This window comes from Magallana gigas, chromosome 1, assembly GCF_963853765.1.
Source record: "Magallana gigas chromosome 1, xbMagGiga1.1, whole genome shotgun sequence".
Lineage (NCBI taxonomy): Eukaryota > Metazoa > Mollusca > Bivalvia > Ostreida > Ostreidae > Magallana > Magallana gigas.
This window is the reverse complement of record NC_088853.1, coordinates 37,225,666-37,514,023: the sequence shown is the minus strand read 5'-3', so window position 1 is coordinate 37,514,023 and position 288,358 is coordinate 37,225,666. Positions and strand designations below refer to the sequence as shown.

The 288,358-nt window shown below is 32.0% G+C and overlaps 7 protein-coding genes and 4 long non-coding RNA genes across 12 annotated transcripts; 7 read left to right on the top strand and 4 right to left on the bottom strand.

Moving 5' to 3' along the window:
* Positions 1-7,711: 7,711 nt before the first annotated feature.
* LOC105339869 (uncharacterized) lies at positions 7,712-9,548 on the bottom strand. The gene is made up of 3 exons (XR_902071.4): positions 9,368-9,548; positions 8,657-8,779; positions 7,712-7,855 (listed from the first exon to the last, which is right to left on the bottom strand). It is a non-coding gene; the product is annotated as an uncharacterized lncRNA (long non-coding RNA).
* Positions 9,549-9,969: 421 nt separating this feature from the next.
* Positions 9,970-30,157, top strand: LOC105339870 (plancitoxin-1). The gene is made up of 8 exons (XM_011445647.4): positions 9,970-10,107; positions 18,961-19,132; positions 19,382-19,469; positions 20,692-20,853; positions 25,117-25,272; positions 28,595-28,680; positions 28,851-28,898; positions 29,151-30,157. The coding sequence occupies exons 1-8, from the start codon at positions 10,010-10,012 to the stop codon at positions 29,310-29,312; spliced, it is 972 nt and encodes a 323-aa protein (XP_011443949.3). The 5' UTR covers positions 9,970-10,009; the 3' UTR covers positions 29,313-30,157.
* A 79,594-nt stretch (positions 30,158-109,751) lies between these two features.
* Positions 109,752-112,370, bottom strand: LOC105339873 (uncharacterized). Its single transcript, XR_010711980.1, has 3 exons — positions 112,267-112,370; positions 110,638-110,868; positions 109,752-109,989 (listed from the first exon to the last, which is right to left on the bottom strand). It is a non-coding gene; the product is annotated as an uncharacterized lncRNA (long non-coding RNA).
* Positions 112,371-115,130: 2,760 nt separating this feature from the next.
* LOC136275891 (anaphase-promoting complex subunit cdh1-like) lies at positions 115,131-117,283 on the top strand. The gene is made up of 3 exons (XM_066086128.1): positions 115,131-115,156; positions 116,244-116,436; positions 116,861-117,283. The coding sequence occupies exons 1-3, from the start codon at positions 115,131-115,133 to the stop codon at positions 117,281-117,283; spliced, it is 642 nt and encodes a 213-aa protein (XP_065942200.1).
* A 2,294-nt stretch (positions 117,284-119,577) lies between these two features.
* On the top strand, positions 119,578-166,667 carry LOC105339077 (multiple epidermal growth factor-like domains protein 11). Of its 2 annotated transcripts, none has more exons than XM_066066651.1 (13): positions 119,578-119,760; positions 122,334-122,564; positions 148,864-149,118; positions 150,267-150,401; positions 151,835-151,972; positions 152,099-152,236; positions 161,423-161,560; positions 162,021-162,158; positions 162,266-162,403; positions 162,802-162,942; positions 165,627-165,750; positions 165,868-166,006; positions 166,325-166,667. In XM_066066651.1, exons 1-13 carry the CDS (start codon positions 119,709-119,711, stop codon positions 166,349-166,351), a joined length of 1,794 nt encoding a protein of 597 aa, XP_065922723.1. In that variant the 5' UTR covers positions 119,578-119,708; the 3' UTR covers positions 166,352-166,667. The 2 variants fall into 2 exon arrangements, with proteins under 2 accessions (XP_065922723.1, XP_065922725.1); XM_066066653.1 differs by having other exon boundaries at positions 165,868-166,010.
* Positions 139,586-143,475, top strand: LOC136270112 (uncharacterized). Its single transcript, XR_010707819.1, has 4 exons — positions 139,586-139,668; positions 140,146-140,215; positions 140,807-140,881; positions 141,357-143,475. It is a non-coding gene; the product is annotated as an uncharacterized lncRNA (long non-coding RNA).
* A 13,280-nt stretch (positions 166,668-179,947) lies between the features above and the next one.
* On the bottom strand, positions 179,948-190,724 carry LOC136275889 (uncharacterized). Its single transcript, XM_066086127.1, has 6 exons — positions 190,590-190,724; positions 187,468-187,492; positions 183,426-183,536; positions 183,025-183,075; positions 182,028-182,388; positions 179,948-181,907 (listed from the first exon to the last, which is right to left on the bottom strand). Exons 1-6 carry the CDS (start codon positions 190,722-190,724, stop codon positions 180,815-180,817), a joined length of 1,776 nt encoding a protein of 591 aa, XP_065942199.1. The 3' UTR covers positions 179,948-180,814.
* LOC117683567 (uncharacterized) lies at positions 184,079-185,245 on the top strand. The gene is made up of 2 exons (XR_010711979.1): positions 184,079-184,421; positions 184,613-185,245. It is a non-coding gene; the product is annotated as an uncharacterized lncRNA (long non-coding RNA).
* Positions 190,725-195,979: 5,255 nt separating the features above from the next.
* Positions 195,980-225,896, bottom strand: LOC136275888 (fibropellin-3-like). Its single transcript, XM_066086119.1, has 13 exons — positions 225,861-225,896; positions 207,850-207,916; positions 207,174-207,287; positions 201,696-201,733; positions 201,227-201,340; positions 199,496-199,609; positions 199,129-199,242; positions 198,656-198,769; positions 197,989-198,004; positions 197,433-197,546; positions 196,956-197,069; positions 196,596-196,709; positions 195,980-195,990 (listed from the first exon to the last, which is right to left on the bottom strand). The coding sequence occupies exons 1-13, from the start codon at positions 225,894-225,896 to the stop codon at positions 195,980-195,982; spliced, it is 1,080 nt and encodes a 359-aa protein (XP_065942191.1).
* A 7,501-nt stretch (positions 225,897-233,397) lies between these two features.
* LOC105319184 (uncharacterized) lies at positions 233,398-235,699 on the top strand. The gene is made up of 4 exons (XM_034465515.2): positions 233,398-234,324; positions 234,441-234,605; positions 234,701-234,919; positions 235,606-235,699. The coding sequence occupies exons 1-3, from the start codon at positions 234,031-234,033 to the stop codon at positions 234,707-234,709; spliced, it is 468 nt and encodes a 155-aa protein (XP_034321406.2). The 5' UTR covers positions 233,398-234,030; the 3' UTR covers positions 234,710-234,919; positions 235,606-235,699.
* Positions 235,700-239,164: 3,465 nt separating this feature from the next.
* On the top strand, positions 239,165-286,825 carry LOC117687978 (uncharacterized). Its single transcript, XM_034465514.2, has 12 exons — positions 239,165-239,246; positions 239,357-239,662; positions 240,834-241,118; positions 247,627-247,998; positions 248,172-248,525; positions 251,328-251,630; positions 252,127-252,162; positions 257,917-258,210; positions 271,491-271,571; positions 276,796-277,079; positions 278,315-279,182; positions 285,873-286,825. The coding sequence occupies exons 1-12, from the start codon at positions 239,165-239,167 to the stop codon at positions 285,986-285,988; spliced, it is 3,381 nt and encodes a 1,126-aa protein (XP_034321405.2). The 3' UTR covers positions 285,989-286,825.
* The last annotated feature ends 1,533 nt before the right edge of the window (positions 286,826-288,358 follow it).

Below are 288,358 nucleotides of genomic sequence, written 5' to 3'. Positions count from 1 at the left end.
CGCTCAGCATCATATATTGCCCGAGGCCAACGGCCGAGAACAATAGATTATACTGAGCTGTTCTCTGCACCAAGGGAAAAAATTGGGGTCTATTGACTGTTCAGCATTAAATAATTGCTTTATTACTTGTTGTGTTCACAATTATGAATTACAGAAGAATTTCATACCATTATGCATTCAGGTCATTGTTAATCAATACCAAGATGACCTAAGAGGTAAATTTTAAGAACAATAGTAAAAAAACAATATAAAATCTATTATGTTAATCTTTTAGCATTTTTTTTAATACGTTGCCGGTCTAATAGATCACAGTCGATTGATCGGCAGTCTAATAGATCGTAGTCTATTGACCGGCGATTCAATAGATCACTTTTAAACCTGAATACACATACAAAATAGACGAAAATATTTAATATGTAATACAACAACAAAAAACGTGTGATTAGGTAATAAAACGTGTTAACCTATATCACCTTAACGTCTGCATTAGACCGAACGTCCTCTTCGGTTTTTTTTTGCAGGTCCCCAACATTGTAGCACTGAATAGCATAAAGGCAAACGGTAGAATCATACACTTCATCTGAAATGATAAAATCATCTATAGCTAGGTAAGATTTACTTCCTCAATCTGAAATATATTCATCATAATATATTCTTTCCTCTAGAATTAAAAACAGTAGTGTCAATAATGAGTGAGAATAAAAATGTGATCAGGAGTCACTCAGACGTTGAAATCTATGATAACTGGATGTATATACATGTATGTGTATTTCTTTGTAATATTCAAACGTCACAATTGGCTGAAATTATCATTTGATTACACCATCATTGCATTGCTATAGTTTTTTTTCCTTTTTTCTTATTTGTTTATGTTATTTATTCGTTGTCCTTTTTAATTACTTTTGGTTTTTTTTTATGTTTTTTATTATTCTTTCTTTTTTTCTTTTGTTGTTGTTGTTGTATTCTCATGAAATGAAATGCAACTTAATCAATGATTGTATTTTCCATCTAAAGCTATGGTTTAGATGACAACATTACCCACATAGAAAGTGAGAAAAGGAGAAAAAGAATGAGAGAGAGAGAGAGAGAGAAGCTAGCTCTGATTAAAGATGATTGAGTCGTTGAGGCGAGAAATGGTTATTATTATTATTGTCAAATGTTAATACCCTTTATTTGACGTGTCATTGTGTTTATGTACGTGTAATACTGTGTTTTTACCTACATGTAAATATTTATATGTTTACTGATTATGTTTGTTCATCTGATATGTTTTGTGTTACGTAATAATAGTTGCTACACAGGAAAAATGTCCACATTTGTAAAATATGTGTATAATTTTACACATGTTTTGCACATGAAAGCTGAAGTAAAGATGAACCTTTATTATTGAAAATTGCTAACAAACAATTACATGTATATATACATATATATATATATATATATATATATATATATATATATATATATATATATATATATATATATATATATATATATATATATATATATATATATATTTCATATATAAAATGCACCACATATAGAATACTTTGTTTTACACATATAGAATATACTATGTTTAATTTCACACATGTTTAACATATATTAAACAAATGTTAAACATGTGTGAAATTAAACACTTTATTTATGTGTGCTCTTTTTATGTGTTTTACACGTGTAAAATAAATATGTAAAATATATGTTTAACACATGTCGCACACATGTGGACATTTTTCCTATGTATGTTTTTGTCCTATCTGTTAAATTTAAATGTCCCGCGTTATGCAAGAAATTAACTATTCAGAAAAAAATAAATTGTTGCGTATTTGTTTATTTATGGGTCAATGTTCTATTTTTAAATCTATTTTGATAATTCGAATGATTCGACTAATCAGCGTGGCTTCTCAGATCAGGTGTTTCATTGTCTGTTTGTAAACTAGATGAAAAGCCAGGCTCAATATTTGGAAAAAAGTTAACATACCGATAAAATAACCGCCTACAAGTAGGATTCACTTCTGTAGAAAGATTCAGGAAGAATCTGTTCCCCTTAATGAGTGAGTGAAGCTCTGTGCCTTTGATTTTTATTAGTACAGTTTAAACTGTGGGAGAGTATAAGTTTCTTCAAGTTTGTAGATTACCACTTTCTATGATAGGATGAGGTATTTACATTGGCTTGATCATTATTATATTAAAATATTGACAACATTTAATGCCAGCCATAAAAACATTGTAACTAAATTTAATAATAGTGACACATTCTGCAACAGTTATCGCATATATGTTAATTCAAGAAGAGAATACATATAGGTTGTAGCTGGGGTTTTTTTTTATCCGTAACGAAATTAATAAAAATCTAAACGTTGGCAAACAAAAAAAAATCCTTAATTTTTTAACAAGTATTTAAAGGTATAAAAGTACACGATACCGGTATTCATTATAATGTCAATTTTTCGATGTGTACTGAGCATTGCAGAAAAAAAGAAGAAAAAAAGTAGTACAATCGCGATAATAACAATGTATGCATGGACTGTATATGGATATGAACCATCTGAAGATCTTTAAACACTAGATTTGGTTATAGATTTTAGCGTTTTAAGTAAACTTTTTATTTAACAGTTTTCTTTCAATTTTTACTATGTAAAAATAAACAAGTCCTTAAAAAAGCATTTGCCGACACAAACTACGAAGCTGTGTAAAATCTGATTAAAAATAAAACTTGAAAAGATAAAAAATAATTTTGCTTGAAAAAGCTAGCAGTATTTAAAATGGGTATACCTTTATATGTTTTTGTAATCTTATTTTTATCATTGAATTACACTTTCAATGTATAAATTGAAGTATGCGGTACAAGACTTTGGAATTCTAAATTTCAACTGAAACTGAATAGTAGGCATTTTTTTTAATTTATCACTTATAACGTGTTCCGTGTCTCACATTGATTTTTAGAGCACCATTTTATAAAACAGCACCATCAAAAAGAAAAGGACCTTCAAATGAAAAAGCACCTTCGCATAAAAACACCTTCACAAAAAAACAAAAAAAAAACTCTATCATCTTATTATAAAGCTTTTTCTTCGTATAGGAAAGCACCATCTTCACAACAGCAATAAAAACGGATTCGTTTTAGCCTTTTTTGAGATATATCTTTATTTTAAAAAAAAACCAGGAAAACGGGCCAAAGTTTACAACAATTATTCATTTTTCATTCTTCAGTGTTACTTGGAAAGTCAATTACAAGACAGAAGAGTTTACTGCGGAATCTTTATTTTTTGCCGGGTCAATATTCGTGGGTAGCCACGTCACATACGAATAGAATGTTTGGATATTGGTTCGTGGGTATGTAAATTCGTGTTGGAGGATTATCCACAAATATTGATCATCCAGGGACAACAAAGATTCCACCGTCTTATCATTACTTATCAACAATTGTTTTTACAACTGTTACATAAAAATGTAACTACGTTTTAATTTTAATTAAAGAACATGTCATTGGAAAAAAAATTAAATGTACCTTTATTTCAGAAAGAATTCGTGGTTCTTGTTTGATGGTGATGTTATGAAATAATACAAGCTAACAACTACATTTAAATCAATGTGGGGTCAATTTGAGCTTTTTCTTCAATATAAAGCATGCATGATGTATTCATTACAATACTAGTTGTACGTTCTCTTTAACTTTGTGGGATTTTTTACAGTCACGACAAAAGTAATTTTATATCCCGTCATTGTTGCAGTTATTCTATTTGTAGCTTAGAGCGCCTATCCTGAAATCAGTCGTCTTCTCTTATTTCACGGTTCAAATTTAATAATCCGTCTGGGTAACAGCTTTGTTAAGCATCAAATGACGATCTTTTTGCAAATATTGTTTTCAATGTCTCCATTGATAGCTTCAGTTCGCATAGCTTTTTATCAACAATTCAATGTTCACAGCCATGATTTTTAATGGCCATGAAATCTATAAAAAAAAATGATTGCAGCGTGGATCAGGATTGTTTTGGATGCAGTATCTGTACTGGATTATTGGTGTTATGACTTATTTATCCATCTTTTGATTCAAGTATTTCTTGCATACTCAATTTACTTGAGCTACTCACTTTAGGAATTGATATTTTCAATAAACTGCTAGAAATCAAAATCCATAAAAAAAACTCGGTAAGTTATGGATCGTCCGTGTATCGTGAGTAATCGTTCTTGTATCATGCGTGATCGTTAGTGTATTTCGCGTGATCGTTCGTGTATCAGAAGTGTGCGTGTCGTTTGTCAACAATAACGTTGCTACTACTGTACGTTATTGTGAACTTTTATGTTAACAAACAGTGTAAGAACACAGTGTTACGTATGACATAACTGTATGAATTCATTGATAATACCCAAAAGGCTATTTAATTATCAAATCTGTTATTCAGTCGCATTTTGAGGCCATTCAGTAAACATTTAGTTGACTTAATTGCTGAATTTTCTCCTGTATTGTGTAGATCGAAATATTTGGCACCGATTGTAAGCTCTTGTAGATATACTTTATCATTTTCTCGTAACGATTAACCAAATGCATTGACTCGTTAAAGGTATCACAATTGAGATTACCTGACACCACTATTTGTTTTGATATTGATATAATGATATCAGTTATAATAATATACATGTGGAGACTACAAATATTGAAATCCATCCTTTTAGGTATTAATAATTTTAAGTATTTTTTTTTTATCTTAAGTCACGGTTTACACGACAACAAATACTCTTACAAACACTTAAATGTTCGTATTGTTTACACCTTGGTATATCTTTTAATGAACTACATAGTATTTTAATTGCTATTATATAGTCTTGAAATTAACATTTATCACGTTTAACTTATATCACCTCGTTGTCTGCATCACGCCGAATGTTCACGACGTCTTTTCTTCTGCCGCAGGTACCCAACATCATTGTACTGTATGATATACAGACAAACAGTAAGACCATTATATAAGATAAGATACTATACTTCATCTGAAAAATAATAAACTAAGTGAACTGAGGTTTTTTTTGGTATCTGAAATAAATGCATCGATAATATAACATATGTTCTTGATCACCAGAGAGCTGAGAACGACAAAAGCATCACTCATTGCGATTGTGGACATGAGCCACTCTAATGTTAAGACCAGTGTTAATTAAATACACATTAAATCTTTAACGTTATTAAACGTCATCATTTGCTCAAAATGTCAATAAAGAAGATCATCATAATGATTGAATGTTTATACTTGTCTCCTCTCGTTTTTTTGAGTGTGTCTTTTTTTCCAGGAGAAAATGTGTGTAAAGTATTTTCTTATCTTAATTGAATTTTTAAAAAAATAGATTTTGATAACATCTTTTACAGCTTTAAATATATTTCATTTTGTAATAATGTCTATTTAGATATACATTAATAAATTTAAAACCGTATTTTGAAATGAACAGATTAAAATAATATAGATACCATATTCCTACCTTGTACGTTTGTCTTTTTTAAAAAAGAATCTCTAGATCTTTATAGATGGGAAGATTTACACATATAGACAAATAAGTAAGTACCGCTTTTTATATCAATTCAATCAGACGTAAATCTTACTTAAATCACGCATTAATCAACGCTATTTTCGATATAGTTCAAGGTTATTCCAATTATAGCTTACGTTTGGCTATTTATTATAGAATTAAACTCTCACTTGTCTCTTATTTCATGTTCCCAGCTTGTATGTAAATTCAATCTCTTGTGTAACAACTTTAAGTATCATATTCCTGAGGTGAGTATCAAATTTCATATGCGCTATCTTCATATTTTTATCAAACATTACAATTCTGATATACATTTACAAACATACTTTTCAATCTCTGGCAACATTACAACAATTCGCTGACTTTTATCAAGCATTGTCCCATTAAGATCATTTAACGTTTTAGCCATTGTCTTTAAATTAATTGTGCACGTCTTTGTATTGCTAAGATAAGGTCCTTTAAAATATCAGAATTCACCATCATTAAAAAATGTGTATTTGGGTACTTTGTTTATCGATATTCGGTACTGACATTCACTTCACTTCACTACAAAAATCACTGTTAGTAAATTATTTTTCAAAGGTTGTTAGGTCTATAAAATATAAAAGCTGATAGCAAGGTAAACTGTTTTGGATATAATATCTGTGCTTAATTGTTAATATTGGGTAACAGTCATATGAATCACAAAACGCGAGTTTATCCAATGATTAAATTTCAGTTTTACATACATACCAAAGTTCAACGAGCTACTCATATTAGAAATGCATTTTTGCTAAACATCCAAAAATAAAAAGGAGATGTTGTTTTACTTTGTATTATTTTAGATCAGTCATTCATTCTAATCAACCATTGTTGTAGTAAAATATCCATTAAAGCTACTTGGTCCAATTAATACTCAAATATTGTGAACGCTTTTAAACGATGACTTAAGCTAAGTATGTGTACAATGAAACACATTGCAATAGTTGCCCCGGTCAATTAAGCCACATTTGAATTTAAAAAAAATGATGTAGAAATTTTGTTTTAAAAACAAACGACACAAATCGGTACTGCGTTATTCGCCTCATATTAAAAATTGTCCTACTAGAAGCGGCTCTGATTGTTTTACGATTTTGATATAACTATAAACAAAGGTCATACTATTTAGGGAAATCAACAAATAACTTTTGTACACCTTTTTTTCACTAACATTTCAAAAGTTTGTTTTCTTTACAATCGATGCAAAGCATGCGGTTTGAATTAACCTAATCATTCGGGGAACGAAACTAAACGGTCCGCTTTTCATACCAATCATGCACTTTTTTTAGTTAGTACCAAAAAAAAATATTTACTTTGAATATTTCTTACTTTCAAAGGAGGTCGATTCTGCTGGTGTAAATAATCAAAAGTATATAACTTTCAAATAAAATCAGTTTGTATGGAATTTTTTTCGATACTAAAATAGCGAAAAAATCGGACCACGCAGTTTTAAAAGCATAGGCGTTACTACCTAAAAAATAAACATCTAAGTTATAGTTATTTATGTAGTTGTAATTCTTGTAAATAAAGTAATATTTGTTTTCCCGAATATGTCATCTCTCATCTTTAATAACACCAACAATTATGCATATATGCCAGCCAAGCAAATCAATATTGAGGCACAATTAAAATATAGACTTTGTCAGCGGTGTTGCTGACCTCTAAGCAAACACTTTTAGCAATGTTTTAGCAATGTATTCATTTCTGATGACTTCTCTAAGACTTGTGTTTTCGTCAATGCAAAAAACCCAGTTCCAGTCATTAAGGCTTTTTTGCATAAACCATCAACACATTCAAAGTTCTGAAGGATTTTTTTGTTCTGAGCTTGGAAACATGAATAATGTTTTTGTGTAAATTGCATTACTTAAATCCTCAAACTTTTTTTGGCAACATTAAAGGGGCGGTAACTGCCTCTGCCGCCTTTGGACCAACACGATTTGATACCAGTTCCTAGAACTTGATTTCTCTTTTACTTTACATGTTATGCCTACATACATGTATCGCACACCTATTCAAACGAGGAACTTTGTTCTAATTAATTGTAATCATTTAAAACATTTCATGAATTTTACCAAAACTCATACCCATTAAGTACAGCAAATCCCAATTTGACGAAAGAAAAATAGTGAAAGTACATTATTCAAAACTGTCCATCGCTATCTTGATGGCTATACAAGAAAATGAATTAACTAAGATTTTACATGTTTAATCGAGTAATTCAAAGTTTTCTGATTATTCAAAATGGTGGAAGTGGATGGAAGAGATTTCCTGTCTGTGGCATCCTCTTCTTCAACAACATTGATCGAACTTTATCCTTAGAAAAGATAGAACAGAAGCATAAAAAACGTTTTTAATTTTTCATATTTTTCGTATTTTATTTAGATTATTAAGATATGTTATCAAGACTTGTAAACGAAACCCTTAAAAGAAAGCGACACGATTGAATAGCAAATGTAAAACATATAAAACATTACATGCTATTTTTATATAACATCCAATCTTAATTCGCTGTCGCTGTAAATTAGTACGAGAGGCGTCAGGCTCGTATTTCAGCAAACAAGTCTGATGTCAGGAAAAGCCTTTTCTCATTACGTCAAATTGTAATTTTATAATATTAATTTGATGTTTAAGTGGGTATATTAAGGGTCTCCGATCCTCAGCATAAAATTATTGTTTTTATCATAAAAAGTGTTTTCATCCTTTAAACTTTAATAATGGAATGAATAGCGTACACAATTTGATGTCAAATTAAAACACAAAAACCAAAAAACGATTGTGGCTCGACTTTACTTTTAGGCAGCAAGTTTGTAAGGATCTACTAAACTAACCATTTCGTTAAATTGGTATGCGTTATATTACCTTTTTTGGACCAATATAGTTTGTTTTCATAAAAGGATGATTTGTGGTACCAATTAAAAAATCGGATATGTTATCGAACATTGCTGAGGATCGGTGATAGTTAAGATGTTTAAATATATCACAGTTGGAATGGTTAGAAAGCAGGTTAAAATATTGCAATGACTTTAGATTATCATTGATCTTAAATGCTATAAATAATGAAATGCAACATCAAAAATGATGAATGTCATTCTGTACTAAAGTTAACATATATCACCTTCTCGTCTGATTTAGATAAATTGTCCACTTCTCTCTCATCGCAGCTCCTCGTCACCACTGTACTCCTCACTGCCATTGTACTGTATAGAACACCAATGATCAATAGAAGCATATACTTCATCTGAAATAATAGCGTTTCCTGGGTAAGATTTTTTCTTTTAATTTTAGAATACAAATGGCTTTTATATTCATATAAATGCTCCAGTCTTAAAAACTTGGATGGTAACACAGTCAGTGATGAGTATCATTTTAGAGATGTATGTTGAAAAAAAAAAAAACATGGGTAAATGTGCATTTATCTTACACAACATTTAAACATTACCCTTTAAAACAAAAAACGGAATTAAAAAAAGTTGTTTTACTGAATAGTATACAGTTCTCGTTTGTTACTTACTTCAATTCAAAAATTGAAGCATAATTTACTAGACATTTATTTGCATACATATTATTCATCCTGTGTTTAAATAAAGACAAGAAAAAGTTGTTTTCAAATTTATGGATTCATTAACGTCAAATAAAACACATAGTTGTATTCATCAAGCAAAGTTCAAACAAAGTTAAAATTATGATAACGAATTGACTAACACATTGTTTTTTTTAATGAACCATGGACAAAAGTGGGTCCATCAACAAGAAACAAAATAGTTAATGAGTTAAATAAAGAGTATGTCATTAAAAACATGTAAAAATGATGCAAACTGTTTCTTACCTTTGACGCTCTTTTCTATTTTCAAGACGAAATTTGCTGTTCTCGTTAGACAGTTAAGTCATAACAAATAAACTAGTGCATGCTTACATCACTTTTATAACAATATGATGTTTATAAAGTCACGACCGAAACTTTTTTTTAAATTTGTCTTTAATCGAGGTTAAGTTATTTTTACTATATTCATGTACGTAGCTTGTCCAATATATGTAATTTAATAATGGTCTAACATTTAATTGAACTTCGTACATACCACATTTATAGCAATGTGATTTTTATAAAATCATGACAATTTTTTCCCCTCTTTTGTCTAATCGAGAATAGTTTATTTGTGTCATACACAAGTCCATTGTTTTTTTCAATATATGTAATATAATAATGGTCCTACATTTAATTGAACTACGTGGTATATTTTCTCAGTCACGACAATAGCTATTATATTTCCTTCAATTGTCGTAGTTATTCTAAATGCAGCATATATGTGGCACTCGTGTTCCCTCATAGCGTTTATAATTAATCTGAGCAACAGGTGTTTTCGTGTACAAACGATCTTTATTTATTTTATTGATGACAGTTATCGATTGATGCGGGAGATAAAATGACCCTGTGTAGCAGCTTCACTCATTATACAGATAACAGTCAAATATGAAACATCTCCTTTTGGTTATATGTTTTCTTGGATATTCCCGCTCCACTCATGACGCTATAAACTGCAAGAACCCTTCTGGCAGAGCTGTTGATTGGTAAGAAAAAATATTTTGAATGCTGTAGGCATGAATGATAGTGGTTGCAATTTCATAATGAATGTAGGCTTAAATTTAAAATTTAAAGACAGCACAACGTTTGTTTGTTTGTTCTGTTTTGTTTTGTTTGGTGTTTTTTTTTTGGGGGGGGGGGGGGTTATGCGATATCAAGTTAATGTTAAAAACAAAACTTTTACATGTATAAAAAAAATGGATTTTATCATTTCATAAAATGATCTGTTCTTAAACTTAATAATTTTATCAATTGTCAAACAAGAACCAAACACTATCTAGAGTTGAAGGTTTTTAATAACAAACCGGGGCCACATCGCTTACCTGGGCAACAATGGCCATAACTGATCAGAAAAGCAATAAACCCTCTTTAGAGTATCAAGTACAAATATTTTAAACAATTAAGTAAAGCAGATTTTGTTTAAATAGAGCTCGTTTCAAAATACCGTCGATTTTCCCACTTGGTGAGAGTCAAAGTTTACGTCAGCTGCTCGCTAGACTCAGTCGGTCGGTCGCTTCGCCAGCATCAAGGACATGCCGCCGCCACAACAACGCATGCAGTTGAAACAGTGCAATTGCATTACAAATAGTGTGCGGCAGATCGAAAAACAACTATTTTCTATATACATACTGATATTTGAAATTAATCTTATGTTTGGAATAAATGTATTTAAATAATTGTCAAGAGAGAGAGAGAGAGAGAGAGAGAGAGAGAGAGAGAGAGAGAGAGAGAGAGAGAGAGAGAGAGAGATAACTTACATGTAGCTGGCTAAGCGAAATAGGGCTTGGGGCTTCATCAGGCCCCGTCGTCACCAACTTTTCTGAAGTCAATACTAAGCCTCAAGTCTGAGTATTGACCTCACATTTATGCACTTTTTGTTTTTGTTTTTTTAAAAGGGGGGATGAGTTGAGTGATTTTAAGAGTTTGGTGATGGTGGAGCCAGAGTAACAAACAACAATTTGTTTTCTTCTTTTAATAGCACGTTGAATATTTGATGTTGTAAAAACAAGACTGTCACCAAGTGGAAAAATCGACGGTATTTTGAAACGAGTTCTTATATTTTTTTCTCCACAAATCCAAACGATAAATATTGAGCTACGTTTGCTGTTTGAGTTTTTGAAAAGAAGATTTTAGATTTTCTTTTCTATATTTACCCCATGTAAACATTTACCAACCACCACATTACTGCACCACCCTACCCCCGGGGGTCATCATTTGAACTAACATTTATCTTTTCTACCTGATAATGCTTCTACAAATGATTTTTAAAAGATTTTTAACTATTTATCTCTATATTTTTCTATGTAAAATTCCGAATCCGTTGCTGATGCCCCGACCCTTATCCCATCTATCATGTTTTAAACAAACTTGAATATATACTATCTGAGGATGCTTTCACACAAGCTTTAGCTTTCTGACCAATATGTATTTTTCGAGAAGAAGTTTTAGAAAAATACCAAGACATTTTCAATAATTTTAAATTATCTCACATTTAAAGCGTGGCCCTCATTAAACAAACTTGAATCCCCTTTAATAATTATGCTATGTGCCACGTTTGGTTGAAATTTGTCCATTGGGTATTAAGAAGAAGGTGAAAATGAAAAAAAGACAACGACGACAACAACGACGATGACGCCAACTACAGACAGCTCACTTACGCCTTCAGCTCAGGTGATTTTCATGTGGTTTAACCTATTGGTATATTTGTATATTAAACATGGAAAAGTATTATGCAGGTCTTCATGCTTCTAGAAGAAGAAGAACCAAGTTTACACAATATTAATCAACAGTATTAAAAATATCTAATTTTATTTTCCTTTGCAAAACAAAAGGCTTTCAAAGCATACATGCAATCATTTGATCGGGACAGTTCATACGTTTCAACACCGTCGGCGAAATACATATTGGGTTTTGTTTCCTGAATCTAAATGAAGATTGATTTTATTTAGAATAATGTTTATTGCATTATATTCCGCATATAACATTATTTCAAACTATGTTTTAAACAGACTCAAAATTTGTCCAACATAGCTATATAACTACAGTAAAACACGCTTATAACGAAGTCCCAGGGACGTTCAATTTTACTTCGTTATATGCGTAATTCGTTATATCCGTCAAGTTTACAACATGTAATTAAGTCACGGGGAATAAAAATCACTTCGCTGTAAGCGTCAATTAATTATAAGCGTGTTCGTTATAACCGTAAGCGTGTTCGTTATAACCGTTTTTTACTGTACTTGTATATGCTATCTCGTCGCTTTTAAGGTCTTCTGTACAATTCTGAAATGAGATACAATCTTAAGAAATAGTACCACTTTTCCAACATCTTAATATCCAAAAATCATTGAAAACTTGACGACTGGAAGTAACGACTCAACCATATGTATTCATAACTGTTTTATACTATAAAAGAACCTGGTTTAAGATACTTTCTCTTATATACTGTATCAAATTAGCAAAACTTCATTATGGGCATAAAATGTAAAATAAATAATGTTATTTTTGCTTGTTCCGGCATTGGCCGGAATTTAACAAACAAATGTTGCATTTTAATTTTGAAGCACTTATTGTTAAGGTATTCCGTACAGGCATATTGCATGCTTAATCAGTAGAAGTTTTCAGATTTCGTAGGAATCATCATCCGCGGGTAGGTTAAGGTAACTCCGAATTTAATCATCGTATAAATTATGGACGTTTGATTATTTGTTTATTTTAATGAACACAATGTTGAATATTATTATCAAGTGAATGTGTTCACGAAGTCATTATATTTGTACTTCGGAATCGAGTAGCTCTTTGAAGCTGTCGTGTCGTGGTATCCCATGACAGTTAAAAATGCATCGCTATTTTAACTTAACAAAAAGTGTAACACTACCCCGAAGTTCATTAGTGAGTATGATACAATAATCCAATCGACAATTAGTTCATGTTTATTAGCATTTCTGCTAGAATCCTATTGTTAATAGCATAATATAAATATTGTCATCTTTTACAGCGAACCCTCTCAACTTATTCAATTTCATCGAAAATACTACGTTATTTTCATTAACAACAATGAAGCAAATGTTCTAGCAGCACTCATTTTAGGATTCTAGGTCATATGCTTTTGATATTTGCCAAATTCTTCTTTCATAGTATTTAGGATAGTGTTACACTTTTGCCTTTTTTGTACACAATGACAGAGGAAATGCCGGTCAAGCCATATAAATGTCTATCTGATTACTTTATAACACTTGCTGATAAAACAAAATATCTAAGCCCGTATTATCCTTATTATATCCTAAATGACAATCATTTAAATTGGATTATCTGTATTAAATGAGTCTTATTTCGGCATTGTTAACACTGCATTTCGATGATTTGTCTCCCGACAGTGATCTTATCTATTGATATTGCTAGTGACGTCATCAATACATGTGATACGTAATACAGAGAAATTGAGGATATATTTATTTTGAAGAGTTTCTAGTGACATTTCACGCCTATAGTTTTTATGATTTGGACAAAAGATAAAGTTAAAAATGACAGGTTTCTTGAGTAAAATATGACATCATGCTGCTTATTGTGACATCATATTGATCAGATGAATTTTTACTCAATCGGTCCTCGAGAGTTGCCTCATCATACCCGAGGAAAAAAGAAACTTAGTGAGATATCTAATGTAAATCAACAAAATAAGAAGTTACATAGTTCCCTGATAATGTTAAGAAGTTTTTTCCAATTGGATTGATGCTATTCAACACACTTGTATATATTACGCTCTGCGTGTACTTGAATAAAATTATACAACAATTAAATAAAATATTAGTAAAGTTGATTTTATATATATTTTAATTGGAATAAACCTGTGCGAATTAAGTTTGATATAGTAGTATGGCAATACATCTGTATATTTGAGCATTATCTTTCGAAATACTTTAATTGAATTTGTAAAAATTATGAAGTAGTGAATTTCATTTAAAAATTAACGTAGTTTTATTTTTTAGAACTTATAATAGCTATTCTAGTTAAAACACATTATTTAAAGGCAAATTTCCTTTTTTTTAACTTGACAAAGTTTGACCTATAAACTTATGATTTTATTCGTCTTTATCACTTTTAATTGATGTTTCATTATTATATTTATATTGTATCTAAGTGCTCTGAACATGTGTAGTAGAGTAAAATTTTATAGGTTTTAATATTTCAATTTCAGAATATTGATTTATTCATCATTTTTCATCATTTTTGACATGTTCTAATCAATTTGTTACTTTTTCAGGAATTTTACTATTGCAGACTTTGATTTATTTAATTACATTATAGAAAATGATTTATCAGTGGTGAATGAATAAATTATTTAGTTGAATTAATTGAAATCAATATTTTGTGTTTGTTTTTTATTTACATTGGTTACTCCTCTTTGGAGTACACCTGTATACTCTATTTGTAGCATTAATTTGAGTGGTCACTTAGATCTGGCCATGTGATTGGTTTATAGGGGTATATGTATTGTTCATTCTGATTCCTGAATTTCATGCTAAGAGCCCTCCATGCTGTTCTAACTGCTATTTTGGTTTTTTGAAGTTGTTCTCCATATTTTATTATTTTCCACATAAAATGTTAGTTTTTTAGTGTACTACAGTGTAATTGGGGTTACAATTTGTTTAGTTATTTATTTATCTATTTTCACTTCTTTTCCCTCTTTGAATAAATGTTAGAATGTTTGAGATAAAATGAGAGCAGAGTGAATGAACTAAGTGAGTTTGTATTTGTATGAATGCAGTCAATAATTTAAGTAATAAATAATCTTCAAATAAAGTTTATCATGTGTAAATAATTGTGTTTTTCTTAATACGTCTAAAAGCTAGGAGAAAGAGTGTGAGTGCACTATAATTATAAATTTTACAATTTTATAATGCTAAAAAATAAATAAAATATCTATACATTTCAAAATCATATTTCTTTCACATTTACTTTTGACATATACACGTTCCACAACCTATACAGGCTATAGAGGTAGAAGCTTAAGTTTCCATGACTTTCACACCTCATGGGAGGTATGATATGATATATTATATATATAAATATATATATATATATATATATATATATATATATATATATATATATATATATATATATATATACATATATATATATATATATATATATATATATATATATATATATATATATATATATATATATATATGATATGTTTGTTTATATGAATATATTTTTTTCCATTGTTCAAAAAAAGGAACTATCTGAACAGATTTGTTGTTGCATTTGAAATAATGTTGATAAATGAATTTGAGTTTGTATACTTAGCTTGTTTATATGTTTTGTTCATGTAGTTCAATTGATTTGCATGAGTTATGTGTTATTTAAAATTTATTCAGTTTGTGTTAAACATAACCTTTATTTGAGTTATGCATATTTAAAATTAACTAATCATAAAGTTAATGGTTAATACAATTTGTGTTTAAGCTTTGGAATTTTTTTTTTCAAATGTTATTATAAATTCAATACAAGGTCATGCATGCAGAATTTGCATTAAAAGTTATATCTTTTTTCCTATGAAAGAGTTGAACAACATACTTAGTACATGTTTCACAGGAGAAATGAAACTATTTGTGACTGTATCAGTGTTTTTACATTTAGTTTTAGTAAGTCATCATTAGATCAAGATTATCTTATCAAATTCAAAAAAAGAAGAGTAATTTTCTCCACAGCCTATATTGATAATAATGATTGTAAAAATAATCCATCTCGCAAATACACCTGTATCCAACACAGTTTACCTTAGTGAGTTGTAATACATTCAAATCCCCATTAGAGAACCATTTTTAGATTTTGTCATTTTCATATTGAAATGTCTCTACGATCAGAAGATAAGAAAATGTAAATGTGTTGTTGGAGAAATTTGTGAGGAAATGATAGAACAAGCTTTTGCATTACAAATTAATTTATAATTAAGAAGAAACATGACAGTTCAGGTTTGATCTGTGTTGAAAAACAAAGCTTTTAGTGGTAAATAATGAAAATCTAGGCATATTTTTACAAAATCCAATAAAAACAATTGCTAAAATTTTCTAAAATCAGGAATTACAGCATATCAAAATCACATTCAAATTTTCAGTTTTTCTTATTTCTTAGCCTTGTTACCATAGCAACGGGTGTCAATTTTTATAAATAAAATGTATATTGCATGGACATTGATAGGGATGTAAACATTTAATATTTTCTCCTTTCGACTTATTAAAAAAGCGTAAAAAAACGATTTCAATACTTGTTAACGGTTTCCATCTCATTTTAAAAGTATTGGTTTCTCCATCAATTTTCTTTTATGAAATAAAAGTTGACAATAGGGCTTAGGTTGTTTTATGTCTTTCATAGTTTATATTAGTGGGCATATCCTTCTAATATAGATTCAAAGTAGGTAAGTTTTGCTAGTTTTCCATATTTGCTCCGATTACCATGGCAGCGGTTACCCCCAGCAACAAACTTTTAGTTACTTTTTGCGTGTTACACCTAGGTGTGTCCATGTATAAAATATAAAGAAAATCGGTGACTATGCGCGGCCAGACCCTAATATAAATCTTTGATTCTTACATAGAATTGATCAGGCTTGGAGTAATGCTAAATGTAATGGTAATGCATTGCAATGCATTACATGTTTTCAAAGTAGTGCTAGTAATGTGTAATGCCACAAAATGAGCATTACAAGTAATGGTAATGTAATTCATTACTTTCCAAAATTTAGTGTAATGCTGGCATTACATGGCATTACTTTGCATTACTATGCTTATCTTTGCATGTTCACTTTAAAAAATGTGATGAATAAATGAATAGCTGAAATTGAATTTGAATAATTTTATTCTAAAGATAAAAGAAATTATTCTTGAAATTAAATGTTTTAAATGTATTATTGAATAAGATTTATAAAAATTCATTTTAAATTGTTCATATTACTAGATATAACAACACAGTTTCATAACATTTTTATGAGTGTTGTTATTTAGAGTTTTCAATCATTTAAACAATTTACTCAAATTAGTTTGCACTTTGATAAAGATGTGTCAACAACACACTATGCCCCCAGGATAACCTAAGTATTAAAACTATCTATTGTTATAAGAAGTGCTAAACACCCCAATCCCCTTCCCTACGCCATGTCCTAATAGAATAGAGGACAGATATGCACCTTTAAGGGCAAATGAATGCACTGTCCATCCATAATGAAAATCAAAATCACTTCCAATATTATAACCCATTTGAAAATTATTTTACTCTCTCTCTCTCTCTCTCTCTCTCTCTCTCTCTATTGTTATTAAGTACACTAGTTTGGACCGATACAAAATACAAAATAAATGTTGTTTTTTTCTATTTTTGCACTAAATATATACTAAGATAAAGATTGTCCAACAACCTTTCAGTCCCAGCTTCCACTGCTCCTGTAGAACGTTTATTTAATATAGCTGGGAAGATTTTCAAACTAATAAGATGCAGTTAAAATAAATGAAACCTTTGAAACTTTTATCATATAGTGCAACAGCAATCTTTTGTCTTAAAGTGTCCTTAGCATAAAGAAATCCGATTAAAATATATTAAGAAATATAACTGGGAAAACCCCCCTGTTTACAACTTAATACAATTAAGTGTCCAAAATTTTAAAGAATTGTGTAATCTGGGGAAATATCTCTATTTAGCTTTTTAATAACGGCAACATTATTCCATAAATTGTTTTCTATTATGCATGAATTCTGTGTCATATCTGACATTGTATCATGCCAAATGTCTTTAAATATATTTTTACTTAATATGTAATATGTTGTTCATAATGCAATAGATGATATATATTGAGCAAATAAAGAATGACTCTTGTATATATAAACATTGAAATGGAACCTGATACCAAACATGAACCTGTGGATATATGTTAAAGACTGTTTTATATTTGAAACATTTGCAAAAAACTCTTTATCAGCTTTAATTTTTTAAAACAAAGTAATGGTAATGGTAATGCATTACTTTACTCATGTAATGGTAATGTAATGCATTACTTCAAGAAAATCAAGTAATGGTAATGGTTTTATAATGCCCAAATTCATGAAGTAATGGTTATGTAATGCATTACTTTACAATGTAATTCGCACCAAGCCTGGAATTGATATTAAACAGCCATCAATTGGTTTTTTTCTTTAATCTCAAGACTGGGCAATTATTGGTCAATTGTCAATCATTGCCAATTATGACTGAAATGTATGGGCAAAATCTCATTGTTTATGGTGTGAGACAAGTACTAATTTTTCGATGAGTTTTATTGAAATAAAGAAATGAACCTTTGAATTTTGCAGGATAAATACCAAAGACGAGAAACGTTGTTATATGTGGAAATACTTTTATTTTTCAAATATTTTGAGAACAAGAATATATTCCAGCTACATTAATGACAATGCAGCTTTATCTCTATGACGCAAACACGTATGTAATTATACTAAAACAACCTCAGAAGATTAAATTGTTTGCTATTAGCAAGAGTAACCTATGTACTCGAATATGTCATGAATTGTATATACTGTACATTATTGCATGTCAATAGTTGTAAGCTTTGTTTATATAATCAATGATAAACCGGAGACGACATATTAAATGAAGTCAATATAATGCAGTAGCAACTAATGCCAATTTTCTCCAGATATCATAGAGGCATGACATATTACATAATCCTACTGATAAAAGTCTATAATCTGTATCCATGTTTATAACATTTCATCATATTATTTAAAAGCAAAAAAGATCGATATCATTCAAATTAAGAAACCTAATGTCTTTTCCATTTTTTTAAATAGGTTTATCCTTTTCAAACTTCCAAAGTTAAACACTGGTAAAGTGCACACAGTTGGGACCGAATTTTTCTATATGGATGCAGACAATCAAAATTTTAAGATAACAACGATGCAAAACGTTATCAGACCAAACAGGAATCCTTTGTTTCAGACATTGAAACCATTATACTCCAATGTAGGTATTCAATAGCACCGCCATCTTCTCTATTCTGTTTTGCAAATTTTAAATATTATATACCTTAATACTGGTCAAGAGGACAAATGCGAGCTTATTGTTTTCCGATATACCCAACTTTTTTTTCAAGTAAAATATTTAGTTGATATCAAAATAAATTAAGCTTTGTTAAATTCATCATGCATGAAATGCTTTCATGTAAGAGTATGTTTGCTTAATCATAACATATTTTTACTTTTATTAATTTAGTCTCCATTTATTCAATCATACGCGATGTATAATGACCAAGAGCCATCCGGGAAAAAAAAAGCAGCGCAAACAAAAGCACATTCGAAAGGTTGGTATTAGTTCTATGTATGTTTAAAAGGAGTTTGTATTGTCTGATCCGCTGGTTACACATATTTAAGGTGGTGTGGGACACCTCAATAGTTTTGACTTACTTCCTATCGAAATAAATGATAAAATCAAATATAATGTCATAATTGTTTTCTCACTAAATATTGTCACCTTACAGCGAATATCATGAGTTCGAATTCCGCTGGGGCTTTTATAATTTTTACCTTTACAAAATATTTTAAAACATGTTCTTTAGACAATTGTTGCGAAATTTGAAAGAAGATGGGGGAATAAGATTGCACAAAAGCCCATTCGGTTAAGTAGTGAAATACAATTTTGAATTTATTTTTCCCCAATTAAATCTATTGAAATAAATTATAATAAAACATTGCGAAAGCAAAATTTCTAACTATAGTCAGTTTTTAATATATTTAACAAAAAATAAGAAAAAAAAATATTGTAGGAAATTTTAGTGATATTGAACCCGTAAAATAAAAACCCTAGATATATAAGGTTAGCTAATGTCAGGTGCTCTAACTACTGAGCCATTTCAGACACAACGTATTGGGTTTTTTAAATATTATGTGTGACAAAGGCCACAAACTACCGGACTTGTATTATTTTTTGAAAACGTTCAATTGTTGGGATATACAATGATATTTTTAATGTATAGAGGGTCATCTCTCCACATTTTTGTTGATTGAAATCGGTTTGTTTTCCAATATACCTTAATTAGACTATGACAAAAATATGGAGCACAGACCCACTCTATAAAAGAAAATGCCATGAAGTTCTAAAAGATGACAGTATTTGCAGGTTTTGATACGTACACGCCTATTTGAGTCAACATATTCCAAGTATTAAACATACAATGTACCCATAGGTTAAAAATCAATGATTCGTTAAATATATATTGTTTTCAATGATTTAAAAAAAAAACATCAGATTTATTGATACTTTAATTTTTCAGTAGCCTGTCCGACCGCGTATGGGCATTTTACACGCCTTATCCAACCATCTTCTTCTAAACCGCTGAAAGTATTCTTATTATAATGTATTTTAATCCATATTAATATCGACAGGTAACCCATACAACTTTAATTTTGTGTTACATCTTTAGAATTTCTTTTCCAAAGACTATAAACACATATTTTAAACAAAATTTTCACTTCTATTCTTCACTAAAGCGACGACAGAAATTTATCTCTTTTGATTTGTTTAAGGTGCACTAGCTTTTGACAAAAGCAATGGATTTTGGATGATATCGGGTATACCCCGTTTTCCGGCTGAAGTATCAGAAGGATATCATTTTTCAGATGAGCAAAAACCGTTTGGACAAACAGTTCTCTGTGTAACAGTTCCAAATAAAGTCAAAGAAATAATTGGTACAATTATGTAAAACATGATTTTTTAAAATATTTTATGGAATCTCCTGTTAGCTCACTTGAGCTGAAAGCTCAAGTGGGCTATTCTGATCACATTTTGTCTGTAAACTTTTAACATTTTGATCTTCTTCTCTAAAACCGCTTGGGCAATTTCAATTAAATTTGGCACAAAGCATCCTTATGGAAAGGCTAATATAAATTTAAGAAATGAAAGACCGATCTTTATTTTAAGCGGAGAAAACCTCGAAACTGTAGAAAAAGGTGGGTGCATTTTAAAAAATCTTCCTCTCAAGAACTACTGGGTCAAATTCAACGTAACTTAGCATAAATAATCCTTATGAAAAGGAAAAGATAAATTGCAAAAATTAAGACCTAATTTTGTTTCAAGTCTGAGTTATTACGAAAATAATAATAAAGGAAAGGTGTGTTTCAATCAGTTTATAGCTTCGGTTTCGGTATTCCATACGAGTCTTTGTAAAATGGGTAGGCAATCCCGGGCTGCGACATAAAATAAAAGCCGAATCAGATCGAGATTTTTCAATTTACGTCGATAAAAATTTACCGATGTCATTGACATTTTTAAGATACGTTACATACCGGTATATTTGTATTCTCTGTAAATATTGATAGACAACAATCCGTATTTGGAATTTATTGACGATTGTTGATTTCCAAGTTGGTAAAATGGGTAGGCAATCCAGGGTCGACATTTTACGGGTTTTTGGACTTATTTAAGAAGAAACATAATAATTCATGATAATTCCATGCTTCTATAACGAGGTTCTTTGTTTAAAGCAGCCATGACGTATGATAAACGGGTCGATCTGACAAAGAAGAATTTGTTGCGCAACAGTTAGCATGCGAAGGGAATCTTTGAAACATGCAAAATACATTGGTGCCGATTTTGTGAAGTAAAATGAGGTTAAATATTTCAATGCGTTGACAGTTTTCACATATGACGGTGATGTTAGGTTGTTTTGATTTTTGTTTCGTTTTCATTATGTATGCTTTGTAATCTTGGAACTATCGCATGTATTTTGTAATTTTTACGTATCCAATCAAACAGAGACTTCGGTAAATCAGACAGTTGACTGTTTACCTGCGCAAATTAAGTAAAATCTGATGTATTTACAAAGTACTAAAATACAATTCATTCTATCGGTAATTCGGTATGATATTTTGAGTAATGGTTGATTAATGCAATGTGTTTTATTGAGATACTCAGCATTTTTTCGATCGAGTTTATTCAGTTTAAAAAGAGTTTAATATCGCTGACGGAAATATGTAGGTATATATATGAATCATTTAGAAAAATAAATTGTGCTCTTTATTTGTTATAATGCATGTTTCTTATGTGTGTTTACAATTACTATTTACTAACCATATTTGAGTGTAAAGCTTCGAATTATAAGCAAGTGTGACGGTCAGAGGTTCGAATACCCGCGCCAGATAGCTCAGTTGGTAGAGTACCTGACTAGAGAGTCAGGGGGTCCGGGTTCGGCTCCCGGTCTGGTCCGTCATTATTCCTCCCACCCCGTTACATTTGGTCCCGTGCCAACCCCTGGAACTGACAGGTTAACTCCTGTCAGGGGAAGAGCCTGGGGTGATCTTTGAGGGCGAAGATCATTTAAGGGGGAGGAATGTGACGGTAAGACCGGATCGAATACCCGCGCCAGATAGTTCAGTTGGTAGAGCACCTAACTAGAGAATTCAGGGGGTCCGGGTTCGAATCCGTCATTATTTCTCCCACCTCGTTACACAAGATACAGAGCATTGCTCACAATTCTATGTTTGTACACAGATGTAAACAGATAGCCATGCTATGACCTTGAATTGCTAGTATTACATAATGGTCACTATGATATTTATGTGTACCTAAATACTGCGCACTGAATGGTATTAATGATAATTAACAGAATGAACTCTGTGACTCTTGTAGCAATGCGTAGTATTCCTAAATGATGTTATGAAACCAGGTGCATAATACGGGCATAATAATATCCAAATTGAGAGTTTAACAACAAGTGACATATTTGGCGATTCTGTGTCTGCAACGATAGCTCTGGTACTCTATATTGAGTCATGTATTGTGTATTCTATAGTTTACCCTTTGTAACCTTTTATGCCGTGTATGAATGAACGTATTGTGAGTAAGTGATGCCTCATACTTGGTGGGGGACTCCGAGACCCAGGACTCGGAGACTCACATCCTGCATCCAGACTCTTTGATTGGCAGTTTTGACGGTTTTGTTACTTTTTTTAGAAATAAAATATTAATCTTAATTTTGAACACTAAATGTTCACTCATGATCGTCGTAAATGGGCCGAACTAGTCAGAACTGTCCATCATAAGTAAAATGTTATATATACCCATGTAAAATGATGTTGAACAGATTAAGATATATTCCGCTTATTGAGATAGATAGATTCCGCTTATAGAGATTCTGAGACTCTTGATTTGGGCTGCTTTTAATTATTGTAACTATACGATCACGCTTAATAAAACCGCTTGAGAAAGAAATACTGGACTTGTCATCACTAAGTTTGAGCTGACCCTCAATCGGATCCGTAAGACAGAAGGCTTACACAGATCTGACGCCATTTTCCCCCCATTTTAAATGCTGAATAGGAAATACCAAGTTAAAAATCTTAAGCTGAATGTAATTAACTCATGTGGACAAAATATGACTCAAGCCTAGCAGAATTGTGAGCTATGTATTCTACGATTGACGTTGTAATTTTGGTTGATCATTAGGAATGTCTCACTAAACGTTAAATACTTGTACAAAAAAAATTAAAGGATGATGTACTGTAACTACTCTCTGGGGGCCCCTCTTAATACAATGAATAATATGAAATCTACATCAATTTTGATAGTTTTTCATACACGAGTGAATAAAAACGACACCGTTAAAACAGTTTCCATAGTTCTGACACATTTCTGTGGCGGGGATTTAGACATTATCGCTATTCCTAAGAAATTATTACAGCGGAAAATTATCCTGGTTTTTAGCCATTTGTTGTTTTTTTTTTTTTAATAAAGATGAAAATAATGGGTAGACCTTAGTAAAATAGAGTGATATGCCTGAGAATACATTGGATTTTATAGCTCTTTATCATGTCACGTGACAACATTTTTCATTACTAGTGTATTCATCAATTAAGTGTGAGTAAGGTTATAAAAATCACACGAGTTTACGCCAGGTAAACATCAGTCGTTTAATCATAATGGGGAAGACAAATTAAATTTTTGAATGTTTTTAATTTAAGAAATTGAACGCATTGAGGTTCAATTTTCTTCATCACATCTATACGAATTTTTTAATAAAATACAATAAATAGTAAGTAGTTGAGGAATAAAATGTACCTATAAGCTATCATATATTTTGATCGCTTTATAAAGTGGGGCAGGGGGAAGGCGGCGATCAAAAATAAAGGGAATTAGAAGTTAACAGTGAACCTCTACCAAATGTTTAGTTTTATATCTGGCGTAGGATTTTCTTATTCTCGGAACAAATATTATTCCATAAAGGTTACATGTATGCAAAAAAAAAAATGTAAAATTCGAATACTCAATTTACAATATTTTTGTTATTCTACCGAGGGGCCATATGGCACAATATCTTTTGAACGCCCATTGTAATATTATGAACTGTTTCTTTGTATCGCAACAGCCAATTCATTTCCGTTCCTTTTATTTATCAAATGAGGGAAAGGTTGACTACAATAAAAAGTAAAATTACGAAAGTTACCATGAAGTACACGTATAAATCTGACAGAAAGATTAGCCATGATAATAATAATGCCTGACCTGATGATATTTTATATAATAAACAATGTACGAAAGTATTAGCGTAGAAAATTTTGACTTGACCGATGTTCCATACCCTTTTTGTTTACATATCGAAACTTGTTTAAACGACAAAAACACACTTTGGGGGGAAACGCAAAAAGTTATTACTGTGTATAACAACAATGTAAATGGTAGTTACCGTGATTATTTTCTTATACATCTATTATTATTCAATAAACAGTTTAAACTTCACTACGCCGTAGTCTGCGGTTCTTACAGCTATGGCGGCCTTGCATCACATAACAAAAAAAATATGTCCTGACAAAATTGGAAAAAAAAAAACTGTTCTGATAAATTTCAAAATCATAAAATTAATTCTTTACCCATTTTTGCTCAAGTGAGCGATGTGGCCCCATGGGCCTCTTGTTAGCTTTATTTTTTTCATGTTGTTTTTTAAAATTATTTTTTAGAAAAAATATTCAAGACAACAAATCCTAATATATATGATCAGAGAAATTTTACAGTGTGGGAAGGAAAACCGGCAAGTAAAATTAATTTGGATTTCAGAACATCTGGAAATAGTTTGGTAAAAGTATTTGCGAAATCTGCCAAATTTGGGAAGAAAGGTAATTTGTTTGAATAGTGCAAATGTTACAAAAGGTGTTAACCTTAATTATTAGATATTGTTTTTGTTGACAACTCTTATAGTTGGGTAGGTCATATTTAAGTAAAACTAGATGATATCCCGCGCAAGCGCGGGAATTAACACCTTACACATTTATGACACTATGCTAAAATGTTGAACAATATATAGTTTTTTCATTTTCGTATATACTGTGTCCGAATTTTTCTTAATTGCTGTCTTAACCTATTCATTAAAACTTAATTGAAATTGAAAACAAAACAAAAAACGAACTGGATAGCTGAGGGATGAAAAAATTAAACTGAATTGGATGATATATACATGTACATGGCCTTAATTCTTTCTATTGCAGCTGAGTGGAAAATGATAACAATGATTTTTTTTTTAAAAACAGTGAGTGGGTATTTAGGACGTCATATCTCTAAATTTTGTGCTTTAGGTCAAATTTCACTACAATTTTTATCACTGTCCAAAATGAGAATTTCATATAAAAGACTGATCTGAAAAAAAAACACAATTGGGGAAGGTGGTCCCCTCCCCCAATCTAACTTCCACGTTTAATGAATACATCATTTATTCCTACAGTTACAAATTAATGGCTAAGGTTTCCTACCAATCTGTCGTGGTATAACAATTAATGAAATTTAAAAAAACGCTAATTTATGCATATTAATTTGCATTTTCTTAACCAAAGTTGTCATATCTAAAGTGTATGCCCGATAGTTTACTCGCCCTACACTTTCCGCCATGGGGTAAAATAGTCAAACCGAGTTCCTTGGCTGACCCCGTTGTGGAAAATTAATTATTTCGATCAAAACTAAAATCGGATCAAATTGTTCCATTCTATTTATTAACTTTTTTGTATTAGCCAAAGATGTCCCATCCAAGGTATGAATATCTGCCCGCGATACATGATTAACTCGTCTTACAAGTTTCGCAATGACGTTAATTGGTCAAACTGCGCTCTTGGTTACCCCGTTCTGGAAAGTTCTATTCCATTCTCTCTCACCAGAGGTCGCGCTTCGTTAGCTTCTATCAATCAAAACTAAAATCGCGCATTCAAGAAACGAATTGCATTATTTCATTTATTCAGGATTTGTCAAATCTTAACTTCTATGTATAATCCAGGTAAGTTCTAAATAAATATATTTACTGTTACGTAATCATTCAATATTATTTCATTGCAAGGATATAGTTAAATGCTAACTCCCATTGACTTGGATCCGCCAAAGCGAGTACACCATCTTAATCTCATTTTTGCAATTTCGAGCTGGTTTATCAAAAGTGAAAGTAGGTTTTTAATTAATTTTACAATAATTACTTATTAGGTAAAATTCAACTATAGCATACGGACATCATGTAACACGTGTTGAAATACCAAAGTTGTAAGCAGTTATGCTGGTGCAGGCAATTTTTAGTTTATTGGCAAACAGTCTAAATTTATAAGTACAAGTACATGTATAGATACGGCGTTTTCGTATTCCTTTCGACTGAAAGTATAACTAAAAATACTTTGTGGTATGTTTCTTATAAAAACATGTCTTTTGAATACAAATCATTTTAGAACACGATTTAATTAGTAAACAATTAGCAACATATTCTGGCAAATGATTCAGACACATCTTTTATTTTAATCTTAATAGATTTCACGGGATTAAGCTCTGCCATTCAATCAACTGAAATGTGACTGAAATATAAATGAAAGTTGACTGAGCTGGTACATGTATGTTAAGGCTTCCAGGTGGATTTCCCAACGATGTCTACAAAGGCACGTGCATGCGTGCATGTATTTATACGATGACGTCCTAATAAAATTTGCGTCACGATCTGCATTCCACTCGAAAGTTTTCAGAAAATTTATTTCGTTGGGTTGAATGTAAATTTCATTAAGATAGTTTTAAAACCCATTGTTTTATGAATTCAATAGCATCAAAATAGGGTGTCTAATATTTAGCAGCATGAAAGCTTCATTTAGATTATATTAATAGTTGTAAACTTATAGTTCGGATACTCTTTCTGCTACGTGTAAACAATTGTATGAATATGTTGTGATGCCAATAAAAAAAAGATCAAGATTACTTTGATCATACAGGGTGTCCCATAATATCTGATACCATTTACTCTTTGAATAAATTTTGTTTAAATTTGTTTAACAAAAAAATCAAATACATTTACATGTATATAAAAGTATATGATGTAAATTTTCACTCAACAAATTTCATAAACATTTATAAGTTTTTGACAAATTGGGCATTGTTTATAAAAACACAACAAATTTAAAGAGAGTACTCCAAATGACGTCTTTTTTAATCAATGGCGACGTTGTCGATGAGTAAAATATTCTTCACAACAGCCACTGTACGGATCTCATTTCTTCAAATCTTCTCCCAATTTAAATAATCTGTTAGTTGTTGAGTCGCTTTTCCCCAGGGAATTCTGTTTTTATAACTTGTACAACTATATCTGAAGTCTGTGTTTGATAATACAGTTTAAAAACGGAAGATGCCTGCTCTCTTGTCTGATTTATCTTGTTTAAAATTCAATTCAACCAATGATATATGATGCAACTTTGTGACATCATAATTTAAATAAAAGCACGTTTTTCTCCCAGACTTTGTTGTGGAAATAATTAAAAGATTGTTAAATTACTCTTTATTTGAGTCACAATTTACAAGTTTTGCCCAAATATTATTTTATTTATACGAATTTCAAATGGTATCAAATATTCTGGGACATCCTGTAGTTTGCATATATCTGGTAAAGAAAATAAGAACACATGCGACTCCTGTTTGGGAAACCTTCGAATTTATCCCCAATTTCATGTAAGATGCGTCTGGTTAGTACAAATGTGTCGTATATTAAGGGTGAGCAAACTGTTTTAACAATATCTTTAATAAATGGAACATATATTTGAAACCTAAGCAAGAACTAAAAAATGTATGCATAGGGATTTATTTTTTTTGGAATAATTATAATCGAATGTTAAAAGTCATCTGCATCGAAGAAGATACGCACGTCACGTTATTTAAATATACAAATGACGTAACAAATAATGTTGAACATCGGTGAAAGAATAATTTCTTTGATTTTAACAATACCGTCCGGTAAAATTCCAATAGCTTTGGGTCCCCTCAACATTGCTACGTTTCATTTGTTCACCTTTTCGAGTCTTTCATTCACATTCCAGTTAACTGAATGGCAGAGCTTTATTCTGGTGTTTTCTACATTCTATATAATTGTTTAAGACGTGAACACAATATTGCGAGAAAAATTACATGATTCCATCTATATATTTTTTCCCTCAGACATATTTACCCAGTTGATAAGCCCAGGACTTAAAAGCAAGCTTAACGTTGACACTTGGAGACCAAACCAAAGGAACGGCAAGAAGGTTATAATACAATATTTTATTGCATGTATAATGAAGCAATATGAAATTTTATATATTTTTTTTCTGGAAATATAAACTTTGTAATTTAATCTTATATGTATCTGACGAAAGCGTATAAATAGCAAACAAAAGAAAAACCTGCCTCACGTCTTCCAAAATTTAATATACAGGTGGCTGAAAATGAAGCTTTTACTTGCGTAGGAGACTTAAACAGACAAGTATCCTTTATATTATATGACGATCTTTAAACCATTACATAACAAATGTAACTGAATGGAAAAAAGTCATTAAGTTTCTAAAGTTTTAACTATGGATTTTAAAGATTAAATATGCTTTATTTAAGTGATAATATGTAAAATTACTATTTTTATTCTGCATAAACTACAGTTGTACTGGTTCAAAAGAACACTTATTCCAAGTGCATGTCAAATTAATTTTATTTTAATTTAATATTTAATTTTTTTTTTTAGGAAACTCAGTTTAAAAGAGGAGGTCTTTCGCTTTGCTTGAAGAATAAGAAAGTTGCAGAAACATTTCGAGAACTCTATACGAAGCCTGGACAGATACCGACATGCCATACGTCTTCAAGGAAAAACAGGAAAATTTGTCAACATCGCCAAAAACCGTTGTAACAAAATAGCCCTTGTTACCTATCATTATATAATCGAACACTGGTGATTGGACTTTATATTTTACGTATCCTATAACTTTGACTATACTGATTGGACGTTACATACTATTCTTTGAACTATTGTGATTTGACTTTATCATTTAATTTCAGAATCAGTATAGAATGCTTTCGTAAAGTAAATACCTTTATTTAATGCATATTCCATGTTAATTAAATCACAAATATTATGTGTCCATCAAAGACTATATTGCTTTAAAGGAAGGTCAGAGAGAGAGCCAATAGCTACCATGTTTACACATTTATGGGGTATATTGTTTTGAGGTGATGATCCTTTAATGACCGTAATTAAATCCTTGCTGGTCAGTATGTCTCCAATTTGGACACTATGATCCCGATTAGTACACAAATATCCTGAGGGGGTAAAGTTTGATGTAAACCAAACAATTACCTACATCAATCTGCTAATTGAAGTGAATTAGTCGTGTTCATGTAGATGACAGTAATTGGTCACGATACAGTGACCCTCCCCCTAGTAAATATCTGTTGTAACCTTGGTTGACCCTTAGTACACTGATTAAGGGCGGGTTCCTGACTAACCAGCTTGACGCCATCTTGGAGCATCATAGTAACAAGGTGGTGGCGCCCTCTTACGGGGCTTTTCAACAACCAATGAACACTTGTTTTACTTTGATAGTTGTTTTCCTCCAAAAGTATAAAACTTCCAACTTCTCGCAAGTTAGGTTAATTCCGACGCTCTCTCGAACTCTCAACATCTCTCTCTGACTTCCCCGAATTGGGACTGTGTATTTAGTTTGCTTTTTGTCGAATAAAACCACTATACGATCACTTAAGACTTTTACCTAACGTGTACACTTCTTACGTAAGATACGCGTGGTAGTGTTATACTGTGAACCAGTGAAATATGATTAATTCTACTTATTTGTTAATCAACTACACTGTATCTTACCAAAGACATTATTTCTGTTTCGGTCTTTTACTTGAGATATTTCATTTTTTTTTTCATATTTTACGACAATGGTATTTCTTTTACTTCTTTCATGCAACATTATTGCACTAAGTTATATCGATGTATTTTTTAAAGTAATTCCCTTTTTAATTGAATTCAAAGCGTTTTGTAAAACTGATGAAAAAGTTTTAAAAAGCTATGCCAGAGGCATATCAGCTGATGGAAAATCCCCTTAATATTTTTTGGTTGGGTAATGAATGGAACCTGTAAGGATTATTTACGATAAAATGTGTTTTCGCCTGACATTTTACGCCTGTTAAAGTTTTTCTGACATCTCAATTTCGTTTTAGTGATTACATGTATATCTTTCTAAAGACACTATGTATAAAGTTCCAACTGAAGTTTATCTTTCCATATCAACATTGTTGTAGGGGTTTTCCAAGTTTAGATAAATTATAACAAGTTTAATTTATAATATTTGTAATCACCCTTTTATTTCTATGGGATATTTTTTTCTTAAACGCGTCCATGATAATATATTCGTTTTATTTAGCTTTATATTGTTTAAATGGTTCTGCTACCTCTGTTTGTTCACAACATTTATTTGACTGTTGATCTTTTTCGCTAAATGGCATGTCCAAACTTCAACACATAAATATTTTGCTGACATTCATACCGTGTAATTTACATGTAGCTATATTAAGTAACAAAATGTAAATTCACTTACAATGCACTTTTTTCATATGTAAAAATACTTCCGTTTTTTATTATTGTACGTGTTAAATGTCAAATAGAAATTGAAAATAAACGATAATGTTGTTAGTTTTAATGATATTTTTTATCAATTAAAATCAACCTCCTGCCAGGTGATTACCGAAAATAAAAACGGGAAGAGCTTTGTCCTTGTTTCCTAATCGGTTCTAATTAAATAATATTTGTTCTTCTGTTGTGAAAAATACAATAAAGAACCACGCTTAAACTTGAAAAAAAAGTTAGAATAAAGTTGTTTTAAGTATTACAGAGACAATGAATAACAAAAGTTTAGAACAATTGTTTGACATGATATTTTCTAAAAATATTTTCGAACAGAAGATACTAGTATTACATTACATTCTAACAGGTAGTGAAACTCGTTCCGAATTTAATTATTACAACATAAATTACAAAATTATTTCATGACGTTGTAAACTGTTCCAAATCATAATGGGAGATGGGGTTTGTTTGTTAATAAATAAATTAAATAATGTTTGAACACCAACTTACATTCCAATTTTTCTTGCGACCAAACAAATGTCAAATCTGTAACTTTTAAGCAAACAAGTTTTCATACTGTGCCTTAATTGCTTAATGTCAAATTTTAACATGCATCGAACACTTTTAATTCATTCCGTCTACGTTTTAATATCTTCTATTTCGTGTTTAGCCAAGCGTTTGGCGTATTCTTCTACACAAGTCATAATATGTATAAAATTTTAATGCCAGATGAAAGATTGGGGTTCCCTAACTGTTGGACCTTTAAGAATAATTGATTTAGGTAATCATTATTTAAAATATTTACTTAACTAGCAATGCCGTGTCCAGCAGGACTATAGTTGAAGGGTGAAGAAGAACAAGACACGTTCGAAGACTACCTTTCAGATGCTCGATGTCGAGGAATTGAAAATGGTGGGGGTTTTTGGGAGGTTTTTTTTGGGGGGGGGGGGGGGGGGTTTGGGGGTGGTTGGTAATTAATAAGTATGGAAGCAATGGTTCATGATGTATAATTGTAAAAAGTACAAGGAGTAGACTTCAGCTTAAAGGTGTTTCCAAAATTCAAAGGCAATTTGCAAATATTATTACTGGTAACAAAACATGAGTTCACCATTTTGAACCATGGAAAAATAATATGGCTAACGTAACACGGTAGAAGGCGTATCGTTGCCGAAAGAACCTTAAAAACCTTAAGAATTTTTTTTTAATTAGTTATGTTTGGTCTGATCGGTACTGTATATTATCATTACAGTACTGAGAATGTATAAGAGGATGGGTATGTATGGTTACTCCTGTATTTGTCATAACTAACCTTTACAAACAGCAACAGGTATACATGTATGCCAACCAAGCGAATCAATATTGAGACATACTTAGAAATATGAAGTTTGCCAACCGAGATGCTGACATCTAAGCAAACACGTTTTAGCAATGTATACATGTCTGATGATTTCTCTAAGGCTTGTGTTCTTCTCAATGAAAAAAAAAAGAACGAGCTCCAGTCCTACTTCTGAATTGTCTATAGTTTATTATCTGCTGATAAAACTTAAAAAAAAAAACCCAGCTGTTATGCACACTGATGACGTCTTAAACTAGAATACTGACATTATAATTATTCAGATGAACAATGAACGATTTTTTTTTAAATCAACACCTATTTTATAAAAACTACACAAAGAAATAGTTTAAATATGTGATATGATAAAAGTCTTATTCAATGTGCTAAAAGGTTATTTTTCATTAATGAAAACACTTTTATATCTATAAATATCAACCGTATTGAAATAACTGTTTTGGATCTGCAAGATTAGTTTAGTGCGCATGTTCCAACATAATTCCGAATTTATTGAATATTGATAATCTGATAAAGTTGTTGCCTGTCTAGCTGATAGGATGAAACTTTGCCAGTATCAATCTCAGAATTATCCGATTTACCTCAATTTAATTGTTATGTATTTAGACAATTTTCTATAACATGTATCAGATATGTACACAACATTTCTCAACAACTATTAACCCAAGATTCAACATGTTATCTTGTACATGTCTACTCAATACACGAGAGGGCTCATATGCTAGGCTATTAAATAAAATATTGTTTTAATAAATTCACTTTTAACTAATGGTACTTTACTTTAAAACCATTCTCTACACAGATGCAGTTTCCTCTGTAGATAAATTATTTTTCATTGCTCTGTTTACTTAGTTGCCATTTGCTGACAAGGTCATCTTTGACGAATAACAGCCAGGAGTTGCTTATCTCATGAAAGTTCGGCAGATCAGCTGCAGCTGGGATTTTCAGCTCACTTAATTGAGCTGTGTGTTCTTACCTGATGCTTGTCAAATGAGGATATTATTATAAACGGATTTATTTTTATCAAAGAAAACTTTTTTAGAAGAGAATGATTTTGTGTTAACTGTCCTTTCATCGCCCTAACAAATATATAATTCGTCCGAGCAAATGACGTACATGTTCTTTATGCTTAGGCGATTTACAATAATTCAATAATTCCCGATCTTGCTTGCCAACTTTTAAATAAATGCCGTTTCTTAATTATGAAATATTTGATGTTAGAAATTAAAAAATAAATAAGTCTAGATGTATATCTTTGTGCGGCGTTGGCAGCCAGGGGATGTGAATCTTTAGAACTATGTAACTAGATTGTTTTCAGTTTCTATTCAGGACAACTCCCCATAATGGCATTCACCAATTACTAATCAAAACCTGTAACATTTTATACATTTTTTTTTTCTGAGATGTTGAACCTTTTTTATTTCGCCCATTTTTATTGATTTTTTTTAGTATTTAAAAATCCAAAAGCTATTTTCCTGCAAATGGTTGACATTTCGTATAGTGTGCATGTTGCAGAATAACTTATCAGTGTTTATCCTGTTCCATCCACTTAAATGTTTGCCATTTTATCTCCTGTCCGTAACTTGCAAATTCACTTAGCAAAGTCAACACAACACCCATGGTAGCAAGTCTCGCATTATTTTTAACATTAAGTGCCTACATATCACCTAACAATTTAGACAAGAAACTTCCTATCAACTAATGATGATCGTTAAAAACCTTTCATGTAAAAAAAGAGACAAAGATTACTTTACCCGAAACCGTTCCCTGATATCTTGACAGTAAAAATTTATATAAAATTACAATAAAGTGTAAAAAAAAAATCAACCAAGAAATATTCAGGTTTAATAGAGTAATGTATTGTTTTTCATGATTTTATATATATGAAAATGATGAAAAATATCCGCCTGGCGCAGCTTTCTCTTCAATAATATAGACTGCATTTTATCCTACATATAAAAAGAACAAAAATGTACTTAAAAATAATTCTTATAATGTATTTTTAAAGGACAGACTTGCGGAGGATCGGCAACCGTTAAGATGTTTAATAAAAGCGAAGGTGGAAAGGCCCAAAAGCAGATGTAGATACTCCCATTACTTTAGACTGGCATGGTTTTTATACCAAACTAATGAAAAGCAACCATATAAATGATGAATGTTAAACTGTAATAAAATTAATGTATGTCACCTTTTCGTTTGAATCAGACAAACTGTCCGCTTCTCTCATTTTGCAACTCCCCATCACCATTGTACTGTATAACACACAGACGATTAGTAGAAGCATATACTTCATCTGAAATAATAGCGTTTCTTGGGTAAGGTTGTTGTTTTAAATTTGGAATACAAGCGGTTTTTTTTTTCTGAATACAAATCCAGGAGTCTTAAAAACTAGGTTGGTAATACAATCAATAATCAGTACCATTTTAGAGATGTACCACTCTTATATTTAAAAAAAAATGGCACATGGGTTAATGTGTACGTATCTTTCACAAAATTTAAACATAACTCTTTAAAGCAAAAAGCGGAATTTAAAAAAAAAGATGTTCTTTACTGAATAGTATACAGTTTTCGTTTGTTACTTACTTTGATTTAAAAGTTGATGCATAATTTACAAGAAATTCATTTGATATCATAATATTCATCCTGTGTTTAAATAAAGACAAGAAAGAGTTGTTTTCAAAGTTATGGATTCATTCACTTTTAAATAATACACATACTGTTGTTTCATTAATATTCAAGGGTATCAATTTTCCTGGATAAAGTGAAAATCACAGTTTCAAAGATACGTAAATTCGTGGCCAATGACATCATCAGTACAAAATGTTAATAGAAATTGCATTTTAATGAACATTTAATTTCATGGATCAACTTAAAAACAAAATCCACGAAAATTGGTATTAAACGAAAATTGGTGAAACTACAGTAGTTGTATTCATCAAGCAAAGTTCAAACAAAGTTAAAATTATGATGACGAATTTGTTATTTTAATGAACCATGGTCAAAAGTGGGACCAGCAACAACAAACACAATATTAATTTTAATAAAGAATATGTCATTAAAAAAACACGTATAAATGATGTAAACATTTTCTTACCTTTGACGCTCTTTTCTATTTTCAAGACGAAATTAGCTGTTCTCGTTAGACAGTTAAGGCATAACATAAAAACTAGTGCATACTTACATCACTTTTATAACAATATGATGTTTATAAAGTCACGACCTTAACTTTTTTTAATTTGTTTTTTTATCGAGGTTAAGTTATTTTCACTATATACGTGTACATAGCCTGCCCAATATATGTATTTTAATAATGGTCTAACATGTTATTGAACTTCGTATATAGCACACTTATATCAATGTTATTTTTATAAAATCATGACCAACATTTTGTTCCCCTCTTTTGTCTCATCGAAAATAGTTTATTTGTGTCATACACACGTCCATTGTTTTTTTATTCAATATATGTAATATAATAATGGTCATACATTTTATTGAACTACGTGGTATATTTTCTCAGTCACGACAATAGCTATCATATGCCCTTAAATTGTCGTAGTTATTCTTAATGCAGTTTATATGTGGCACGCGTGTTCTCTCATAGCGTTTATAATTAATCTGAGCAACTGGTGTATTTTTTTTTCAAGTTTAATCTTCTCGAATTATTATTTTTATGTAAATTGCCCGATGAAAACACAGGCATCAGAATGTACCTGGCTTTTTACCTGTTGGTTGTTTATTTATCATATTCAAGGGAAAAATAATAATATTTCGTACGCTTGATGTCTGGTTTTTAAGATGTCAATTCATTAGCCAAGCACTGAACGTGAGAATGTATTAATAACTGTAACAAAGAAATGGGTTGACATGCTTGCTTGGGACAATGCGAAAATGGTTCTAATATTATAAACTATGCATTTGAAAAATAATATACCAACATACTCATTTTGTGTCATATATTTTGATTTTAGCTATTTTATCTTTAAAAATGTCTGGCATTTTTTTCTCAACACGAACCATTGCTGACATTTCTTATAAAGCTTCCTAATTTAATCATTGGATGTAGTAATATTTTCATGCTTATGTCTTTTCAATACGGTTAAGTAGTTTAAATTACATATAAATCTATACTGCTTTTTAAAGATTAAAATTTCTCTCTCTCTCTCTCTCTCTCTCTCTCTCTCTCTCTCTCTCTCTCTCTCTCTCTCTCTCTCTCTCTCTCTCTCTCTCTCTCTCTCTCTCGCTTTCTTTCTCGTAAATGAATATTCAAGTGTTCTTCATGTAGCGTATTCAAATATTTCCTTTGATTTTTTTTTTTATACCAAACCGCTCTATAAGTATATCCTTTATTGTTTTCTTGAATGCTAAACAAATCACAATACATCTATTCACAAATGTAGTAAAATACAGGCTAATGTCTTTTTGAAAATATACAGCAATATTTCAGCGTCCACGATTACTGCAGACAAATGTAGACAATATAATTATTGCGCATTTATGCTTACATTTAATTTGATGTTGATTGGTACATGTATACAATATTTTTGTATTGTCGCTTTAAAGTCATTGTACATGCATGCGGTTGTCGCAGGGAATATGAATAATAAATGATACAGTCATAACTCATGCTATCTTTTGCGCTTCCGCAGCTTAAAATATAGTGCAAGGAACTTTTTCAAAGACAACTCTTCTATTTAAGATCGAATATTCATGATTTAATATATTTTTCAAAAGTTAATATCAAACTGTTTATTTAAGTTCGCCCGAATTATTTAATCTTAAAAAAGGAACATTCAAAATGTAAGATGACTTTTAATCGTATCCATATGCCAACGTAATTAGATTTGCGTGTATTATTAATCTACAGGAACAGAATAACAATGCAGAATAAAGTGAAAATAAACATCAAAGGTAAATCTTAATGAATATATTGCATGTACATTATCTTTCTTTATAACCAGTTTTCATGGCCATATCTTTTAACCTCCAGTTCCACTTTATACGATAATAACTTTTTCATTTTCAACAAAAAAATAAAATATTAGACAAATTGTATCATAATTATAGATTTAAAAAAAATAAAGCGTTAACAATGTTATAATCACGCTACTGTAAGCCAACTTTTAATTAATATTTTTCTTCGCAGAAATCAAATCGGTGAATATAATTGATATTTGAAATATAATTATTCTTTTAAGCATTTTTGTTATACTTTCATGTTAAATACTGAAATCTGATTGGTTAAGACGCAGTTAATAATATTTACTATTACCCTCAGCGTTAGCAACGCACTTGGCAACGGGTAACATTAAAAAATGTTACATGCGCGAAAATTATGCGCGTACGGTTCGCTGTAGAATTCACGTTATTCCTATATAAAAGCAGTAAAATTTTCTTAAAATTTAAAAAAAAGACATTCAGTATAACAAAATAAATAGTGCCTGTTTGGGAGGATAACAGTTGAAATTGACACCCCTCGAAAACCATTGTCAACCTCCGCTTCGCGTCGGTTGACAATGGTTTTCTCGGGGTGTCAATTTCAACTGTTACCCTCCCAAACAGGCACTATTTATATAATAGTACACTATACCAATAGATCCAGTCAGAGGCACTATGATAATTGTAAGTTGTCCAACTGTTTTTGTCAACGTGTGATCTAAAATATATTCATAATCATCTATACAGAATATTATTGTTCTCTAGAAAACGTAAGGACAATAGTGTCAGTAATGAGTGAGACTATTAATATTTGTCACTCAGATTTTGAAACCATTGTTACCCGGGTACACATTTCTATACCTGTGATTTTTTAAAGTCTTCAGCAGTGTTGATTATCATTAATTTATGAAAGTAATGTGTTGGACTATATTTTGTGTTATCAGTGTGATTTTGACAGGAAGGTTCGAATTACTTCACTGCCTATTTAGTATTTTATGCCCTAAGGTCAAGGCCAACCAAGCAAATCAATATTGAGGCACAATTAGAATATGAACTTTGTCAACGATGTTACTGACATCTGAGCAAACACGCTTTACAAGTATTAATTTCTGATGATCATTAAGACTTCTGTTTTTGTCAATAGAAAAAAAAAGTTCCAGTCTTAAAGGCTTTTTTGCGAAAACCTTCAACACATTCAAAGATCTCAATTTGTTTGTTTTGTTTTTGTTTTTGTTTTTGTTTTTTTGTTTTTGTTTTTTGGTGTTTTTTTTTGTTCTGGTTTTTTGTTGCTGCATTGTATAGTGTATACTCAATAATTATTTTGAATTAAGGATGGTTTATACAATTATGAATGTAAGGACATTTTTCTTACATTTCAGACTACCCAGGCATTGCCTTAACGATAGGTGCCTGTACTATCCAATAATGCTATATATTTCTGGAAGCCACATGCTTGTAGGGCTTAAGTAAAACTATTTGGCCTGCATAACGGTTTTTTTTTTTGTTTATTGATATCACAATTGGTGATCACTGAATCCACATGTTATTGGTGAAAAAAGCAATGCATTGCAAGTTCATCATGTCAGCAATAGCTGTTTGTTCGGTATTGCAATGGATATATAAAATTTCTAAGCTTGAAAACATGAATAATGTTTTTGTTTAAACTGCATTACTTAAATCCTTAAACTTCATTTATTGGCAACATTTTAGAGGCAGTGACTGCCTCTGCCCCCTTTGTACCAACACACTTTAAATGTTTAAAATGGAATGGTAGCGTACACACTTTGATATCAAATTAAAAAACGAAAACCAAACAAGAGGCACATGGCCACATCGCTCACATGAACAGCAGTTCCTTGTAACATTCTATTTCGTAGCATATGTTTTTTTTTTCTTTTTTAAACATTGAACCCCTTTATGTGGCCCTAGTATTGGTCCGAGGTTTATAGTTGGCTTTACAACACGAATCAAAAATTCAAATGACCTCGCATTATTACAAAACTGGGATAGTTAGACCTCTTACACATTGTTTGTTAATCTAATAAAAAAATCAGCTCCTGTCGCGTGCGGAAACGGCCCGAATTCAAAGGAAAATTCGGTAATTATTTTGCCTCAGCCATGTCAGTGAAATACTGTTATGACACCTGCACGCGTACGTACAATAAGTCCATAAATACCACAATTTGCAACTATATTGTTATATGCAATTTTAACATCACCATGTGACTGTATACTCAGTTCATTTCCCTATAAAATACGTAGTGATGCATTTGTAATAAAATGAATCATAACTCATCACGGTTACAAAAATCAAAGAAATTTCAAAGTTCATAAATAAATTATCTTCTTTCTGCTTTAAACACTCTTCAAGTTTGAAAAAAATAAATCCACACCACGTGCGTTGATCTGCCGTATCTATAATGCTCAAACAAACTAGCTGCGATCTTGGAACAGAATCACAAGATAAATTTATCGCTTATATTTATCTTGGAGACCGTGCCCGATAACAAATAAATTTATATATTAATTTTTATTTTTATCGGGCACGGTATCTAAATAAAATGTAAGCGATGAACTAAAATAATATTTAGTGAATTTTTTACACCTTATCGTATTCATACGTCATTTCTTATTTAAACAACATTATATACATATACAATGAGTTGTCAATAATCTGGGAGACACAGTTGGGGTTTTTGGTGCACAATTTAGTTGAATAAATGGAACAAAAGTCATGTAACCAGTTTTCCTATGTATTTGTATGTTAAACTTTTAACCCCGCCTGGGGCCCAAATTTTGGTCCGGGGGTCACGATTTTTACAATTTAGAATTTTCACTATATATACAAGCTTTTGTGTTAATATTGGCATTTCTGGTGCAGTGGTTCTTGAGAAGAAGCTTTTTAAAACATTTTCCTATGTATTTCTATGTTAAATTTGAACCCCGCCTGAGGCCCCAGTTTTAATCCAAGGGTCACGATTTTTACAATTTAGAATCTTCACTACATATACAAGCTTTTGTGTAAAAATTGGCATTTCTGGTGTGGCGGTTCTTGAGAAGAAGCTTTTTAAAACATTTTCCTATGTATTTCTATGTTAAATTTGAACCCCGCCCGAGGCCCCAGTTTTAATCCAAGGGTCACGATTTTTACAATTTAGAATCTCCACTATACATACAAGCTTTTGTGTAAAAATTTGCATTTCTGATGCAGCGGTTCTTGAGAAAAGGTTTTTAAAGACACGCTCCCTATACTCACTGTTTCGCTTTTCTAAAAGGGCTGTGCCCTTTATTTTAACAATTTTTAATCCCCTTCCCATAAGGATGCTTTGTTTAAATTTGTTAAATTTGGCCCAGTGAGAATAAGTCGAAAATGTGAAAATTTTACAGACGGACGGACGGATGGACGACGGACAACGGGTGATCAGAAAAGCTCACTTGAACCTTCGGTTGAGGTGAGCTAAAACGATTGCACCGGTGCATCGGCTGCTCGATGCCCTTTTACTTTTATGCAGCAGGTTTGCACGGATCTACTAAACTAACCATTTCGTTAAATAGGTATGCGAAGTATTACCATTTTTGGACTAATATAGTTTGTTTTCATAAAAGGAAGATTTTTGGTCACAATGACAAAAATCGGATATGTTATCGAACATTGCTGAGGATCGGTGATAGTTAAGATGTTTAAATGTATCAAAGTTAGAATAGTTAGAAAGCATGTTTTGATACTGCAATGACTCTAGACTTGCATTGATTTTACATGCTATAAATAATGAAATGCAACAGCAAAAATGATGAATGTCATTCTGTTCTAAAGTTTATATATATATATATATATATATATATATATATATATATATATATATATATATATATATATATATATATATATATATATATATATATATATATACAGTCATTTCATGCATATCTTTTACAATTAAATGCTATGGTATGGTATGCAATTTTAATGATATGCTAAGAGATGTGTATGGTATGCTATGAGATTTGTATGGTATGCTATGAGAAATTGAAATGAAGGGCTTAATGATATGGTATGCTATGCTATGCTATGGTATGCTATGAGATTTGAACAAAAACGCCTCAATACACAGAAGAGTTCACACATTTCGAAGTGAAATAATAAGAAGCCAAAGTTTACCACAAATCTATCATGTAAACATTTATTTTTTCCGATAAAAACATTTAAAACCGAGTTAAAATAATGTTGTATGCTATGCTATGGTATGCTATGGTATGATATGACGAATGCGATTCTATGAGATTGTGCGCTATGGTATGAGATTCCAATGATATGCTATGAGATTCCAATGCTATGCTATGAGATTTCAATGCTATGGTATGCTATGGTGTATGTTGTAAAAGATATGCTTGAACTGACTGTATATATATATATATCACCTTCTCGTCTGATTTATATAAATTGTCCTCTTCCCTATCTCCTCCGCTCTCCACCACCCTTGTACTGCATAACACACAGACAATCAGCAAAAGCATATATTTTATCTGAAATAATAGCGATTCCTAGGTAAAATTTTGTTTTTATATTTTAGATTCAAGCGTTCTTTTTTCTAAATACAAACGCTCCGGTAAATGTGCATGTATCTTTCACAAAATTTAAATTGTAATATTAGCTCGTCTGAAAAATATTGACCGGTTAATATTTACATTTTACGGTGTCTTTGCCTGTGATGACACAAGGTATCGATTTTGTACTATATAACCTATAACTTCAAATAAAGCCAAATTGAGGCATCAGCGGGGTTTGCTTATTTATATTCAAATATCTAATCGTACGATGGTATAAATATAAGTAATAAGGAATCATTCTTTGAATATTATGAGGTGATAATTTCGGTCGGGGCGTGATCAAGTATATCATTTGATCACAACATAAATTGCCAATTGTGTTGCTAACGCTGAGAGTAATTGAACGGATTATAAATTGCGTCCTAACCAATCAGATTCGGTTTTTAACATGAACGGATAATAAATGATAATATTAAATCGTTTTAGTCAAATGGAACACGGTCATGGTTTTTTTTATTTGTATACAGATAAAAAAAATGATGAAGTTTGCATTTATATTTAACTCTAGTTCAGACAGGTATACGTACAAGTTGTGATAGAGAGTTTGGATTAAAGCAGAGTTTTCTTTAATACAAAATACATTGTTATAGTTACAATGTATTGATTTAAACTGAAATGTTAGAAATCTCAGGGTATTTATTTAAAATACTAAATTGTATTTGAAATGTCCAAGTTTTATTTATACCTTTAGTGTTGAATTTTCAAGGATTAAAACTGAAAATTCCAATAATTTTGATAGACATTTCGACATAAATCTTGAAGCATTTATCTTTGAATTTGCAAACGCCAACGTTAGGGGGGAAACCGTGTCAGTAATACCCTATAGTACTGCTCAAAGTTCAAGTTTTTGATAAAAGTTTCTTAATATAACTTTGTCAAACAAAGACAGAGATTAACAGACAATTTGATAGCCTGGTAAACCCATTATACCTGGATTCTTTAAAACTATTGAAATGTATTTCCATCGTTGATGAAAATCTCAAAGAACGTCAAAGGTAAAAACATATATTTATTTTACAGGCTTTTAGATATAATTATACTGTTAACTGTTTAATCCCATTATATTAAAGCTGGGTATTAAATATTTGCTGATATTACGCCGAAGCGTTAGACTTCTCAACCGCTTTATTTCACTAATGCTGAATTTCCAATATTTTTTGAAGCTTTACTTTGTAGCTTTCCATTTTTAAGAATTTCTTTAAAGTAAAACGGGTCATTATCAAACTATGCAGCCTTTTGCGTCAGTGTCAATTTAAAGGGGGGGGGGGGATAATGTTCTGGGGAATATATACAGTACCATTGGATTTTAGAAACATAAACCTATATTGTTGAACAAATAAATTGACAATTTTACTGCTTAAAGTATTAAAAAAATATTATTTGTTATGAGATTTCAGTGAATTTATGTTGTCATTAAATTTTCAAACGTCTTTAACCTATTATATCTTCAATAATATAGTTGTTTTATTCCAGAAATCAACGTTAATTTTCAAAACAATATTCATATTTTAATTTCTGCTATGCTCCTTAACAAGTTCTCTTTTTAAAAAAATGAATTTGATGAGATATATGCTTGTACAAAAAATGTTGTCATTGGTGTTACAAGGCAAATTATATAATAAAGATATCTTAAAATACACCAAGTAAATAATATTGTACAACCGTTGGAATCCCCTAAATCATAGTGACATCATTCCCTACTACTAAAAAGATAAATGTATCAGTGATGACATCATTGTGATAGAAAATATGGCAGAAAATGTTAGTATGCTCAGAAAAATACAATGTAAACTGTGTCAGTGGGATAACGTGCTATCTAAGGTTTTCTATTATGAAAGAACAAAAAGGTTTTTCACATAAATGATGAATGTTTATTACAGTATAACATAAGCTATGTAGTTTTGTGTAGTATCTGTTCTCTTGGGTTATACTGCTACATTATCTATGGATACATCAGTGGTATAACGGTCAGTGGTGTAACCAAAAATTGTTGTTACACAACTGACAAAACTGTTACACCACATGACGTATTTGATTAAGGTCTTCCGTTTCCAACGGAAGACCTTATAGTTTTCGTACGATTTCTTCTTCTTATTATTTTTTTCCACAAATTTTGTGCACACGATATCTCGAAAACTATTCGACCGATTTCAATCATTTTTTCACAGAAGATGGGACTTGATGTAAACCTCATACATTTTTGAGATTTTTTTCTGTCGTCACTTCCGGTACCGATTTATCGGCCATTTTGCACATTTTCACGACCTATTTTGTGCAGAGCTGATCTCAGAAACTATCAGAGATATGACTATGAAATTTTCAGGATAGGTAGTCTATAGTTTGAAGTTGTGCACTATTATGTTGTTTTACGCCAGTGGCGCCATTTCTTGGAGCTCGCCTGGGCTCGAAAATTGAGTACGAATTTTCATTCAAAATTTTCATACGTTTTAATCTGTATCTTTTTATCAGTTGGTAGTTTGTTAAGACATATATAACAAAAGTAGTAGATAACTAGAGCAGAGCTCGTGGCAAAGCCACGAGTAGGTCTTCCGTTGTTGCTGCGAGTTGAAAATATATGTGATGTGGTGTCAAACGATTATAATTACTAAACTTTCAGTTCTGTTTTTGTTATAAAAACGTGTTGTGATTGAAAGCCTGCATATAAAACGTGTATTTAAAAAGAAAATAAGAAAATGTTTTAGTTTATGTAATCGTAACAAACATTATTTAAAAAATGAAATATTTTATGGCGAGTTAAATTTTCAGAGGGTAGCAAGCATTGTTGTAAACAGTATGTACTCATGGGTCATGTCAGGAATTGTGGTTTTCTTTTTTTTTTTAAACCGAACCCGTTTACAAAACACGTAACCTTTTCTCTAAGATAACTTCTTTATTTAAATATTTCTAAATTTTTGAAAACAATGTACAATTTAGAATTTTTGCGTGCTGAAAAAATGTACAGACCCTGAAACGTACTACTACACCAAAAAAGCGTGCGACTTACGTGCAAGAAACGTTTCGTGTTAACCGTTTCGTGTGAATCGTGAAGCGTTTCGTGTAAACCGTTTAGCGTTTCGGACAAAGCGTGCAGAGTTTCGGACAAAGCGTGTAAATCGTTTCGAGCAAAGCGTGCGAGAACCATGTAAAACGTTCATCAGATTTCATTCGGAACTCTCTGACAATTTGTTTCAAACTGGCGCCCGTGTTTTACATTACATGTACTTTAAACTGTTTGTAATTGGCAAAACTATTTTGTAGGTATTTTCATGGGAAAAAAATCTAGAGGAAATGATATACTTATCTTTTTACAAAATTGAATTTATTTTTAACAAACAAAAGAAAGGTATATGTATTAAAAGACGACTAGTTACAGAGTACATGTATATATAACGTTTTTATACGATGTTTCAGTACTGGTCCAGTCGTTTTACCGGTAACGAATATTTGCCAGTATCGAATAATTTTTAGAAAAATTACTAGTGGAAGACGAAGTTGAGGTTTTAAAAAATCCTAGCTAGGTAATTATAAAGAAGAAATAAATATTCTATCAGTGCGTGAAGTTGTTTGCCATTTGCACGATTATTCAAATTAAAAATGTGATCCAGATATGAGCTGCCGGAAGTTCAAAGCAGAAAAAACGAAAGTGTAAAAACAATTAAGCCTAACTATGAAAATAAGTTTTGTTATTGATCCCTATTTAGTGGATAATTAGTAAATATAATTCATTTTAAAAGATAATGCATCATATCAAATAATAATGGAGCTTTGAATGAAATTACGACTTCAAATAGAACCACGTGTAGTTTTCCTAGTTTCGGTTCATTGCGACAGAAGTATTATTTGGCTGCATATATTGATAGATATACGGGAAAAACATGGGAAAATGGCAACTACTTATCATCAATTACTATTATAAAGTGTTTTTATGAAAATTCAATATTATAAAGTAACGCGAATGAAAACTGTTTAAGTCCAGTTTTAATTTGACGGGAAAACGGTATGATAAAAATAACGATCATATTATTTGTTTAAATGACATATTCCCACAATTGTTTTTCCTTCTTCATTTATAAGTCCATTAACATGTACCTCTAGTATATTTTTGAAATTAATTCGCCTCAAAATATTACGTCAGAAGAGATAAAAGGCGCTTAATTCGATACTGGGAAACGAATTCTCAAAACAAGGAAAATGGAGGGGGTGTTGAAATTACTTCCTTTATATTTTCGGAAGTTTGATACTACAGTTTAGAAGGACAAAGAAACGCGATTTAAACATTAAATAAAAACATTTGGAATTCCGATAATAATAGTTGCATGCACGACGAAACCGCATACTGATTCGTTACCGGTAAAATGACTGTGCAATATTAAAATTCGCTATACATAAAAAATATTAAATACAATTAGCAAAACATGATTTCTGTTGGAACAAGCCTTAATCAACTTTAACTTACACGAGCATGTTTTGATAAGCATGTATTTTTTTTTATTATTTATTTACATCGACAACTCTTACTAAGACCATTCGGCTTTGTACAAGCGGCACACATAACCTCGGACATCGGGTGAGACCTGCACCTGGCTGAACCTGTCAATCAAACTCTGTGTATTTGTTTTCATTGGATGGTCAATCGTCTCTTTTTTTGTCAATAGCCAATGGAAAAATTAATGACTTCAATGTAATCGGAATCAGTATTTGATGAAGCACACAATTTAAATGATAGAAAATTTATTAATTATTTGAACAGAATTAAATGTAAACATAGAAAGAAAACATACTGATCTTTTCTATGAATTGCGGGAAGTAAGTTCTTTGGAATCTCGATTATAGATATTTTTACAAGTAATTATTTTAATTATTTAAACCACTGTTAACGGAAAACAAGAGGTCTTAAAAGTAATTAACGCACAGGGATTTGCCTACAATGTACACAGTCATGCAATCAATTATTATGGGAATCTTTACGTATGGTACTTAATTCAAATAGATCATGATAATCTATACACTGTACGCCGTTATACATGTACATGTAAGGAAAGCCGGTAATATATACGAAGATTGAGTCAAAAAATTAAATCATTTTTATTTCTTGTTCTTTTCAATACAATGTTAAATTACTTTGAAAAAGAAATCCGAAATAGTAATTACAACTTTCTTTTTTGTTTAATCATTTGAATTTTTTCTGAGGTGCATGGATATGTACAGAACATATTTATTTACGCGAATGATACGGCATAGGAAAAAAATTAACGGATGTTTGTATAACATTGTTTTCTAACGAATGTGACTAATTTAATTTTAAATATTTTTCAACATTATCAATGGAAATAATATCAGATTTATTTACTGTTTGTATTTTTACAGCGTATTCTCTGAAACCAATAAAAATACTAATATTAGAAGAAAAATCAAATCCCACAGAATACTGAAAACCCGATTTCAGTTTGTAATCATGCAGATTTTATTTTTGGTATTGACTATTGAGTTACGGTAACATTTTTTCTGGATGATTTTTTTTTATTTATTATTTTATGTAGTAAAAGCACCATTCCAATTGTTACTCAATTAACATAAAAATTGATGACCCGGGGCTATATATGCTGAGCTGTGTGCGCTGAAGCAACACAAGATTCTCGGTCGCACGTGGCGGTTGAATTAACACAGACCGACCGAATAAACAAACGGGTGGGAAAGTGAAACAAAATGTTACACATAAGAAGAAGCCACCAAAAATGATTTTCGACAGATCTTGATATCGTTTCGCAAATAAAAAAAAAAAAAAAAAAAATACAGCGCGAGCTCCTGTCAGCGGGGCGGGAGGAGGGGGGGGGGGGCAGCAATGAGTTCGCTTCCACAATGAAACGAACATGTAGAAAAACTACAGAAGTGATTAATATGTGACCGATAGAATCTAATCTAAAGTGTTTAAAACTCATGTGAATATTCTTTTAAATAATCATCGGATGCCTCAACTCAGGACATTCTTTTTTCGTGCTAGCACCTACCGCAAACATGTAACATGGAACTTTGATTATAATTTGATTTGATTTTTAAACTACCTTGTACGCTATCGTATACATCAATGCTTAATCAACTGTACAAGTAAAATAAATTTATCTTTTCACCTTAAACCAATATAATAGTTGAAAACATAATAAAATATAGTTGTGTCCGTGCAAAATATGAAACATGAACGCGTGATAAGGTACATGTAGAAGATCACGAACCGACCGCGGATCACTTGTCTACTCGCGCCGGATCTCCTCAGCCATGTGCGATGGATGATCATCATTTAAATGTTTAATATTTAGGGGTTGTTGTTGTTGATTTAAAGCATTATTTGTACAGTTTATAAAATATTTTACATAAACAAACCAACCATTAATTTATGTCTGACGGTGTTTCCGATTTGGAGTAATATCGTTCATTATTATTCATTTACACTCAAATTTAATTAAATAAATACAAAATGGACAAACTTTGATAACATAAAATTAAAACAGTTCTTGTATTTACGGCTATATTAACTCAAACACGTTCATATGCATGGAAGGGTGCGTCTCGGTGTGCGAATCTTGTGTATTAAATAACTGCTATGTAGTGCAGCCGTGGCTGAGATCCTCGGTCGTGGGCGAACGATAGATTACGTAAAGGTACAACGCACAAACCCGCACAGCTCAGAACCAAGGAAGCTTTGAAAAAATTGCAGTATAATGACCTTACTCTATCAAATAGAAGTTATTTATTTTAAACTTAAAAACCCACAATTGATCTATGTCTATTATTGCTTTAGATTGAAAATGACATTCCTTTATTAATTAACTGAACGATTTCTTAAATGACACCCAATCGTTTAATCCATAAAAAATATGTGTAATCAAAACTAAAACAATTCTTGAGTTTGCGGATAAATAAATCATATATGAGAGACGCAACTCTCGTGTATTAGATAACCGCTGACCGCTAGGTAGTCCAGCCGCGACCATGGTGACCGATTCTCTCGGCCGCGGGCGAGGGAGAGCTTACGTAATGGTACACACACACAGCTCTGATTCAAGGTAGATTTTAAATGCATGGAGTTAATAACTAAAATGTAATGCATAGATTTTTTTTCATTCCATATTTTGTGGTTTACTAGAAAAGAAAAACAATGATTTGTTTCCCAAATCCCGTTTTTAAGGATTGTGCATTATAAGAACTTAACAACAATGACTTAAACTCCTAAAATAAAGCACGTATTCTAAAAAAAAAAATTCTTATGGATTAATGCCGTTTGTATAAACCAGCATACTTTCTGCGGTAACTTTATGCCAGTTGTACGCGCAAAGACTTTCGTTAACCTGTCAAATGAAAACAGGTGCATGTTAACATGTAAAGCTTTTTACACTCATACTACACAAATCTCATACAAAATAACATTGTAACGACCTTTATGAGATCCCAACAAACAACTTTTCCAGCGACAGCCATATCAAAATCCTAACCGTTTTTGAGTTATTAAGCAAAATCTTTTAGGGGCCATTGGCCCTTAATTTAAGGGGCCAGCCCTTTTTTATTGGTGTCAAATGAAAGCCCTTGATATTTTGCACAACTTTTATTCTACATGTCTTAACAAAATGTTTTTCGTTTAAAAGATATAAAGGAAAACATGTCTAAATTTTTGCACTTTTTTTAATCCTGTTTTTTGACCCCCTACCTTTTCCTAAATAAAAAACGTAATCTAAAAACAAAAACAGATGTGCACAACTACAATGTCTCTGTTATTCAAATTCGTTGGATTCCCATTCCCTGCTATCATAGTCTCGGAGCCTTTGTCTGGAAACAAAAGGCCCTAAAACAAATTAAAAGGGGAATAACTCTTTAACGGAAAGGGAATTCTACATTTTATGAATTGCTAAAGATAGTGTTTTGTAAAGTACATTAGCCCTGAAAATTTGAGCAAAAACCGTTCAGAAATGAGCAAGATATGACGCCTCAAAGTTCGCGTCTAGGAAACAAAAAAAAAAAAAGAAAAATAAGAATAATCTTAATTTTTTTCCCGCACAATAATAGAAAGGTCTTCCGTTGGAAACGGAAGACCTTAATTAAACGTTCTTTCCAACAAAATCAAGAAAAAGGGGCTGGCCCCTTAAATTAGGGGCCAAGACACTCGTAAACTCTATTACAAATAACTTAAAAACGATCAAAATTTTGTAATGCAAGATAGAAGCAAAGTTGTTGATTGTAGCAATATTTATCAGGTAAAATCATTTTCACACCCATTTATGACGTAATTAGGGATTTTAAGGGACCAAAGTACTTAAACTTTGATGCAATATATCTTGAGAAGGAGACATATTTTGTTAGGCAATGTAGAAAAGAAAATGTTTGCATTGATGATTCTAATCGATTCCACTAATCAAAACTCTAAAGTCTGTCCCCATTAAGGATATAGAGGGCTGGCCCCTAAAATATTCAATCATTTGTATCTCAAAAATGAAGAACAATTTTAGATGGGTGTAAGAACAAAAAATGTTAGTATTCGTGAGAACTTTCGATTGAATTCAAGAAAAAGGGACTGGCCCCTTAAATGAGGGGCCAAGACACTCGTAAACTGTAATACAGATAACTTGAAAACAATCAAGATTTCAAATATCTTTGGTACCTAGCCTTTTCACAAAATTGATACCAGCGAGATTTTAGTCACTGTAAGTGATTGAGACACAAACTTTTATAAATGATAGACAATCGATTGAAGATATATTTAACGGGTTTTCTTTTGTCAACCGTCACTTCCGGTACTCACCAGAAGAGTTCAAACAATTTATTTTTTTCACAAGTTTAACTGATTATCTTTGGTGTTTCATCTTCCATGATTAACAGTGGTGTACACTAAAAAAATGTATAAAAAAAACCTAGCTTTTATTTTCATAAACCTCTTTTGTTCGTCCGTTTTTGGTCTCCAGAAAAAAAACCTAGATTCACCAAGATCGCAGATTTGGCAGAGAATATCGATATTTCATCGTATCATATAAAAACAAAATCGGGCGGAAGACCTAATCGTTACTCGTAACGAAATCTAGTTATTTTACTTTTTCTTCCATTTCATTTATATTTTGAGCATTTTGAACAATTGTTATTTATAAATTTCACAAGTTAGACACTGTCACAATAAAGAAAGTTTGACTATTCAAATGCAATTGTGTATTCTAAATCTTGAAAATAAGACCTGTTACACCATTGACATTATTTGTTACACCATTGACATTTTGTATGCTTTAATTATGTTTTACCCATTTAAAAAATTGGTTAAAAGATCAAAGTAAAAACAAATTTATTCTAATAAAGAAATGAAATTATCTACATTTTATTTTTATAAGAAAATAAATTTTTTTAATGACTTTTATGTATTATAAGATATGTTATTCAACTGACATTTCACATACCCTATTATGTTATACTAAAATCTTTCAAAAGCTCAAAGGTACATGTAACAAATGCTAGCTGAGCTTCAACAAACATATAGACAAAGAGGATGTATATGCATACAACGCATAGATTATTGGAGAAATTTCAATTTGATTGTCCAAAATGTATGATTGATATGAGTTGGTATAGTATTAACGATGTTGTTTGTGAGATTGATGAGCCAAAGAAAGTTCGAACTCGGTACAAGGTGGATAAAAGTGTGTGGATTCCAATAGTAAAAAATATCACATCAAAGAATGAGTGAATTCATGTAAAAAAAAAAAACTCCACATCTACATGCCATTTTTTCTGTCAATGGTGTAACATTGATCATAAGTGGTGTAACAGTGTGTCTATCTTCAGATCATGAAAGAATGAGGCTCGAAAACTTTTATTTAAGATCAAATTTATCATGTTTTAAGTACAAACAAAAGTAGAAATTAGTTTATTTTACAAAATTTAACACGCTTATCTCTTATATATTATCGCGAGGTCAGTGGTGCAACGTTTATGTCAGTGGTAAAACATACTAATCAGTGGTGTAGCATGTACATTTTTCTCCAAATAAAATTAACTGACAATATTACATGTATATTTGAAAACACCAGTGCATTTATAGTAATGTCTTTGTTATGTTCCTTTAAATGAACATTCCAGTTGTGTTCTTTTTAATGCTCAAATTAAAAATGCGTTGAATAACATCAAGACTTTGTCTCAAATGTTATGTTGGTCACTATGTAAATGTGTCAACTATTTTCTGTTATCTATTTCTGATAACTTTAAATGAAGTTTTGTGATATAAACTTTATGTCCATCATTTTAAAAGAATTATTTTATTTTATTTAAGAATTTTTTCCTATACTATACAGTATTCCTGTTACACAACTGACAACATTTTCACAGTTCATTAAATTTTAGTCTAATTATCAACCAAATGGTAGATTCCAATATTTGCAAATTTGTAGATGTTATACTTCATCGTTTGTTAAATGTGTTTTTTGCAATCAAAGTAATTTGTTCAGCAATAATTTTCTCATATTTTTCATTTTTCAAAATTTTGTATATTTTGATAGTGTCCAAAACATATTTTAGAAATGGGTTAGTTTTGTTTTTCTCTTCCTTTTTTAGAAGAGAAAGGGAAGTGTTTACAAATGCATCATATTTCCTTTAAAATTAGAAGAGGCTTTGATACTGAATATTTCATTTTCATTTTTGTTCGTTAAATATTGGAGTTACGACTCATTCTGCATCAACATGTAATGCAGATTAAAAACACAAGAAATATCAAACTGTGTGATTTATGTTATGTCTTTCATGTGAGTTATATGAGAACGTAGGCCTATCAATATGATATCACAAGTCATCGAATTATTTAACAGAAAGTTAACCAAGGAAACTATATCTATTAAATATACAAACGGTTGACAAAGGAATGCATGGATAGGTAAAGTGTTGGATTTTCTCTTCCTATTTAATATGTCAAATACAGCAATTCTAAAAATGTTTAAATCCAAGTCTAATAAATTGCATAGCGTTCTATACAATACATACTAGATTTGCTCAAAGTAATTAGAATCATCTTGTGTTTCTTGCAATTTTTTGTATGTCAGAGCTTCTAATGTCTGCTCTCTATCATAGTTTAATGTTGTGAAACATAGATATTTTACATGTAGAGTCAGGTAAAGGTATCAAAGGGGAACCCTGATAATCAAACATCCATGATAAGCCAAGTATGCTATTTGAGTTAACATTTGTTGTGAAAACCCTTGTAAAGATCAATGTTCACTTAGATAAAATTGAATTGCTCCAGCCTGGGAGGAAATTCTGGGTTAGACGACCTGTTTCAATTGATAAAAACCTTGCACTTTGTACTTGATATGATACCGAGAATGTGAGAACCAATGCAAACTGATCTTTACAAGTTCTTTTTTTTTACCACTTAATCGCCTGTATTTTGTATTGATATAAATAACCCAAAAAAAAAGACGCGTATAAAAAAAAATGCAATTCTGATGAAAAGAAATACACTGGTTCTATCTCCTATAATGTTCTTTACACTACGGCCAACGCAGTTTGCGTATTCCCCGCGAGTCCTCGTGGTGTGGAATTGATCGCGGTTAAGCACAGGTAAGTCAGGTAAAACCGCGCATCCTCGCGGTACAGCTGCTCACCTTGTCCACACCGTCGCAGTACTGTGAAACATGTCTCAGGTGAAATCTGTTCTTGTCTTTAACGCGAGTTACCTCTCCCAATTTCTTCTCATATGGGAAATATGATTGAGAGAATTAATGCATTTTAATTCATATTCCTTTATTTTATAAATGGAGTTGTTTGTTACAATCTATTATCATTTTAAAAAAATGGGGGAAATAAAAGGAACGTGTAATTATGTTAAATGCAGAATTTTGTATTATGTTTTGCATACTAGATAGCGTTACATATTTAATCTTGGCACATTCATCGCTGACAATTATCGGTTATCAAATAATTTAATTAATTGATAAACATTTCACCAAAATATCTTACTTAGCCTCGGGAAAGAGGATACTAATTGCCGTTTTATATACAATCTTTCATGATTAATTCTTACTTTCAAAACATACCTTACACATGGCTATTCTTTTAAATACATTTAAAGAATTCCTTCAATGAATAAAAAATATAAAATGTTTTAAAATATACTCGCTTAGCAAGGCTGCGCCCCGAATTCGATCCCCGTGATCGACAGTGGTTGTATGTGACATGGTATAGTAGTCGCCCGCTTGGACACGTGGGTTTTATCCGGGCTCTCATGCTTCCAGTTACATCAAGGACCCCTTCGCGCTAACATACGTGCCAAAGACATATATAAAAATAAGTTGTAGAACTTGTTTATCAATCGTTTAGAAAAAATAAGGTTCAGTTAGGTGAAGAAAATGTTAATCTTGAAATTTTGTGTATTTAAAAACTGACTTTCCTATTCGATTTGGCAAAAGTATGATGTTCAGTGGGTCGCCCAATATTCATGTTGATCGTTCAAAACCCGGGTTTAAAAAAATATATGATCATATATTCTGATGAATCCATCACATTTGTAATTTCGCAGTGTCATTCGACCAACAAAGGAAGGGAAATTGCTTAACATTACGTATACCGTATGTGTATTCAGAATTTGGGCGCTGCCACAGGGGTGGGTTACCTGCAGCAATTAGTGTGACTTGGGGTCCGCTGACTAGAAGTGTCTGTTCTTACAAACATCGAAATGTCCTTGATATAATAATTTAATTTCAAACAAACGAACATGTGTCTTTCAATTTAATTTAAAGAAATTTCTTTTGCGTATTTATAACACACTGTTTACAAAATACATCTATGAAATTACCTCATATTAATGATACCGGTATATTTTACACTCGAATAAAATTCAATTAACAGGCAGACTTAAACCAGGGTTAATCAGGCATGGAGATAGTAATTGAGAACACACAGTAAATTTTATATATACATCTTGTATTTGTACTTCTCTAAAAGGTAAAAATGTGACTGTTTGAATGAATGTAAATTCTAAATCATTTTAGGAATCATATGAGCATACGATTTATGGGTTATGTGCAGAAGTAACAAACTTCTTTACACCATGTGATACATTATTCATTCTTCTAGCGATACATGTTAAAAGTAAGAAATTTTTAATTTTCAAATAACTTAGAATTTTATATAGTTAGAGAGAGAGAGACAGAGAGAGAGAGAAAGGAGAGAGAGAGAGAGAGAGAGAGAGAGAGAGAGAGAGAGGAGCTCGGGTGCTGTCACAGACAGGAAGTGTTTTGTAATAGTTAAACATCCGTAAACACAGGGGTGACTGATTTTTAAAATACCTGTCTGAACAAGATATATGTGAGCCAATGCTCACTAGTGATACCCCCGCTCTGATGTGAATATGCAAAATAAGTAAAGTCAAAAGTTAACAGAAAGTTGGCGTCCGATTGGTATAAAAATATATCCCACGATAAGTCATACCCCAACAAATAGTGTGTTAAAATTTCAAGCATCTGCAATACATAGTGCTGAGAAATATGCGACAGAATTCGTTGTTACGGACAGACAGACGAACAGACAGATAGACAGACACACAAGGGTAAAACAGTATACCTCTTTATCTTCGGAGCTGGGGTATAATTATGCATAATTATATTATACTATAATATTTGTGTTTGAATATAGACGGTTTATCTGAGGAGTGTACGATAAATATTATCGCCTTCAAAAATAATATATCAAACACCTTTTTTATTTTATTTTTTTCTGAAAACGGCTACATTTTTTTCACACTTAACAGTTAACTCTTGTTGGCTCGAATTTTGAACGCTCGAATTGAAACTCCGGTCCCGATTTTTTTTTCCCATATAACTTAGAAAATTTACTCTCGATCTTTTGAAACCCCTGATCCCTCGATGCCAAACTGCAGTCCCGTTATTAACAATATTACGGTAAGTAAAGTAGCTATAGCAAAAAAATTTTTATTTTTTTTTATTGATCGTATACTATGAGGTTAAACTCTAATTTCTTGCAATGGTGTTTTCTTAGAAATACTGGACCAGAAATACAGAGCCAAGTCAGTGCAGTCATTCTTAAGGTGACTCAAATGTAACTAAAACGAAAGGAATAAAATAGTTCTGAATTTTTTTTTTTAATAAAATGATAGCTTTCAGTTTACTGAAAGTTTTTATATTGCGTTTTTGAATAAATACATTTGTTAAAGAGGTAGCATAATGCAAAATTAAACACTTCTTAACGATCTACGATCCTCAGCAATGTTCGACAATTTTAAATTAACTGCATTGTTTTTTTCCGTACAATAAACTGCTTTTTACATAGAGAAGTTAAATTAGTCTTGAAGTGTTTGATATTACTCTTAAACATGTAATGCAGTACTTGGCTTAGGGGCTGCACAGAGGCATACTACATAGAGGTAAAGAGGTTCGAGCCAACGTTGCACCGATACAACTTTTTTTCTAATTTGATCTTAACCTGTATACCTTTTTTATTCCAATATATTTGTTGTGGCCAAAATTGCAATAAGTTTGTAAAATGCATGGATATGTTAAAAAGTATTTTGTTTCATTTATAAAGTTTGAAGGGTATATTACGTGTTTAGAATTTAAAAAAAATACTTTGAGGCTGAGGATCGAAGAACATTAAGGTTTTCTCTTTTTTCATTAGAGATTTGTAGCAGAAAAGAAAATGGAACATTCAAACAAAGATGAAAACTCTCGTCATGATGAAAGTGATAATCTTGACACTTCTAGTGACGGACGTTGTCCATGTCAAAGTTGCAACTTACAGTAAGTATGTTTTATTTGTAAAAGCTAGTTTGTTACAAAGAAAATCAGGATTTATTGTAGTGTTAAAAATATGTATTAGAAAAGAAAGAAAAAAAAAGATTTTTAAGCAAGTCCTTAAAGGTGGCTTAAAGGAAGCGTAAAGGTTGCTTAAAGGATATACAATCTTTAAGCCACTTTTATTTCACATTTAAGCTGAGCTTGTTTAAACTTCTTTAAGTCACCTTTAAGCTATCTTTAAGCCACCTTTAAGCATCTTTAAGTGGCATTTACGCTCCCTTTAAGTTGTCTTTACACCATCTTTAAGTTCCCTTTAAGTCAAGTTTGATCAAGCTGAATAATAAAAACATTTATTAAACGCAAACGCTCTTTTATAGGGATGGGAGGGGGTGATCCAAGTGTGATATAATTTTCAAGGAGGGGAGGGGGGTGTTCCAGGCGGTTTTAACTGTCGCTCCATTTAACACAGATCGCTATCATCAACACCGCTCCGATGGACAGATTGCAGTTACAAAATTCTTTATAATTTGTTTTTTTCAAATCATTGTAGGGTGTATCTAAATCTGTGCATGAAAGTATATTAAAGCATGTTTGTTTCCTATTATAAATTAATCGGTGAAACAAACTCTCTCTCTCTCTCCCTCTCTCTCTCTCTCTCTCTCTCTCTCTCTCTCTCTCTCTCTCTCTTAGTTTATCTGGTTATTAAAAAAAAAAAATAATGAACCAAAAATGCATCGGTTTAATGTATGTTCAATTTTAAGTATTTCAAGGTTCTAGAGAGAGAGATCTAGATCTGCTAGATACATGTTAAAGATGAAAAGACTCTCAACTGTCTTTGCTATATTGGGCAGGGTATTACTGCTTTGCTTGTCTAGATATAGTTGTGTTCGTTTGTGTACATCTAATGAGAGTCTATTGTTTGTCCAACTTAAGAAAACCCCTGGAACTAACACAGAATATACAAGATATACACATCATGTGTGTCGTGTGCCCAAGTGCAAGTCAGGGTTTCAAAAGGCGTTGGAATCTTATATAGTATATACATGTATACGATAAGTCTAGTGAATACAAGTTTGTTGACATTTGTAATTCATTTTCAAAGCATTAAACCCTAACTATGGGTTTTAAAAATGTGAAGTCTACAAATTAAAGATGCATGTATGTAAGAGTAAAATCTAGAGGCTAATTATTTACTGTACCTGTGATCATAAATTGGGTTAATTATTTAAATATATATACATGTATAAGGGTAAATATGTCACATACACGGCCTGGTACATCATACAATTGTATGTACAAGTATATGTATACAGCATTTGCAATTGCTACATGCAGTAAATACATCACCGGTATTTGGTAATATTGTTTGCTATAGAATTGATAGTCTAACAATCATGTATACAATTAAATATTTAAACATACTGGAACGGCGCCGTGATCATGAATACCGGGAAATCGCGTAGAAGTAATACCCTTATAGTTTCAATGCGTTTTATAAAAAAAAAATGATTTCATCTTCGTCCATGCATTTCATTTAGCTACAAATTAGATGAACATATACATGTAAGTATCTACTCGGTTTCAATTTATTACCTAAGTAGGCCTACTAGTAAGCCTAACGGTTTCTATTTAGGTATACTATTTTTTTTGCACTTAAGACCAAGTTCCGTATTTCATTCTAAATACATGCATACATGTTATTTATAAATTAGATATAATTGATTGTTACAAACTGGATGGAAGTCAACATGTTTTCAAATAAAAAATACACACTCGATACATTGATTCAATATCCACTAATATATCGGATATAAAAACCACTGAAAAGTGTAAGTTGCCGTGGCGCAGAGGGGGTGAGGTGATGCTGGTAAACGAAGGGTCCCAGGTTCAATCCTCCTATTGGCGTTTTTCATTTTATTTTCTAGAACAAAAACCGTTTTTAATACCCTTTCTATCATAAAGTTAATAAATTTTGTTGGTAAATTAAGCACAATATTGAATTTAAAGATGGTTTAATGGCTTTAAAGGTGGCTTAAAGATAGCTTAAAGGTTGCTTAAAGAAGTTTGAACATTAAGGACCTATAAGTTGTCCTTAAAGGTGGCTTTAAGATAGTCTTTAAGCCATCTTTACGCTTTCTTTAAGCCACCTTTAAGCAACTCAAATAGCTTAAAGGTGGCTTAAAGGTCGTCTTTAAGCTACCTTTAAGCTATATTTAAGGATAACTTAAAGATGGTCATTCATCCTGTGGATGTTACTTTGCATTAAGTAAACTTAAATGGTAACTTAAAAGTAATGGAATGCGATGGTATAGTGCATATTTCGTATTGAAAAAAAAAACGTATTCATTTTTTTTTTATTTGATGATTTTTAATTGATATGTAATATACTTTTAATAGCGAGCGAGCTCTACCGGCAAGGCGTGTGTGAATAGAAAATTCGGACTATTTGCACATTCATTCCACGGATTTTTTTGGCGTCAGTAAATCGGACCAGTAATGCCTTGTTTTTATCGTCCCAGTAGTTCCCTGTAATTATGGTTTCCCATTTCACACTCTCACGAGAACAAGATAAAAGACTATGTACATGCATTGTAAATATACTGCTGACACAACGCAAAATCCATTACATAAGACGAACGTCCTTTCGAGTGACGTCACAATGGATTTCTTACACATTGGTCCGACATAATTTTTCGGCGTCAGTAAATTTCGACCCACAATGCAATTCCTCAATGTCGGTCGATCTCACTAGACTGGATACCATCTCGCGAGAATCAAAGTAGAACTTTTGAGAAACAGATAAATTATGTAATTTCAAGAACATCATGCTTTTAAGTAAACAAAACAGTACGGCTCGCGTAGTTTTTTTGTTTTTAAGAGACAGACGACACTTGACTGAAGTGAACTCAGTGACGTCACAATAAGGGGACATTACTCTAAGAAGTAATTGTAAATCTGCGGAAATATAAATACAAAAATCTTCTCAAAATCTTGCAGAGCTAACGAATGGGGACATTTCTTCAAAGAGAGAAAACAGCTGTAACTTGCTCTCATTCGGATGAATGCTCACATTTATTTTATTCACTATATTTACGGTAATTTCCAGGAATGTTTTTTTAAAGGGGGCGCGGCAACATCATTCAAAAAATCTTCGCAAGCAAAAAGAAATTGAAATTCTCAAAATCAGGAAAATTCTAATCCGGGTGAAGAATTGGAGTACGTATTATGCATTTTGCTCTTTAGTATACACGTCCCTGATTTATTACATGCTCCCAGGGGATCCATTTTCCTTATATGATCAGCTAGAAAAAAATTATCCGTAAATTTGATTTTTTTTAAACGGGGGACTCTGTGATAAGTCAATTGTTTTTATGTAAGTTTAAGAAAAATGTCTGCTGCAAGAAAAGAGGAAATAAACTGTAATGTACATTATGTTAAACTCATTATTATTCAACACATATTATCCGAGATAAATTCTATCTATAAATGGATAATAAAATCTTATGAATAGTGAAAATTTGCTGTAAAAAATAGGCATGTTTATTTTTATTCAAATTCACTTACTTTAATTCGCTACTTTTATTTTTATTGTTTTATCATAATTCAATCATTATTTTATCACATGCTGCGCTTGACCCAACGGTCTCACCGTAATACATATTACAACAGAATAATACACGTTCATTTAATAAATGACATTAAACATTTTGAAAGAATAAAGTACCGTTGATCAGTTTTTTTCGCGCGTATCAAATTACTGCTCTGATCGCGACGAATTGTGAACAATTGTGCATACATTTTTCAGATGATGGCAATCACTTTTGACTTACGAACCTGGCCTTAAAAATAGCTTAGTTTTAATCGGTAAATAAATGTAGAAATATTCGTCCAGACAAAAAACATTTATTAAAAAACTTGTGAAGTTAAAAGAAGCGATTAAAAATAAAACACTTTTTTGATAAATCCCGCAAGCATCATTATACAATTAAGATAGACATAAAGCTGCCAGTCAATCGAATACATCGATGTGAGTGAAGCCCTTCTCCACACGTGGCCATGGGTTACATAGATATTTACCAGGTTAACAAAACATGTTTTTTAATGACTTACGAGCCTTATTCATTAAGTCAGTAGTAGGGACCAGCCTTTTGCAAAAAAAATTACGCGCAAATTTGCTATACATTTATCTATGGTCAGCAAAAAAAAATACTTAAGGATTACGTTTACTCAGGAGCGAAAAAAAATCCACTAATAGGAACGAAAAACTACTTATTCTACATTGTAGCCCCCCCCCCCTATTGTGGTGCTATTTTTCACTTTCAAATAACTAGGTCAATGACCTACTTTTTCTGCTAGTGACCTCTGAATGTTTTTTTAAAAAATTGTCAAAATTGTCCACTATTTTCAAGGTTTTCTTTATTTTGTAATTATTAGAAATAATAAAACAATTTATAGGAAATGATAAAATACGAATAGCTTTACTAATTTTATATTTGACTGAATCGTTTTCAGCTCATATTTTAAGTTTAATTTACTCCGAATTTCCTCTATCAATTTCCAAACTTGTACGCATTTTTGATCGAGTTTTACAAAAAACTGACTATTAGAAGCTCCAAACCATTGATTGCCTAAAACTGTTTTTGTTAATATGTCTGTATTATGTTGACTTTAACATTATATAAGGTCAATGATCAAAATTTCGACAAATTTTATCTGGAATCGATTTTATGTATTTTAAATATTTTTCCAATCGCGTGCCAGCCAGTGATATAAATTTACAGACGAGTAAATACAACCATAAAATATGTAAAATGATATGAACAATCAGTCCGAATTTTGGCATTCAGAAGTTCTATTCGCTTTTTGCTATTCACTCTTCGAAAACCAAATAGAATTCTCTGGTCGTTTCGGTATTCAAATTATCGTAAACATGCTAATAAACGTAAATTCAAAATGTCGTAATAACTTCCCTTTTTATTTGAAAAAAATAGTTTTAAAGTAAAGATTATTACTTGCTGACCTACCCTTAAAATTGACATAATGATCACGACCAGTAAGAGGCTTAGCTAGCCTGGCGAAAAATGCGACATTTCTTATAATACAGTTATAATGGGATTTCTTTCAAGGGGCTGGCTAACACCCTGTATCCCATATTTCGGCCTTCATATTTGGTGAGGATGGGGCCCCGGGACAGCCCTGTCCTTTGTTTTGATAGCAATTAATAGTGAATCGAAAATTAGTAATTTACACCTTATTTTACACGTCGCTTTGTAATTTGAAATTGATTTATATCATAGTTATGTCTAATTATTTCTTCACCTTTTGCTGAAATGCAAGATATTCATTCATATTTAACTTAAAGTATAAAATGAAAATATTTCTAAATAGGAAAGGTAAAGCATATGCTGATTGTATTTTTTTTTTCAGAGTATGTTTTTTGTTCAGTGGATGTCTAAAATTTGTTTCAACTGGTTAACATGTTTGGAAGACATGATCAGAACTCATTTCCGACATTGCGGAATAAAAAATGAACAAATTACATTAAGCATTTATTAGAATAGCCAGGGTCGATCTGAAAAGTTTTTGAAGAATTGTGCCTTATTTGCCTTTTTTTATATACGTAGGTCCAATTATACTCTCTATTCCCGGGCGACTCCCATAAACTACGATAGGATTTGCAGCCTAATGTATATTAATGCAAATATCCAAGAATTGTTTTGAAATCATTAACGTTCTTTTTCATGTATAATACGAAATTTCATGTTCTGACAGCCCCCTTACTTTTCCATTAAAATCGAAAGTGAAAATAGAAGGCACAGTTTCGCATCTAAAGTGTCATTTGTCAATGACATAGACAAAAGCCCCTTTATCCACAAAATATAAGAAATAAATTTTCTAGGAATTTTTAACACCTCATGTTTACTCCTTTTTATAAAATTTGACCGGGTCTTTCCTGCGAAACCATCCCATGCCACCACCCAAAATAAAATGTTTTGCAAATATCAAATGAATAATAATGGATAATTGTTTTGATATTGTATTATTTCCATAACTCACTCCGTTTTGGTTTGTGAAGTGTCCAAACCTCAAAGTTTGCATTTTTTACTCAATAACTGCATAAAAAATGACTCAAAATTCTTCATGTGACAATGTAAAAAAACCCGAGATTGATGATAAAAGAGCAACTATAAAACTTTAAACAAACTATTATGAGATTAATTTTTGCTAAAGATTGACAACAAAGGACATTCCGTATCTTACTGAACGTCTACTGTCCAAGTAAACAAAAAATATTACTTATTAAGTTTGTTACTGACTGTTTGCAGAAAGAACTATATATGATAAGAGTAAAATTTGGCCCCCATAATTCACCATTTTTTAAAGTGTTTCGGGTACAATAAAATGTTGTGTTATAATTTAGAAGAGTTGATTTAAATTATATTTTTCACATATTTGTTTGATTTATTTGCAGTCACTTGCAGTATATGACGTCAGAAGAGACGCTATTTCTATAATTCAATCAAAATCAGTCGAAAATTGACATTTTTCTCATCTTTTTACGAATGGGAAATATAGAGCGCATGCTTGAACCAGGACAAATTTTTTGTCACTTATTAGACTTGGCTAGATACATCTCTGATTAAAATATTTTGTTGGTTCAAGCATGCGCTCTATGTTTCCTGAAAGAAAAACTGCTTGAAAACAAGCTTTTTATGCTAAAATTGCAAAAATGGCAGTAAAAGGTTGTCTTTACATTGCCGTATTTCTAAATAGTGGGCACTTGAATCAAAATGAACATGAAGTAAAAACATCACATAGATATCTGTACAAAGAAAACAAAGAATTGCAGTAAAATAATGATATTCCTTTTAGGGGGCCATTTTAGGCCCATACCATATATAGTCCTTTGTGGAGTCGGTAAAGTCCATAGAAGGCGAGGCCTGTAAATTGTTTTTGTTTTATGTAATTTTTTTTGTTAGATTTTCTTTTTATTTGAGTTCGAAATGTGTAATGAAAATTTGATTAACATTTATTTTTGGTTTTCTTTATGTAAGTTTATTAGGATGTAAATATATATAAATGTAACCCATATCCTTACATACGACGTAACAAAGATGATTTATCGGTAAAAAATAAAGTAATGTACAGTTCATTTCCTGATTTCCATAATTAACCTTATATAAAGGAATGTCGGGCTAAAATAATATAGACATTCCGTAAATCAAAAAAGTCGACTGTTTTAGATCACTTGAAATTCAATGTGAGCTTTTCTGATCACCTGCTGTCCGTTGTCCGTCCGTCTGTAAAACTTTCACATTTTAACTTCTTCTCTAAACCCATTGGGCAAAATGTAACCAATCTTAGTACAAAGCATCCTTTTAGAAAGGGAATTGAAGTTGATAAAATAACGATTTTAACCTTTTTTTAAAAAGGAAAGAATTGCAAAACAGTGTGTATAGGATATGTGTCTTTAAAAATCTTTTTCCCAAGAACAACCGCATCAGAAACGCCAACATCACAACTTATATATATTTAGTGAATAATTCAAATTATAAAAATGGTGACCCTGGTACCAAAACTGGGGCTCAGGAGGGGTTCAAAGTTTAACATAGAAATACATAGGAACATTTTTAAAAAATATTCTTCTTAAAAAACACTGCGCCACAAATGCCAATATTTGCACCTAAACTTGTATGTATATTGAAGATTCTCAATAATAAAAATCGTGACATCGGACCAAAACTGAGGCCCCAGACAGGGTTCAAATTTCAAAACAGAAATACACAGGAAAAATTTTTAAATTGCTTTTTTTTTATTTGAGAACCACTAAACTAAAAATAACAATATTTACCTAAAAGCTAGTATATACAATGAAAATATGGTAGCCCAAGGAAAAAAATTTGGTCCAAAATGGTGTTCAACGTTTACAATATTTAGAAAATAGAAATAAAAATATTCTTCTCAAGAAAAACAATGCTTCATTTTGTAAGATTACTACGCAGGTATGATAAGGCAACTCTCAGCGATCAAATTCCTCTGATCGAAATGACGTCACAATAAGCAGCATGATGTCATATTTTACTCAGAAACATGTCGATTTTACCTTTATCTCTGGTTTAAATTATAAAAACTACAGGCATAAAATATCACTAAAAACTCTTCTAACTGAATATATCTTTGATTTTTCTCTATTACGTATAATTATCATTGATGACGTCACAAGCATGTTTAATAGAGAAGATCATGTCGGGAGACAAATCATCGGAATGCAGTGTAAACAATGCCGAAATAAGACTTATTTAATACAGATACCTAAGATTTAGATGTGTGTCAGTTAGGATATAATCAGGATAATACAGGCATGGATATTTTGTTTAATCAGCGAGTGTTATAAGGTAAGCAGATCGACATTTATATGGCTTGACCAGCCTTTCCTCTGTCAGTGTGTACAAAAAAATGCAAAAGTGTAACACTACCCCGGATATTATGAAAGATGACTTTGTTAAATATCAACTGTGTAAGACCTAAACTACTTGAAAAGTGCTGCTAGAATCCTGTGAATTGTTGTTTTAAATGAAAAATACGTAATATTTTCAATGAAATTATAGAAGTTGAGAGGGTTTCCAATAAATATTTACAATATTTATTTTATGCGATTAACAATAGGATTCTAGCAGTAATACTAATAAACCTGAACTAATTGCCGATCGAATTATTGTAACAAACAGACAAATGAACTTCGGGGTAGTGTTACACTTTTTGATTTTTTGTTAAGGTAAAAAATTGATCTATTTATAACTGTCACGTTATACCATGGCACGGCAGCTTCAAAGATCCAGTCTATTCCGAAGTAGAAAAATAATATCTTCGTGAACACATTCACTTGGTATTAATATACCGCACTGTTTTCATAAAAATAAACAGTTTTCAAATAGATCATAATTTTGACGGTCATTAAACTAAAAGTTGCCTTAACCTACCCGCGTATGCAAGCATCCTTAAATAATGTAAATTCTAAATCAATAAAGCTGTGACCATGACCGGGGCCCCAGGAGGATTTTGTTTTTTCAAACTTAACAAGGGAATATATATTATGAAAAATGTTAAAACAAATTATGTCCAAGAACTTCAAAGCTACAGTTTGTGAGATTACTATACCGGAATCCTAAGAAAGTGTATATTCGTATATGTTAAAGCCAACCATTAGGCCATTATAATGGTGCACAAAGAAAGGGATTCCAATATAAAAAAAGAAAGTATAGCGTATGCTACGAAATATAATGTTACAAGGAACTGTTGTTCAGTTGAACGATGTGACCAATGAGCCTCTTGTTTTCTAGAAAGCGCTAAAACGTCATATATGCAATACTAGATCAGTAAACATTATTCCTCCTAAAATTGAAATAACAAGACACAGATAAGAGATAACAAGATTAAAGGACAGGTGACACAATCACAAAAACATTGACCAACAAGTTGAATTGTGAGTGGGATACAATTTCTCCCAAATTTTCCTTACTACTCCCATCTGTTTCACAGCTATTGCTGAATTACTGAGCTGATAAGACGCGTGACCTCAATATGCATATCTGAAGCCTCTAAGATCGGAAACCTTCGGTGCGACGTAATAGCCGACACACTGCCCATTCGCTGTATCTTTCAACCATAGGGATTTCTAAATTGCTCTTATCTAAAATCTGAAGTCATTAACTTTTGCTAACTTCTATTAAAAGTTTGAGAACCCAGTACATAAACAAAGTTATTCTATGCTTAGAAACCTCATTTCTGTTTCCTCAGCAATTATGAATAAGAATAAAAATTGTGACCTGTACTGTTTACTTTTCATTGATCTATATACTTCATGCTGGAAAAAATATGTAAGATGTTGGATTTTTAAAAGATAAAAAATCATCAAAAACATGGATGCATTGCATAGTAAAAGATAATGTATAGAGACTTTTCGTAACCAGGAATTTCACTGGATCTTTAACCCTAAATTAACCCTAATTAAATTAATTAAACTTAATAAAGGATTTTTTGAATTAAGAAGTATTACCAGAAATCCTGGTACCTGTAAGCAAATATGTTTGTAAATTTCTTTAGTTCCACAAAATCAGGGGTCTACCTTAATCTCAATACTAATAACCGAACCATCTTTTAATTTCATTTTTAGTATGGTATTTGATCATGTTTGTTTATTAAAATTTAATTAAAAGAACTATCAATTTTCATAATCAGTAAAGACTGAAACAGTAGTTTTTTAACTTAGTATTCAGGTTTTAAAAACGTATTAATCTCAGACTCCTTGAATTTTATCCAAATGTAATTTGATCTTTCTTTAAATAGTTTTTAAGATCATTTTTTGGTAGTACTTCTGAGTTGTGCAAAATTTATTCTCTATTGATCAAACTTAAACAAAAAGCCCAAAAACGAGCTGTTATGAACACTGATGACTTCTTATATACTGACATCAGATTCAGATGGACAATGAATTATTTTTTTACAGCAACACCAACTGTTACAAATAGTACACAAAAAAGGATTTCTATGTAAGATAATAAAAATCTAACTCATCGTGCTCCCAGTTGAGTTTTTTTTTAAGAAAAAAATATTTAGATTAATATCAACTCATTCAAAGCAATGTTTTGGATCTGCATGATTGAATTAATATGCATATTCAAACAATATATTTCAAACTTTACTGAATACTGACAATCTGAACAAGTGCTTGCCTGTCTGGCTGATAATCTGCTATAAATGATTATCTATCACAGAATCTTCAGATTCATTCTAATTCAATTACTTTTTTTCAATTTGTATTACCACTATCTTATTTACACAACATTTCTCAAAAACTCAATTAAACAATAATACAACATGTTATCTTGTACATTCTATAATCTTACTACTTTGTTTTCAGGAGAGGGTTCATACACTAAACTTTTCAATAAAATATGCTTTTAATAAATTCACTTTAATCTGAAAGTGCTTTATTTCAAAAGCATCATTTGCAACACAAATACACTATCCTGTACGTGTAAATAAATCCTCGTCCATTGCTCTGTTTACTATGTAGCCGATAACTGACTATGTCATCTATGACGAATAACGCACAGGGGTTTCTTATCTCATTAAAGATCGGCAAGACTCGGAGACCTGTTGCAGCTGGGATTTTCAGCACACTTAATTGAGCTGTGTGTTCTTATCTGATGCTAGTCAAATGGAAAATTGTTATAAACTGATTTATATTTATCAAAGAAAATGTTTTTAGAAGAAAATGATTTTGTGTCACCTGTCCTTTAACTCAGTAATACCAAGCTCCATTGGATTAAACATAGACTAAGAAAACTTCTCGCTTTGATTTCTTGTGAATCGAGATGGGAAAAATAATAACAGACCAGACCGAAATTCAAATCCGGGCCCACTGAATCTCTAGTTAGGTGCGTTACCAACTGAACTATCTGGCTCCGGTATTCGAACCGGTCTGACCGTAACACCCCCGCCCCCTTTTAGATGATCTTTGCCCTCGAAATCAGCAAAGACACCTAATATAACGGGTTGAGAAAATAATGACGAATCCGGAGTCCCTGAATCTTTAACCAAGTGCTCTACTTACTGAGCTTTTTGGCGTCGGTTTCCCAACTTTTCTGACCGTCACACTTGCAATCTTGCAATCATGTTTTTATTTATTTTTTTGTAGAAATATCAGATACACAGAGAAGTGCAGCCAATTTCTAGGTTAATGAAATATATAAACTAACCAAAAGAAATAAAACAGCTGTGTACATGTATTTTTGTTTATTTTTTTATGTAGAATGTTGTAAGCTTTCATTAAACTGGACTTGTTTTATATTACATTTTTGATTCAATACATTTGTTAAACAGGGAGCATAACACAACGTTTAAAATAGAAAATGGTTAAGAGTTTTCAGTTAGTAGTTTTCATTAATGGTGTTTTTATTTATTATAGAGATTTGTGCAAGGAAAAATTTGAATATCTAAAAAAAGATGACATAGATGATCCTCACACCTCTAGTGACGAACTAAGAAACAGTTGTAACTTACAGTACATGTATGTATGTTTTACTTGTAAAGAACTAATTTGTTAAAAACAAATCAGGTTTTATTGATACAACATAAGTGCTTTCTTTTTTTTTTAATAGCATATGACGCGCCCTGCTATTATTTAACTACAGAAAAATAAGGAGATGTGATGTTATGGCGTATATCTCCTTCTCAAATATATGTGTACTTGTATTTTAATTTTCAAATTTGATTATTTTTAGTGACATGTAATAAACTTTTCAGGTAATAGAAAAATACATGCTCATTCCGTGAACGTCTTTTAGAATGTGTTATAAGAATAAAAGTATATGCCACCAAATTTGAATTTAAAAAAAATCCAAAAAAAAAAAAAAAATGACTGATTTTTTTTAGTGTGTAAACCTTTAAAACATGTAATCTGAAAATGTTTAGTCCAAAGTCGAAGTTGTTTTGCATTTAATTTTTTTTTTTATTTTACCTTTATTCTACCATATTTTTAAAATCAAATAGTAAATCAATACCATTTAGGAGGATAAAAACTAAAAAACTAAAAACGTAAGACAATGTTCGATGAAAATAGTGACTGTAACAGAAAATGATAAAGTATTCTGGTTAAGTATCACTTTTGTTAAAGTTAATGAATCCTTTAAATTGGGATAAAATGAGTTATATTTTTTTTAAACAAAAGTACCAAACGCTGCTTGTGGGAGCTATTAACTCAACTTATGTTCTTAGTCTATAATTTTGTAATTCATTCTAATATTATGTATGGATGCAGCAATATTTAGGCGTCTTTATAACATTTATTAACGATGTTAATTATTATATTTGATACGTTTTGCAGATGAGCTAATTAAATTGCACCGGTTACTATGATATATGAAAGTAAACGATACTGTTAAAATTTTGTTTATCAAAGATATTTTTAAAACATTTATGAAAATCATCATAACAAGGCACATTTTCACCCCCCCCCCCCTATTTTAACAAATATTTAAGGTAAATCCTTAGGTTTTAATGGGTACCTATATTCTTTACCAATATTACGTTACTTTAAACTAAGCTTTAAAACTGCCGAACGTTAGATGATGGTTATTTATATGAATTGATTTTGTAAGTCTAGCAGCATCTGTGTAAAGAAAACATGCAGTTTATTGCTGTTTTTATACAATTCACCCAATGTCACGATACAATCCATGATAACTATCAACACGAAGGCTAATATATAGAGGTATTGATCCAACTTTCATAGAACGTTGAAATATGAACCGCCTTAATTGAAAATGAAAGGAAAATACATGCAATGGTTTGTGATATTATTATACTGATACATGTATAAATCACTGTGTACAAACATTCGTTAAATCTGGATTTAATTCGTGCAAGATCGCTGGAACAGACAGCTGGGCATAACATTACAAGGAGATGCGGTCGAAAACGAATTAAACAACTTGATATTTCGACAAATAATAGTATGTATAAGCTACTTCTGTAACCCAGAAACTTCGTGGAATTGTAATCTTTAAGAAATACACGTATTCAGAGTACTAAAAGCAGATTCAGTTTTACATGTGCAATTGGTTTTAAAAAAAAATATTTAATTATCTATAATTAAAACTAATATAGAGATCGTACGTATAGTGATGCAAGCGTTTTACTGAGTTTCGTTTCAGAGTTCGACAATTAAACGACATATTTAATGACATTACGATTTAAAACGCATTTACTGGATCTGCAGTAGTTATAGATAAAGAAAGGATGAAACGAGGAATATATAAGCACACTGCATAATAATATGAAACATTCCTCTGGTTTTACATGCATCAAAATTAGGTTTATTAAGAAAATATCGGTAGTTTGCGATAATATGCATATTAAATGATATATATTAAAAGGTACATATTAATAAAAAAAAACATCGGAAATACGTACATGTATACTTTCTTAACTAAATGGATTCGTGGTTGTCAGCTGCAGAGAATACTATTGTCCTCGGACATTTTCCAAAAATGCATTCACAGTGGTTACCTGTTATGTTTTGTTTTAAATTAACTAAAACATGTTTAAAAAAGAGAAACAAAAACGGTAAAGGTAGTGGTTTATAGTCTTGCTTGCAAAGTAAATTGCCTCGCACGACTTTTACATATTAACCCTTCGCAAGACCAGTACAACACATAACATTTTCAACTCCTTGGGGAGCATACAAAAAGAGCTGCCAAATTACGGCGCTAATGCTTTACATTCACATTACCAGCTCGACACACGTGGGAATGCACTATTAGAGTAGAGTAACTTGCCCAGGTGGCAGGGGATAGTTTCGAACGAAAGACCCGGTAACATTTTTGAAATAAAGGGGGAACCTGAGGTTTGGCTGGTGATTTGAGGTGTATGAATTGCTAGAATATTTATTGCATTCATTTTGTGGATATAGAAGCGCATGTCAATTCCATTGATATATGACACTTTAATGTTGGTAGCACTTTACATCAGATATGGAATGAAAATACGAAACTGTGGCCAACATTTTCACTTTCGGTTTTGTGCTTGAAAAGTAGGGTAGGTTCAGAACACGAAATGTCACTCGAAAAGAAGGTGATTGACCCCCTATCAATTGGTGATTATTTGCATTGGTATACATTAAGCTACCAATCCTATGGTAGTTTATGGCAGTTGCTCAGGAGTGGAGCGTGGTGCTGGACCCGTGAAAATGTGAAAAAAGAAAAAAAATTCAGAAATGTTTTAAACTGTCCCTGGCTATTCTATATAGTTCTATCTGTAAGTTGAACTTGTTTTACTCCTAAATGTTTAAAAATTCTCAAGAGTGTGGACCATGTGTCCCCTGCATGCAAACCAATTTTAGCAAATTAAAAAATCCACTGAAAAATTAAATCACATAGATGAGCACCATATGCCTCACATTTCCTTGACCAAAAAAAAACTATCCCCTGCCACCCCCAGGTTGCAATGTTACTGCGATAGCGACGGACCAGACTCGAGCCCGGAACTACGTGTCCAAATCGGTCGACGCTATCAAATGCACCAACGCATCACCTAAGAGTATCATTGTTGTACAGCAAAAGGCAACAAAGTTCGTCTGAACTAAAATTTACGGTAAAAAAAAATAACGTCGTGTTTTTCGTTGGTTTCTTTCAATATCTGTTTTTCAAAAATATTTTGTTAAGACATGTAAAGTTAGAACACTTAATAAAATAAAATGGTGTCGTTTGTCATCAATACAAAAGGGTCTGATATTTCAAATTAGGAGCGAGATGGTTCTAAAGCCTTCACATAATAACTTTTAACTATCAACTGTGGAATAATTCGTAATACGTTTTTGAAGCAATTATGTTAAGTGTAACGTTATCAATCATATATAAGACAATTTTTTACTACTTGGCTACGTAATAAAGGATTTTAAAGGCCATGAAGTCAGACATTTTTATATTTGATAACTTAGAATTGAGGCAAATTTGATAATCAGTTTTATAAAAAAAAAATATCCTTAACAGAATGTGCTTATCAATGTACAGCTATATATGTTCATAACAGGTCCCTTAAAGATGTGAAAACGTCAGCCTATACATGGTTATTTTCAAGATGTATCAAGATCGGTATATAATTTAAACAAACTAATTGAATAAACTAGTTAAATAAATTTACAAAAGTTTTCTTTTGACATACAGAAAAAAGGTTCTTGTTTATCAAAGAAGGGATCAAAAGAGCCCCGAAGCCTTAGATAACAACGTTTAACTGTGAAATACTCGGTAGAACGTTATAGGCGCAATTATGTTCATCATAATAGTTTTCACATATACATGAACTTTGTTGCGTAACTATTATTACTATTGTTATCATCATCAATGCCCCAAATTAAAGGATCATTTTGAAAAGCAATATTAAACAAGTGTTCCAAAAATGTGCTTCACTATATACAACCATAATTTATTTGTTATCCGTTCCCGTAAAGGTGTAAAGGGTGTATATTTAAAATTATCTTTCACCGATATCTCAAGAACGTTAATGCATTTTTAATAACATTTTGCATAAATTATTTAAAAATCAAAATGTCTAATATCTAATATGAAGGAATAGGTGATGGCTCCTCAAATTTGGGTCAACATTCTTCTACAAATAGCTTTTCTAGATCATATTCACATTAAACGTTATGATTCGTTGATAAAGATCAGAGGAAATGTCAATTTAATTTCTAAAATCCCGATCAAAGATATCCTTGTTGCCCGCAACGAGTTTGTGTTTAGTTCTTTTATTTTGTTGTAGTTATAAAGTAGAAATCAATGTTCTTTCTTGAGTCACCATGTAACTGTGATTGATGTATTCTCAACATATTAGGATAGACTAGGTAACCTCTTCTTGGTCATTTTATTACTTTGCTTATTTCACTTTTGAAGATTGCTGGTACGAATTTATAATAAAACCTTATAACGAAATCAAACCACAAATGAGAAGAAAAAAAATAAACACACTTCACAAAATCAGTCATTTTACGACTTGTCATATGCATATCCTGTTTGGTTAAACTTGATAAACCATGAATCTATTAAAAGTCCGATCGGGAATATTGACTTTTTATCATTTAAACATTTGCAAAAATCACTTATTTTAGTTTGCCACTTAATTTATATTCATATATTCAAATTAATCAAAACGATTTATTTCAGAAGACAATATATATATATATATATATATATATATATATATATATATATATATATATATATATATATATATATATATATATATATATATATATATATATATATATTACATTGTAGAAGCGACAAGGACAGTTGCAAATCTATTCAAGAAGAAATAAAGGCTTGTTACCAGTTTATTCAGACTTTCATCGACGATGAAAATTTTGTCAAACATGTCATAAAAAAATCATCTGAACTAATGAACATTGAAGAAACAGTTGATCACCATTTACTAGATTTGGAAAGGACAGATTGTTCCATTGTTTTCGCTGGCAAGTTTGAAATAAATTTTGAAAAATAAGAATAAAACATGAATTAAACATGATTTTTCATGTTAAATTAAGGAAAGTAAAACTCGTTTAGTACGAACACGAATAAAGCAAATTTTCGGATAGCGAGGACTTTTTGGGTCCTCGGTAAAATTCTCAAGAAATCTTTGCAAAATTCTACGGTTATAACTAATTCGGATATAACAAATATACGGATAAAGCAAACTGATTTTGAGTCCCATAGAGGTGAATGATAACGAAATTCCACACTTTTATATCGAAATTGTTTACAGTTAAAAAAAAGTGCGCATGAGAATTTAACATAATAGTTTGAAGGTATTTATTTTCGCAAACATTGTTCAATTCACAGTCCGATTTGTAAAGGTAGCAAAAAAATGTGTTTTTCTTCCTAAGCATCAATTAGATCAATTAGCAGTAATTGCAGTCTAGTTAAAGAAAACATATATATAACGAAATCGCTATAGTTATTATTACGAATTTGTTATATAGATATAACGAATTACGGATATACCGAAGTAAATCTATTGGTCCGTTGGACTTCGCTTTAACCGAGTTTTACTGTATATGAAATGTTATTACCAATATAGTTTTACTAATATACATGTATATATATATATATATATATATATATATATATATATATATATATATATATATATATATATATATATATATATATATATATATATATGTTGGTTGTGTATATAGGAGAGACGAGCAGCGGAAAGTCGAGTATTATCAATGCGATTATCGGAGAAAAGATACTACCTACAGGTATCATGGCAACAACAACAAGAGTGTGTAGAGTCAGGTACTCTAAAGAGCTGAACATCTCATTAATTGATGATAGTAACAAAATATACAAAGAATATACAACACTTGAAAGCACCAAGGACATGGCTGAAAAATTGACAAATATTGCACAAACAAACAACCTAAACATTACTTACGTTGATATTTCTATGCCAGTTCCTTTCCAGGAGGTAATATATTTATATTTTTATTTTTAGATTACAATTTATCAAGTGCTTTTCTCCATATGCATATCATGCAAACATACTGGTTAGCCAGCCTCTATATCTTTCTGTACTTAGATCTCAGCAAAACATATTTCTTTTTAGTCATGTAACATTTAAATTGTTAGATTTGCTGGATATTATATCATTTGGATGAAATAGATACGGTAGATATTAGAAAGATATTCTTGGCCGTAATTTATAATTGAATGATGCACTACTAATATCATAAATTATACTTAATGTTGTAGGTTTTTTTTTCATTCACACATATCAAATTAGCATAATTTCAATCATAAAAAAACAAGCCAATAATTTCTGATTCATGCGTGACATTTTTGTACCTTGCTAATTTTCTTTTCATAATAAAAACATGCTGATGTAAAATCAAACTACACTTTGTAAAGAAAAAAAAGATCAGATGATATTGTCTTGGTCTCAAACTGAACGCACTTTGATAGTCTTTTTCTAAAGTGACTGATTTGGTTAAATTTTACGTCTTTGGATTTTTTGCATTGAAATGTTTTATTACAGTGTGTATATAACTAATTGTAAAAACAAACCAACAATATTACATATATAAAAGAACACCCATATTAAACTGAACAATGGAGATACATTCTACATTGTTTATGTAATGTTTCTTTTTAAATGCGTAAAACTACTGATGATTCTTAAGCATATGTGTTGCATTGTATGTGTACTCCAGGGTAAAATAGCAATCGTGGATACGCCAGGACTCGGAGATATTGATCAACAGGATGTTGCAAAAAGGATGATGGATTATCTTCCAAATGCACTGGCTTTTGTTTTTGTGATAAATGTTGCTGCAGCAGGAGGATTACAGAAAGATAGGGTAAAAACTATAAGTTGTTTTACATCATTTTACACCATACGTTGAGGCTGCTGTTTGATGCTTTTGAGTTCCAAAACCTACTATTGAACGCTATTGATTAGAATACTACCATTGCAATTTATATATTGCCGGGTTTTTTTTTTTACAAAAATAAATGTTTTTGGGAATTTCATATGTAACTATTTGAGTCACTTTTGATACAATTTACTGTGCACGACTATATTGAATGAGTCGTTGCTAGAGATGAGTTATTAGCTCACCTGAGCTGAAAGTTCAAGTGAGCTCTTTTGATCACATTTGTCCGTCTTCCGTCTGTCTGTCTGTCTGTTTGTCCGGCTGTAAACTTTATACATTTTCTTCTCTGAAACCGCTTGCCAAATTACAACCAAATTTGCCACAGCATTGTTATGTGAAAGCTAATGTAAATTGCAGAAAAGAAAGACCAATCTTTATTCAAAGCGGAGAAAACTTCAAAACTGTAAGAAAAGGGGGTGGTGCATTATTTAAAAAAGTCTTCTCAAGAACTACTGAGTCAAATTCAACGATATTTAGCATAACTAATCCTTATGGAAAGGAAAATATAAACTGCAAAAATATGGGTTATTTCTGTTTGAAATCTGACTTATAACCAGAATAATAATAAAGGAAATGCGTGTTTCGATCAGTTTGAAACTTTTGGTTCGGTATTTCATACTTCTTAAACGAGGTTCTTTGTTCAAAGCAGTCATCTTTTTTTGTATGATCAATGGGTCGATCTGACTAATATGTTGCAACAGTTTGCGTGCGAAGGGAATCTTTAAAACATGCAAGATACATTGATGCCGATTTTGTGAAGTAAATTGAGGTTAATTATTTCAATCCGTTGCAGTTCACACATTTTACGGTGTTGTTATGTTAGCTTGTTTTGATTTTTGTTTCATTTTCATTATTTATGCTTTGTTACATCGGGGACTTTCGCCTGTATTTTGTAATTTTTACGTATTAAATTAAACAAAGACTTTGGTAAATCAGACAGTTGACAGTTTACCTGCTCAAAATAAGCAAATTGTGATGTATAAACAACATACCTAAATACAATTCATTCTATTGGTAATTCGGTATGATCATCAGCGTAGTGGTTGATAATGCAATATGTGTTGTTGAGATGATCAGCATTTTCTCGAATTCATTCAGTTTAAACATAGTTAAATGTTGCTGACGGAAATATGTAGGTATATATTTGATTCATTTTCAAAACAAAATTGTGATCTTTGTTTTATTGCATGTTTCATCTGTTTAGTTGTTTACAATGTCTATTTACTAACCATATTTGAGTGTTAAGCTTCAAATTATAAGCAAGATACAGAACTATGCTCACAATTCTTTGTATACAGATCTGAGGTAAAAAAAAATCCCTTTTTTAACATCTTAAATGCTGAATAGGAAACATAAAGCTAAAAAAAACTTAATAAGTTTAAACTGAATGTATTAAAAACATGTGAACAATATGTGACTCAAATCTAGCATAATTGTGAGTTCTGTATCTTGCTTATAAGTCTACGATTGACGCTGAAATTTTAGTTGATCATTAAAAATACTTGTACAAAAAAAATTAAAAGATGATATGATGTTACTACTTTCTGAGGCCACCTCTTTATACAATGAATTTTATGAATTCTACTTCAATCTTGAACGATTTTCAAGACAGGATTAAATAAATACGACAACGTTAAAACGGTTTCCATAGTTCTGACACATTGTTTTACGGGGGTAAAGGCATTATCTCTATTCCTAAGAAAACATTACAGCGGAAAATCATCCTGGTTTGTAGCCTTTTGTTTTTTTTTTAAATAAGGATGGAAATAATGGGTGAATCTTAGTAGAAATGAGTGATATGACTGTCAATACATTTGCTTTAATAGCCTTTTAACATGTCACTTGACAACATGTGTTTCATTCGAGTGTATTCATCAATCAAGTGAGTAAGGTTTAAAAGTCACAGAAGTTTATGCCAAGCAAATGAAAAAAAAATATACAACAAACTGCCAATCATCTCAAGATCCATAAAAACGGAATGCAATTTCAAAGAAGAACAACATGGATCTCTAGAAATATAAAGGTAAGATCAGGTGCCATGGAGAAGGGAGCATCCTCTGCTGACTGGTCACACCCGCCTTTTGCTTTTTGTCTATTGTATTAAAAAACCGGAGAAGTCAATAGACAATAAGGTGATTATTTATAGTCTAACAATTAGTATGAAAACGTCAGTCAGCATGTAATACAGTGAAAGATTGTATTTGCTGACAAGGTTGTTGTATTGACCACAGAAATTACAAAAATATTACCTCAAACGAGACTGTTCATAAGAAGAGCATGCCCTTGTGTATCGAATTAATTGAGAGACAAAAACACTATATGCAGGTGATGAAGGTATATTGCTACATAAGGAAGGAAAGTTGACTATAGAAAAATGGAAGTCATTGCGTTTATCATAAAGTTTGTTGTTAGGTTACCTTCAATGTCCATTTCTAGTAAATTATCCAAAAATGAAACATATGACGCAGACTCGATGATATCCTTTATTTCAAGTTCACTAGGTTATATCAAATCGACGTAAGTATGGAAATAACAATTGTTAATTGATAATAAGTCGTCAATATACCTGAATGTTGAGTTGAAGGCCACAGCGAGTGACTAGTTTTTTTTCACGTATACTGTAAGTGTTTGAATAAGTTCTGCTTCATAAGAATGCAGAAATGGGTCTGCTTACAATGCGGCACAATTTGGGAATTCCAACAGATTGTTGGAAGACTTTATTTCCAAAAAACTATACATAGATGTTGTCTATCACAGACTCAATCATTTTTTTAATGTCAACTTCAGAGTACTTGTGTGAGCAATCAGAATGGTTTTTAACAAAATGTTTTTAGATTTCCAATGACAAGGTAAGCATTCTTACGACTTACACTTTAATTGAAGAAACAACTGTCGATGATATTAAAAAGAGTGGTTGTATAAAGCGTTGAAAAATCGTAGGTTTGATGCTATTGATTTTGGTAAGATTTTGTGAACTCAAAGTTCCTAATATTTCTTTAGAGTTTTTTAATATCCAAGTCTGATTCACACCACATCTGGTGTATATTGTTGTACAGTACTCTTAAAGTTTCTCCGTCACTACTGTAAGAATTTTAGTAAGAAGTAAAGGGAGAACATTAACTGGAATCTGCTATATATATATATTTTGTAAAGCTTTGGAATCCAGTACCAATAAGGTAAATCAAATTCATTCAATATGTTTTGTTTATTTGGAATATTATAGATACCAATAACCTATGTATGATTTTGAAGTAGTTCCTGCTTGTAAAGACTGCTATGCGTGTACGTAGGATTGCCATGTGTAGAATTGAAACCTAGTTCTTCGAAAATGCAATTAATATAATGTGTCTTACAGACAAAGACAATGCTGTTACTTGCCTTATCAGCAGGGACCAGTGCATACTGATCGTGCAATCTATATAGTTCTTATCTCACTTCTGCTTTATTAAAAACAGAAGGATTCTTCATTTGACCTCTTATACGTTTAATATAGATTTAAATGTACATCTGGTACTTTTAATCCACTCTGACAAGGAATTCGTGTCTTTTTTTTTCAGATTTTGCTTATTGCTTGGCGTAATCTTCAACAGAATTCATGATATGTATATAATAACGACGCTATGTGAAGGATCTTGGCTCCCTAAATTTTGGTCCTTTCATAAAAAGTTAACAACAGCCGTTTATAATGAGGAAGACAAATTAACATTTTGAATGTTTTTAATTTGAGGAGAGAAGCTTATTGAGGCACAATTTTTTTTCGATGTATCTTTTTTTTTAAAAATACTGTAACTATTATAATACTGTTTTATTTCAAAATACAATAACTAAAAAACATTTGAAGATAATGTACCTATATGCTCTCAAATATGTTGATCGCTTTATAAAGAAGGGGGGGGGGGGGCGAAAATAAAGGGAATTGGAAGCTAACAGTGAACTGCTATCGAAAGTTTAGTTTCATAACTTACATAGAATTTTCTTATTTTTTGGTAAAAATGGTATCCAATAAAGGTGCAATGTCTAAGATTGTGAGTGTATGCAAAAATAAACCAAAAATTTAAATACTTTACAATATTCATGTTTTGTTATTCTACCGAGGGGCCATATGATACAATAACCTTTGAACGCCCATTATAAGTCATTGTTGCTCAGGTGAACGATGTGGGCCTCTTGTTTTTCTAGTATTTTCTGTCCTCATAACGATGAGGTCAAAGTCAAAATGATTATAGTTTTGTATATACATGTAAGTGTTAACGCTTTGGAAATAAACAGAAACTATTTCCACTGTTTATTTGTAAATTTTATATAATTTCGTTGGTAAAAAGAAAAGAATTTTAAGTCACAGAAGTGTTTTAAAGAAAGTCGAAATAAGTCCGTAGAAACAATTTAGATATGATTCGACATGATCTTTCATTAACACTACCCATACTTTTATATAATAATTTATTCTAGTTCGATCCTATTTTGCAACATGTGAGGAATTCACTACAAAGCATGGTTAGCTTCGATCCGCATGATGTAATTTTCTTGTTGAATAAATGGGACACACTGCTTGAGGACCACGAAAAGGAAGCGTTCTTTAATAGAACAAAGATGCATATCAAGAGTATATGGAATGCAGTAGAACCTGAGCGCATTCTGAAGCTTTCTATGAACAAGGTATGTTCATGCAGTCAACATGGTTTTTTTAATTTTGTGTGGTAATAATATTAGTTGATTATGATGATCACCTAGTATTCGTTTTAGTGTATATTTCACATTTATGTTTACATTGAATATTTTCTAAAATATATATATTTCAACAATGTTTTCATAGTTTTAGATTGCATATAAATATATATATATATATATATATATATATATATATATATATATATATATATATATATATATATATATATATATATATATATATATATATGACATGTATCTGTTATGTGTATGTAAAGAGAACAATTTTAATAATAACATAGTATTGCATTTAAACTGTAGGCATGTTGTGAGCATGAGCAACTGTTTGATTGTTTTAGAAGAAAATTAAACAACGTCATTGAAAAAAATAAGGACAAAAGATTGGACGTACATTTAAGGTAATGCATTTACTTAGGCGGTCATTACTGTTTTGTACATTTCGCTACATGTACAGACAAACAGTTTGTTACTATTTAGAATTGGTAATGTTATTTTTTGTTTTATTTTACGATATTTAGTATTCATTTAGTAATACACATGTATAAATTTGATGTTATTCTATGTATCGGAATAACATTATTCTTGTTGTGTTCTTGACAAGTCAACCTATTTTTTTTAAATCAATTTGGGTTAATAAATACAATTATTCTATAAGATATATTATATTTCGAGCATTTAATTCACAGTTTTATATTTAGATCTTACAGCAATTAATGGATTTCAAAAGTAAATACAATATTGTGTATTGTGTTTTGTTGCTTTTACTTTTTTCCAGTAAAAAAAACTTATACTGGTTAAAATATGAATAAAATTAAATTAATGTGAAATGAGATACAAATTACTATTAAAATGTAGTGAGAATATGACACTATTATGTGCCTACATGTACATATGTCATATGGTATCTATTACACCTGAATTGCATTGCACGTTAGATTACCTAAACAACCGAGGTATTAATCAGTCTATGAGACTGATCAACCTGAAATATTTCTGTAGTCATTTAGTAACTTGCCTAATGAGTAATATTAGTGAGTACGTGTTAACTTTTTAACTTTCTGTTGTCGAATGGATAGCATACAGTGGTAACAACGTTATTGTTAACCAGCAAATCGTGTAAAATAGTTCGTGTACCATGGGTGATCGTTTTTTAACGTGCAGGATCTTTCGTGTATCAGAAAAAATAGGTTTGCGTTTTTAACGTCCGTGATCTTTTTTTTTTTTCGTTTTTGAACTTTTTTACGGAATGCCGGGATTTATTTAAAAAACAACGCAGGAATGTGGCTTTAAAACTTTTCATAGATAAATATTGACAATTGTATACATTCATCTGCCGATTTTCTTTATATTACTCATATTTTATTGGCATTTGGTGGTGACGATAACTATTGTAAAAGGCTGAAAGGTCGCTTACTGTTCCATACACAAATACCATAATTGGTTTGATCCATTGTTGCAGCTTTTTAATAACGATATTATACGTTAAGATTGAAATCCGTTGCTGTGATTACGAGGCAAGAATGGTTGTTGGTTTGAATGGTAAAGCATAATACCAGAATTTATTTTAAAACAACGCAGCAATGTGGCTTTAAAACTTTTGACAGAAAAATAATGACAATTGTGTACATTCATCTATAGATTTTCTTCATATCCAATACTCCATTATTACCGACTGTGATAAAAATACTGATTGATGCAAGAGTTTGGTTTTTTATGGTCTTTGACAAAAATTGTTGTTAATCTGAATAGTCAAACATACATTGCATCCCCGACTCTTCTATTTCAATAAACGCTACATTTTATTAAAAAAAAAAAACAAAGTTATCTTTGCATGCCTTTTAACCTTAAAAAAGGGCATTTTTTGAATCTATTTTTCTACAATAGTATAATTTTTGTTGTTGTTTTAGAATGATTGTTGTTGTTTTAGAATGACAATTCATATACACAAGTGTGTGAAAAACATTAAAAATGGTTTCAGGTGTACACAGTGTTTAAAACAACTACTTTGTTTTTGAGTCAATATGACTTTTAATTTGTCATGTGTATGTTATAAAACGTCATGGTAGTTATGGATCCACTAATGATAACTGTAAAAGCATATAACAGGTAATTTCTGTCATTATTTTCGCTTTCAAATTCCCAATAATAACGTGTCTTAGATATTCATGTGCATACTTTTTATTCGAAGATTAATACCACAGTTCATGTAAAGTTTTTTTTTTCTTTTTCACTAAAGTTTTGGTTTTACCAAAAAAATGTATATTTTTGTTTTCCAAATGTTCATTACTTTCTTGAATATTGGAGTTGCAAAGGAACGTTCGATGCAATTAACCTGTTAACACGTCTTGTCCTTTTTAGAATTGAGAAATAAACACCTGAGCTTTTCTGATTCCATGTTGTCTGTCGTCCATCCGTCCAATCTGTAAACTTTTCGCATTGTTTACTTCTACCCCTAGTCCAAAATTAACTAAACGTGGTATCATCCTTATGGGAAACAGATTCTTTTAAAAGTGAGATTATTGCAAAACTTTAAAAATCTGGTGTAAGTCTTCAAAAAATCTACTTTTCAAGAATTACAACGTTACAATTGTGAAATTATTATGCAATCATTATAAGTTAGTGTAGATTCTAACCTGTTTTTAAAAAAACATATATTTTAATAAGTACCTAACATTACAAAAATAATAATTAAAAAAAAAAAATTTAAAAAAATCGGTAATTCATGTAAGTTTAATAAGTTTATTGACCAGATTTTTTTTATTTTGATCCCGCAAAAATTTGTAAAACTTATCGGGATCAAAGTAATATGGAACAAAGATCACAAAATTCAAATACCTTTAAAAAGTGTGGATCTTAGTTCCTACAAACTTTTGATATACAAACACACAATTAGAAAAGACAAAACAAGAGGCCAATTGGCCTTAACGGTCACCTGAGTAGCATATTACCCATACACAGACTTGTCGAGGAGTCTTATATATGCATTTTATTAAATAGGTTTTTTTTTGGAGTAAAAAAATATATAACTTTATAATGACGATCACCTCCCTGCCTGAAATCTTTAAAAAAGATCTTTGAAAACTATAATGTTGGCGAAAAACTTCAAGTTCTGGTCTACAATATTATGAATTCAGTTTTCCTTTAAGGTGTGCATGTAGAAGTAAAGAAGATAATTGTTTCACGGTATATATATTCTTTAAGACCTATACATCCATCTTGGCCCTGCCCTAGAGTCAAACCCATACTGAAGGGGAAGATGAAAAATAAACTTTCAGTAGAGGACTTTCTGGTAAACATAATTATGACCACATAAAATTAATATTTAGATTATCATCTTGATTTGCAAAAAATATGGGGCTGGTGGGCAGATTTTATTTATTATTTTTTTTATTTTTTTTCAAAAGCACCTTTTTCAACGTTTATGTTATAAAAATAACAGCTGCTGTATTTTTTGGAGTTGTTAGTGCTAATGTGAGTACACAAACCCACTTTTTATCTTTAAATTCCATTTTATTTTGACTTAACTGTTAAATCAGGAAGACCTTTGTATCCTTATGATAAGAAAAATGACTTGAACCCACATTTTAGGCAGATATTAAAGTCTTTTGGAATTTTTGTATACGAGTCCGATTTTTTTTCCCGAATATTTTTCAACACATTTTTTTTTAAATAAAATAAAATGCATTGGGTGGCCCAATTTTCAGAGGGGCGGGCGATGTTGAGAATCTGAAAATAATTTTATGCGGCCTATAAGTCAATTTTTTAATAGATGTGTGAAAATAGAGAAGAAATTTTTGGGGGAGTTGATTTAAATTAACTCTCCTACGCAGTTACTCTGGCAAACCGAAAGTGAAACAGTGTTTGGACCCAAGTACAAATTATCACCGCTGACAAGATATTGTTTGCAGTCGTATGTATTCATACGCCAGAGTTCAATAAAGTCTCGTTCAACCATCGGCTGTCTCCGTAAATCTCCGACAAGCAGAGAGTCATTCTATATTTAGAGGTCGCGCCATGAAGATATCACATAACCTGGTGTACACATTCTCTTTTTTGTTTGAGTTTAACGGAGACAGCCGAGCATCTGGTTGAACGAGGCTAGAGTTCATTATTGCTTGGATCCATACATTTTTTTGAATATTTCGATTACTTATACATAGGGTGATGGAATCAATTCTATCTTTAATCATTACACAACACGATTCATATGGGTTTTTCTCAAAATTCTTGTCGGAAAAGTCCGAGAATTCATATTTTATAAAAGTGTGCGAAATTCAACGACAGATTATAAACTACTTGCCAAGCAAAGTGACATATCGTTGATTTTAAAATGAATAATAATCGATAAAATCAACTCCCGTCAGTACTTCAGTACTTTGATTAAACATTATATGCATTAACACTATATTGCCATATTGCCCCCACTTATGTCCTTAACCCCTGATCCAGTGGCCATGAATTTCACAATTTAGGTAGAGGAGCTAGTGGACATTAAAACATATAATCAGGGTTTTTTTTTGCCCATATGTGTGGGAGTAGAGAAGAAGATTTTTTTAAGATTTAAAACAGTTTTACTATATGGCCATACTGGCCCCACCCTAGATCCTGAACCCCTAGATACATACGGGTGTTATATATTACTTATATTGAACAATTTATTTTTACCAACAAATCTATAATATCTTGAATCTAACATAAAAAAAGTATGGTACCTAACTTTGCGATATATTCTTTTTTCCTTCTATTTTTAATCATTTGAAGTTATTTTAGTCAAAGTAGTTACCCCTTGTTGTTCAGTTGAGCGATGTTGGCAATTATCGATCATCTGGTTAAAATTTTATATGGAATTAATATATCATTATAATACGTGAGATATGTAATCCATGCCAATTTTAAAAAAAGTTTTATTTATTTTACATAAAATTAATATATCCTTACACATGCTATCTACTCCAAATTAAAATCTCTGTAGAATATCTCGGGTAGCGTTTTTAAAAAAGAAAAGAAACTAAACTTACATGGAAGGACATTTAATTGAAAATGCGTGTTATGCCTTCCATTTTGCCGAGTGTCACTTTCGGACCTTACTGAAATGGTTGGAAAAAAAAGTTGCTAATAAGTTTACAGTTTTAGTTAGCTCGATATAATATAATGTACGATTGATAAATGTTAAAAACATACTATTTTTTTTTCATTTAGCACACCCTTTTGTCTATCCTGAGACTAAAAAAATGTCTTCACGATATCTCAAAAAACGGTAAAGACTTAAACAACCAAACTCTGTAGAATAATAAACCTATCTCTGTAGATGTGTTTAAACTTCTTTGTTTGATTCCTCTTAATTTCCGGTCGTAGCCGAAAACACTTCCATTGTTGATTTTTTTCATTAGATCTTTTTTTTTTTTTTTTATTGAATCTATATACACGTATCGGTATAAAACATAACAAATGACATCTATACAATGATGACTAAACAAGCAAATTGTTTATCCGGTGATATTACTCAAATATTCCTGGGATGTCTTTTTTCAAAGGACTATGTGCGGTTTTATGCATTTTTTGCACCCAAAATCAAAGTTTTAGAAAGAGCTTTGAAAATAAGGTAAAAGATAGTTAAAATCATATTGGAAATAAAGGTGTAAAAGGTTATCACCACAGTAACGTAATAATGTAGAAAATACGTCATGAAGATGGCATCATTTTGATAAATTTATGTTTTGTAGCCAAATATGGGTATTTTTCGACTGGGAAACATCGAGCGCAGGCTTGCTCAAGTACCATTTTTTAGTATAATGTGTATACCTATCTGAAGAAAAACATATGTTAAAATCGCACTTGAGCAGACCTGCGCTCTATACTTCCGAATGCAAAATATAGAGCAAAAATGAGAATATTTTCATTTATTTGCAAATTTGCAGAAATTAGGTCATTTAAGTGACGTCATAGATATGCAGCGAATGAGCAATGATGACATAATCAAGATTAAAGTGATAGGCATCCTCTATAAAATGATTTGTGAAGATTTTATTTTTATACGATACTATTTAAAAATTGGTTGAAATCGGGGGCAGATATTTGACCATACCGCACATAGTCCTTTCGTACCCACGATATCACAGAAACTGTAAGAGTTCAAAACACAAAACCTTAAAAGATAATTAACATCTGACTGAAGATGTGTTTATATGTATCGGTTTTGTTTTGTCAACCGTCAATCCTGTTTGTCTGTGACCAAAAAATAATTGTCTCTACGATATACTAGACTTTGATGAGACTTGAACAACCAAACTTAGAAGTAAGAAAAACCTTTCTATTTAGAAATGTTTAACATGTTTTGTTTAAATCAGCGTTACTAACGGTCATCGCAGTAAATACTCCAAAAACGTTTTTTTAGCTCATCTGAGCTGAAAGCTCAAACGAGCTATTCTGATCACATTTCGCCATCGCCCGTCTGTCCTTCTGTAAACTTTTTTACATGTTGAACTTCTTCTCTAAAACTGCTGGGCCTATTTAAACCAGATTTAGCACAAAGCATCATTATAGGAGGGCAACTATAAATTGCAGATATAAAAAAGCGATCTTTATTGAAAGCGGAGAAAACGATATTGTAAAAAAAGGAGGTGCATTTTTAAAAATCTTATTTTTAAGAACTACTGAGTCAAATTCAACGTTATTAAGCTTAAACAATACACATATATTAAATGTAATGACATCTTCAAAAATGCAAAATATATTGGTGTCGATTTTGTGAAGTAAATTGAGGTTAAATACTTCAATGCGTTGACAGTTTTCACATATGCCGATGGTGTTAACTTGTTTTGATTTTCGTTTCGTTTTCATTATTAATGCTTTGTAACCTGGGATCTATCAAAAATGAACAATCGCCTGTATTTTGTAATTTTTACGTATTAAATCAAACAGAGGCTTTGAGAAAATCAGTCAGTTGACTGATTACCTGCGCAAATTAAGCGAAATCTGATGTATTAACAAAGTACTAAAATACAGTTAATTCTATCGGTAATTAGTATGATCTTTTGCGTAATGGTTGATTACTACAATGTGTTTTGTTTAGATGTTCAGCATTTTCTCAAATTCAGTTTAATATTAACAATAAATGTTGAAATCTCTTTCACCTCAGTCTGCAGCAGCTTGAACAATATCAGATGTTCTCACTAAGTTTAAAAACTTAGGCTTTTAAAGGGACATGGTCACGATTTTGGTCAATTTTTTTTTTCTGATTTTAATATTTACAATGCTTCAGAAAGGCAGTTTTAATAGGCAAACGAAAGATGAGTGTCATTTGTTGAGTTATTAGCGAGTTACAGAGCTTGAAATTCTTCGCTATGTAAAACAAAGCGTTTTTTTTTACATTTTGAACGTTAAACTAAACATTTCAGTTTTAAACCTAAAACGAATGTGTTAAACGTAAAGAACTGTTTATCTATGATTAAAATAATTTAAAAAATAGACAAATAAGCTGGAAAAAGATTGTTTACTGGTATATTGAATCTATGCAAACAAAAACAGGGCACGAGCCTTGTTTACATGACAAAGAATTGTGAGTTCTGTATCTAGCTTATAACTCTTACGAATGACTCTCAAATTTTATTTGATCATTAAAATTGCATTTCTAAAGCATTGTAAATAATAACAACAAAAAAAAGAATTTGACCAAAATCGTGACCATGCCCCTTTAAGGTATTTTTAGGAACACATTCATTACACTAAAGTGTTCATTTCAGATATGTTCTTTACTGCTAGGGTTTTTGGCAAAACCAATCTTTTATTAATATTTTTATTGCCAACACTGTCAGAAAAATCAAGAGGTCAAAAATTAATTCAGGATAGTAGGTTATCTTTTAATGTTACTAACTCTACAATCTGCCTGCTATTTAGATAACCTGGATCTTTATGTGTTTTTTTTCTTTTGTCCAATTTACAATGAATAATTTCATTTGATCATGATGATAGTCCCACCGATATCAACTTAAGAACATTTATCTTACAATAAGACTTAAACATGAATGTTCATAAAGACTACAAACAATGACGAATTTGTATAAAGTCAGTTTATTATGTTTAAAGATCAGTAAATGTAAATAAATAAACGAATCAATGATATTTAACAAATATCACTTTTGTTTCAATACATGTACACCAGTTGTACATTAGTCTAATAATGATACAAATGAGACAATTACATTTCTAAAGTTTATTTAAGGCTGTGTTTACATCATGTAACGTGTAGTAGTTTTAGGGGTTTTCATATATCATCTAGAAACTTCTATATTTTCTTAAAAATGATGGATGCGATCACACACAAAATAGCATACCGACTTACCGTAAACTAAAGGTTTATGCCACATCCAGATGCAAAAACATCTGGAATTAACTTTGTAACTGTGTTGTTTCGTGAAGGACGATCGCCCCTTGCTTCCTATATTTATCAGCTTAAGACGTTGGCTTTAGAATTAGTTCCCTCTTTTTTCTCGAACCGAGTGCTTTCATATGATAATTGGTTCTATTCCGCGCAGTGTAAAATCAAAACCGATAACGGTAAATTCCGGCTTCCGGTTTAACACGAGTAGGGGCCTACTTTAATTATAATGGGGAAGACAAATCAATTTTTGAATGTTTCTAATTTGCGGAATATAGCAATTTATTAAATAAAATACAATACGTAATATATATTTTTTTAATACAATAACTGGTAAGTAGTTGAAGAAAATGTACCTATATGCTCTCACATCTTTAGATCGCTTCATTAAGTATTGGAAGAGGTGGGTGGGGGGGGGGGGGGCGAAAATATAGGGAATTGGAAGTTAACAAGGTACCCTTACCTACTGTTGAGTTTTATATCTTGTGTAAGATTTTCTTATTCTTATAAGAGCCTCTTGTTTAACTTCTTTTTTTTAGGGGGGGGGGGGTGTTGGTTTTTTTGTGTTTTGTTTTGTTCAATTTTTTTTTTCAATTTCGTTGTTCTACTTGGAATGAAGCTATGCAAACTTTATTGACATGAACTATTTTATCATTGAGGTTTTTTTTTTCTTAAGGATTACGTTTATTCAGGGGCGAAAAAAAAACCACCAATAGGAACGAAAAACTACTTATTATACATTGTAGCCCCACTATTGTGGTACTATTTTTCACTTTCAAATAACTAGGCCAATGACCTCCTTTTTCTGCTAGTGACCACTGAATGTTTTTTATAAAATTGTCAAAATTTGTCAAAATTGTCCACCATTTTCAAGGTTTTCTTTATTTTGAAATTATTAGAAATAATAAAACAATTTGTAGGTTGGGAAATGATGAATTACGAATAGCTTTACTAATTTTATAGTCGACTGATTCGTTTTAAGCTAATATTTTAAGTTAATTTAGTCCGATCTTCCTCTATCAATTTCCAAAATTGTACCCGTTTTTGATCGAGTTTTACAAAACACTGACTGATAGGAGCTCCAAACCTTTGATTGCCTAAAACTGTTTTTGTTTTCTGTATTATGTTGACATTAACATTATATAAGGTCAATGATCAAAATTTCGAGATATTTTATCTGGAATCGATTTGATGTATTTTAAAGAGTTTTCCAATTGCCTGCCAGCCAGTGATATAAATTTAAAGACGAGTAAATACAACCAGAAAATATGTAAGATGATATGAAAAAAACATATAGAAACTTAACTTTTCCATTTACATTGCAACAAAAAGTTTTTAAGATAAAAAATAAGAAAAGTTAGTCTGAATTTCCTCTGTTCCAATATTAATCTACCTTTGTCGGAGCATATCTTCCTCAAATAAACAAATCATGTATATCATATCGATATTTGTTAATAACGTTGTTATTTTGTTTTTTTTCAATAATTTGGACTTCAGATATTAAACTTTGTAAAAATATTGTTTAAAATTTCAAGCCCCGAGTAAACGTAATCCTTAATTTAAAAAAAAAAACAACAAATTTTTCCACACATTTCTACACGCATACTAAAAACGGAACACTTTTTTGTTGGTACATGTATAGCTACAAGATTCTATTTTTTTTTCATTTTCATTGTTTTACAAGCTCTTGAATTTACTTTACATTAAATGTAAAGCCGTTATTTTTTTTAATGAAAAAGCAATTTCTTACAGCAAAATGCATGAATAAACAAACAGAAGACCTTTTTTTGTTACCGTCGCAACAAGAATCAAGTTTTTATTATCATATTTCAAAATGATATAAAAAATTTACCATTTTGCAGGTTTCTAGGGTCTTTTATATCTGAGTGCGAAAATGTTGTTTTGCGAGAACTTGAACATGCTAGGGATATTGCAGAGACGAGCCAAGACAATTTAGGAGCAGCATTATCGAACGTTTCCCATCTTGAGAAAATATGGCAAGAGGTACCAAACATAGTATACAATGATTTATTATAGAAACAGCGAGTTATTATGTTCCTTTGATGACTGTTACATGCATAAATGGTATATTGTTTAAGTCGGTTAACCGCTCAACTTGCATTTTACATTCGCTGTTTTAGCTCGCATTAGCTTTTCTAAACATGTTTTCTTGTTTGATTTCAGTTATATTTACTCTTTACGTTATCATTGAATATTCTTTCGCTGCAAATATATATTTTGATACAAACTTTCCCTGACTTGGATCCGCTAAAGTGTCTCCACCACCTTACTCTCAGTTTTGCTATTTCGGGCTGGTTAATCGAAAATGAAAGTAGGTTTTTGATTAATTTCATAATAATAACTCATCAGTTAAAATCAATTATATCTTACGGATTTCATCATGCGTGTGTTGGTGTTGAAATCATAAAGGTGTAAGCTTGTACTCTGATGCTGGCATTTTTAGTTCATTTGCAAAATGCCTTAATTTATAGATAAAGATTTATCTTCAGTTTCGTGTCTTTCAAAGTTTGCGATTTTAGGAATCTGATTTACCCAAACCACCTCAAAATAGTGGAAAAAAATAAAACTTAACGGCAAAAAAAGAGTACTTAAATCATTGTTTTTGCAGGAAAAGCTGAATCTTGATAAAAATATACACCGTTTCCTTGATGAAGTCACAGATCAGTTGGACGCGTTTATGCATCATGCTGACTTTAAAGAAACACTTTTACTAAAAGTGGCAAACTCATGGAGGTTTAAAATAGGTGTGGATATAAATGCTCATTTTGAGAGAGAAACAGAAAAGTGGGAACAAACGCACATACACCAAATATACCAGGATATTTTCGTTAATAGTCTTAATGAAAAGTTGAAAAGCATCTGCGGTCCATTAGCTGAGACTCTAATGAAAGGATTTGATATGCACTATAATCCAGAATACACGAATTTTATACGACTGTCTGGCAGTATTATTTCGGTTGTTGGCGGCTGCGTATTTGGTGGATTAATTTTACAACCACCTGTTGCGGTCGGGGTTGCCGTTTCAGGGGTTGTATGTTCTGGTTTAGCATCATATGGGTACTTTGATTATCACAGAAAAGCTTGTGAAGGCGCATTAAACGACAGGATACGAATCATGTCAAAAACGAAAATCAAAGAAAAACTTACAAAACGATACATCGGAGCAATTAAAAGCATCACGGCTGAGGCTTTGAAAACAATGAAATGTGAAATAAATATACTTAAGGAAGAAGCAAAGCTAAGAGAGACAGAACATAATACTAACACTTCTAGGATCAGTGTTTGTATGGCATTAGATGAAACAGTATTCCAATGCAAGCTGAATCTACAGCAGATTGAAAACTTGCGATTACACCCCACGAAAAACGAAAGAGCAGCAAACCAATAATCTGACCTTTAAATCTATTGGGTTTTTTTCAAATCGATTGTGTTTTGTGACATTAATTTTCGACAATTACGAACATTTTCAGGTTTGGACAGTTCCTTCTTTTTTTTTATTTACGTATTTTATTTGTTTCTATTTTTTTTTTATCCTTTTTTAAATAGATGTGCGTCCCATACTTGACTAATGAGAGTTAAGAGGTCACATTTTTTATGTGTTTATGTAAATTATTTACATTTAATTTTTTCATTGTATTGAAATGATAACAATGTACCTAACTTGTTTCTCACCTGCGTCCGTTGGTATAATTTTTGTTAAAAATGTGGTTTAAAATTGGAGAAAAAATAGTTCCAATAAACACATGCAAACATTAATATTGGATGTTTTCATACATTTTAAAATACATAAAATGTTAATTGCGCTTGTTAGCAGAACAATAATTATCAGTAAGGACCATACCATAGTTCTGGATCGTAAAAGAAAACAAATAAACAGTAACACTTGATATCTGTAGAATATGAAGAATTGCTGATTTAACAAAAACATTTTTTCCGTTGTATAAACTAGATACGATCTCGCTATGAGTAACGATACCAGAAAATTTTTATACAATTTCAAAATTATTTCCCCCCACTATCAGATAATGTAAAAAATCCCAAATGACGTAAACAAATGGGTATGTCAGTGGATTGTTCAAACAGATATTGGTACGATCAACAAGTTTGCTTCTATAATGCATTACAAAATCTTGATCGTTTTAAAGTTATTTGAAATAAAATCTACGAGTCTCCTTGCCCCTAATGAAAGGGACTAGCCCCGTTTGTTTTGAGGTTACACGAAAGGTCTCATGAATTCTAACATTTTATGTAGTTATATTTAAAATTGGTGTTTATTTTTAAAATACAAATGATTGAACAATTTAGGGGCCAGAGGCTCGTAACATAAAGGGTACTTAAGTCTAAGACAGTGCTTAAGTAGGACTGATGTACATTCTTAGACTTAAGTCCGTAACTAGAAGAGCTTAGCTAGGACAATTTACCTAAAACTTAGGCGGCCGGTAGAGGTGACTTAAGTATGTCTTAAGTATTGTTTTCACACATTTAGAAGACTTATTGTTAATTATTTCAATTCAACATATGATTAATACTCTGTAATCTTATGCTGAATTGAAATAATTAAATAATTAAACCTCTACCGGCCGCCTAAGTTTTGGGTAAATTGTCCTAGCTAAGCACTTTTTTAGTTACGGACTTACGTTTAAGAATGTACATAAGTCCTACTTAAGCACTATCTTAGACTTAAGTAATGATCCGTAACATTTTCCATAAGCCAGCCGTATGCAAGTGGACTGCTAAATATAGGTGTAAACACGTAATGGTCGGTTTACAAGAAGTAACTGCATAGATAAACTCGCGAAACTTGAGAAATTAATTTGAAGACAGAAAAACCCTCAGCGATTTTAATGACGTCGATTGCCTCATTTCAATATATTGACTTAATGAAGAAATCATACAAAGGATATATGAATTGCCTTATTGGTGAGGTAAGATGTAGAACAAAAGATAAAAAAAAAATCCACTAGTCCTATATAATTATATCAAGTTCTTACGGCCTCGCCATATTACCCCACAGGCAGTCTTCGAGGACAACTAAAATAGTGAATATTCGTCAAAACAGAAGCAACAACAATAACTTGAATATACTGCCCGAGATCCATCGCTCTGAGTTATGGTTAATCTTTTTAGGTACAAACGTATATATACTCATGCCACCTTGAATGTTGTGTATGTACGTTTAATTACATCTACCCCCATCTAAAATCAAAGATGTCATGCACGTGTATCTATAAAAATATGATTTTATAACCAATACATTCAAATTCGACAAAAGAAATGAAAAATACGTTTATACTTTTTAACATAAACGTGACTTAGCTAAGACTTTGCTAAGTTTGCTTTATGTTACGGTATAAGACATACTTAAGCAGGACTTATGTAGGTCCTAAGATTCCACCGAAGTCCTACTTACTAGTATGACCCTACTTAAATCAAAATCTTAGCATGCTTTATGTTACGAGCCCCAGTCCTGTCCATCTTTAATGGGGACATTTCCATGTTGATACATGGAAGTGGAATCGATTAAAATCATCAATGAAGACATTTTCTCTGCGAGTGAAAATTTAAATTAAAAAGTCCGTACCCAATACGTAGCCATAGCGAGCTCTAAATAATGGCATCACTGGCGTTAAACAAAACGATTAGGCACAACTTCAGACCATGGTCTACCTTTCATGATACTATATATATATACCATAGCTCTTATACTTTTTGAAATCAAGTGTGCATAAGATGGATTGTAAAATTTTACAAAATCATCAATTTATCCAAAATAAACGACGGCAGACATATTAAAAACAAACCAAAATAAATTCAGATCACTTCCAATCGTTTGTAAAACAGTGACTGAAATCTGTCTGATAGTTTTCGAGAAATCGCGTGATTGAAATTTGTCTGATAGTTTTCGAGAAATCGCGTGCACAATATTTGTGGAAAAAAAATAATAAGTAGCAGTACAAGAACTATAAGGTGTATCGCTGGAAACTAAAGACCTTAATAATGTACGCTTCAAGACGTAATTTGATATTTTAATTTTCTTATTATACCCGCACTTTCTAAAGAAAGTTCGGGTATATTGTTGTTACCCTGTTCCGTCCGTCCGTCCGTCCTTCCGTCCGTCCGTCCGTCCGTCCGTCTGTCACGTTTTACTTTCTCAAACTGCTCTTACATCTTATAAACCAGCAAACTGAACTCTTGGAGTTTAATTTGGGGTATCGTGTTGTTTTGTAAAAAAGTTTCAAAAATTCTCTGTTAGTCCTGGGGGTCAAATAATTGGTAAAAAATGACGTTTTTTCACAAAAAACCTTCTTCCTCGAACTCCTCCTACATTTTCAAAAGTAGACAAATCATCTTTTGGAATATGTTTTAGGGTATCCTATAGATGCGCAATAAGGTTTCGGAATTTTCAATTTTGTCCTGGGGGTCATTTAATGGCTGAAAAATGACGTTTTTTTTTTTTTACAAAAAAACTGGTTTAAAAAACGTCATTTTTTTTTAAGCAGTAGCCAAATGATCTTCTAGAATATGATTGGGGGTGTCATATTGAGGCATGATCAGGTTCCAGAATTTTTTTTTTAATTAAGGGGATCAGTGGGCAACAAAAAATGACGTTTTTTGGCAAAAAAATATGGTTCCCAGAACTCCTCTTACAACTTTTGGAGTAGCTACATCATCTCTTGGGATATAACTGGGGCTGTCCTATAGATGTGCAATAATGTTTTAAAAATTTAAATTTCATCCTGGGAGTCAAATAGTAACAGAAAATTGACGTTTATCACTAAAAAATCAAACATTGATCCAAGAGCTCCTCTTATGATTTAATGGATAGACAATCATATCTTGGGATATGATAGGGACTGTTCTATAGATGTGCAGTAAGGTTTTCAAAATTTAAATTTCATCCAGGGAGTCAAAATGTATCAGAAAATTGACGTTTATCACTTAAAAAAAACATAGATCCTAGAACTCCTTTTATGATTTAATGGATAGACACATCATATCTTGGGATATGAAAGGAACTGTTCCATAGATGTGCATTACGGTTTTGAAAAATTAAATTTAACCCTGAGGCCCATTACCTACCGGTACATACCTTTTGATGCCCTTTAAGGATCAAGAATATATATGGTTAAGGGGTGGGGATCTCAACCGTTTTCGAGATATTCGTGCACTTCCTGTTCAAGGGGGGTCATGACAACCCCCGGGGCCCATGACCTACATACCGTTTGATGCCCCTTGACATAAGGTACAAGAATATATATGGTTTAAGGGTGGGGATCTCAACTGTTTTGAAGATATTAAGGGACTTGCTGTTTGAGGGCGTCAGGACCACCCACAGGGCCCATGACCTACGTAACATTTGATGCCCCTTGACATCAGAAACATGAACATATATGGTTTAGGGGTCATGATTATAACAGTTTCTGAGATATATGGTAATTTCAAATTCCTGGGGGGTGGGGATGACCCCAGGGGTCAGATCTAATAATCCCTATATATTTCCAGTAACAGCCAATATATGATTATGAAAACCCTATATTATTATCTTTGTCCGTTTTCAAGTTACCATTTACAATAGAGTCTATGATTCTTTCTACAAGGTTCAATGTTAGACCCCACACCCTTTTGACACCCCCCTCCCCCCCCCCCTCCCCCGAAAAGTGGTTGTCTAACCCAAAATGAGAAAAATCAAACCAGGGTGCACAACTAGATTTGCAGGCCTATCATATCCTAGAGTTTTGTACAATTATGTTCAGCCATCTCTGAGAAACAAGTTCAGAGCGGGAAAGAAGAAAAAGAAGATGAAGAATATATACATGTATTAAGAACCGTACAAAAACAATAAGTCTCCAAACTTCATTCAGGAGACTTAATAATTAATAAAGATTAAATAGAGATAGGATCATCAAACATCCATAATTTAAAGATAATTGACAATTTCTGATTCTAAGGGGGTCAGGATGACCCCTTAGGGTCATGACTTACATGCCATAATGATCTGATGCGCCTGCATGACCTAAGGAGGAATAATATCTTTGGATTAAGGTGGGGATCTCAATGGTTTTTATGATATTTGATAATTTCAGGAAGAGCACTTGGGATCATGACCTACATACCATCTTAAACGCCTTGAACAAAGAAACAATAATATAATATGTACATGATATATGATTCAATTTAAGAACCCAGATATAGATCAATCATCTGTTTTGTAATACTTCCTATGTATATATACATGTACATGTATTAGTTTGTGTTTTGTTCTATACTATTCATGTTCATGACTGTAGTATGGCTTAGTCTTATTTTAAATTACATTAAAAAATTGTCAAATATATGACTTGGAACCCCCACTCCCAAACAAACTCAAATATAAACTGTTCTCTCTCTCCCCCCCCCCCCTTCCTTGTCGAATAATCTATTAAAATCAAAATATAATTTGGGTGTCTAAAAACTTTTATAAACTGGTAAAAAATGTTATTCTTAAAAAAAATTACATTACACCTTGCATAATTGACAAATGATCTATTGAGATACGATCAGAGGTCATATTGCTACCTTGGGATCAATAAGTAGTATTCATTGACATGTTAAAATTAATTAATAACAATAAATGATTCAAATTATAAATGTTTATACTCCACATTCATCCCCCCCCCCAATCTAACCTGCTTATAAAGATTCAGTCTTCTTAATACATTCTTACATGTGTACAGTAGCAAATTTTAAATCATTTCTTGATTGCTTTTTCTCTCGTGATTCACATTAACATTTTGGAAATTGCTTAATTCAATTTTTAAGATTTATAAACAAAATGTTATATGCATCACTGCCATGTGTATTCACCTATTTGGGGCAATTGTAAAGTCTCCTAAACAAAGCAGTGACATCATTAGGCTAGGAATGACCCACATGGATCAAACACTACTGTATAACATATGAATAAGATAACATACATTATTATTTCTAGTTCTAAAATGTCAGGGTGTCTCTAAGGGGGCATAATCTTACAATACAATTTTACGCGCAATGACACAAAGAGCAAAAATAAATTAAACGGTTTAGGGATGAGGATCTCAGATCTCAGAAGTTAACAAAATATACAGTGTATCATCTGGGGGTCATTAATGTACTTTACACCAGTTGATGCATCATAATGACTTTAGAAGATATTTTGTATTTTCCTGTTTCGTGGGGTCAGAACAGTCCCATAAGGTCAGGACCTACATTGTATTTGATGCATTATAATACATTAAGAAAGAAATACTCCTTCCTTCCTATTATTACTCATATAAAAAATATAAGTGTCTACACTTACTTACATATGAAATACACAAATTTGATAAGATATTGTTTATACAGGGTCAATATGGGGTCAACTCAACAGTGCATGCAGTCTGACAAATGAAAAAAATAACTTTTGCAACTAAAATGACAGAAAATTTACAAATGCGATAGGATAGGTAACGATGATAAGCTTATTTAAATATTAAAAGATGATGATACAGTATGCTGTCAAAGGGAGATTACATTTAGAAAGTGAAAGTAGAACTTATATACATGTGTATGTATGCTGGCAGGAATCCCATGCTGGCATCTTGTTATATTGTGCTACTGCTACTACATGTATTATGCTTACCTAAATTGGTCAACATCATAATGATAATCCAACTAAAACACAATAATGAATTCCTTTAGCTGATCTTAACTACCGTAATCCTTTTCTGCATACGGAAAACACAGACATGTATGTATGGGTGTTGCTAAAACGCGGAACGGAAAACGGAACGGAATGGAAAATATCATCACGTTTATCCCTTAAAAAGGGTATAGACTGGCCAGAAACGAATTACTTTGTATCTTTTATTTATATCTAATGAATGATTATCAACATGTTGCTATCTTATTAATATTCATATGAATGTCTATCAATTATAGCATTGTATTCATTCGGCTTTAGTCGAGTACGAAACGGAAAAATCAAATGTATACGAATTGTGAAACATTAACATGATTAAACGAGCAAATTAGCTATAACTTTTTACTTATTTCTCTTATATGGTATTGCTGGCATATTAGCGTAACGTACGCAGTTAGTGAAAGCGTTTTATGCGTGTTTTGAGTATTTCTATATTATTTTCAAATATGATGTACATGTATATACTTACATCAAAATTGAATTTTCGGTGTTCTAGACGATCTTTTATCATACAGACGATACAGTATCATTGAGATGGAAGAAAAAAACTGTAGGACTGACGACATTAAAAAATTAAAATACAGTAAACATTAAAATACCCGGTAATTTGTGAAACTAGTAATTTGTGAAACTAGTATTTTGAGCAATGCAATTTTGTTTACGTTTGCATTACAAAGCATGCAGTTGTTTATTCCAGCAGCTATATACATATGATCCGAATAGAGAGCTCTAGACGTTGCCTGGTTTGATTTTCCGATTATATATTGGGACTATAGTCTGTCGATCCCAAAATATTCATGCAGCACATTTGGACGATTTATAATGGAAAATGTTGACATCTTTTCTCCATTTGGAAGTCACTCAGAAGACCTTGCACAATTTTTCAACACCACCATCCGGGTCTGTTAAAATGCAAAACCCCGTAGACTTCTTTATTTTTAGCCGTGTATTTATACCAGCTGATAAGCTAGAGAGGACGTTTTAAAGAAAGAATAATGAGAATGTTTAATGCTTCTAAAAGAGAATTGCTTGAACCCTGAGGTATATATAAATATACAGCAAAAAGTGAATCGAGGATATTTTGGGACAGAATATAGTGGTCAATGCATGTACTGTTAATTTTGAGGAAATAACTATTCTTGAATAAATAATCTAATATTGCTAATCTTTCAAAAAAAATTAAAAAAGTACATAAAGTATATCGTTTTAGCATACTTAACAAATCTATGAGGTAAATAACATTAGATAAGATTTTCCGTTTTCCTTCTGTTCCGTTTTCCGTTCCGCGTTTTAGCAACACCCATGTATGTATACACGCGAACCCATCTAATCGAAGAGCTGGGTAAAACTAGTACCCGCTAATGAGACATGCAAACCTGTGTTGTGTACGTAACTTCAGACAAAGATCAGTCATTTGTAACATGCATGTATTTTTATGACCTATTCTTCAAATCCAGTTGCACTATTTTATTAGGTAAATAACAGCTTTAAGGTGGTGCAGGACACCTGCATATTGTGATGTACATGTATACTTCCTATTGAGATAAACAATAAAGTATGTTGACTATTGATTAAATATTTACCCCCAAATAATGTTACCTAACATTGAAGCGCAATGGGTTAGAGCGTTTACATGTCTGTAAGAGCATTGGGGTCCAAGGTGTATTTTTGGTAATTTACGAATTTTCATGGGGAGGGGGGGTCTGGACCCCTCACTCCCACCCCTTCTCTAAATCTGTGCACACGATGATGTTCATGTAGGCACACAGAAGCAAATCTAAAACCGGCAACCGCCACGGGGAGGGGGCATAATTTAATTTTTAATTTTGTTTGTAATAATTATATAGACCATTATACTTCCTATGACATAAAATGTTAAGATTATTGATTAACTGAAAATTCACTGCAAACAGTTCTACCCCAAATTGCACATAAAGTGCTGCTCATGTCACGATGTGTATTATCATATGGGCAGGGATCTCATCCTTCAGTTATGAAAATTATAATTTTTAAATGTATTACCGGAGTTTGCATGTAGCCTTCATTTTTAATTAAACTGGTATAAAACAGTGTTATTTAGGGGCAAACACATGGTGCGGGTATTACTGTCTAATGACAGCATCTAGTTTATTTTTGTTTTCTCTAAAACATGTAGTACTTTTTTTTTCATTTTGATTGTGCATATATTATTTATTACATATATTACTGTTATAACAATCATCAAAACCTAGATGTGACGGGGGTTTTACTCGATCAGCCGACTCCAACTTCATGTAGGTCTACCATTTCCAGTTGAAGCCTCTGAATATCTGACAATTCGGGTCAAAAAACAAGCTTAACAATCTGAATGAATCCCATAGCCTTTTTATTGCACAATAAATACTTAAATCACTGTTTATAAAGGCATTTCTATATGATCACGTCGAAAAAGAAGAAAGATAATCCTCTTGTGTAGAAAATACCACGAGGTTCCACACGGGGGAATTGATAACTACAAAAAAAATGTGTATTTTATCTGTTAAATATTTATTAGCGTTATTTTAATCTAAATTAAAGAGACTATTGAATGAATTATTATTTAAATTATATGTTCAATTTATAGGTTGTTAGTACATGTTGATCTAGTCCTTTATCTATTGATATCGCTTGATATTATTCCAAATTATAGGATTTTTAGTTAGTAGTATGTCATTTTGTTGATTTTTTAAAAAGATAATAATAAATGAAATTTGATATATTTATTATAAAACAAGGGCACTGCTAAGCGAAGCATCCCCTCGCGACATGAGTTATTGTGTTTAGGGATGTATTATTTAGGAATATATAGTTATGTTAATGATAAGACCACATTCTACTATCCCTAAATTACTGCAAAAACTACATTTTCTTTACCTGTACTCGATCTAAATCCAAAAAAAAAATATCAAGTTGTTGATTTGAACTGCTTACTTTCACTTTGGTTTCAAAGAAGTGAAGCGGAAGATTGATAACTTTTACTCAGAAAGTTCCACTGATAACTCGTAGGTATACAATATTGATTATGACATAGATTTAATGAAATTTTCACATAGAGACTTTCTCTGTTTGTGAAAATAATTAGGTTGGGGAATAGCTTGGTAGGATGCCACTCGGCTTTCTACTTGTTGCTAATGGAAAAGAGAAACAATTCCGTAAAATTAAAACAAGTCCTTTATTCTTTAAACGTCGGATGGAAAGTGCATTAAAACAAAAACTTATTTCGAAACACCCTGTAGCAAAACACAGCAATGCGAGAAAGCGAGATCGTTTTTACGCTTATAATCTAAGGATCGATAATTCCGCATAAGTATGAAAATGCATAACGCCTATAAAATGCAAGAAAACTAGAAAACAAAATATAAACTGTTGCCATTCAATAATTAAAGAGGAAATAACTTACAAATATTACTTAGCTGACGAATTTCTACCGATTCTTAAATTCACCTTCTCGCACTGGAGAGTTAACAATAATTACGCGGCGAATTCAAACTTTATGAAAACAACATTTAACAGTTCAATAATAAAAAATCACACATTTTAACGAAATGAAGCAAACTTATGTATCATGGCATAATAAACAATGACGTGAAATATCTTTTACAGAAATGAAAACTAAAATTCTGGAATGACAAATTCATAGTTCCGCCGATTGGTACAAAAATACATCCCACGATACGACATGCCTTAACAAACACTGTGTAAGAATTTCAAGCATCTGCGATAAATAGCTGCTGAGAAATCTTTGACGAAAATTTGTTTGAAAATTTTGGCTAAAAAAAAACAAAGTCATTATTTAACAGGAAGTTGACGTCCGATTGATACAAAAATATATCCCACAATATGGCATGCCAAAACAAATAGTGTGTTAATATTTCAAGCATCTGCGATAAACAGTTGCTGAGAATTCTTTAACAAAAAATCGTTTGAAAACTTTGGCTAAAAATAAACAAAGTCGTCATTTAACAAGAGTTTGACGTCTGATAAGTACAAAAATATATCCCACGATATGGCATGCCTATACAAATATTGTGTAAAATGTCAGGCATCTGCGATAAATAGTTTGCTGAGAAATCTTTGACGAAAATTTGTTTGAAAATTTTGGTTAAGAAATAAGCAAAGTCGTCATTTAACAGAACGTTGACGTCTGATTGGTTGGTTCAAAAGTATATCCCACGATATGGCATGCCTTAACAAACACTGTGTAAAAATTTCAAGCATCTGCGAAAAATAGTTGCTGATATAAATGCGACAGAAATTTTTGTTACGGACGGACAGACAGACACACAAGGGTAAAACAGTATACTAATACCCCTACACCTTCGGACTGGGGGTATAAAAATGTGTTTATTTATATTAAGGATTAAGATCTTGGTGCTTAGGGAACCATGAATTCAGCTAAAAAAAAAAAAGACTTCATCGTCAGAGTCAGGAAACTATAGGTTTTCTTCAACAATTTTAAAACAATCTCGATACATGATATATGACAAATGGAGCATAAAACAAACTACACATATAACAACATGTTGTTTATGAGTCTCTTGAATTCGCTAATACTGGTGTTTGCTTCACTACCAAGAAGGCGGACTTGGTCTCTTGCGTATTACTCAGCTTTCGTTTGATTCGCCTTACAATATTGCTGGGCTCTTGCACACAAATTACTAAGTGCAGTCAACAATGTATGATCTACTCCTCAAAAGTACTGCTAAAAAATCAAATAATTTTTGATAAGTTTCAAATAAAATATATGTTACGGAAGCAATACAATGCTTATGGTACTGATATATGTTTAGAAAAAGAATATTCTTCTACAGTAATTTAGTAAAGCATGGGTAATCGGACGTTAAGCAACACATTAAAACTAATTGCTGGTGTATATTTATTTGATTACATCTTTAAAAAAATTACTAAAATTATATTAGCGGTTTATCAATGTATTTGCTTTTGTATCATCCGTTCTCGTTATACAAAATACAAAAAACGCAAACATTAGTGTTGGCAATGGTCTATGCAATATTTGGTCAATTGACAATAAATCCCTGAAAAAATACGAAATGTTTCATGTCACACATTTTCATGAAAACTGCACATTGATAAACGTACATTAAAAAACTATGTCAATTTAATGACTTCACAACGTACATGTATTTTTGCCTCAATTATGCGTTATTGTGATTCAGGCATTTGTCTGTATACTTTTAAAGTAATTATTAATGGTTCTGAACTGTTGTTTTATATTACAGTTATATGCACGCACCGACTGAAATGCGAAATGTTACTGTTATAAAATAAATCACATCTCAAAAGGGGGAAGGTGGGGAAGCAAACAGATTGATATTACTGACTACAAATTAGACTTCATACTCACATGACTTGAAACTGCAAAATGACTTAAATATCTCAGTAAACATACATGTATACCAATGAATAATTATTGTAATTTTACAATTATAAATGTTGAACATTGCCAAAACTAGCATCTTTATTTATATCAGAAAACAAAGACAATTCGTTAGTAGACAGAAAGTACTATACATTATTGTTGCCAACTCAATCATCCAAATCGGCACTCTTATATCTCTTTGTAGCTGAAATTTTAGCAATGAAAATTAAAATTGATCCAAACATAAAAGGTATTAACATAAACTCAAATGAAATTAAAAGTAAGTAAAATTGTAAGAGATGATATTTCTTTTATAAACACTATGAAAATAGTACACGAGTTCTGTGATCACGCAGGATCCAAAATAAATGTTAATAAAACAGAACTGTTATTGCTAGGTGGACTAAAAAAACACACTTACAGAAATTAATGGAAAAAAAGTAGCTGAAAATACTGTAAAGTGTCTTGGTATATATATAGGGCATGACAAAGAGGAATGTTGCAACAAAAACTGGATGAAAATATATAATGATATGGAAAAACTGTTTGAATCATGGAAACGCAGAAAATTAACATTATTTGGAAAGTCTTGCATAATTAACACACTAGCTATATCAAAACTTATATATGTAGCGTCTATTTTATGCCTCCCAGGGAAGGAATTCTTAAAGAAAATTCAACGTCTCATATTTAATTTCGTATGGAATAAATCAGAAAGAATAAAACGCAATACTCTTATCGGCGATGTAAGAAATGGTGGTCTGGGTATCATTGATGTAGAAAGTAAACTCAAAGCTTTAAAAGCGGCCTGGTTACCAAGAATAATAAAATCCAAAGGAGTTCTGTACAATATACTGAATGGTTTTTGTAAGAAATATAATATAGATGTGATGTATGTTTAAAAATTTGCAATTTTCGAGTAACGTAGACAATCTAAAATGTCCACTGTTTTATAAAGAAATACTTTGTTCTCTAAATGAATGTAAAATTTCCTGATTAGATGTAATGTCAAATGTCGATATAGTACGACAGCCGATATGGAACAATTGTAATATGCGATACAAAGGAAATGTATTATTTTTTGAAAATTGGGTTAAAAGTGGCATCCTATTTGTGAAAGATATACTGGATGATAATGGAAAAATTCGAACTTTAGAAAGTTTAAGGTAGTCCTATTCTCGGCACTTAATGGGCTCAATCATTAGAAGCTTAGCTTTAAAACATAGATATACATTCTAGCAATACATATACAAAAGAAAATATGCATGTTTACATGCTAGTTTGTTTGTTATCACCTCTCAGACGGGTGTACCCCCTTGCGAAAATTATTGACAATTATGAAATTTGCCAGACGTCCATTTTTCCTAAAAATAATTACCAATTTTGGGAAAATTAGAACTGAACATACAAAATAGAGTATAAATATTTATTTAAGCCATATCTCATCAATAATTTTGCGCAAACTTTTGTATGTACGCTTTATGGACCTGATGTATCAAAATAGAATACAAAAAATGCTATGCTAGTATTGCGTTTGGTAATTTTTTTTTACTATTTTATGGACTCAAACTTAAATTCATGGTGTTTATTCTATAGATTGACAAAAAGATTTGGTAAAATAAATTATATGTTGACGGATTACTTTTCACGCTATAAGCTCTAAACCAAGTAGACCCTGACGAAAAAATCCGTAAAAATCACATTTTGCTACAGTTTTCTGCCAAGATCTGTCAACAATGTTAGATATCATTTACACATTAATTAATTGACGATTGAATAAATTCGAAATAGCTTCTGTCTTTAGATTTAAACCGGTTTTGGTAAAAGAAAAAGAAAATTTCGGGGGGGGGGGCATCAAAGTAAAGAATATATAAGCATACCTGAGATCCTGGTTAATCAGACACTTCGTTTTTCATTTTACATTAATAGAATCGAGTTTCTCAACATTAATCATTTCTATCTCTCATAGAATACATATATTACCGTTCTAATTGCTTATTATTGCCATTGTTTACAACAGCGATGTAGAGCAAAATCAATACCGGGTATCTAAAACGCTTTGTAAAAGTCGAACCAATATTGTAAAATCCGTGTTATGACGTAGTGCGATACTCGGACTACTTTAACCAATGTTTTGAAAGATAGATCTAATTGATTATGTGAATATAAGACTATTATTTCTGTGTTAAAATCAGTGGTGAGAAAATATGATTTTGCAAATACAAAATTTGTGGATAAGACAATTGGTTTAGATTTTTATTTTCAAACTGGCTATGATAACTTGTATGGAAAAAAAATGTAATTATTTTTACAAAAATTTTATAAAGAAGAAGTTTACAAAACCTTGCTACCAGACAAAACTATCGAAGGAGTTTGAAATTCACGATACTCAACAATGGGAAAAAATATATGTCTGTAAAATTTTAGAAGTTGAAGATAAACAATTATCTGACTTCAATTACCGACTGCTTAATAATATATTGTGTAATAATGCATATTTATGTAAATGGAAGGTAGATGTGAAACCAGAGTGCAGGATGTGTAACAAGATGGAAACAAGTTATCATTTGATTTATGAATGTAAAAATGTGCTATTGATATGGAGGTTATTAAGTGAATTTCTTTCTTTTGATGTTAAATGGAAACATATTATTATAGGCTTTTACTTAGAAAACAATAGAAAAACTGCAACATTAAATTTTTTAATATCCTTAATTGCATTGAGAATATATAAGTATAACATGTATTGTAGATTAGAAAAAAATAGATGAAAACGAAGGTCTTAAGACGCATATCAAATCATCTCTGTTAAATTACGCATCTGTTTTACGTTTGAAGTACAAATCTAGAGCAAGTTATATCACTGATTTTGCTCGTATGTTGTAAAATATTACTATATGTAAACTTATATTATATAGAATTATACTTTTTATAGATGAAATAGCTACTGAGAGGAAACCAGTCCTCCAGTAGCGCTGTCTATAGGGTACATGTATGTGAATGAACTGTAACGAAAAAGTGGTGATCCCTATAGACAGCATATATCTACGTTTTCTGTTAGAATTCTTCAAATTTATTTAGTAGTACTCGGATTTACATATATGAGTTTTGTGATAAACCCTATTATTATTATTATTATTATTATTATAATTATTAATATCACTATTTTCTTTTTTTAAAGCAATATACATGTATCGTAAAATGTAACTTAAAAAAGAATATGTCTATCATTTCATAAAGATGTATGCATACGACCTAATTTACATATTTTATATTATTACCAGCACATGTTCTGTGGCTACTTTTGTCAATGCTAATACTATCATTATTATCGCATCTATTATATTTTGATTGATAAAATGTTGTTTATATGTTGTATTTAATGACAAGAAAAAATAAAATTTACAAACCCCCCCCCCCCCCCCCAAAAAAAAAACAAAAACAAAACTCAATTATCCTAACGTCCACTCATCCGTCATCTTATAAGAATTTATCTGAGTTTGTTTACATGCATCAATATAAAAACATGCTAATAGAATTGCAACTAAAACGTTTAAAATTAACAAAAACTGATATAAACCAATTAAACTGTTCATTGTTGATATGCCCGTTTAGGAAAAAAAATACACATTTATATAAATACGTAAATTAACTTTAAATCGAAAGGATATCATATATAGTTGGTGTTTTTATATAGATATTGAAATTTGCATTTAACTCGATTACAGTTTTGTTCTTTGTTTCCATTAACTCTACCTATGCATGTCTCAAGACTGCTAAAACACTCACACTCATTGCAAAATGATCCGATGTATCCATCAACACAACCTAGACACGTTCCATCAACGATGTGACATCGTACTTCCTGGCAATTTTGTGGACAAGGTGATTAACAATTTACGTCATAATATCTTGTTGTGGGACATCCTAAAAAAATCATTTAATTACGGTATGGAATATTACTCATAAAGAGCGCTACGAAACAACTAGTTTTATGAAATATATTTCTTTTTTTAAATGACTAATCTTTTAAATGATTTAACCAATTAAGAAAATTCTTCTGTTTGACGTTTGAATCGTGGTATTAAGTACGAAATATAAACTTTTAGTGTTTTCCTCAATTTTTAAACCTTTATTTTTTACTTAAAAAGTATTCAAGTTTGAGGCATTTTAGATTTTACTATCGAATAAGGGCTGGGGTTTACTTGACGATGCATGTATATAATGCACATTGTAATTTTTTGGGGGCGAACCGTAAAGAAGCTATAAGAATGGATGTGTATGTTGATTCGTGCACAGGTTTTTTTGGGGTTTTTTAATAAACATGAGCATAATTAAAGTGTAGTGGGGTATATGAACATTTTATAATGAAAGCACTTAGAACACTTTGGTGTAATACGTATGTATAGATTAAAATCTGGACATCATTTGTTTGACCGTATTATGATTATTAAACACAGATGAATATTATATATAGTATTATTATACTTTCATGTTAAATACTGAAATCTGACTAGTTAAGACGCAGTTGGTAATCGATTCTATTACCCTCAGCGTTAGCAACACGTTCGGCAACGAGTAACACAACGAATTGTTACATGCGCGTAAATTCTGCGCGTACGGTTCGCCGTAGACTTCACTTCATTTCTATATAAAAGCAGTATTTTTTTTTTTAAATAAGACATTCCGTATAATAAAATAAATAGTGTCTGTTTGGGAGGGTAACTGTTGAAATTAACACCCCTCGAAAGGTTGACAATGGTTTTCTTGGGATGCCAATTTCAACAGCTACCCTCCCAAACAGGCACTATTTATATATTACTATACTTTTATGATAAATACTGAATTATGATTCGTTAAGACACAGTTGACAACCCGTTCTATTACCCTCAGCGTAAGCAACACACTTAGCAACGCGTAACACAACGAATTGTTACATGAGCATAAATTATGCGCGAACGGTTCGGCGTAGAATTCGCGTCATTTCTATATAAAATCTGTAAAAAAATTATATATTAAGACATTCAGTATAATAAAATAAATACTGCCTGTTTGGGAGGATAACAGTTGAGATACATGTAGTCACCCCTCGAAAACCATTGTCAACCTCCGCATCGCGTAGGTTGACAATGGTTTTCTCGGGGTGTGAATTTCAACAGTTACCCTTCCAAACAGGCACTATTTATATAATGCTGAATGCTAAGGGGCAGGTAAACTAACTGTCGGTATATTATTCTTAAGGTTCCCATCAACGCTTCATTATTCATTTCCAAACAGTAATACAAAGCTCAATCGTTGATTTAAATTTCGGAATTTTTTCTCATATTAAAATTTTTATATAACACATTTTTATTTACAGAGGTAGGCTAAATTCTTCGTGGTTATTTTTTATTATTATTCCATAGGCTTAGCAAGATTAAAACGATTTACTACGAAATTGTAAAATCTCAAACTTGTTCACTAAAACTTTTTTTAATTCAAAATTAATTAGGTAAACCTGATTTCGTTTTTGTTTGGTAGAAAGTGTTTTGACTTCTTTCAAAAGAAATCAACACATTTCGGAGTTGGTCTTTATAATGCGTAATTGTTCATTGTAGATAGTGTCACTATACCGAAACTATTGAATGACTTTTTATAAATTCCAATATTACTCAAACAAGTTACGTCGATTGTTTGACAACTGTTGCATCTTGATGTAGTACATTGTGTTTCATCGCAATAAAGCAACGCAGGATATTATTACATTGCAAATTATTAATATGTTATAATTTTCCTTTCTGCAAAAATGAAACTAGATAAAAACAATTTTTCAAAATATGTCAGCTGTTAAGAGTGCATGTATTTAGACGTTTTTATCTAATGTCAAATTAATGTCTATTTCACATAGTTCCGTGTATGCATGCTGACTATAATCTGATGGATATAAAAGGCTAGTTCTGTTGTTGTAATAAATGACATATCTTCCATGTGTGACACACGTGATGTTCATTTGATTAGGTATTGTTGTCCTGGTATATATAGTGTCCCTAAAACACAACACTCCGTCGTCCTTACTAGTAGTGTTTGCTACATAAACCGAAAATCCCAAAAATCTTGCTGTGAAAATGTTGTTTTCATCTGTCATAATAAGAAAGAAAATAAATAAAAGCTATATTAATGATTATATATTTGCAAACAATTGGCATCAGAAGTAATAAAACAATTATAATTAGAATATTTAACCTATTAACGCAGATATTTTTTCTTTTTTTAAATTAACGTCATTCCGTCATATTACGTTTTATATAAATGCATTCATGAAAAAGACAACAGAACGACTCAAAAAGATATTGAAAAAATCAAACATAATCAAATTATTTATAAAATAATCCTAAAAATGAACAATAGTCGTTCATTTAACTGTGTTCTTATCCTAACCTTTCAATTTACTCATTTTTAATAACCCGTTTTATAAAATACATGTTAAAAGAATAGTATCAACATGTGATTTTCATTATCAAGTTATCAGATATATAAAGTATTATGCTGGTACATGTACACGCAATCAAAACATAGTTTTAAAGGTCGGTAATTGAAAGAGACACTTTGTTGTCGAACAATTAATTACAAATAGTATCCACTATTTATAGGTTATTCTTTACAAATAATAATGAAAACGTTTTAAGTTAAAAAAAAATCATGTCTTCAATTTTTAAATGTGCGCTTTTATAACTAGATTTGTAGAAATCATTAATATGTATGAATGTAACAATGTTAAAACCTTACCCCATGCATCATTTTCCGTCCTGTACTGTATAAATATGTTGTATATGCCGATTATGTCTCCTAAATCTACCCGCCATTCTGCTGTGTTTTGGTAGTGGTCTGATATTGTGCACTGTTCTCCCCAATAAGACAGGTTTGAATACAGTCAATCTACTGCATGATGTGCACCCCATTCTGGTTTACCGGGATAGGGATACAGCTGCCATGCTGGTTTATTCAGAGCCACATTTTCTAAAAACCAACGGACACATCGCTAATGTTAATATGAATGTAAAATCAATGTTAGCGATACATTTTATTTAATGAAATGTCCAGGTACAGAATATTGTTTGAGTCTTATTTTAGTTTATTTAAGTTACTCAGGTGACCTATTGCCATTGATCTTCGTCCGTCGTGCGTCGTCATATATTACCAATTTGACATGTTTAGCATCTTCAAAACTACATGTCTAATGGTACGACTTTTTTTGTTAAAGGAACTGTATAATTTAAGGAATATAAATTGTACAATTCATGACGTTTACAATCACCGGGCCTCATGAGTGGGATCGAATATGCAAACAATTTTCAAGCATATCCTTCCTTACTCCCAGGTAAGAAAAAAAAATAACCACGAAGCGATCTACCATGATTGTGAAATAACTTGCTTCTTTAATCCCATATGAGAAAAACTTACTACATGGTTATGATTTTAATTTAAAAAAAAAACTTCTTAATGGTAAAATCCAAGGTCCTTTGGGTCAGGGTTTCAAGTCCTAAGGAAGGACCATATGGACAAATGTATTGAATCTCAGAAAAAAGTACCCTTTACAGATGTGAAATATAAACAGGATGCGTGATTATAAATGAGGCCCTCTATCAAACTTAAAATGCATGGCTCACGAGTTTGGGGTTCAGGCTCTTAAGCATGGCCCTGGTGCTAGGGTAAAAGTAAATCAAGATCCATTCGACTATTGTCGGCCTCCATCAAATAACTAAAGTGGGGGTTAAATTCAGAGGAGTCTCGAAGTATGGTTTACAATCCAAATTGAAGCTTAAAATGCAATTATTTGACTCCCTGACTGATCCATCTACAGAATATAGTACTTGGGTGACAGCAAATGTCTATGAGCCTCTTGTTTTTGTAAATATAAGAATAGAAGTTCAAATTGAAGATTTTATATTTTTAACAACTTTTAAAGAAAGTTACATTTTTTAATATATCATTAAATAATTACACTGGAAAGCTGCCATAGATGCCAGGCTAGCCTTTCTCGAAATGTGACGATATTGTATGCCAAATATATAAATTTTCCTTTGCGTTTCTTTTTTCACTGATATTGCATCTACAACATGTTACTGAGTTTATACCAAACTCATACATTTCAAGATATTTTTTAAATGAAACATAATAACAATAACCTTCGGTTTTGCTTCAATGATTTAACAAGTTTAATCTAGGAAATTTCAAATTATTTCGATCAAATGAGTTGAACAATTAATATCATTTTTTTTTTTACCAACAGCACATACAGTTAAGTCTTGTTAGTGTGTTTGGTGGTAAATTGAATGACCAACCATATAAACTTATCAACAACACATATACCCATTGTTGCGAGAACTGGTTAACGATATTGTAAATATTACTTACCATAAGAGTCCACAATGCAAATAAATACATTAAAACAAATGAATATGAACATAATAAAACTCATTTTTGCCTACGTCGCAGACTAGGACAAGTATTAATTAAACATAACAAGGAAGTGTGAAACCAAGGTAACAATAATTACCAACGAATGGTCGTGATATGCATTTAAAGGGATCAACAGTGTTTGCAAAATATTATGCATATACGATTGCATGTATGTCCACACTTTTGTATGAGAACCTGTCCTGTCGAGAACTTGATTATATTCCTTTTAGGTGGTCTGATTTGAAATATTTTTAAAGTCATCATCATTTTAGACAAATATAACAGTATACATATACAACAAACCGTATCTTTGGCTGTTGTTTTTTTTTTAAATATTACAACTGAAGTACTTTTACGAAGGTTAAACGCGTAAACAAACACTAGTTAAAACGACAAAAAAATCATACAAGATTTCACGCAATCTTCAGTGTATTTATTCAATTTGTTGGTAAAATTTTGAACATTGGCTCAAGGAGACAGATAAGTTACTGGTTATCAAAGACTTTTTTATAGCCAAGTAGTACATCGATATTGTACATGTATGTAAGGATGCCTTCAACACCGGTCAATTTTTGATATTATGGAGATCTATTTTAAAAAAGCAACATTCTGAAAATGTAACTTCGATCGTACAACTAATTTTGGGAAAAATCCGATATCACCCTTGAACGGTTTTTTAATCAAGCCGATTAAGCACAATATGAATTGTTGCGTCACACGGCCAACACCAATGTACTTTTTCTTGCATGTTTTTTTTTTTTTTATCGATAAAGAACAATTATTTCTGTATTGTAATACCCGGAGTGACTACATTTTTACCGTTGTTTGAGTTTACAACACTGTTTAATCGTACAAAAATGCCAAATTCGGAAAATTGTCTGTTTCTTAAATTTATTCATATATACAACAACTTTGCATAGAAACTGATAATAGAATGATACTGTAATTACATGTAACATAAACATCCTATTTTCGTACTTGATATGCATGTCAATCTGTTCATTTATTCGGAAAAAATTCCAAAGCAATATTTTGCAAAAGGTTTCAGTCTAACTATCTTAACAATTGTTTATTGTATGGAACATAACATTACCACTATGTTGCCCAAGGATTTGAGGCCAAAAACAATGAGAATAGCATGTACTAATTAAAAACAAAAACATGACCCTTAAGGAATAATAGCTCAAGTCCATGAACAGCTGATGAAGTCAGCACGTTGTTCTTATCAAACGACAATGGAATTTTATTTAGCAAGGTATCAGTGCAACAATATGAATAAATGCTGACTATAACTCTCGAGAAGAAGTTTAAATTACTTTATAGGAAAAACAATTATGATCAAATTAATGACCAAATTATTTATCACAGATATAAGAGGCAAAGTAAATGACTTAGATGAAATTCTTTTTGTTGTTATTGCTTTATTTCGTCGCGGTGATGTAATGAACAAAATTCCCCAACAAGAAACATACAAATGCAGAGACCACAAAACGGGCTAAATTGTGCATTGGGTAGGTCACAAATGCACCACACCACTCAAAAAGCAACATTTGTCAATCGAAGTTAAATTTTGAGGCCAACGTTCATTCATAATTGAAAATCCAATCAAATTTGCATAAAAATGCAGTAGGATTTACATGTATTGGGTCAATATCCCATTCAATACACAAGTGCATAATTAAACAAATAATCATTTTCATGGTTCAAATTTGCCATACTGTAAGACACTATTTGTGCCACAAAAATGACACACGGTGTAGAAAACACTGTTCAAATTGAGGTGGGGTTTGACGTAAGTGCCACATGCATCCGCTAACAAAGGTCCTCCATATTAGTGACGGCGTCACATCCAGACATCAAATAATTACCACCGACCAATGCCAATGAGGATGGGATTGCACTTACCTGGTTTTATCATTTTTGACCCCCATTATGTGTTCAATAGCCCCTTGTAAATTGTTGAGAAAAAGGTCGTTCCCCAACGTAGACAGGTGGGTACCGTCACTATGAAAAAAGTTGTGTCTTGACTAATTTTAATTTTAGCATGCTTGATGTAGCCTCCTCCCGGGCTCACACTTGTCTACGAGACGGTCAACTCGGGTTCGGGTTTGATTCATCGCTTTGGTGTTTGTTAAGTTTTGTGATTGTATTTGCAGAAAATCTCAGTCGAAAAAGCTCCACAATTGTATCGTTAAGTTCAACCTTCGGCAATCGATTTGCAAATTTTGCCAATGATGGTAGTCCAACAACATCTCATCTTACCGATGTAAACAAACATATAGTTTGGTTTGAAGTCGATCTTGGATAACCTTACAGTATCAATAACTTTAAACTGTATTATAGAAAAAAGGTATTTGCAATAAAAAAAAATCTATACAAAACAAGGATTTCATTATGATAGATTACTATTACGACTAAAAAAAAACTGAAAACAAAATTCAATCGTTGAAGGAAATGCACAGATTAAGGCACTTCTATATGGATGCATCAAACTCATCTGCATCAACTTCAACAACTACACAGGGAACCCGATGTTACAGTAACTCTACAGAATACCCAGAAGTGCTTTCTTTTAAGTGTGTGATATAGAGGTATATGGTACGTATTATTATAACAGTTGGCTTGCTTTTTTTTTGCTATTGTTACCGACTGATTAGGAATAAGATACGTCACAGTTTCCGTTCAAAGAATAGATAATAAGGAAAGAGTGAAGATACGATGAGGAAATTTAATATCCTTCTCCAGAATTAAAAAGTCCGTAAAAATCAAACTTTAGCTTTCTAATATATGGTACATTCACATTTAAATGTGTTCAAATCATGACCACAGAGGGTCAGGAAATTAGGTTTGTAGGCTTGTAATAATGATATTTTTGAAATTATATTTAAAAAAAAAAAATACATTAATGAAAACAGATAGATACAGAAATTGAAATACACATTTTTTAATACTAAAGTCAAATCAAAGTCGGGATCAAAATTTTCATATGCGTTCAAACAATTTAATAGCTGGTTTGCTTTCATTGAGTACGAGTGCAAGCGCCCTGTAAATAATGACAGAAAATAATTCTATTATTTAACATTTTTTGTTGAGTCATTAACATTATAATGATGCAAGTTTCATTTTTGTTTTTGTTTTTTTTGAGGGTTGTTGTTGTTGTTGTTGTTTTTTTTTGGTTATTTTTTTTTTTTTGGGGGGGGGGGGGGGGGTTAGGTGCACACATATAATAATTAAATTGAATTAAATTATAATTATTCAGATTGAATAGCTTTAATGAGAAATTGCTTGTGGCTGGTAATCAGCTGAAACAAATAAATTGACACTGTACTAAGATTTCATTGTTTGTATTTGAGTAGATACCTTGTCTGATTTCAAATGTTGCCGCTTGCTGATTAGGATTATGGCCAATGTTACTCAGGTAAGCGATGTGTCCCTTAGGCTTCTTTTTTAAAGTTTGGATGATAGTTTTCTTTTTAAGTCGCAAAAGTGGCAAATATATTGAAGATTGGTCCTCGTGTCAAGGATGCCAATAGTGTGATGTGAGCAGTGTTTTTATTGTGAGTTGTTTGAAGTTATAAAAAAAAGTAAAGTTACCTCAATGTTAAATAAGAGCATATAGTTTGCAACATGCATCAAAGACAATTGCAGCAGGGAAAATGTGTTTAGCTAAGAGTATAAAACATGTGTCTCAATTTAAACTAAGCTTTATGAGTAAAGTAAATCCCTTTTAATAGGAAAATCAGCAGTATGCACTTTTTTAAAGTACTGACAAAATAATAATTGCCTATGAGATGAAAATCTTTGGAAAAAATATCATTTTATATTTTTGGATTATTATTTTGAAATTCATGCATCAGTGCAAACAACGGTAATGCCGCCCACATTTTTAAATACATCAGTTCACTTAACTAATATTAACCATACATCAACAGTATCTACAGTAGCAACCACTACTACTGTAGCACAAACTACAAACGAAACATTAATAGTAGCAACGAGTATGAACGAGACAAGAACAACATCACAAACTATAACAACAGAAACAAAACTTTCGTCAAGGCAACAGTTGAAACGACCACAATAGAGACATCTGCAATAGCACCACCAACAACAGAGGCAACAACAGTAGCTCCGACTACAACAAAGGCATCAACAATAGCACCGACTACAATAGAGACGTCTACAGTATTACCGACTACAGAAGAGACATCAATTATAACACCGACTATTACAGAGATAAATACAGAATCACCGACTACGACAGAGGCACCAACAGTAGCACTGACTTAAACATATGCACCAACAATAGCACCGACAACAACAGAGTTATCAACCGTAGCAACGACTACAATAGGGATATCAACATAAGCACCGACTAAAACAGAGGCACCAACAGTAGCAACGACTACAACATAGGCACCAACAGTAGCAACAACTACAACAGAGGCATCGATAGAAACACCAACAACAACAAAGGCATCAAAAGTAGCACAGACCACAACAGGGGCATCAACAATAGCACTAGCTACAATAGAGGTACCAACGGTAGGACCGACAACAGCAGCACATCAACAGTAGTACCGACTACAATAGAGACGTCTACAGTAGCACCAACAGCAACAGAGGCAACAACTGTAGCACCGACAACAACAGAGGTATCAACGGTAGCACTGACTACAATGAAGACGTCTACAGTATTACCGACTACAGAAGAGACATCAATAATAACCCCGACTATTACAGAGATACATGTATCTACAGAAGCACCGATTACAACAAAGGCACCAACAATAGCACCGACTACAACAGAGGTATCAACAGTAGCACTGACTACAACAGAGGTATCAACAGTAACACTGACTACAACAGAGACACCAACAGAGCACCGACTACAACAGAGGTATCAACAGTAGCACTGACTACAACAGAGACACCAACAGAGCACCAACTACAACAGAGGTATCAACAGTAGCACTGACTACAACAGAGGTATCAACAGTAACACTGACTACAACAGAGACACCAACAGAGCACCGACTACAACAGAGGTATCAACAGTAGCACTGACTACAACAGAGACACCAACAGAGCACCAACTACAACAGAGGTATCAACAGTAGCACTGACTACAACAGAGGTATCAACAGTAACACTGACTACAACAGAGACACCAACAGAACACCGACTAAACTTAAAATCAGGTTCCGTGTGTTATGTATTGTTTCCCTTTTGGGTATATTTTTTTGTTAAATATTTAAACAGCAAGTTAAAAAAATTCTCTATTCTAAAGAATAAATTAAGGAAACATGTTTGCAAATTTTAAAAATATTGCATTATAAAAAATTGAAGTTTTTGTATAATATGCATCAAGAAAATGTATTTCAACCTTACAAAATATGATAATTTTATTTTATAATCTCGGGGAAAAAAATGATCGACAGTTTAATAGCATATCAAAATTGTATATATATTTGTTGACAGAAAATATCGCCTTCAATAAACCATTAAGGCGGCAGCATCATTCCTAACGACCCAGGTCGGGAGACGACCGTGATGTTACTAAACTTGAATATAGCCCGTGTAGCAAATTATATATGAAACGTGAGATAGCTAATCTGTATATCGTATGCCGATCAAATGCATGTCATGATGATTTTTTTTTTCTGTAAATATGTTTGTACAATTATATAAACAATATTCATTTCCTTTGAAACATTACTTATTAGCAGGTCTAATAACAAAACAGTAGGTAATTGTATATTGTTGACTGAGTTTGCATAGAGTAATAAAGGCATGGGGGAAAAACTGAGATGCATTTACACAATGTTCAGTAAAACATCACTTCGAGAGTTATTTCGCAGACTGTGATTAAACAGGTTATCATTAAATTACTGGCTTTATTTATTCGCTGACAATGTAAAATGTTTTCCTGTTATCATAAAGGATATTCTCTTTTCTAAAAAAAAAAAAACCCCAAAACATGTCTTTAAAAATAAAACTGTATGTGGATACTGAGAGTGAAAGTGCAAGAGGTATCATAGGTATAAATTGAAGAACATTTTGCTGTCCAATTAGATACAAACCAAGAGGTACATGTAACTAAACTATTGTCCATAACTCCTGTAAATAGACACTTGGACCGGTGCTATATGGGCTCAAGGAACACTTTTATGTTCTACAATCTGACTTTAACGTTGTCAAACAAATTCATTCAGTTCCCTGTTTAGTTCTATTTTCAAAAAGCATTGATACACGATGGTACAATACAACTACGTATTCTTTTTTGAAATGATTGTTACTTTATTAAGTTTGTTGAAAACTTCCTGGTGCTAGTTTGTTCCACGTACAAATAATTTATTTAAAGTATATTTTTGATTTTTATCTTTATATACTTACTATCAGTTTTTGACATCAAAAATGAGCGCACACAATTATTTTTAACAATAAGATAAAATATATTAATAATCGACTGTACCTGTAGATCTATTATAACTTTTTTACGGCTTCACAACATTGATATAGACTTTGCTTAAGTTGAAAAGGATGTCTTTGTATCTAACAACTAAAGTTCTTAAAGTCCTTCTCCCCACTCCAATGTATGGTGAAATAAATGATTATTTTGAAGACTTTCTATTTATTAGACTAACAATTACTTATATTCTCCATCTGACTATGGTCTTTAACATTATGGTACATCTTTTATTTTTGAGATCAGTTTGGTAAAAGGTATACCAATTAGACTCTGTTAATCGTTTAGAGGAAAATAGTGTGATAATGTACTTTTTATTGTCTATTTAAATTCATTTACGTCCTGTAAAATATCCGAAATAGGTTTCATTTAAACAATAAAATGCTTTCTTTGGTGATTCATTCGGGATATGAAGGTAGTGACATTGCAGAAAAAATATTTTTTTCTGCAATGATCACTACCTTCATAAACCGAATGAATCATTAAAGAAAGTATTTTATTGTTTATATTAACATCTTTCTTTAAGCTAATCGATAAATTGATTAGGACAAGTAAGTAAAATGCACTAAATTACTGTTGATGAACGTAAGTAAGTTAGCTAGAAGAGACAGCCAAATCGTCTCCTGAGAGACTTTGAGTCTGACATTGTCATTATTATTTCGTGCAGTCCGTGATTTTTCCTAGGTCGCTATAGGTTTGGACCAATCGATAAAGAGGGCGTGTCGATATCTGTCCTGTCATTTTTTGTTGTCAGTTTCTGCCGCTGTAGATTTCAACCAATCGATAAATGGGGCGTGTAGATTTCAGTCTGTCTGTTTCTATAGAGCTATGAATTAACTATAAGTTTCCGTAAGAAATAGAGGGAATAATACTTGGGAGATGTAAATATATGATACTAAAGCTTCAGTCTTGATTGGTTTTCGCAGTAATGTATTCACTGTGTTTATGTTTCGGACTTTTTGTATTTTCAAGTGCATATGGTAAGTACATGCATATCAATCTCTAATAAGTCTAAATTTTATCAAATTTCTGATACATGAAAAAGGCATAAGCAAACTAAAACAAAGAAAAAATATATACTTCCTTACATTGTATGTTATCTTTTGCTTATTAAAAGCTGATAAGTGTTAAAGATATAATTTAACTCATGTACACTAGATATTCAGCTGCGTATTTTATAGTTTTAGCTGGTTTGTCTTTCTCATTTAACAGGCATGTTATTGCTTATAATTATTTAGATTAATTTTAAAAGGGCGAATGAAAATGTTTTAAATCTAACTACTATGCTCTAGAATCGAACATTTGAGAAACAATGATAAAGTTCATGTAATCTTTTTTTCAGCGTTTAGGTTCTATATACCGACTATATTTGAAATCATGGTATTTTGTAGTTTTGATTCATAACAATCCAAAAAATTTTATGTGCGAATTTTCAATACAACCAAATTATCAAATGTACAACCTAGCAAATGATAAGAATAAGGAACGATACGACGAATTCATCATATAGCAGCAAGCATAGCGTACTCTCAAATTTAACAAATTGCATATGACATAAAGTCACTTTATATAACAATATTTACTTTTAAGAAAACGTTCTTTCTCAAAAAACAATGTATTTTTACCATGGTTTTATGAAAAGTCGTTTTTAAACTGAATTTCAAAAACGCCATTGAAGAGTAAAAACCTTTCGTTGGTTATTTTAAAAGATTTATTTTTATATAATAAAAAATGAATTACATTTTAGGTAAATTAATCATAAAAATTTTATTCGGAACTATTCAAACACTTAAACACTGTCATCCATTGTGGACAGCATCTGCATGGTAAAGAGGCTGTTAAATATTTCGTATTAACGAGGCCGAGTACAGAACGAGTACGCACGCTTTCGCGCAGCGTTTTATTTGTATTGTGACGTCATCTTTTTGCTAGATTGACGCCATGGCGTGATAGTTTCAACTGCAGATATTCAGCGAAAATTGTTGAAAATATCTCGTTTGATGCGTAAAAATAATGTTATATTGTGAAAGAAACATAAATGTCTCGAAGTATAAGCTATATTTGGGCTCGGGTCGAAAACGTGAAGAGGGTTCAGCAAGCCTAGCCTTCTGTCACGTTTTCTTAACCCGCCTAAATATAGCTAAATTCATATATTTCAGACAGTAACCATGTATTTTATATCAATGACCCTTAATATGTGATGTTATATATTTTTTTTATTACTTAAATATGTCTGAATGTTTTAATAATACTATTTAGATCACCTTTTCCGCTTTTGTCAAATAAAAAATAGCCATTATCTGACGAATCTGGGAAATTGGGCATACAAAAATCAACTTTGATAAGACCCCTGGAACAAACCAGGAGGTAAAAGGTTTTTTTTATTTGACCATTAGATGCCTTTTAGCAATAACTTTAATATGTAGAACAGAAAAAGAAATCCCTAGGGCAGAAGTTTTGAAAAAATGTAAAAAATATGCAAAATTGATACATTTCAAGCAAAATCCCATAGGGTCCTATGTTAAAGATTAACACACTTTGAGATGACCCCCTAAACAAACGGTGTGGTAAATGTCTTATTTTTTAATCTTAAAATAATAATTATATCAGTAGAAATTCATGTAAAAAGTTTCATCCAAAAATCTAGGGCAGAACAAATTAGACCCGGCCTCGTTAATGCTGTAGCTATGGACACATTGTCTGTATTTATTTCTAAATTTTACTTTATTGTTTACAATACTTTGGTAAGGTATTCCCAATAATCAGCCAACATTATACCGGCATTTGTAAAGTGAATATTGCATTGCAGACAACTCTTTCTTAATGGATTTGTGATGGATTTAAAGCAAGAGGTAAATAATCGAGATATTGAACTTGTCAGACGACTGCCTTGTCTCACATTATACATGTATTGATGTTCCATGCATTATCAGAAATGAGTATTGCGTTTATTTAAACTTCAGATCTCAATTAAAGTAGACCGATATTTTAGAATTAATAATTACGAGAATAGGACACGATCACTTCTTAAATTGACCAATCAGACATGCGTATACGTAAGAATGAAGGACTACACGTAATACAGTGATGTAAATTGCCTTTAGTTTTCCTTATGTTTTGGTTAAAAAAATATTATTTGAAATGTCATTTGATTTGAATATTTTGGAAAAAAAAGGGTAAGCAACATAAGATATGTTCAATGATATGCAGTGTATTTTGCTGTTTCAGCTTTTAGACAGATATATATATATATATATATATATATATATATATATATATATATATATATATATATATATATATATATTAATAATAATTTCTATTTCTGGGGGGTTAAGATAAGAAAATGATATACATCTAACTATCATTTCGTTTTAAATTTAAATTCATTTTTAAAACCAGTATATTTACAGCATATTCATATCTAGAATATGTTTGTTTTATAACAGAAAAAAAGCTGCATTTTAAAAAAAAAATAATTGTTTTAGCTGTGTACATTTATTTAGTTTTAGATATTGAAATGTTAATAAAGAATGCATGTCTGTCTTTACAGTTAACATTGCTTTGAACAAATCAGCATCCCAGACGAACCCGATAATTGGTGAACTATATGACGCTAGTAACGCTGTAGACGGACGTAAAACAGACCTAACGTTCAAAGGTGGTCAATGTGCTTCATCAAAGGAAAAAATGGAAACCGCCACCTGGTGGGTGAACCTGTCCAGCATCAATAGCATTCATCACATTACCATCTACTACAGGACAAACAACAAGCCATGGCCCGGTATGGTTATGTTTATATATCTTTTAAATGTTAAAAAAAACTACCATAGTAATATTTCACATCGTTAGCATCAATAGCATTCATCACATTACCATCTACTACAGGACAAACAAAAAGCCATGGCCCGGTATGGTTATGTTTCTATATCTTTTAAATGTTAAAAAAAAACTACCATCGTAATATTTCACATCGTTAATTCAAAATTTTGTTGGATTTGACATGAATATAACAGTTTTTAATTTGATATTTCATTTTTAGGAGTGAAAACACGCTCTGTGGATTACTTAAATTACGAACGTATTTTAAACTCTGTGCTGAATTAGATATTTTCTCTATTAACTAAAACTTCTTAACCGTTATACAGTAGTAAAAATGTTTTTTTTTCGACAAGCCAATCGTGTTAATAATTCGTGTAACGTGGGTGTTTGTTCGTATAATATGCGGGATCGTGCGTGTATCAGAAAAATTGGTTTCCGTTTGTTTACCGTGCTTGATCATGCGGTTTTTTTTCGTTTTGTTACTTTTTTAGGGAATGCCAGGATTTATTTTAAAACAACGACAAGTAGTTTGTTGAACAATGCAACAATGTAAATTTAAAACATTTTTAGACGGGGTCACGTGACCCAGTCTATTAGTTTACTGTCAGCCGAAGTCTCAAACCGGAAGGCACGCGTAGAACACATGAATTGAGTCTACGTGAAAGAAAATAGTGCAGAAAGTTTTCATGCATTTCAGTAAATATGTAATATAAAAACACGCATTAGATCTTTTTAAGTCATCTGTGTATAAACAAAATTCTATTTAGAAAATAAACAAATAGTTTTATTTATCAAAATATTCTTGCTCGGGTTCAAATGTGGAATGGGTTACGTAACTGAATGCACAGCGCCGTTGACGATTCAGTTGATGTACGAGCTCATTAATCAATAAAAGATATTGATGGTGGAATCGAAATTAAAGTTCCCAAACGCAATGTGCCATTTTTGAAAAGTTGTGAATTTTATTTTGACAATCTTTCACCTTAATACTACCAAACTTCATGCGCAAGCCGAAGTTAAAATCGGGACGGGTTATACACATATGTTTTACAAATTAAATAGGTGTTTCATTGGCTTCCAGTCTACTTGCGGTATGACTGCTGTTCGTCTCTAAAGGAATTTTGTACAAAGAAAACAAAAACAAGTCTGAATTTGCCTTCTCGTTCGTTGGCTCTTTAGTTGATTAAACTGAATTTAAATTTTAAACAATGCATTGTAAGCAAAATCTGTAATAGATTATACATTTTGGAAGACTTATACATGTACATCATATAATATATATACAATCTTATCGATTAAAGAACCAAGTTAAATGTTAATGTTTATGTTTTCCGGCTTAGTTGGAATCAGGATTGGTGTGAATTACATTGTAAAATAATGCATTACATTACCATTACTTCATGAATTAGGGCATTAAATTACCATTACATGAGTAAAGTAATGCATTACCATTACTTTGTGAAAAGTCAATAAGTTTTAAAAAAGTAATTTAAAAACTAAATAAAGAGTTTTTGTAAATACATGTATTTCATAAATAAAACGTGCTTAAAATATATACAGGTTCATGTTCATGTTTACTATCAGGTTCTTAATGATCGACTTATACAAGATTGCTCTTGCACTTGTAGTTCTCAAAGTAAGGTTGGTCCCGTAACATCTATAAACACGCTAATGGCGGAGTTGACAATCTCTATTATTTATGTCTCAGATTTTTAGAGTATGATTTATTATGAAAAGAAACGGTTGTATCGTAATTCGTGTAGGTGATGCACGAGTTTACACAAACAAGTAGCAAGTGGCGAACGGATTTATTTTTACCTATTAATTTTGCATGAATCGCAAATGAAGAAAATCGTGTCAGATAAGTCGGTCTAAAAAATCAAAATTGCGACCGTGACAAATTTTTTTTATTGTCAAAGTTCTTGGAATCTTATTGTAAAAAAAATAGTTCTAACGTCAGGTGCCTGTGTTTGTTATCGGTATACACATGTTCACTTTGTTTGTTTATTCAGCAGTTTTAGAGTTTTCGGATTTTTCATAAAACTTTTATTACAGATACCGTCCAACTTGTGGATTTTTCCTTGGATCACAAAATTGAATAAATCTAATGGTTAAAATTATCCACTTTGATATAGTTGTTTGATTTTCCCGGTTAGTAGTAATTTTTAAAATGTAAAAAGTAAAATTTAGATAAAGTATCAGACAATTGCAAAAAAAGCCGAATTAACATAGATTGTAACAAATAATTCAAACTCATAAGTTTTGGAAGCATATTCGAGGAAATCCAGGACAATTACAAATCAAACTTTCCAGACCCCGTCTTTCAGCACTCTCAGTACTTTGATTTTAGAAAAACATTAACAATTGTTAACATTCATGTATCATGTCAGCGCTAATCTTTTTTAAAATATTCTCTCTTTTGTCGTTAAATACATTTAGTAAGTATTTCAACAACTCATTCAATCCTTTGTTTGGTCTAGTTAGTTTTGCATAATTTTGTAATCAGCCTATAACATGCATTCATTGTATCTTGACACATAATTTTAATCATATTAGCAAGAGAGACATGTTGAATGCAGCGGTCAAGCTTACCCATTCCCCGTTTTAAACTTAACACTTATTTCCCAAGTTTTCTTTCAATTGAGAAACGATACTTATTCCTGTCTGGTACATCGTATAAACATTTGTTAGAAATAAAATGTATTTAGACGCTTTAAAATTTAGAATAAATAGAATTCACTCCAATATGTACCGTGAACTATGAAAATATGATATGTGTAAAATCGAAATTTTTTGGAACAAGGTAACAAATTTATCTACATCTTGCATAATTAAATCGTACGTAAGGGAATCGGATTACATTTACATCAACTTGTATGTAATTTGTTAAAAAAAGCTTACCGTCTTTAAAGCAAACTGTTAACAGCAATAAGTTTTCAAAGAAAATTTAATTAAGGTCTTCCGTTTCCAACGGAAGACCTTATAGTTTTCGTACGATTTCTTATTATTAAGGTCTTCCGTTTCCAACGGAAGACCTTATTGTTTTCGTACTGTTTCTTATTATTATTAAGGTCTTCCGTGTCCAACGGAAGACCTTATTGTTTTCGTACTGTTTCTTATTAAGGTCTTCCGTTTCCAACGGAAGACCTTATTGTTTTCGTACTGTTTCTTATTAAGGTATTCCGTTTCCAGCGGAAGACCTTATTGTTTTCGTACTGTTTCTTATTAAGGTCTTCCGTTTCCAACGGAAGACCTTATAGTTTTCGTACTGTTTCTTGTTATTTTTTTTTTCCAAATTTTGTGCACGAGATTTCTCGAAAACTGCTCAACCGATTTCAACCATTTTTTCACAGAAGATGGGACTTGATGTAAACTTCATACATATTTGAGATTTTTCCTGTCGTCACTTCCGGTACCGATTTATCGGCCATTTTGTACATTTTTACGACCTATTTTGTGCAGAGCTGATCTCAGAAACTATCAGAGATATGACCATGAAATTTTCAGGATAGGTAGTCTATAGTTTGAAGTTGTGCACTATTATGTTGTTTTACGCCAGTGGCGCTATTTCTTGGAGCTCGCCTGGGCACGAAAATTGGGTACGAATTTCTATTCAAAATTTTCACACGTTTTGATTTATATCTTTTTATAAGTTGATATTTTGTTAAGATATATATAACAAAAGTGGTAGAGAATCAAAGGTTCTTTCCAACAAAATCAAGAAAAAGGGGCTGCATGGCCCCTTTATTTAGGGGCCAAAGCACTCTTAAACTCTATTACAAATAACTTAAAAACGATAAAGATTTTGTAATGCATTATTGAAGCAAAGTTGTTGATCGTACCAATATCTATTAGAGAAAATGATTGCCACGCCCATTTATTACGTAATTAGGGATTTTTAGGGGCCAAAGTACTTAAACTTTGACGAAAAATAACTAGAAAAGTATACATATTTTGTTAGACATCATAGAAGAGAAAATGTTTGAATAAATGATTTAAAGTGATTCCACTTATCAAAACACGAATTTCTGTCCCCTTTAAGGATCTAGAGGGCTGGCCCCTTAAATATTCAATCATTTGTATCTCAAAAATGATCAACAAATTTACATGGGTGTAAGAACAAAAAATATTTGTATTCTTAAGACCTTTTCAAAGAAATCAAGAAAAAGGGGTTAGCCCCTTTACTTAGGGGCCAAGGCACTCGTAAACTCTATTACAAGTAACTTAAAAACGATAAAGATTTTGTAATGCATTATAGAAGCAAAGTTGTTGATCGTACCAATATCTACTAGAAAAAATGATTGCCACGCCCATTTATTACGTAATTAGGGATTTTTATGGGCCAAAGTACTTAAACTTTGACGAAAAATAACTAGAGAAGTATACAAATTTTGCTAGACATCATAGAAGAGAAAATGTTTGAATAAATGATTTAAAGTGATTCCACTTATCAAAACACGAATTTCTGTCCCCATTAAGGATCTAGAGGGCTGGCCCCTAAAATATTCAATCATTTGTATCTCAAAAGTGATCAACAATTTTAGATGGATGTAAGAATAAAAAATGTTAGTATTCATGAGACCTTTCGTATAAAATCAAGAAAAAGGGGCTGGCCCCTTAAATTAAGGGCCAATAGACTCCTAAACTCTATTACTCATACCTTAAAAATGATCAAGATTTTGTAATGCATTATAGAAGCAAAGTTGTTGATAGCAGCAATATCTGTTTGTAAAACTCATTACCAAACCCATTGATGACGTAATTAGAGATTTTAGGGGACTATAATCTTAAATCTTTAATGTGCTGTATGTTAAAAAGCAAAACTCTTTGTTAAGCATTTTAAAGGATATTGACAATCGTATGCATTATCTAAAAGGAGGTGGTTGAGGGAGAATTCTGAAATTTCATTGATATTTTAATCGAATCGTTTAAAAAATTGAACGGAAGACCTACTCGTTACTCGTAACGAGATCGTATCTAGTTATTATTATTTTTTTTTTTCCAAATTTTGTGCACGAGATTTCTCGAAATCTATTCGACCGATCTCAACCATTTTTTCACAGATTGTTGGGCGTGATCTAAACTTCATACATTTTTCTTAATTTTTTCGTAGTCACCTCCGGTACCGAATTGTCGGCCATTTTGTAATTTTGACGACCCATTTTGTGCAGCTATAAACTCGGAAACCATAAGAGATATGGATATGAAATTTTCAGGATAGGTAGACTATAGTTTGAAGTTGTGCAGCATGAAGTTGTTTAATGCCTGTTGCGCCATTTCTTGGAGCTCGCCTGGGCACGAAAATTGGGCACGAATTTTCATTCAAAATTTTCACACATTTTGATTTATATCTTTTTATCAGTTGATATTTTGTTTAGACATATATAACAAAAGTGGTAGAGAATCAAAAGTTCTTTCCAACAAAATCAATAAAAAGGGGCTGGTCCCTTTATTAAGGGGCCAAGGCACTCTTAAACTCTATTACAAATAACTTAAAAACGATAAAGATTTTGTAATGCAATATAGAAGCAAAGTTGTTGACCGTACCAATATCTATTAGAAAAAATTATTGCCACGCCCATTTATTACGTAATTAGGGATTTTTAGGGGCCAAAGTACTTAAACTTTGACGCAATATAACTAGAGAAGTAGACATTTTTTGTTAGACATGATAGAAGAGAAAATGTTTAAATTTATGATTTAAATCGATTCCACTTATCAAAACACGAATTCCTGTCCCCATTAAGGATCTAGAGGGCTGGCCCCTAAAATATTCATACATTTGTATCTCAAAAATGATCAACAATTTTAGATGGGTGTAAGAACAAAAATTGTTAGTATTCTTAAGACCTTTTCAAAGAAATCAAGAAAAAGGGGCTGGCCCCCTTTTTTGGGGGGGGGGGGGGTGGGGGCAAGAAACTCGTAAAGTATATTACAAATTACATAAAAACGATTAAGATTTCGTAATGCATTATAAAAGCAAAGTTGTTAATTGTAGCAATATCTATCTGGAAAACTCATTGCAACACCCATTTATTACGTAATTAGGGATTTGTATACATTATCTGAAAGTGTGTGTGTGTGGGGGGGGGGGGGGGGGGTAATTCTAAAATTATATCGATTTATCATGGTATGATTAAAAACAGAAATCGCAAGGAAGACCTACTCGTTACTCGTAACGAGATCGTATCTAGTTATTATTATTATTTTTTTTTCCAAATTTTGTGCACGAGATATCTCGAAATCTGTTCGACCGATCTCAACCATTTTTTCACAGATGGTTGGGCGTGATCTAAACGTCATTCATTTTTCTTAATTTTTTCGTAGTCACTTCCGGTACCGGATTGTCGGCCATTTTGTAATTTTTGACGACCCATTTTGTGCAGCTATAAACTCGGAAACCATAAGAGATATGAATATGAAATTTTCAGGATAGGTAGACTATAGTTTGAAGTTGTGCAGCATGTAGTTGTTTAATGCCTGTTGCGCCATTTCTTGGAGCTCGCCTGGGCACGAAAATTGGGCACGAATTTTCATTCAAAATTTTCACACGTTTTGATTTATATCTTTTTATCAGTTGATATTTTGTTTAGACATATATAACAAAAGTGGTAGAGAATCAAAAGTTCTTTCCAACAAAATCAATAAAAAGGGGCTGGCCCCTTTATTAAGGGGCCAAGGCACTCTTAAACTCTATTACAAATAACTTAAAAACGATAAAGATTTTGTAATGCAATATAGAAGCAAAGTTGTTGATCGTACCAATATCTATTAGAAAAAATTACTGCCACGCCCATTTATTACGTAATTAGGGATTTTTAGGGGCCAAAGTACTTAAACTTTGACGCAATATAACTAGAAAAGTAGACATTTTTTGTTAGACATGATAGAAGAGAAAATGTTTGAATTTATGATTTAAATCGATTCCACTCATCAAAACACGAATTCCTGACCCCATTAAGGATCTAGAGGGCTGGCCCCTAAAATATTCATACATTTGTATCTCAAAAATGATCAACAATTTTAGATGGGTGTAAGAACAAAAATTGTTAGTATTCTTAAGACCTTTTCAAAGAAATCAAGAAAAAGGGGCTGGCCCCCTTTTTTTTTGGGGGGGGGGGCAAGAAACTCGTAAAGTCTATTACAAATTACATAAAAACGATTAAGATTTCGTAATGCATTATAAAAGCAAAGTTGTTAATTGTAGCAATATCTATCTGGAAAACTCATTGCAACACCCATTTATTACGTAATAAGGGATTTGTATACATTATCTGAAAGTGTGTGTGTGTGGGGGGGGGGGGGGCGGGTAATTCTAAAATTATATCGATTATTCATGGTATGATTAAAAACAGAAATCGCAAGGAAGACCTACTCGTTACTCGTAACGAGATCGTATCTAGTTATTAAGGTCTTCCGTTTCCAACGGAAGACCTTATAGTTTTCGTACTGTTTCTTATTATTAAGGTCTTCCGTTTCCAACGGAAGACCTTATAGTTTTCGTACTGTTTCTTATTATTATTATTATTTTTTTTTTTTCCAAATTTTGTGCACGCGATTTCTCAAAAACTATTCAGCCGATTTCAGTCATTTTTTCAGAGATGATGAGTCATGATCTGAATTTTATATGTTTTTGAAATTTTTGTTGTTGTCACTTCCGGTACCGATTTATCGGCCATTTTGTAGTTTTTTACGACCTATTTTGTGCAGAGCTGATCTCAGAAACTATCAGAGATATGATTCTGAAATTTTCAGGATAGTTAGTCTATAGTCTGAAGTTGTGCACTATTATTTTGTTTTACGCCAGTGGCGCCATTTCTTGGAGCTCGCCTGGGCACGAAAATTGGGTACGAATTTTTATCCAAAATTTTTATACGTTTTGATCTGTATCTTTTTATCAGTTGGTATTTTGTTAAGACATATATAACAAAAGTGGTAGAAAATCAAAAGTTCTTTTCAACGAAATCAAGAAAAAGGGGCTGGCCCCTTAAATTAGGGGCCAAGACACTCGTAAACTCTATTACGAATAACTTAAAAATGATAAAGATTTTGTAATGCATTATAGAAGCAAAGTTGTTGATCGTTACAATATCTATCAGAAAAAATCATTGCCACGCCCATTTATGACGTAATTAGGGTTTTTTTAGGGGCCAGAGTACTTAAACTTTGTCACGATATAACTAGAGAAGGAGACATATTTTCTTAAGTATTGTAGAAGATAAAATGTCTGTCTTAATAATAATAATCAATTCCACTAATCAAAACACCAATCTCTGTCCCCATTAAGGATCTATAGGGCTGGCCCCTAAAATATTCAGTCATTTGTATCTCAAAAATGAAAAACAATTTTAGATAGGTGTTAGAACAAAAAATGTTATTATTCGTGAGACCTTGCGAATGAACTCAAGAAAAAGGGGCTGGCCCCTTAAATTAGGGGCCAAGAGACTCGTAAACTCTATTACAGATAACTTTAAAATGATAAAGATTTTGTAATGCATTATAGAAGCAAAGTTGTTGATCGTAACAATATATATCAGGAAAAATCATTGCCACGCCCATTTATCACGTAAAAAGGGATTTTTAGGGGCCAAAGTACTTAAACTTTGACGCAATATATCTAGAAAAGGAGACATATTTTGTTAAGCATCGTAGAAGAGGAAATGTTTTCATTGATGAATTTAATCGATTCCATTAATCAAACACCAATGTATGTCCCCATTAAGGATCTAGAGGGCTGGCCCCTAAAATATTCAATCATTTATATCTAAAAAACGAACAACAATTATAGATAAGTGTAAGAACAAAAAATGTTAGTAGTCGTGGGACCATTTAAATGAATTCAAGAAAAAAGGGCTGGCCCCTTAAATTAGGGGCCAAGACACTCGTTAAGTCTATTACACATATCTTAAAAACGATCAAGATTTTGTAATGCATTATAGAAACAAAGTTGTTGGTCGTAACAATATCAGTTTGTGAAACTCATTTCCAAACCAATTGATGACGTAATTAGGGGACTAAAATCTTAAACCTTAAATGTGCTGTATGTGAAAAAGCAAAACTCTTTGTTAAGCATTTCAAGGGATATTGACAATGGTATGCATTATCTGAGAGGGAGTGGTTAAGAGGGGAATTCTAAATTTTCATTGATATTTTAATCGTATCGTTTAAAAATTGAACGGAAGACCTACTCGTTACTCGTAACGAGATCGTATCTAATTATTATTATTTTTTTCCACAAATTTTGTGCACGAGATTTCTCGAAAACTATTCGACCGATTTCGACCATTTTTTCAGAGAAGATGAGTCTTGATGTAAACTTCATACGTTTTTGAGATTTTTCCTGTCGGCACTTCCGGTACCGATTTATCGGCCATTTTGTACATTTTTACGACCTATTTTGTGCAGAGCTGATCTCAGAAACTATCAGAGATATGACTATGAAATTTTCAGGATAGGTAGTCTATAGTCTGAAGTTGTGCACTATTATTTTGTTTTACGCCAGTGGCGCCATTTTTTGGAGCTCGCCTAGGCACGAAAATTGGGTATGAATTTTCATTCAAATTCTTCATACGTTTTCATCTGTATCTTTTTATCAGTTGATATTTTGTTAAGACATATATAACAAAAATAGTAGATAATTTAACGTTCTTTCCAACAAAATCAAGAAAAAGGGGCTGGCCCCTTAAATTAGGGGCCAAGACACTCGTAAACTCTATTGCAAATAACGTAAAAACGATCAAAATTTTGTAATGCAATATAGAAGCAAAGTTGTTGATTGTAGCAATATTTATCAGGTAAAATCATTTTCACACCCATTTATGACGTAATTAGGGATTTTAAGGGGCCAAAGTACTTAAACTTTGATGCAATATATCTAGAGAAGGAGACATATTTTGTTAGGCAATGTAGAAAAGAAAATGTTTGCATTGATAATTCTAATCAATTCCACTAATCAAAACTCCAAAGTCTGTCCCCATTAAGGATCTATAGGGCTGGCCCCTAAAATATTCAATCATTTGTATCTCAAAAATGAACAACAATTTTAGATGGGTGTAAGAACAAAAAATGTTAGTATTAGTGAGAACTTTCGATTGAACTCAAGAAAAAGGGGCTGGCCCCTTAAATGAGGAGCCAAGACACTCGTAAACTATATTACAGATAACTTGAAAACAAGCAAGATTTCAAATATCTTTGGTACTTAGCCTTTTTTACAAAATTGATACCAGCGAGATTTTAGTCACTGTAAGTGATTGAGACACAAACTTTTATAAATGATAGACAATCGATTGAAAATATATTTAACGGGTTTTCTTTTGTCAACCGTCACTTCCGGTACTCACCAGAAGAGTTCAAACAATTCATTTTTTTTCACAAGTTTAACTGATTATCTTTGATGTTTCATCTGCTATGATTAACAGTAGTGTACACTAAACATATGTATAAAAAACCCTAGCTTTTATTTTCATAAACCTCTTTTGTTCGTCCGTTTTCGGTCTCGAGACAAAAAAACCTAGATTCACCAAGATCGCAGATTTGGCAGAGAATATCGATATTTCATCGTATCATATGAAAACAAAATCGGACGGAAGACCTACTCGTTACTCGTAACGAGATCTAGTTATTATTATTATTTTTTTTTCCAAATTTTGTGCACGCGATTTCTCAAACACTATTCAGCCGATTTCAGTCATTTTTTCAGAGATGATGAGTCATGATCTGAATTTTATATGTTTTTGAAATTTTTGTTGTCGTCACTTCCGGTACCGATTTATCGGCCATTTTGTAGTTTTTTACGACCTATTTTGTGCAGAGCTGATCTCAGAAACTATCAGAGATATGACTAAGAAATTTTTAGGATAGGTAGTCTATAGTCTGAAGTTGTGCACTATTATTTTGTTTTACGCCAGTGGCGCCATTTCTTGGAGCTCGCCTGGGCACGAAAATTGGGTACGAATTTCTATCCAAAATTTTTATACGTTTTGATCTGTATCTTTTTATCAGTTGGTATTTTGTTAAGACATATATAACAAAAGTGGTAGAAAATCAAAAGTTCTTTTCAACGAAATCAAGAAAAAGGGGCTGGCCCCTTAAATTAGGGGCCAAGACACTCGTAAACTCTATTACGAATAACTTAAAAATGATAAAGATTTTGTAATGCATTATAGAAGCAAAGTTGTTGATCGTTACAATATCTATCAGAAAAAAGCATTGCCACGCCCATTTATGACGTAATTAGGGTTTTTTAGGGGCCAGAGTACTTAAACTTTGTCACGATATATCTAGAGAAGGAGACATATTTTCTTAAGTATTGTAGAAGATAAAATGTCTGTCTTAATAATGATAATCAATTCCACTAATCAAAACACCAATCTCTGTCCCCATTAAGGATCTATAGGGCTGGCCCCTAAAATATTCAGTCATTTGTATCTCAAAAATGAAAAACAATTTTAGATAGGTGTTAGAACAAAAAATGTTATTATTCGTGAGACCTTGCGAATGAACTCAAGAAAAAGGGGCTGGCCCCTTAAATTAGGGGCCAAGAGACTCGTAAACTCTATTACAGATAACTTAAAAATGATAAAGATTTTGTAATGCATTATAGAAACAAAGTTGTTGATCGTAACATTATATATCAGGAAAAATCATTGCCACGCCCATTTATCACGTAAAAAGGGATTTTTAGGGGCCAAAGTACTTAAACTTTGACGCAATATATCTAGAAAAGGAGACATATTTTGTTAAGCATCGTAGAAGAGGAAATGTTTGCATTGATGAATTTAATCGATTCCATTAATCAAAACACCAATGTTTGTCCCCATTAAGGATCTAGAGGGCTGGCCCCTAAAATATTTAATCATTTATATCTAAAAAATGAAAAACAATTTTAGATAGGTGTTAGAACAAAAAATGTTATTATTCGTGAGACCTTGCGATTGAACTCAAGAAAAAGGGGCTGGCCCCTTAAATTAGGGGCCAAGAAACTCGTAAACTCTATCACAGATAACGAAAAAACGATAAAGATTTTGTAATGCATTATAGAAACAAAGTTGTTGATCGTAACAATATATATCAGGAAAAATCATTGCCACGCCCATTTATCACGTAAAAAGGGATTTTTAGGGGCCAAAGTACTTAAACTTTGACGCAATATATCTAGAAAAGGAGACATATTTTGTTAAGCATCGTAGAAGAGGAAATGTTTGCATTGATGAATTTAATCGATTCCATTAATCAAAACACCAATGTTTGTCCCCATTAAGGATCTAGAGGGCTGGCCCCTAAAATATTTAATCATTTATATCTAAAAAACGAACAACAATTCTAGATAAGTGTAAGAACAAAAAATGTTAGTAGTCGTGGGACCTTTTAAATGAATTCAAGAAAAAAGGGCTGGCCCCTTAAATTAGGGGCCAAGACACTCGTTAAGTCTATTACACATATCTTAAAAACGATAAAGATTTTGTAATGCATTATAGAAACAAAGTTGTTGGTCGTAACAATATCAGTTTGTGAAACTCATTTCCAAACCAATTGATGACGTAATTAGGGGGCTAAAATCTTAAACCTTAAATGTGCTGTATGTGAAAAAGCAAAACTCTTTGTTAAGCATTTCAAGGGATATTGACAATGGTATGCATTATCGGAGAGGGAGTGGTTAAGAGGGGAATTCTAAATTTTCATTGATATTTTAATCGTATCGTTTAAAAATTGAACGGAAGACCTACTCGTTACTCGTAACGAGATCGTATCTAGTTATTATTATTTTTTTTTTTCCACAAATTTTGTGCACGCGATATCTCGAAAACTATTCGGCCAATTTCGACCATTTTTTCACAGATGATTGCCAGTGGTCACAGTTCTAGAAGTTTTTTGACATTTTAAAATCGTCACTTCCGGTTCCGATTTACGGCCGATTTTGTCAGTTTTTACGACCTATTTTGTGCAGACATAAGCTCAGAGACTATTAGAGATATAAATATGAAATTTTTAGGATAGGTAGACCATAGTTTGAAGATGTGCAGAGCGTAGTTTTTTTGCGCCAGTGGCGCCATTTCTTTGAGCTCGCCTAGGCTCGAAAATTGGATACGAATTTTGCATCAAAAATTTCATACATTTTGATCTGTATCTTTTAATTAGTTAATATTTTGTTAAGACATATATAACAAAAGTGGTAGATAATCAAAAGTTCTTTCCAATAAAATCAAGACATAGGGGCTGGCCCCTTTTTTTAGGGGCCAAGACACCTGTAAACTCTAATACAAATAACTTAAAAACGATAAAGATTTTGTAATGCATTATAGAAGCAAAGTTGTTGACCGAAACAATATCTATCAGGAAAAATCATGACCACGCCCATTTATTACGTAACTAGGGATTTTTAGGGGCCAAAGGACTGAAACTTTGACGCAATATATCTAGAGAAGGAGACATATTTTGTTAAGCTTTGTAGAAGAGAAAATGCTTGCGTTGATGATTCTAATCGATTCCATCAATCAAAACACCAATGTATGTCCCCATTAAGGATCGAGAGGGCTGGCCCCTAAAATATTCAATATTTTATATCTAAAAAATTATCAACAATTTTTGATAGACGTAAGAGCAAAAAGTGTAAGATTTTGTGAGACCTTTCGATTGAATTTAAGAAAAAGAGACTGGCCCCTTCAATTAGGGGCCAAGACATTCGTAAACTCTAATACAAATTACTTAAAAATGATAAAGATTTTTTAATGCATTATAGAAGCAAAGTTGTTGATCGTAACAATATCTATCAGAAAAAATCAATGCCACGCCCCTTTATTACGTAATTAGGGATTTTTAGGGGCCATAGTACTTAAACTTTGACGCAATTTATCTAGAGAAGTAGAAATATTTTGTCAGACATCATAAAAGAGAAAATGTTTGCATTTATCATTTAAATCCATTCCATTAAACAAAACACCAATGACTGTTCCCATTAAGGATCTAGAGAGCTGGCCCCTAAAATATTCAAACATTTGTATCGCAAAATAAATAAACAATTTTATAGAGGTGTAAGAACAAAAAAAGTCAGAATTTGTGAGACCTCTCGATTGAATTCAAGAAAAAGGGGCTGGCCCCTTAAATTAAGGGCCAAGACACTCGGAAACTCTATTACAGATAACTTAAAAATGATAAAGATTTTGTAATGCATTATAGAAGCAAAGTTGTTGATTGTAACAATATCTATCAGGAAAAAATCATTGCCACGCCTACGTATTACGTAATAAGGAATTTGTAGGGGCCAAAGTACTTAAACTTTGACGCAATAAATCTAGAAAAGGAGACATATTTTGTTAAGCATCGTAGAAGAGAAAATGTTTGCATTGATGAATTATATCGATTCCATGAATCAAAACACGAATTTTTGTTCCCATTAAGGATCGAAAGGGCTGGACCCTATGTCTATTACACATATCTTAAAAATGATAAAGATTCTGTAATGCATTATAGAAACAAAGTTGTTGGTCGTAACAATATCAGTCTGAAAACTCTTTTCTAAACAAATTGATGACGTAATTAGGGATTTTAGAGGACTAAAATCTCAAACCTTAAATGTGCTGTATGTGAAAAAGCAAAAGTCTGTGTTAAGCATTTCAAGGAATATTGACAATGGTATGCATTATCTGAAAGGGAGTGGTTAAGAGGGGAATACTAAATTTTCATTGATAATTTAATCGTATCGTTTAAAAATTGAACGGAAGACCTACTCGTTACTCGTAACGAGATCGTATCTAGTTATTATTATTATTTTTTTTTCCAAATTTTGTGCACGAGATTTCTCGGAATCTATTCGACCGATCTCAACCATTTTTTCACAGATGTTAGGGCGTGATCTAAACGTCATATATTTTTCTTAATTTCTTCGTAGTCACTTCCGGTACCGAATTGCCGGCCATTTTGTAATTTTTGACGACCCATTTTGTGCAGCTATAAACTCGGAAACCATAAGAGATATGAATATGAAATTTTCAGGAGAGGTAGACGAGAGTTTGAAGTTGTGCAGCATGTAGTTGTTTAATGCCTGTTGCGCCATTTCTTGGAGCTCGCCTGGGCACGAAAATTGGGTACGAATTTTAATTCAAAATTTTCACACGTTTTGATATATATCTTTTTATCAGTTGATATTTTGTTAAGACATATATAACAAAAGTGGTAGATAATCAAACGTTCTTTCCAACAAAATCAATAAAAAGGGGCTGGCCCCTTTATTTAGGGGCTTAGGCACTCTTAAACTCTATTACAAATAACTTAAAAACGATTAAGATTTTGTAATGCATTATAGAAGCAAAGTTGTTGATCGTACCAATATCTATAAGAAAAAATTATTGCCACACCCCTTTATTACGTAATAAGGGATTTTTAGGGGCCAAAGTACTAAAACTTTAATGCAATATATCTAGAGAAGGATACATATCTTGTTAAACATCATAGAAGAGAAAATGTTTGCCTTAATGATTTAAATGGATTCCACTTATCAAAACACCAATGTATGTCCCCATTAGGGATCTACAGGGCGGCTGGCCCCTAAAATATTCAAACATTTGTATCTCAAAAATGAACAACAATTTAAGATGGGTGTAAGAACAAAAAATGTTTGTATTCTCAAAACCTTTTCAAAGTAATCAAGAAAAAGGGGCTGGCCCCTTTGATTAGGGGCCAAAAGACTCGTAAACTCTATTAAAAATAACTTAAAAACGATAAAGATATTGTTATTAATTATAGAAGCAAAGTTGTTGATAATACCAACATCTATTAGAAAAAATTATTGCCACGCCCCTTTATTTCGAAATAAGGGATTTTTAGGGGCCAAAGTACTCTAACTTTGACGCAATATATCTAGAAAAGGAGACATATTTTGTTAGACATCATAGAAAAAAAATGTTTGCATTTATGATTTAAATTGATTCCACTTATCAAAACACTAATGTCTGTCCCCATTAGGGATCTACAGGGTTGGCCCCTAAAATATTCAAACATTTGTATCTCAAAAATGAACAACAATTTAAGATGGGTGTAAGAACAAAAAAGGTTTGTATTCTTAAGAGGCAGTCTACGATAGAACCATGCAAAATCAAAATTTTATAATGAAGGGTGTAGATTAATTTTCATAGTTTATCTGGATATATCTAAAGTATATTGTCTATTTTATCAAATTTTCATGGTTAAATTTATCTGCACCACTGAAATCCCCCAGATAAGACCATTTCTATTTTTAGCTCATTATTCATAATAAATTTCATGCATGAATAAGGCTAATTTCATAGAGTCATTTAAGTATTAAATAGAGTTTAATCATACATGGAGTCAGATTCACATAACATCTGATACAAATACCTTTGATTTGGTGCACACATATTTTTTAATTCATTCGTTGATTTTAAGCTAGATGATCAAATATTATAATAAAATAGGTAATGTCCAAAACACACTAACGTTACTTCTCTTAGTAGGATATAAAACCTCAAGAAACGTTTTAAATTTAGAGTTTCTTGGTTCAAACAATAGAATTATCCATAAAAAAATATATTTGAATGGGAATTTGGTTGCAAATAAATATTAAGCTTATATTCCGGTGTTTAAATTCGGGATTTTTACAAATTAAATTATCTCCCTTTGTGGAACTCTCGTGTAAAGAAGATAAAGAAGAATGATTGGAGAAAGCCAGATGTCAACAAAATGGATGGTTTGAAATGTAGTTTTGGTGAAAATTGTAAAGAGAAAGCAGATAATATACTTTAGAATTGTAAGAAAAACACTTCAGCACACTTGAGATTTTTTAAATGTACCTCTGAGTCAAATTTTGTACAAATACCAGAATCATCGTGCTGGTGTGCATGGGTTGAGGCTGTCAATTTTCAGCGGGCGTACATGTGCTAAACACAGGCAGGAATATGGAATTCAGTGGAAAAGGAAAAGGAGAACATGCTGTCATTCACTACATAAACAATCTCAATCTGGCATAATCATGATAATCGCGAGTGGAATTACATTCATTCAAAGCCGAGAGATATGGATGAAGCTGAGCACACATTTTCCAACTGGTTCTGGTAAGAAAAAATTGCCTTTACCCAATGACATAATTCTTAACAAACCAAAAATATTTATATAACAGTACTTTTATGTGTACCAGTAAATATTGCTAGGACAAACTACATGTATGTATGCATAAAATAAATGCACATCAATATCAGCAGATCAGATTAAAACTGCCCCCCTCCCAATTTGATTAGATATCTATGGAAAAGATATACAGTTCAGTTTTTATAGTGGTATAGTGTTCTAAACTTAAAATTTACTTCTTGAAATACTCATACAAATTTGAAAACCTATTTTTATTATTCAAGGAATGAATTAGTGCTTTTATAAACCCATGCTTGATCTCAATTTCCTTACCTGTTGTCACTGATAAATTATTGTTTTGATTATGAACAAAAACTCTGTTAAATGAACCAACGTTTACGGGGAAATTAATGCATAATGGACACATCAGAATGATCAGATGTTTGGAATTTTACCATTAATAGGTGTTCGCAGAAAACGCATTGAGAGAAAACTGTGTCAAGATTAATACAGATCTGAAGGAGGAGTTGAAAGGTGTGTTTTTTACACAATTGATTGACTGAATTATTATGATGTATTCAACTCATAAAACTTTGTTGTACATTACATATGAAACAGAAAATATAAATACAAAGGAGTTGAGGAGTACTACATGTAAGAACAAATGTTGTCCAAAGATATTTAGGGGGGGGGGGGGCATGCCAGGCCTGGATCTTTCATTTAAGTATTTAAGAGAAAAACAGGTTTATACATAAAAATGTCTTAAAAATCAAAGGGAATTTCAAATGGTTAATGTATTTGTCCCATTAAGATAGCATTATAGTTTGTATTCATGCTAAAAACTTATTTAGCTGGACAACATTAGATTAACTGATAATAACAGTGTCTTTTAATGGTTAAAAATCTTTAATCATCTACACTTTATATTTACCGGTAGTTATTTTACAATATGTCTATTGAGAGTTCAACTAATCAACATTTGGGATATCCAATTGATACTTGTATATGTACATTAGATATTGTGTATGAAAATCAGAAATAAGATTTGGCTATATTTTTGTTAATATATAGACTACATATACATTACCGGTATATTAGATATACATTAAATGTACTCTTTTGTAGAAATATGCTGTTTATTAGAGAGAACTACAGATTCTGAAGCAATGGACGCTGATATATCTTTTTCTAACCCAAGAGGTATAACAGTGAAAAAATATTACATGATGTACAAGATGATTAATGACGCATACTTGGCATTATTATCATAGATTATCATAGATATTCCAAATATGAATTTTTTGACCCTTTTTATTATTGCCGCATGGGTGGTATATATGTTTCTTGAACTGTATGGTTGAATTTCAGTTTTACAGTTCAATGAGTTTAAATGTGATTCAGGCACAAGGACAATGCTAAATGTAGATAAAAGTCACTGTGATCATCTTAGGGATCGAGGTCATCCAAAGATTGGCTGCCACTTGAAATGATTATCATATGTAAATTTTACAATGCATAATTTTTTCTGAAATGTCATATAGTTGTTATTAAAGCTGTCAATGCTTTACATGTGTATTATAGTGGTACATATATGTGTGTATCCAACAGCTGAGTTTAGTCTAATACTTTGAATACATATATTTTAATGAATATACCGGTATATATTTATTTTCAGATTTTGATCTTCTGTCATCTCAGAAAACTGTGGGGTCTGATCAGTCCAAAGATGAAAGAACAGAGCATGAAATCTTAAATGAAGCTGTGAAATTATTGTCATATGGAAAGTACTCCCCTGTAAAATCACAGCCATCTATGAATCTTGATCAACTTCAGTATTCAAAGAGAATTGTGATACATGCATGAATTCATATTATTATATTTTCATGTTAAATACTACTCGAAAACCATTGTCAACCTCCGCTTCGCGTCGGTTGACAATGGTGTCCTTGGGGTGTCAATTTCAACTGTTACCCTCCCAAACAGGCACTATTTATATAATGTTAGTCCTCTAATAGCACTACATGTGTATGAGTTGATGACATAAGTCTTCTAATAGCGCTACAGGTATAAATTGATTATTTTAGGCCATTAATAGACAAACATGTATCAATTGAGGATGTAAGCTAGATAATAGCACTTCATTAATGATTTGATGATAAGAGTTGTCTAACATCACTTGTATGAATTGATGATGTTATTTGGCCAAAAGTGCTACATGTATGAATGTTGGCTAGTAGCTCTACATGTATGAAGTAATGATGTTAGTTATTTAATAGTGCTACATGTATGAATTGATAATTTTATTTGTCTAATAGTGCTACAAGAAGGAATTGATGATGTAAGTTTGCTAAAAACATTACATAATTAATATATGAATTGATGTTGTCTGTTCTATAATAGCATTTCATGTACGAATGATGATGTTAGTCCTCTATTAGCACTACACATATATGAATTGATAATGTTTTTGTACTAATAGCGCTACAGGTATGAATTGATTGTTATTTGGCCAATAGCGCTACGTGTATCAATTGAGGATGTAAACTTTATGAATGACTTGATGATAAAAGTTGACTTATAGCACTAGTGTGAATTGATGGTGTTACCTGGCTAGCTAATTGTGCTATACGTTTGAATTGATGATGTTCTTTGACTAGTAGCACCACATGTATGAATTGATGAGGTTACATGTATTTGGCTAACAGCGCTACATGAATTAATGATGTTATTTGGCCAATAGTGAAACATGTACATACATGAATTAATGATCATTGTTGTCTTAAATTGCTACATGTTTAAATTGATGATGTTATTTGGCAAATAGTGATTCATGTATGAATTGATGTTGTTTTGTTATCAGTGCTATATGTATGAATCAATAATGTTATTTAGCTTTTAGTGCAACATGTATGAATGATGATAAAGGTTGTTCAATAGCACTACATGTATGAATTTATGATTTTATTTGACTAAAAGATAAGTGCTACATGTGTGAATTGTTGGTGTTTGGTTATTAGTGCTACATGTATAAATTGATGGTAATACATGTATTTGTCTAACAGTGTTGAATGTATGAATTGAAAATAGATGTCTTATACGGCTACATGTATAAATTAATGATTTTATTTGACTAATAGCACTACATGTATGAATTGATGTTGTTATTTGGCCAAAAGTGATACATGTATTAATTGATAATAGTTGTCCACTATTGCTACATGTATAAATTGATGGTTTTACTTGATTAATAGCACTACATGTATTATTGATGATGTTATTTGGCTAATAGGGATACATGTATTAATTGATGATGATAACTTTCTAAATTTAAATTAATTGCACATCTCTGTCTTTTTTTCGTATGTAACTGAATAATGAATATTTCAATTCACTGATTTTGTATCTTTTTTTCTGAAATTAAAATTCTCTTTCCGATGTATTCATTGTAGGTTGAAATTTGGTTGTATTGCATATTTTATTTCATAGCTTTGTAAACAATGGCTTTTCATATTTCATGAAAATAACTGCAATAATTTGGTCTTTGCTTTTTGCTCCATTTGAAGCAAAGGCTCATTACAAGTATTTCTTATAAATGAGTGTTACATGTAGGCTTTTCAGGATTTTTTTTTCATATCAGGTGGTTATATGTACATTTTGAAGTTTATAACTGTAACAAATAATCCATGAATATTAAACAGGTTATTTATTAAGTTAAAGATTGTTATTTGCTGTGTTCTTCTCAGATATCATCTTAACAATATACTTATGTTGTAAACTCTGCTCAAAAATACAAATGTATATGATAAAAAAAATGTTTGATATGTACATTCACATGTAACATGAAATCCATTGTTATTGTATTTTAACAGTTTTATGTCAAAGCGGATGCTTATATAAATTGAGGTGCTGTGGGACATAATTCGATTTTAATATGGATTAATGTACATTGTGATTGAAATACTTTCACCGGTTTAAAATTTTCAAATTTTACAATATTTAACCAAAAAAGAGCTTTTAAAAATATTTGGAGAGGTAAAAATTGTAAAAACCCAGAGCGGGAGTCAAACTCATGACTTACAGATTCGTAGTACACCCTCTAACCCACTGGGCGTCGCTGTTAGGTGACAAACTTAATGGTCCAAGTTTCCTTTCAATTGCAGCCGCCCCCCCCCCCCCCCCCGCCTGAGGGCAATTCATAGTTATTCTGTGTGTTTAATTTTTAAGACTACTTAATTCTCCATTACTACTTGTTTTATTTGGCAAGGAAAATCTAAATAATTATGTAATAGCATTTTTCTTACCCTAGATAAAAGTGCACCATGTCCACCCCAACCCCCTCCCAAATCCACCCACCCCCCAAAATTTCCACTGAATTTCATTTGCAACCAAATTCCTTCAACCAGATTAAAGACAAATAAAGACCATATAAGCTGACAAAATATTATATTAATTGATGCGTTTCTTGGGCAGTTATGCCAGTTTTAGTGCAAATAGGTCAATTTTGGTAAAATTTCAGTATTTTCATGAAGTTAAGGCCCACATATCTTTGTGTATTGTGTTTAGAAATTTAAATTCCTTATTATTCAGAATACCTATGGGTTTTCACAATGTGAAGAAACGGGTTTCATTCAATTGCAGTGTGTAATATTTCCAGTAAACTAAAAAGAATTGTATGCTGTCTAATTTTTCAAAAGTTCTATAAATAGAACAAGGGGAAAACCCAAGTGCCATCAGTTTCCATAGTTACTGATGTAATGTAATAAAAATCATTCTCATTATAATCAAGTTAGGTTATCATGAATATCTGTGCCAAGTCTCATGAAATTTCGATATACTTCCATTGATAGCCATTTGCATGGTTCTATGGTAGACTGCCTCTTAAGACCTTTTCAAAGAAATCAAGAAAAAGGGGTTGGGCCCTTAAATTAAGGGCCAAGAGACTCGTAAAGTCTCTTACACATACCTGAAAAACGAGCAAGATTTTGTAAAGCATTATAGAAGCATAGTTGTTGATCGTAACAATATCAGGTTGTAAAAGTCATTGCCACACACATTGATGACATAATTAGCGATTTTTAGGGGACTAGAACCTTAAATCTTTAATGTGCTGTATGTGAAAAGCAAAACACTTTTGAAAGGATAAAAACAATCGTTTACATTATCTGAATGGGAGAGGTTGAGTAGAAATTGTGAAATTTCATTGATATCTTAATGGTATTGTTTAAAAAATTGAACGGAAGACCTCCTCGTTACTCGTAACGAGATCATATCTAGTTATTATTATTTTTTTCCACAAATTTTGTGCACGAGATTTCTCGAAAACTATTCGACCGATTTCAATCATTTTTTCACAGAAGATGGGACTTGATGTATACTTCATACATTTTTGAGATTTTTTCTGCCGTCCCTTCCGGTACCGATTTATCGGCCATTTTGCACATTTTCACGACCTATTTTGTGCAGAGCTGATCTCAGAAACTATCAGAAATATGACTATGATATTTTCAGGATAGGTAGTTTGAAGTTGTGCACTATTATGTTGTTTTACGCCAGTGGCGCCATGTCTTGGAGCTCGCCTGGGCTCGAAAATTGAGTACGAATTTTCATTCAAAATTTTCATACGTTTTGATCTGTATCTTTTTATCAGTTGATATTTTGTTAAGACATATATAACAAAAGTAGTAGATAATTAAACGTTCTTTCCAACAAAATCAAGAAAAAGGGGCTGGCCCCTAAAATTAGGGGCCAAGACACTCGTAAACTCTTTTAAAATAACTTAAAAACGATCAAAATTTTGTAATGCAATATAGAAGCAAAGGTGTTGATCGTACCAATATTTATCAGGTAAAATCATTTTCACACCCATTTATGACGTAATTAGGGATTTTAAGGGGCCAAAGTACTTAAACTTTGACGCAATATATCTAGAGAAGGAGACATATTTTGTTAGGCAATGTAGAAAAGAAAATGTTTGCATTGATGATTCTAATCGATTCCACTAATCAAAACTCTAAAGTCTGTCCCCATTAAGGATATAGAGGGCTGGCCCCTAAAATATTCAATCATTTGTATCTCAAAAATGAACAACAACATTAGATGGGTGTAAGAACAAAAAATGTTTGTATTTGTGAGACCTTTCGATTGAACTCAAGAAAAAGGGGCTGGCCCCTTAAATTAGGGGCCAAGACACTCGTAAACTCTATTAAAAATAACTTAAAAACGATCAAAATTTTGTAATGCAATATAGAAGCAAAGTTGTTGATCGTACCAATATTTATCAGGTAAAATCATTTTCACACCCATTTATGACGTAATTAGGGATTTTAAGGGGCCAAAGTACTGAAACTTTGACGCAATATATCTAGAGAAGGGGACATATTTTGTGAAGCATTGTAGAACAGCAAATGTCTGTATTGATAATTCTAATCGATTCCACTGACCAAAACACCAATGTCAGTCCCCATTAAGGATCTAGAGGGCTAGCCCCTAAATTCTTCAATCACTTGTATCTAAAAAATGAACAACAATTTAAGATGGGCGTTAGAACAAAAAAGTTTGTATTCGTAAGACCTTGTGAATGAACTCAAGAAAAAGGGGCTGGGCCCTTAAATTAGGGGCCAAGACACTCGTAAAGTACTTATACATACTTTAAAAGCGATCAAAATTTTGTAATGTATTATAGAAACAAAGTTATTGATCGTAACAATATCAGTTTGTAAAACTCATTGCCACACCGATTGAAGACGCAATTTGGGATTAAAGGGGACTTAAATCTTAAATCTTCAATGTGCTGTATGTGAAAATGCAAAACACTTTGTTAATTATTTTAAAGGATATTGACAATCGTATACATTATCTGAAAGGGAGTAGTTGAGAGGAAATTCTTAAATTTCAATGACATTTTAATCGTATCGTTAAAAAAGTGAACGGCAGACCTACTCGTTACTCGTAACGAGATCGTGTCTAGTTCTTTTTCTTTTTATATAAATATCGCCTTCCTCTATATGTCATGGCGTGTGGAATTTTTTATATGTGCCTTTTAAGCGTATCTAAGGCATATCTTTTACCGTATCTAATATGCAAATTTGTTTACAGATATTAGCCATACCATATCAAATTTTTACATTTTTCGTATTTGCATAAAAATAAAAAAAAGAACAAATGATTCCAATTGAAATTATAGATTATTGCTTTCAAGTAGTTTTACTGGAAAATTGTTTTTTCGTTTTCTAACTTTTTTAGATTAGAAATCTACGAAAATTGTAAAGTCGTACGTAAAAAAAGATCATCAGAAAATTATCTCTCTTGCATCGAACAGTATTTCAACCAATTAAATAAATGTAAATTTTCACATCATGTATTTTCTACCCATTGCAAATTGAGGAAGTGCACAACCCGGAGACTGTAAATTATTTCAACTCTTTATAACGTTTTCCAAGGAAGGCGGGAATAATTTCGTGAACTTTATGCATTACTTCATTTCCTTTCCACTTCATATTCTTTAACTTGTGATAGAAATTAATATTCGGTATGGAGACAACAAATTAATTTGTGTATCAATTCTATATATTATTGTTTACTCGTAAAAAATAAAACAGTCCATGGCTACTATACATGCCTTTCTTCAATAAAATGAAAGCACAATGTTGTACAAATTTTAGCAATAGGCTTCCTTAATCCTAATCTTAAAACCTAATTCTGAATTTTGATGGTGTTAAATGGTCTAGAATCGTTCGTTTGCGTATTTTATCGTTATCGTTCGTGTAACGTAAAAATTCACTGAGTTAGTAATCGCCCGTGTATCCTGCGCAATCGTTCGTGTATCGTGAGATACACGAACGTGTATCATAATTGTGCATGTCTTTTGTCAAGAATAACGGTGCTACCACTGTAGGATTAACAGGGTTGAATTTTTGAAAAAGCTAAAAAAAAAATTAATAAAAAATGGGTGTATTATTCTGAAAATCTGAGAAATATAACTCTCATTAGTGATATAAACAAGCCAGTAGACAGGTTAAAGATGTCGCATATTGGAATGGAATTATGTAAGGAAGAGAATCGGCCTAAAATGCCAAATGCCTATGAACACAAGGAGAAATTTGAAGAAAACAATATCTAAGGCAACAATTTCTTTGCAAAATATTGTTGTGTATGTCAAATTAACTTAGAAATTTAAGCAGGAACTGAGATACTATAACACTTTTTTCATATTTTATTTAAGACATAAGGAATCATTCTTTGAGTATTATGAGGTGATAATTTTGGTCGGGGCGTGATCAAATCCAATAAAGCCCGACACTGTTTTTTCTAAAAATACAATGTAAACAGTAAATGTTTTCTCCACTTTACTATTAAAGTCACGCTTTAAAACCAGAACAACGCGCACAAGAGTCATCAATTTCACATTTGTGTCGACCTCCATGCTAGTCATTACTATGTTCTCAGTTTGCCTGCTACATGCCTTATATTTTTAGTAAACCGATGTATATTCGATTTGAAACAATACATGCAGAACCGCTTCTGTTTCACCTGAACCATCAACCTAAGGGTTATCCATTTCACAATACTAGCATAAGCTCCTTGTACATCCTTCTGATGCATGAAGTTTGCCTGTTACATGTCGATTAAAGTATAAATTAATATATTTACATTTGAAAATATGTTTCCTTATATGAACCTTTAGAATAGCAAAAACGTTCAATTCTGTGTGAACTTGTTCATGACGTCACAATGATCATAGTACGGGTGTCGGTTGAATTATTAAAAACATAAAAACTCGGTAATCTTAACAATTCTGAACGATTTGCCTTTTTTTCAAATGTAAATATGAGTAATAAACAGCAAGTTAAAAAGTTCACAGGGATATGAACTTGGTTGGTACGTGATCAAATCTTCACAGGATTTGAGCACGTGACCAACAAAGTTCATATCCATTTGAACTTTTTTAACTTTGTTTATTCCTTAATTAATTCACATATTACTACCTTAAAATATGATTTGTTTTTTTATGAAATAATATATTAAAAACCCCACGTTTTATTTGTTTGATACGCTTTTGACCTAAATTCAAAAAGAATAGCTGCCATATTTAAAAAAAAAGAAAAAATATACCAGGTAGAAACATCTAACAATTATTATGTGTATTTTGGGTTCATGAAGTACATCATTATCTTGTTTTCCAGGTTCAAATCCATACCTTCCGTCGAGTTTTTTGGGTTTTTCGTTATATGTATCCAACACAACAGATATATCAGAAGGAAGGCTGTGTTTCAAGGACAACCATTTTACAGTTACCACAGTACCTCCTGTTTTTACTGTTCTATGTCCTATGCATGGACAATATGTCATTTATTACAATGAGCGACTTAAAGGAGTTACATATTCTAGCGGGTACAATTCTGAAGCTATCATCAAACTCTGTGAAGTTGAAGTTTATGGTAAGTTTACTCTGTAGAAGTGTAAGTCTAGGTGTGCATTTTGTTTTTCTGAGTTCGATTTTCAAATAAAGCAGCAATTGAATATTTTTTTTCTTAATAAATTAAAAAAGTAAAATACGTTAGTTATCGTATTTGTTCATCACTACGTCATACGGAAGGAATGCAATTTTGTCCTGGGGAATCATTAAATTTCGTGGGGACAATTTTCGGTCGTGGAGTGCTAAAATTGTTCCGGTTTTTGGGAACGTAATTTCGTGCAATCTCTTTTACCTACAAAATGAAATATGACTGTATTACCCTTATTTATTATTTTGTTGGTGGGAAATCCTGGAAACATGACTCTATTACCCTATTTTATTATTTCGTGGAGGATGTTAATTCTTGGATTAGAGGTACCCACGAATTTCACGAAAATTGAACCTTCGCAGAATTTAATTATTCCACAGTATACGTTAGTGAAAGTAACCATGGTTCATTTCTCAATCTAGAAATCTGATGTCAGATCGTTCAAGCCTATGACGTGAATGCTTTCAATGTAGCTAAAGTTCTGATCGATCACTTCAAATAATTCATTAATTGTCAACGTTTAAATAGTAATCAAAGACATCATTAACCAATGAACAGATTGTTTTACATGTGTTTGAATAAATGGTAAAAGTCAATACGCTTAGTAAACAGCCTATTGTAAATTATTTACAATATAAAAAGTATTTAATTCTACGGATAAATAATATCTAAATCATTCAAATTATATTATGACCCATGAAATTAAATTTCACCAAAAAAGAATGTTTTTAATTATTTCTGTTTATATTTACTTTTATTACATGTGAAAAAAAGAAGAAAGATAGGGAAAACGAAAAAAAAATTATACATCCGTATTATAATTTAAGACTGTTCATTCTGGAATTAGCATGTTTTTATTTGACACAAATATTAATTTATTTATTTTTTTGGCACGACACGTTCATTTATATGATATCACTCATCTTAAACATGACTTCTTCTCACGAATGTTTGATCCAATTTATATATAAAATATATTATCAATTTATCTTCTCATACATTGTATTTACGACGACAATTCTAAGTTTTATGTCTTTATTCAAATTTGCATTATTTTTTCAAACTCTTTAAAACACATTTAGGATGTCCAGCAACAGGATTTTACGGAACTAACTGCTCCATTCCCTGTCCAGATGTTAACTGTCAGTACTGTCACATAAGGACTGGTACCTGTCAAGGCTGTAAACCCGGGTATCGAGGTCACAGATGCGAAATGTGTAATAAAAATATTGTACACCTAACAAATTTGCATTTTCAATTAATTTCCGAACCATGCGATCTTTCCTTACCATTGCTTAAGTTAGTGTTATATAGGTTAAATGCATTAGACATTTCGTATTCATTCTTTCGTACAATGTGACTTTTATTAGTTAAAGATAATATTTGCGTTCGAAACCTTTAAGTATGTTCATTTATAATTAGATAATTAACCATATCATTAGATGCTTAATTATCTTTCAATAAAAGGACGTTAACTTGAAAAAAATCCCAAAACAGATTCAAATAAACTTATCAAAAATTAAACTTTAACCATTATTATAAATATACATACATGCATATTGAATTGATGTACTAATCTGTTATTTTATTAATTGTTGATTTTTTATTATGGTCATCTGTTTTCAAAGGAAAACCCTCTTTTTTTCTTCGGTTTCTTTTTATTAATAAGGTCTTCCTTTTCCAACGGAAGACCTTTTTGTTTTCGTTCTGTTTCTTTTTCTTCACAAGTTTTCTTTTTTTTTTTTTTTGTAACTGCAATTGCTCAATAACGACTCGACTGATAAACTTTAAAATATAAAAAATATTGATCTAAAATTTATACGTATTTTTTGATGACGTCATTTCCGTTTTCAAGATTGACGTTCCAGCGATTTTCAGAAAGTCTGTTTGTCAAGTCGTTCTTGAAATCAATAAGGTGTTTGTTAATTCGTACTCAGAATCATTCTAATTTGTTAACTCATTTTTTTTTTTTTTGTGTATAAGTCAAGCTCAAAACCGGAATGAAATCTATTTTTTCGGAAATTCGAAATTTTTGATCAGATCAAAAATGTATACGTGTTTTGAAGATCTCATTTAGCTAAATCCAACACTGAAATCCGTTTTAAAATCAGACGACACATATATGAAATTTAAGCGTTTATAAATTGATTTTTTCTGAAATTTTAATTCTGCAAATTGGGTTAAGAAAAGTTAAGTCGTACTTGAACACATTCGGATTTTTTTGTTAAGTCGTACTTGAAATCGTTCAGGTGTTTGTGATGTCGTACTTAAAAGCATTCGGATTATGTTAATTCGTACCAAGATTTATTCGATTTTTTGTATCTGCTTGATTTAGTTATTCTTGTTATCGGTCAAGACATCTGCTTCTTACAGGAACTTCTAGCTTTACTTTCAACATTTACGGAAGACCCACTTGTTGCTTTACATCGAGATTTGCTCTAGTTTTCATTATGTTTCAAAGAAAAACGACTAGTCATTTTCATAATTTTAAAACAATTACAATTACTCGTTTAGTCGGTTAATGGTGTATTTTATACTTTCCATTTTTCAATTTATTTGATATACGTTGAACTGTTTTCAAGTTAATCAATTCAAATTATAGATATATATATATATAGTGTTTTTTCTTCTTATTTTAATCCCAATTAAGCTTGTGGCAAAGGATTATATGGTGATGGTTGCCTTGAAGCATGTGGACAATGTCGTAACCTTACGCAGTGCCTAAAATCTAATGGATCATGTTTAACTGGATGCAATGCTGGCTATCAGGGGACTATTTGCAAAACGCGTGAGTCAGTTGTTCTTCGATAAAGGAAGAGAGACTGAAATGGGGAGAGAAGGGATGGCAAATACGTTTACTTAATTAAACACATTTGAGTAGTCTAACCATCCGCTACCTTTTTTCAAATTGTAGATTGCGACAAAGGCTCATATGGTGTGGATTGCAACAGTACATGTGGACACTGCCGTGACTTAAACCACTGTTTTCACGTTGATGGGATATGTTTAACTGGATGTGATGCTGGTTATATGGGAAAGTTATGTGAAAAAAGTAGGTTAAAATCACTCAATAAAATGAAGACAAATCACTGTATATATTAAAAATACAAATATACATACCATGTGGGGTCTCTATGTCACCAAAAAACTGTAAGAACGCGGTTTGCGAACGTGAATTTGTGCATGACGCTCGTGGAGCGGAGGTGTACTCTGATCTCTGAACCGGATATGTTTATATGAATCCGGATTATAGCTGAAAATAATAGGCAATTTTGAAATGAATCCAGAACACCCCCCTCCACCTAAAACTGTCACAATATTAGCCCTTATATCAAAAGTTGTAACAAAACAAGACAAAAATAATACATTTTATAGAATAAATACATATCATCAATTTTCAGCAAATATCAAATGGTGCAGTGACCAGTAAAAGCTAACCTTAAAATATACATGTGAAAAAAAATGATCATAATAATAGTGATCATCCCTTTATGCCTAATTTATTTGTTCATCACAATGTCATCATTAACACTACATATGGAAGTAAATGTTCAATACTAAACATTTATTCAATTAGACAAATACAGTTCACGTAGAGGTCTCATATTCAGTTCATTGATAGGTCTCATATAGGTACATGAATTCCCATTCACAACAAGGCGTACATGGACTTTTCGCACAAGTTCATCAGCACTTGGGAAAAGTTCTTCAACAAGTCCAACAGGCCACTGACGTCGCGCTTCACCGTTATATCTGACAATCACAACATACCCAGCTTTAAAGTGTCGTTTTTCAGTAGTCCACTTACAGCAATACTATAATGTATGAAGATACTGATTATTCCACTGTTTCAAGAAGAAATCGGAAAGTACTTATTCTTGTCTCCACTGTTCTTTTTACAGGAAGTTAGCATTCACACAGGTAGAGAAATGTCCCGATATATGCAGGGCTCAACACAAAAGAGATACCTGGATTACTTGATACCATAGTAACCGGTTTAGAGTTGATGATTGCTGTCACTTCGGCCATTATGAGTGAGATTGTTTCCCTTTGGTCCTAATTGTAGACCATCTAAGATACGCCGCGTCACTCTGGTCATCCTTCCTTACATTCTTCCCACGCAGCACAGTTAATGCTGTCAATAAACTCCGTTCAGACAAAAAGTACGGGAAATGTGCATTATGACATCACAGTATATTACAAACCTCGAAAGTACTTATTAATCTATTTATTAGTAAAATTAACTTATACTAATCTTTTAATTAAAAACAACAAATGCTATTACTTACAATTTTGATGTCCGTTATATCGTACACACTGAAAAATAAGCGAGATGTCGTTCTCGTTGTACTACAAAATATGACGTCATATGCTTCAAAATGACGCATGAAGTTAAATCATTGAAGGCTATCGTGCAGTTTTATAGCGAAGAAGAATAAATGTCATACATTAACGGAAAAGTATAAATGAATATTTTGTTTAAAATTATTATTAGTAGAATGCTACCTATATAGTCTTATTTTCATTTTCTTAAAAGTATGCATCGTATAAAGAAGCCACCTCGGTTTTGTATAAAATATCGTATATCTAAAATCTGAGTACCTAAATAAATCACTTAATTACAAGGGCATACACTTACCTGATCCCGACAAACTCTTACGTGTGAATTTGAAATATGCTATGTAACTTAAAAACTTCTACGATCTTTGTAAAATCTTACAAATTAATTATTTTTTAATGAAATTAACCCTGTGACCTTCAAAATTATTCAACATATGCATTATAAATCACGGTTTCTACTAACAAATATTTTTATCTTAAAAAGTTCGCACCGTTTTTCAAAATCAACGATATAACATCAAGTTATTTCATAATTCAGTTGTGAATTTTGACATGATTGTGCCCTTGCAATATTGAATTTTTTAAATGACCTCAAAACCACAAATACATCTGCTTGTACCATGCGACTGCCATATCACGTGACCACTATGAACATAAAATATTGTACTGTTATATACATGTATATATTTTAGAAATATATTGCATTTGAGTGACTGTTATTGATTTTAAAAAGGACATGCCAGTTTAACTAAAGTATACGTGTTTTCATCACAAAAATTTGCCCATATTTTTATTGACTGCCTTAACTGTACTGCGCATGTGGGGAGAGTGAGGGGCGCTAAACATCTACTTTATCTTTGACTGGTCTATTATGTGCTTTACTGGACCATGCATCACGTCATTGTTAAGATTTTCGGTAGCTCGAATGAAGTTTGTGCTACGGTCAGATCGCAGTTCACTTACGCTTCCACGGAGGGCAATAAATTTTCGTAATGCGTTGATAAATGATGAGCTTGACATGGATTATTCCAACTCGATGTGAACAGCTCTTGTCGTCAAACACGTAAACATAATGGCCAATCAGCAACACCTCCTCTGGTTTTGCGAGTCACAATCGACCAAATGTAACCACTCCTACGACACTAAACGGATGTCCCGGAGTTACTCTATAGATAATGTTAAATCTGCCATCTTTTGAGACATCAAGTGTCCCTGTAATCGTTTACACACACCACACTTATGAATCACTGATGAAAACAGTTTTTTTTGCAGCAATCACCCAGTAGCCATTGTTCCTTATGACACCATCTGTAATGTGCCTCCCTTGATGACCATCAGTTGGAAATGTGGCACAATCAATTTTGCAACATAATATTTCCTAGGAAGGATAATGTGGTTCTTTTGCTCAATTGGAAGTACACTAAGGTTCAATCTGCCACCGATTCTCATAATAATGTCCTGATCTAAATATGGCCATATATTCTGTAATGAGCTGTCTCTTACAAGAAATAATTCACTGTCTTGTTTCATGGCTAAAGAATCAAATGTCGTATGCTTCCATTTTCTACCAACTACAACCATTTTGTAGCCCTATACATTTAATTGCAGATATTAAGGAATTCCATGTAGAAATCTCTCAAAACGATTTGTGAGGTCTGCAGGTTTCAACATTATCTTGTTACCATTTATGCCGGTTTTTTTATCTTCATGAGGATTTACGAGTGGAAGATATTATTTTACAGGGTCTTTGTTGATCTGCAGAAATCCAGGTCCTCTTAGTCATTTAAAGTTACATTCTCCGTGTTCCTACATCAGCAAGGTTTTTATCTGATTTTACATAATTTTCCCAATAGCAATTTCGTTGTAAACACGTTTGGTATGATTACTAATGTAGCCTAGCACAATCTTGCTGTCAGACTGGAACCATGTATTGACCAACGTAATGTTTAAATGTCTCTTTACAGTTTTTCAGCTGCCATAACATAAAAGCGGCGCAAAGTTCTAACCTTTGCATAGCATTTCCATGTAAAGGGGCCAATTTCACTTTGCCAAACACAAATGATACCTTACTTCTCATCTCATCCGGGACTTTGATGTATGACACTGCTGACACTGCTTGTTCTGAGGTATCACAAAATTACGAAAGCCGAGATGGATCATTCGAGATTCGATATTCGAAATACGAGATTCGAAATACGAGATTCGAGATTCGAAATTCGAGATTCAATATCTAAATTAACCAATCAAATCAAGGATCTGAAAATATGTATCCTAGCGACATCAAACTGTTCTAAATAAAAATCATACGTACATGCTCTTTTATACAAATAAATGCTATGTTCACTTCTCCCTACCTAACTAAATAATTATTTGTATTTACTTTTACACAGAATATCTAAGCAGACTAGTAATAATGCAGTGTGCTTCGCGGATCTAAGTGATTTTATTTGCCCTGGTGCATTTCCACCTGATGCGTTTGAACCCTAAGGTATTTCACCCCCAGTAATAGTTTAAAACCCGGGTTTATTCACCCCTTTTTGTAAAAATGCGGTTATGGTAGAGAACTTCATAAGCGTAGCTAATTTTTTCTGTAGGGGGTCCTAGGCCAATTTTAAAAAATTGTACTATGTAAATTTAATAAGCTCCAATTTTCCCGAGGAAGGGGGTCCAGATCCCCTGACCCCCTCCTAGATCCCTGCATGAAGTTTAGTACATGTATCTAAATAATCTAAATAAAAATAATCTGTCCTGTTTCACTAATAAATATAAGCATTACTTATCGTTTTTATGTATGCATACAGTGATACACTAGTACTATGATTATAAACAAATCATTGAGATATTATCACATCATACGGAACTATTAATAAATACAATTTTTTTCCTTTTCCTCAGTATACAACTTATTATGAGTCTTACTTTTGGAATTGTTTTCAATATAGAAGGATACCTACTCTCTACAATTAAAGGTAGGGATGATAGGGTGCCAATTTGTTCACATTGCCGATTTCTTGTGCAGAGAACAGTAAAACCTTTTATTTGATTGTGCATGAATATTTCAAAATTAATTGTTGTACATATATTTTGTTATAATTCATTCATTGATATATCAACAAGAAAGAATAAAAGCATATGTTTCACAGCCAAGTTAAGTTTCTCTGTAGTTTCCTACCCCCTACCCCCCACCGCACCAAAATTGACAATAATTACATATACATGTAAGTCATACAAATGTTTACTTTTTTTGTAAGTAAATCTCTAAAGATGTAAATAAGCACTGCAAACAAAGATGTGTGTATTTATTATACTACTACATTACACTTAGCCAGATAAAATGTAATCAGGATGAAGCTACAAGGGGTGAGTGGTGCAAATTTACCAATTTGTCGCCATACACACAGAACACCAAAATAAAGAAACTGTGAGTGGTGTGTGGAATGCATAAAAGATGGCGGCAAATTATCTCAAATAATCAGTGCAAAAACCCACAAATAGGCTGTTATTTGTTACATATCCTGCAAAAACATTGATAAAAAATGTTATCGTCCCATAACATAGCCGATTAAGTTAATGTGTACATATGGTCAACGTACATGTAATTCTAATATACAAGAAGGCGGACGTATCAGGCGGGGATCCAGAAATTAAATTTCAAAAATGATCGGTTGAATTACATTAAATGCTTTGATAATTGTTTTAAACTATCGCACGGGTCAAAATGCGTGATAGAAGCTATGTACAGTGTAATTGGAAACTTTCATTTTATATCAATATGTAGTATTACCTATTATAACAAATGAGAGTATAGCACAACTGCCACAAGCAATACATGTCCTTTACCGGCACCACCTCCCTCCCCTTAAAAAAAATGAAACAATTGCCGTTTTATTTGCTAAAATGTGTGTGGTTCAAGATTTTTCTAAAGGACATACCCGATTAGAATTGAAAAAGAGTCGTACGTTTAAAACTAATTTTGTCAAAATTTTTAGATTCATTTGGTTATATTTTGGTCCATTTGGGTAAATATATGCACCAGCGCAGCTTTAATTTATATATAATCAGGCCATAAATTCAAAATATTTTCAAAAATTTATAGCTTTAAATCCAGTGGATGAAAGAAAAGGAAAGCAAGTCGAACTCGATGAGTGCTAATACCTGTGTTGAATGAATGGTGCAGTAGGATATGCGCAAAAAAGTCCCTTCTACTCTTTCCTACCCTATAATTATTGGAATGTTAAATCCGATTATAAGAGTCAAATTAAAAATCAAGTACGGATATGTACCTGTTTATCAAAAGTAAAACTACTCATAATTTATCTACAGTGCATCGTTATGGAGCTACACAGAAAGTTTTATATTAATATGCCGAGCCAAATAAAAAAAAAACCTGGAAAACGAAGAGAAAACAAATTGGGGACAGAATAACTGACAAATTAATTAGGACTATATAGCCCCCCCCCCCCCCCCCCCCCCCCCCTCTGGAAATGTATATACTGAAAACAGATTATTGGCGTACAACATCCGCACACAATTTAAAGAAAATTTTATGTTTTTTTTATCATTTTCGCTAGCTAATGTAAGACATCACAAATACCCCAAACCCCCTCACGGAAAAGGAAATGCTAGGTGATGAGAGAGAGAGAGAGAGAGAGAGAGAGAGAGAGAGAGAGAGAGAGAGAGAGAGAGAGAGTCGATGTAAATCACAGGTGCGCTAAAACCGTTAAAATTAAAGCTTGCTAGTCGGTCTGCCCTACCCTAGCTACCTCCTCTCTTTTCTCGTTTTAAAGGGAGAGAGAGAGAGAGAGTCGATGTAAATCACAGGTGCGCTAAAACCGTTAAAATTAAAGCTTGCTAGTCGGTCTGCCCTACCCTAGCTACCTCCTCTCTTTTCTCGTTTTAGAGGCTTAATTATTGTCTTTATAGGCTTGTAACAAATCAAATCAATTTCAAATTCTAAATCAAACTGAATTTGACACTACAAAACTCTCTCTGTGTCTGTCTGTCTGTCTGTCTGTCTGTCTGTCTCTCTCTCTGTCCTTCTCTCTCTCTCTCTCTCTCTCTCTCTCTCTCTCATATCGACAATGGCATTGCCATACCCTACAATACATATTCTTATCTGGATTTTTGTCTTTGAGGTTGTAAATCATTATATCTTCTATGGTTTAAAACTTTATCATAACCTATATTTTGACATGTCGATTATTTCATTGAGTTTCGTTTCATAGCTAAAACATTTAGATTAAACAGATCTTTCTTAGCGAGCCGATTTTTACACAGTTGGGGCGAATACACTTCGGGTTAAAATTGTTCGGGGGGGAATACATACAGGGCAAACAAAACCACTTAGATTCGCAAAGCCACCAGTGTTATTTCTAATTTAATTGTTTATACTGTGTGGGGTTAATTCATCAATGTTAATTTAACCATTTTAAAACCACTATATAAGAGCTATTAAGACATTTATTTGTAGGAAAGAGCATGTACGAATGATCTTTATTTAGAACAGTTTGATGTTGCTAGGATACAGGTTTCAGATCCATGATTTGATTGGTTAATTTAGATATTGAATCTCGAATTTCGAATCTCGAATCTCGTATTTCGAATCTCGTATTTCGAATCTCGAATCTCGAATGATTCTTCTCGGCTTTCGTACAAAATACATGAAGCTCTACATGGTCACGAAGGCTTCAGAGTTTTGTGATATACATTCGAGGAACGGAAACATTCTGAAATGATGAAATTGACCTTTCCCAAGATGTCCATCGATGTAGATATAAAGAATCGACATCGACATCCCAATCACATCTTGTCATAATTCCGCGAAGGATGATTTTTCTATAAACTACGAGTAGTCGAATGAATCCTAGAGGATCATATATGTTGTGCAGCACAGACAGGTAGCCCCGAACAGGAAACTAGGAAACTTTAAGCTGAAAAATGTTATAATAGACCAATACTATGATTGACAGGTATAAGGTCTTTCTCTAAATCCAACTGTTGGATTTCTTATTTCTGGTCTTCTTTGGAGAAAGCTAACATCACTTCTTTATTGTTTGAAGCATTTTTATGAAGATTGATGCTACCATTGGTTTTCAACACAGTCTGAATTATTTTCAATAGGTCAATTGCTTGCAAAACAAATGTTAAGGTATAATCTTCATAGAAGTTGTTGTTAACAAAGACCTTGATATTTTGCTAAGAATTATAAACACTTTTGAGCAATCTAAAAGTAGCGACAGCTGGCGATGGACAATTTTCAAAATCATGTGCATGAATACCATATTCCACAAGATGCTTACTTGGATTATTGTTCTGGTGCCATTGGAAGCGTAACATACCCCTGTGGTCTTCTCATATAAGAAATGAGTAAAACATCTGTCCAGTATCTGTTGATAATGGAATAGAAACGAAGAACACCAACTAAGTTGTTAATCAAATTTGATTCTGTAAGTAGAAGACTGTTGAGTGATGTTGTACAGCGCAGATAAGTCAAAGGCTCAACGTTTTTGTATGGTTTCTTGGATGGTAAACGCTGAATATTAGGAGGTACCACACCTCTTGTCGCTCTTCTAGTATTTTAGCAATTTTTGCAGTGCCACGTTGAAAAACGTTTTCCATAAATGTGAAGAAGTGTTGTCTTTTCTCAATTTTTTTCCCGGAAAGTGTTATGTAACATCTTTGCTAGCCAACGGTTTCTGACCCGCACAGCTCCTCACTAACCCTTGGAATATCGTGCTATCGAAAGTTGGATTTTTTTCGTCACGTGATCTTCCAGCCTTTTTATAAATCATCGAAATGATGAAAGATGCCGTACATTAAACGTCATTGCTGCAGAAAAAAACAGCCTTATAGACATTGATATTGACAAGTTACAAATTGAAAGAACGTTTAAATGCCCAGTGAATTCAATAAATAGGGATATTCTTAAATGTTACATATAGATATATTTCATCCGAAGGCAAAGACGCCTCCCCAGCTAATTTTGTGAATGACGAATGGTTTGTATCTTTTTGTGCTTACCCTCTATATTATAATGTTGATTTTGGTAGACATACATGTATATAAATATATATCGTTGATCATTTACCAAATTAGCTGTGGAGCGGCCTGTTTGAAGGGTGTAGGACTGGGAGCGGTAAATCCGTTTAAAAAAGTTAGATTCATTCAAAATATTTTTATAGAAAATATTTTCTTTTGAATCATGCTTGTTTAAGATCAACAAGAATTATTACGTGAATTTCAGACATTAGAATTATCTTTCCTGAAATACAATGCTTTTCTTCTCTAGTGTATTGTTTAATCGTATTAATTGATGATCAAATGTATACGTCTTGAAAAAAAAAGTAATTTCAATTTATTCATATTTTGGATTAAAACAAAACGCTACGGGGAAAACAGAAAAAAGCAACAACATTCATAAAAAAGCAGAAAAATTAACTGAAAAGAACATCTTTGTTATTCAATGTCAAGAAGATTGGTATTGTTTTGACTATAACGAACCATGTGGACATTGTCGTAATTTATATTAGTGTTTACATGTCAATGGGACACGTCAATGGGACACATTTTATTGGTTGTGAATCCGGCTTTCAGAATAAACGTTGCGAACCACGGCAATTTTTTGTTTTATTCAAAGACATTTTAGATACATTTATACAGACAGACGGATGAACGGACGGACGGACAGACAGACAGACAGACCGAACGACCGACCGACCGACCGACAGACAGACAAACAGTTTATTTAGATAGATAGTTTAGAAAGATAGAAAGTTTAATGTTTTACAATTGAAGCAAAGTAGAGTAAAAATGGTACAAACTCAGAAATGCTTATATTGGTTCTAAAAAAGAAAAACAAAGGTTCAAAGCTGATCGATTGTTTTCTTTCTTATAATAGCTTGTGACAGTGTATCCTATGGTGTCGACTGCAATGAAACATGTGGACACTGTCGTGACCTAAACCAGTGTTTCTACATTAACGGTTCATGTTTAACAGGATGTGATAATGGTTTTCAAGGGGATAAGTGTATCCATCGTACGTATAACTGAAAGCAGATGCAAGCTTTATTATTAGTCTCGGATTTTAGGATTACAAGCAGTAGGATGGTAAAATAACGGGTCTGCTTCACACTTCAGTGCAAACAGTTGACCTCATAAGCATTTTCCAACCCGGGGTTTAGTTGGGGTTTACTCTGGAGTTAGGTTGGGTCTGATCTGTACTGTATGTTTAGTGTTTTAAAACGACACTGTACCTAATATTGATTGCTCATATCGCCGATATTTTATTTTGATTTTACTTTTAAGTGATTTAAAAAAAACCCAGTATTATGAGTGACATTATCATTCATGGATATTGGCACTTGGTTTATGAAACGTTATTTTGTTACATAAAAAATACAATCACTTTATTAAAAAGAAAAGCAGACCAAAAAAATAAAGATTTGCCCTGAATAATATCAAAGATAATTTTATGATAAAATATTCTTAATTGATAGCTTGTGAAAGCGGATTGTATGGTGTTAACTGCAATGAAACTTGTGGCCATTGTAAGAACATAACCCAATGTTTTAATGGCAATGGAACCTGTTTAACTGGGTGTAAACCCGGGTACCAAGAGGAGTTATGCAAATCACGTAAGAAAATTATTTTTTTAGATGGTAAAATATATAAAAAGTATGATTAATATGGTGTTAAATAAGATTGATTGTAATATACAATAATATTATGTATTACTTCACAGCTTGTGACAGGGGATTGTACGGCATCGACTGTAACGAGACTTGTGGACATTGCATTGATATAGATGAATGCTTCCATATCAATGGAACGTGCTTAACTGGATGTGCTGCTGGTTATCTGGGGGACTTGTGTAACAAATGTATGTATGAATAAAAAAAAAAAAATATTTCTTACAATGTAAGGTCAAATGAAATCTGAAAGCGATTGAACATAACTTATATTAATAGCAGAACTGAAGATCAGACCCTGTGCTTAATTGTACGTGCCATGGAACATTTTTATTTTCTCAAATTTTTAACTTGTATTTTGAGTTGACGTAAAGAATGTTTATATCACATTGGGTAACACAACTACCTATTTTGCTCACGTTTGCTTAGTTTCTTATAGTCTTATGCGTGAATTTAGTAATTATGCAAAGCGACCTTTTAATAATATGTACAGCTATTATTTAATGTTGTGGAAAAAATGAAGCATGTATTGTTACATGTATGATCAGATTAGGTATGTATAAATTAAAGCAACATCTTGTTTTTCAAGCATGTGATATCGGGTACTACGGAAGAGGGTGTCAACAGGAATGCAGCATATTTTGCAAAATATCACATGACTGCAATCCTGTTTCTGGACATTGCAACAGGGGATGTAAAAATGGTTGGAAAGGCGATGAATGTTTAGAAAGTAAGGTGTTTTTTTTCATCGATTATTCTTATTATACATCACTAGAACTATTGCTTATTGTTATCGATTACCCATTTTTTTAAAACAATTATATTAACTTACACTCTTTTTTGCAAGTAGTTTTCCCATACATATATTTTTTCAATGAAATCAAGATATGTAATGTAATAAGTTTTAAAACGACTGTGTATTTAGCTGACCTGAACCGAAGGTTCAAGTAAGGTTTTCTGATCACCTGTTGTCCGTCCGTCCATCGGTCCGTCCGTGTGTAAAGTTTTCACATTTTTGAATTCTTGTCTAGAACCCCTGGGCCAAAATTTACCCATTGTGGAACCATTCATACTCATTGAAATAGGAATCTAAATTGTTAAAAAAAAAGGGCAAAATCTTTTTTTAAAAGGGAGAAATTTGCGACATTGAAAATCGTAAAAAATGTCTTAAAAATCTTCTTCTGCACCATAAATGTCAACATTACACCAAAACGTGTGTACAGTGAAGATTCTAAATTGTTAAAATCGTGATCCCCAGACTAATACCGGGGCCCGAAGATGGGTTCAAAGTTTAATATAGAAATATAGAGTGAAATTTTAAAAACAATTTTCAAGGACCACATTGCTACTAATAGTGAGATTACAATCCAAGTACGCTAATATCGTGTAGATTCTAAATTTTGAAAACGTGACCTCGGAGTAATAATGTATGTAGCCCCAATAGATATTTAAAGTTTAACATACACATATCATGTGAAAATGTTTAAAATACTTTGTCTTAAAAATTACAATGCTACAATTTGCGAGACTACTATACAATCATTCTAAGGCAGTGTTGATTTTAAAATGTTAAAATCGTTTTTTTTAAAAGAGGTCTCTAAAAATAGAAATAAATAAATTTAGGTGATTAGTTTATCATAGTGAAATAATCTGGAAATTTATCAACTAGTTTTTTTCTCTCAAATTTCGATGCCGACATCAATTAGTAACACATTTCGCGATCAAAGTAATCGGGATCAATGATCTCTAAATTCAAACAACTTTAAAGGTGTGGATCTCAGTTCTTGCGAAGTTAAGTATGGAAAGAGGAAGAAGGAATCATTGATAGAATATATCAACTTTATATAGAATTTTCATATTTAGTTCATTTTCAACTTCATAAAACAATTAAAATCACCTTAAACCGATGAAAGTGCAAGATCTAATGTCCTGAACACACCAAAACTTTATCAAATGGATCGATAAATGATCTTTTAATGGAAAACAAAAAAAAAAAGATCAGTATCATGTTTTCAATTATTCAATAATGAATTCTCTATTTTTGCAGTGTAATATAAAAAATTGTTTTGACTGCAAATAGGGTATTTTAGACTAAGTCTTATTTGATGTACAAAAAAAATCATGAATATATGTAACAACATGCCAACAATATAATCTGTTTTGAAAAAAAAAATGTTTCTGACAGTTTAAATTGTTTTTCTTTTATATTCTTAAATTTACGTATAAAATCCAAAGAATAACAGATATTCACATATAACACTTATTAACAATGATATCTCGAAAAGAATTTTAAATAAACGAAAATGCAAACAGTTTTTCTAACTAGTTTTTTTTCTTAACTAAGTACGGTTTCAGTCATATGTTGCCCTATTTTAGAGTGATTTAAAAAAAATCACAAAAAATGGAAATGCAATATTTATTTACACAAAAATACCAATAAACTAATAATCTATTATAGTTACATGATTAGACTTTTCACAAGGGTAATTATGACGTCATAAACAGTACAATTTTCTGTAATTTTCATAAAACTGAGCAGAATATACCAATTCTTCATTATTTTTTTAAATAGAAAACTATGTCCCGAATCTGTCGTCCATCATGAAACTCATATTATAACTTTAGCATGTGATATCACATAAAATATATTAATTTCGTCGTAGGCAACGGCTGAGACAAATTTTCCTCTTCAAAAAACTACTGAAAAACGAGCCATTTTTCATCATTTTTTACTAAATCTAAGAAATATGCAAAAATGTCGAAGTCATAATGATGTTTTGAAACAAGATAAAATTGTATAACTTGGTTTCTTATACATGTATACACACAAATTCAAGATTGTATGTGTGCATATTTATGAGATTTAAAAAAAAATGAAATAAAGGGAAATATTGAAATAAAATGTACCTTCTTCTTTGAGTTAATCCTAATTGAAAAAGAAGTGATCTCGATCAGAAGTTTTTTTATTGAAATTTTACAAAAATTACTCAAAGTTCATAGAAAGATATTCGGAAAATCTTTTAAGGTAATGTTTTCAAAAATTACAATGCTCTCCTTAGTTATTTTACTTAGTTGACATATTCATATCCCCGCTTAAGGGTCACATCATCATCCTTCACTATCTTTCACTTTTTTATAGTTCATTTTAGAATTTTGTTATCTTTAATACATTGGGGCCTAGGTTGTTTAGATTGGTCAGTTGAGATATCTCAGTTCTTATGATATGATGTCCCAACAAGAAAGCTTCTTTTTATGAATTGTTTAATGTACGGCAAAATCTTGAAATATATGAGAGTTGTACAATATTTTACTTCTTTAGAGTTCAATTCACAATAAACCCTTTCGAAATGAAATGATGCAAGAAATTTTGTTCAGATGAGCGATATGTGGCCATGGGCCTCTTGTTCATTTTAGTATCAACAATAACAACTGGGGTTGATAGCTGGCTAGTTTTGTTTTACGGTCTCCTTTTTGTCCTCGCCTTTTTCGGCCTTGTCATAATCGTTGGAATATATGCACTACGTATTATATCGACTCGGTAAATATTTGTCGATCTGTTTTCTATTCTACTTTGACTTGTTGTTCACGTACAAGTAATAGTTTTCTCTGCTTATTTTTTTTAAATTCATTTTTCATGTTTCTGTTTTTCGAAAAGAAAGTTGTTCCTTAATGACAAACATTGCAACGAACTGGATGAAAGGTCTAGCAATGTAGTCGCCACCCGTGCCTCAGGAGCATTTTTCTATTATTACCGAGAGAACGATGAACCAGTTTGCACATATGTCTCAAGAACAGTTTGTAAATTTTATGAAATTTTAAGAAAATCTAATTAGTTAATCAGATTTGTAATAAATTAAATACATTTCATATTTTGAAATAAAGAGATTTAATCTCAAAGTCTATGTTATATTTTAATGCTCGTGATTTAATATCCAAAACATTTATAATTCAATTTTCCTTGACATATTTTCATTGATAATCTACTTAAATATTGTATGACAACTATGTTTATTAAAATTCTTTAAAAATGCAATGCATACTAAATTTGATATGATTTATACTTAATATTTTTTTAAATATTTTAATCATCCATGGACGTGATATATTTGTAGAATCCTGCATACGAAGATTCCTTGTAAAAAGAAAGGGTTCACTCATCTTTATCTTATGGTGAACATGAATATCCAACCACCGAAAACTCATTATAATTCCTGGTCTTATAATCAGCATTGATATTGTACAAAGGAACCACTTAGATGAATAGCATGACGTCCTTTGTAGTTTTTGTTCCTTTTTCATTCTAGGAGTATACATGCATTTGCACAAACAAAGATCAATACTGTTTTCATGTGCGTTCCATTCAAATAAGAACAAATTCACACGACTAAAAACTGTTTACCTTTTTTATAATTTATCTGACTTTACAGTCACGTTTGTTGTATCATGTATGTCTAAATGTTTGATTAAAATTGATTAGCATTTTAAACTGTAATTATAGAAGTGTTTCAAACAATTTAAATTAAATTGACCTTTTCTTTAAATATTTTTTTTTTTGTAAAAAGCATTGATGTGATTGATATTTTATTACTTACTTATCATTCTTATTTTTTGCAAATTTACATTTCCTTACTCAAACTATTTGTCATTAAAAAAATGTCAGTTTTCAATAAGATAAATTAACGTTATTGTTTGACTTTGTATATATATTTATATTAACATTGATTAAAAACAAACTTATTACATGTAGGAGGTTTTTTTAAAATTACACTTGCAGTGGAAAAACTGCGTTGGGTAATTACTTTATATAAAGGAATTGTCCTTTAGTTCTGTAATGGGTGTATTTTTTGCTTAATATTACTGTAAATGCCTTAATTTTGATAGTATATCTTTATTTTTGTGGTTTATTGTTTGCTGTTTTCGTTGATTTTCTGGATTTTCAATTTCAATCAACATTTTCTCAAAAAAGTATTGAACAAATGGAAACCCTATGTTGCCCCCGCCCCCTCCTTCTCCGAAGCACATGGTCGAAATAATTATGTTGCAAAAATAGTGATATGTCGACATGCTTATGACTATATTAAATTAAAAGTAAGAATACATGAACTGTACAAAAATCCATATACACAAAACAAAATGTCATCTCCGCAATTCAACCAAGAAATATTCATTTATTTTTCATATTCATTATGTTTCTCAATTGACAGTGTTTTTCTAGATCTGTAATCAAATATTGTCATTTTTTGTCACCTTGTTAAACTTGTAAATACATTTTATATTTTACACGTTCTCATTTTTAGCTTTTTCTTTTCTTTCATTATTTTTGTTTTATACATGCGCATTGTCCATTCATTATCTGTCTAATATTCGGCTGCACATTTGTTATACATTTGTGTAACTAATACTTTAAATGTTAAAGGTTCTATTTTCTTTTTTTAAACCATGGTCTTGCACACCAAAAGCCTCAAACATGGCTATGATTTTTTCAAGCAATAACTCTGTTCTGAATACCATCGTTTAGTTTAGATAACCGCTAGATGATGAAATACGACATATACCTTGATAGATTTTCATGTTTGAAAATAAATCAAAGTATAATATGATAAGAAAAACGACCAGTACTTACATAATTTGATAATATTATCCGAACACTAATATTTCCGCTTGAAATTTCACAGGAACTTAAAAAATATCGGGGAAGTCTCATGAACTTTTATTCCAGCACCTCTGGATTTATTACATACTTAGCAACGATAAAGAAAACATTCCGAACACATTCACAGTTAGAAATGAACGACACATTACGGTAAGACATACGTTAGGCAACAAGTAATACATGGCATTTTTGGAGTCGGTAGATCGTTTGTTATTAGGAATAATACACGTGGAAAGAAATTATTTTTTTTCATGATATTTTTGAAAAAAGAACGTGGATGTTATCGTTAGCGATGTAAAAGGTTTAATAAGGCATACAGGCTGGCTATTAATGACATCGTACATTGCGCTGCCTAGCAAAATCCAAAGATATCGTTTTTTTCATAGAATATACTAAGCACGCATATAAATTTTTGGGTACTCTTTAAAAGAAGGGTGAATGATCAGAATACAGTTGTTGGACGAAATTGCAAAGAACAGAATTTAAGTATTGCTCCCAGTTGACGAATTTTGCGACAACCCTCGAATGGTCGCTTGATTTACTATAAAATAAACGTATAAAGACATATTAAGAGGGCCCGATGGTCGTGGCCATTTTGATACTATATTGATCTACTTTAAAAGGAGAGCTCTGTATAAAAATATAGGAAAATGCCCAAATCTGAAAAAATAAAGACTTGTTATTTACTTAATAATAGTTTATAGCTAAGCTATCATATTCGAAATTTAAGAAAGATATGTTGTCGAATTTCTCGACCATCTAGCCTCCTTTATATTCCACATTAACACCACAAGTATTTCTGTTCGTCATTTGAAATAAAATATTAAAGACCGGTCATATCAGTATGCATGTATATATGTATTGCCGCGTTATGAAATTTACCAGTTTGGTAAAAACTAACTTCATCATTGCAATGTATTTAATGCCTGTTCAATGTGTACATTTACATACATAAAATAAAAGAAACAAGTAAAACGTAGAAACGTTGTGATCTATCAATCCATCTTATACTTTCATAAATGTATGAATGTATGCCCAAACATAGGATTTACAAATACATTTGAAAATATTGGTTGTTGAGTACGATGTAAGAAATTCCACCAGATGTACAGACGATTTCTCCATTTCACTTTTGTTTAGACTTTGAGCGTGTCCATTCTAATATTTTTCTTGTTTTGTGTTTTTTAAAGAAAATAATAAACAAAAATTTGTGTATTGTCTTTGCCATAACTGTTTTTTTTTTGTGTATATTTATTTTAATTTTTTATTTTCATTTTTTAAATTATTATATCGATGAGCAAATCTGGGCTGCGTTTTACATAAGAACTTACGACTGGTGACTGAATTTATGAAAGCTTATTACTAATTGTTTTAACTTGATAATAATAAAACATACTTACAATGAATGGTACGTCTTAATACAGATTGTTTTGTATACATGTTATATGTTAGGAATCGTTCTATAAAAAAATGGGTTGTGTTGACATCAGTGTTCAAATTGAAAAGTCTTAAGGAAAATTACAGAACAGCGGCAGAGCGAACATGGAGGTCTTAAAGATATAGAGGTAGAATCAGGTCCCATGAAGGAGTGAGCATCCTCTGCTGACCGGTCACACCCGTCATGTGCTCTTTGTCGTAATCGGGAAAAACGGTAAAGTCCGTTCATAATTAGGTGATTAATGATGGTCTAACAGTCAGTATGAAACTGAAAAAAAAATAATAAATTACTTTTTTTTGGATAAGATATTTTTTTTACTTTTTTTTTTATCTTTAAGTATATTTCCGTAATGATGTTGTTTCAAAAAAAAATTAAAAAGCCTCTACATATAAACTCCTGCTGATTCTACTTTTTTAAGGCTAGAAAGTATCACAAAGGTGTGAAGTGTATGTACAATAAATCCTTCTTTTCCGTCGTGTTGAATAAATGTCACGTCTCTCCCGTAGCTTATATATGTACTTGCATCGATATGTACTAAACAAGGCCGGGTATATTCAAAAGTTGGGCTTATGATTACCCAATCGAAATTATTTCTACAAGCATTATTAGAGCAATATATAGAACTATAAATGTTCCCTACGGGCACCCTCGATTTAAAAAAAACAAGTTGTCATTTTATATGTTAATTAGGTAAAAAAAATCGATTAATTACACATCCTATACGAGTTTATTTAGGTTTATTTGGGTTCATTGCGGTTAATCGACGTACCGGCGTAGAATTGACTCAATAATGTATACGACTACTAAATCGGGTCTAGCTCAGGGTGTGATACTTGCTTTTTATGATATTGTACAAAAGTATCTGAATGATACATGTAAGACCAGTCTTTTCTTTTCTCGCCTTTATTTATTGGAACATTGATCATACCCGATCAAAATATTAAGATGTAAGTACATGTACATGTACCTAATTAGAGCAGCAAAGGTTATACTTTATCGGCAGGGCCTCATTTTAAAGCTAAACATAGTTTACATTAATTTGATAATCCACAAGAAAAAAAATTATGGAAAAGGAACTGGAAACATGAATTGGGAAGCAGTATGATGTATACTATAACACTCCCTTCCCGCCTTGCGCCCAGTAGGGAAAAATAATGTGCATATGATGTAGTGAAAAAAGGGACTAACAAACCGTCAATCATCTCGAAAATCCAAAAACAAAATACAAATTCAAAGCAGATCAACACGGACCTCAAAAATAGAGTTATGATCAGGTGCCATAGAGGAGTGAGCATCATCTGCTGACCGGTCACATCGACTGTGTGCTCTTAGTCGTAATCGGAGAAAAAACCCAGAACAGTCCGTAGTGAACATGAAATAAATATAAAATATCACACCTTTGTTTTGATCTCGGCCCTGGTATCAGCCCGAGCGGTTGGTATCGGCCCAAGCCCGAAGGGCGCGGGCCGATACCATCCAAGGGTTGATACCAGGCACGAGATCAAAACAAAAATGTGATGTGGTTTATATCATATACCGGAATCTAAAATCAAAGACTTTAATTCAAATTTAAATTCCAAATAAGGAATTTAATGTATCATGAAGAAGCTATAGATTTTTTCGGATTTACAAATCTTGTTCGTTTTTTTTCTTTTCATATGTGTTAAAACTGTAAGAGTTGTCGGACTTTGTTGACAAACCATCGTCATTTGAAATACAGTAGAAGGGAGTCTGTCGTCTGAAATGAAGCACTATTTTCTAGAATTCAAAAGTATTGAGAGAGAAACTTCCCTCCTACGCAGCTTACACGCGCAAATTCTTTCACTGTAAGTATCCTGTCAGATTCCATTCATAAAGATCCATTCTGTTATAGCAACTACAAAATTGTTTGAGATCGTTCATACATGTAAGCGCGTCCATTACTTTAGCCCCTTAATTTTTACAGTCTAATCTCTGGTTTTCTAAGATTATGTCTCGTTCCATCCTTCTCTATGTCCTCCATAATTTAAACGTTGATTGATATTAAATAAAACGTGCTATTGTTCTATATACACAACCGTTGTGTGGGTTACCTCCCCTTACTTGGATACACATCACTCTTTGACGCTATTTTTGAATTATTATTTTTCAATTTTCGGTAAAAAATAATAATATTCCGACGTGTAAGGTGATAATTGGTATTCTATATTCGTAATTCTATCGTTATTTCACAAACTAGTCTTAATTTAAAGCAGATATATATGGAAATTATCATTTTTTTTGGAAAAAAAATTGGCCAGTAAAGCCAAACGAGGAGAAATCAAAATTCCATTTTATTCCACAAACAACGAATAATAATATTTTCTTCTTCTTTTTTTGAGATGTACCCAAGGACGTCTGTGAAATTTTGTTCGTAATTCGTTTAAATAAGAATATTTGTTATTCGAGTAAAAGAAAAAAATGGCAAAGAAAAAGGAAGTTTTCTAATGGTAGCGAAGATCGGTCATAAATTAAAAGGCTCATGTGAGTCATATGAGAAAGTATCAGGTTTTAACAGTTCTAAATTTACGTGATATGGAACCACAAATGTACATCAGCAACAAAAGCAATAGTACATTATTGTTAGCATGTATGGCATAGCAGTTGTAGCCGTCAAAATGCCCAGCATTTATGCATGTAACACCCGTAAACAATTGTCAGTGAAATCCGTTTAACCCCTAAGGCCTCTCTGGACTACGCCATCAGTTCTCTACTTATATTTCAACTTACGTTTAGCCGAGAAGTTTATCCACCACAACAAATTAGTATAATCGATTATCTGAAGGCTATGTCAAGAAACATAAAACAAATTTCAAGTTTCGACCAAGATTAACAAATCAAAGATACTGATTAACAATGCGTTTTATAATCGACACATTTACATCATAGAAACTCGTCAAAGGTTGCAACAGTTCAATGATGCCTTGTCAAGTGTTGTGTTTGACTTTTTTATGACATTCAAAATCACTGTTTTATCAAAGGGGACCGGATCAAGTTAAATATTGAGATTTTTTATTATTTTACACGTGAATCATCTACGTTATCAATCTTAGTACTTAAACGATCAGTGCAAAATTTAAATATGTTATTGTTAAAATTGTTTTTTTTAAAACTTTTTAGTATAATAAACAATTGGGTGTCTCATAAGAATAACGTTGAACTTTTGCAATGAATAATTTCATATGCAGCTGTTTTAGCATGCCATGTGATACAAAGCTTCTGCGATGGTTGTGTTCCGGTAAAAATGTAGGGAAGGTTGTTAGTAGCAAATTGATCTATAAACTTCATCATTGTTGTAACCAAGATAAGTCTGTATTAGTCTGTTTTCAATGGGTTTCTTTATGTCTTCAATGTTTTGTGGATTTTTTTTCTGGTTTTTTTTTTTATTTTTTTATTTTTCTGTTTTTTTTGTTTTTGTTTTTTTTTTTTTTTGGTTTGTTTGTTTTCTTGGGAGGTTTTCGGTTATTGTTGTTGTTGTTGTTTTTTGTTGTTTTGTTTTTTTTTACACATAGTAGTTTATTGGTGTTTTTAACCTAGCTGCATATTTTTTTTCAAACAATGTTCAAAACCTATTTTTAAACGGTAAAACCTTTTTGAAATGGTATTATATCATCCACAGAAAGATTGACAAGTGTTCATTCCACGTTAATGTGATAACGTTTTTTTTCCGATGAAACTTCCAAAGGATGGATCCTATATCATACAAGTACTTTGTATTAAATACCTACATAGGAAATGCAGAATAAACTTTTTTTTAAGTCGCTGATTAAGCTACTAAGTAAGTATTTTGTTTAGACATAGTCAAAGAAAAATACAACTTGCAATTTAAAAAGTGAAACATTTAATGGTAAAATAACAAATATGTAAAAATAAAAAAAAAATGTATTAGGCGTGAATGTTATATGAAAATTTATCTTAAAATTTGACTATATACAACTTTAGAAAGAAAAAAAACACATAAGCACAGTCGCACATGCTGTTACGGCCACTTTTAATCAGCGGCCACTCGCCATGAGCGGCCAGTTTCAATCCCGCACGTTTAGTTTTTCACTATATTTAAACTGATTTAAGCGGCCACCTGTCTTACGCGACCAGCGGCAACTGTTTTTAGGTCCCGTGGTTTCAACATGCCTGTTTTCAACGGCCATTTTGTCTGTTTTTGTCACATGACTTTTATCTCTGACATGTGACCCCGTATTGAAAGAAGCAAAACTTCGAAAACTGATGATTTAAAAATGTTTATCAAATGTATTTATATTTTACATATGGAGACAATTTTGTTTTTATCATATTGCCTCAATATTTAAATATAAATACAATTGATCAACATTTTTAAATGTTTCTTGCAAAAGCGTGTTGTCGCTGTATATACAGTCCGTTGCAGTATAAAAACATGTGATGTAATCCTTTGTATCATATTTCTTAAGTAGAAAACATAAATAAACTCAATCAAATTAAGTATTTTGTTGAACAGGTGTTTTGAGGATGAAACGAGTTAAACAAAATGCTTATAAATGAGTTTTTATAAAAAGGTGACTTCAGTTTATGCGGATATTGTCATTTATATAAAATGAAAAGTGTTAGCGCTAAACAAAGTTAAAAAGTTAAAACAAAATATTAAGTCAATATCTTAATATATGCTCAATATATAAAGTAAAACATAATTTTTTTTTCATTTCTTATCTCTTTGAGAGAGTCAATCAGTAATGAACTAGAATTAAAACACCTTATCTCTACGATCAACATACAACCAAGTCTACTCGGTAATTCTTGGTTGTAGCCGGAAGTGACGAGTGTTCCCCAACCTTCCACAAAACAACACGCTGTTTGCCATCTGTTGATGTCATAATAAATCGCCAATAGACGGGATAGTGTGTCGGAATCGTCCTAGTTCCGTTTTCATCGCCGATATATCTAATAGTCTGTACTGAAACTTCTGAATTTTGAATGAATATGTTGTCTGCCTCTATGACGCTGACAGAATCTTCTTCTTCATAAACTACCAAACGGAGCGAATACCCGCGTTGTAAGGCAGTTATCAGGTTAGCTTTGGAACCTTGTGTGGCAATGCCGGTGCTAGAGGTAGTAAGTACTCTTGACCACGGTCTCGACTCAACAAACCACGTGGTTTCTTCATCGCCACCTCTAGTGTATTTTAGATGAGAGATTCCAATACTGTTGTGTACTGTTGTAATGTGACCTGTCGTTGAAACAGACGACCAGACCCACGAAACATTAGTTTGCAAGTCATATGCACGACGCGCTTTAGTATATTGTCCCAAAAGTTGAGCAGAAACATGGCCATCTTTTATAAAAGGTTATCTGTTTCTACAACATACTCTTCAAGGTCGATTTTAACTCGGTAATCAAATATTGTCATTTTTGTGACCTTGACAGTCCATTAAGTTAAACTTTTAATACATTTTATATTTTACACGTTATAATTTTTAGTTTTTTCTTTTCTTTCATTATTTTTGTTTTATACATGCGCATTATCCATTCATTATCTGTCTTATATTCGGCTGTACATTTGTTATACATTTATGTAACTAATACTTTAAATGTTAGAGGTTCTATCTTCTTTTTTTAAATCATGGTCTTGCACACCAAACGCCTCAAACATGGCTATGAATTTTTCAAGCAATAACTCTGTTCTGAATACCATCGTTTAGTTTAGATAACCGCTAGATGATGAAATACGACATATACTTTGATAGATTTTAATGTTTGAAAATAAATCAAAGTATAATATGATAAGAAAAACGACCAGTACTTACATAATTTGAGAATATTATCCGAACACTAATACTTCCGCTTGAAATTTCACAGGAACTTAAAAAATATCGGGGAAGTCTCATGAACTTTTATTCCAGCACCTCTGGATTTATTACATACTTACCGTGAACGGTGTAAAAGGTTTAATAAGGCATACAGGCTGGCTATTTTCGACGTTGTACATTGCACTGCCTAGCAAAATCCAAAGATATCTTTTTTTTTCATAGAATATACTAAGCACGCATATAAATTGTTGGGTACTTTTAAAAGAAGGGTGAATGATCAGAATACAGTTGTTGGACGAAATGCAAAAAACAGAATTTTAGTATCGCTCCCAGTTGACTAATTTTGCGACAACCCTCGAATGGTCGCTTGATTTACAATAAAATAAACGTATAAAGACATATTAAGAGGGATCGATGGTCGTGGCCATTTTGATACTATATTGATCTACTTTAAAAGGAGAGCTCTGTATAAAAATATAGGAAAATGCCCAAATCAAAAAATATAAAAACTTGTTCTTTACTTAATAATAAGTTATAGCTTAAGCTATCATATTCGAAATTTAAGAAAGATCTGAGTTCGAATGTCTCGACCATCTAGCCTCCTTTTATATTCCACATAAACACCACAAGTATTTCTGTTCGTCATTTGAAATAAAATAATAAAGAAGTAAAACGTAGAAAGTTGTGATCTATTAATCCGTCTTATACTTTCATAAATGTATGAATGTATGCCCAAACATAGGATTTACAAATACATTTGAAAATAATGGTTGTTGAGTACGATGTAAGAAATTCCACCAGATGTACAGACGACTTCTCCATTTCACTTTTGTTAAGACTTTGAGCGTGTCCATTCTAACATTTTTCTTGTTTTGTGTTTTTTAAAGAAAATAATAAACAACAATTTGTGAATGTCTTTGCCATAACTGGTTGTTTGTGTATATTTATTTTATTTTCATTTTTTTTATTTTCATTTTTTAAATCATAACATCGATGAGGAAATCTGGGCTGCGTTTTACATAAGGACTTACGACTAATGACAGAATTTATAAAAGCTTATTACCAATTGTTTTAACTTGATAATAATAAAACATACTTACAATGAATGGCATGTCTTAATACAGATTATTTTGTATACATGGTATACGTTAGGAATCGTTCTATAAAAAAATGGGTTGTGTTGACAACAAACAGTGATCAAATTGAAATGTCTTAAGGAAAATTACAGAACAGGGGCAGAGCAAACACGGAGGTCTTTAAGAAATAAAGGTAGAATCAGCTCCCATGAAGGAGTAAGCATCTTCTGCTGACCGGTCACACCCGTCGTGTGCTCTTTGTCGTAATCGGGAAAAACGGTAAAGTCCGTTCATAATTAGGTGATTAATGATGATCTAACAGTCAGTATGAAACTGAAGAAAATATTATAAATTACTTTTTTTTCTTGGATACGATATGTATTTACTTTTTTTTATATCTTTAAGTATATTTCCGTAATGATGTTGTTTGAAAAAAAAATTAAAAAGCCTCTACATATAAACTCCTGCTGATTCTACCTTTTTAAGGCTAGAAAGTATCACAAAGGTGTGAAGTGTATGTACAATAAATCCTTCTTTTCCGTCATGTTGAATAAATGTCACGTCTCTCCCGTAGCTTACATATGTACTTGCATCGATATGTACTAAACAAGGCCGGGTATATTCAAAAGTTGGGCTTATGATTACCCAATCGAAATTATTTCTACAAGCATTATTAGAACAATATATAGAACTATAAATGTTCCCTACGGGCACCCTCGATTTAAAAAAAAACAAGTTGTCATTTCATATGTTAATTAGGTAAAAAAAAATCGATTATTTACACATCCTATACGAGTTTATTAAGGTTTATTTGGGTTCATTGCGGTTAATCGACGTACCGGCGTAGAATTGACCCAATAATGTATACGACTACTAAATCGGGTCTAGCTCAGGGTGTGATACTTGCTTTTTTATGATATTGTACAAAAGTGTCTGAATGATACATGTAAGACCAGTCTTTTCTTTTCTCGCCTTTATTTATTGGAACACTGATCATACCCGATCAAAATATTAAGATGTAAGTACATGTACATGTACCTAATTAGAGCAGCAAAGGTTATACTTTATCGGCAGGGCCTCATTTTAAAGCTAAACATAGTTTAGATTAATTTGATAATCCACAAGAAAAAAAATATGGAAAAGGAACTGGAAACATGAATTGGCAAGCAGTATGATGTATACTATCGGGGAAAAAAACCGGAAAAGTCCGTAGTGAACATGAAATAAATATAGAATATCACACTTTTGTTTTGATCTCGGCCCTGGTATCAGCCCGAGCGGTTGGTATCGGCCCAAGCCCGAAGGGCGCGGGCCGATACCATCCAAGGGTTGATACCAGGCACGAGATCAAAACAAAAATGTGATGTGGTTTATATCATATACCGGTATCTAAAATCAAAGACTTTAATTCAAATTTAAATTCCAAATAAGGAATTCAATGTATCATGAAGAAGCTATAGATTTTTTCGGATTTATAAATCTTGTTCGTTTTATTTCTTTTCATATGTGTTAAAACTGTAAGAGTTGTCGGACTTTGTTGACAAACCATCGTCATTTGAAATACAGTAGAAGGGAGTCTGTCGTCTGAAATGAAGCACTATTTTCTAGAATTCAAAAGTATTGAGAGAGAAACTTCCCTCCTACGCAGCTTACACGCGCAAATTCTTTCACTGTAAGTATCCCGTCAGATTCCATTCATACAGATCCATACTGTTATAGCAACTACAAAATTGTTTGAGAACGTTCATACATGTAAGCGCGTCCATTACTTTATCCCCTTTATTTTTACAGTCTAATCTCTGGTTTTCTAAGATTATGTCTCGTTCCATCCTTCTCTATGTCCTCCATAATTTAAACGTTGATTGATATTAAATAAAACGTGCTATTGTTCTATATACACAACCGTTGTGTGGGTTACCTCCCCTTACTTGGATACACATCACTCTTTGACGCTATTTTTGAATTATTATTTTTCAATTTTCGGTAATAAATAAAAATATTCCGACGTGTAAGGTGATAATTGGTATTATATATTCGTAATTCTATCGTTATTTCACAAACTAGTCTTAATTTAAAGCAGATATATATGGAAATTATCAATTTTTTTGGAAAAAAAAAATTGGCAATTAAAGCCAAACGAGGAGAAATCAAAATTCCATTTTATTCCACAAACAACGAATAATGATTTTTTCTTCTTCTTTTTTTGAGATGTACCCAAGGACGTCTGTGAAATTTTGTTCGGAATTCGTTTGAATAAGAATATTTGTTATTCGAGTAAAAGAAAAAAAATGGCAAAGAAAAAGGAAGTTTTCTAATGGTAGCGAAGATCGGTCATAAATTAAAATGCTCATGTGAGTCATATGAGAAAGTATCAGGTTTTAACAGTTCTAAATTTACGTGATATGGAACCACAAATGTACATCAGCAACAAAAGCAATAGTACATTATTGTGAGCATGTATGGCATAGCAGTTGTAGACGTCGAAATGCCCAGCATTTATGCATGTAACACCCGTAAACAATTGTCAGTGAAATCCGTTTAACCCCTAAGGCCTCTCTGGACTACGCCATCAGTTCTCTACTTATATTTCAACTTACGTTTAGCCGAGAAGTTTATCCACCACAACAAATTAGTATAATCGATTATCTGAAGGCTATGTCAAGAAACATAAAACAAGTTTCAAGTTTCGACCAAGATTAACAAATCAAAGATACTGATTAACAATGCGTTTTATAATCGACACATTTACATCAAAGAAACTCGTCAAATGTTGCAACAGTTCAATGATGCCTTGTCAAGTGTTGTGTTTGACTTTTTTATGACATTCAAAATCACTGTTTTATCAAAGGGGACCGGATCAAGTTAAATATTGAGATTTTTTATTATTTTACACGTGAATCATCTACGTTATCAATCTTAGTACTTAAACGATCAGTGCAAAATTTAAATATGTTATTGTTAAAATTGTTATTTTTAAAAACTTTTTAGTATAATAAACAATTGGGTGTCTCATAAGAATAACGTTGAACTTTTGCAATGACTAATTTCATATGCAGCTGTTTTAGATTGCCATGTGATACAAAGCTTCTGCGATGGTTGTGTTCCGGTAAAAATGTAGGGAAGGTTGTTAGTAGCAAATTGATCTATAAACTTCATCATTGTTGTAACCAAGATAAGTCTGTATTAGTCTGTTTTCAATGGGTTTCTTTATGTCTTCAATATTTTGTGGATTTTTTTTCTGGTTTTTTTTTCTGGTTTTTTTTTTTATTTTTTTTATTTTTTTTTATTTTTTTGTTTTTTTTGTTCTGTTTTTTTTTTTTTTTGGTTTGTTTGTTTGTTTTCTTGGGAGGTTTTCGGTTATTGTTGTTGTTTTTTGTAGTTTTGTTTTTTTTACACAAAGTAGTTTATTGGTGTTTTTAACCTAGCTGCATATTTTTTTTCAAACAATGTTCAAAACCTATTTCTAAACGGTAAACCCTTTTTGAAATGGTATTATATCATCCACAGAAAGATTGACAAGTGTTCATTCCACGTTAATGTGATAACGTTTTTTTTCCGATGAAACTTCCAAAGGATGGATCCTATATCATACAAGTACTTTGTTTTAAATATCTACATAGGAAATGCAGAATAAACTTTTTTTTTAAGTCGCTGATTAAGCTACTAAGTAAGTATTTTGTTTAGACTTAGTCAAAGGAAAATACAACTTGCAATTTAAAAATTGAAACATTTAATGGTAAAATAACAAATATGTAAAAATAAAAAATAAATGTATTAGGCGTGAAAGTTATATGAAAATTTATCTTAAAATTTGACTATATACAACTTTAGAAAGAAAAAAAACACATAAGCACAGTCGCACATGCTGTTACGGCCACTTTTAATCAGCGGCCACTCGCCATGAGCGGCCAGTTTCAATCCCGCACGTTTCGTGTTTCACTATATTTAAACTGATTTAAGCGGCCACCTGTCTTACGCGACCAGCGGCAACTGTTTTTAGGTCCCGTGGTTTCAACATGCCTGTTTTCAACGGCCATTTTGTCTGTTTTTGTCACATGACTTTTATCTCTGACATGTGACCCCGTATTGAAAGAAGCAAAACTTCGAGAACTGATGATTTAAAAATGTTTATCAAATGTATTTATATTTTACATATTGAGACAATTTTGTTTTTATCATATTGCCTCAATATTTAAATATAAATACAATTGATAAACATTTTTAAATGTTTCTTGCAAAAGCGTGTGGTCGCTGTATATACAGTCCGTTGCAGTATAAAAGCATATGATGTAATCCTTTGTATCATATTTCTTAAGTAGAAAACATAGATAAACTCAAACAAAATAAGTATTTTGTTGAACAGGTGTTTTGAGGATGAAACGAGTTAAACAAAATGCTTATAAATGAGTTTTTATAAAAAGGTGACTTCAGTTTATGCGGATATTGTCATTTATATAAAATGAAAAGTGTTAGCGCTAAACAAAGTTTAAAAGTTAAAACAAAATATTAAGTCAATATCTTAATATATGCTCAATATATAAAGTAAAACATAATTTGAGATATTTTTTTTTCATTTCTTATCTCTTTGAGAGAGTCAATCAGTAATGAACTAGAATTAAAACACCTTATCTCTACGATCAACCTACAACCCAGTCTACTCGGTAATTCTTGGTTGTAGCCGGAAGTGACGAGTGTTCCCCAACCTTCCACAAAACAACACGCTGTTTGCCATCTGTTGATGTCATAATAAATCGCCAATAGACGGGATAGTGTGTCGGAATCGTCCTAGTTCCGTTTTCATCGCCGATATATCTAATAGTCTGTACTGAAACTTCTGAATTTTGAATGAATATGTTGTCTGCCTCTATGACGCTGACAGAATCTTCTTCTTCATAAACTACCAAACGGAGCGAATACCCGCGTTGTAAGGCAGTTATCAGGTTAGCTTTGGAACCTTGTGTGGCAATGCCGGTGCTAGAGGTAGTAAGTACTCTTGACCACGGTCTCGACTCAACAAACCACGTGGTTTCTTCATCGCCACCTCTAGTGTATTTTAGATGAGAGATTCCAATACTGTTGTGTACTGTTGTAATGTGACCTGTCGTTGAAACAGATGACCAGACCCACGAAACATTAGTTGGCAAGTCATATGCACGACGCGTTTTAGTATATTGTCCCAAAAGTTGAGCAGAAACATGGCCATCTTTTATAAAAAGGTTATCTGTTTCTACAACATACTCTTCAAGGTCGATTTTAACTCGTACTCTTTTGCCTGCCAAAACAGCTTCAACAAGAAGGTCTAAAGACCCGTTTAAACTATTTCCAAAGAAGTCGTTAGTGTAGGTTTGTGTCCAGCAATCATCCACAATCCACTCCATACTGGCGTTCTCCAGACTTCTTAGCCGGTTTGTATGCTCCCCAACGAACCATTGAGAAGTCGGAATCAAGCCTGTGGTTGACCATATCGTTAACCACCAGAAAACTCTTGTTGGGAACTCGTACCCCTCATCCACTTTGATTTGTCCGAGGCGCCATGGGTATTGTCCGTGTATAGACGAGCTATCACTCGACACATCAACTCTAGTTAAACTGGTTATAAATCCATCTTCTGGATTAAAAACTTTAACACTAGCGCCATTGTATACTGCCTTTTCCAACAGAGATATTTCACCACATATTCTCCCGCCCGTATACGTATTGCAGAAGACACGTTTCTGACCAGACTGTGATCTATATATATATATATTGAAAGTGACATCATAATTCAATACTTGACATGATAGAGAAACTGAAATCCGAACTTTGATTTTTAAGCACATGCATAACATCGGGTAATATTTGGATACTTACCTTACATACCATTCTATATCGGCTCTCCCTGTTTCCCGACCTCTATTTACATGCTCACCAACAGACCATTTAGATACGTGTAGGTGGCCAGTTGTACATACTATTAAAAATTCCCAGTGTATATCGCTATCGAAATCGGTGTTTGAAAGCGATCGACTGAGTTGAAAAAGAGCTTGAACACAAACATTGTCATTTTCAGTCAAAGTGGCTGACTGTATTGATGTGAAATATGTTTTTTCATTAAATGAGATTCTGATGTCATCTCCAGCTACTAATCGATCGACAAGATCTCGTTTACGTCCGGTGATTGCCGTTCCGTTAGTACTAGTTTTAAGAACAGTTGACCATCCACCACTACATCCTATAACAAAAAAAGAACATATGGATCTTGCATAATAATTCATTATCATGATGACTTGTGACCCTTAACATGTTACGTTATTATCGTCAGAATAAACTGCTTCAACGTTTACACACTAGTACTGCATATAGGGTAATTTTAGCCCCGTATCATTACATGTAAACTTATTTTCATGATTTGTATTTGTTAGGAGTTCTGTTAGTCACGATCATTTTTATAATAACTGTATACAAGGTTGTTCTCGCCCTGTGTCATGTTCGCTCTTCAAATCATGCAAACAGTTTCCCACATTCCTTTGAAGAAGATAGTGTAGCTTACAATTTTGATCCTTGAATAATTGCTACTTCTTTTCAAGTTTTATCGTCTTTGTTCGTAGTACTGTTCTGAAAATCTGGCCGAGCACAATTGTCATACATGTAAAATCAATGTATGCTAAACATTTTTTTATACACAAAGTAAGAAGTGGTCGAAACTTTCAGGCTTATCTGAAATTGATGAATCATGACATTGTCTCTTAATAAGATTTCAGACCTTTTTTTTTTTTTTTTTAACAATTTAATGTCAAGATTAAAACGGATACCATGCTGTGTGTACACAAAAGGTATTCATTTGTCAACAAGTATAATTGTAACATACTATCTTTGACGAAAGTCTGTTGAAATCCTCCATACTTTTCTTTTCTTTTTTCTGCACAAAAAAAACAACAAACATAACTTTATTATTTTCTTAAACAAACATAATTGGGGGCAATGTTGGTGTACGTGCATAGTTACAATCAGTTTCATTCACAAAACTCGTTGTATTGATGGGATACATCAGTTTTAAGAAGAATTATTGTCCTTTTATGCACAATATTGCCATAAAAAAGAAACAAACTAATATTGTTTATATTTTTTTTTTTCTTTGAGAACATAAACTAGAATGTTAAGAAATATAAGTTGCACGTTATTGATTTTTCATATGCAAAAGAAGATAAACTTTTAAAATATACTTTTAAACTTTAGCATAATTTGTGTAATTAGAAAAAAGAGCGTTACCTTTGATGTACAGACCAAGCACCGTACAGCAAGCGATGAATACAACAACACACGTAACAGCGAATAAGATCTTTAGACGTATCCCATTTTTAATCTGAGTTCTACTTAAATCTGTAAACAAGATAAACAAAATGTAATTTCAAACACCCACATTACTCACTTATGAACAGATACTTATACTATATAATGACGAATCAAAATATGTTTCAAATACATGTTATTTCAATTAGATAAACTCGAGTTTTTGTTTGAATATTTTACAATAAAACATCAAAGATTTCGTTTAACAGAAAAAACCGTATTACATGAAAATCAGCGTTAAACACAGACAGACGCAATTCATTGAAACGTTCGCTGACAGTCTGTTATCATATTATGTCAACCATATAACTATTAACTGACTATTGCGAAAATAACATTAAAGAAATATATCCTTTACATGTAACTAACGACTTTTAAATATTAGAAAGGTTTTTTTCCGCAATATATTCTTACTTTATTTTATCGACATTAACATAACTTTCGTTCTTAACGCTGATTTCAAAAAACTAAAAGGTAATGTCCAATTTATTTTTCTTTTGTTTTTCCTATACTAGCACCTTATATCCTATAGATATGGGCGTAATAAGGCAAAAAAAGGCGTCACATTTTAAGGTGGAAGGCTACATCGTCAAAACATGTCTGACTTCCGTTCGAAACGCCATTGTGTTCCGGATTGATAACATTATGTCGTGGTACAAAATTGCTATACACCGTTTAATTGAACTCTTCTAACTAAGGAGGTGAGATAGGAATGAAATCACCAAAACGCTTAGAAAATATGTCAATTTTCTTCCTGTTTAAAGCTTTTAACTAACATTGATTATCAGCTGTTTGTACGGAAAACGTGGAATCTAAATAATATACCGTTTCCCTGCTCTGCTGCTATTGGCAACACATTTTAGTCATGTCATCTGCAACAGACGATCATACATATGTGGCGGATTATCGATATAGGTAAGCAGATGTCAAATTTTCATTTAAACTATATATGTATGATGAATATAAAACGAAAGTACCGTAGTACGATCTCTTGAACTGTTGAATTGATCCTAACTTCCCAAATTAAAAAAAACATTTGCAGTAAAAGACTTTCACTGAAACTTTGACATTAAACTAATGCATTTTGATTAAAATACTACAACTAGGTAGCAATAGCAGTGGAAGCCCGGATTTGCAAGCCAAATGAGGGAAAGACAGAATTTTGAAAAGGAGCATGTTTTTCATTTACACACATGCATGTGTATCACTATGGACATCTGGTGTATGTATTAATATGCGTATGGTTGTTGTTTATAATTGCTATTGTATATAAAAAAGTAAAAGGCAATTTATAATATAATTAACTACTAATATTTTGTTCTGAAGAGTTAAATATATATATAAATACATTCATCAATAATATGATTTTTCAGCTTCAAACATTATCATAAGCACAACTTATCTTATATCTACATATTTAGCATAAACTTGTTCCTTTTTTAATTTTTCTGCATGATTTTTATTAATTAAAAAATTGGTCCCAAGATATTTGAGACCATGTAAATTAAGAAAGACAACTCTTAAACAGGATCTTTCATACCAAGATTTTTGCAAAAATTAAGTATTTCCTCTAATTTTTCAATTTCATTCAATTTCTTTTCTTCATCCCATTCACCAACGAATATTGTTTATATTTTCAGGTTTTTGTGGGATTTTGTCCAGCAGTTTGCCTTAAAAGAATTTTTTTATATTTTAGTTTCATATTTATGTGGATTCCAATAAAAATCATACAAACTTCATTCATGATTTTTTTATTTTTTATTTCTAAACTTAATAACATTTCACTTTCATAAGAATTTGAAAACAAGAATGTTTAAAAATTTGATTAATAAGGGGTTATCTGGAACCAGACTGATATTTTAAAAATTCTCTAGAAAATAGTGTATTGTATTTTGAGGTATATTATTGTTGAATACTGTGCCTAGTATTGGTAACAAATGCATGCAACAAAAATCTCCTACACTTATTTGGTGTAGAGAACCACCTTAAAGCTGGACTTGAGCCTCAATAAAACAATGTCTGCGTTGTCTATTTTTATAAGTCGCAATACCTTTATTACATAAATATTTTAACGAACTTGAGAATTTCGCTGCAAAAACCCATATGCATCATGCGTGGACGTACACTAAAAGCAAAAACTCGATCGTGATACCCACATGATACATGTATGTACATGCCTGAATATATTATTAATGAATTGAAATTAACAATAAGACGGTTTAAAAAAAAGATATCCATTTCTCGATTTATCAAATTACTCGGAAATAAGCAAGCCTTGCCTAAGACATTTACGATTGGTTTTTTTTCGGCATGCAAGATATTCACAACAGTATAAATTTAACAATTTTATCAGAAAAAAAACAGGACATCTACAGTGCTGCTATCGTGAAAGTTGACAAAACTATCCTATCCTATCCTATATCCTGTATCCTGCATCCTATCCTGCAAATAAGCTCTATCCTATCCTATCCTATCCCATACCTTCAAAATATAGGAATGCAAGTTAAATGAAACGAAATTTAAGAATTAAATGATTTTATCAATTAATGTAGTACTCAAAATGAATAATGAAATCTTAAAACCGAATATTCTTCGAGCGGTATAACTTACTTACCTGTGCTACGGTAAAATTAAATCGTACGCGGGATGGAAAAAATAACGTAAACAAACAGGTAAGTGATTCGATGTTTGATTTTATTATATTTATGCACAAAAAAACAGATAAATAAATTCGATGTACTTATTGAGGAACTGTTTAATCACATATTTTTATCAAATTATTGTGTTATCACGTATAACTGAGCATGGTTATCATTATTCGAGCGATTCGTTCGGCGATACATGTAAACACGATCTGGAAATAAGTTTATATCGTTTACAGTTAAACCACTCGGAGTTATTTTTTTTAAAGTATATATTCATAAGCATTTATAGCTAGCTAACATTTATTAATTTGATGTGTTCAGGTTAATATCGGACAGATATAGGCGTCCCTGTTATTGGGCATCCAAGAAATTATATGAAACGTGAAGCAATGTCTGTTTCTTGTATACATGTTTATATTTTAAAATGCCGAATTGGTCGTTTATAAATTCAAGCTTTTATTACTTTGCAGACTTTAAATAAAGTAAATGCAGAAATCTACTTCTGACGTTGTCAAATGTTGCATCGAATTCTCGCAGTAACTCCGTACTTGCGTACGAATTGACAAAGATGTAGCGTCGACATTTTAGGGCGCATCAATTGTATGCCCCGCGTTCTTGATATAATAATTATTCTTAAATGGTTTAACTTGTAAAACGTATTAAATTAACATTGAAAATACATTGTTAAGCCCATTTTCGTTTTGCAAAATAACTCTGAAATTTATACTCGAATCTGATTGGCTACAGGATGCAGGATAGGATAGGATAGGATAGGATAGGATAGGATAGAACTTAACTTTTATATTTCTATCCTGTATCGTGCATCCTGCATCCTATCCTATCCTATCCTTGTCAACTTTCAGGATAGCAGCACTGTATTACTAAATTCTAAAATGAAACGTCCTTACTTAAAATTATAAAAAAAGAAATTAAATAAACTCCCATATTGTGTTTCAAAATGTTATTAAGAAATAAGGCGTGAAAGAAATTTTTAATTTGGGCTTAAGTTTTAACACTAGGCATGGCTACGTGAGGTGATTGTAAAATGCTCTTAAATGCAAAGTCTAAAATTTGTCATTGACAAACACTTGTTTGTTTAAAAACGGGTATACAAATTAAAAGTCATGTAGCCACTTTTCATTTCACTCTTTCAGATATATATCTTAACATCTCATGTTAATAACAAACACGTTGGTTACAATCTGTTGAATACATCCTATGGAATGGATAATTAGCTGTTATCAAAAAATACGTTGTTGTTTTTTTTAAATAAGTCGCCATTATTTAATTATATCTTTAAATAAACCGCAACTTACGTTCAGGGTTAAGTTTATCGGAATTCTAGGTCTGAAGGGAAGAGAATCTAAATTGTACAAGCAAGTCAAATGATATTTTAAAAAAAAACACCACATTTAAAGGCATAAATGATTTACGTCAGCATATCGCTGCACTTTAAGACCACTTGCGTGAGCCGACACTGTAAGCCAAACTCGATTGTTATACATTGATTTGTGTCAGGTGCATATGCTAGTTCTATACCTGACCAAAAAGGCCTTTAGTGTGAAAGCAGGCCAATATAAAAGTAAGAAATGTCGATTTCTATATTAAATTAATAGCAATATAAAGGACACTCATGGTTTACGGATTCACAAGATTCGCATGCTGATTTAACTAATATGATCCATGCATATTCATTTATTAGCCATGCCGAAACTTAAATTGAATTTACTGTAGCTTTTATGTTGATTAATATTTTACAACTTCACGTAAGGGACTGTAAATGGTAGAATAAAATTGAGTTATAATTTAATGGTACACTCGATCAAAAGAAATTTTAAAAAAGATCAGATTGTTTAGATTTTCCTAACATTTTTCATTAAGAGTTTCTTTGCTTAAAATAAAACATTATACGTTTCCTACATATGACATAAGATAAAAACCATTTGTTATTAATATACGTATAACTAGAAGCTCAAAAATTACAATTAAGTATTTAAATAAAAATAATGTATTTCCTTACCTCTGTTTTGAGTGTCAATTTCTTGCGAATTTGACATGTTAATTTTTTGGCTGATTCAGTTACATGTAAAGATATTTTATGTCACTCGATATTTAACAGAAAATAGCAATGTGTACTTGTGACCTGCAGCTAATCCCTAGTCAAGGAGATAAACAAAGTTTTACATCAAAGTATAGCGAACAAAAATATAAAATCAGTAAAGCACCGCAAAAAATATTGCAAAAACGAATAAAATTTGCATGTTTCATTACAATTTGCATAATTGCTGCGAAATGCGTCAACATACCTTTGTAAAAGAATAAACAGTGCATTCCTCATCAATAACAAACTTATTTATCCAACAATTATTGATATATAAAAAAAAAAGGAGACTGGTTTTAAATGCCGAACTCAAACATAGCATTCTAATTGAAAGAATTCACAAGAAAATGTGTATCTCAATTTAATCACTGCTAGATTGAATTTGACTCCTTTGATGTTTTCTTTTATCCCTGGATCAGCGACCTTTCTGTAAAACACTTATTGCCTGAGATGAATCCAAATACTAATGTACTAGATGCAGTAAACAAATATGTTAGAAATATATGCAATATTTTCATTCTGGATGACCCCGTCGTGTCTACGTATGGAACAAATATCTTACTGTAAGAAAAGCTAAATATCCTATTTTTGTTTCTTTTCTAATTCTTCTTGGATGCTAGGGGCCCGTTTGACAAAAGGTCGTAAATCATTTACGGATTTGGTCGTAAGACTAAACCTGCGGTTAAGGGCGTTTTACAAAAATGTGAGACTTGCAGATTACGACGAAAAACGGTTGTAAGTCTACAGCCACACAGCAGCTACCCTGAGCCCCATGTTTTGTTGTAATCATTTAAAAAATCGTTGTTACTCTGGATTATAACATTATTTAACATGGGGCCTTTTTAATGTATTAAATGATAGAGAGAAAGAAAAATCTAAACGAGTTTCCTTAAAAAGGAAAGATAATGAACGATACCGACTTCTAAGTCTTCTTTCACCTGTTTGCCCGAAATCTATCAACCTTTAATTTTTGCGAAAAATATTACAATCATATTGGAGTGTAATTCAAGAAAGGCTGTTCTTGAAAAGGTGCAAAACGATGATAAGTAATAACTGTCCCATATTTGTTCAATTGCATAATAGGTTAATAAATATGTGTTTATAGATAAAATAAAACAAGGTGGTTATTATAAATGTTTAATTAAAACAATAGAAAAAAAAATAAATTCGCATCTACCATGGTCTACAGGCACTTTCCACTTGGGGCATTAAAATGAAAAAAACACACAACAATTTCACTCACCGCTCGTGTTCCGGTTTACACACATTCCTGCTTTTCTTTAAAACTGTTTCGGTTATTTTGTTCTCAACAATAACAATGGATAACTTTTAAATCATACAATTGTTTTATTAAATTATTTTTAATGTTTAATTTCTAAATATTAACAAAGAAGAACAGATAGATCCAATATGAACAGGCAAGGGGGGTGGGGGGGGGGGGTAATTGCAGTGACTGTTACATGTACAACAACAACGACGACAACAATAATCTCTTAACGTAAATATACCTTTTCATTCTTTCTCTTTTCTTAATATGTGGATTTTCTCAATTTTGTCATTAAATTTCCAGAGCAGAATAAAATAAAAAGAGACACATACATGTATATACCCCCTGCCATAACAACTCTTCCTAACGTGAAAGTGACATGATGTATGATTAAAGATGAAGTTGAATGTTTTTCCTAAATATACAGTCAGTTTCTTAACCGTGTCAGTAGACTTCTTTTACCATTTTATACACCATTTAAACGCTGTATGATCTTTATGGTCGCACCCTGCAGTAAGAACCTGTACACTATTCACTACATTACTGTTCTGACTCCGCCCTATCTTCGAAATCCGAAATATAAAATTGCATTATTATGAATTGAACACACGCACCTAATGATTTTATAGTTTTCTTTAGTTAACTGCTAAATAAGTTATCTTAAGTATTATGTTTTTCTAACTAGATATGTTACTTAGTTGAGGGGTACAATAATGACTTTAAGACAAACTATTGGAATTCTTAATTCTATTGACACAGACATAATAAATTCTCTGGAGATATGTACGGACAGAAATAAAAATGATTGAAGTTAGTACACATATTAAACCAAATGTGTGATTGTCATTTGAAACATACTACTAATATGGGTGTGGCCACTTGTGAGCACATGTCTCGGCTTATTCACAAAGGTTCTTTTATATCTGATTTCCATCTGCGTTTATAACTTGTAAAGTAAAGACATGGGACAAATAGACCATGAACATATTTAGCAAAATCCCTGCAACCTCGCGATTTTTTTTATGGAAACTTAAGTTCAGCTCAGTTTTAGCCCTAATACATCTTTCTACATGGTCTCCAATGGAAATCCTCCTTCTGTTTCTATCCATGTCAGCTTGATTCTTTCTCTTTTTCTTTGATAAAGCTGTTAAACTTAAGGATATGCCCCTGTTTCTCTTGGTGTTGTCATTGTTGTCGATAGACATGTCTCATAGTTTATTTAAGGTGAGGTTATTTAAATCGTTTAAATTTTGTTTCAGCAAGTTAAAAAGATCTAGGTATTGTTTCTCTTGTATTTTTGTTATGCAATTGACTAAGATATCTTCATTTATGTGGAATTCCTATATATCTATAAATAGAGTAAAGAAGAAAAATATCAGATCTTGGTAATGTTATCCACTTAAAGTACGCCATGTTTTCCTTGAAAGTAATTTCCTTATTTGCACACCTAGGAAGAGTAGGAGAGGGACGAACGCCTAAAATATATATTTATTAAGCACTTACAAATAACAAAGAATAAAATTCTTTAGGTCAATGTAAAAAGTTAAAAATCAATACACGGATGATAAAAAAAAAATAGTGCTTATAGACAATCTTCATTTACAGATTCAACTGATGATATTTCCCCTGAATTTGATAATACAGTTATTCATTTAAAAAATAACCGAACTTGTACATGTATTTGTCAAAAATATACCTTATAAGATTTTACAAATCGGTATATGTAAGCCGATGGCGGGACAATTTAATAAAACGATTTCAGTCACTATCACCTGGCTCTAGGTGAAAGTAAAAGTATTAGCGATGAAGCGACGTTGTTTAAGATGTAGTTAACAGTTATGCGACTTAAGTGTAGTTCCTATTGAGCTAACAGTCAAACTTAATAGCAAAAAAGTTAGGGTTTGACATTTTTTTAACGATTAATGACTGTTTCTATGAAACGGAATTTTAAAGTTTAAATATAATATTATTATTTGTATTATAAGAGTGATTTTGTAGACCAATTTTTTTTTATAGACCAGGCTCCGGGATCATGAAACTGTCTTAAATTTAAGTTAGAATTTTGTCTTAAATCTAAGATTTAGATTTAGATAAGATTGCTTACTTAAGTGGATCACAAAACGATCTAAGAAAAAACTTAGCTAAGATTTGTCTTAGCTAAACTCACTAGTAACTCGCGCGATTTTTCGACAAAATTTGTTAGAAGTGGAACTCTTCTTCTTTTGAAGATTCCTATCGGCTGCATCGTAAACATTATCATATATCACAAAGTTTAAAAAATTATATTTAAAAGATGCTTCACATAAATATTAGCATAGTTTTTACTGGATAACATATCAGTCATTATACAGACGTGTTTACACACTTTCACTTTAACAAAGGGAAATAACTTTAATAGCCAGTGCACAAAGGGGAAAAACCTAGACTATAAATAGAAAACCCGAGGACGAGGGAGCAACCTTCTTTGCTGATCATTTCTTCTTAAAAATCCAACGAGTGTCGCCATTTTGAACTTACATAGTAAGAATCTATAAACTTAAGTCTGCCTAATAGCAGTCTTAAGATTTAAGACAATATTTCAGACTTAACCCTAAGTCATTTTTTTGTGATCCACTTTAAGAACAATCTTAAAATTTAAGTGCAAATTCATTGACTTAAGTCTGACTTAAAATTTAAGACAGTTTCATGATCCCGGAGCCAGTAGGAGAAAAAGCACAAGACTTATTTCGCAGAAAATCATCCTAAGATGCCCTTTTATTCCATAATGAAAGTTTTTTAGTAAGTAAATCTCTATAAATTAGAAGCGAGTCAATAAAATCTGAAGTGTTTTATTGTGTTTCATATATAGGTCTTCATCAACAATAAAAAAAATGCAGCTATTTCATGACATTTATATTCACTGTACATTTCCATTTTCACATGTTTTGAAAGATCGTGACATTGATTGTTCAATAGTACACATATAACCTGACCAAGCCGTTTATTCCTAGTTAAACGTCACGCAATTTTGAACAAAAATTGATATTAAGGTATAAAATTAAAATTCTAAACTTGGTTCTTAACCTACAATCCAATCCACTTGGTAATTTTCTATGGTAGCCGGAAGTGACGAGTGTTCCCCAACCTTCCACCAAGCAGCCTGCTGGTTTCCGTTTGTTGACGTCAAAGTAAATTTCCAATAGGCAGGGGACTTAAACCGCCTCGGAATCCCCCCACTTCCGTTTTCATCGCTGATATACCTTACAGACTGTACTGCGACTTCAGAGCTTGGAATGGATATGTTATCGGCCTCTATAATGCTATAAGAATCTTCTTCTTCGTAAACTACTAAACGAAGCAAATATCCACGTTGTAGAGAAGAAATCAGGTTAGCTTTAGATCCATATGTAGCAATGCCAGAGCTAGAAGTGGTAAGTACCTTTGACCAGGGTCTAGATTCAACAAACCACGTAATGGATTCTTTGTCATTCGACGTCATTTTGTTTACAGTGCTTCCAATATTGTACCTCACTGTTTCGACATCACCTGTTGTTGATGCAATTTGCCAGACCCAATTCACATCAGTTGGAAATTCATATGCAGCATTTTTTGAATATTGTCCTAAGAGTTGAGCAGAAACCTGACCATTCCTTACATAAAGATTATCTGCTTCCGTTATATACGAATTGATTTTAACTCGGACTCTTTTGCCTGCCAAAACAGCTTCAACAAGCAGGTCTAAAGAACCAGACATTTTTTGTCCAAAACTGTCATGACTATAAATCCGTGTCCAGCAACCATCCACAAGCCACTCCATGTTGTCACTATTTCTATAATTAATACGGCGCCTACTATGCTCCCCAACAAGCCATTCAGAATTTTGAATTTTGCCTGTAGTTGACCATATCGTTAACAGCCAAAAAACATTTGGATAAAAGCCTATTTTCAATTGTCCAAGACGCCATGGGTATTGTCCGTATACAAACGAGCTATCACTTGACACTTCAACTCTTGTAGTTTTGGTTATAAATCCATCACTTAGGCTTAAAATTTGAACACTAGCGCCAAGGTATACTGCGTGCACCAACTCCGACTTGTCACCGCATATCCTCACGCCTGTATACGTATTGCAAAAAACACGTTTCTGACCGGTCTGTGATCTGGATTTAGATTTAAAACATCAATGTTTTTAAATTCAAACTCCGATAGTGAAAAAGAAAACGCCATTAGAGTTTTCATTTTTTAAACATGCATAATTTCGAAGTTTACCCTGATACGTACCTTGCATACCATACGACATCAGATGTTGATGTTTCTCGGCCCTTATTGGTATGTTCACCAACGGACCATTTAGAAATATGGACGGTGCCAGTTGTACATACTTTTAAAAACTCCCAGTGTATATCGCTATCGAAGTTGTCATATACAGCCGAGCGACTAAGTTGGAAAATTGCTTGAACACAAACATTTTCATTTTCAGTCAAGGTGGCTGACTGTATCGATGTTAAATATTTATTATCGTTCAATGAAATTCTGATCTCATCTCCAGCTACAAGACGATCGACAAGGTCTCGTTTACTTCCAGATATTTCTGTTCCGTCAGCACCAGTTTTAGCGATGGCTGTCCATCCTCCATTGCATCCTATTACAAAAGAATTATACATCTTGTACAAGTTGAATTTCACGCTGACCGATTGCAACTGAAAATAAATCATCGTACTCTTACCAATATCTCTTAAAATGTTCTTTTTAAGTCTGTCAGTGGTTGAGGTACATATAATACAATATGCAACTATACACTGCTATCTATTGGTATATACAGCCTTAATTATGAACAAGTTTTAAGTGACCCACACACTTATATGGCATGCAGACTTTTTAAAACTTTACCCTGATCACAGAGAGGTCCGCTCCATCCACCTGCACAGCTACATATGAACGACCCCTCATTGTTAAGGCACTGTGCTCCATTTTGACAAGGGTTGGTACCACATTCAAATGTATCTGAATTAGTAAGTGTCTTTCAGAGGAAAAATCAACATTGTGGCCCAAAGGTCGTATATAATTCTTACGTGCATCGCGTCAAATGCTTTTGTCTTCTTCTTTTTTTTATGAAATTAGTTAGAATCTTACTATTTTGCCTATGGTCAAAACGAAAAAAAATTTAAGCTTTATTTCCAAATGATTGGCCTTATCTGTGTTTAAATATTAATATTTATTATATATTCAAAAAAACAATTAAATAAAATATATCAATTACAGAAAATGTAACTGGCATTTCGAATTCACAATAAATGTTTTATGAAGCTAATTTAGATAAAAATTATGTATATGCAAAATAAAAAAATAAACACCTGGGTACATTTAAGGAATGAATTCAATATTTAATGCAAAGCGGTCTATAAAAAGCGTAAACTGTTTCAAACCATTCTATATCGTATAAAACTAATAGATTTTTAATTTATTGGTTATAATTTATTGTTTTTACTCTTCATTGTATATAAAAATCGTCATTTGACCTTTTAAATGACATTAAATTTTACAAAATTCAAACATAGCGTATTGATACGTATTTGACGTTAGTCTTACATTCTTTATACGATATAATTTTTTTTTTTGGCCAATCAGAAGGAGCGTTACAACCAGATTAAATTATATTATAATATAAAGTAAAATTTTCAGCATATTGTGCATCTTCAGTAAAGTGTATTTTTTTTAATAGCAGACATACATGTGAAGACTTCTGTTCTAATGTAAAACGATATTTATTGTTAGGCTTTTGTTGGAAATTTGAATATTTCCAAATGTATTGGTTCATGTCTTTATTAAGCTGTTTATATATAAATTAATGTATTAAAAGGTTGGAAATGATAACTTGAAAAGGTGAATATATATCATATGAAACTGTAAGCTGGATTTATTACACATATTGCCATTTGATTAGAATGCGCTTGAACAAAATATATCAGCACAGTCTAACTTGTATTACCTTGATTGCAGACGTCACCCTCCCATCCAGGTTTGCAAATACAGTTAAATGATCCAACTGTGTTCATACACTGTCCTCCGTTTTCACAAGGGTTTGTCAGGCATTCATTGACATCTAAAACTTGTAGAAAACATACACTGGTTTTAAACACACTTCGTTTTTAAGGTTTTTACAAATAACTTTGTTGTTTATTATATTGATGTTGATCATTAAAGAGTATATTTGTTTAAAACTGTCATAGGTTTCTTGTGGTATTCTTTAAATAGACAGTAGAGTTTTATCACATGCATTATGATTACTTTGATCACAAAAAGGCCCTTCCCATCCATCAGTACAACTACAAGAGAATGATCCCTCACTGTCAGTGCACCGTCCTCCGTTCTGACATGGGCTGTTTTCACATTCATTGATATCTGAAAACATAAGTTTACTGTAATTATAGTTTCCGAAAAACAATAACTTATTCGTTTTAATGTTCTTGTTTTCCTATTACTAGTACAATCCTTAAAGAAACAGAACACAGCACAAAAAAAACAAAACAAAGAGAGGTTACTTTTAAGCGATTGCAGTTGACTTTGTAGTTTCATGCAGATGAATGTTAATTAATGAAATTTAAACATTTTTGGTCTTTTTTGTCTTATTTAGGTTTCTTGTTTCATGTGGAAAACCTTATAGTGTTGTAGCAATTTTTTTCTTTTTATTTTACCCGTTTTGCCGGCAGATCAACGCAAAACTGATTGTAAATATTTTCATCGAGTTTTAGGAATGCTACATAATGAAAATACATCGAAGAGTTCTCTTCACTTAAAAAAAAAATATATATTTCCTGTCGTTTGTGTCATGCCCCGCGTCTTTATCATTTTTCCATGAGATCTCATGAACGGGTAGAACTAGAACAATCAAACGTTTTTGATACGTCAGACATAAATCTTTAGATGTGTTTAAACTATTAGGTTTAATTTCTCCGAATTTCTAGTTGTCAAAGGAAAAACCTGAGAGTTTGTCTGCTCTGATTTTAGATTCAATCTGATCGATACTGTACTAAACGGTAAATTTTTTCGAGATATGTACGGAGTTATATAAAAACAAAAGAAAATTAGTATCTTACTTTGATCACAGAGGTCACCCTCCCATCCGGGTTTACAACTACAGATGAATGATCCGCAAGTGTTGACACATAGTGCTCCGTTCTCACATGAATTGGTCTGACACTCGTCAACATCTAAGAATTGCATGAACAATACCATCATTTACGACAACCGTAAAAGGCTCTCGCGTATTATATGTAATTTGTACACTAGACAACACTTAGAATTTTTCATAAAATATTTCTACTCAAGGTTGAAATGGTTCATTACAAATATCAGCTTACTTCAAATATTTTTTTCTACAATTCATTATGAATATATTAGCAAATCCCCTGTAAACCATAAGAATGCTAACTTTTTATTTATTTCTTTTAGATTACCTTGATCACACACAGATCCCTTCCATCCATCAGTACAACTACAACTGAATGATCCATCAACGTTAGTGCACTGTCCTCCGTTCTGACAAGGGTTGTTGTCACATTCATCAATGTCTGGAATAGTAAGTTTACTATTAATATAGTTTCTGTTTGTACAGTAACTCATTCGTGCTCCTAATGTTTTCTTTAAACAATTACAATATCTTAAACCATAAAAATTTAAAACAAAATGGCTGCTTCCGAAAAGAAATGGACTTTGTGATTTCAGGCTGATGATATAAAGCTTTGTGCTGGTTTCATGTTTTGGATAATTTATCTGTTCCGTCTTATTGATGTTAACTTATTTTTCTTGGAAATAAATTCTTTGTAACATAACCATAATTCTTTCAACCCGATTTCTCACTAACTACTTAAAGGCAAATTGTATGGATACATGCACGGCATTATTTACATAACAAAATAGAGGCAGTATCTTACCTTGATCACAGACTTGACCCTCCCATCCAGATTTACAGGTACAGCTGAACGATCCGTAAATGTTGTTACACTGTGCTCCGTTCTCACAAGGGTTTGTCAGACACTCGTCAACATCTAAGAATTGCATGAACAAAACAATGATTCATGACAATCGTAGAAAGTATTCGCGGGTTACATGTATCTGTTATTTATAGATAAGCTTCCGATCTCTGTAATTACAAGTTTAGGTATATTGTGTATAAAAGGTCTCTATATTTCTGCAAGATATTATTTTACTTTGGCTTTTGTAGGTTATTCTATGGATTATCTTAATGATAACATACACAAGGAAAGTTATCATATAAAATGAGAATGAAATTATAAATAACCTCAAATTTTAAAATTGTCCGAATGTAAATTGCTAACTCCTTTTTTATTTTTTTTCAAAATTTGTGAGAAGATCATTTGATTTTTTTTCTTCGAATCCAATTTACTCAGTGTTGCGTGTAACTTTAATAACTAATGTATTTTCATTTAACTAATAAAATATTATATTTCCTTTCCTGAAAAGGTTTACCTTTTGGGGGAGGAAACTGCATTACAAAACATAATCGTAATAACAATAAAATATGCTTAAGGGTGTTGGTTACTTAGGGTTTGAGTTCTCAAATTTGAAATGCTATAAAGTTCAATGTCATGCGTGAAATTTGTTCTAAACATAAAAAGTATTTGTGAAATGAATTATTAATTACATAATATTCGATATTTCTACTATTTTATGGAATTAAGCTAAAACAAAAATAGACTTTTAGCCAAACAGAGGAAATTTCCCTTATAAGGAGTGAATTAAAGGTGTTTGTAACCTTGACAAGTTTTCAGTTGTACACAGAGTGGCCAGCGTTTCCAATTTTAAAACTAAGCCCGTTTGTTAAACCTTGACTTTTTGGATTTATTCAGTTTGTATACTCAGTACTGCTAGGAATTATCTTCTTTTAATTTTATGCAATCGTTGGGTTTTGTAATAAAGTTCATGAATCAAGTTTTTTTATTCGTTTTTTTTTTATTTAAATTATTAACATTTGACAAAAATTATAACTTTCTATATAGCATTTCTACTAAAGATTGAATTGGTGCATTGTAAATATTAGCTATTCTAAATGACATTTTCCTACAATTAATGTAAATATATCATTATTTCACCTACAATCGTAAGAACGAATATTTTTTATTCATATTTAGACTACCTTGATCACAAACAGGCCCTTCCCATCCATCAGTACAACTACAAGAGAATGATCCCTCACTGTTAGTGCACCGTCCTCCGTTCTGACAAGGGTTGTTGTCGCATTCATAGACGTCTGGCAAAAAGCAAGTTCACTATCATATAGTTTCTGTATGTATAATAACTGATTCAAGTTCCTAATGTTTTTGTTGTTTTACTTTTACAATCCCTTAAACCTCAAAAAGTTTCTTTCGAACAAACGAAGATGGAATTCTAGTTTCAGGCTAATGGATGTCACTTTTGTGCCGAGTCTTTTTTTTTATCAGTTCCGTCTTATTGGTATCAACATATTTTTCTTGCAAAGAAATTCCCTATTACATGTACAATTATCTTTTTTTAAAATCTTTAATCAAAGTTCTTACTAACTACTAAATGGCAAATTGTGTCGATAAATTCGCGTTATTATATGCATAAAAAGTAGAAACGGTATCTTACCTTGATCACAGAGGTTCCCCTCCCATCCGGGTTTACAACTACAGATGAATGATCCGCAAGTGTTGTTACATAGTGCTCCGTTCTCACAAGGATTGGTCTGACACTCATCAACATCTAAAATTGTCATGCACTGATCAATCATAATTGTAGAATGATTTTACGTTTTACATGTATCTGCTGTTTTAAATAAAGTTTTTGATCATCGGTCATAACAATTGTTGGAACATTATATATGAAATGTCAATATAATCTGCAAAGTATTCTTTGTCACTTTTAAATTGGTGTTGTATACATTATACTAATGTTAACTTTCACTAGGATAGTTATCAAATTAAATGAGAATCAAATGATAAACATAATGATAAACCTTGATCACAGACTTGTCCCTCCCATCCGTCAGTACAACTACAAGAGAATGATCCCTCACTGTCAGTGCACCGTCCTCCGTTCTGACATGGGCTGTTTTCACATTCATTGATATCTGAAAACATACGTTTACTGTAATTATAGTTTCCGAATAACAATAACTAATTCGTTTTAATGTTCCTGTTTTCCTATTACATGTACAATCATTAAAGAAACAACACAGAAAACAAAAACAAACAAACAAAAAGAGGTTACTTTTGAGCAATTGAAGTTGACTTTGTAGTTTCATGCATATGAATGTTATTTAATGAAAATTAAACGGTTTCGATCTTTTTTGTCTTATTAAGGTTTCCTGTTTCATGTGGAAAGCCTTTTTCTTTTAATTTTACCCGTTTTGCCGGCAGAACAACCCAGAGCTGATTGGATATATTTTCCTCGTGTTTTCAGGAATGCTACATAATGAAAATACCTTGAAGAGTTCTCTTCACTTAAAAAAAAATAGTTCCTGTCGTTGTGTCCTGCCCCGGGTCTATAACATTTTTCCACGAGATTTCATCAACGATTAGGACTAGAACAACCAAACTTTTTGATATATCAGACATATATATGTAGATGTGTTTAAACTATGAAGTTTGATTCGTCCTAATGTCTGGTTGTCAACGGAAGAACCCAAGGTTTAGTTGGTCTGCTCTGGTGTTAGATTGGGTTTGATCGGTACTGTTCTTAACGGTTAATTGTTACAATATGTGCACGGAATTATATATAAAACGAAACAGATATAGCATCTTACTTTGATCACAGAGGTCACCCTCCCATCCGGGTTTACAACTACAGATGAATGATCCGCAAGTGTTAATACATAGTGCTCCGTTCTCACAAGCATTGGTCAGACACTCGTCAACATCTAAGAATTGCATGAACAATACCATGATTTATGATATTCGGAAAAGGCACTCGGGTATTATATATAACAGCTGTTTATAGACAAGTTCTGATCTCTTTAATTACAAGTTTGGGTTTATTGTGTATGAAACATCCATATTTTTCTGATATATATTTTTTTACTTTACTTTTGTAGGGTATTGCATACATTATGTACTTGGTAACTTACACCAGGCAATATATTTACATGTAATATAAGAAAAATGAAATTATAAATAACATAAAGGTTGTCAAATTGTCAGAATATAATTTTGTTAATCCTGTTCTGATAATCTTCAAAATCTGTGAGAAAAGATAATTGTATAACTTTGGTTTTTTTATCCCACTAATAGTACATTATATTTACTTTACCGAAAAGATTATTTTTTGGGGGGTCGGAAACTGTGCAGTGCAAAAATAATCGTAATGACGGTACAATTTGCTTAAAGTAGATCTGTTTGCTAGCGTGTCCAAATGTAGTCTAATTGCACCCGTTGTTTAATCCATGCCTTTTTGTGTTTACTCAGCCTGTTAACTCAGTAGCATTAAGAGCAATTGTTTTTAGATTTTATAATTCTTATGGTTTTATTTAAAGGTTTTTGAAACAGGGTCTTTGACTTGTTTATCTAATTTGACTTACGTTTGAGAATACTTTGAATTTTTCATAGAATATTTCTACTAATGGTTGAAATAGTTCACTGCAAATGTCAGCATACCCTAATATTTTTTTTATTACAATTCATTATGAATATGTTAGCAAATACCCTGAAGACCATACAATACTAACATTTTATTTACTTATTTATATTACCTTGATCACATACAGATCCCTCCCATCCATCAGTACAATTACAACTGAATGATCCCTCACTGTTAGTGCATCGTCCTCCGTTCTGACAAGGGTTGTTGTCACATTCGTTGACGTCTGGAAAAGTAAGTTCATTACCAATATAGTTTCTGTATGTACAATAACAGATTCAATTTGCTAAAGTTTTCGTTGTTTTACTTTTACAATCCCTTAAACCCAAAAAGGTTTCTTTCGAACCAACGAACTTGGATTTCTAATTTCAGGCTAATGAATTTAACTTTGGTGCCTAGTCTTTTTTTAATCAGTTCTGCCTTATTGGTATCAACATATTTTTCTTGCAAAGAAATTCAGTATTACATGTACAATTATCTATTTGGAGTCGTCAATCTAATTTCTTTCTATTTACTAAATGGCAAATTGTGTCGATAAATTCACGTTATTATATGCATAAAAAGTAGAAACGGTATCTTACCTTGATCACAAACGTCACCCTCCCATCCAGGTTTACAACTGCAGATGAATGATCCGCAAGTGTTGTTACATAGTGCTTCGTTTTCACAAGGATTGGTCAAGCACTCGTTAACATCTAAAATTGTCATACAATGATTAATCATAATTGTAGAATGACTTTGCGTTTGACATATATCTGCTATTCAAAGTAAAGTTTTCGATCATTAGTAAATACGATTGTGGGTATATTATATTGTGTTTGAAATGTCAATATATTTCAGCAATTATTCTTTGTAACTTTTAAATTGGTATTGTATATATTATAATAGTGTTAACCTACACTAGGATAGTTATCCAATTTAATGAGAATCAAATGATAAACACAATCAATAATAAAAAAAACCCCAAAAAACCCTACTACTTTTTTTTATTGAAGCTTTGAACATATGATTGGTTCATATCTTTTAATCAAATCCGATAAAATCATATAAAACGTTATTTGTAGTTTTAATATTGGTGTATTTCTCATATTTGATTTCCAATTAAAAGTAGAAGGTAACTGTCCAAGGAAAACAAATCGTAATAACGATAGAATTTGTTGAAAATACAGAAAAAAACATGTCACTAACTTCGGAAAGTTCTAGTTTGTGCACAGCTCTGCAAGCGGGTCTAGATGTAAAACTAAATCTTTTTTTTTAAACTTTATTTTTTTCAGTTTAGCCACTTTGTTAAATTAGGTGGCAGGGAACAGTTCTTTTTATACAATTCATTGTAGCAAGAAGACGTGTGTCTTCGGAGCTACATAACTTGAGTTCCATCAGTTCCAATTCAGCACAAACACCTTTAATTCACTCCTTACATGTATAAAGCAAACCCTCGACTTCTGAGGAAAATGACATTTCAGAATATGTACACTTTCCTGCATAATGGTTTTTCTGAGATTTTAAACCTTTCATATTTCGCCCATCCCCTACGTTCATTTTCTAAAGCCCCCCCCCCCCCCCCGGAAATCTCTGCAAAAGATTGACCTTTCGTACCATGAGCATATTGCACACTCACTTGTCAGAAGCTTACCGGTGTATAGCTTTCTATGTCTCATCCACCTTTTTTATGTTATTTCACCCCCGTCTGTCACATTCAATTTCACTGTCTAAAGTAAACACAATAATCATAGCCGTAGATTTTGCATTTTACTTTCGATCATGTATTTATCATAAGGAGCCCACAATTTCATATCAATTTCAACTATAGACGTCCTTCTACATGTAACTGATGATACTATTTAAAAAAAATGTATTTAACAACTCATTACCCTTCATGTACAACAACTCAATTTTAAGAAATAGTAACGGGTACTTAATCTGGACCTGTTTCTTTCTACCTCAGTACTTGTCTTTTTAAATGTAAGGTTTTTGTTTTAAGGTTTGTGCATCAAGTACGTTATGCTTTTGTGTAAATTGAACAAGCAATAGAATGTTTTAATTAATACTGAAGGTTGAAATGGTTCATTGTAAATATATCAAAGTACATTGAAAATACACAGCAAATTATCTGCAAACCATAATAACGCTTACTTATCATTTTTGAATGTTTAGATTACCTTCATCACAGATCGGTCCCTCCAATCCATCAGTACAACTACAACTGAATGACCCCTCACTGTCAGTGCACTGTCCTCCGTTCTGACAAGGGTTGTTGTCGCATTCGTTGATATCTTGAAAGTAAATTTATTGTCTTTAGGCTGTTTGCGAAGTCAAGTTTTAGTAGCTGTAGTTTCTGTATATGCAATATATGTTTCGTGTTTCAAATCTTTTTCCTATTCTTTGCAATCTTTCGACCAAACAAAATAGATAGATGTCGAACATACTAAGCCGACTATGTACTTTATGACAGATCCATGCTAATTTCATGTCAGGTCATGTCAGGTCATTTTATTCCATAGGTAAACAGTTAAAGTTTCATGGCAAAACCTTTTTTTGGACTCTTTACTTAAACCACTAAATTCAGACAATTAACGTATTTTATTTAGCGCGTACGATACTTAAGAACGTGCGATGATTCTAATTTTAATTAAAAAGCAAAGATTAAACATAGCGGTACATGAATAAAAATATTTATACATATTCATGCTAAGCATTTGATGTACTTGATTTAGCATAAACAACGTTCTGTGAAAAAGCTAAATAGAATTCACAACCCTAATTCGTCAAGGTCAAGAGTAAAAATAAAAATTTGAAAAATAACATTTCGTTTAGATGAACATTTTAAATACGAAAGCTACATAATTAGACGTTTTAGAATTAAAGGTCAATAAAAATGTGGAATAAGAACTTTAAGACGTAAAAACAAACCTGAAAAAAATTAACAGCATTTGATTATGAAAGATAAAATGAGAACTGAACTGTATATATGTCAAATGAGCCAAATATTTACAGTTAGAAAATGGAAAAAAAAACTCCTTAAAAGTCAAATCAGTAAGTAGCAACAAAAGCCCTCGAAGTATTCGTACTCGAAATGTACGGATCACAAGGCCGACACTTTATCCACTCGGCTATTGTGTAAGTAACATGTTGCCATCGATAAAATCCTTTAAGGTAACTCCGTGCCTATAAAATCATGGGTTCAAGGTTAAAAACTTAACTTTTTTTAACTCATTGGATTTGAATTTCATCAAAAAATAAATAAAATATATATGTATCCATACTATTTAAGATGCAAGGTAATAAAAACTTACTGAAATTATCATCTGAAAATCACAATTTTTGTTTGTTTAATATTTTAATATAAGTGGATGGATACTTGTTTGTCTATTTAAATTTTATTGCTTACTATGCAAGAAAACTAAAATTAATTTAAAAAAAAAGAAAAAAATTGTTTACAGTAGAAAAATTATAGCATTTAGATATATCACTTAAGGTAGAGGTCCATACCCCACTTGATAAATAAAATGCGTACAGATTTTTTTCATATTTTTCAAACATGTATATGAGCATATGTTCTTATCAAATTTTACTCAGTTGGCTGGTCCATCGGTATCATTAAAGCTATGGCCGTGGCTAAAAATAGAACCGATTGCGGAAAACGGCGCTTTTTTCATACATAATGAATCTAAGCCTAAGCCTGAAATTTTACTTTCACAAAATAATTTTTTGACTTGTATCCTATGTAAAATGAAGGAATTATCATTTCAAAACAAATAATTTTTTGTTCACTTGCTTATTTATTAAAATATAGATAAATCTGCTAACAAATGAGATAAAATGATTTAAATTTTCAAAGCGAATTTAAGCTCTTGTAATTTTATTTACGTACAGAATTCTCTGAAATATTGATATTATTTACTCCCTTACGTCCTTAATCAATTGAAAATAAAATTACCCAAAGGACCGGCCTTTTCAGGATCACAATGGGCGTATTTTTGGTAAAAAACATTAAAATATATATTTTGAAAAAAGATCCGTAAAAATAAATTTGTGCAAAGGTTTATTATTTCATCACTCTAAAAAAATATGTTTAGTTTATTGTTAAATAGAAAACATGATTTAAACAAAGTGTTGATTAATCTGTATTATTTGAATCGAAAAAGATGGTTTCTTTTGGAATCTTTAAGTATAATGGATCGAGATCGTTATTTAGAAATTGCAGTCACACGCATTGATAATGCTAACTACCTGATATGCTTTTAAGACAAACCTCTATTCAACATTTTTTTTAACTGGTTCAAAGACTGTTCTTAAAATGAAATAACTTTTCTTCAGCGTATGGTATTAATTCTAAGAACATTTTTTGTGTGGAAAATATATATATGCTCGTTGCTAAGCGAAAAGGATAAAGATGATATCGGTCAAATTATTTCCCCTTGTGTATTTATCTCCCTTATGCACTGGAATAGATCTCGGTCAGTATTTCATTTTGGGTGTTTATGGACTTTCGGGGATTAATGTTCAAATACTTGGATTAAATTCAACCTTATAATGCATTGATGTTTATGCAGGAAAACAGTAAGAGGTCTATATTTTCAAAACGAGTACGCAATCGACACAACCATGTCAAGTTTTCATTTCGCTGATTAATAGGCCTAATTGATTGCAGTTGTCAGTATTTTGAATAGCTTTGTTTTGAATCAATTTCTAGGTCAGCTTGATTTCAGAACAAATTAGACCCGGCCTCGTTAAATTACACCTTTTAACGCTAGCTCTCAATTAGATCGGGCACGGACAAGACGTAATAACGCGTGAATTACGTCAGACGTTGTTTTGTGACGTATGGATAATTACCTTAATGTAGAAAAAAGTTATTTCCCTTTGTCATTATTGAATTATGTCAAATATAAGGATGAAAAACGCTTATTAAATATCTCCAAGTAAACAATGATTTGAGTTTTTGATTTGCTCCTATGATAACATAGAATTTGGAAATCTACTTGCAAGAGTTTTAATGAATTCATTTTTATGTAAAATGTATGACGTCACAAGAGGGTGGATTTACTTTAAATAAAAAGAAAGGTCGTTTTGATCAGAGGTCAGCGATTTTGTAATGATGTGATGTTCCACCTTAAAAGAGCAAGAAAGTCAGTTACATAAAGAGAACAAAATATTAAATATTTTACCTCGTTCACAGGTGTCCCCTTCCCATCCATTTTTACAAATGCAGATATACGATCCATGAATGTTCCTACATTTTGCTTCGTTCTTACAAACATCATTAGAACATTCGTCAACATCTAAATTGTTTATAGAATTGAAAAATGGAATAAATAATAAAAATATTGCATAATCTACTGTTAGGTAGGGATACTTTTATTACGACTCTGATTCGCTCTAATACTTTTAATGGTACTTAGTTTCAATATATAAATAAAAAATAAGTTTTTAATGAAATTATATCAATTATATCATTTTGTGAAGTCATACAGATATTTGAAAATGTAATGAAGAATATTGTTATAGTCTATATCATATGAACAATCCCAGGTATACAATGTGTGGTAGGATACCATGTTCTTTACACTTATTTCAAGAATTTACGCATTTTATCTGAATTAGATGATTCTAGTATGTTATTAACACTGCATATCTAATTAAAGCAAAAAATGAAATAATAAAAAGACATGTATTTATAAAATGACTATAAAGCATTTCTATAAACTGACCATCTTCGCAGAAGGTGCCTGTCAAGCCGCTTGGGCATTCACACCAGTAATACCCATCCTCATTATGGCAGTTTCCTTGGCCACACGGAAATTTGGAACATTCGTTTATATCTACATTAAACAACTCGTAGGTCAAATGAAAAATCAATTTGATGCATTGCATTTTTTTTATCTTTATTTTTGTTTGTAGATTAACTCACGATTTGAATATCTGCGATTCAGTCAAAATAATGCTGCATGTTACGGTTAATTTAAATGCGGCTGGGTTCTATTCTTTGTATAACTCTACATACAAATCATCAGTGTGACCTAAATGCACCAATGAAATAGCTAAATATTAGCACTTACCTATATCACAGTTGTCCCCTTCCCATCCGGGCGGACATTTACAGATATATCCCCCACCTGTGTATCCGCATATAGCATCGTTGACACATGGGTTGTCTTTTTTACAGATATTTCCTGGAAATTAAAAAAAACAAATTAATTAATACTATAATTTAAAGAAGGCACGGTTCCAACAAATTTCAATAACAATGCTGCTCAATGGTTTATGCTGGATTCCCGTTGGCACTTTAACTGAACAGATTTTTAAAATTCCAACTAAAATAATTTTTTATAATTCTTTCTGAAACTTTTTTCAGAACTGGTTGTAAATTCATGAATAATGTTCACTTTGCTATGATTAGTACAACTCTATGTTTAAGGTTTACAATTGGAAATGGATGTTACACACACGTCTGTCTTTACTGCTTTGGGTTTAGAAAAATTAGAAAAAGATTTATTAAAATTAAATTTCACAATACTTCCTAAAGTTGTGTTTGAACATGCACATTACACATGTAACATATAATTATAATATATTTACAATTTGAAATCATTATAACAATCAATGTTCAAGATTTTTTTGACATCAACCCCCCATTTTATTTTCAATATTTCGAATACTTCGAAAATTGAGCGACCAGATTGATTCCAGAGTATAGCGTACCTAACAAAAGTAGAAAAAAAAAACCTTGCTTACCTTTTCTAAGTTTCTTTCCTTTTCCTCTAGTGCATGCTGCGATCGTTGATGAGAAAGACAAAACCACCTACATTTGGAAAAAAAAAAAACCAGATATGAAAAAAAAATAATGTTCTGCTTTAGGATTTATGTTTTGGCGTTTGTAAAAGTATAATTTTAACAGAAAATTATCTTTTTTTTTTAATCTATATTTTTTCAATTTTATTTCTTTAAACTTATATAAATGATAAAACATTTTTAAGACATACTATCTTAACTAGAAAATTTTACAGTATAGTGTTCAAGTACCAAACAAGTCATCTAACAAAAAAAATTATGTATCAGATACGGATTTTTTAAAAACGAAATGTTATAAATGTGTTTAAATACAAAGTAGGCACCTGAAATATAAAACGAAACAAATTTTCTGAAATAAGTTTTTAGATAATTATTGAGAGAGGAAATCCAACAACGAAAAAGAAATTTAAAAAAAAGCAAAAAAAAAAAAAAAAAAAAAAAAAATAAAAAAAAAATAAAAAACAAAACCAAAAAAACACCCAAAAACATGCATCTCCTCTTTTTTGAATTGTAAAGGGTATCTTACTTTAAATACACAATGTAACATATGATGTATAATAACTTTGAATTGATGTTTTCATCATAACACATTCCAATATTTAGTGAAAACTATAAACGTCTACCATCCTTATTTGAAAATCATGAAAGCAACTAATAACATTCTTACCACCACCCAGAATAACTTCTCGTTCATAATAAACAATATACAAATTGTAATATTTGTGAAGCAGTGATCTCAAATGACTCCTTTTTTATAAGAACAAAGTGCATCTCAATATCACGTGTTTCGATTTTTCCGCCAATCAAGAGAAGCGTTAAAAGATAAAACGATAATTATGTTCTTTTCGTTGGTTCAAATTCCGCACTCAGCTACATTGTTTTTTTGATACATCATCAAATGATCCTGTATGATAGCACTGAAGTTCAGTTTTAGATATTCATCTTAACTAAACATTTTCTTTTGTAAAAAATATTACTCAAAATAAATTATTAAGAATTTAAGAGATTTTTTTTTAATTTCAATATTCTTTACTAATTATTCAATAACACAGAAATATGGTTTGTGAAAAATCAGAGTTACAAATTTAAATCTAGTGCAGTGCTTATAACTTATATTGGTATATATAAAATTTGGTTAAAGCTGCTCATGGAATTCGAGGCCTCTTGAGACAAATTAATATACAAGAGTATCCATGTTTTGAGTCAAGTTTTCATAGAGGTAAATAGAGATTTTATCCAAATGCAGTGTTTATAATTGGTGGTCTTGCAAGACCTTCTTGTAGATATATATTTTCTTTTGCAGTTTACCATCAACATTCCTATTGAAACTTTTGAAACTTTTAAATTCTTTTCCCTGAGCTATATTAATTTCCCTCCCTAAATCCTACAGGTGTCGGTTTATCGCAGAGCAGATATATTTGTAAGAATTTTCTTTCGATACTCTGATGCTTGTGTAAAAGACATCTTATCGGCCCTTTTTACACTTGCTTTAGCGTATAATTTCCAAGTTTACATTTAATCCTAAAAGCTCAACCAGATAAAAATATGTTTGCTCGCCAAATGTCTCTACACTTTATTATTCAAAAAAGGGTATTGAAAAATTAAAACCGCACCAACATATCATCATACACTTTGATAGTAAAGCTCTCTAAAAAGAGGGATTTGGGTGCAATTTCCATTTTGGGTTGAAAATTTGTGGGTTTTTTTTGGTAAATTAGGCTAGAATTTTATGTGAAAAAATTTAGTGATGTATATCCAACATTAATCTTTAATTTGATTGATTTATTTACAAAAATACAAGTGCACTTTTTTTCTCTTTTTCATACCTTGAAAAAAGTTTTATCTTCAACCCCCCAAATTTTGTGCTTCTTATGGTAGAAATACAATTTTTCAATGGTTTCTGTCTTCAAACTGTTTCAGTTGCATTTCTCAGACATTTTAAATTTATTTTTGGTGAGTTTGGAATGATTTGAGCCAAAAAGTGTCCTTCCCCTCTATTTTTTTAAAAGCAGTTTTATCCTTCTGTCTTGCTTCCTCTGTTTGTGTAGAGGCGCATCTGTAATTACATGCATCAAGACAAGCAAGTTCACTTTCGGGGATAACAAATTTCTTGTAAAGTGTTCTAATCCATTTCTTCTGTTTCTTCAGGATTTTCAAAATGTGGAGCAAAGTCATACTTTGAATTCAAATCGGCAATTTTTAGGATGTCAGTTGCCAAATAACATGTATATCCATGCCCCCATGTAAAAGTTCTATGCATAATTTTTAACTCAATGTTTGAATTTATTTTTAAAAAACATAGCTATTTGATACAAATTTATATCATACAAATGAAAAGATATAAACTTAACCATACTCTATTACTTCACATCTGTGCACACATGCACATGTATAGGTCTACATGTAAACGTCTTAGAGTAGTTCGAGCCTGATATTGCCAATGGAGTGTGTCCCCATACCAAGTTATGTTATTCAATATAATATAAGTCCCTCCATCTGTATCAAGCAGTCAAATGCCGCGTTACAACCAGAATTAGATTATATAAAAATAAAGATATAAATGATTGATGTTAACTACATTGATATGCAATGCTTGGATATTCTTTTATCAATGTTTTATATTTTGTCAAATAATTACTTTTCTAAAGGACTGAAAAAGAGAAACAAAACTAATCCATGTCTCACATCACCCAGATCATTTAGCCATTGTCAAATGACGTGGTTGTGTGGGTTTTATTTTTAGCTACAAAAGTGCACAATATATGCCCTCTAGCATTATGGGACTTCGACACAGGCGGCGCAATCATATTTGTATTTTCTTTTTCAAGGCTACATGGTTCATTAAAAAACAATTTAGTATATACAAGTTACAACAAAGTGCAAATAACTTTTAATATCAGTAGTACATCACACGCTTAAAAGGGCTGTAGTCAATATCAGATCATCTAAAAATATGTGGATATGTAGATAACAGCATGCAATAAAAACAATAATCATAAATGTCAGAATTATAAAAAATAACCCGTCAATGAGACAAAATTGTTTGCATTTTTTTTTTTAAATAACCTGAGCTGAAAGTTCAACTGAGCTTTTCGAATCATTTTTTTTCTTTGGCGTCCGTCCGTCCGACCGTCCGTCCGTCTGTTCATCCGTCTATCTGTCCGTCCGTCTGTTTGTAAGATTTTTTTTACATTTTCGACTTCCTCTCCTGAACCACTTGGCGAATTTTAACCAAAAATGGCACAACGCATCATTGGGTAGAGGGAATTCAGGTTTGTTAAAAATGAATAAACCACCTTATTGTAAGGGGAACTAACAAGGATTGATTAAAGATTTGGTTCTATTTTGAAAAAATCTTATTTAAAACAAAAAATTGGCCAGAAAAGCTGAAACTTGTATGGAAGCATCCTCAGAAAGTGTAGATTCAAGTTTGTTCAAGTCATACTCTCTTGGGGTAAGGTGGGGCTCCAATAGGGGGTCAAGGTTTTACAAAGGAGTATATAGAGTTAATCTTTAAAAATCTTCTTCTCAAAAACCATTTGGCAAGAAAAGCTGAAACTCGTGTGGAAGCATCCTCAGATAGTGTAGATTCAGGGTTGTTCAAATCATTGTCCCTGGGTTAAGGTGGGGCCACAATGGTGGGGGTGTCAAATTTTAACATGGGAGTATATAGATTTCAACTTTAAAAATCTTTTTTTTTAAAACAATTTGGCCAGAAAAGCCTTATCTTGTGTGGAAACATCCTAATGTAGCGTAGATTCAAGTTTGTCCAATTCATGGTCCTCTGGGGGTAAGGTGGAAACAAGTGGGGGTGTAAATTTTACATAGGAGTATATAGAGTTAATCTTTAAAAATAATTTTCTCCAAAACCATTCGGCCAAAAAAGCTGAAACTTGTGTGGAAGGATCCTCAGGTAGCGTAATTTCAAAGTTGTGAAAATCATGGACCTTGGGGGGGGGGGGGGTTTAAATGGGGGTATAAATTTTACATAGAAGAATATAGAGTTAAACTTAAAACATTTACTTCTCAAAAACCCATAAGAAAGAAAAGTTGAAACTTATGTGGAAGCATCCTCAGATATTGTAGATTCATTTTTTGTTCAAATCATGCTCCTGGTAGGTAAGGTGGAGCCACAATTGGGGAGAGGGGGTCAAATATTTACAAAGGAGTATATAGAGAAATTTTATTTTGATTTTTCTACTCAGAACACGACTAGCCAGAAAAGCTGTAACTTGAGTGAAGTATCATAAGGTAATGTAGATTCAAGTTTGGTCAAATTATGATCCCCGGGGGTAGGGTAGGGGCACAATTGAGACCGGTGAATCTTTTCAAAGGAATATATTGAGAAAAATCGTTGTTCTAAAAAACGCATTTTTTTTTAGAAAAGGTGCAACATTAGTGAAAGCAATCTTAGATAGTGTGGATTCCAATTTGTCAAAATCATATATGCCAGGAGTAGGATGAAGCCACATGGGGTGGGGGTTCAATTTGACAAAGGCAGGCATTTTTAATTCACCAAAACTCAAATGTTATAATTAAATGGTTTTGCTTATATGCAAGCATTTTGATATATTTTTGATTCTATAAATTGTGTAGACATTGGCCTCTGGACAATTCTTGGGTTTCACAAGTTTGATGTACGTATATATTCCATTTTATTTAGATCTTCTTGAGAACTGTAATGTTCAATATGTGAAATGACTATACTGTGACAAAAAGGAATCAATGATAAACAGAATATCTAGGACAACATTTTTTTTTTAAAATACAGGATCTGTTAGACTAGATTTTCCATATTTTTGGGGTTCTGTTACTCTGTAAACTTGATTTTATTATGTCTATTGTTGCTCAAGTGAGCAATGTGGCCAATGGGCCTCTGTTTTTTTTTTTAATATTTTCTCACAAAAAGGATAGCCACATTACACAAAGTAGATTAAAACAGTTTTAACATTTAACTCCATTAACCATTTTTGTTCAATACAAAACAGGGGGTGCAGTTTTCTCTTTATTTTGGCGAATCAGTTGTACATGTAATATTTTGTTATCTTTCATAGCATATCAGGCAACGCTTTTATTTAATATTGCTAAACCCTTTAAATGCTTTTAAATTGGTTTTTTTTAAATACCAGTGCGTCTTTGGTTGTCTTCTGAATTCAACAAAATTACGCTTTAAATCTAGAGTTTTATTTTCTATATTGTTTTGTTTTGTGCTGTAGGAAAGTGTTAAATATTCAGTACCATTATCATCAGTTTTACAAACAAAGAAATTTGGTTTAAGCTGCTCATGGGATTCGAGGACTCTTGAAACAAACTGAATATACAAGATAATCTATATTTTAAAACGCAGTGCAACTGGGGTCAAATTTTTATAAAGGTAAGTAGAGATTTTATCTAAATGCAGTGTTTGTAATTCTATATGCTGTTTTGGTCTTGCAAGACCTTCTGGTTGATACCTTTTTTCAGTTTACCATCAAAATTCATATTGAAACTTTAAAATTCTTTCCTCCAAACTATCAATTTTCCTCCCTAAATCTTGCAGGTGTCAGTTTATCGCAAAACGGATAGATTTGAAAGAATTTTTGATACTCCGATGCTTGTTCAAAAGACACCTACGCTGAAGTGGCGTCGGTAGCCGAGTGGTTAAGGTGCAACGAAAGGTTGTGGGTTCGAATCCTGGCCGCGGCAAGTCGACGTTGTGTCCTTGGGAAAGACACTTTACATGTATTTCCTCACTCCACCCAAGTGTACAAATGGGTACCTGGCTATAGACGGTGAAAGATATTGTCGGAATGTGAGTGTTTGAGCGCCTTAACGGCTGCCGCACTGAGAAGGCTCTGCAATGCTTTAAGGTCTGCTGGGGTAATAATTGTAAAGCGCTTTGAGAAATTGTTCGCCAATTTTAAAAGCGCTATATAAAAACTTGCAATTATTATTATTATTAATTATTATTCATGTCTCACATCACCCAGATCATTTAGACATTATTGTCAAATGACGAGGTTGTGTGGGTTTTATTTTTAGCTACAAAAGTGCACAATTTATGCCCTCTAGCATTATGGGACTTAGACACAGGCGTCACAATCATAATTGTATTTGTTTTCAAGGCTACATGGTTTATTAAAAATCAATTTAGTATCTACAAGTTACAACAAAGTGCAAATAACTTTTAATATCAGTAGTACATCACACGCATAAAAGGGTGTCTTGTAGTTAATATCAGCTCATCTAAAAATATGTGGATATGTAGATAACATCATGCAATAAAAACAATAATCACCAAAGTCAGAACAATAAAAAATAACCAGTCAATGAGACAAAATTGTTTGCATTTTTTTTTTAGCTAACCTGAGCTGAAAGTTCAACTGAGCTTTTCCATTCATTTTTTTCTTTGGCGTCCGTCCGTCCGTCTGATTGTCCGTCTATCAGTCCGTCCGTCTGTCTGTAAACGTTTAACATTTTGGACTTCTTCTCCTGAACCACTTGGCGAATTTTAACCAAACTTGGCACAACGCATCATTGAGTAGAGAGGATTCAAATTCGTTAAAATAAAGGAACCTCCTTATTGTAAGGGACACTAATTAAAATTGTTATTGAAGATTTGATTATATTTTGAAAACATACCATTTGGCCAGAAAAGCTGAAACTTGTGTGGAAGCATTCTCAGATAGTTTACAAATCATACTCCCTGGGGATAAGGTGGGGCCCCAATAGGGGGTCGAAGTTTTACATAGGAGTATATAGAGTTAATCTTTAAAAATCTTCTTCTCAAAATCCATTTGGTCAGAAAAGTTGAAACTCGTGTGGAAGCATCCTCAGATAGTGTAGATTCAAGTTTGTTCAAAGCATTGTACCTGGGTTAAGGTGGGGCCACAATGGAAGGGGGGGGGGGGTCAGATTTTAACATGGGAGTATATAGAGTTAATCTTTAGATTACTTTCTGTTAGGTTGGATCTGATCGGTTTTGTATATCATTTAGACATGATTGCCAAATGACGTGGTTGTGTGGGATTTAATTTTCGCTACAAAAGTGCACAATGTATGTCATCTAGCATTATGGGCCTCCGACAAAGGCGTCACAATCATATCTGTCAATTTTTGTCAAGGCTACATGGTTCATTAAAAGACAATTTAGTATCTACAAGTTACAACAAAATGCAGATAACTTTATCAGAAGTACATCACACGCTTAAAAGGGTGTTTTAGTTAATATCAGCTCATCTAAAAATATGCAATGATGTAGATAACATCATGTAATAAAACAATAATCATCAATTTAAGAACATAAAAAAAAAATAACCAGTCAATTAGATAAAATTGTATGCATTTCTCTTTGTTTTAACATTTTCTCACAAAAAGGATAGAAACATTACACAAAGCAGATCAAAACAGTCTTAACATTCAACTCCATTAACAATTTTTTGTTCAATACATAAAAAATGGGGTTACGGTTTTGGTTCTTTTTTGCGGAACAGTTGCACAGGTCATGTAATGTTATCGTTCATAACACGTCAATCACCGATTTTATTTAATATTATTAACACTTTGGTAAACGCTTTTATATGAGGATTTCTTTTTTTTCAAAAGTAATAAGCATTGCGTCTTAGGGAGTCTTCTAGTTCCAAAGAACTGACGTTTAAAATCTAAGGCTTTATTTTCTATTTATATTGATATTCAATCCATAATGAATCAAATTGACTCACTATATTGTTCCTGTAATCGTCGATTTTAATACATCAGGTTGAGAAAACGAAATGTACAATGTAAATACATTTGGAAAATTAAAAAAAATCATAGAATCCGTAGAAGAAAAACAATAAAACGCTTTTTAAAGAATTACTGCTATATATAAAGAAATCTCACAGAATGAATCTCTGCCATTCAGTCAACTGAATAATAACTGAATGTTCTGGAAAGGTGACTGAATTCAGTCACATTTCAGTTACCATTCATTCATTTTTCAATTGACTGAATGGGAGAGATTCATCCTGAGTCTACTGTTAGGTCAATAAACCAGTATTTTAGAGAACTGCGAAATTTCGAAGATCAAATATCTAGTTTCTGCTACAGGCGTCATGGACAAGACCCCCCCCCCCCCCCCCCGCAAAGCCGGAGAAGTATCACAGTAAAATAATCGACTTTATCGACAAATTACACAACGTAGGATCTGTTGTCAATAGACAAAATAGAAAAAAATTACATGTCTATTTTAATCGAGAAAAATGAGAGTATTCTGGATAAAATTGAATATATCTATGTGCAATTGATATTGTACTTAAAAAGCTACATTATTTTAGATTATCTAAACTGATTTCTTTAAGATAGACATTCCTAGTTAAAGGGTTAATAGAAGTGATCTAATTAAATTGTGGTATATTTCATCATGATGAGAAGAGAGATTCCTTTTTATTTCTTTGGATGAATAAATATTCTTGCTGATCGTAAAAAAAAACAAAAAACACATGTGTCATTTTCTATTCTAGAAAATTTAGTATCAAGTATTCAGATTTAAAAGTAGGACATAATAATAATGAATAGCGTGTATACATTGATATCAGGACCTTTACTGAATAAAAGTGTCAAAATCCAAATCCAAACAAGACATCTGCTGATTTTTTTTAAATAAAGATACCGGTTTATGTCGTATATGAAGATATAAAAAAAAAGAAGCCAAATATATTTCTTGAAATGTAGCTGTACACATTTGAATAATGATGTTGTTAACTCTCAGAGATATACACAATGTCGAACCTAATATTTATATATACTATTTATTTTGGAACTACACCTAACTAAGAGAAAAGTAATACCAAGACAAACCATTCGCTCATGTTTATTTATTTTTTTTTTGGGGGGTCGGGGGGGGGGGGGGTAAACACTCAAATGATATAGTGTTTACGTCATAACGGTATAATTGTTAGTTTAAAATACTTGGAATGACTGATAGAAGAGGGATATGGTATACGCGGAATATTTTTGTAAGATTGATATGATTCAGAAATCAATTGTGATAAAGTGCACTTACATGTAGTAAAAACATATTATGAATTCAAGATACAGAGAACTTCAAAATAATAAAATTTGATCGGCATACCTGATTGAACTGCTGGTTTCACTGACGAAGCGAAGAAAACCACGATAAAAAAAAAATATATATATAAAAAGAATAAAATGTAAATTCAGACACATCAAAAGGCTGAACAAAATGATTTGATGGTTTGTACTCTTAAAATAATTTTTTACAAAATTATATAAAATTAATCAACCACATTCATCTTTGTGAGCAAATGTTTCCCGTCCAGTTGGCATTCTAATTTGATCAAAGTTTTTATAAGAGGTTACGGTATTTTCCACCTAGTAAATAGATTGCATTGTTTTTTTATGTATGGACTTTTCACTCCTAGATTAGGTCCAATCATCATTCGTTATATACGAGGGTTGTTCGGAAATTATTGAGACAAATCGATTATTTTCTTTTTTAAGTGACGAATTTTGGTGAAAATTGGCATAGACAATAAAGAAACACCAACAAATAATAAAACAAAGTAATATTAAAGGAATATTTAATATTTTGTTTACGACAGTAGATAAACAAGTTGGTGGTCGGGGTACCCGGCGCAGCCATGAACTCGGAGATTAAAAAACTTAAACATCTACTTTATAAGTGTCCGTAGAATTACAGTTAATAATAAAAGAAATCAAATTAAATATGTTCATTTTGCTATTCTTTGCGACTACTTGTTGATTAAGTTTCACTGATGTTCGAGTTGAAATACGGATATGGTACACACATATTTACCAAACAATAAAAATCTGACAACGACTTTACATTGAATTTTGACGTAAAGGCGGCGCAACTAAAACCATTAAAGTGGTGGAAATCTCAGAAGAAGACCTTTTAAAGCCACGCAATTGCGTAAAAAAAAACTATACGATGACAAGACAAGGTATAGAACTTCAGTTCATCGTATTTTTTTTCACTTATTGTTTAACTAAAATTAGGCCAAAGGGATTAATTAACAACTTTTGACACACTAACTGTTGTCAACAGTTCTAAAATATGTAAAAAATGACTGCAGGAGACATTCACAGTAATTCGACTTTCGTGTAAAAATAACTCGATTTTTTCTCTAAAAAAACGAGAATGAGAGAAAATGTAAATGATGACATCTTGAAATTAAAACAAAAGATGAGAAATAAATAATAATTCTTATTTCAGTTCGTTTGTAAGGTGTTTAAAACACGGGAGCAATAACAAGCGTTAAAATGACGTTGCGAAAAGTTTGCGGTTGCGCCGGGTTACAAGACGAAGGCACGTTGGTCAGCTTACTAGGAAAGATCTATTCATGCCATTAACAAGAAACTTTTCACATTGATAAACTCTATCCTGATTTACGTTTTGGTAAAATTTCAAGAGTTTATCTTTTTTACCAAAAGAATAAGAGAAAATGTCTCAATAATTTCCGAACAACCCTCGTATATGTAGTACGTACATACATCTTTCAAATTATAATTCATCCAAATAAATGCATTTATACATGCTGAAATAATATACTTATTAAATGAAATTCCACATTAGTATTGCTTTTAACTTTACCAAGACAGGACTATAGACTCTATATAATTATCCCTACCGAGCTCAAAATCAACTGATAATCCGAAAACCGACTGACATTGTCCGACATCTAGCACGCATTGACTGTACCTCACTGTACCTTTCAGAGGCTCCCATTGTACGTTACTATATCCCACTGTACATTTCTTCTGACCAGCACAGTACCCCACTGCACATTAAAGTACAGTTCTACTGACCAACAGTGGACCCCACTAATTGATACTGTACATTGCACTGAACAACACTGTACCCATCTTTTCTAAATATTTGAAATATCTCATATAATATCTACAAAATCTTTCTTAAAATTATCAATTTGATATTTTGAATATTAATTTGAATGCAGTAGTTTATTGCTTTTTAATTATTACAGTTGAATCTTTAGATTTCTAAAATTATATGTTTCTGAAAAAAGTTACCCGGGGAAGACCTAATTTCACATTTTGTTTCGGATTTGAAAAACTACATAATTTTTTTAAGAATATGTTTGAAACTGCCGGTCATTGCAAGTGCCATTACAATAGTTTAATGAATGTTCACATAGGACCATGGCTTAGGCAAAATAATTACCAAATTTTCTTTTAATTTAGGGTATTACCGCCTGAAACTGGAGCTTTTTTATGATATGAAATACATTGCGAAAGACCTCTGGCTATTCCAGTTTTGTAACAATGGGTCATTTGAATTTTTGATACGTGTTTTGTCCATAGAGAATGGAAAGGCCCGAGCTCGATTTTCGAGCACATATTTAACTTCGACATAAACACATCTTCATACCTTGCTTGATGAACATGTTTTGGTTTTGTTGCGACGTGATAGTAAACAAAGATATGTTTAAAAAGACGTCAAGAGATTTTGCCGTGTTACTTGTGCTTCAGCCACTAAGTACCAGCCAATTAACACATAATCAATAAAAAAATATGCAAGCTTGTTCTTTGCGTACCATATCCAGAACGATTGGCGATTGGATATAGAGAAAAAGAGGGAAGGGATGAATTTCAAAAATATTTAATCTCTAATATGATTTTAAGTTTAAAAAGACATCAAAAATGATGGAAATAAAAATTATTAAATTTATTCAAAATTGTTAATAATATTTTTATTTCATTTTTATTAAACATTTTGAATATCAAAGATGCTCCTATTAACACATTACGTAGTATCTTGAAAAAGATGTAAGACTTACATTATAGAAGATTGGTAATTTCGACTTTAAAACCTTTTATCAACTCAAGGTAAAAACATGTATATTATACAAAGATACTGTCTTTTTTATCTCTCTGTGAAGTTAAACTTAAAAGATATTATGTTGTCTTAACCGGTTATCTTAAGTTTCTAATTCAAGTAAACAACAAATTCTAAAATATTTCTTTGTTGTACAAAAAACTCAATATATATCAATTTAATCATATCAAATTCATTCTACAGAGCTAGATTTGGAAATCGACAGTAGCAAGATCTCATTTTAATTAAATATGTCGTTATATTGTGTATGCTTTAATTGGCCTCCGATTTTCAATCAATGCAACAGCAAAAAAAGGGGGGGGGGGAGGTTGGTTAATCAGGTCTTGGACATCTCTGTCTTCAACCCCATGCATAAAACATATATACGAGGGTCAATCAAATAAAACGATGACAATGTGGCTGTCTGTTTCATACTTTTCATTAAAGTCATCTCTATCAAATTAATTAATGCATCAATAAATATTTTATTGATATACGAAGTTTCATTCCATTCGATAAAAAGGTATTTTTGTTTAAATTCAATATGTTTTGTCACCACGGCGCACGGTAACGTTGAGAACAGGACGTCAAAATGACGCATCCACAGTTCATAGAAATATCTAAACTTTATATAATTCTGAGTCTTTTGTCCTTTTCACGATACAGTTTAAATCGGCACTACATCACTTGACATATAATTTGTTCACATTTGTTTAAAAATCATAAGTTAGTCCTTCGAAGTTTTCTTTTTTTTTTCACCGCATGTCTCTTCATTTACATTAAGAAAATACCTGAATGTCAGATATTCTACTCTCTTTGGTACAGTTTGGTGTTCAAAATATATTTACCACATCCCCCATAAAATGTTTTTGATTGATATACAAATGTGCAAATAATGTTTGACTTATTTTTACCTTCATTGAGCATTTTCACAGTTTTTATCGGCTTTTTCCAGAGTTAGATCTATACTTTCAAAACTTTTTTCGTTGCGCCGTGACGTCCGGCGACGTCAATGTTTTTAGTCAATTTTATAAAGGACTTAAAGTCTTTAGTTACTGATATATATTCAACAAATCTATATATCCAATCATTATTTGGTACATAGATTAATATTACATTTTTCAATTTTAGGTCCCAATATTACTTGGTTTTACGTCCAATTTATTGAGATATTACTTTCAACATTATATGGTGTATTGATGACAGAGCACCAAGTTTGACCGTGCGTCGTTTCCTCATTTTTTGCAGGATTAGATTCTAAAAAATGTCTTAGATATAAAGGAAGATATGATCGTTTTCAATTTCAAATTGTTTAAACAATTGCTAAATTACGCCTACTAAATTTAGTAATAATATGACGTGAAATAAAATAGCTATGGCAAAAGTCTTCGTATTTTTTAATTGACCCTCGTATTCTTATTAATAAAAACAATTTTTGTAGGCAATAGGGAAAAAACAATTCCATCTGGAGATTGGTTAAAAATGTGCGTTTAAACATAGAGATCATTTTTATAAATCATACCTTACAATATTTTTCAACAATTCAGCGCGGATTTTATGTAGCGTATTTCTGAATGTGCCTATTCTAACACATATGTAAATGGTTATTGGGTGCCTATATGATTTAGCGGAAACAGGCTTCGGCAAACGATGCTAAAACGAATATACGAGAAACTAAATAGGTTTACATAATACCAATGTATAACCATGTTTATTTGCATGATCGTATAATTATGATTAATAATTTTAGAATGTCGTGACGTTGAACATATTACTATTACGTCAAATTGCACAACGGTAATAAAATCTGCTAGTAGTTTTATGTTTGTTTAATGTTCTCAGGTTTGTTAAGAACGATAGCATATCTCTACCACGTTAGATAAAAAATTGCATAAGCCCACCTCTTATTCATGAGTTTTTACTAAATATTGTTTTTTGGTAATTAACAAACATCTACCAAATTAATATGATCAATTATTGGGATAGATTGTTTCAAGATAGGTGTACTGAAAACATCAACTATTTTTTATACCTCGCGAAATCATGAAATTCTTAAACTGTCTGATGACGTTTCGAGGTTGACTACGTCACATCAGCTGTGATCAGAATAAACATGTGGACTTCAGTGATATATCTGGAAATTTAACTTATCTACAACCAACCTGGACGGTAATCGGCATAAAACTAAATAAAACAATAAATAAAAATAAAATAAAAATAGAACTGAATTCAATTAAATAAGGTAGGATTTATAACTATGTAATTTCCCTAGATATTATTATATATAATATATATTCTTTTTATATTATTTAATGCTGTAGGCTAAAACAGAGACGAATTTAAGCGAAATTCCTCGGCTTAAATTTTGTTTACTTGTTTACATTTGTTTTTCATATAATATTGTGTTTAAACATCAGTTTGTTGACTCGGATAAATGAATAATAAAAAGTATTGCGACTCATTGTAGCTTTTAACTTGTCTCATACCGCGATATTATAGATTGCAATCCCTCCATGTTCAAAGAAACCAATGGAAAGTCCAAACACTGTGTGTGCTAGCACTACAAAGATTATTGTGAGGATTTGTATTGTTGTAAAAGTAAATCGAAATGTGTTATTTCATTTAGCCTTACATGTATCTTATGAAGATTACATGAATGAGTAGACAAAATTAAAAAGTTGTTCAAACAGAATTTCCACACATTTTAAAAAATAAACATCTGATTATGTTTGTTGTGATGTAAATTAAATAAAAACTGCTATTAGTATGTACAATACTTGAGAAAGTTTTCATTTCCTGTCATGTTTAGCACAATAGTTTGCTAATTATGACTTATCATTCATTTTCAGGGTTACTTTTTGGGGATGGTGATAAAAAGTAGGTACTCTATTAATATTTATTTTACTCACTAACTTCATGTATACTTGGACTTTTTTTTTATCATATTACTATATAATGTAACCTATCATAGTATTAATTTTTTGATTGATACCTATTGAAATTAAATTTGAAATTGATAAATATTCATCATTTCAGGCATTGATTTTCTATCAACTGCACTCCCTCTTAATATATAAAAAAGGAGAAAACAACATAAACTGTGCAAGAAGAATGGTCAATTTCCATAAATTCCACATCATGACTGAATAATACTGAAAATCATAAAACACTAGTCTTGTTGAACAGTTTGTCACAGTAGTGCAATCTTTATAGTATTTGTCAAGTTGATTATTATAATAAATTCTTGATAAATATTTATTTTTCTTGCTTTCTTTATTTATTACAGAAATATTAACTATAATTATAAGTAACATGATCATATAAAAAAGAATTTATTTATTTACCAGCAAAATAACTTCATACTTTACCTTATCAAGGTAGAAGATGAATTATGTTTTTCCCATTTCAACAATTTGGTAATGATGACTGGTGTGAACAGAAACAACATTCTGACATCATTTTAGTAAAACTCGCAGTTTTAAATTATTTTCTGAATGAAAATTAAAATCATGATCTTAGTCAGTGTTGCGTTTGAATTTCACGCAAGTGACGCCGAAAGGGAAATTGGCCAAATAAAATGCAGTAGTGCAAGGGCATACACTTTATCAATTATATTGAAAATTTACATGTCTTACTATTATATCCCCATCTATACTACTATATTAAAATAATAGACTCGAATTGTTGGGCTTTAATACCGAGAAATCGGAAGAGTACTGTCTTTTGGTTTGTATTTTTTAAACATTATTGGTATATGAAGATTGCCAATTTGTTTTTATCGTTTCTTTATCAAGCTTCGCTAATTAATAATCAAGAAAATTCCTTTAAAAAACCCGGAAATCATCTGGATATTTGGATTTCACAATCTTGCACATGCGCATTACATTCATGCTAAATCACGGAAGGCCCTTTAGTTTATGTCTCCACAATATCGCATTTGCATGGATAAACTCAGAAACGATATTACAAATACGTGTAAATTTATTTCAATAGTGGTTTTATTTCAATAGTGGTTGCAACACAGGCCCTTTAGTTTATGTTTCCACAATATCGCATTTGCATGGATAAACTCAGAGACGATATTACAAATACGTGTAAATTTTCATTGAAAACTTGTCATATATTCTGTTCATCAAAGGAAATACAATACGGGAGATAAGTCTAACTCGGTGCATTTAATATCAACATGGTGTGTAAATTCGAAGCCAGTAAAAACTTCGGTGAAAAGTGTTGTATATGAATTGAATTTTTAGATGAGAGGTATTTACAGCTTCAAAATGGTTTGTTATGAATAATTTGACTGTTATTTTCAATGCACGGGCATTAATTTTCTTCAAAATCGAAGATTTGATTGGTCAATCACGTTAGGGTAAATAGAAGTATTTTTTTATTGTCCGTGGTTCATGACTAATTTACGTGTAAAGACCTTATTTATATTTGGTTACCATGTTAAAACATCCTTGTTGTAATGTTTGTTGTTATTCTATACATTATAGGTTTCTGTAAAATAAATACCAAACGAAAAACGTTCACATTAAGTTTTCATTTTTTTTCCTTTCCAAGTCTTTTGCGGACATTACACTAGTATAAGAACGTTTTGTTTTATTTGCAAAACAACTCAACATGATGCATGATGTCCTTTTAAGATATGAATAAGAAAGGCCATTATTGAACAAGAGATATTTACAAGTATTCATGTGATTTTTAATTTCAGTTAATGAAAAACGTACCGAATATCGGTCTGATTTATGCGGCTTAACCCCTTTTTAAACAAAAAAGGCTTAAGTGCGATGTTTTTTTTTTTATTTCAACTGCAATGTTAAAAAACAATGTAATATTATTTCGCTAAACTGGTAACACAATGGTTTATATGATACATTTGTATAATTATTTGTGTTGAATTCAAAAGGCAGCAAACTGCATGTGCGTTGGAAAACTATATTTTTTGTAATTTTGTTGTGGCACAAAAAAGAAGCTGATCCAGAGAAGTAATTCAAAGCAAACAGTTTGTAATATAAAGTTGTATACATCAAAAGCCATACACAAGGAACATGTTATTGCAAAATGTAACATCTTTTATATTTATGTTCAGTAGCTTTCATGTCAATATATCAATAACTATTAGAAAGAAGCTAATCTAAAACTGCGTGACTGAATAGATGTAAATGCATGCAATAGAGTCGAGTACATTAGTTATGTTCAGCAAAACAGTAATGAAACATGTTAGACATGCATTTATTTTTATAATCTAAATACTTTTGTGATTAAAAAGAATAACAAAAACATTTCACAAAGTATAAAAAAGTATCAAAAAAATTGAAACAATGGATCTTAACCTACGATCCAATCCACTTGGTAATTTTCTATGGTAGCCGGAAGTGACGAGTGTTCCCCAACCCTCCACCAGGCCACCCGCTGGTTTCCATTCGTTGACGTCAAAGTAAATCTCCAATAGGCAGGGGACTTAAACCGCCTCGGAATTCTTCCACTTCCGTTTTCATCGCCGATATACCTGATAGACTGTACTGCAACTTCCGAGTTTTGAATGGCTATATTGTCTGCCTCTATGATACGGTAAGAGTTGTCTCCCTCATAAACAACTAAACGAAGCGGAGATCCCCGTTGTAGAGAAGTAATCAGGTTAGCTTTTGATCCATATGTAGCAATGCCAAAGCTAGAAGTGGTAAGTAACTTTGACCAGGGTCTAGACTCAACAAACCACGTGATGGATTCTTTGTCATTCGAACTCAATCTGTTGATGATGCTTCCAATATCGTACCTCACTGTTTCGACATCGCCTGTTGTTGAGGCAATTTGCCAGATCCAGTTGACATTAGTTGGAATGTTATATGCAGAGGTTTTAGAAAATTGTCCTAAAAGTTGAGCTGAAACCTGACCATTCCTTACATAAAGATTATCTGCTTCCGTTATATACGAATTAATTTTAACTCGGACTCTTTTGCCAGCTAAAACAGATTCAACAAGCAGGTCTAAGGACCCATGTATTCCACGTCCAAAAGTGTCGTGACTGTATACATGTGTCCAGCAATCATCTACAAGCCACTCCATTGAGCCAAAATCCTGAAAAGTGTTCAGCGAAATGTGCTGGCCAACGTACCACTGAGAGGTTGGAATTGTGCCTGTAGTTGACCATGTCGTTAACAACCAAAACACTCTTGTTGGGAACTCATATTCGTCGCCAATTTTAATTTGTCCTAAACGCCATGGGTATTGTCCATGTACATCAAAGCTATTGGACACTTCAATTGTTGTCAGTCTGGTCATAAATCCAGTCTCCGGTTTTAAAACTTTAACACTAGCGCCATTGTTAACTGCATTTAACAACACAGATTTGTCTCCACATGTTCGAACACCGGACAGCGTATTACAGTAGACAGGTTTCTCAGCAGCAGATGATCTACATTAAAATGTAGGTTAGTATATTTGTCCTATACATTTTATTCAGACAAGAATAATACCAGATGCGTATTTCGAACTCGATATGTCAGTGTATTTCTTGTTGTTTTCGAGAATGGACATGATCTACTATCGGTGTCAATTTTAAGTACCGAAAAAAAAAGTCGTACTCGTTTCCAGGTTTACAATTGCACAATGGTTATAAATTCAACTATATAGAATATTCAAAACAAGATTACGAAAAACAACTTCTCTGTTTTGCTATAAAAATTGGTAACTGCAGTTTAAGGACAAGTGTGAAAAAAAGGAGCTTGTTGGAGATGAATGAGGAACGTGATAGTGGTAAAATAAACAGGGAGACCTTATTTGTTAATACACCGGGGAGGCCATAATTAATTGAGGCCGATTTAAGAAAATCAAGATTTCCAAGACCAAGTCCAATATTGAACAATTGAACAACTAAGTTAGTAAAATGTATTATGGTGATGTTAATTAGTTGGTAAAAAATGAGTTGTTGATGAACCCTACATCCGCCAATTATCTGACATCGACGTTGATAGATATTCATGTGTACCCCCTGTATATAGAGCCTACCCCCCCCCCCCCCAAAAAAAATATGAAATAAAAACACCAATGTTGACGGTAGCACTTTACGATTTTAATGATCTTTAGGTTGGTAAACAAAAAGAAAGACTTACAAGAATATTGACAATGAATTGGCGTCGATAATAAAAAAAAAAGTCTTACACATGTGATGATGACTACTGCAATGTACTGTTTAAAAGAAGTGAAAGGTATGAACGTTCTACAGCATTGATTTAAAGTAGTGGTGCATTTATTAATATGGATTATTCTTAATCAAGAAACATGAAATTATGTTGCCAAGTTTTAAATTATTTATCAAAAGAAAAAGAAATTAATAATGGATACCAAGGTCAGCCAATCAATAATTTAATTGATTACTTTGGGTACAGATGCTTCAGTCCTCCTAGGGCACACCCACAAGCTATTTATTGTATAGCGCAAAGAACATTTTAGACCTGATTTAGGTATGTAGTACTACTATCTGAGTCCACCACTCTCTCCTTTTCAGATAGTCTCTATATGGAAATCCTGTTGGTAAGTCTAAGGTAAATTCAGGTTGAAAGTAGTTTATGTAGTAAAGTACATGTACATTGTCCGAGCAGGGGCCATCTTTGGAGCTAAAGGAAGGCCACGGAACCTCAAAACTACTTGAAAGCTTATCCATCAGAACGTTATTAAATGTGAATACCGTGTTAAAAGAATATTGGAAGAGAACACTTGGGTTTTGGAAATATTCAAATATTTCCTTTATAAGCTACGTGAAGCCCTATAACATACTTTATAGGTATTATTTTTTAAGATGGCTAAAAACTGTATAGACTCTAAAAAGATGTAATGATTTAGTAGGTACCCTTGGATAGGAATATTGAAATGAATATCAATTTAGTAACATGATGTAAACCTGTTTGTAACCAAACATTTGAATTAATTCCTTTCAATACTGACGTATCGGGCTCGATGTACGCAAACGATCTAATCCCTACAGTGTTATATTGACTTATTAAATCGACTCGTTCAATTAGGGAATTTAGTGGCATGTATTGTATTAAAATATGCCATCATACGTACCTTACAAACCCTACAGTATCAAATACCAGTATTGCGTTGCCCGTAGAATTATGTTAGACAACATACCAGCGGGATACATGTGCGTGACCAGTAGTACATACGATTAAAAAATTCCAGTTAAGATCGCCACTAAATTCGTCGTATGGAGACCGACCAAGTATAAACATTGCTTGAACACAAACATTTTCGTTTTCAGTCAAAGTGGCTGACTGTATCGATGTTTGATAAATAGAATTGTTCAATGAAATTCTGATCTCATCTCCGGCGACTAGACGATCGACAAGATCTCGTTTACTTCCGTTTATTTCTGTTCCATCAGCGCCAGTTTTAACGATAGCTGTCCATTCTCCACTACATCCTAAAACAAAATCAAAGTACTGAAGTACTGATGGAAGTTGATTTTATCGATTATTATTTACTTTAAAATGAACGATATGTTATTTTGCATGGTTTTTCGCTTTTCTTGAATTACACACATTTGTATAAGACTTTTCCGACAAGAATTTCGAGAAAACTCCGTATAGATAATGTTATGTAAAATTTAAAGATAGAATTGATTCCATCAAACTATGTATCAGTAATCGATATATTTCGAAAATTGTATGGATCAAAGCAATAATGAACTATATTCTCGTTCAATCAGATGCACGGCGAGATACACCAAGTCACGTGATAGCTTGATGGCGCGACCTCTAAATATAGAATGGCTCTCTGCTTGTCGGGGATTTACGTAGACAGCCAATGGTTGAACGACACTATATTGAACGCGTAAAAATACACACGACTGCAAACAATATCTATCTGACTAGTTTTGAGGTATTTAGAAATAAGTTTCCTTAAAGAACAAAGGTTTCTTTTTCATACATTACATCGAATTTATCGATTATTTTAAGGAACCTTTTGTTGTCGGCGAAGCTAATTTGTGCTTAGGTCCAAACACTGTTTTAGTTTCGGTTTGCCAGAGAAACTGCATAGGAGTTTTGATAAAAATCAACCCCCAAAAACAATACATTCTGCACATCTTTTTATCTCAATTGTTGTTATCAGTTGGCACTGAAAAAGTACCAACTTATTACTACTATAATCTGCCGCAAGGCTATCATTTTGCAGTAGATTAATTTTGCAAATATAAGAGGCTGAAACTGCTTAAGTATCATATAAATCTGAAACATATAAAGAGTAAATCAGTTGTAAGCTTGATTTTAGGCAACTTGTTAGACTTAAAGAAAAGCTGAAATGAATGTGCTTTTTTGTAGCCAGCTTTCGGGCCAAAATAAGAAAAAAATAAAGTTGAGTACTAGCAACATTGCCTAATGTCCATTATGACAAGATCTGAGTTATTTTACCCCTTCCGAAAAAATTATTTAAAAGCCACTGCAGTTGATTTTTTTTTCATTATCTCATTTTACTGCTATCATATGCACAGCAAATATAACTTGTTGAAAATATAAAGTGAACCCAACACACATTAAAATCATTATTTTAACCCCCATAAACACATTCGTGTATCAACATTCAAAACAGTGCAACTCCGTGTTTTATATATATATATATATATATATATATATATATATATATATATATATATATATATATATATATATATATATATATTTATATATGCGTAAATGTTTTACGTTCATTGTGGTACATGATGATGTTCCGCTTAATGAATATAAATAAGATAATGTTTAACTTATCAAACGTGCTGCTGTTTTAATGAAATCTGTAGTCTAAAAATAAATAAATTAATACTCAAAATATTTAGCAGAAGTCATATCAATATCAACCAAAGTTCATTTTGTTATGTTTGTTGTAATAGAAGACCAATTAAAGATGCATAAATAACTAGGTTCCAATAATTAAATCATATTTGAAAGTTCTTATTTTAATGAGGGTTCACCTTTGCGATGCGATGTTGAATTATCAACACATATCACGTGACTTTTATATCAGGGGCCAGTAATTTGTGTAATCGTAGTGACATTTAAAAGGCTCTTTCATTTAACATTAGATTTTTATCATAATATTATAATTTTACATGAACAATGTTTTAAAAGATTTACCTTTTTAAGAACATTTAAATCCTTTCATTTTTTTTATAATATTCCGTAACAGTGCTGAGAAGATAGAATATTGATTCCTTTGGCTTTCCATACATTATTGGATTTCTCGCTTGGGTTTTACGCTGCTCAAAGAATGCCACGTCATGAAGCGAAACTTAATAGAGTAGCCAAAGCAGTACTGGTACGTAAAATATATGATATCTTTTAACGTTATTTTGTGTTACTTAGCACTTGATAGAGTAGCAAAAGCAGTACTGGTACGTAAAATATATGACATCTTTCAATCGTTATTTTGTGTTAATTAGTATTTCCTTGTGCTTTTGAAAAGATATGTGCATCGATTGCATGACTAAGCATGGAGTCGTAAATTCACGAGAGCCATTTTGTTTTTTTATCCTTATTTCTGATTGATGTCCACAACAAGTCGACATTTATCTAAACACTTTTTGTTTAAAATATTTTTTATAATTAAATTGTGTTTTGCCAAAGGTAAATTTTGTTATCAGCCAAGGGGATATATTTGCTGTACTTATAGGGTTTCCTGTAGATAGCTACCGGGTTTTCTTTCCATAAAGTTATCGATTTTTACACATGGCCGCCATAAGCTGTCCCTTTAAATTCTCTGTTTCGGAGCACTTAACTTTTTTTTACTCTGTATTTTTTGTAAATAATGAATGCGATTCAAGGTCATACAGTCAACGACCTATTTAAAAAGAAATGGCATTGAGTATCAGCATTTATATATTTCAAGTCTTTGTTTTTAATGAAAGCATTGGTTTATATCGAGTTTTTAACAACATATCTTATAAAAGATCGTAAGTTCAGGTTGATATGATATCTTACTCATAAATATATATATAAACCATTTCCCCTTAGACTCGACGTAGCATTAGCGCTCCTGTCGTTATTAAAAAAAAAACAGTTCCTTACAAATCCAGACAAACTATTAAAAATGACTCGCATACAAAATTCAAACTTAAATCGATCGGATTATGAATAATATTTTTTACCAAAACTCTGTAAGTCTTACAAGTGACTATTTTCAAATGATTTACAATGCGTGTGGTTCCAATACCAGAATAAACATGTAACGAATAACGTAATTGGAAAACACAAATACATAATTACATAAGCAGCACTGTAAAGGTCAACTATGTAGTCGCACCAACAAGAAAGTACGGGAAATCTTTTCGGCATTTATTCTCCACTGTGTGAAAAAAAAATCCAATTTCAGCAAAACTAAATATGAAGTCCTTGCTGAAACTTTAAGTTAAGTTTCATATACAGTTTCTGCAATATAGTTAGCTTACACCATAAAATCACAAAAAAAATATTTTTTGTCCAACCAGCAAACTTAAAAAACCGTTGGACCCCACACCCCCCCCCCCGTGTTTTTTTTTATTAGCGCATGCTATAGATCTACACACAAGAAGAATTTTTTTTGGGGGGGGGGGGGTACATATATTTTCATTTGCAAAACGAATTCCTATTGACTATTTTTCATTAGTATGATTACTAAGAATAAAAGAAGGTGTGTAAACCTTGCAAGTAGGCAATCAAAATTCTTTTTTGGTTCACATCAATATATAGAATTAAAATCATTCAAAGCTTTCTTATGTTATAGGAAGGAGACTCTCTCACCAACCCTTTCACATCCTTTATGCATGCAAACAGCATATAGCAGTTTAATTCAGCTGACTTAGGCAAACACTTTTTAAAAAAAATTATGAATAAAAACCAATTACACTTTGTTTATTTGTTTTATTCATTTACATTAAAAAGATGATAACTATGTAAAAGATATATAATGATAAACCTTTTAGTGACATTGATTAAACTTGACATACCTGTGTTATATAGCCCTAAAAAAGGCTATATAGTAGCAGTTTATTTTTAGAAGAAATGACTATAAAGGAGTAACGGAAAGATTTCCCCCCTGTTTTATATTCCCGTCATCTTTAAGGCGTATCATGCGTGGCATTAATTTGCAGGATCTGAGATGATATTGATTACTAAAAACAATGGTATTTAATGCATTTATAAATTCACTAGATTGAATCCCACGCAAACATGGAATTAACATTTTATAGATTAATGACGCAGTGCTCAAATGTACCATATTTTCAATTACGTATATAATGTGTCCGAAATATATTTATTGTCTTCTTGACCTATTCTTTAAAAAAAAAATCAATAAATTAACTGCATAGATAGATTTTTACCAAGGAGCGTAAATCTAAATTGCATTGGTCACATCCCCCATCCCCGGGCTCATTTAACTTCGTACATCATTTATTCATGTAGACTTAAAAACACAATGTGTTACTTGTTTACATTCTACCATGGTATAAAAATGCATGAAATTAAAAAACGCTAGTGTATGAACATTATTTACACTTTTTTAAATTTAAAGTATCTACCTGATTATGAACTCGTCCTACACTTTCCGCCATGGTGTAAATAAGTCAAACCGCATTCCTTGGCACCCCGTTGTGGAAAAAAAAAATTAGATAAAAATTAAAATTGCATCAAATTGTTCCATTCAATTAATTAACTTTTTGTATTATTCAAATATGTCCCATTCAAGGTACATGATGATTTTTTTTTAATAAAATCATTCTATACTTACTCAAAAACGATTTCGTCGCATATTTGACATGGTAGCCTGCCTAGTTTATTTGTTTAAAAGCGATAAGGTTCAAATCCTGCGATCTGCGTATTTTTTTCTCGCCATCTACCCGCCATGTTTTGTGACGTCATATGCGACCTCGAGCGAGAATGTGTGAAAACAGCTGTTAGTCATTATTGCAACCGTATTACGTTAAGTCGACCATAAAACCAATTAGAACATATAAGATTACTGACAACCGAACATTATGGTGTTTTGCGCCGCCTACGGGTGTTCAAGCCGTCAGAAGAAGGGGAGTGGACTGAATTTTGTTTTCAGTTTTCCAAAGGAAAGTGTGAGAAAGAAGACATGGACAAGTTTTTGCCGACGAGAGGATTTTGTGCCAAACAGTCGTCTATGTTCTGTGCACTTTTCAAAGAATCAGTTGGACACAGACCCTGATAAACTGCGAGAAAATGGGTATAATGGAGCGAAAATTCGACTGAAGAGTGATGCAAACCTGGATATCCCTCTTCTTCTTCAGAAACCCTAGGACGGGAATGCCGCCGTTTCCCTGCCTCCAGCGAAGCCCAGAGGAGCGTTTGCAAAGCGCCAAAGAGCAGACGTAAGTCTTTATTATTTTATTAGCAATCTGATTTTCAATTAGATCAGAAGCATAACGTTTGAAATATAATAAGTACACTGCATTGAACTTTGTTGAAAACGTTTAAATCTATAATGAACCAATAAAGGCTTTTTAAAAAAAGCAAATTCCTGTTTTGTTTTTTTGAAAACCAAATTCTACATAAAATTTTCATGATATTTGAATAGTGTGTAAGAATTATTTGTTTAGTGCATGCTTCGATTGAAACTGTTGTAATAAAATATCAATAAAAAATACATATCTGTGACAACGTTATTAACAAAATTTTTTTTCTTGTAGATACTACGCCAAGTTCTTCAACAGGTGGAAACAAGGAATGAAGGACAGTGTACTGTGTCAGCTAACCAGGCAGATCCTAAAATGCCACCCCTGTACAGAAAAATCCCTCACCAGCCGATAAAGTAACTGTTGCTGCCACCTTTGCCCAGATGGTGAAGACATGTCAGGTTGACATCCGTCCGCCACAAAGGAGACGTAAGATTAAAATCTCCATGACTGATCAGAACCCTGTGTCGACTGGAATTCAGTGCTCGACCCTGTTTGACGGTGTTTCACTGCGAGTTGCTGCCGGAATAGCGCCCCAACCTGTGCCGCCACAACCTGAAGAGAATGATAGTGACAGTGACACGGATTATGACCCATTAGGCCAGACGGAGGATGTTGAAGACTATCATCATGGTTCTGATACCCTGAGGAGTGATGTACCGCCAGAAGAAAGATAGTTTATTGTGTCTGAGTCCTGTTTGGCCAGCATACTTGGGAAATGTGTAGAGCAATGTGAGCCATTTGTGCTGTTACCAGATGCACCATAATTGGAAATGTTTCCACCTTTACAAATGGACATACCACACAGTGGGAGAGCCGGAAATGTCACCATGGAATGCCCTGGTCCAACTTTGTCCTGGCTGGTAGCATGGTGTTCAGTGGAATCGACACAACCAAGTGCCTGCGCTTTTTCGCCATCTTAGAGTTCCCACAATCTCTGCATCAATCTTTAACCGAATCCAGTCAGGTTATGTTGCAGCTTTATTTACATGGGACTTCCATCAGGCCGAGTTGCTCAACCATTATGAGGGAATGGCACTGTGACTCCCCCGGCGTCTCTGACAAGTTTGGACCAAATACCTTGATGGCCGTCGAGACAGGGAGAGTGGTAGACTTTCAGTTAGTTCAGGTGAATATGATGTTATAGTTTCATTTAAAAATGATAGGCCTATACATGGTTCGCTGTTTCATGGTCAAAAAACCTTACACAAGAATGTAATGATAACAAATATTTTTATTTTACAGAGTAATGAGGTGGCTGGGTCCACTCAGATGGAACTCGAGGGACTGCAGCGATTTGAAAATGCCGGCCTCCATGTCCAGACCCTTGTGACCTACATACACATAATAGTGAAGAAATTAATGAGAATAGAACACCACAAAAAGAAGCACTACCTGTCTGGCATATGGGTAAAGATATTGTTTTTTTTAATTACATAAGTTCACTTGGTTTTCATAGCTTGTCAATTTGCCTTTTGATTGAATTTGTTATTTTATAAATACAGGCATCTTAAAGAAACTCGAGGCCAAGGAATAGGATTGTGGAGATATCAGACTCTAGACAAAAGGTTCTGTCAACCACTGTTACTGGGTTGCTGCCTACAGTGGAGACAACGGAGAGATGGAGGAGCAGAAATGGGCATCCTTGGTGGAGCATGTTGTCGATTAACATGACAACTGTCTACATGGCGAGTTGAATAAAGATAAACAGTGACTGAGAGAAGGTAAACAAATGACTTTAAATTTCTATTGTGCTACTGTGCAGTATCAATTGTATAATTAGTACAATTAAATTAAAATCCTGATTAAACAAGCATTCTGAGAGTATTGCATATGCAATACACGTCCCCTACCGGTTTGTAGAAATTTGTGAAAACAATGCAGTTATGCATAACATCCTTTCTGACCGTCTCAACAGACCAATCCGATAACGAACCCGATTGTAATAATACAAAAAATCCTGTCGATTAAATTTACAACACAATGCTTGACACTATTTTACAGAACTTATTTGTCTGTTAGAAACAATAAAAGGAATGGTCCAAGTAATGCACGATATTATTACTGACAACATACTTTCTTCGTTTATTTGATACACACCGAGCCGGATAACAAACCCGAACATTAAAAATTGGAATATAAAAAAATAAAGAATTAAAAAAACCCAGACGCTACAAAAGTGTAAACTTGATCTGTAGTTTGATTTTTTGCAGCTGTTCATCAAGTTCCATATCATTCGTCAAACGCATTAAGAAAAAAAAACCAGTGGAAAACTGAAGTGGGACAGACAGACAGACGGGCGGACAGACGGACATACTGACAGACAGACAGACGGACGCAGAAGAAAGCTATAGTCCCCTCCGGTGAAAACCAGTAGGGGACTAATAATAACATGCTTTATCTTTATCAGGATCCAGAGCCAATAAGCTGTTTTAGGAGGTAGTTTTCTACTGAAAGATGTATTCAAACTGTCACCTCTGCACCAAACTTACAGCTTAGAGGTCTATTACTTAATATTGAGAGTGATTGACATTGGCCATTACATTAAACCAAATAATCTAACATGTTCCTTTATTTACAGATTGTGTGTATCAGCTTTACACTTCAATGAAATGGGAAGACATCAGGCTGTAACAAAAAAAGGTGCATCACAGTAGCAGCTGAGATTGCCAAAAAGAAAGAAAGGTGAACATGCAGTTGTCAAGCCACACAAGAAACCTATTACCTATGGTATGTTGTCAAACCTCTAATTATGACATTTTTTGTAGGTACAGACACAAAGAAAAACTGAATAATACATTGTATGTTTATTCAATGTTTTTCTATTTATGATAAAAAAAAAAGTTATAATACATTCAATACATTATATTATATATTTTAGTGTCTTTTTTTACATAGTTAATTTTTTTTTTAGATTATGTCGATATCTTGCAGTTGAATCTTGTAGAGCGCAGACGACATATACCCTCATGTCAAGCAGCTACACATGATGGAAAACGTCCTCTTTGATATCAGCCACCACATCTTACATCAGCCGACGCTGCAGTCAACAAGAACCAGCTCGTCGCCACACGCCGCACCAGGTTTGCCAGATAAAGTCTATGAAGCAAGATGAGATTCCTGAAAGCCAGTGTAGTTCTCTGATGGGAATGTCCTCCGAATGGCTGTCACAACACATGCGTTAAACTTTTCGGTTTCCCCTTCCTAGACGGTGCCATATCAAGAAGACAAATTTGAAATAAGCGATGTGTGGATATACCATGTAAATAAACAGTCAATTATTGCTTGTGATACAGAATACATCAGTTGTAAGACATTGTTGTTGTTGAATATTGTTTTTGTATCCTATAGTTAAGTATAGTTTTTTGTTGTATATTTTCATAATTTATTATTATTTAATGTTGCTGAAAATAGTTGTTTTAATAGATTTGTTTCTGATTCCATGTTTCATTCTAGTTTGTTCATGAAAATTAAACAGTTGAAAACAGGAACGGACATTTCCGGATTATTTTTGAATAATTGATTAAAAATTCGGTCGGTAGTAAAAAATAGAGGAAAATGATTTTTTTCCCCCAATATTGCAAAAGATAGGGTCGGCGAATCCGTAAAAAATTTCATAAAAAATGGCTAAAAGGAGAGCATTCATAGAACTTTTGTGCAAAATATGGTTACAACAAAATTTTGGATGTTGGTAATAACTTCTTATCTGATCATGACTGCATCTAATGTATTTTTTAAGAGTACATATACATGTTCTACAATCTACATCTAGTACATTTTATCATATAAGCTGGTTTTTTTTCAAATATATAACTCAGGTAGTACATTAAAATTATGTTGTGAGCGGAATATACGAATGTTTGTATTAATATTTAAATGAAAAATAATTGCAAAAATAAAAACCAAAAAACACACAAACGATAACGATTGGATCCAAGTAGCAAAGTTATATATCTTGTACTGTCTCAATCTTTTTTATAGCTTACGATACATTTGTTTTACATGTACATGTACGTACAATTCAACAGTGTTAATTCTATTAACATTTTGATAATATCAAATTTACTTTGTTAATTAATGTCATAAATAGAAGATGCATGCATTCAGCACACGCAGTGCATTTATGTAAATAGAAAATGGCCCTGTCGGTACTTAATCAAGATGCACTGCTAAATAAGGCTGCTTAATATAATTATGACCAAAGTTACTTATACTCAGATAAGCGATGCGACCCCAGGCTATCTTGTGTTATTTTAGTGTTGTATTTTTTCTATATGAAGACGGAATCAGAAAATAGTAAAGTCCGAATCAAGAGAATTTTGTTCAAGCCTATATCAATTAAATGATAAAAAATATAAATGGTTGTCAATATTAATTATATTATATACATTAAGTGAACCAATTTTACCTTTGTTATTTAACTTTAAACCAAGAATATTTACATTTCAAATATTTTTTGCATGTAAAGTGTTTGAAAAGATACTGCAGTTATAAGACCCCAACACACACAGGGTACCCAACGGTTAAAATGACTAGTTTTATTATGACGTCACAAACGTTGACCGCTGTAAAATGCAAAGTCACAAGCGAGAATCAAAGTTCACGCTTGTGGCTGTTACAGTGGCTCTTACATTTATTTGAACTTACCCTTAGAATAAATCAGAAATTTTGACGTTTAAATCACATTTGGAGACAAGGCAAAAAGTTTTTAAAAAATGTAAATGTAGGTCTTGTGTCATTATTTTTTAAAGATATAGTCTCATTACTGCAGCGGTGTGTGCATACCAATTGAGTAACGCGCGTGATTCATTGCTTAAATAAACATCTAAAAGCTAAGGGAACTGCAAACATTAAATAATAATTATAGATTTTCGATTATGCACAGAAAGACGGTTCTTTTTGTGACATCATTATTGCATGGTTCTTTTTGTTTCGAGACGAAGCTAATGTAGCACTTTTTTGTTTCCTGGAACAATAAATTTCTCATCACATTAAGTAAATAGATAGAAAAATAAATAGAAAAATAAAGATATTTGATAATGACCTTTAAACCAACATTTCATTGCTCTGTCTGTTAAAATTTTCTTAAATCGTGAAATAAAGATAAATAAACAACCGATTTAACTGCATCACTTATGACTGTTTGCTTTAAAATTTTAGTTATTTTTGTGTTGAATGAAAATAGTATGTATTTACATTTGAATTTCAGTACCTAATAAAAAATTAAATGTTCCAAAGATAAATTAAAGGAATATTTTATTTCAGAATATCTTCCTTATTGTGTTTTTACAAGTGATGCAGAAAATAATTTAGAAGGAACGTCTTCCTGGGCTCCAGGCTCACATTCACAAATGGCACAACAATACCAAGATGGTAACTCTGTGTTCTATAAGAAAACCAACTTTATAAATATTTTACTTTTAAAAAGTAATTGTTTTGCTTTGTTTTGTTTTTAAAGGTAGTAGGAATTGATAAATGTACGTCACCAATCTGAGTCCCGATGTTTCATTTAAGAATATAAGATCATAAATAAAACATAAAGTAAAACAGAGGTTGATTCTTAAAATCGCTCAATGTAGACTGCTCATGCACTAATGTTTTAAAAAAATGTCTCTTGTTTTGAAATGATGGAAATCATCAAGCACTGAAAATAAAGCACACTTACCTATTAATTACAGATGATTAAATGCGGTTAATGCAAGTATATAGATTGAACGCTTATCCACATTATAAGCTTTTCTATTTATTTTTCAGATTGCTCTAATGGGTTAACTGTCAGACAATTATTTGTGTTTTTAAAAGAAAACATCATTTTCGATATTTTTGAAAATGAGCTTACTGAAATGAATGTCTTCACCGATGAAATTAGTAAGGAATATATCAATAAAGTGCCAGGGAAAAGTTACAGAATTGAAAAAATTCTGAAACTGTTCATCAAGACAAAAAAATGCAAAGATTTCATTGAATGCATGCGGAAATCATCTTCCCATAGGCATGTTTTTGACAGAATTCAGGAGTATCAGAAATGTGAGGCAAAAAATGCTTTAAAAAGTAAGAAATACGTATTAAAAAATAATTATTCATTTCGTTTTGTAAGAAACCCAAATGTATTCCGTGCGATCTAATTGAATACAGACATTTTTTTAATTTTAATTTTGCAGTTGTAGAAGGAGAAGGACCCAAATTCTCTGTCAACCGCCAGTTGCTGCAGGACCATTTTCAAGTGTTGTACTATGAGCTTGAACCACGTGAAATTGCAGATGAAATGTTGACAACAGGTCATTTTTCTCCAAATGACCACGATAGTGTGACTGATTTAAAGAACAGAAATAAACGATTACATAGCCTTCTTAACATTTTGGAACGAAAACAGTTGTATGCACCTTTCCTTGTCCTATTAGAGTCATTGGGGCATACTGTAGTGCTGGAAACATTGAAAACAGAAAGTCAGTTTAATCATAAACCATGTAAGTCTTCACTGTTCGCCATTCTTAATGTAAGGTATTAAAGACATGTTAGGAAGCACCATGTGTCACGTAGGATAAGTTTACATTAATTTTTTACAAACACAATACCAAGAGCGTCCCTTAAGTCGATAAATATTTAAGGCCTTGTAGAGTTGTTTTTTTTTCAAATAATTTAAGAGTTTGGAAGCAATGGTTGGAGTTTAATTGTAAGAAATACAAAGGGGTGACTTTATCTATTGTTATAATGGTATTTTTTCCGGAATTCCTTTATAGACAAAACAGAATAATCAGGGAAATGAAAGTGTTTGTATAAAAGCTGGTGACCGCCGTTATTGATTTGAAATCTATTTCCTGTTATTCGTTTCTTAAGTGAACCTTTGGTTTCATCGACATAAATAAGTCAAAAAAAAGTGTGTTTCAATTCCATTGACAACATTAGAGGATTTTCATTTCAGATATTTTTACGGTTCGGTATTGATTCTTTTTTCCAGACGGAGTCATTATTGCTTGTAAACGAGGTCCTTGTAATGAAAATGTTACAGATTTTACAGTTTTGGCACAAAATTTAGAAATAGAACACACAGAATCAGAAACTTCAAATATATCTCAAGAGAAGCATGAGATTCTTTTAATAAATTGAAGGAGCCGGTGTTTATTACCAAAACTGGGAATATGTAGACTGCACAGATGACATGTCTTTAATATATTATAAACGGAAGAAATCGTAGTCAGTTCGGTGTATACACAAGTATAAAAATGTCAAATTTCAAAGTTGAATTTTCCCAAAGTGGGTGGGGATTCCCATTCCTTAGCTTGCATATGCATTTCAAAAATATTGCCCTTTTTGTCATGTATATAATGCATGTACTTGTATAACCTTACTTTTATATATTTTAATTCATTTTCAATTCTGTGATCATGTGCAAAGAAAGTTAAACGTGAAAGTCATTTCTATGAAAAGCGAGTTCATTATACATTTTCATGTACTAAGAATTTATGCTTGTAAGCCATTTCCTTGGCTAATCAACTTATATCTGCATTTAAATACAGACGATTCGACGGTATTATCTAATAAGCAAGAACAGATGCGATTTTTATTGAATTCAGTTCTGTAAATAATAGAAATATAACATCAGTGATTATATTTTTTTAACAAACGATCTATTTGTAGGTGATGACGCTCTTTGCATACAGCATAGTTTTACAACTCTTCGAAAGGAACTTCCGGAAATTGATCATTCCACATTAATGGTTGAATCTGTGCTTGATGATTCAGATATATCTGATATCACCGGTTGTGATCATGTCATTCGTCAAAAATCAAAGCTGATTAAGATAATTCTGAAAAAAGGGGAAAATGCGTGCAATACGCTTTTGAGGGCAATACATGAACAATTGAAGAGAGATGATCTGATAAGAAAGATGATAAGCAAGAATGATTATATACAGAGAAGAGGTAATGTACATGTAACTTACACTACCATATTAAATTCAGTGTTTATTTTGGGTAAAAAAGTAACGTATAATTTGAATTATTGAAACAACACTTTCTTTGTAACCCATTCTGATTTCTAAAAAATGCAGTTTACTCAGGGGGCATTAAGACCTAAAATTTACCCAATGCATTGAAAACATTTCATGGTTATTTTTAGTAAATTATGATCTGTTAACCCTATTTCAGTCGTATTTCTAATGAAAAATTACATTTTTGTCATTTTGAGGGCAACACTAGGAAAAAAGCCAAAAAATCACTAATTTCGGGATTTTTTAAATATCTTGTATTTTCAAAATTATATCAGATAATATCTGGTGATTCCTTCTACAATAAAACAAAACAAGTCATAGGAAAACATAATCTTTACCAAAAAAATGACTAAAAATAAAAAGGTTTAAAAAAATTAAAAGATTTAAGGAAATGTTAAATAGCAGTACATTTTGAATAGAATATCAATGTACTGTATGCATGTGTATGCTTCTTTTATATAAGGAATAAGGAATCATTCTTTGAGTATTATGAGGTGATAATTTTGGTCGGGGCGTGATCAAATCCATTAAAGCCCGAAGGGCTTTATGATAGATTTGATCACGCCCCGACCGAAATCATCACCTAATAATATTCAAAGAATGATTCCTTATTACTTATATTTATATAATTGTAGGCCATCGTACGATTAAATATTTAAATATAAATAAGCAAACCCCGCTCTCGCCTCAACTTGGCGTCATTTGTATTATGGGTTATATAGTACAAAATCGATACGTAGTGTTATCACAGGCAAAGACACTGGATAATGTAAATATATGGTATTAAAATGAGTGTAGAATACAACACAATGAAGTCAAAGAAAAAAATGCAGATAAAAATTAAATGACCAAAATCTGAATTTGCAGTAAAAAAAAATTAAATTCAAATTTTGATTTATTCACAAAAACTCATGAATTTTAGTGATTATTTGTTATTAACACTTATTGCTCCGTAAAGAAAAGAAATCCTGTGATATTTTCAAAAATCAGCCATATTATTTACATGAAAATAAAAAAAAAATCAATTAACAAAATTAACAAGCAGTTTTGGGTGTTGGATGGGGTGGGGTGGGTGTGGATGGGTTGTTAGTGAAATCCTTGTCCGAGCCATGAAGGCTAAAAAGCCTGTGCTATCCCCAGTATCTGTGCATGGTGCTAAATGGATGGGAGTCATAAACTTCCCCGGAATGGAACACCAGTCCACCACAGCATATGCCAGTACCCAAGTTCAGCTCGGTGGAGTGAGACAATGTAGATCAAAATTTGGGGGATTTAATGGGACAATATTTGTTTAATAATTTATCATGACATAGTTCATCATTCATTACCACATATTAATCACAACGTTAACCTCTTTTCTTAACATGACTTAAACTTAATTTCATAATAAAATGGTTTTTTTTAATTAATAAAACAATTGATACTTAATTTCAATGAAGGTGAATTCCTACATTTACACATTACATAACAAGATATTTGTGAGCCAATGCTCACTAGTGATACCCCCGCTCTGATGTGAATATGCAAAATAAGCAAAGTCGACATTTAACAGAAAGCTGGCATCCGATTGGTACAGAAATATATCCCACAATATGGCATGCCTAAACAAATAGTGTGTTAAAATTTCAAGCATCTGCGATAAATAGCTGCTGAGAAATCTTTGATGAAAATTTGTTTGAAAATTTTGGCTAAAATAAACAAAGTACTCATTTAACAGGAAGATGACGTCCGATTGGTACAAAAATATATCCCACAATATGGCATGCCTTAACAAACACTGTGTAAAAATTTCAAGCATCTCCAATAAATAGCTGCTGAGAAATCTTTGACGAAAATTTGTTTGAAAATTTTGGCAAAAAATAATCAAAGTCATTATTTAACAGGAAGTCGACGTCCGATTGACACAAAAATATATCCCACAATATGGCATGCCAAAACAAATAGTGTGTTGAAATTTCAAGCATCTGCGATAAATAGCTGCTGAGAAATCTTAGATGAAAATTTGTTTGAAAATTTTGGCAAAAAATAAACAAAGTCGTCATTTAACATGAAGTTGACGTCCGATTGGTACAAAAATGTATCCCACGATATAGCATGCATATACAAATACTGTGTGAAAATTTCAAGCATCTGCGATAAACAGTTGCTGAGAATTCTTTGACGGAAATTTGTTTGAAAAGTTTTGCTAAAAATAAACAAAGTCGTCATTTAACAGGAAGTTGACGTCTGATTGGTACAAAAATGTATCCCACGATATGGCATGTCTATACAAATACTGTGTAAAAATTTCAAGCATCTGCGATAAACAGTTGCTGAGAAATCTTTGACGAAAATTTGTTTGAAAGTTTTTAGTAAAAAATTAAGCAAAGTCGTCATTTAACAGGAAGTTGACGTCCGATTGGTACAAAAATATATCCCACAATATGGCATGCCTTAACAAACATTGTGTTAAAATTTCAAGCATCTGCGATAAATAGTTGCTGAGATAAATGCGACAGAAAATTTTTGTTACGGACGGACAGACAGACAGACAGACGGACAGACAGACACACAAGGGTAAAACAGTATACCCCCTCTCCTTCGGAGCGGGGGTATAATTAACAAACATAACCACCACTGACTAATGTTCATCACAAAAAATCTTAATTTTTTGCATATTTTTCTTTTTGTTATAATTTTATAGTGCATGCATTAGTAAATTACACATAAGATAATTGATTAAATATTTCATAATCTAAAATAACTTTTTATCTATAAAGTTTATACAGTTTGGTAAAATAGCATACTAGTTCTAATTTTCTAAATCATTTAACAAAAGGCCCGGAGGCCACATCCATCACCTTAGCGACAAAAGCTTAACAAATAAGCACTTAGTGTACAATATCAAATTCAAAATATGTGACAAATAAGTTCAGTAGATCTTGCAGAAAAAGTTGTGGCCCCATCCTACCCCCGGGGACCATGATTTGAACAAACTTGAATCTACACTTACAGGATGCTTTTACACAAGTATCACCTTTTCTGGCCAAATGTAGTATCCACAAGTCAAATTTTATATCACATATTTTCCACAAGTGTGATATATCATTTTAAAGCTTGGAGAAAGTTTTAAAAGACATTTTGGAATTCTGTGGTCATATATTGTTACTAAAAATAGACCGCAAAAAGTAGTGCTTATGTTATTGTTTGTGACCATTTCTTGGGAATACTATCAATTTTAATAATCGGCATATATATAATATAAATTATTATCACAAATCAAAATAAGTACAATAGGATTGTAATGAACACTTTCTTTAATCATACTATTTTGATTTTTATTGGATATCCAAATCCCTTTATTACTCCGCACCTCGGATTTAAACGTATTCCTACGCCAACGTCCCGCAGACAAAAAACGACGTCAAAACGTCAACGAATAAACATTTGTAATTCCGATATAAATAGTTCAAATTATCGCAATAACTTTGCTTGTGATTAAATTGGACAAATTAAAATCCATTTACATATTTTAATTATCTACTTACTTCATTTAGTACATGGTAATACGTCTTGCCACTACTAATACATGTACTACGTTATACTAGTTACAAGACACAAAACTGCATTATCTGTAAAACAATAGTAAGCGTTTTGCACAAATTAATCTTTATAAATTATTTTACAAATCAAATATGAACAAAAAACGATCGATGTAATTAATATGTTCATACATGATTTGCAGGTGATCAATTTAAACAGATTTTAGAACTTTCAACAGATTAGACATAAGTTCCATGTGAGTCAGTGGGTGTCCTTTTCCATTGCTGCCTATTTTAGAAAATGAATAAAGTTTTTCGTCTAGATCAGTCTGCTTTAAAACATTTTTCCTGTAGCGAAGCTGTGCTTTCAAAGCGTTACATTTGTCAGATTCAGCTTTTTCAGTTTCAGTTTGCACTCTCGGGGTGATTTCCACAAGCCATAGTTAACAATGTCATCACTTTGTCTATCTGCATTCGTTTTTTTCTCCTTTTTTCAGCTCTTTTTTGGAACTCCTCCTCTTGTCTTTCTTCTCTCTGTCGTTGTATTTCTGCTTTTCTTCGGCTGAATAGTTCCCTTTCTTTAATAACTTATCTCTAAACACGGATATAGCGAATTCTCAGATAAAGCTAATTTTTTTTAGTCCCGAGTGAAATTCTTGGCAAGTCGTTGCAAAAATTTACAGTTATAACGAATTCGAATATAACGAATTAACGGATATAGGGAACTGATTCTAGGTCCCGTAGAGGTGTATAATAACGAAATTTAACACCTATATAACGAATGTCTTTACAGTTTAAAAAAGTTTGCACTACCATTTTTTAGAATAGTTGTAATGGATTTATTTTCATATACCTTTTTCAATTAACAATCAGATTATTAAAGGTATCAAAAAATGAATTTTATTTTAAGCTTCACTTTGCAAAAATTATTGTCTAGTAAAAGAAGTCATGTATATAGTGAATTCGCTCTAGATATTATTACGAATTCGTTATACGGATATAACGAAATACGTATATAACAAAGTGATTCCATTGGTCCCTAGAACTTTGCTATAACCAAGTTTTACTATACATGAATAATATTGCAAACAGTATTAAACAGAAGAATTGAATCGACGACCAATTCGACGTACAAGGGTTGTCCCAAAATAGCGTAGACAAGTGGCGTTATTCAGTTAATCGACACAGGTAAATGAATATGAAACTTGTGCTTTACAGAGTTCATATAATTTGGATTCAAATTATGTTTTGAAATCAAATATTGTTTTGGAATAAATTAGTGAAATGAAAGCATGCTGGATCATAAATTAGACATTCGGCAAAATGTCGAAAACAATAAGTTCATATCAACATCATCAAATGAAAATTGCGAGAAAAAGTACTTTTTAAATAAGAAAAAAATAATTACATGTAAGAATCTATTTAAATTTGCTAACAATCCTTTTATCTACCAAGAAAATATTTTGGCCTTAAGGACGTTGTTTACTCAGGGTTTGAGTTCTCAAATTCCGATTGTTATGAAGTTCCATGTCATGAGTGAAATTTGTTCTTAACACTAACATAATTTATGAAATGAATTATCACTGACAACCCATTCAATATTTTTACTAAATTATGGAATTAGGCTCAAACAAAGTTGGACTTTTAGCAAAACAGAGGAAATTCGGACTAAAATTTTCAGATTCTGTTTTTCACTGAAAATTTTTTGGTAGTACTGTAATATTCGAAGTTTTATTTGTTAGTCAACATAATTTTGCATATTTTATGTTGTTTTTATCTAACTTTTTGGTTTAGATATTTGAATGGCACCCACTACAAAAATACTGAAAAATTCTTAAAAACGATAAAAGACACCATATCTTAAAATTTTAATCATTGACCTCATATAACTTTTATGCCTGCAGAGTAAGGTCAATATACCAAGTATAATGCTATAAATGTTTAAGTATTATCATTCATTCAGTTTTTTGTAAAATTGAATAAAAAAAGGGTAGGAATTTGAAAATTGTTAGGGGAGATTCGGACTGGAATATTCATAAAAATTGTCAATAAAAAGTGAATGCTTCGTGTCTGTTTAGTGTCACTGTCATTCATTAAATGTATTTCATTTTTAAAAGACTTTAGCAATTTGTATTTGTCTTCACAATTAAGAAAGTTTCAGTCATAGTGTAAAATTTTTAGGGACTTTTCTTAAATTTTTAAAAAAATATTCAATGGCCATTATCTCAAAAAGTAGGTCATTGACCTCCTTTTTTGAAACTGAAAATTGGCACTACCACGATAGGTCTTTAACACAAAATACTGTAGAATCATTAAAATTCGTGGGGGCCAATTTTCGTGGATTGCTTAAATTTTACAGGTTTGTGGGGACGTAATTTCGTGTATTTTCGTATACATACAAGAGGAATATGACTTTTTATCCCTAATTTATAAATTCGTTGGGGATGTTAATTCGTGGATGAGAGGTACCCACGAAATCCACGAAAATTGAGCCACCACGAAATCTAATGATTCCACAGTAGATGGTTTTTCTTTATCATCAATGGATTTTTTTTCATTCTGAATAAACGTATACCTTAACAAAACTTTTAAAGATTTTACAGCTCGTTTTGTGACAAATTGCAGTGTTAACTAGTAATAAAATGATAAATCCATATGATTTATAAACATTAAATTATATGATTTATTTTTTAAACCATAGAATCCTGTTTCATCGAAAATTAAATTGGCATATTTTTGTACGAACCCCAGGATTATTATGGGTTTTCTAATAAAAATCAATGGGTTTACTATGTACCTGGTACATATAAGTGCATTGCATTCATCTAAATAATCAGTTGTTAGTGTTTGTCTACACGTGTGTTTTAGTTTCCGGTATGTCAGTTTTAACCATCCACATTTGATTTTTTTATTGATCAGGAAGACCAGAGTTGTCTCCAAATCTTCGTTCTCTAACAACAACCTGTCTGACAGAGCATGAACCATTTCTATATGACGAATTGGAACCACTTTATATCACGGATCTATTGTTTGAAGAAAAGGCAGTGACTATTTTAGCTCATGATGAAATAACGGAGACCATTTGTCGTGAAAATCAGACAAAAAATCTACTTAAAACATTAATGGCAAACAACAGAGATTGTCTTCATTTTTTCTTGTACATAATCCAAGAGAAAAAACAATTTCAATATATTTGCAAGCGACTTGAGAACCCAGCAAATGTATATGTCGATGATAGTACTGTTCAAAGAACATGGAGCTCTATCGAACACGAACTAGTAAGAGAACCAGGTACCACATTTATTTTCTGTATTTTTAACTTACTAAAATTGATTGTTTTATAAACCTTTATGCATTTTAAATTGCTAGATGCTTTCATCGGGCTATCAAAGCAAACTAAGCTACAAATCAAATGTTTTTTTTTTTTAAATTAGTTATTTCTTAAGGATGAGCTTTTTTTAAAGGTTGCGTGGAAAATGAGCCTATACAGGTAAAATTGACATTTCCTGGTCGTATGGAAATAGAACAGGACTTAGTTCAATGCATTTCTTCCCGCAATGCTGATATTCTCGAAACCGCTATTTCTTGTGGACAAATGGATATATCAGAAGCGACTAAGGGATCGGTAGTTTTACAGTTAAGACCTGTCACTGACGATGCCGTCCAAACTTTGTTAAATGCCATCGAAAACAACAGGTTACTTGATATGATTTTGGAAATGGTAAAAAAAGTTGATAGGGCCAAGGTTATGGATTATGAAAGACCATTGCAGATCCGGGTGCAGGTTGTTTATGCCAAGTCACCAGTAACAGAAACAAGTGAGTACAAATTCATTTATTTTAACTTTTATATAGTTTATAGATAAAATCGTGCTGTACTGATGTTAATACACATATTGAGCAGCGAAATGCAGAAGTAATATCTGAGAAAAAATGTTTATGTTGATGCTTGGTTTTTTTACACGGTCACGATATTGAACACAACTGAATTTTTTATTATTAAAAATTATGTCAATTCTGAACAGTGCTGCAAGCAACCAATATCCGATAATATATGAACATTGACATTACAGAAAATACGGGGTTTTTTCTACACTGTAATATCTTGTATGAGAAAAGTAACTAACAAACAAAATAAAATAGTAAAATATAAACACTTATATATCAGATTCACTGATACAACAAAGAAGTGCACTGATAAAAAAATATTTTTGAACATAACATCTACATTTAAAGCAAAGCAACTTTAAATACACCTTATATGTGTCAACAAAATTCAATCGCAATAAAATTTATAACGTTTACTTAACAAGATACACATAGGCCATATCGCTCACTTGGAACAACAGTTCCTTGTTATATTCTATTGCTATGCTATGTCTATTTTAAACTTTGAACCCTTTCTGGGGCCCCAGCATTGTTCCATGGTTTTGGGTCGGCTTTTACAATTTAGAATCTACACTATGTTATGATTAGTAATCTCACAAACTGTAGCTTTGTAATTCTCCAAAATATATATTTCTATATCAAACGTTGAATCCCTCTTGGGGCCCCAGCATTGGTCCAGTGGTCTCGCTTTTATTGATTACATTATTTAAGGATGCTTGCATAGTACTCTCACAAATTGAAACATTGAAGTTCTTAAGAAGAAGATTTTTAAACATATCTATATACTGGGGCCCGAGTTTTGATCTGAGGGTCATTTTTTTTTTACAATTTAGAATATTCACTTTATAAGCAAGCCTTTGTGAACATATTGGCATTCCTGGTGCAGTGGTTCCCGGGAAGAATTTTTTAAACATTTTTCTTATGTATTTCTATGTGTAAACTTTGAACCTCCCTTGGGCCCCATTTTTGATCTGAGGGTCACGATTTTTACAATTAAAAACCTTCAATATATAAACGCTTTGTTGTAAATATTGACATTTTTGATGAAAGAACCATTATTCCTACTTTTTGAATACACTGGGCGTTAAAACGTTCTTCCAACCTGTCAATATCAATGTCTACAGAGGCTGCAATTTCTGCACTAGGTACGTATATGGTACGGCATCTTTCATCATTTAGCCAATTAAAAAATAGGATAGGAGATCACGTGTGGATCTGAAAACCTTGGCTAGCGAAGATGAACAAACAACTTTTCTAGCGACAGCCATATCGAAACCCTAACCGTTTTTGAGCTATTTAGCAAAAACTTTCAAGGGCTCTTGGCCCTAAATTTAAGAGGACAAGCCTTTTGATCGGTGTCAACTTAAAACCCTTGCTATTCTGCACAACTTGTATTCTACTTGTCTTTACAAATATTTTTCGTTTAAAAGAACAAAGGAAAATATGTCTAAATTTTCGCGCTCTTTTGAATCCTGTTTTTAACCCTTCCCTTTTTTCTAAATAAAGAACGTAATACAAAAACAAAAACTTCAATGTTCTCTGTTATTTGAATTTGTTGGATTATTATTCACTAATATCATAGTCTCGGATGCTTTGTCTGGAAACTAAAGGGCCAAACAATTTTCAAAGGGAATAACCCGTTGACGGAAGAGGAATTTAAAAAAAAAATGTTGTAGATTGTGTTTAGTAAAGTCTATAAGCCCTAAAAATTTGAAGAAAAATCGTTCGGAAACGAGCAAGATAGAAGCCCCAAAGTTGGCGTGTAGGAAGAAAAAAAAATAATAATCTTAACCAGCATAATAATAGTAGAAAACGGAAGACCTTAAATATTGAGAAATCGTCTTCTCAAAAACCCATTGGCCAAATAAGCTGATACTTGTGTAGAAACATCCTCAGGAAGGTACTGGGTAGATTCAAGTTTGTTGATATAATGATTTCCGTGGGTAGGATGGGGTCACAACATGGGAGGGGTTACATAGGAATATATAGAGAATTTGTTAAAAATGTTTAGACGTTGGCTCCTGGGCGATACTTGGGCCTCACAAGGGGTTCATCCCATATATAAAGAATAGTTTAGGATCTTGTTGATAACTGCAATGAGCAACCTGTGATATGACTAAATCACCCTGTTAGAAAATGGACTTGATTACATGTACATGTATAAAGATATGAGTATCAAAGGGTAAAATATTTTTTTTATTTATAAATGATCTGCATGTATTATACTACATTGTCGAGATATTTTGTGTTATGACTCCATTAAGCTGATTTTATCATGCCTTTTATTGCTAAGGTGAGTTATGTGGGCCATGAACCTCTTGTTTCTACTCCAGATTGAAATTTAATTAAAGGCATATATGCGAGAGGTCTGTGTATAGGCTATAGTACTCAAGTGACCGTTAGGGCCTATTGGCCTCTTGTTTGATAAACTAGGCGAATATAGCTCAGATATTATTCAAAGCTTTATTTCAACTTTGTTTAAATGTTGTCTGAACAAATCACACATTAAAAATGTGAATACTGTGATATTGTCGCAAAATGATTAAATGATGTGGTTTGGGTAAATAATTGAATATGAAAATAAAAACCATAGACAAATGTATATTTGTAAAAAAAATAAATAAATTAAAACATGGAAAATGTGAAAACTACAGTGATAAATATGAATAAAATACCAAACTGGACGTGGTGTTTACAATCATTGGTCATCTATCTTAATGTATTGTATTGTAGATACTGGAAGTTTAAATGCAACACTGATCAAAAAACGAGTAAAGATTAATGAAAAAACCCTTTTTGAGGAATTGGAGCCGACGGTGATTGTTTCTGCATTATCAAAAACGAATGTGTATCCAAAAACCGCTTTAGACAGAGTTCGTGAACCTCGTAGTTGTTTTAAACAATTTCAACGTCTTTTGGCAATGGTTGAAGAAGGAAGTCCTGAATCCGTTGAGGGGTTTGTGACCGTTTTAAGCGATCTTGGTTATTCAGAAATTGTAAAATTGATTACTGCCCCTGACCTCGAGAACAAGTCAGGTGAGGTTTAATTGATTTTCTTCGCTTTTGAAAATGACAATAGGCATAACAGAAATATTTTTGAATATAATTTGTCATTTTGGGTTGGATTTTTTCAGTATACTTTGTGATATACCCCGTATGTTCGACATCAGTTATTTAGAAATGGAATAATCCAATAATACTTCAACATATACCGAGATGTTTTTTGTTGTTTTTTTTTTTTTGGGGGGGGGGGGGGGAGGGGGCAATTAATTTTATTTGAGGGAATTATTTATACAATGTAAAACACGTTTTACAGGGTCAAAAAATGTTGTTAATTTGTCGACAGTCTTTTGGAGGTATTTCTCTCTGTTACAAAGTTCTACCAAAAAAGAGTCATAAAGAGATTTTACAGTTTGGCTAGAGATACAGTGGTACATGTTAGAACGTTGTCGTTGACAAACTTTTGGTGTTAAATTGGATAATATTCAGTTAAAGATGAAACAAATCTACACAATTGCACTAAATATTGTAGATTTGATTGAATTCCCGGAGGACCATGGCGAAGCAGGTGAGTTTTATTCAATTTGTAATGTTGGCAAGGTAGTTTGTCAGAACAGTGTGCGATATTTTTACTATATTTTTATATGGTTGAATTGTCTAATACAGATCTTTGTAAATAAATGTCGCATTATATCAGTTTAAGGACATGTTTAGAAATGTGCATTTAAGATATTGTAGATTTCATGTACATTGTCTGGACATCAAGTTTTCCCCAAATTTTCTAAACGTGGCCCATTTTAATTATTTCTACCCTACGTATTTTAATGGCATTTCTTGCATATAGTTTCACAACAAGATCAAAACATTATTTATCTAACCACACGATTTCCTATAAGGTCGTCTCGAAAGTCAATACTTTTCACTAAGGGACCCTTTAAAAATCTCTTGAAAAAGCGGTAAATGTTTATATTATCCTCATATATTTTTTATTTCTGCCGTAATGATGTTTTTTCTTTCAATCATGTGAACACAATTACTTATATTTATTTTTGAAAAATACAAATCGTTCAGAACTGTTGAAAATATCGAGATTTTATGTTTACAATAACCAAAGCGCGTTCTATGATCATTGTGACGTCATGAAAAAGTTCATACAGAATTGAACGTTTTCGCTATTTTATAGGTTTATATAAGGAAGCATATTTGCAAATGTAAATATTGTTAAAGTATAAATAGGTCATACGAATTGGTTTATTGATAAAACAAATGGTAAATCGTTGACAATCAGTTCACACTTACATGCACCCCTTACTATGTATACTGCAGCTCCGTCGATCTACGCTCTCAAGCTCTTAGACAACAAGTTTCAACATGCAGGCATGATTATAATACACATTTAGTTCTCTTCAAAAGATCTGTATTTCATGATCCCTGGGACAGGGCCTCTGGTGTAAGGGCAGGGATCTAGTTAGTACATAGTTAGTACATACATGTAGTAATTATGAGAGAAAATGGCTTTTCCAAAATTACGAATATTCAAAGTCTCTTGTGGTAGGATATATATAAGCAGATGAACTAAAGACATAACGCATAGTAGTAGTGCATCTTCTATAACTGAAATTGTTTGCCCATGGCGTAGGGATTTTTATTGTAGGCAGGGTTCTATATATGAATGCAGGAATTCTTGGATAATCTTCTCCTCTGGGCTTTAATCAGATGAATTAGGTGCAGTTATGATGAGAAAAGATGCCTCTTCCAAAATTATAAATTTCATAGCCCCTGAGTCAGATGGTATTAGAACAGGACTTTAATGATAATATATGGTTTGGTGGTATTTTTACGACCAATTATTTTTCATGGTACTTAAGATTTGTTCAATTACGCAGCTAGGTTAAGGACGCCAATGGATTACCGTATGAAATAAATGCACTAAAACAGACTTCATTTCAGACAATGTATACAAACTCATCTATATATGGCAAAAATAAAGTTTATACTTCATTTTATTACTATCGATCTGCCTTACATTTTTCACCGAAAAAAAGCCACTGTATCAGCTGTTTATCAAGTGATATGCTAAAAATAGAGCAGCTACACATGGCTTCACTTATGGCAAAAGTTCAACGATATACGAATAAAAAATTTAATTGTTGTTTGTGTCACTTTAAAGGAAATTATTTGCTTAATCTAAAATGTGCTAGGAGCAACTACAGCAGTACCAGCACCGTGCTTACTGTTTGCATTAATCGTTCAAGTTTTAGAAATGTTGTCGATAACTGAGTTAATTTACGTTTCAGAAAAACGTTTTCTTTTAAGCCACAACTTGCTCCCAGCAATCTTTTTACAATCACTGATATTAAATGAAAATAAAAAGGTAAAACACAAGCCTTAAAATTGACATGATATCGTTGAACTTTAGCAAATTTAGACAGGTATATATGGGTTTATGCAAATGAGCCAATTTGCAAACGCACTGATGATCAGGATCAAGGACAGATAATCTTACGTTGTAAAGCGCGGAAAATTTAAATATTTACATCGTTTATCCTTCTCTGCACATGTCATTAACCTTGTGAACATTTAAGTTCGTAAACTACACAGGAACATTACCCATTCATTATTTTTTGTTCAGTTTAAACATAGTGGAGTGATGAATTTCTCAATGCACCAGAACAGATAACCACATGCGCGGGTCTAAGGTCTAGGGTGAGGGGCTAGTTTTCTTAATGTCTTTCCCATATAACTTCAGATAAATTTAATGTATAAATATCAGGCGTAAGACTCTCTAGAAAAAAAAAATAAGAAGCCAGATCCCACCTTTAGAGGCACGTACATGAAGCATCGTTTTTTAAAGTGGGGGAGGGGGGGGGGGGCAGATTGATAAAAAAATCTTGACGAGAATAAAATCGACATCTTTACATCTATACTACTATATTAAACTAATAGACTCGAATTTTTGGTTTTTAATACCGAGAAATCGGAAGAATACTCTCTTTTGTTTTGTATATTTTAAAGGGCCATGGTCACGAATTTTGACAATTTTTTTTTTTGTTTTTTAATTATGTTCAATGCTTTAAAAATGCATTTCTGAAGAATACTCTCTTTTGTTTTGTATATTAGGGCCATGGTCACGAATTTTCACATTTTTTTAAAATTATTTACAATGCTTTAAAAATGCATTTCTAATGATCAAATTTAATTTGAGAGTCATTCGTAGAGTTATAAGCAAGATAAAGGGCTCTAAATTATTTGTCATGTAAACAAGACTCTTGCCCTGTTTTTGTTTACATAGGTTCCATATACCAGTAAAAAATCTGTTTCCACTTCATTTGTCTATCTTGTTATTTATTTTAAGCATAGATATACAATTCCTTACGTTTAACACATTCGTTTAAAACTGAAAATTTTACTTCAACGTTCAAAATGTAAACAAACGCTTTGTTTACATACGAAGAACGTCAAGCTCTGTAACGCGCTAATAACTCAACAAATGAGACTCAACTTTCGGTTGCCTATGAAAAATGTCTTTCCAAAAGCATTTTAAATAATAAAATCGTTATTTTTTTTTTACCAAAATCGTGACCATTCCCCTTTAAACATCATTGGTACTTGAAGATTACTAGTTTGTTTTTATTCCCTCTCAATTAAGCTTCGCTAATTAATAATCAACCAAAATTCCTCAAAAAAATCCCGGAAATCACCTGGATTTTTTGGATTTTACAATCTTGCGCTTGCGCAATACCTTCACGCTAACGGGATTTTTAATTTACTTTTCCACAATATCACATCTGCATGAATAAACTCAGAAATGATAATACAAATACGCGTTAATTTTCATTGGACTTTTGCTATATATTCTGTTCATATATATAAATGATTTATTATGAGAGAAAGTATAAAATAACAAATATACATTTCAACTAGGTACTTACCTTTGTCTTCGTGATGACAAAAAATATTTGATTACATGCAAAAAAGTTACATCATATTTGTTAGGAGAGTGAAGATAGAATATGTTTTATCGTAAAAACGAATAATGTCATACGGACCCAGTATTACACAGAAAATACGTGTACGTTGGCGAAAAGGTGTTTAATTATTCCATTTTTTGGATTAAAATTTTTAGTTGAAAGGTATTTGCAGTGTTAAAAAGGTTTGATGTGATGAATTTGACTGTTATTCTCAAGGCAAATTCTTTAACTTTCTCTAAAATTGTTTCTGCAATTTTCTGCTACATTACGTGTATAAGGAAGGCATTCTACATGTAACTGTGGTGAGGGCTTTTTTCGAGACACATTTAGATTATTCAAACTAAGGAAAGTGTGGTGAAATTAATAGCGTCATTGTAGGCTTATAGCTTTGTTATGTAGATGTCAATAATAATGTGTGTCGATGGACCTATTTTATAAATGTCCGATATGCAATGTCAAAGTCTAGTTTTTTTGTTTTATTATAAAGCCTATCTGCACAATATCTAACAAATCAAATATTATAATCATATAATGCTAATGCACATACAAACGTGTACAAATCTTTCTGAATTTTTGAAATTAAAAATAAAGCTTTAAAAGGCAATATGGTAAAAGCTTATTTTTCTTAAAATATGACATGATGAAAACATGCGCTTTAATTACATCATTATACACTTGTGTACCATGGGATACCACACCTTTCAAATGCAATGTTTATAGTTTTTGCCATATTGGTGTGTATGCAATAGTTCAACACACAATAAGACAAACATGTACATATACAGCAAAATAACAAAATGGAATTCAACACAGTGTTATAGATATCTACTGTAAGCACAGAGCCAGCAAAATGAATTATATCATCTTAGCTCCGACAATTTACTAATGTGCAAAACATGATATGCTTCACGTGTAATAATCATGCAAAATGCATGCACTTTGATGAAAGCATTCATTGTTTACCCTGTGAACTTCACCTCTTTCAAATGCACTGCGTGTTTACAGTGTCTGGTGTGTATTTCAAAACACAAAAGAATTATATGTATAGCCTAGTGAGAAGTAAGAATTAAAAAAAGCGGTAATGTGCAACACAAACACTGGATTTAGAAGAGTAAATGTTTGAAAAGAAAAGGTCACCACAACATATCCTGTATTGAAACATACCTTTAAAACTTAAATTATTATTTAAAGCAATCAATCAATAATTTTCAACAGCGATCGCTTTATTAAATCGAAATTAGGAAAAAGATGAAAACATAAATAAAAGGCGGAGCGAACGTCATGAAAGGTCACGTGATATTCATGAACTTAAATCTATCGGAGGCCTTAACCTAGCTGCGTATGTCAATCTTATTATGCTACAATTTTAAAATATATTTTTTGTTTTTAGAACTAAGAAAGTTTCTTTGATTAAACAGTCCTTGAATATTAAAAATTATTACACTAGGCCTGTAGTTAAAATGCAAATGAATATACATGTACATTGCAAAAGCCCACTGCAGTTACTCAGGTGACCGATAAGGCCCATGGGTCTTTTGTTGTTGTTTATTTTAAGTATTGAAAAAACGACTCTTTGGGAGAAAAACAAATGCGAAAGAAATGTCTTTTCAATTAGGAACGATAGTTTTTACTGGAAGTAAGTTGTCTTGAACTAGTCTTGTATGGCTATGGCTGTTGCTGAATTGTCTTGTAACCGAGATAGTTCTGTCGTGAGTTTCACAGTTATGATCATAGCAAGTGTTAACGTACGATAGATAACATTCTATAAATAGTGCCTGTTTGGGAGGGTAACAGTTGAAATTGACACCCCGAGAAAACTATTGTCAACCGACGCGAAGCGGAGGTTGACAATGGTTTTCGAGGGGTGTCAATTTCAACTGTTATCCTCCCAAACAGGCACTATTTATTTTGTTATACTGAATGTCTAAATTTAAAAAAAAACTTAACTGCTCTTACATTGGAATAACGTGAATTCTACGGCGAACCGTACGCGCATGATTTTCGCGCATGTAACAATTTTTAATGTTACCCGTTGCTAAGTGCGTTGCTTACGCTGAGGGTAATAGAAAAAATATGAACTGCGTCTAAACCAATCAGATTTCAGTATTTAACATGAAAGTATAACAATCTTAAATATTAAACGTAGTTTAAAGGCATTTCATTGTTGATCGTCAAGGTAAGATTAATAGTTAAATATGGAACGGCATTACTTTAAATATCGTCAGTTTAAATTGTGGCGATGCTCATTAGAAAGAAATCCAAATATCTGTTTTTATATTTTCATTAAAGCAGATATATTTGAACTTTAAAAAAGGGTTCTGATTTTTTTGTCTTCTTTTTTTTTTTTTTAGAAAACATCAGGAAATTAATAACAATGAATTACAAGAACATCCTGAATGAAATGCAGACGCCATTTGCAAGAGAAACATTATCAAAATGCAATGGAAACGTTAATGAAATCAGAGAAATACTCTTTGATAAATGTAAAAGCCGCAGAGAACGGATGAATACTTTTCTACGGTTCATACTTCATGATGATCACAATGTAGTTCAATTCGCTAAAGTACTGAGGAAAACTGGTTTGAAGGAATTGCTTTCAAGTAAAGGCAAGCGTCAAAGAGAAAACATGTCTGATCAAGGCATAGGTAATATATAAATATATAAATTTAGTTCATACCTTGAATATATGTTATATAATATAGATTGTAGATATTTGTTGAATCACAGGTACCTTTTTTAAATTTAGATAACACGTGCATGTCATAGCAATGCACTTAATGTTCTCTATCCCCAAGCTTCAGGTATTTTTTTAATTATAAAAACGTTATAAGTCCTTCAAACAGAGGTCAAATATATTGATGGCATATTTATTCCCTCATTTAACAAAGTTATTTAATATTTCCAACGATCAATATCTTAATCGCTATAATGAACTTAATATACAAGTTCAGATTAAAAAGTTGCAACGGTGGCTCGAGCCTGTGTTGTAGAGATCTTAGTAGTGCAACTAAGCCAAGCATTTTGCTGAACAATTAATAAACTAACACTAAAAGAAAAATTAATTTTGCCTTTTAAAAGACAGATTTATGATTCGCATAAAATAATTCTAGATAATTAATAGTTATCAGAATTGTGTAGGCTCGGTTGTGCTATTCACATCATATGTGCTATTTATTAAATAATGTTCCAAAATTGATATTTATTAGATGACCTGCACTAAAGTTTAAGTGAACATTTTGTCTGTCGTCTGTCTCTCTGTTCGTCTTTTAACTTTAAACATTTTCAACATCTTCTCCAGAACCACTAAATCAATTTCAACCAAACTCGACACAAACTATCCTTAGGCAAACGGAATTTAAAGTTCTGAAAATTAAAATGCCCTTCTACCAGGGGAGATAGTCAGGAATTATTAAAAATTGTTAAGAAATCTTTAAAAATCGTCTTCTCAGGAACCAGTAGAGCAAAAAAACTGAAACTCATGTTAAAGCGTACTCATTTAGTGTAGAGTTAAAATTGTGAAAACAATGAACCACGGCGGTAGGGTATGGCCACCATGGGGGAAGATAGAGGGGTTAATTGTTTACTTATAGATATTTAGAGTAACTCTTTTTAAAAAAAAAATATTAAGAACCATTTGGTCAGGAAAGTTGTAATTTATTTCAAAGCATTATCGGGTAGTGTAAATTCCCAATTGTGGAAACAGTGACATCCAAAAGAAGGGTAGGGTTTTATATAGGAAAATGTAAAGTAAATCTATAAAAAATCTTCTTCTCAGAAACTAATCAGCCGGGAAAGCTAAAACTTGTGTGGAAGCATCCTCAGTTAGTGTAGATTCTCAGTTGTGAAAATCATGATCCACGGGGGTAGGGTTGGGCCACAATGGGGGGTCGAATTTTTTCATAAGAATATTAAGAGTAAATCATTCAACTTTGTAAAAATCATGACCCCTTGGAGTAGGGTGGAGTCACAATGAGGGTCGAATTTTTGCATAGAGATATATAGAGAACAATCTCAAAGTCTTCTTCTTTTGCCATTTGCCTAGGAAAGCTGTAACTTTAGTGAAAGTAACTTCAGATAATGTAGATTCAAATTTGTTAAAATAAAAATCTTGAGGTATTGGGTGGGGCCAAATTGGGGATCTAGTTGTACAAAGTAAAGTAGTTTACCAATTCACAAAACTTGAACTGTTATCATGTATGGTTTTACTTATATTGCACATGCAAGCATTCTGACACATTGCTAATTCTTCATAATTGTGTGGATTTTGGCCTTACAAGAGGTTCAGAGTGTAGTATAGGTATATATTACGTAATTAACAATTGTTTAGGTTTTTTTTGAGAATTGCAAGGCTCAACATTTGATATGACTAAAAAATCATCATGTTAGAAAAGGAACATATATAAACATAAGCATATTCAAGGGGAAAATGGATGTTTATTTTTACAAGATCGAAATGTAATATGCCACACTGTCCAGATATTTCGTATTATGACTGCCTTAAGCTAATTTTATCATGCCTATTGTCGCTCAGATAAGAGATGTGGCCTATGGGTCTCTTGTTTTGTGTTTAACGTTGATCGCTTGTAAACAATGAAGAAATTTTCAGAAGCATATGTTAATAAAACTAAATGCATTTTACTTTTAACGCATTTATTCATTTAACCACACAGTGATAAATAAAGGCTTATTTATTAATACCATTCTTGACACAATGAAACCAGTTTTAAGTACCATTTACCTGTACAGAAAAGAATCAGCATTTAGTTTTTGTTTTCTGGTTTTTTGTTTGGTTTTTTTTTTTTTTTTTTTTTTTGGGGGGGGGGGGGGTGATACATGTATTAGACATTATCAATTTCACTGTACGTAAAAAAAAATAGTTTGTAAAAAACAAGATTTCCTCTTATTAAAATATATTCATTTTCAATTTGGTTTTCGACAACATAAACTAAAGTACGCATTTAGTTTTTTTTGTTTTGTTTTTTTCTGTATTTTTTGGAGTTTTTTTTTTTTTTTTTTGGGGGGGGGGGGTTGATATAAGCATAATCAATTTTATAAATTCTAAAAATTATAAAGTCTAAAAACTAATAAAAATTATTTTGTAAAACAAGATTTCCTCTTATTATAGAACGTTAATGCTGTAAGCAACGCCTGTCTTTTAAATGTTGTAATGCACTCGTTAATATTTAATTTTCGGGAGCCTTAGAGTTCAAAGACAAGTTTTAATACTAAATTTTAAGCTTTGAGTTATTGCCGTTAAGTTATGGTTAACCCAGTAGTTTACACAGTTTTTTGTCCCCCGCCGCAACGCGGAGCGGGGACATAGAAATGCCGGGCGTCCGTCTGTGGGTCCGTGTGTCCGTCCGTCACACTTTTGTGTAAGCGCTCTCATGCCTAAAAATGTTGACGGATTTTCATTAAATTTTTCCCAAATGTTTATACTACTATTACCTTAGTCAAGTCCAAAAATCAGCATTGGTCGATACTTTTTGTAGAAGTTATGGGACTTTGACCACAATAATGTCTCCGTTTTATCCAAAAATTGACCTTGTAAGCGCTCTCATGCCTACAAATTTTGACGAATTTACCTGAAATATATACCAAATGTTTATACTACTAATACCTTGGTAAAGTTCCTAAATAAGCCTTGGTCGATACTAGTATACCGCTTGACCGGCGGGGGACCCAAGAATTATATTCTTGTTTTACGTGAAATACCAACGTTGTATCAAAAATTGTCTTGTATCTTGTATTTGATTTCTGTTGTAAATTGTACTATACATAAACTCTTAACAAAAAAAAATTCAACAATTGGTATTTTGAATTTGAATTAAGCATTTTTCACTCCCCTATGGAGTAAAGGCCACAAACAATTCTTTTTTAATTCTCCTGTCCTTTGATAGTTGGTAGATAGTGTTCCAGTTGTGTTTTATCTCGGCAATTTCTTTTTCAATGACTTTTCTAAATATTAGTGTTGATCTTCCCCTTCTCCACTTCCCTTTTGTTATCAATTGAATGGCTTGACAATTGAATTTGATTCTGCCTTTCCGATCCGATTTCTTTTTAATTTCTTGTGTAATTGGGATTTGATTAGTTCTTATTTGTTTATAAAGGATTGGGTTTTTTACCTGTTACTTATTGTGAGGCCCCGTTTTTCCGTTCCGTAAAGTAGCACCAATTTCACGTTGCTATTATATAACCCGAGTTTTGTCTTAATTGATATATACTATACTATATAACTATAGTTTACAAGTTGTAATTTAAATGGTAAATTAAAAAAAAATATTTGGCATATTAATGCCACCGGAGCCCCATATACCGGAGCCCAGATATAGTTCAAAATAAACAACTCAATAACCCGAGGAAGGTCCAACAAGAGCAGTCTAACGTATTTCTGTTCACAAAAACGTTACTAATGTACGGTTGGAAATCAACCACCGTTGGATCGACACCAAACATTTCACCATGTTGGATTCCAGCACAGTAAGCCTAAAATAACACTCTCTTAGAACGTGCGTAATAGCAATATCGCACTCTTGCAGGTTTTAAATATTTTCTCATCATTTTTGACAGGCACTGCATTTTACCAAAAAACAAAGAGGTTGAAATGACATGTCAGAAAAATTCCATTAACGTGCATATATACCTGTTAATAAAATTTGGAGGGGCATGGTCACGATTGTGGTAAAAAAAAAAAAAATTATGTTTTTATACCCGCACTTTCTAAAGAAAGTTCGGGTATATTGTTGTTACTCTGTTCCGTCCGTCCGTCCGTCTGTCACGTTTACTTTCTCAAACTGCTCTTACATCTTATAAACCAGCAAACTGAACTCTTTGAGTTTGATTTGGGGTGTCATGTTGTTTTGTAAAAAGGTTTCAAAAATTCTCTGATAGTCCTTGGGGTCAAATAATTGGTAAAAAATGACGTTTTTTCACAAAAAACCTTCTTCCTCGAACTCCTCGTACATTTTTAACAGTAGACAAATCATCTCTTGGAATATATTTTGGGGTATCCTAAAGATGCGCAATAAGGTTTCGGAATTTTCAATTTTGTCCTGGGGGTCAATTAATTGCTAAAAAATGACGTGTTTTTTTTAACAAAAATAACTGGTTTCAAAAACGTCATTTTCTTTTTGCAGTAGCCAAATGATCTTCTAGAATATGATTGGGGGTGTCATATTGAAGTGCGATCAGGTTCCAGAATTTTTTTTTCATTACGGGGATCAGTGGGCAACAAAAAATGACGTTTTCTTTTGCAAAAAAGTATGGTTCCCAGAAATCCTCTTACAACTTTTGGGGTAGCTACGTCATCTCTTAGGATATAATTGGGGCTGTCCTATAGATGTGCAATAAGATTTTAAAAATCTAAATTTCATCCACGGAGTCAAAAAGTAGCAGAAAATTGACGATTATCACTCAAAAAAAACCCCCATAGATCCCTGAACTCCTCTTATGATTTAATGGATAAACACATCATATCTTGGGATATGATAGGGACTGTTCTATAGATGTGCAGTAAGGTTTTAAAAATTTAAATTTCATCCAGGGAGTCAAAAAGTAGCAGAAAATTGACGTTTATCACTTAAAAAAACATAGATCCTAGAAATCCTTTTATGATTTAATGGATAGACACATCATATCTTGGGATATGATAGGAACTATTCCATAGATCAATGTAGATGTGCATTACGGTTTTAAAAAATTAAATTTAACCCTGAGGCCCATTACCTACATATCTTTTGATGCCCTTTAAGGATCAAGACTATATATGGTTAAGGGGTGGGGATCTCAACCGTTTTCGAGATATTCGTGTACTTCCTGTTCGAGGGAGGTCATGACCATCCCCGGGGCCAATGACCTACATAACGTTTGATGCCCCTTGACACAAGGAACAAGAATATATATGGTTGAAGGGTGGGGATCTTAACTGTTTTGAAGATATTAAGGGACTTGCTGTTTGAGGGGGTCAGGACCACCCACAGGGCCCATGACCTACATAACATTTGATGCCCCTTGACATCAGAAACATGAATATATATGGTTTAGGGGTCATGATTATAACATATTCTGAGATATATGGTTATTTCAAATTCCTGGGGGTGGGGATGACACCAGGGGTCAGATCAAATAAACCCTATATATCGCCAGTAACAGTCAATATATGATTATGAAAACCCTATATTATTATCTTTGTCCGTTTTCAAGTTACCATTTAAAATAGAGTCTACGATTCTTCCTACAAGGTTCAATGTTAGACCCCACACCCTTTAGACACCCGTTAGGGTCATGACTTACATGCAATAATGATCTGATGCGCCATGACCCAAGGAGGAATAATATCTTTGAATTAAGGTGTCTCAATGGTTTTTATGATATTTGATAATTTCAGGAAGAGCACTTTGGATCATGACCATCTGAAATGCCTTGAACAAAGAAACAATAATATAATATGTACATGATATATGATTCAATTTTAGAAACCAGATATAGATCAATCATCTATGTTTTGTAATATTTCCTATGTATATATACATGTATTAGTTTGTGTTTTGTTCTATACGATTCATGTTCATGACTGTAGTATGGGTTAGTCTTATTTTAAATTACATTAAAAAATTGTCAAATATATGACTTGGAACCCCCACTCCAAACAAGCTCAAATATAAACCGCCCCCCCCCTTAATTGTCGAATGGTCTATTAAATCAAAATATAATTTATGTGTCTTTAAACTTTTATAAACTGGTATAAAATGTTATTTTTAACAAAAAATACATTACACCTTGCATAATTGACAAATGATCTATTAAGATATGATCAGAGGTCATATTTCTACCTTGGGATCAATAACTAGTATTTATTGACAAGTAAAAATTAATAACAATAAATGATTCAAATTATAAATGTTTATACTCCACATTCATCCCCCCCCCCCCCAATATAAAATGGTTCTTAAGATTCAGTCTTCGTAATACATTCTTACATGTGTGCAGTAGCAAATTTTAAATCATTTCTTGATTGCTTTTTCTCTCCTGATGCACATTAACATTTTGAAATTGCTTATTTCAATTTTTAAGATTTATATAGAAAATGTTATATGCATGTGTATTCGCCTATTTGGGGCAATTGTAAAGTCCCCTAAACAAAGCAGTGACAATATTAGGCTAGGAATTACCCACATGGATCAAACACTACTGTAACATATGAATAAGATAACATACTTTATTGGGAGTTGATTTTAATCAACTCTCCTTTGCACTTACTCGGGCAAAGCGAGCTAAAGACAACACCTGGGGGTAATTAATGTACTTTACACCATTTGATGCATCATAATGACATTAGAAGATATTTTGTATTTTCCTGTTTCGTGGGGTCAGAACAGCTAGTCCCAAAAGGTCATGACCTACATTGTATTTGATGCATTTAAATACATTAAGAAAGAAATACTCCTTCCTTCCTATTATAACTCATATAAAAATGATAATTAAGTGTCTAGTACACTTACTTACATGTAATACACAAATTTAATAAGAAACTGTTTATACAGGGTCAAGATGGGGTCAACTCAATAGTGCAAGTTTGACAAATGAACAAAATAACTAAAATGACAAAATGCAACTAAAATGATAGAAACTTTACAAATGCGATAGGATAGGTAACGATGATAAGCTTATTTAAATATCAAAAGATGATGATACAATATGCTGTCAAAGGGAGATCACATTTAGAAAGTGAAAGTAGAACTCATGTATGCTGGCATCTGATCATTATATTGTGCTACTGCTCCTACATGTATTATGCTTACCTATATTGGTCAGCATCATAATGATAATCCAATTAAAACACAATAATGAATTCCTTTAGCTAATCTTAACTAATCCTTTTCTGCATATGGAAAACAGAGACATGTATGTATACGCGCGAATCAATGGGCGCGCTTGATTAAGCTTAACTTGGTTTACACCGGTATACACCGATGTAAAAATGTTGCATTGTATATCAAGTCCACTTCAATGGTGTAGTGTACATGGTGTAGGGAAGTTAATAATGAAAATGGCGGAAAAGGGTGCAGTTTTAACAAAGAATCTGCTGTTCTGCCACAATTGATAGGTTTGTGTGATATAAATGCAATAAAATAAACACACATTTAAGATTTAATGGATTTCATACAAACGACAACTTTCATGCGACTTCTAATCCGTTACATTACTTTAAATCATTTTCAAAGTTTCCATCATCAAATTTGTCCGCCATATTGGTTTCAGTGCTACTCCCAACAACACATGCCCCTGACTCGGTGTATAAAAGTGTACACCTAAACGCTACACCTTTGCACTTGATTTACAAAAGTGTTCACGGTGTACACCTTTGGGTAAAATCAAGCGCGCCCCATATAATCGAAGAGCTGGGTAAAACTAGTACCAGCTAATGATACCTGCAGACCTGTGTTGTGTACGCAACTTCAGACAAAGATCAGTTATTTGTAACATGCATGTATTTTTATGACCTATTCTTCAAATCCACTTGCACCATTTTATTAGGTAAATAACAGCTTTAAGGTGGTGCAGGACACCTGCATATTGTGATGTATACTTCATTTTGAGATAAACAATAAAGTATATTAAATATTAATTAAATATTTACCCCCCAAATAATGTTACCTAACATTGAAGCGCAGTGGGTTAGAGCGTTTACATGTCTGTAGTAAGAGCATTGGGGTCCAAGGTGTATTTTTTTGTTATTTTACAATTGATATAAATGAATTTTCATTGGGGGGGGGGGTGTCTGGACCCCTCACTCCCACCCCTTCTCTAAATCTGTGCACACGATGATGTACATATGTATGCACACAGAAGCAAATCTAAAACCGGCAACCGCCACGAGGAGGGGGCATAATTTAATTTTTAATTTTGTTTGTAATAATTATATAGACCGTTATACTTTCTATGACATGAGATGATAAGATTATTGATTAACTAAAAATTCACTGCAAATAGTTCAACCCCAAATTGCACATAAAGTGCTGCTCATATGTATTATCATATGGGAAGGGATCTCATCCTTTAGTTATGAAAATTATAATTTTTATTACCGGAGTTTGCATGTGGCCTTCATTTTTAATTAAACTGGTACAAAACAATGTTATATAGGGGCAAACACTTGGTGTGGGTATTACTGTCTAATGACAGCATCTAGTTATTATTTGCAATGTTTTAAGAATGCATTTCTAAGGATCAATTGAAATTTGGGTGTCAGTCGTTAAGTTTTATGCAAGATACAGGGCTCACAATTCTTCGTCATGTAAACAAGGTTCGTGTCCTGTGTTTGTTTACATGGGTTCAATATACCATTAAAAACATTTTAAAGCTGGTTTGTCTATCTTATTATTCATTTTAAGCATAAATAAAAAGTTCCTAACGATAAACACATTCATTTAAGATATAAAACTGGAATTTTCCCTTCAACATTCCTAATGTAAACACACGCTTTGTTTACATAGCGAAGAATTGTAAGCTCTGTAACTCGATTATAACTCATAAAATAACACTCGAATTTTGGTTGCCTTTTTAAAATGCCTTATTGAAGCATTGTAAACAGCAACATTGAAGAATAAAATGTTGGTCCAAAATCGTGACCATGCCCCTTTAAAACATGAATATTATCCAGCAATAATTTATTTTGTAGGAAAATTAAGTCGAGAATATCTGTTTCAAAGACTAGTGTGGGTGGAAATTTAATTTTTGGTTGTCTCACTCATGAAATTTGTTTATACAGACTATTACGCACTTTTGTCTGAAACAAAAATCGAAGCTTATGTCCTCATAGCAGCTGGTATCTAGTTAAGATGAAGCATATTTGACTTCAATATTTCAATGTAACAAACACACGAAAGACCGATCTTTATTCAAAGCGGAGAAATCTTCGAAACTGTAGAAAAAGGGGGTGTTTTTTGATGTATAAAAAAGATACAGGTACCTTTGTTCTGTTTATAAAAAACCGTATGATCTTTTAAAAGATCAGTGCGAGAACATTAACCCACATCCTAATGCTTGTTTTGAAGTTTATAATAATTTAATGTCCGTTAATGTTAAAATTCTTTTATCAAAGTGATTTATTTGATTAGAATATGAAAAGAGGGTTACCGTTGAAACACATGGACTTTTGAACATACCAATGGAGCAACTATTGTACGGCCAATAACACTGCATATACAGAGCATATTTCTTTTTCCGATTTTAAATGTTTACCCTAAGTTGCTGAATAGCATATGTTTTCGAAGGAAAAATGAGGAGTAGGGGACCTTCTTCTTATAATCAATTAAATGATGCACTTGTATTTGACTTGTATCTTTGGTTAATTCCCTCCCACCCCACCCCCGTTCTAAATACGTTGAATTAGATTCACGAGGGTTAACAAATTATCAACAAAATAAAAGTTCAGTTCAAGAATTTGTGATATAAAAACATTTTTCTTAAAGTGTGTTAAGAGTGTCGTAATTAAAAATGTACCTTCATAACGCACTATAAATTTTCTTTTCAAAGTGGGTTAACTTGGTCCAAATTTAACGCACTTTAATTTTTTTTCAAGAGTGCGTAGATTTTGTTCGAAAGTTAACGCACTTTGATTTTTTTTTAAAGTGCGTTGCCACAGACGTATGATATAAGGGTCGATCTGACAAAGCTAAGATAAATTTGTTTGTCGGGCAACAGTTCGCATGCGAAGGGAATCTTTGAAACATGCAAGATATATTGATGCCGATTTCGTAAAGTAAATTGAGGTCGAATACTTCAATGGGTTTACAGTTTTCACATTTTCCGGTGGTGTTTTGTCTGCTTGTTTTAGTCTTTGTTTCATTTTCATTATTTATGTTTTATTATCTTGGAAACTAATGCCTTTATTTTGTAATTTTACAAATTATCAAATCAAACATTGACTTCGATGAAGCGGTCAGTTTACCTGCGCAAAACAAGTTAAATATGAAATATTTACAAAGTACAAAATTACATTTCATGTGTAATTCGGCAAAAAAGACTGCGTTTAAACGCAAACTATTTTTGCAAATAAACGCTAACCTTATATTGCGTTTAAACGCAATAATTTTTGCGAATGAACACTAACATTTGTGCTATTAAACGCATTAATTTTGCAATTAAACGCATCTATACTGAATTAGATGATATATACATGAACATGGCCTTAATTCTTTTTGTTGCAGCTGAGTGGAAAATGATTACAGTGATCTCTTTTTAACCAGTGAGTGGGTCTTGAGGACGACATATGTCTAAGTTTTGTTAATGAGGTCAAATTTCACCAATATTTTTATCCCTGTCCAAAATGTAAAGTTCAGATAAATACTGTTTTGAAAATATTGGGGAGGGTACCACCCCCCCCCCCCCCCAAAAATTTAACTTCCCCGTTTGATAACACAATGTATAAAGTTTACTACCAATCTGTCGTGGTATTAAAATGTATGAAATTAAAAAAAACCTAGTGTATGCAAATTTATTTCCATTTTTTTTTAAGCAAAGTTGTCATTTTCAAAATATCTACACCTCAATGGTGTAAATTAGTCAAACTGCATTCCTTAGCATTTCGTTCAGGAAAAAAGTATTTCCATATAAACTTAAATCGCATTAATTTTTTTCCATTTTATTCTTTTTTTTGTATTAACCAAAGATCCAAGGTATGAATATCTACCTGCGATGCATTATAAACCCGTCCTACACTTTTCGCGAAGACGTTAATTAGTCAAACTGCGTTCTTGGTTACCCCGTTCTGGAAGTTATATTTAATTCTTTCGCTAGAAGTCGCGCTTCGCTAGCTTCTATCTATTAAAACTAAAACCGCTCACTCAAGAAACAAATTGCTTTATTTGATTTATTAAACCTTTGCGAAATCTTAACTTCTATGTGTTATTATGGTATGTTCCTAAAAAATATATTTACTGTTTACGTAAGTATTCAATATTATTTCATTGCAAGCATATATTTTGATGCAAACTACCCCTGACTTTGATCCGCCAAAGTGTTTTCACAACCATACTCTCATTTTGCTATTTTGGGCTTGTTTATCGAAAATGAAAGTAGGTTTTTGATTAATTTTATAATAATAACTAAATCAGTTAAAATTCAAATATACCTTACATACATCATCTTACATGTGTTGAAATAGAAGCTATAATTTTAATAAATTCGAAGTACAATAGCTAAATGTGTTTATTGTATATGTTATATAAATATTTAACACGTGACATAGGTCAATATAACGTTTGATTTTCTCTACATTTTCCTAAAAATAGATTAAGAATTTTTCAAATTGCGACGATTGATTATCGCAAAGAATTCTTAGCAACTGTTTATCGCAGATGCTTGAAATTGTTACACAGTATTTGTATAGGCATGCTATATCGTGGCATGATTTTTGCACTAATCGGACGTCAACTTCCTGTTTAATGAGTACTTTGTTTATTTTCAAACAAATTTCCGTCAAAATTTCTCAGCAGCTATTTATCGCAGATGTTTGAAATTTTTACACAGTGTTGGTTAAGGCATGCCATATCGTGGGATATATTTGTGTACCAATCAGACGTCAACTTCCTGTTAAATGAGTACTCTGTTTATTTTAGTCAAAATTTTCAAAAATTAATCAAAGATTTTTCAGCAGCTATTTATCGCAGAAGCTTGAAATTTTAACACACTATTTGTTTGATATTGGCTCCCAGATATCTTGTTTATTATTACGATGATTTAACCATCCTCTTATTGCAATGTACAACAGGTTAACAGTCTTAAGTTAATCGTTATTCTATAGTTCTACATTAAAGAAACATACATACCAAAGCTAAAAGGGTCAAAGGAAAATTACGAAACAGGAGCATAGCGAACACGGACCTCTTAGAAAATAGAGGTAGAATCAGGTGCCATGGAAAAGTGAGCATCCTCTGCTGACCGGTCACACCAGTGACGTGCTCAATGTCGTAATCGGAAAAAATGAAAAAGTCTGTACACACAATTAGTTAATTATTTATGGTCTAACAATAAGTATGAACAAGTGAAAAGCTGCCAGTGTGACAGCAAACCGGGTTTGCTTTTAATGTGAACTGTATCCATAATCCATGTCAATCCTGAATTGATAAACACTACCTTCCGTGTCCAGTGAAATAGAGCACTGCTTTTTTCTCCAAGTTCAAAAGCTGGTATATGTTCATAAATTATCAGTTATCAAAATCCTAGTAATGAGCACATCTCTTATATGTGTACAGTTGATCTACAAAAGAACAATTTCCTATCTTGAAAACTGAAGTTGGAATTATCCATACAATGAGGGTACCCTATATGCCATATTTTGCCAAATATTTACTAAGTTCAAAAGCTGGTATTTTTGTCATAAATTATCAGAATTTAAAAGCCTAGCAATATGCACACCTCTGATATAGGTACGATTGATCTACAGAAGAACACTACCTATCTTGAAAACCGTAGGAGAAGTTATCCGTACAATGAGGGTACTGTTATGGCAGCCGCCCGCCAATTTCACCATTTTAATAACCGGAATATTCCGTTGGAAAACACGGTAAAACAGAATGAAAAACGTCAGTCAGCATGCGATTTAGTGAAAGAGTGTATTTAGTCGCACCGAGACTGTTGATAACCTTGTTTTATCAATTGGTTTGTCAGCAGCTTGCCTCGCGTTAGAAACTGTTATTTCTATGTTTTCATTCACTATGGCCAGGAATATGTTACTTTAAGAGTTATTGCAATGTTTGTCTTTTTCTTATACTCTTTTGTTTTTTTTTTTAAATGACCCCCCAAAAATGAAAATAAAGATTCTGTGAATTATTATTGTTTTCAGTCTGCTAAATTTAACCATTGGAAAATATACAAAAAAACATTAGAAAAAAATGCATTAATATAACGACCTTAATTTCAGTATTGACATTTGTGGGAGAGTCCTTTTTAGAATCGCCAGACGAAGTGTTGTTTGACTCCATCATCACTCTGTCTCGTGGTGGTAAGTAATTTGATTGTGCTATTCTTCCTACTACTTTTAATATGTTTAAAATGCAACAATGATGTAATTTTGACCAATTTTGTGATTTAGTTTTTAAGATTTTCTGTAACATGTAAGTTGACAATCATTCAACATTTGTTTTATAAGATGATCATTATTGGATTTGTCAAAATAAACACGTTTTCGATTTTATCATTAAAGTTAAGAGATATAACCCAAATATTACCAATAAATGTGCTGATTTATTCAAACAAAAGTTATATTGTTAGAAAAAAGATATAAACCAAGATCGTAATACTGAGGGCTCAATGGTTGTGGCAACCATCATACTATATTTGCCTCCTTATGAAGGAAAGCTCAAACAAAACAATGTAGGGCAATATAGGGTGCTACTCACAAAATAGTTAGTTTTTATCTGTTTACCGTATACATGAAACAATTATGAAATTCTAAATATACTTACGAATTCATCACAATATTAAAATTCATCTCTGCTGAAATTAAAGACTTATTTCTGCATATATCTATTTTTATCCGAACAAAAAATAAGTTGTTATGGCAAAATACGTTTTTATTAAATGTTTATAATATTTCAATTTACAGTACATTTAAAGGTTATATCAGATGACGAGCGGCTATTCTTTTTTGAAAATACATATCGTAAGATTCGGGCAAATTGTATTGCTTAAAACAGGCGCTAAATCGGATTTAAGAGCAGATGTTTAAACAACATCATACCTGTTTATGCACAACTACCAGGACATATTTTTTAATAATTTAGAAAACGTGATAAATCCCTTTAACTCAAAATGAATATTGTTGAAGCTTGCCTGGTAAATGGGCAATGGTTTTCAAACATTTTGAAGATTATTAACATTTATTGATTAAAGTCAAAATCTAGTAAAAAAAAAGTTCCAGAGTGTCTTTTTAATGCTAGAACCATTATAAGGTCATAATTGATTTGAAGAATCTTTTTCCCGTACTTTACAGCTTTAAGGGAATTATGTAGAAAATTAAACAATTTCTCGAAATTCTATATTAAATCATGGAAATTATTTAAAAAGGAAATCCCGATACCTATGTTCAATTTGACATCAACTTAAAAAGGTCAAGAGCATGTTTAATTTCGTCTTGGGGAATCTGAAGACACTCTAAAGAATTTTTTTTTCAAATCAAACAATGGGGGATAAACTCCTTAATGTGTTCTTTATTGCTGCATAGTGGATTAAAATGTCAGTTTAAAACTTTTTTTTAACCTCGGAAAGAATTTTAGGCCCAGTAAATCCTATCATACATATCCATTGTTATAAAGTATCATCGAAAGAATTCATAGCTTAAATTTTATGAACATGCAGAAACCTTTCATTTAATAGATCTTGACCATTTTTTTCTTTCTGAATGAAGTTTTTACATTTTTCGCAAAAAGAAAAATATCTAAATATAACAAGAGGCCAGATAGCCTTACCTGTCACCTGATTAGCATATAACCCATTCAAAACCTTGTCGAGGAGTTTCATATATGCATTTACTTATGTTTCATTTGGACAAGAAAAAATGTGCAATGACGACCACCTCCCTGCCTAAAATCTTTCAAAAGGAAGTATGAAACCTATAATTCTGACGAAAACCTTAAAAATCTGGTCTACAAAATTATGAATTCAGTTTTCCTTTCAGGTGTGTGACAGTAAAAAAGAAATTTGTTTAACATTAGATGCATTAAGGATTACGTTTACTCAGGCTTTGAGCTTTTAAAAATATTTTTACAAAGTTCAATATCTGAACTCCAAAGTTGGTTTAAAAACACAAAATAACAACGTTATTAACAAATATCGATATTGATATCCATGATTTGTTTATTTGAGGATGATATGCTCCGACAACGGTAGATTAAAAATGAAACAGAGGAAATTCAGACTATTTTTTCATTTTCTTATTTTCTCTTAAAACTTTCTGTTGCAGTGTAATTGCAAAATGTTTCTATGTGTTATGTCATATCATTTTACATATTTTATGGTTGTATTTACTCGTCTATAGATTTATATCACTGGCTGGCACGCGATTTGAAAAAATCTTTAAAATACATAAAATTGATTCAAGATAAAATATCTCGAAATTTTGATCATTGATCCTATATAAAGTTAATGTCAAAATAATACAGACAATAAAAACAGTTTTAGGATATCAATGGTTTGAAGCTCCTATTAGTCAGTTTTTTTGTAAAACTCGATCAAAAATGAGTACAATTTAGGAAATTGATAGAGGAAATTCAGACTTAATTTAAATTAAAATATGAGCTTTAGGTAGTCCTATACTCGGCACTAAATGGGCTCAATCATTAAAAGCGTTAAATGATAAATATACATTCTAGCAATACATATACAATAGAAAATATGTATGTTTACATGCTAGTTTGTTACAAGTATCACCTCTCAGACGGGTGTACCCCCTTGCGAAAATGATTGACAATTATGAAATTTGCCAGACGTCAGTTTTTCCTAAAAATAATTACCAATTTTGGAAAATTAGAAGTGAACATACAAAATAGAGTATAACATTTTTTTAAGCCATATCTCATCAATAATTTTGCGCAAATGTTTGTAAGTAAGTACACTTTATGGACCTGATGTATCAAAATAGAATACAAAAAATGCATTGCTAGTATCGGGTTTGGTAATTTATTTGCTATTTTATGGACTCAAACTTTAATTCATGGTGTTTATTCTATAGATTGACATCTTAGAAAAAAGATCTGGTAAAATAAATTTTATGTTGACGGATTACTTTTCACCCTATAAGCTCTAAACCAAGTAGACCCTGACGAAAAAATCCGTAAAAATCACATTTTACTACAGTTTCTGCCTAAATCTGTCAACAGTGTTAGATATCATTTAAACATTTATTATTTGACGATTGATTAAATTCGAAATAGCTTCTGTCTCTAAATTTAAACCGGTTTTAGTAAAAGAAAATGAAAAATTCGGGGGGGGGGGGGGGGGGGGGGGTCAAAACAAAGAAGATATAAGCATACCTGAGATCCTGGTTAATCAGAAACTTCGTTTTTCATTTTTTTATTTCACTTTTACAGAATCGAGTTCTCAACATTAATCATGTCTATCTCTCATGGAATACATATATTACCGTTCTAATTGATTAGTATTGCCATTGTTTACAACAGCGATGTTGAGCACAATCAATGCCGGGTATCTAAAACGCTTTGTAAAAGTCGAATCAATATTGTAAAATCCGTATTATGACGTAGTGCGATACTCGGACTACTTTAAAACGATTTATTCAAATATAAAATTAGTCAAGCTATTCCAATTTAAGCATTTACTCCCAACCTACAGATTGTTTTATTATGTTTAAATATTAAAAAATAAAGAAAACCTTGAAAATGGTGGAACATTTTGACATTTTTTTCAAAAAACATTTAGAGGTCAATAGCAGAAAAAGTAGGTCATTGACCTAGTTATTTGAAAGTGAAAAAAAGCACCACAATAGTGAAGCTACAATGAACAATAAGTAGTTTTTCGTTCCTATTAGTGGATTTTTTTCGCCCCTGAGTAAACGTAATCCTTAACACCTATACATGTACGTCCATTTGACCCTGCCCTAGAGTCAAAACCCATACTGCAGGAGATATGGCATTTAAAATTTTAGTAGAGGACTTTTTGGCGAACAAAATAATGAAGTCAGTTTTCATTACAGATGTACGTGTGAGAATAGAGAAGAAGATTTTTAAACATTTTATGAATTAACATTATGTTGCCATTTTGCCCTCCCCCCCACCATGTCCTGAACCCCTGACCCAGGAGCCATGAATTACAAAATTTTGGTAGAGGAGATAGTGGACACCATAACCATGTATTCAGTTGTTTGCCCACATGTGTGGGAGTTAAGAGGATTTCTTAAGACTTGATACATTTTTACTATATGGCCATAGAGCCCGAACCCCTGACACAGGTGTCAGGGATTTCACAATTTCGGTAGAGGGCTTCATGGACATTATAATCATGCATTTAGTTTTTAACAAAAGTTTTTGGGAGAAGTGAATAAAAATTTTCGAAGATTTAATACATTTTTACTTTATGGCCATATTGGCCCGACCCTTGAGCCTGAACCCCTGACCAAGGGACCATGAATTTCACCACCTTGGTAGGGGGCTTCATGGACATCATAATTATGCATTTAGTTAAAAAAAATGTATGTGGGAGTAGAGAAGAAAATTTTCTAACATATGACTATATGGCCATATTGGCTTAACCCTAGAGCCTGAACCCCTGACACAGGGGTCTTGAATTTTACAATTTTGGTAGAATACTTTATGGATATCATAATCATGCATTTGATTTTTAACAAATATATATCGGATTTTAAAGATAATATATATTTTTACTGTATTGCCATATTGGCCCCACCCAAGAGCCAGAACATCTGACCCAGGGGCCATGAATTTCACAAGTGTGGTAGAGTGCTTCATTGAAACCAGTTATTACCTCACATGAGTGGGAGTAGAGAACAATATTTTAAAAAATGTGGCTTTTTTTGTTTGTGGTGCCCCTGGGGTGGTAGAGCCATGCATTTCACAATTTAGATTCGTCTTACCATAGAGATTTTAAGAAGAATTTAAAAATGTAAAATTGTTAACGCACGATGGAAGACACAGGACGACGGACGAAAATGGATAGCAATAGGTTACCTTAATTTACTCAGGTGACCTCAAGAAAGTCCACGACACATTTCAATTCAAACACTATTTACTGATAAACCCATTCTTTGCTTAATGTGAACTCACCATGTGTTCATTTGAAGCATTTCTTATTTCACTTACAATTCAAGCTACACGGTCACCTGTTATGTATACTATGAATTAGAATTATATGGGTAAAATAAAATACATTTGAAGCGTTTATTTCAATAACATTTACTTGAATATATAACGGTAATGACAGTTGTTGATATCTTAGCATTTTCAAATCCTCTCTGCTTTTATAGTAAATACAGGTATAACTATCAGGTTTCCAACTGAGTACCTTGACTGATCTAGGGGTTTTGAGATAAATGCACAATTTCAACTTCAACACTGACGAACAACCGTTAAATTAAAACAGGAAAAACAATGAAAAGAACAGAAAGAAACCAAAACGAAACCCGCAAATACAAATTGAGTTATGTTTGTACACTTGCTTGCAGTGTTTTTTTAATTTATCTTTTTGTGAATTAGATGACAAAACAGATGCTTGGACAGAAACTATCAACTTTCAAAATCATTCCAATTTCTTCCATTCTTTCAACATTGATATACCGGAAGATCCATTCCAAAAGTCATTTACTAGGAATCTTCTAGAAGCGTCCAACTTAGAAAAATTAGTTGGAGAGATCAGATCTCTTGCAAGAAGAGTTGTTCTTTGTAAACACATCAAAGACGAAGATATGATACCTGGGACAGTGTATGTCTACGAAGTTATTGTAACATATAGGAAAAAACAAATATATATTAAGGAAATGGTAATTTGTTTTTGTTTTTTAATTTTCATAAATGTCTACGAATTTAGCATTATTATACCCCTGCTCCGAAGGAGAGGGGGTATACTGTTTTACCCTTGTGTGTCTGTCTGTCCGTCCGTAACAAAATTTTTTGTCGCATTTATCTAAGCAGCTATTTATCGAAGATGCTTAAAATTTTCACACAGTGTTTGTTAAGGCATGCAATATCGTGGGATATATTTTTGTATCAATCGGACGTCAACTTCCTGTTAAGTGAACTAAACATTTCAAACAAATTTTTGTCAAATATTTTTCAGCAAACTGTTTATCGCAGATGCTTGAATTTTTACACAATATTTGTATAGTCATGCCATATCGTGGGATATATTTTTGTACCAATCGGACGTCAACTTCCTGTTAAATGACGACTGTTTATTTTAAGCAAATTTTCAAACAAATTTTTGTCAAAGAATTTTCAGCAAACTGTTTATCGCAGATGCTTGAAATGTTTGCACAGTATTTGTATAGGCATGTCATATTGTGGGATATATTTTTGTACCAATCAGACTTCAATTTCCTGTTAAATGACGACTTTGTTTATTTTTAGCAAACATTTTCAAACAAATTTTTGTCAAAGAATTCTCAGCAACTGTTTATCGCAGATGCTTGAAATTTTTACACAGTATTTGTATAGGCATGCTTTATCGTACGATGTATTTGTGTACCAATCGGACGTCAACTTCCTGTTTAATGACGACTTTGTTTATTTTTAGCCAAAATTTTAAAACAAATTTCCGTCAAAGATTTCTCAGCAACTATTAATCGCAGATGCTTGGAATTTCAACACACTATTTGTTTTGGAATGCCATGCTGTGGGATATATTTTTGTATCAATCGGACGTCAACTTCCTGTTAAATAATGACTGTTTAATTTAAGCCAAAATTTTCAAACAAATTTTCGTCAAAGATTACTCAGCAGCTATTTATCGCATATGCTTTAAATATTTACACAGTGTTTATTAAGGCATGCCATATCGTGGGATATATTTTTTGCATCAATCGGATGCCAGCATTCTGTTCAATGTCGACTTTGCTTATTTTGCATATTCACATCAGAGCGGGGGTATCACTAGTGAGCATTGGCTCACAGATATCTTGTTGTTTTAGCATTTATTTAAACGTAGAAATACAGCATGCTTTTGTACAAATAATAAATAGGTAGAATATAAGATTTAAACATGTATTTTTGATTTTAGAATCGTCAAGAAGAGATTGATTTTTTCCATAGAAAAAATGACAACCTCATTAAAATTATCCTGATTAAAGGAGGTTTTGCTGATGTCACGGAAACAAAACGTAAAGTACATCACGAGTACAAAAAATTCATTAAGTTTCAAAATATTTACTTGCATCATGAATCTGAAGAATATGCCGCTATTGCTAATCTAATTGCGCACAAAAAAGTTGAGACCTACAAACAATCTCTCATTACTGTTAAGGATAGCATTCCAATAAATCGCATTGGACATATTGTCAGGAATGCTGTTCTTCGGGCTTTATCAAAAGAAATGATCACCGAACTTTGCTTTGAAGCTAGTATTGAAGAAAGCGGAAACATAGACAGCGATCCTTACTATTGTCGCTCAAGTTCAACAGTTAAAAGACTTAAGAAAGAATTGATGGAGAAGACCCTTCAATCAGTTAGTGATTATTTAGGATCAGAAATCTGTGAAGAAATGCAACGGTATATTGTAACAGATATCAAAAGCAAGTTTGACTTTGATTTAGATCCGTTTACTAAATTCCTCGGTATTTCAAAATTGATACTAATTCAATCAATACCAACTGGAATCGCTGCATATTTTTTTAATCCTTACGTATCAGTCATTGTCGGTGCTGCTTCTATGGTTGGTACATTTATCATATCAATAAATGTTAACTCGCGGTCGTGGAGAAGAAATGTAGCATCTGAAATTTATGAGAAGGCGTCTAAAAATAGAGAAGAAGTTGTAAAAGAGGTAACATCAAATGTCAAGGATCAATGCGTGAGCACACAATGGGATTTAAACTATGTTGCTGGACAATTGAATGGTTTTACGGAAGAACTAGCTGTCCGACGTTTTGGTAAGTATATCTATGTTACATGTATAGTTTTACATGTCTGTTATCTAATATATTTACTTTTTGGTGAAATCATATTACACTAAACGCAAAGTATTTTGGGAGAAAGGGACTACTTCAAGTACAAAAGACCAAATTCAAATCTATGATAGTGATTTTCTTGAAAAATTTATAAATTAGAATAAAATAATATAAAATTAATCAAAATAGAAGTGAAAAGCGGTCGTGACAGCAAACCGAGTTTTTGCTATGTGAACAGTAGCCATAATCCATGTCAATCCTGATTTGATAAACACTACCAACCGTATCCATTGAAATGGAATACCCTATATGCAATATTTTGCCTAAAAATGTTCAAAAGCTGGGGTTTATTTCATAGATTATCAGAAATCAAAATCCTAGCAAGATGCACACCTCTGGTGTATGCATAATGGATCTGCAAAAGAACAACTTCATTTCCTGAAAACTGTAGGAGGAATTATCCGTACAATGAGGGTACCTTATGGGAAAAATTTTGCCAAAAAATGAAAACCGTAGGAGGAGTAATCCGCACAGTGATGGTACCCTTTGGCAGCGGCCCGGTCGTCAATTTCACCATTTTAATAACCGGATTTTTCCGTTGGAAAACCAGGTTAATAATATAATAAATCGAATTAGATTTTTAATAGGGACAATTTCAAAAATAAAAATATTTGTATAAATATTTTTGTTTTAACTGAACATAATGGGAAAAACGTTCTTGTGGGAGAAAAAAATACTTAATTATGCAATACATCTTTGAAATATAAATTAAACTATAAGACATATGAGGATTTTGAATGATTTTAATTTTAAAAAATGACACAGTCATCGACTCCGCTTTTAAGGGGTACATACCAACGCACGTTGTTTTGTTATTTGTTAAATTTTTCATTTGATGTACTGCAAAACATCCAAGAAAAAAGGATATGGTACATCATTTTGAGTTTGATTAAGAACTCTTAGAGTTTGCTAAACGTTTCTCTGCGATAAAAAAAACTCAAACTAAAGCCGAGAAGTTTATTTTTATTTCTAATTTAGGTATTGAGTAGTTCGGTCTGGCTCAAATACTATTACCTTATCTTTCTAGAATGTTATAAGTATGTTGATTAAGTATAACATTAACAACAAAACGTTTACACTTATAGACGATATTGTGCAAATTAATTAAAAACGTATATTAGCATGTTGAATTAAACTACAGTCAGCTACTACATGCACCACATAAATTGTTAATTGATGGCGTATTAAAGCTAAATATTGCATCAAAACTAAAATTGAGTTTTAGTATTTGTAATGTAAGATTGAAAATTTGACGTTCGTGATAATCACTTCTTTTAGATGCGCGATATATCTGCGCAAAGCAAATAAGATCCGTCGTCCTTAAATGTATATGTAAAGGGCTAGCTTTTTTAAAGAAAATAGAACAACGTTGTAAGATAGGAATTGCGACGTCAAGTGTTTTATTTTTCAATAATTACTTTACAAAAATGTAAAGCTACCCTGTATGGTATAAATTCAAAATATTGAAATTCTGAACTCTAAAAAATAACAGGACCCTAAAGGGGTATAAAGTACAGCATAGCTACATATAAAGGTTAGCAGGAACATAACTTTAATACCTTGTCTTGAGCTACAATTATGTTAATTTTTGTCAAATCAACAAAATAAGGCACATTTTTACTAATCAAAAGCGATTTACACAAAATTGGGTTAAATCTGTAGCACTCCAAAGCATGCTTCACATGGACACTTATATCCTCTACCAATATAACGTAACATGTTCTTCCATAAAACCATACACATGATCAATAAAAGCACTTAAAGTAGGGGAATCTGGTTGTCACGTAATGCAATTGTATTTTTTTTTTGGGCGGGAACAAAAAAGACAAATTAAAAGTGCACATTCACATCTTTTTGATGTTCTTAATAATGGGTGTTTTTTTAATGACAATACATTAAAAGATTTGCGAGTTTGACCGTGAGTTGGATTTATAGATTGTGTATATGTATATGACAACAATTAAATTAAAGATTTTGAAAGAAAATCCGAGAAAAACTCCTATCGTATGCGTTCGTAGTATTGTGTTACGGTTTAACACAAGGTTCTAAGACATCATATCTTGGTTCTGTAGGCATTAATGATGAAATAGCATTGAAAACATCTTGCATTTTGTATTTATAGGTAAGATTTTAAAGGTTTATATTTTACACTCGGTCACATTTTATTAGATCACCTAAACCGAAGAAAGGTTTCCTTATTAAATTTGTCCGTTGTTTGCCACAACGGGTGTTCGAATTTTTACACAGGAACATATAGAGTAAATCTTTTTTTTTTAATTCTGAAGAACAACCATATGGCCAGGAAAGCATAAACTTGTGTGGAAGCATCGACAGATAGTGAAAATTCAAGTTCATTCAAATCATGATATTCAAATCAAAATCTTTAGGAGTAGGCTGAGGCCATGTTAGGGATCCATTTTTACATTTCAATTATTCACAACAACTGAAATTTTATCATATACGCTTTTTCTAATATCCAAGCATTTTTACAATTGCTGATTCTTTACAAGTGTTTAAACTTTGGCCCCTGGACGATTATTCGGGTTGATGTAGGTTTATATCCTGTATATTAATAATTGTTTAGGGTATTTTTGAGAACTGCAATGTTAAATGTAATATGACTATAAAATCATCATGTTAATTAAAAAGTAACTTGAGTATAAATAAAAGAATATCCAGTAGGAATCAGATTATTTTTTGTATACAGGATCTACATGAATTATACCATAGTGTCAAGATATTTTGCATTATGCATCATTAAGCTGATTTAATCATTCCTATTGTTGCTGAGCGATGTGGCTCATGGGTCTCTTGTTTTGAAATTTATATCATAATGTTATTTGAAATTGCTGCCTGATATGCTATAGAAAAAAATATATAACAATGGTTCAAGATAGCGTATCTCAAGAATTTGATCATTAAAACACCAACAAACTAGTGGGTATTGTTTTTTTTAAGAAAAAAAAACATGTCTCCCCTTCTCCCCAAGGATTGTAATATATTAACAATTGAAAAAAATTATGTCAGCTATATGTTACCCAGACCCATCTTTTTCTTAATTTGACCTTGAGTAAAACATGGCCAAGGTCATATATAAATCAATAGTACACCTAAGTGTATTATTATTGTTCTTTGTTTAAAGTTTGAAGTCCTTCTGTCAAAGTATATTCATGAGTTGAACAATGAAGTTTTTTTCTAATTTGACCTTGAAATAAAAGTTTTAAGGTCAAGGTCAAATATTTAGGTAAGGTTCAACTAGGTTATATACCATCTATCCATGATACAAGTTAAAAGTCTGTATGTTAAAGGAGTCTTGTGTTATGGTCGGACAATATTTTTTATGAAAAGCTTGACCTTGAAGAACAAAAAAGGTCAAGGTCAAAACTTTAAGTAGCGTGCACTCCTTCTCAAAACCATCTACCTATGTTCCAAGTTTGAAGTTTTAATGTCAAAGGGTATTAAAGTTATGACTCAGACAAAATTTTATTATTTTTTTCTTTTTTCTTAATTTGACCTTGAGTAAAACAAGGTCAAGGTCAACTATTATTCAATAGTACACCTTAGTGTATTATTATTGTTCTTTGTTTAAAGTTTGAAGTCCTTCTGTCAAAGTATATTCAGGAGTTGAACAATGAAGGTTTTTCTAATATGACCTTGAAATAATAATTCTAGGTCAAGGTCAAAATTTTTGGTAAGGTTCAACTAGGTTATATACCATCTATTTTTGATACAAGTTTAAAGTCTGTATGTTAAAGGAGTATTGTGTTATGGTCCGGACAATATTTTTTATGAAAAGCTTGACCTTGAAGAGCAAAATAGGTCAAGGTCAAAACTTTTGGTAGCATGCACTCCTTCTTAATACTGTCTACCTATGTTTTAAGTTTGAAGTCTTAATGTCAAAGGGTATTAAAGTTATGACCCAGAAAACATTTTATTATTTTTTTCTTAACTAACCTTGAGTAAAACAAGGTCAAGGTCAAATAGTTTTCAATAGTACACCTAATTGTATTATTATTGTTCTTTGTTCAAAGTTTGAAGTCCTTCTGTCAAAGTATATTCAGGAGTTGAACAATAAAGGTTTTTCTAATATGACCTTGAAATAAAAATTCTAGATCAAGGTCTAAAATTTTGGTCAGGTACAACTAGGTTATATACCATCTATCTATGATACAAGTTTAAAGTCTGTATGTTAAAGGAGTCTTGTGTTATGGTCCAGACAATATTTTTTATGAAAAGGTTGACCTTGAAGAAAAAAAATAGGTCAAAGTCAAAACTGTTGGTGGCGTGCACTCCTTCTCAATACCATCTACCTCTGTTTCAAGTTTGAAGTCCTAATGTCAAAGGGTATTTAAGTTACGGCTTGGACAAATTTGGATGAAGAAGAAGAAGAAGAAGAACTAGACACGATCTCGTTGCGAGCAACGAATGGGTCTTCCGTCCGATTTTTTAATAGATTAGATCAAACTTATTAATTCAAAGATAAAATCATAGACCTAAGCGAAAAATAGTAAAAAAAAATTGCGGCACTCGAGGCTTGAACCCGGGTCGCCTGGGCCATGTCCACGACTCTATCGACTGAGCTACATGTACTCAGACTCTCGCTTCAGAACTTTGACGCTTAGTTTCTCGAGAATGCCTTGATCGATTTTAAAACAAATTACATATTCTGAATCAGTGAAAAAGTCACTATCAACCCTACAGAAAAATATCAAAAAAGAAAAAAGTTGAAAAAATCGATTTTTTGTCTTTCCTTCCGGTGACGACCGGAAGTGACGGACGTTATCTATTTAACCTAAGGGCATCCTTCCAAAGATAGATCTATCATCGCTGAAAATTTCAAGTTTCTATCTTCAACCATTATTTAAATATTCGCTGGACAAAATGCATTTTTAAAAACAGTAAACTTAACGACGTTGACGAACGGAAGTGACGTCATATTCGAAAAGATACGTATGCATAGCTATAGTTACTGTCTTCTGCGTATGAAATTTTCGAGAAAATCCGTCGAATCGTTTCTGAAATATCTGGTTTTAAAAAATTTGGTGCAGGAAAAAAAACAAGAAAAATAATAGGTCAAAAGAAACCTAACGAAAACAATAAGGTCTTCCGTTGGAAACGGAAGACCTTAATAAGAAAGTCGACAAAAACAATATGTCTCCCCTTTGAAAGGGGAGACATAATTATAGACTTTATACATATATGTAGGTTAGTTCTTTTTTAGTCAGTTTTTACCCCTTTTCAACGGAAAAAAACCGGTTATTACAATGGTGAAAATAGCGGGCGGGCGGCTGCCAAAAGGGTACCCTAATTGTACAGATAACTCCTCCTACAGTTTTCAAGATAGAAAGTTGTTCTTTCAAAAATTAATTGTACATGTACATAGATCGTAAAATAGAGGTGTGCATATTGCTAGGTTTTCGATTTCTGCTAATTTATGAAAAAAATATCAGCTTTGGCTTTTAAACTTAGTCATTTTTGGCAAAATATTGCATAAAGGGTACTCCATTTCACTGGATACGGTTGGTAGTGTTTATCAATTCAGGGTTGACATGGATTATGGCTACTGTTAACATAAAAAACCCGGTTTTTCTGTCACATTGACAAAGTTTACTAGCATAGAACATTAGGTTATTGGACTACTAGATATCCTCACAATAATAGGGGTCTAAAGTACAATAAGTAGAATTTTGTTCTTAATTTTGGATTTGTTGCGTCCCTATGTAAATTATAAAATGGATGTAAGCGATTCTGTATGTTTCCCTATATCCTTCCTTATGGACGGTAGTATGTCAAGTGGAGAGTTACTGCAATGTTTGAGATATGTATTAATATAATTATAAACTTCGGTGTATATATCGGCATTTATGTTGCATTTTTAAGACACACTTCTTTTCACTGTTTCTTTAAGAAGTTAGCAGGTGTTTTGTCCTTGGAAAATGTTTGGCTATGAATTAACAGTGTTGCTTTTGGAACTATTTTACTTTATAAACAAGTCTGATTATGTAAGTAAAGATTCCGCGTCGATTCAAAACCAAGTTTTGTTGTCGTATAACCAACTAAAGGACAGCTGAAACAAGTTCTTTCCTTTTATTACTTAGACATGTCATTAAGTAATCTTTTATTTTTGTTTAAGTTACCTTTCAATTCACTAAATGATTGAATAACTTTTTAATTTCATCCTAAAGTTTCAACTCTTAAGTGAAAAAAAGCATTATTTGTAATGTAAGTTAAAACTAATCTTTGTAATACTTTTTACATTGGTAAAATAATTTATTGAACCTTCCAGAAAGTATTTAATGTTAACTTTAATGGTGTTCATAAAATCATCTATAGTAATAGTATATCCTTGTTTTAATCTGAAATGTATCAATCATAGTTTAGCTTATTTTATTTATTACAAATATTGAACAAAAGAACTATGTACCGTAGACTACATATTCTAAATGAAATTATTAACTATTTGAATGAAGTATTATGGTCATTGCTTGCGGTCTCTTTAAAAAGGGGTGTTTATGTAATAGAGTTTTTGCTCATAACAAATGACCTTTGCACTAAGACATAGCGACTACTACTTCATAATGAGAAAAAATATTCTTTTATACCATCTTTTAGCAGCAACACTCCTACATAATCCAGACCGGCATCGTTATGGAATTTTCGACGAATTCAGGCATTGGAGGTCGGATGAGGAAGACTTCGAAAATATAACAACACGCACTAAATACTAAAGACACGGAAAATTAAAACTGTCAGACCTTCGGGGCTACCAGTCCCTACTTTATGTAATGCTTTCTTTATGTATTACAAATGTACTTTATTATATTATGTTTCATACGTGATGCGTATATTACCCGTGTGATAAACCTTTGCTACATCATACAGGTGATGCTTTATCAAATACTTCCGTTCCGAACTATTTTTGACACAGCCCCCCGCTTCAGTTACCTATTTTTGAAGATTAGCTATTACTCTTAACATAACTATATCGACTGCAAAAATTGATATAAAATGGTTTTGTCAAAGACTTAAATTACAAATATGAAGGAAAAGACATACCTGCATAGCATAGGCGTCAGACCCCAGACTATTTGAGGGGGGGGGGGGCTTTTAGCCAACTTTTGCAAAGTTATACATAACTGTAACCAAAAGACCTTTTTCATCTTGTTTGTCAAGATTTTTGATTAGTGTAGCCCCCTTTCAACTTTCAATTTGCTTTGTGTAGTTTATAAAACTGCAAATTACATTAACCATCAATGACTGACGACGCAATGATAACAGAGCGTACTGATTGTGTTTAATGTATACAGGAACCTACCGAGAAATGTTTCATTAGACTTTGTTTCCACCACCAGTAAGCATCCTTATTCATTTTTTTCAATCTCGAATCATTAGGCTGGTGTATGTGTTATATATCATCAACAACTGTTCCTCGTTAGAGTCAACTCAAACTTACGAGCAATACCAACTGTGTATTTTAACAAAGTTGATTATTCAAGCCTTCTGATCAGTATTTCCATTTAACAAATGAATAAGCTCTAAGAAAAATTATTTAGAGCTAAAAAATTGTTATTTCAAAGTTTATTTCAGTGAAATTTTACATTATAAATAAATATAATACTGTAAATAATACTGTGCAAGGTCACAATGACCGCATAAAACAACGTTGCATCATGGTTTTTAATCTTTGAAAAAAATCAATTCGGGTCATATAAGGGACTGTCTCAAAAGGTTCAGAATATAAATCAAATTGTATAAGATAAAAAGAACATCTATAATTGTGTGATTTTATATTTGATTTATCCAATTCGTTAAAATGGTAATATTCGCTCGGCAAGCCTCGCGAATATATATACTATTTCAACTCGTTGGAAAAAGTAAATATATATATATATATATATATATATATATATATATATATATATATATATATATATATATATATATATATTCACACAATATAGATATATATTATATTATTATCATCTTATATTATATTATATTTGCTTCAATATTTTAAGTGTGGTAAAAATGCTATAATGTGTATATTGATTACGTGTGCTGAGAAACTTTGCTAATGTTCTGACGAGGATGAACGTTTCGTCCTCCACTCACATCTAAACTTTATCACATTGTAGCTCACCTGAGCTGAAAGCTCAAGTGAGCTAATTTGATCACATTTTGTCTGTCGTCCGTCTGTCTGTTTTTTATATTTCAACATCCTCTCAAGAACCACTGGGCCACTTTCAACCAAACTTGGCACAAGCATCCTTAGCCTAAGGGGATTCAAAGTTGTGAAAATTAAGGACCACGCCCTATTGAAAAGGGAGATAATTAGCAATTTATGAAATTTTTCGAGAATTTTTCAAAAATCTTCTTCTCATGAACCATAAAACCAGAAAAGCTGAAACTTTTGTGAAATTATCCTCAGGTAGTGTAGATTCAAAGTTGTGAAAATCGTTACCCCCGGGTGTAGGGTTGGGCTAAAATGGGGGGGGGGGTCGAAGTTATATAGAAAAATTTACATAGAAAATCTTTAAAAATCTTCTCCTCAAAAACTAATCAGCCAGCAAAGCTGAAACTTGTGTGGAAGCATCCTTGAGGTAGTGTAGATTCAAAGTTGTGAAAATCACGACCCCCGGGGGTAGGCTGTGCCACAATGGGGGTCGAAGTTTAACAAAGGAATATATAGAGTAAATCTTTAAAAAATCTTCTTCTCAGAAACTAATCAGCCAGCAAAGCTGAAACTTGTGTGGAAAAACCTCAGCTAGTGTAGATTCAAAGTTGTGAAAATCATGACCCCTGGGGTTAGGGTGGGGCCACAATGGGGGGTCGAAGTTTAACATATGAATATATAGAGTAAATCTTTAAAAATCTTCTTCTCAGAAACTAATCATCCAGGAAAGCTGAAACTTGTGTGGAAGCATCCTAAAATAGTGTAGATTCAAGGTTGTGAAAATCATGACCCCCGAGGTAGGGTGGGGTTACAATTGGGGGTCGAAGTTTAACATATGAATGTATAGAGTAAATCTTTAAAAATCTTTTCAGTAACTAATCAGCCAGGAAAGCTGACACTTGTGTGAAAGCATCCTCAGGTAGTG

Coding starts and splice junctions, on each gene's coding strand:
- LOC105339870 (XM_011445647.4), top strand. CDS start 10,010: ATGAAACATCTCCTTTTGGTTATATGTTTTCTTGGATATTCCCGCTCC. Junction 19,470..20,691: donor AACAAAAGCACATTCGAAAG/GTTGGTATTAGT, acceptor GATTTGTTTAAG/GTGCACTAGCTTTTGACAAA. Junction 28,681..28,850: donor ACCAAAGGAACGGCAAGAAG/GTTATAATACAA, acceptor TTTAATATACAG/GTGGCTGAAAATGAAGCTTT.
- LOC136275891 (XM_066086128.1), top strand. CDS start 115,131: ATGACCACAGAGGGTCAGGAAATTAG. Junction 115,157..116,243: donor ACAGAGGGTCAGGAAATTAG/GTTTGTAGGCTT, acceptor ATACATCAACAG/TATCTACAGTAGCAACCACT. Junction 116,437..116,860: donor CAACAACAGAGGCAACAACA/GTAGCTCCGACT, acceptor TACCAACGGTAG/GACCGACAACAGCAGCACAT.
- LOC105339077 (XM_066066651.1), top strand. CDS start 119,709: ATGTATTCACTGTGTTTATGTTTCGGACTTTTTGTATTTTCAAGTGCA. Junction 151,973..152,098: donor GGGGACTATTTGCAAAACGC/GTGAGTCAGTTG, acceptor TTCAAATTGTAG/ATTGCGACAAAGGCTCATAT. Junction 162,404..162,801: donor GGGGGACTTGTGTAACAAAT/GTATGTATGAAT, acceptor TTGTTTTTCAAG/CATGTGATATCGGGTACTAC.
- LOC136275889 (XM_066086127.1), bottom strand. CDS start 190,724: ATGTCTATCGACAACAATGACAACACCAAGAGAAACAGGGGCATATCC. Junction 183,076..183,425: donor GCTTGGTCTGTACATCAAAG/GTAACGCTCTTT, acceptor TTTTTTGTGCAG/AAAAAAGAAAAGAAAAGTAT. Junction 182,389..183,024: donor ACAGACTTTCGTCAAAGATA/GTATGTTACAAT, acceptor TTTTTGTTATAG/GATGTAGTGGTGGATGGTCA.
- LOC136275888 (XM_066086119.1), bottom strand. CDS start 225,896: ATGGTCAACTACAGGCACAATTCCAACCTCTCAGTG. Junction 201,341..201,695: donor GGGTGACGTTTGTGATCAAG/GTAAGATACCGT, acceptor TTACTTTTCCAG/ACGTCAACGAATGTGACAAC. Junction 198,770..199,128: donor GGGGAACCTCTGTGATCAAG/GTAAGATACCGT, acceptor GCTTTTTGCCAG/ACGTCTATGAATGCGACAAC.
- LOC105319184 (XM_034465515.2), top strand. CDS start 234,031: ATGCCCTGGTCCAACTTTGTCCTGGCTGGTAGCATGGTGTTCAGTGGA. Junction 234,325..234,440: donor TAGACTTTCAGTTAGTTCAG/GTGAATATGATG, acceptor TTTATTTTACAG/AGTAATGAGGTGGCTGGGTC.
- LOC117687978 (XM_034465514.2), top strand. CDS start 239,165: ATGCGGAAATCATCTTCCCATAGGCATGTTTTTGACAGAATTCAGGAG. Junction 248,526..251,327: donor GTCACCAGTAACAGAAACAA/GTGAGTACAAAT, acceptor ATTGTATTGTAG/ATACTGGAAGTTTAAATGCA. Junction 251,631..252,126: donor TGACCTCGAGAACAAGTCAG/GTGAGGTTTAAT, acceptor TAAATATTGTAG/ATTTGATTGAATTCCCGGAG.